This window comes from Colletes gigas, unplaced genomic scaffold (genome assembly GCF_013123115.1).
Source record: "Colletes gigas isolate AHSC1104 unplaced genomic scaffold, ASM1312311v1 Colletes_gigas_Sc00011, whole genome shotgun sequence".
Classification (NCBI taxonomy): domain Eukaryota; kingdom Metazoa; phylum Arthropoda; class Insecta; order Hymenoptera; family Colletidae; genus Colletes; species Colletes gigas.
In genome coordinates this window covers 5,026,685-5,274,743 of record NW_025106640.1, presented here as the reverse complement: position 1 = coordinate 5,274,743, position 248,059 = coordinate 5,026,685, and the positions used below count along the sequence as shown (strand labels likewise).

At 45.0% G+C, this 248,059-nt stretch overlaps 4 protein-coding genes across 4 annotated transcripts; 1 reads left to right on the top strand and 3 right to left on the bottom strand.

Moving 5' to 3' along the window:
• Window positions 1-1,496: 1,496 nt before the first annotated feature.
• On the bottom strand, window positions 1,497-29,652 carry LOC122398310 (ras-related protein Rap-2a). The gene is made up of 4 exons (XM_043398038.1): window positions 29,381-29,652; window positions 3,531-3,641; window positions 2,215-2,638; window positions 1,497-1,841 (listed from the first exon to the last, which is right to left on the bottom strand). The coding sequence occupies exons 2-4, from the start codon at window positions 3,623-3,625 to the stop codon at window positions 1,542-1,544; spliced, it is 819 nt and encodes a 272-aa protein (XP_043253973.1). The 5' UTR covers window positions 3,626-3,641; window positions 29,381-29,652; the 3' UTR covers window positions 1,497-1,541.
• Window positions 29,653-52,359: 22,707 nt separating this feature from the next.
• Window positions 52,360-61,240, bottom strand: LOC122398327. The gene is made up of 3 exons (XM_043398067.1): window positions 60,688-61,240; window positions 57,766-57,948; window positions 52,360-53,103 (listed from the first exon to the last, which is right to left on the bottom strand). The coding sequence occupies exons 1-3, from the start codon at window positions 60,742-60,744 to the stop codon at window positions 52,942-52,944; spliced, it is 402 nt and encodes a 133-aa protein (XP_043254002.1). The 5' UTR covers window positions 60,745-61,240; the 3' UTR covers window positions 52,360-52,941.
• A 28,746-nt stretch (window positions 61,241-89,986) lies between these two features.
• Window positions 89,987-237,657, top strand: LOC122398264 (probable G-protein coupled receptor Mth-like 1). The gene is made up of 7 exons (XM_043397975.1): window positions 89,987-90,860; window positions 94,144-94,416; window positions 96,850-97,085; window positions 143,298-143,376; window positions 209,370-209,554; window positions 228,504-228,642; window positions 237,324-237,657. The coding sequence occupies exons 1-7, from the start codon at window positions 90,337-90,339 to the stop codon at window positions 237,655-237,657; spliced, it is 1,770 nt and encodes a 589-aa protein (XP_043253910.1). The 5' UTR covers window positions 89,987-90,336.
• A 6,707-nt stretch (window positions 237,658-244,364) lies between these two features.
• Window positions 244,365-247,731, bottom strand: LOC122398208 (protein MTO1 homolog, mitochondrial). Its single transcript, XM_043397897.1, has 8 exons — window positions 247,031-247,731; window positions 246,775-246,951; window positions 246,298-246,705; window positions 246,051-246,223; window positions 245,520-245,972; window positions 244,685-244,788; window positions 244,550-244,610; window positions 244,365-244,489 (listed from the first exon to the last, which is right to left on the bottom strand). Exons 1-8 carry the CDS (start codon window positions 247,539-247,541, stop codon window positions 244,394-244,396), a joined length of 1,983 nt encoding a protein of 660 aa, XP_043253832.1. The 5' UTR covers window positions 247,542-247,731; the 3' UTR covers window positions 244,365-244,393.
• Window positions 247,732-248,059: the final 328 nt, after the last annotated feature.

The window sequence follows — 248,059 nt, the reverse complement described above, 5'->3', positions numbered from 1 at the left end:
TGTCATAGTTATATGTATATTTATGTAAAATTATACCCAATGTGGGTTTCGATTCGACGAGATACCCACATCACAATGTTCTGTTATTTACATAGACTTTCTATATTGTATGTATAACGAAGTATTTATATAGTATATATGTATAATAATACAAAGATGACACTCTTTTGAACGACATCGTTACATATCGTTTAATAATTTTAATTAACACATTCTGCACCTAATCTTAAAATCAATAATCGTTGCACAAAGTTTTCTTAAAGTTCGTTTATAGATGCATTGCCATTACTAGACATCGTGCGACAGTATTAACAGAAATTACAATGTACACGTTAGTTTATTTAAATATTTGCCACGCATAATAAACACTATTTAAAAAGCTATCTGCGATCGAACAGAGTTAGTTTTTTTTGCCCGAACGTTATTGTATTTACAGTAACTCAGGCTGGGGCAAGGCAATCGTGTACAATAATTTTACATTTGTATATATTTTAATTGACAAATAATTCGATATTTCGCTTGAACGGGAGAACCGCGTTTTATACATTGCAATACTTCTCTTCGGAGATAGATTATTTTATAATTAACGAATACAGTGGTTGTTACGACCCGTTCAAATAAATCGTATACGCAAGCAATCGTTTAATGCAAATTCAATCGACTGGTAAACGATAATTTACAAAACGTTTCTTGGACATTTGCTCGTAATGGATAATATACGATAGTGACTGGGCAGTGGGAGACAACCCTGAAATAGGATATTTCCATAGGATACTTTGGAACACCTGTAAAAATGGGATTCTACGCTTCTATAATTCGGAATAATGTCTTCGAACCCGGTGAATACACCGTTTTGGGGTCGTTTACAATATATCGGTATTAAATCTGTAGATGGAATATAATTGCAACTCTTTTCGCGAGAGACAATTTAAATGGATCTTTATATATAAAAAAAAAAGGAAGAATTATGTTCAAGGAGAAACTCGTCGTAGTCGTTACAACGAAGAAATGTTTCTTTTTAGCCAAAGACGGAAACAGATACATCGAGTATCAAGTAGAACAACGAACATTAAGTTATCTTTCTTCGTTCGTGCTAATCCTTCGAAGTTCCTAGGGACAAAATCGTTCCTTCTCGAATACAAGTGTGCTCGTTCTACAAAACTTTATTGTACGCGAACGACCGTAGGAAATGTTAAAATTCCTGGTGAATCGAACTGGAGGCCGCCTCTACGATGAAAGTTCCCCTAGAAGTTAAATCGTGGAATACCGATACGGTCGTAACGTCGAGTCTCCTCGCTTCTCGGAACAATCGAAGAAGAAATTACCGCGTTCCACGGAAAGCCGGCTTTATCGTTTCGCCTCGGACGTCTCTGGGTCGTCTAATTCCTTCGACGATCGATCGCTGTCGGACAGGGAACGTCGATCGATTCCTGTTGAATCGTCGACGGGCATAGTTCCCATCCCCATCTTCCTCTCTTCGTTCTCATCGACGCCATTTCTCGTTGAAATCGGCAGAAACGTTGCATCGAAGGGGGGCTCCTTTACGAGAGAATGCAGGAATTCCTCTTGGACTCTGATCGTTTGCGGATCTGCTGCAAATGCTGCAGCTGCGCCGGCGACGGCACGTGGGCGCTGCTGCTGCGAGAATTTAAATGTTGCGGCGGCGGCAACGACTGCCGTCGACGCCGTTGCAGCGCCGGGCTCAAGTTGTACTTCAGCTTCGCCTGGATCAGTAACTCTTTGAACACCAGAGACACGTTGGTGTTATCCTTCGCCGACACCTCGACGAATCCGTTTTCCCACTTCATCGTGACGAGCTCTCTGGTGCTCTCGGGGTCCACCTGCGATAGAAACTCAGTTTATAACAGCGTTCACCAAAATGGCGCCCCTAAACGCGTCGACTGCCAGACCTGACCTCTCAAATTGTCCACCAAATCGAGACTTTGTTTTTATTTCATCCAAAGTATCTTGACACGTTAAAGAATACACGTGGAAAGCGGCGAAAAGTTTCATGAAACCTCTCGTTTTACCATTTCATACGAGTCTCCCCCCTTAAGTCCAACACAGTCGGGCAAATTATATTCGCGATCGATTCGTTGTAAAACTAGATACAGGTTTGAAACATTGATTTGTAGATTCTAATTCAAGGTTGTCTTTCCAAACGAAACATAAATGGAAGTTAGTTTAAAGATTTTCTCGATCGCAAGTAGTTACCTCTTGTTTGGAGTCGACCAGGTCGACTTTGTTGCCGACGACGACGATAGGGACCGCGCCCTTCGTGCTGCAGATCTGCGCCTTGAGAGTCTCGACCTCGAGGAACGTGTTGGCGTCGTTTACGTCGTATACGAGTATAAAAGCGTCCGCGGACTTGATGGAGAGGTCTCTCATGGCGGGGAACTCGTACGAGCCGGACGTGTCCAAGATGTCCAGCGTCAGTTGTATCCCGGAAACGTTGAAATCGCCGTGATGCATCTCCTCCACCGTTCGCTTGTACTTGGGCGTGAATGTGTTGTAAAGGAACTGATTTATGATGGCCGATTTCCCGACCTTCGCGGCGCCCATCACGACGATCTTGTGCCTGATGGAACTTTCCGCCGGTTTTCCGCCGCCGCTGTCCGATTCCGATAGTCCCTCGTTTCTGGGAACAGATCGATCGAAAATTGGAAAATAAAGCCACGTTTCCACCGACGGGTTTCGCGTCTTAATCGGGCGCCGCGAAGACGAGCCAAGTCTATCGCGGCGACGTACCAAAATCGCGAACAGAAACGTAGGAATTCTTTCCGCATTGTTCTTCGATCCCCCTAAATCGTCGATTTTTCTCGAACGAGGCCAGACGGCAGAAATAAAAGAGCTCGGGAAGTGTCCTGTGTTTAAGAGGACAACAGCCCGACGAAGAGAATAGCGCCAATGAACGCTAACGATCTCTTTCACCGACGCCACGCGTTATTCAATACTCGTTTCGTGTGGGGGTGTCCTAAATTCGAGCCATCATTACTCCCTGGAATATCTCTTCCCTGTGCTCCTTCGCTTTTGCATGCACCAGATAACAACTGTTTCTAAGTATCTTCGTCTTCGTAATCATCCACGCTTATTACAAGAAGGAGTCAGCCACGGTTATTACCGGCTGCACAAAGGAGGAGCACCGAGCTTCCCTTTTTGCGAAGACTCGCCGCAAAATTAAAGCACGGGTCCGCCCTAAGAGCGAGTCAAGAGGAGGCCAGGGACGAGGAGGGCCGACCCGGAAAGAGAAAAGGCGAAAGAGAGAGTTAACGGTTGAAGGCCGGAATGTGTTTCGCGTACCGCGAAACGATGCATTTTTCTTCCTTTACCAGGCGTTTCGTTCGTTTCTCGAGGGGGTTGATGCAACTTTCAAAGAATAGAGAACTCGCGATATTCTCCGACGAGAAAAAATTCTATCGGGTCCCGTTGAATTCGATTTACACCGGTAGAATTTCTACTATACTAAAGGTTCTTTTTTTTTTCTTTTTTTTTTTTAAAAAAAAAACACTACAAAGTGTACGTTTCCTTACCTAGCGTGCTTCGTCGTTCCATCTTCTTGTCCCTCCTTCAAGGACGACGGTTGTAGACTGAAACGGCGACGGATCTGATGCCTACCTTTCATCATTTGTGCCCAGGTATTTCTATAAAACGGGAATTCGTGAAAGAGGACTTGTCGGTCGAACGTAAAAGAGAAAATCGAAAAGTAAAGGGCGGTAAAACGGTCCTCCGGTACCGTGAAGTATTCGTCGTTAAAACATCCCCTTTTCTCTCTTTTTTTTACAATTTTTACGAGGCGCGAACGGATCCTTTGGAAGCTGGTCGCGAGTAATGGCCGAAGAAGACGACAGTTATTACAGTGTCTGCGCGGGGTTACAGCTCTTTTGTGCGCGAAATATAAAAAGGTTATGAAAGAGGAGAGATGATACACCGTCCGTATCACGTTACAGGCGATCTCTCACTTTGTGCGTCACCGCCATTCGAGAACGCGTCCGTCTTGATACTACCCCAAGAAACGTTTCTCCGACAATAACAATTTTCCAACGCGTTAACGCGTCCATTGAATTGTTTGTTCTTCTTTTTTTATTCGTAACCATGCCCATTACGTTTCGGAGCTAGTTGAGTCTGTATGGAAAATAATTTTTTTTTTATATTGCAATGTATCGAGAGGATTGAGCGGTTTTAAGAATCGATGTGCGAGCGGGGGTCGTTAAAACTTTGGAACGTTTGACGCGAGACGAGTTTGCGGCGGGTAACGGTGGCCAACGAAACCGATTGATCCACCTACAGATAGACAGATAGATATTCGCGTTTCTACTGATAAAGCTGGACGAACCACACGCGTCGAATGTCGTATCGATCGGTCTGCAGAGTTTAATAGCGTTACTACATTGATACGAACAAAACTTTCTTGGCCGACTCTTCTGCCTCTTGAGCAAATCTCTATTTAAGGGACTTTTTCTGTCATTTGGAAACGATCAAAACATCGAATTTGCTTTTGTTTGCAAGTTCAGTGTCTTGAAAATATATCTTCAAGTATGTCTCGTAGGACTTGTTTTTCTTTTTCTACGCATCGTTGCGTAACGCACGGTCGCTTTAACGCTAAGAATAATCCGTCGAGCGAAGTTGTTGAAAAGAATTCCGAAAAATCCCTCTGTTTTACGTACTCGAAAGGCGAAAGCTCCCTCAAGCGGGATTAAAGCAACGGAAGACTCTAATCTCGCGGTGCAACAGGGAATATTACTAGCTTAACGAAGAACTTTGCGGCCAAAGAAGTGTCGAATTAAAGGAATTATTTACTCGTCCCCAGCTGACAGAGATTCGTCCGCTTTAACAACTTTTGCGAATTACATTTTGTTCGGTGTAACGTTTCGCAGTTCCGTCAAACGAGATTTATTTGGACCGATTAATATTTGTAATCCCGCGCGGGCTAAGCCGGGATTAATGCGCGAATGGCAGTCTGTTAGGGTAGACGGTCGGGGAAATCATATGAATCTACAAACAGCACAGAAAATTATTCACTACGGATTATCTCGGAAGAAACGTTCGTCCGTTCGCCGGGGAATTAACGACGAAAATAAAGTGCAAGGAAAACATACGTTTCGTTCTATAATTCGATCAACGTTACAAGTTTCGTTGGAAGAGTCTCGCGATAAATTGCACTATGTCCAATTTCCAGTTTGGCTGCTGCATAGATCGTAACGCGTGAGAGTCGTTTAGCAGTTTCAGGTTCAATTAGGAAACAATCGGGAATTCGCAATCCTCGTAAGGAAGTTTCTCGTTGGTCTTGCTCGTCGCGAAGTCGCTGTTTTCGCTGTTTTCGCTGTTTTCGGAGATCCGAATCGTTTTAGGAAACGGGGTAATTCGGCAAAAAGGGATCTCCTGGAAATTCATTAGACCGGGAAACTGGGCGAACTTTTTCCTCTTTTCGAACTAGTAAATCTGCCGCCAAAAAGAACCGAGTCACGATTTATCGCGACACAGGCGATCGATTTTTGTACTCGTTTGATTCTGGACGGATTCGCGGGGCCGTAATATCGCCTAATATCGAGCAAAAGCCGGAATCAGCGCCCGATGGGCGGTCTTTTGTTCTTGGTCGTAGGTGATGACAGTCTCTAATCTTGACCCACCCGGGTGCCCGATGTTCCCCATGGATAAACACGTAAACTCGCTACCGCGAACGTTTTGCAGCGGGATCGATACGTCGGCAACGTAACGCATTTTCCCATCGCGATAAGCGATACCGCGTGTTCCACATAGACCAACGGGACACCAGACGTACGCATTTCGAGAACAGAACTACGAAGATCGATAGCGCGACGTGATAATTACCAAGCAACCGTGTGAAAACGGTGCCGATATCGTCCACGAATGTTTTGATCGAACCCTTCGAACCAGATGCAACGTCGGTTTCGATCTCACCTTCCATTGAAATAATTATTTTGACATCGTGAAGGTTTCTTGGAATACTGACAGGGGTATATTTATTAGCAAGTTTATGTTTTCTTGATAGTATCTTCAGACTAGATAGAAATCATGATGCTAGAAATTTTTTCATTTTTTACTTTTTTATATAGCTACGTGTTATAAAGGTCATGCAAGAAAGGTTTTTTGTAAAAAAATTGCCCCTCGAGACCCTCCTGTTTAAGTGCTTATAAATCGCGCAACATTAAAGCCATACCGTTTCTATGGACCCATAAATCTGTACGAGAAAATACTATCTCCAGAAGAAATATGCGTTACACAAATTTTGTGTCAATGTAGTGAAATATGGGCTCGAACGTGAATTTGTCACCGAAGTAAAATTAGAAGCCACGGTAACAAAGTATAAATTGTCGAGAGACATTTATTTATTATTTAGAGAGTCCTCGTTCGAAAATACGTAGAAAATGTGAAATTTCGTTGTATATTTTCCGGAAACTCCTGGACCGAGAAGACGTATCTCGGTCACGAATTACGAAATGCACAATTGTGTCACGCGTTGGAGGCGCGTGTTTCCGTTTCGCGTCAACGTCCAGTTTTATTTTTCGTCGGCGGAAACGCTATTGTGCGTCGGTTAAAAATTTGACGCCGCGTGTATCATGGCAGCTCGTGCATTTATAGGGGCGAGGAACATGCTTTGAAGGAAAGTCAGAGTGGAGGAAAACCTGTCGTTGAGAAGTTTCACGGTGTGTTGGAGGATTAAAGAGCTTCGCGACGAATGGTGCGTGCCTCGCTTTTCCCCGGCCATTATGAATTACGCGTCGAGCCAGCCACTTGTTAATGTCCCCCTCCGCGTTTAAAACTTAATGTTTGTCTTACGAATTCGTTAAGAACCGTACGTCGCGATCGTCGGAGAAACGTACATTCGTTCACTATCGAAGCGTTTATCGGGGTTTCTGGATCGATCGGTACCAAAATAATAAAGTAAAATTTCACCGATTTCGCCAACACCGACAAGAACGTTTTAATCTCCGCGTTTATTGCCTCGTAAAGCCTCGAAGAACGAGCATCGACGCGGCTTATCGATCAACGGTTCCCCGGCGATATTGCTGCCATAAACTATCGATACGCTTTGTCCGACTTTTAATCCAGTTCCTTGGAGAATTTATTTCCAACGGATTGTCGCGTGCATCGCGACGAAAAACGATCGTCAATTTTTTAATCTTCGTACTCCCCCCGGGTGGATCTTTTTGGCGGTTTTGAACGATTCATCCACCTCGCGAGATTCGATTAGAAAACGCGGCGATCAAGCGTGCTAATAAATGCGTTACGATTCGCAATTAACTATAGGGAAACGGGTATCGTTCCCCCGGGAGACTCGTAATTACTGTTATACAACTCTTTGGGAAACATGTCCAATAATGGCGAGCGTATTTATTATTAGCGACGCGGTTCGTGCAGTCCTAGGGTTCTTGGTATCAGGTTGCTGAACAACGCAAAATATTTATATTATTACGATGCTATTTTTAAACCTTTTATCGAAATTACATCGATGTAAGGAAGTGGAAGAAGAGAATGTATAATTTCCTCGAAAGTTATCGTTACGATCATCGTTTTCGCGAAACGTGGGAAAATTCTGCCATCGATTAATCCTTTCTTATCCGCGGTACGATCAAAGATGTTCCGCCCGTAAAAGGAGAGAAACGAATTCTGTACCGGGCGGTTCGGGTTGGAAATTGAATGAGCAGAAAATGGAAGGAAGTCTCGAGAGCGAAACGTATCAGGGGTTGGTAGCGTTACGGCTTCGTTCGCGTAATCAGATGCATCCCTAAACCCCTGCCTTTCGAAATAATCCGTATTAAGCTAATTCGGGAACGAGTTCCTTCTTCGTGATCCCCCTCTCGATTCTTCCATGCAAATCTTTTCGTCTCGATGGCTTAGAGAAGTTTCTTAAAGGTGTGCATCCGGGAGTGGCGCTCAACAGATTACACGCTGTCCAACAGGAATTTCAAACCTCGCGGAGTTTCTCGACCCAAACACGAAACTGGAAGTAAAACTTCGCCGCCCTCGGTGTTTAAAAATCGTGAAAATTAACCCTTAAGAAGGATTCGAAAGATCTTGTGAAATCAAACACTGGCTCTCCATCTTTTTTTTTTTAATTGAAAACGACGAAATCGGAAAGATTTAAATTTGTTTGGACAGTGTTGTTGTAGGAAACGTTGTTTGTCAGGATTAGTAGACCCGTTGTTTATGCGGTGCGGGTATCGCCGGGGAGGCTAAAATTATGCGAAAGCGGGTGATATACTGCGGATCGATATTCAGATTACCCGAAAAAAATGATGCGGGTAGGCGTTCCGTCCTATCGAGTGGCACACCGCATAGCGATAACGTCTCCCCGCGATTTATAGTCAATTTGACGAAACGCGTTTGCTCGTATCCCGCCCTCTTTCTAGCCCGTCAATACGCGCAATATTTCGCGCTAGTATTATCGGTATGCAGGAGCGCGATAACGCGGGACTTCTACGTCGTTTCGAATTTTTTATGCATTTTCTAATTAATGGGGAAAGCTGGACAAATTGTCCGGTCCGTGCCTCGATCAAATTGACGCGCAGCCTTCGCGCACCGTGGCTCGACGCGTTGTGCTCTGACATTAATTAAATTCAACGGCTGCGTTAATGCCGGGCGTTAACGGGTCGCTGAAAAAGTCGCCCGATTGTTTTCCGATAAAGGATGTCACGGCGGTTTAACGTCGATTCGACGTCGAATCGATCCCACGTTTCCATCTATCTCGACGAATTAGGTATTATTAGGAAAGGACTCGGGGTTTTGTACTCGAGACAGATCTTGGTTTAGTAAAATTTTCGTTCCTTATTCCCGTATTGTATTCAAAATATTATCGACGTAAAACAATTACACGTCCGAAGCCCGTAACAATTTACTAGAGTGCAAAATGGCCCTAGAGCCAGAACGAGTTTAACATGCCTGCTGTACACAAACAAATATAGCTTGCGGTGGTCCATAATTAGTGGCACAAACGAGGTCAGAGAGGTTCTGTAGCTCAAACCAAGACGAAAATCAAGAATAACGAAATTCCGTCGGAAATTTTGATTTCACAACGACTGTGCTCGTTACAAAGTCTCGTACATTAAAGTCGATGCATTTCGTATACGAATTCGAATAAAATTAAAGAGTATACGTATGAAAAGTTGTCTTATTTGTAAAGTTGAAGAGAATCTTGTTTTGAGCTACAGAATTGTGAAAACTGGGAGCTTTAAAGGAACCGTCCAGCTTCAAAAAATCGAATGTCGAGGAAAGTACGGTCGGCTGGATGTTCGCTGGAAAGAGAATTGAAAACGTTTGGGGGACCTCGAGGACAACCACCGATTTTTCTTCTCGGGGATTTCATTCCACGGTATTCTCCCTGCGCGTGATTTACGACGCCGCACAACAGGTCACGGTGGCATCAATGGCTTCTGAATGTCGAACCGTACGAGTAATTCCGATTGCTCTTCGAGGACTGTAAGAGTTCTACGAGTTAATTCCCCTACTCGATTTATCGTTTCTTTACGCGGCACGTGCCCCAACGACTGTCGTTAAACGGAATTTTTCGACCCTTTATCGAAAGATTACGGAGCGTAAATGGGGTACGGTCAATTATAATTAATAACTATAGTATATCTCGGTCGGGGTTTGTCCTCAAAGCGAAAGGCGCCTTTTCGTTGGCAATTATTCTAATTGCTGGCTCTTGACACTTTCATCGCGGGCAACGGGAGCTTCTAAGGAATTCCTGATAATTTCAGATTTCACGAAGAAAAGACCCCGACTCTCATTACCAGCTTTTTGTCAAGAAATGAAAATAGCCTCCATTATCCCGCGCCGCTGCAGCCTCGGGCTAGCGTTTTTTTAATTAAGAAAATTGCAAACCGCCACGTGAATATTCACAGCACATTCATATAGGGGTAGCGTTCTGATGTAGAGGTATCGATACCGCTATTCCGTAATTAAGGAAAATTCAAATGAGATTGTTGCTTTAAGAAAATTCGAGATTTCAAGAACCCTGTCCTTAGAAATTAAATTTCTTTTTTTGTTCGTATTCGTACATTTTCCTCAGAAAAAATACAACGCTTCGATGTACAATTCGAACTAGGCTATAACCTCCATAGTCCACCGCCTCCCCATGTACCCGACACCGCTCAGGGCGTTGTAGTAAATATTAATGGATGTACACGCGTTACCAGTCCTTCTATATTCGAGAGTATAACTAATATGAAAGGTACACGCTCGTAAAATTCCCTGTTAAAGCGTTCTTCCGCATCGCTGGAAATTGTTACGTAACGCGAAAGGGCTTCCCGTCCTATGAGCTTTCTCAAAATCTCGCGTTATTTGTCGTCGTAAAGGTGTTTGCCGGTAGTGGGTACACACGTACACGGTATAAACGGCCGGCCCTAGCGGAAAATGCTTTTACGAACCTCGTTCAACCTCGTAAATTACGCGTCTAGGGTAGAGGCAACAAGTTCGCGACAGTTTCTCGGCTCTTCGCGCGACCCGACCGATAATCGATCGCCTTCAATTCGAGTCGACTTATCACCCTTACGCAACAATTGATTACACGAATCGCTACGCACCGTCGAAAGGCCATGGACGGGATTTTTCTACTCCTGAAACTAGGGAAATTTTAATATTACACGAGCAAAGATCGAACGGTGAGCAGGAAGTCAATATAATTGTTGTTTTTATCCAATCCTTTTAAACGTTAAAATTTGAAACACATGCATCTAATGTAAATTGTTAACTAGCGACAGGCCAAACTTTCAAAACCCATCTTTCAATTAATCATGGCGTCGAAAAAGCGAGAATCGAAAAAGGCGAAATTGTAAGTCGATCCAACAGAAGGGGTCGAAAGGGGCGGGCGAGCAAGGGGACAAATTCGCGACGCGTTCGTTTCTCCGGGACGATATTTTTCTCCGGTTGCTGACTCGGCTGGCATATTCCGGGTCCGACGTCCAATTCAACCCTTACGCGTGGAGAAACCAGGGACGATCCCAAAGGTGACGTCTCCCCTATATCGATAACACGGGGGGTGGAGGGAGCAACGGGGTCGACGATGGGCGAAATAAGAAAAAGGGTAGAAAAAGGGGGCGTGAGTCGAGTTTCTTCCGCGACGGGACGTCGGGATCGTGACTGGCCGGGTAAGAGGGGGAGAAAAGAAGAGGGAATCGCGTTCCCAGCACGTCGACGTCGGGCGTCGTCGTCGTCGCCCTTGCTTCTGCTCGTATGAACTGGATCGGTGCAATACGACGAAACCCGACAGCATGGAGCCGCTCGGTTCCGACGACTGACTTCCGTCCCGGTCGTTGCTCCACTTTGCTCGCACACGCATTCCACCCACACGCCACCCGACCGATCCTAGTTCAACACTGGACTCGACCGGGGCGATCACACGCCCGCACCTCTAGTTACACGCACCGACGCGTAGAAATTTACTCGGTCATTTGTGTCCCATCGCTTTGAACTTAAACGCGCGATGTTCGCGTGTCGACGTTTCGCACAGCCACGCGTTTCAGCGCAGGTTAAAGCACCGGTTACCGTGTCGTAGCGCTAAACCTACCATCAAATTAATTCCGGATTTAACCCACGAACGTACGCAAAATCGTTTAAAAATATTTGTACGCTTCTGTAGGAGCCACCAAAACTACTACTAAGATTGAAATTTAGTAGCGAACGGGTACAGAGAGATTTAGACAGAATCTGGCGATTGGGGGAACACAGAATAGGATCAAACGTTACGTCAAGTGTCTCGCAACCGTTTCACGAATATTTTGAGCTAATGGACATTTACTAACGAGGTACTTGATGGGCTCCCTTTTCTCCTAGTTAGTAAACGGAGGTTTAACCGTGTAATTGCACATCGTCGCGTGACTCACGCGATTGATTAGCACAGAAAGTGCGTGGTGTTCATAGTTTTCCGTGCCCGATTCGACAGATTTTTTATCCGGTGAAATATTTCTTTGCACGCGCGGTTGTCTCTGTATATTTGCCAGCAAACATTTTATTTTCGACGGATTCATTGATCACTGGGAATTCCTACGTTGACTTCTTCCGGCAAATATTTACTTACCCAGATGGATTTTCTACGTTTTTGCAGCACGGGAAACAGTGACTATTTCTACCGATAACTACTTATGATTTTTGGTATATTTTTTTTTTGATTACAATTATCGAACGAAGGAACGAAATGCGTGAGGAAAGAAGCAGAAACTGCAAGGCAGTGTGCAATGCGAAACGTGCTGCTGCACTGCGTCACCCTGAGTCACCCCGCGCTCAATATGCCTTTAGGCGAAATGTACAATCAATTTTCTGTCGACAACACTGTTTAATTTATACGGTTCAAAGCACGAGCTTACACGGGGGATAAGCAAATATGCACGATCCCATGTTAGCTTATGCCTTTTGTCGCATCGATTCAACGATCGTTTGACAGATAATCGATGGTAGGCCTAATCAGGCTACTTAGTAATTTTCTGTGGTACTAATATGCAAGTTTCGGTAATAGTTTCTGCTTTTCCGGTACATTAGTTTGCAAATAGATCTATCGCTTTACTAAAACTGAAGTGGAAACCCCACTGTGTTAGATCTTACCTCTGGAAACTTCTGACCCTTTTCCTATAAGAACAGCGAGGGAGGAAAACGAGGTTTTACTCGATGCTTCTATAATGATTAAACTTACAAGACGTCTTCTGATACTATCGATATATTCGCGTTTGAGTCGTTCACGAAGAGTTTAGAACTTGTTGGGAATCCAAGTGCAAAATGTCGGGTATAAAGAATTGCAACCTTTTCAATACAATAAGATATTTCATATAATAGTTGTTACTGATGCAGATTTTCGAAGGGTGGCGCTCTAAAGACCAGCCCTCTGGTGAGATTTCTAGCAGCTCCATGACATAGGAGTCCTCCTTAAGTCTCGCAGGATATCTTGTGAATTATGCGATCCCGTTGCCAGCAGGCTTGGCGAGCTTCCGAAACGCGACCGGTTTCGTTGACCTTAATTCGCCGGAGAACCGCGCGCGGCGTTTACGGGGAATTTTTCGAGCAGCGAATGGGGTTGTTGGCGAGGCCCAGGCGAGAATATAGGGCATTTTGGTCAATAGCTTTGGGGGAAAGTAATTTCGCTTATCGTTCTTCCATCCTTCCGTATCGTCGGTTCAGGATTACGGGTACCCGTGGCATCGACCCTCGGAAAAGACCAGACCGTCATCTTCGAAGTCCTTTCCCGAGGGCTTGTTTCGCGGTAGTCAGAATTAAACGCGCGCGCTGTCGTTTCGTAAAACCCCGTGGAACGAAACGATCCGACCCGAACGTAACTTTGCCGACCGACGCCGTTCGAAATGTCCTCCGCAGAAGGTAGGATTCGCGAGGGACCGGGCGAGTGTGGTTGCGGGGACGCTCCCACGGTTACCTCACGTTGAAATTCTCGCCTTCCTATTAACCGTCGCAACCCAGATATTGTTCAGTTACGAAACACCATCCCCTACCACCCGTTGTTAATTGTATTTTGGTCATCGCTTAAATTAAACTCGAACTCGTCCACGCGGACAGAGATTTCTGATGAAAATGCAGAATGTTCGAGAAAAGAATTAAACGCTTAGACATTGCCCAGGTCATCGTCGTATTTTATAAACTTGGTACGTGACCCAGAGTCGTATCTTCCGCGGGATTAGGGTCGAAAATCATCCTCGTCTAGACTACTCGAAAATGTAGGTTAAAACGGTGGCCCGAGAATTTCGACTCGGTAGCGTGTGCGTGGTTGGCTACACGTACGAACGTCGTCCTGGAACAAGGACGTTTTCGGAGCAGCGATCCACAGTGGCCAAGCCATCTCCGTCGCCGTCTACCCCGGCGATGTCTGGACACGCAAGAAATTTACTATTACCTTCGACCGACTGCCGGGTCCAACTGGGACGTCCGGGGCATTACTCCAGTTACGAACGATGTTTTGGGCGGTGGTAACCGTTGATCCCAACGTGTTAGGACGCTCTTTTCTCTCAAACAAGAATATACCCCGCCAACGGCGACGCGTTCGATATGAGTTACGGCCGCTTTTTCCCTCGTTGCGTTCCTCGACGATCGTTGTTGCGTTCGCCAACGCGACGCGTATTTATCGCCCGACATTTGTCATCGAGATTTCGGCCGGGATGGTCGAAGATCGTCGCCAGGTTTGCTTCTTGCGTTTCGCGGAAGTATTTTAATGAGATGGAAAGCCGTTGTTCCAGTTTCGGTGACCCGTTTCGACCACCCCTCTTCTCCGTTTCATTCTAATGACGTCGACCAGGTTTTAAGGCGTTCTTCGAGATCGGTGAAACGTCTATTTTCGTGGATTCGAGTTTCTGTACACGTATGTCAGGGAGGAATCGTTCCTCCGCGGAAACCCTTCGACTTGTAAACTCTGATCCGTCGAATTACCCTGAAAGATCCTTCGTTCTCGACACTGACAAATAGAAGCAACTATGTATTCTCGCGATTCCGTGACAGGGTTCCACGCGATGGTAAATACCGTGCTACCACCCTATCGCTACCCTGCGAGAAGATCCCCATTCACGGTGAGTAATTTGATATTTTTTTTTCTGGCCCGTGAAAGACGACATAGTACTACAGATTCAGACGCGTCGGGATGGATAGGCGAACGAACAAAGGCGTAAAAGCGACGGTGGATGTTCATTCTTTATCATGATCCCTAAAGAAAGGACTTTGATGGCTCGTTGTATAGGTTTGATGCGGCAGATATACGAGAAAGGGGATACAAATTCGTCCCTAACTCGAATATTATAGTTGAGATATAAACAGGAATACAAGATGTTGACAGAAGACTAAAACAAGCATCGTTTTTTCGAAAGAATCTACGTATTCTGGGAGGGGTACAGTTTTCGGTGTCTTCGCTAATAACATAAAACCTTTGAAGTGCATCGACACAGATAAGAATAGGATTTCTACGCGAGACGCTCGGGATACATGCAGACTAATCCCGATCTTCGAGAGTTTGAAGGAGGTCAGTGGCTTCCAGATTGTTAATACCCTCTTAATGTCTTTTGTCGGGCTATACCGTACGTCTACGCTACTTGCCTTGTTTCGTAGCAGCGATAGCGCTCGAGATTTCCATCCCCGTTTCTCGAGAACATTTCGCCCAGAGAAATAATAAAAAAGAGACTTTGATCCGACCATCGGAGAACCAAAAATCTCCGGTTTCGTTCGTTCGGGATCTCCTTCCCAAATTGTTTTATCCCTTTCTTATCCCGCTAGGAGTTTTTGGCAAAGCCCCCACTGTGTCTTGTCCGGAGGTATTTTTATGGGAGCGTTAAGTGAAATAGAGAAGCAACTTTTTTTCGTAAGCTTCCAGAGACAAATTATCTCCCGCTGTATTGCTTTTAGTTTCCCGTGGAATTTGGACGTTGCTATTATCTTTTCAAAAATATTTCTTCCAATAGTAAATAACAAATTGACGTAACAAAAAGTAGAGACAACTAGAGATAATTTTTCGGACTCGAACAACTTTTGAAATTTCTAGAAGAGTCGACAGTAGCTCGTAGTAAAAAAGGAAGGTTGTCGGCCGCGCACGTGGCCCTCGAAGAACAGACTGCTCACCTGTATTCACGTCGCGGCACAAGGCGGATACACACGTGACACTTGTTACATGTATTTGGGTTAAGCCGCGATAACGCACAGGCGGCGCGACACACGATAAATACCGAGTGGATCGTTGTGACGCATAAATTTCTGATATCATTAGCGGGTCAGTCGAGCGCCTCTTTGTTCCCCAGCTCGACGACCTCTTCCGCGTTGTTTGGTACGGTGGCGGGGGAAAAAAAAATTATCATATTTCATCGACCGAAAGTGCACGGCGCCAGCCGCTCGTTAAGGTCGGCGACCTGTGAAATTTCGAAACGACCAAGAAACACAATCGAATACGATGACACGAAGGGCACGACTCAGCGACGATTTTTCACAGACGAGCGGAACTCGTGTTCATTTCCTTGAAATCGAGTCGTAAAAATGCTTATGTTCTCGCGGAACGCTGCGTAAAATGTTTTTTCAGCGACCTACGCGACTCCATCGTTTTCATCGTGGCACTAAAAGCGTCTAAATCGAGTTAGAATGCCAAAGGTCACCGGGCTTGAGTTTTATTAGTAACGTCTGTCATTAAGTTGCAAAGTTTTTCCGCGAGGTTATTCGAAACTACGTGGGATTTTAACGATCCTGGCATTTGTTTTCGCGTGTATCGTAAATTAAGAATTGCCCCATCGAACGAGATTTAATTGTGATCCGTAATTCCGGTTAAGAAAGGGAAAATTGAGTTACGAGAGGATCGCAAAATCATTTTCCTGGTTAACTGGGCAGATGTTGGTGAACGAGGCTCGGAGGCGTCGCCTTATGCTGCTTTAATGTTTATGTACTACCGTACACGTCGAGGAGACTTTAATGCCACGGAACGAGAAGTTAAGACACCGCGGAGAACATTTTCTTCGCTGTCGTATCATAAATGGAGGGAGAGTCTAAAAGTTGTCTCGACTCGCGGCTGCGTTTAGACCTGATTAAGGGACAAAGTTAACTTTAATTCGTTTTTCCGGCGCTCGTTAAACTTCGTCGCGAAAACATGAATCTTAATATCTGTTTTCCATAATCCATTTTTCCGAGGTCCAGGCCAAGTTCCACCGGAACCTTTCGATCCTCGCACGCGCTCGATTCAATTTCCACGGTTTATTCGCCAACTTTGCGGTTGTTTCGATCGGGAAGGAAAACGCGAGGGGTCGAGGTTCTCGTGGAGAAACTGGAAATGTAAACCAGATCGTGAGTCGGGACTGGAATATTCTGCAAGGGTTGGAAAATGGAATAGACCGGTCTAAAATGCGACTAAAGACAAACGACTTTTCACGACGAAATCCACTCGGGAGAGTAAACAACGACGCGAACGCTAACCGAATACACAAGTCAATGCCGCAGACGTGGAATTTCGTAGGAGAATAGATTTTTTCACTCTGCATTTTAAAGATTTCGTTGAGAATCGGGTCGTCGATATTACTTTCCGCGTTTGCCAAACAGTGGTCGCGAGTTTCCCGAAAGAAAATCACATTTCCTTTCAATTTTTTCCAAGATTTTCGTCTTTCAGCCGCGATTTTAATTAAACCAGTTCCACCCCTGTTCTGATAATATTTTTCGTCAGCCCGAATAATCCTTCATAAATTTTATATGGGGCTCGTGTCAAAACTGCCTCCATGCAATGGGGTTACATTTACATACTTCTCGTCCTAAAACTTTCTCGCTTATAACGAATATAGGTATCCTCCGTATAACACGGTAGTTTGGTTCTTAAGCAAAGCTCTGTTACGCGAACTCGCGTTATATGAAACAAAGAACTAGTTCAAAGATCGAGGTCACCTTTAAAAAATAATGGAAATCACACCATTATTTTATCAAGCAAATAGAACGAAGTCGAGTGTAAAAATAAGGGGAAGCGTCTTCGTTGAATCGCAAATTAGGAAGCTTTTAAACGATAGAAATTTTAAATCAAAGCTAAGCAACGTTGTAGAGCCAGGGAGTTTCGAAAGCGTTTGAAAACCTGTGTCAGAACTTCTTAAGTAAAAAGGAAGCACTTAGGTCCAATATGCCTTTAAAAATACATTTCATATAGTCGTAAAACATTTTTTTTTTAGAAGATTCGAAGAAGGAACGGGGAAAGTAAGGAGAACAGTTTAGCACAAGTTCCAAAGTAAAATTTCATTACAGAAAAATACGTACGACTAATACAGGGGTATTTTATTCCCAGATTTAAATTTAACCCTTAAGTGTCAATGTAGTTATTTGAAAATTTGATTTTCATTTACCAATTTGGTAAAAATCAACATTAAGTAAAATAATTAATATTAATAAAAATTTCCCTGGCAGCGAACGAACACGACTGAGAATATATAAATGAGATCGTAAGCGGCGGGGTTAATATTTTCCGAGACATCGATAAAGATCGATCGGTAGCGTTGCGTCCCGCGAAGCGGTCGTCGACAAACCATGCAATTTCCTACGACGCGTGAAATCCATTTTGAAAGAGAAATCGTCAAGCGTTGCATTCTTCGCACGACCTGTGCAAATTCCCAGCCTGGGGGACGTCTTTTTCACGTCGCGAGATTTATACGGGAACGTTCACGTTCGCCCCGAGGAATGCGAGAAAGAAATCGAGAATCGGCGACGTCGCGAAAATTTCGTTCGAGGAGTATCGCGCGATAACGGATCTATCGATTATTTTGTTCGAGGATGCGACAGAGTTTGACAAACGATAAGATCGCGAGAAAAACGCACGCGTCGCGTGCTCGGAACGCATTCGTCTCGAATCAAACATTTACAGTGTTTTTTTTTTTTTTTTTTTTAACGGATACACAGCTTTGAATTCATCGTTGATTCGGTAATGGCAAAATAGCTCGGAAACGGTTGTCGAAAATTCCGTAAAAATAAATGGCGCGCTAGCGACCATTATTCAAACGGGTTTAATTGAAATGCTTTCGTTGAAAAATTGCTCGTTTAATTGGTCGCGGACAAAGCGTTTTGCGCGTTCGCTAGCGGGAATTAATTCGAAAAGTATTCAAAACGGCCGATAAACGTTGTAAAGTTTTTGCTTTTCGAATTCGTTTAGTCGAATTACTGTTACCAGCATGCCTCGCAAGCATTTAAAACGAATATTTCGAATTAAACGGATTAATTTCGACGGTCGCTGGCGGCGATTAAACTGTTGATAGATCATCGAGACGTTTTAACACCTGATTTATCGTTGTTTAGCGATTCATCGTAATAGTAGCCGGGAGTAATTTTATTCGTTTAACAATAAATAATAAGATGGCTGGTGAATCGCGTTTGATTAGGTAACCGGTGAATTTACGCGAAAGAGATAATCGTAATAGAAACAACAAGCATCGAGGGGACGAAAGATTATAAACGATGATTCGATTTGTCCGCATTGGCGATCGAAATGCGGGATATTTACTACGTTGCGGTGCTCGTTGTGTCGAAAATAAAGCAAGGGAGATTAACGTTGCGTTAAATTTTCGTCACGCTCGGTTGCAAATTACTCGCCGATAAATTGCTCGGCGTGCGATTCGAACGGCGACGAATTCGCAGAGATTCGTTTTCGAAATTTTCGTATTAAGATTTCCCGTTTAATACGATCTTATCTCTCGGGCGCGGAAATTCTCTGCTTTATTCGCAGACAGTCATGAACTCCTTAATTTGCATGGACGCTCTATCGCGCCTCGGAATCTTAACGTAGACAAGTTTCCACGCTATTACGCGACATCGTACTTTCCACGGTGTTATCCAGACTAAAGCGGAAAGAGGATTCTTCGACGGATATGCAAATCGTCCGGTCGATTTCCATCGTGTTAAATATCGAATCGGTAAAAGTCGAACGGAAACGCGAAAAACTATGGTTCAGCTCTCGGTTCTATGGTGCGATATTGTCGAAATTAATACGGATTAATACGCGACACGAAGCAGGTACTAGTATTTCGAATGCTCGTCAATAAATACTAGAAACTTGAAAACTGGTTAGTTTGACTTTTTTCAACGCAATCGAGAACGCAATCAATTCTTCGCTGATCCATTCGACACGTTCTATTAACTTTTTTCCTCCGATCGTTAAACGTCTTAGAAATAGAAGGGAATGGAATTCTGTCCTATTTGTCGGGCTTGCACGGTCACTCCGCGTCATCGATGCGTTTTTAATCCCTGGCCATAGACAGCCGGTTTTTCCGGGATATATCGTTCACCGCGCGAAACAGTAAGCCCCGGATACAAGCGACGTGAAAAAAGACGAATTCCCTTCAAATGTCGAGTTGGTTATTTCACGGTATCAGAGAACACTTAATCCTTACGAGCCGTAGCATGAAATATCCCTCGCACCAGCGGGATTTAATCATTTTCCCGTTCGCTTCTTTCTCGTTTTTCTATCTCATTTTTTTTTCTACCGAAGAGTTTTCTTTATGCAACTTCCGTTATCCAATTGAAACGCTTTACCATTCGATCGCTGTAGCCTTGCATAATAGAAGGTTCGAATCAATTCTGATAGCGTATAAAGCCTCTTTAGGAGCAAGACAGAAATTAATATATTTGGAAGAATCATAATATCAGCAAGATATTAGATTAGGTATTAGAAAAACGAAGAAGAGGTAAAAGTAACGTTTCCTCGCGTTATTCTTTCGTTGTTATGTTTCCATCGTTGTTGCAAGATCGTAGGGAACATGATTCCTGACCGGTATCATGTTAATACGTATAATGGACGGTACGGTGTATTTTCTAGCAGTGTTCTGGTTCTAGGAAAGCGCAAGCGCGATGCTCTCTTTCGTAAATGAAACATAGAACCCTCAGGATTGATTAAAAAGGTCTTGCGCACGAATTATTGGATTTCAGTGGAACTATCTGTTTCCGATTCGCTGGGAAACGAAACTCTCGATCGTATCATCCACGGTCGTAATCGATTCGAGAGCAACGATGGAAATTCGTGCAACGTTTCCCGGTAACGTTTCCGCCGAGTGGGAGTAATTGAAAAGTTGCACGCGACTGGGTAAACGTATGAAGCGCCGGCGTTAGAAGTTGTTGTCTCGAAGACTATCGCGGAGTAATACGCGACGTAAACCGTGGAAAGCATTGAGAAATCCTTCGTATATTCAAAAATCCACGGAGCAGCGATCGTTTCGGAAAGAACACGATCGATCTGGGGTAGCTTTGCGGAATATACAACGGCTTTTTCCGTTGGCGTTGGCGTGCGCGGAACCGCCTCAGCCATAGAAAATGAAAAAAGAAGTTTGATCTGATTTTCACGTTACATCGAGTTCGGTGGAATAATTCCTCCGAAAGATGGAAATTGTATTCCAATCCTGTAAAAATTTCCTCTTGGAACGCGTCTAACGTGTTTTTCTACGAACATTTTACATTTATTTTTATGTACGGAATCCATTGGCGAAGCGGTTCCTTCGAAGCACATCCACCGTATACCGTGTTTGCGCTTTAGAAACTTGACGTTGCAACGAGTTTCTCGGTTGTTTTTGCAGCTCGATCGGGTTTCGGCAATTGAAAAGCTACAACGAAGAACGTTTCTGGGTTAATTGCTCTTTAATCGAGAGCGTGGTTTCGACTCGAAACGATCTTTTCGCCATGCACGGGAACCGTTCTATCGCGAAATCGGTTGCAAGAAACGTTACTCCGGCTCTCCGTGTTCTCCGTGTACGCGTTTACGGGTTTCGCGGAAAGCTACGAAATTGAACGGTCGAGGCCCTTTTCCCTCCCCCCCCTTCCTGGTTGTTTCTTGCGTTTCTATCCGCGCGTGCGACAGACCGGAAGATCGAGGGGGGTAACAAAAAAAGCAAACGGGGGGAGGGAAAACGAGAGGGGAAGCAACGCGATCATTTTTCACTGACAAACTTTCAGCAGCTGGCGCACGACAAATCGCTACTGTCGCGTTGATTCAGAAGCGATTTCTCATTGCGTGAATTTCCGGCTGAAATTCCACGCGGAGCATCTCGCGCGTTATAAAACGTCACCGTGACAGTGTATGAAAACGGCCGTGGTAATTGCGCGCAACGGGGATATTTCACGAAATATTCCCCGGGACATTTTCCCTCGACTCGCGTGATTATCGTTCGTCTAATTGGCCGTCCGGTGTAAATAAATTAATACAAGGGGAAAGCATTACTGGGGAACGTGAACGTTTCGTCCTGATTCTCCTCGGTAATAATGGAGAAATACCTTGTGTAATGTAATCGGAAACGCGCGAAAGAACGAACGCGAGTTTATATAACGCGATGGAAAAGTTGTGATAAATAGTCGGTGCGAGAATCATCATTATTTAGAATAATATACGTTATTAATTGTTTTGGTTCTCGATGTACAGAATTATATTCTCGGAATAGAGACGGAAAAATAAAAATTTCTGTGGTTTCCTCAGGCATCTCATATTTTTCTAATTCGTAAATTAAATTCCCTTATACAATGTGTTCGGTCACCCTAGTAAAAATTATATAATAGAATTTTTTCGTAGAAGAAAATCCATTTTTGTGAGTCGTTCTTAGAAGTCCTGCATTTTTGTCAACATTTGAAGATTAAGATCGTCTTGGTGAACGTTAAATATAGGTCTGGTCAGTGGATCGTGAGTTTAGCGCCAATATAAACCAGTCTATACGCGGGACGATATAAATTACGGGCGTCCGTCGGCACTATAATTAAACGACAGATAAAAAACAAGGAAAAACGAGCGCACCATTATCGAGTGACTATTATAGCGGCCCGCGATGAATCGCAATGTTTTTCAGCCCCGACAAAGAACGCTGGTCGTTCGTCTTTCTCGAACGGTGCCGTGCATTCGAACGGTTGATTTTTACGCGAACGGAAGCTGCGAACGAAAACAAAGCATTTTATCTCTGTGACTGACTTAATCGCTTGGTCTTTGTCACACGAGAGAATTGCGCGGAAAGCTCGAGCCCGAGCTTTCGATCGACGGGGTTGAATCGAAAAGCCGCGCGCGTAGAAAGAACCGACGCCGACGACGACGACGACGCCGACGCCGACGGGCGTCCGTTCGTTTTTCATCGGCGAAGTTTCGCGTGACAAATTGTCCCCGCTATCGAATCGCTACCGACAGAGAGATCTCTCGACGAAGGAATTCCATGGGAAAATGCATTTGCATAATGCGATAAAGTACACAGACCCCGTCGCGAGCCTGTTCCAACGATTCGACCACTTTACGAATTGCCCGGAACTTTGAAAACATTCCTCGGTTGGAGCTCGAGTGGCTTCTAAGAGGCAGCCGTGTGACGTAATTCGAATCAAAGCGAGTCGGATACTGTACAATAACGGCACTGTTGCCAGCCGTGTAGTTCAAATCAGCTACAATGGAAAGGAATAATGTACGTCGAAGCCATTATTCAAAGTACCAAACCCCGACGCTTTTGGATCGCGGTAGGAAGAGGCTTTGCTTGATTTTCCTGTATTATTTAATACCGCGGCAATAGAACCAGTTGCTTTAACAGTATCACTCGTGTTCGCGTATTAACGGATTTATTGGGTAAGGAAATTTTCTGGGAATCTCGTAATCCCAGTCATCGAAAATAACGAATAACAGCTTTTTCCACGCGTTTCTAAAAAGTAGAAGACGAGAACGACGTTTAAAGTTGGTCGTCTCCGAGGAAGTATTTTGCCCACGTAACTCCGTGAAATGGATTCGTCGCGTTTCATTTGCATTTTAGGAACATTCATTGAAATCGTCTCTCGCGTCTTCCGCGGGGGATCTAAATCCTCGAAACAGCGCGATCCCGGATTCGAGACACGCAGTCTATATCGGATTCGACTCGTGCCCGGAACGAAGCTCGACGAATCAATGCACCCCGGAAGATAGAGTCGCGAGACTTATAAATCCCTCTGTACGCGACGAAGAGACGACGCGTAAAAATGGAAAACACGATACCGGGTATAATGTGCAACGTTAACGCGGCGAAATGTCCCCGCAAAGTCGATTCTTCCATCGCGATTTCGCTTTAATGGTCGCCATTTCACTCGCATTTGCATTTTGATTCAAGAGTTAACTATCTGACTGATTATGCGTATTCATCGAACGAATTTGGAATATTTTTATATACTTTTTATTATAAAATAAAAAGGTAACAAGATACAAGGAATATATTTTACGGTAGAATAATCTAAAGTGGTCTAATTGTTGCGTACCGTGCAAGTCAATTCACGGTTTCAAGTGGTAAATTGTTAAGAATCGAACAAAGGCAAGGTAACCAAGGGGGGGAGCAAAATGAAATTATCTTCCGCAAGCATCGGTCTTTTGAATATGGCGCGACGAAACAGAATTATTCTTCGTTCACCCAGATATAATTTCACAAAAGCACTCGCCTCGTTCGATATATTATACAGAGTGTCATAACATGCTTTCAGTCTAGATCTTTTGGAAGACGTTTCATTAGATGTTGTTCCTCGCATGTGGTTTATGCATGACGGCGCATCGTTCCACGTTGTACAGTCATCCCAACCAGACAGTTTTCTAGTAAATTGATTTTTCAATCTGGCCCGCTCATTTTTATTTGATGTTACTTTACGTTATTCGTAAGTAAATCGAAGCAGAAGGTTCGACCGTCGATTCTGAATCGAATTAGCTTGATCGATCGGTGAAGATTGGTCCTCGATTCCGAGCTCTTGCCAGCTCTTCGGCAGTCCCTGTCCAAGTTCCGTCTTTTCGTCGCTGATAATCGATATCAGTGTCCGCGGCGCAGGGTGCATGAAGTCAAACATTATTATCGATAACGTGTCTCTTGTCTCTCGTTTCGTTGCATCTGCAGTGTGCAACGTTGATTGGACGTGCTCGCGGATCCTGTGGGTGTGCGGACGGAAAACCGTCCGCTCCTCCTCGTCCTTTACTCGCAGAGACGTTTCTCGTGGTGCAATTGTTTTCTGGTCGTCGCAGCGCCCGTAACAAACCGCGTTTCAGGGACTTCATTGTTCCGGGCTAATGCAGCCGGGAGCGTATTGCGATTAATCGTTACCGTCGCGAACAACGTTGCGCGAATTTGTATTCCACGGCCCGTTGTTATTGTTAACCGCGGTCGACGCTGTAAAGCGACGTGGCGCGTTGCGGTTCGAAACTGGCCTCCCACGTTTTCCTGCGGTTCACGCGAATTTTACACACCGGACACGAGAAACAAGCGTCGAAGAATTTTTCATCCGATTTCTCTTTTCTTTATTTATTCGCCGAATAACGACGAAAGAATTCGAAAATTGTGAGAATTAGAAAGAATCCAGAGACTTTTGGAGCACGGAAATAATAGAGATATATAGAATTTACACGGCCAGAAACGTTGATCGTTGGGAACATTTCAAAACTCGTTGGAGAGAGTGCTTTAATGGGTTCCACTCGTTTCCAGTGGTTCTGGATTCTGGTTCTGGACTTTTCAGTAATTCTATTTAACGTGGTATATGTATTAAACGTTAGCTTATCCCATAAGTTATGCCCAAACGACGATTTAGAGCGCTGTTTTGTACAGAAAAAGGTCTAGAAGGTATAACGAAAATTGTGAATATCCTTCTCAGAAAATAAGAAAGTAAGAATCGTTCGGAGGCAGGGATGTTTCCTACAATAACTTTTGATAAGTACTATTGCGTATTAGGCGACGTCGTCGTCGGTAGATTGTAGAATAAGGCAGGCGTCGGTATAGCGTAAAGCGTTGTAGCGTCTACCGTTTACCGGAACGTTGTTCAGTCAGCGTTACAAACTCAATTTGCTGAAACGATCGTTTTGTAATATCGCTTGAAATGACCTATGTAGCACAATGGCATTACCCGACCCGATCTAAACCTCGTTACAATTTACCTTGACGATCAGAGGGCCTCGTGTAGCATAGTCGCCGAACATAGACGCAACAGATGTCTGAATGAAAACCGAGCGTGCATCGTCCGTCGGCTCGATCCGATCGATTTTTACGCGTTAATATCGAAGATTCGTACGATAATCGCCAAAGTTACGCAAACGGATTCCGCGAACAAGTTTCATGCATTATAACGCGTGTTATGCAATCGGGTTTAGTCGTATTTACATCGCGTGGGATGCTTTAACAAGTTCCAACGAAAAGTGCAATTACGTTCGAGGATAGAAAAATCATAAGCTTTGTTATTTTACTATTTAAACGTTTCGTTCTATTTCCGTCGAAACAGGAAGTACGACCGTGTCGTGCAAACCTTATATGCAATTCAGATATAAGTGAACGATCAAGGTGGGACATTGATGAAACTGCTGTCGGAAAACTAATTTTCTTTCCACTATTTATAGTCCTGTACGTACCACAGGGTTGCTTCAAAGGAAACCGCTAATCTTGGAACCGTTGTAATATCATTTCTCAACAATATATCGAATTATTCGAATGGCCACCATAATCCTGTGGAACGTGTACGTGGTACGTTAAACAAATTACTGCAGAGGTGAATTCTTTACCTTGTTTAATCTATTTTCGCGTGCCGGGGAAAACCAGGAATTTCGCGTTGAAAATTCTGTTTTAAAAAACATTTTCACCGCGAACAACAGCGTCGAGAAATTAATTATTCATCGGTTTTGTAAATGAAACTTAAGCCGTTTAGCCATTACGTTGACCCGCCATGTCCCCCCTAATATGATCGTTCCCCCTAATATGTCCAAACGACGCCCTGGAGCTTATTGTTACTTGAAACGCTTCTGAAGAAGGATTTTTTGTTTTGTGCCCCCCTGGGGGGCGTTATCGCCCACGCTGCGAAACTGGACCGAGTCTTTCTTCCACCGGGATATCAAATTTTAAACTCGTCTTTTTATTGCTTTCGTAACAAAAGGTATCGCGCGAATAATGTCACAGGCAAAGATATTTCAATTACGTAGATAGTACCCGATGCGATAACAACTGATTTTGCCAGCGACAGCGAATCAGTGCGTATAATAAATTTAATTTCATCGAATGACCTCCGGTTAAGTAGGTCAAGTCTTCGGACGGTGCCAGGATTTTCCGCCAGTAATTGCAAATTATCATCGCGAAACGATCGAAAGCTTTGCAAAACTCGTCGGTTAAGTAACTCGTGACACCCAGGATCTCTTCCTCGCGACAGAAGGGGGGTGGGGGTCAAAAGTTATTCGGTCTGACCATCGTTAGGCAAACGTAACGGGGTGAAACAACTTCGAGGAAACCGCCGGAAGTGAGTTAGACAAAGAGAAACACCGGTTTCCATAGGAGCAGTTCGACCTAGCGACGATGTTTTGCGTGCTAATGGGAATACACTCGGCGAGCATTAAACCGGAAACTAATTAATTTGACAAGGAACACCGACACGTCGCGAACTATAATGTCGCGGATCGTCGTCGAGATTTTCCAGAAAAATGTCCTAACGACCCGGAACATAATCGACTTCTAGTTTAATTTCTCTAAACTACAAAAATAATATTGAAATTGTTGAAACATTTTTGTTACACTTAGCGTATAAGGAAATGTACGCAAGTAGAAGATCTATTAATCTTGCTTGCGTCCCGATACTCGACTTTTCTAGTTTTCGTGACGAAGCAAACTCGAGGAAAACGTATACCGTTCTTATACGAATTTTTCTATTTACGTGCACCGTTTCAGGGTAACGATACTACCGTGTTCGCACTGATATATTTGCAGAATAATCTTTTGGTAGTAAATCGTGTCTCGTAGAAGTTTCTGCTTTCCCGCTGTCTATCGTATCAAGGATCGAAAAGATTCGGGTTGGCAGCGTCGATCGGTGGTTGCAAAGCGCGATAATCCGCGGATACAGTACGGCCAGCTCGCGAACTTTCAAAGTACACGACGAACTGGACTCAACTGAAATAAGAAATACGAAAAATCTATTACCTCTCCAGCCCGTTACTCGGAGTACTCGCTGGTGCTCGGACGAGAACTCGTTCCAAGTTCCGGTTCTAGGCTGCAGCGATGATTATATAAAAACTTCTCGAGGTACTTCTCGTTCGCGTTTTCATACACGCGAAGCGAGCCGCGTCGTTTCTATTTAAACTTGTCGCAAAGTTCGTTCCAGCTAATTATCGATGCCTCCGTGCCTTGAACCCGCGAGACAAACAGTTTTACCAACGCGACGACACCGATTCCCGAAGTTTCGTGAATATTTTTCAAACGGATCTCGAAATTAATCTCGTCCAAGCATCGCTCGCCAATAATTTCCTCACGGAGGCTATTTTGCACGTTGGGCGTCCGATGTTCTTAACGCGGTCATTTACTTTCCGTCGCGTTTAACGTCTCGAGCGTCGGGGATGTCGGAAGGAAACGCGACTGGAAAAGAAACCCGTACTGTTTTGCTTCCATTAAAAATATACGAACACCGTCATCCACGGGAGTCGCTAACTTCGAAAGAAAATACCCGCAGGAAATTGCTACGCGTTTCTTTGTAATAACAACGGGGCGCAGCTGCATCCTCGCGTAACTAATATTTCTAATGCTTGATCCTGTCTCTGTCGCGTAGCGGGACGCTCGATGAAAAATAATTTCCGTAAAGTTTTTTTTATAAATACGGTTTCTCTTTAAGAAATTGCAGTTTCAACACTCTGAAGCCTCTCTTCGATCGTTTTCAAGAAATTGTTATTTCATTAAATTAAATTCGAGTGTAGAGAAGTCCTTGGATTTCCGTTTGTACGTCAGAGTGTTTGACAGGCGGTATTTCTTTCGAATCGTTGATTATCGAATCTGGAGTATCGAAATCGAACGCCATCGGGCGAGATGCACGGCCCGTTAAAAGTGGCGGCGAATATTGCGGCTAAGCAACGATTCGAGAGGGTTTTGGGAGCCGTTTCCGACAGCTGACGGAACGGTTGCTCGGATAGGGCCAGAAGGAAATTAGGAAACATCGACGCGAAGACCCTCGCGATTGGAAACCGTAACGTTCCCCTCGGACGAGGAGTAGAAATCGTGGGTGGTTGTTCTCTTAAAACGCGGATTACCCTTCAAAGACGAGGCTCCGGGCCTGGAAAGACACTAGCTTTATGCAGGATTCTCGAGATTACCGTTTGCCGGCGTGCACTAGGTTTAATAACGGTGAAATTTGTTGCTGCCTTGTAGGCGATAAACGGAAGACGGAAGCAGGGGCGGAGTCCGTTATTAAAATAACTACAAAGCGCAGCTTCGCTCTCGCGGAAGCTATAGCAGGCTTGTAAACAAACTTTACGAGAGTAGACCAGTCGGATGTTTACCATCTTGCTCGTTTTACATTAATTTTGTCGCTACGACGGGGAAATCAGTCCCTTTGCTCGCGTAGCGTAAATTGGATACGTAAGTCAAGATGCTCAGCGAAGAAATTGCTATAAAATCGAATGATTATCTTTCTACCACCCCCCGTAAGCTAGATCTACGAGGAACGTGCGAGTTTTATCGTAATACTCGAGGGGAGCGTTCCGTACGCAGGTGTTCATCCACCTGGAAATCCGCGTGGGTAGATTAGGGGTTACGGTTGCGGTGGGTAATGCAGCGAAAACGCATTCTCCACATTATCGGGTGTAATAGCATTAATATCCCATCAAACACGCGCGATAGTCCCGAGACTGGCAAATTACTTCCGTGTACGAGAGCGATTTTGGTAACAAGTCACCGGTTACATCGAAAATTAATAGCCTTAACCGTGAAAAGTGTCATCGTTGATTTTCTCGATCGTCGAATCGAATCTACGGAAACTTTTTGTCGACGAAGTTTTTAAGTCTTCGCCCGTCTCTGACGTTAAGTTGACCCCGAGACTGTACGTCGACCACCGGAAATTGATATTCGAAATCGAAACTCCGACGATTCCGAATCCGGGACTCTGGCACGAGGTACCGCGTAGTTTGTCACTGTCACTTTCGAGTACGATACTCGGAGGTCCGTTTGTAAGAAATAGCGAAACGTGGTGCGGTGCTTACCTGTACAAAGTCCACTGAGAAGAAGAGTGCGACGGCTCGGTTAACAGGTGAAAACCGTAGTCGGAGTCGGAGCGCGGGAAAGGTTCGAGTGGCTCTTCGAATCCGCCGGTAACTCGCGACGGTGTGTGCGTGTAACGTCTCTCTCGACTGGTCGATTCACGGCGTGCTCGGGGGGCGAAACTCGGTAGCGTATCACGACGTGGATCGCAGGTGAACGTGTGTCTAAAGAGTGCCCTGGTTGCCCTGAGTGTGCCTGTCGGACGAACACAGCGATGCGGACGAGCTAGCTCTGTCCGGTACTTCGGTACCGTGCCGGGTGCTATCCTCGATGCTTTCGGTCGGCGTCTGCGCTCTTGTAACCTTCCGACCTTCTCTTCCACCTGCACACCCCCGCCGTACACCAGGCGTATTTTAGATCGCAGCCGTTCTAGCTGCGGACGGCTTTCCCTCCATAGCGGTTCGCTCCACCTTCCACCTATCCTCTCTCTCTCTCTCTCCATAGGTTGGTTCACCTGACTCCCTACCAACTCGAAAGCACCTGACGGTGCACCTGAGCCTAGGGTCAATGCTTCTGCTCGTACCTTACGCGAGGAGCTGCTTTAAGAGGACGTCGAACGCCGTCGAATACCTCCGACGCAGCTCCGAAGTAAATATTTTGTGGAACGCTTCGGACAACAATCGCAGGTGGTTGTTGATCGTTCGGTTAACGCGCGTGTCGGAGGTCAAAATTGCACAAAATTATGATCTCGTTTCGACCCGACCAGTCGCCCCCGACCGGTATAAAACGCCGTTGAACGGGCGAAGTAAATATTTTGTTCCTTCGAACAACATTCGCGGGCGTTGATAATTTAGTTAACGTTCTCGTTCGAGAGCCCGGCATTTGCATTTGGATATTTTGTTTTCGGATTCGTAGCGTTTGGAGCACGTATTTCGTTCCTCGTCGGTTAGTTTGGGACACATTCAGGCGAGACGGTTCCGAGGGTACGACGATATATTAAGGAAATTCTGATTTCCAATATGTCGAGTATCTAAAATAATTTAATTACCCTGGTATAACTACGTTTAAACCGGGCGCCCTCGAGACAGGTTCAATGCTTTCGCTCGTATTTTCGACGTTGCTCCGGCAAGACGTCGAAGTGGTTGTTGATACTCGCGGAAGTAAATGTTTTCGTTTGGAAAGCTCGATAAATGCATTCGAAGATTTTTGTTTCAACAGTTTTCTTACTCGATATGATAAGAAGTAAATTTAATTAGACGAAAGTGTGGTCGGTTGAAGCGAAATCGGATATTCGATAGGTCACTCTGTGCGCATACATAAAATATACACGAGGATATGTGGGGGAGCATGATCGTATTTGATTACGTTTTGGCTGGTTTGATACTTTATTGAAGAGAAACAGTTCCTGTATAATCCAAAGATAGATAACAATGGTAGGTAAACGGTGGCTGGCGAGTTGTATGCGGCTCCTCTAAACCCTTACCGCGGTTCCCATATTGCTGTACAATTCATTACATCTAGCCACTGTTTGTGATTAACAAATCAACAATCGAAGGAATTAGAACGGACTGCGATTACCAAGCACAAACTTAATTATAAATTGTTTGAGAAACGAGTGATAAATATTAGATAAAGAATTAGTATATTAAAGTAATATATTTTAAAATACTGTTCCAATATGGCGACGAGCTTTGGCTACCGCTGACGTATGACATTCAGAAAATTCTAATTTGAATTACACAGGGTATCCGAAATTGTTTAATTAGTTTCGTAGAACTATATCTACTGGCGCATCCGAAACACGTTTTGATGGCTTCTCTCGAGTCTTTGACGAGTAGCTCCGAGAAGATATCGAACGGACCAGATTGCTAATCCTCGTGTGTGTAAATATTTTGTTTCGAAAGATTCAGACAACAATCGCAGGTGGTTGTTGATCGTTTAGTTAACGTTTGTTCGTAAGCTTTGCTCTTGGATTATGGTGTTGGATCAGTGTATCTGTAAAAAAATATATTTATATTAAAATATACTTTCAATTTTCATATGCTCGTTGTTTATATTTAATATGGCTCGAGTATTTTCCCAGAAGCGGATTTTATTAATAATTGTACCATCGAATAATAACGAATAAATGCCACGGTGAAGTGCCTGCTAATAGACTTAGAATATTTTCAATCTCTCTTGTCCAGTAAATTCATGTAATATCGAGGGCTGTGCTTGCCCATTGTCGTTATCATTTTAGCCATTGTTATTATCGCTACTTTCAGGAGACGTTGAATTCGTATTGTCTTCGTAATCGATTACATTTTCATCACCTATCCCTCATCAAGAGTTTACTATAATAATATCGACATTATATACTTGCCTTTATATTGTACTCTACTTCGTAAAATATAGTGCTCTGTTATGTACTGTGCTCATCGAGCTGCTTTACGACGATGACTTAAAATAACGCAATATAAATTCCAGACCACGCACGTCGATCGCGTATTAAGCTAATACCAGGGTTACGCGATATTCGGCGTAGACTTTGATTGTTTATAGGGTCGTCAAACAGAAATCAAACGTGACTCGTACAAAATTTCGATTTCTAATAAGCAAGATATCCACCATGTTTAAACTAACTTTGCATAATCCGAGGTTTAATATTTTCGACCTCGTCTTCCATGGGGATTTGTTGCGGAAAGACGATACGGGCAACGTTAAACAGATCGTTGATGCTTGGTTGCGCCAAGTATCGAGGAGTAGCGAATACCAAAGCGAACACTTTATTTCGAAAGACGCGGACGACGAGAGTAAACTTCTTGATAAACCATTTAATATCCAACCTCGAATTACCGGAGTTGTTCGCGGATCGGTAACCTTTGGTTTAAATATTTTTACGTTTCCCGTGCGTATCGTATCGATTCCACGTATATGCGGAAGAGTGTTTCGCGAGGGAGCAAAATCTTATAATGTATTAAAAATTCTTATTTCCGATACGGAGAATATACGGAATAATTCAATACGGGAGATAAGGTTGCCGCGGTTTCCACTTCGTCTTTTACAGCCGCGGCTGTAATACATATTCGGTACTCTGGCTGGAATTTTTTATAACATCCGACCGACGAAGGTTTCAATAACCCCTCTGACACACATCCAGCGTTTCGATCACAGGCGGTCGGTCAGGTTTTTTTCGGCTGAAATCCGACGAAGGTGCCCCGAGATAAAGTGGACGCGTTCACCTCGTATTTTTCCGCCGTTATTTTGCTCGGGTAGCAAAGGCCAAACAAATATTACCGTCGTTCCGATGCAAACGCGCGTTATCGTTCGTCTCGAGGAAGACGCGTCGCCCCGGGAGAATATTCCGAAGATCGGGGGAAAACGATCCGGCGCGGGTCGCTTTTCCGTGCAGTTTGCTCGTCGTCGAGGCTTCCTCTTTAAATAACGCGCTCGACGGCGACCCGCGACACCGAATCCGCGTCCGTGGTCAACGGCCTCCGGCTTAAATTCTCCGACAAAGCTAATCAAACTTCGCCGGGGGGGACGAAAAAAATGGCGATCGATCGATCCACGCGGAGATTTCTTAGGATTTACGAGTGTAGATTCGGGCTTAAACCACGCGCCAGGTGCTCGTCGGACGCGTTATGCACTCGAACCGTGGAGTGCCGTGGCTTGTGTAGTTACCGCGAGTTTCCTCCCTTGGTTCGTCCGGGATGAAAGCCTCGATGCACCTGAGATGGGGCCAATGCTTGCACGTGCAACTTCGATGAGATTGAACTTACCCTCTCGGACGGTATCTGGCGGATGCAAGGACTAGACGTATCGACCGCGACCAGGACCGAACGACACCAGCCATTTAATTTTACCCTGGAAACTTTTCCAATTTCGCTGTGTGTTCCGTCGTGTGTCTGCAACGCACCGTGTTCCTACAATTTTTCCTGCTTGTATATTTTTCATAAACATCGTTCACTGGGATATAAACAGGGTGCTTTCAGTCGCACGGGGGATGATTCTTGGACAATCGAAAGGCGATTCTTCCAAGCTGCGGGGGGTTTTAATCGCGGCGTTTTATTTCTGGCTTGGACGTTCGTGCGTCTGGAAATGCGCGCAATAAATATATTTGATAATAATAAAGTTTGGAGTCGAGGGAAAAAGAACGGCACAAATTGGACTCGATCTGGACACATCGGGATTGACGACAGTCGTTTTTGCAATGCGCCATCACCGAATCGCTTCTATTCCGGGCTTCTAGATTAGGTGTTCTCAATGGCGACAGTGCTTTCTAATCTTAGAGACGGGCGTTTTTTTTTAATTTGAACATCGTGATTGCACATTGTGATCGTGTTAGTCTTGTTTGCATTATACGAACAAGTTAGTTTGAAGTACAAGTACTTTGGAGAATGGTTACTGTTAGCAAGTTTTGGATAAAACGAGAAACAGAAATACTGTATCCATACTGTATTTAATCACATGTTTCGTATCTGGATATTTTGTTATGTACTGTAAATTATGTCGACGATAGACGACAGTTACAAGATTGAGAAACACTGTTCTTCTTCCTCGTTCGGGTGAGAGGGCTCGATCTCACAATAATAAAAATAATTCCTTCCGGGGCTAATCTTTCTTTTTCCCCTACGTAAGAGGGGAACGTGGACAGCGTCGAGTAATTTTCGCTTAATTGCAGATCTTACGAAGACCGAAACATTTGATCCGATGCGATTAGCAATTCCATCTTATCTTCTCCCTACAATACCGATAACACCGTCGATCCTTCGAAAGAGTAGATATTGTTTCTAATGGACAGATATAAATTAGAACAATTAACTGCAGAACACCCATTTGGGGTTAGATATGTTACGTTAGCCAAAGTAACGTTCTCGTTGAAAATTACGCGCGTGATCGTCGATTTTGTGTCAGCCAAAATCCGGAACCGTTGGCTCATCTATGTTTACGTCAAAGCTGGACAAAGCTCTGGAAGTTTGCCCTGTAACTTCAGCCCCGTCAATGAAAGAGCGCGGAAAGTTGGGAAAGGATCGTATAAGCGAGGAAAAGTTCTCGCGACGGTTCTTGGCAAACGTTTCGTGAGGCAACAGCCGAAACCATGGCGACTTGTTTCCTTCTAGCAATCCGTGGCGGAATCGACGTCAGCAAATATCGGCGATCCACTTCACGGAGAATGGCCGGATTTCCTTTTGCGCTTTTGACCTGTTTCTTGCGTGACCGCCTCGTCACGGCGGACCGTGAATGTACCTTTTCTACTTGAAAGGAGAAAACGCCCAATCCGTGCAACAGACGCGACGATCGCTAACCCGAAATATGGAGGAGATTCTGGGTCAATGGTGTCTCCCGATACGCGCAGTTAATCCCTTAAGTGGGGGGGGATTTTGTTCGAACTGTTCGCTTCGGTGAAATAATATAAAAATATTGTTTCGGAACGTTAGACGATAGAAAGTGCTCGTCGTTGTTCTACATTGATTGTTTCAATTACGTTTCCTTATTGGCTATATGGTTTTATTTTTGGGGGGTGGGGGGGCGGTATCGCTTTCGAACGATTAATTAATTAACACGAAATTTCAATTAATTCGGTCTCGAGATTGGTTCCGGTGCTTATCCAGAAACGGAGGCATTAATTGCTAAATATATGATCGGTTATTGCCGCCAATTAACCACAGTTGACATCATAAATTCCTGTTTTTCGAGGTTAATAGGCAATAACAAACCAAATAGAAGAGGCTCGATATTATTCTCTGTTTTCAAATGCAGCTTTACAGTCATCGAACAACATGATTGTCGGTTGTAGAATATGGGTCATTCTATGTTTCGCTCTGGTCATAATTGGCAATCCAATATTGATTAATTGAACGTTGAACATTTTTGGAATTAATTTCATTTCATTTCCCATTCAGGCTGTTTATAGTCATTGCAAAATGCTATAATTCGCTTCGTTAAATATATAGAGAGATAGACGATAACGCGGATATTTTTTCATTGTTATCAGTCTTAAAATAAGTCGCGTTAGGGTCCAGCCAGGCCGTTCACGAACCACAACTTTTTTGTCTTCCGAAACGAAGTGTGAATAATACATTTCGAAGGGATTTACCGTGGTCCTCTTGGATTTTCCGATTTTATCGACCTGCTCCTCCGACTCCCTTCGGTGGAAAACGATTAGGAGCGGTGAGATACATCGGAAACTTTATTTCACGCGACCCACAGCTTTCATCCTATAATTTCGTCACGACAAAGCGAAAAGTATCAAAGTCAGCGATACTGGGACTATCTTCGAGGATCAAATGGGATCTACGGACTGTTAATTTTACGACCAGGGTTCAGGCAATCTACGATCTATTCGTGGTCGGACAAAGATCCTTGCGGATTTCTTCTTGCGAAATTCCACTGCCATTTTTTACCTTCGCGAACTGAGAACTTTTAGACAAAAAACGTTATAGTGTTTCTTCTGTAATATCAAAACGATTTCTTAACAGTAATATTCATAAACATTTTTATTACGCCTAATTACGCTAATCGTGACGTTGCTTCGTAGTCGACGCAGGAAATAATCCGACGATCGACTTTGACTCTCGAGTATTAGCACTGTAAACGGTGTAAACAAGAGCTTTTAGCTTGCTATGCTTTGGAAGATATTGTTCAGTGGCGAGGGAAACATGCATGGAGATACGATGCTTTCTAAGCTGTTTATCATTTGCTCGCTGTGTAAGAAGTTGTTTCAACGTAGGAGGGTGTATCCTTTCACGCTTGCGAAGCTCACGCAAAAGCTTGACGGAAAATACGTAATAAATCGTTATTACCGCCACGTCATATTTATTATTAGCTTCCCATCTCGACGAGAGAACCTCTTGTAGAATTTTAAATATTTTTCGAACGTTAAACTCGAGAACGTCAGCTACCAATTATTTTTTATCGTAATGCACAATTTGGATAAACTCGATCTTCCGAATAATGCTTGTAGAGGGTTGTTTCCTCGAAATCAAGTTTCCACAGGTTCATTAAGCCGTTGTCTCTTGTACAGGAGTCACTTTCAACCACGCATAAATTGCGTCTAACAAGGGAAACCCGTGAACTATGGTCCGGAGCTTTTTTATTCATTTTTTTTGTTACACGTAGCGAAGACTTTAAAAAATAAAAGAGGTTCGATGTTGGTATTCGCAGACTTTGGAGGAATTTCGAGGGCTCGTGCGTCCCCATTCTTGTTTCCTAATAAATGCACAAGTTATGCAAGGCGTCGTAGTTCGGTAGGAACGAAGGCCGCGCGCAACGAGAACGAGAAAGCAGTTACAGTTTGTCCGTCAGCAGGAAATAGAACTCAATGTGTGGCGGTATGCGTTTCATTCGAAGACACGACATTGAAACCGAAACGCGACAGAACGGAATTTCCAATCTCCTCTCATCCTCGAGCAAAATCAAGCATCGAAAAGCCGCGATGGTATGCATCGGACTCGCAAGGTTGTCACTCCCTTCCATCCAATCGCTTCCGATGCTACGAATTCTCGCGTTCCAGTGTCCGACGCTGTTAAATATTCCACCACCTGGATAACCGATATTCCATTAAGTTGAAAGCCTAATTTGTCCAGAGAACCTTGCACGACCAGCTCGATATAACCTGTATCTCCTCCCGCTGGCATAATCTCATTTCCCTTCACGCTTTCTTCGCGGTCCAAAGTAGTAGCGAGAGAGGCAGAGACCTCTGCCCGATACAAATTGGATGCAAAACGAATTTAACGTGACCGCGACCTATAGACTTCTATTTTCGCCGGTTCCATTTCCCAACGTCTCGTAGAAATTTACTCAGAAGTAAGATACAAACGTTTATCGTTGGGAAAATCAGAGTCGAACGGTTTTTCTCCTCGTTTCCCAACGAACGACGAATGTTTATGGGTTTTCGAGAATCCTGCACTTCCAGTTTACTCTCCAGTCTTTCAGCGTTCGACCCGGGACGCAAAAATATCGTTGAAATGCGTTTTCCGCCTCTGTGACGCGTTTAGGTCGTACCGTGGAACCAGGCTTCCTGTTTTTCGATAGATCGCGTTCATCGATGTATCGACGATCACGGTGAAAAGCACACGGAAGCTGTGGGATCCGCTATCAGTTGCCTTTGTAATTTGCTGAAAAGACCTCTGGTTCGTCGACCGTGGAAGACTTTGCTCTTACGAAACACGGGGAAATTCGAAACACGCGCGTTCGTTTGTTTACCAAATTGATACGACGCGAGGATAAATTCTTTCGTATTCTCCTTTTAAGAATTTTTTAAACAACAAAAATTGAACGATTCACGGTTATGACGGATTAGAAACCGACCAAATACTTGTGACGCGAAACCACTGCCGGACACCGAGTCGGGGATGCTTGAAATTCTTTCTCGCGCGCGAACGCGCATAAAACGGGAGCTTTTCTCGTCGGGGTTAAAGGGGATGCAGTCCGTACTTTCGTGGCTGATCCTTTTGCCCGCAGCCTTTGAGAGTCTCCGTTGCGACGGCATGTTCGAAATCACCCTTTAACCGTTTCACGACGTTCGAAGATTTACTGTCCGCGCGATCTGCTTCCTCTAATACGCGACGATTCCTCGATCGTAGAGTTGCATCGATTTAGCTCGACGAGCGCGCGGCGCCACTGACAACAATAAAAACCGATAACCGTGGCGCGGGCCAGTAAATAACAAAACGAATCGCAATTTTTACCGAACCTTTCACCCGTTTTCGCGGAAAACTATTAATCTTCGGGGCTCTTTCTCCCTTTCTCTTGGACCCGTACAAAGTGGCGGATACGCGGTAACGCGGGAGTCGGTTCATGACACCGGAGATCTTTATGCCGGAGCTCGGGGAGTTTATTTCGCGGGGGAAAAAAGTAAATTTAGAACGTTGGATAAATCTTCCCTGCGCTACGATTCGGTTTACTTAAACGAAATTTAGTGGCTTCGTTCGCATCGGTGACATTACTTAACGAAAATTCTAACGTGGATCCGGTGCACGATTGCAATTTTCTTTTATCGGCCATTGAACTCGTAACAATTTTAAATTGGAAACTTGCCAAATAATTAATGCGATTTAAAATCATCCTGGATCGTCGTAGCGTGGCGGTGATGAAGTATTGTGACTTAAGCTTATGGTCTTAAGTCGACTTCACCCGGGCTCCGCGAAATGGCGTAACGGAACCCCGGATTTTTCTGTGTGTGGGAGAACATGCCTGTCCCAGACGAGCCTCTGGTGCTCGAATAAAATCCAGGAACATTACGAAATCGGCTTCATACACGCAAACCGTAGCGCGGAGGCGTTGTGTAATTGCGAAGGGTCTTCGTTCCTCGATACGCGCGCTCCTCCGATGGAATTGCACGATCACTCGTTTCACACGTGAATTCCGTCGTAACAACGACGCGGGAGGACGGTTCTTCCTCGCCAGAGAACGGAGACGAAGTATTTTTGAAACTCTCGCGAGCTTCGCAAAGTGCTTCTCTACGTAACGGTAGACACTATCCGTGGCCGATACTTGCACGAATAATGGAATTCTATCGCTGGCGCGTCGCGACGCCTCGTTACATCGACTTTCCCCCCGGCGTGTTGCTGAAATCTCGAATTTCAAATCGAATTTCCGAACTTCCGAAAGTTTCAATTTAAATCATCGTTTCGTATCGTAGGGAAACAATTGGAATTCAATCCGGGAAATAATACGGTTTGGGAATGATTTAAGCGAGATCTCTCTTTGCAATGATTTAGAGTATTCTTCGGTCAGGACAGGTTCATTATTAATCTTTCTTAAATATATTTTCTGCGCGATAAAATTATGTCCCTAGCGAGGGTATTTCTTTTCGTCCGAGGGGGCTGCGTTTTGAACAACCGGTTGATGGCGTCCTCGAGGTCGGCGATAAAAATTTTACAGCGTCGAACGTACGTATAAGATCAACGAACCCTCGTTTCGATCAAGATACAACTTGTATACCATTAAGCCGCGAGGATTTATGTACCGCGGTAAATGCACCATCGAGGCATTCAGGTATTAATGTTAATGGTGTTTCGCCATTAATAACCGTACTGGGCGATGTTAACGGCCTGATTACGATCTTGAAAGTACCCTATAACGCTGAATAAACAGACCACGGATTGAAAGCGAATATCCACTCGCCCCGTTTCGGCTGAAATTACAATCTAACAAGTTCGATTTCATTAACCGGATATTTTTTCAAACGATACATCGAGCGATATTGGCGCGCGACAGACACCAATTTTATTTAACGACTGTCCCCGTTGAAAACATAAAAGCAAACACGTAGGAGTATATCGAACCGAACTTAATCCTTATAATCTCGAACCCAAGACGATCAAATTCTGGATCCTTCCAAGTAGAAGAAAACGAGAATATATAGACAAACAAGGCAGTAGGCACAACAATTTGAATAGTTTTCCTACTTTCTGCGCGCCGAGCAAGGATAATCGAGACGGAGGACGACCATAAATCACTTTGAAATAATCGAATGAGGGGACCATCAGGGACCGAGAAGTTTTAAGTTTAAGTTAATCGATTTCTCTCTATCGAAGACAAATTTCTTGACGCCTCTCGGTACAGAATCGGGGAAAGTTTCGCGACGCAATTTCTCAGCCGGGTAAGAGTTACGCGGAAGCAGATTCGAGTTCACTTTTACCCGATGCACATCGGCCTCATTTTTCGGTTTCTCCTTTTTTCGCGCGGCTTCATCGATCATTTGGAAAGCGACTCGGTTTGATAAAGCAGAGGGTCCGTTGCGCTTAAATATTTTACGAGCACCGGTGGAAAAGCGTGCACGACCTTCAGCGTTTGAATTTCATTTTACCTTTACGAGCGGCGGCGGATTTATTGTCGGCGCGAGTCGATGAAATTTCGAAGTCGCACGAATATTGGATTTTCTCGAGAGCGACGCTTGTCCCGTTAGCGAAAAGTAATTTCCGGACGGGTGATTATTGGCCGGGCGAGAAACGATTTTAAAAAAAGGGAAGGTAATCCCCGTCGACCAAGTTCTCCATTTTTTTTCGCCTTCCTTTAGCTTCGTTACGGATTCCGTTTTGGCAGTTTGCGTAGCATCGGGGCTCGGTATCGCGTTTGTTTTTTTTATTTTGCGGGAACATAATTGCTCGTCTCTGTGACGTTTAACTAACTGCACAATGGAATCCGCGCCTCGACCTCCGCCAGGCTGCATCGATCGTTTCAACGAGTTCTGAAACCTGTTGCGATGGAACGAAACGACCTAATGTCGCCCTCGCGTCGAATCCGTTTGCTTTTCCGACTTTTTCGCGCCATCCTCGACTCGCCTGCTAAACACCCCCGCGTTCGAGACTCGAATTTTATTTGGCTTTCCTGTCCTTTCGGTATCGCTCTAATTTTTATTACGCCGGTACTTGACGTAACGAAAACAGAATTAAATTACCTTTCGATCAATATACAATATTTTATGTGTGCTGTTGATCGGTGTGTTTCTAGTGATTTTACGAACCTCAACATCAAACTACACGAATTAATAGTTAAATTGTTGTCGATGAGAATTTCATACACCTGGTTTTGAGCGACGTTATTAGGCGATCAAGTAATATTTGGGAGTAATTATCGTTAAATACTGATCGATCGTTAATTAATATTATTTTGACAACGAGCGATATGAACCAATTTTCCATCGACAGGAAATTTCATTGAGTATAATTCTACTCTATCGACGTGTTACCGTATAAAGTTTCTTAAACCGTGATCGACGATGTTCGCGTGCTTTTACAAGAAAACAAATTAATTGTATCCTGGAATAAAAATTCGTGAGTTCGAGGAACTCTTATCAGATTGAAAACCGAAGATCGAAGTAACCGAGAAAAATTTTAGCCGCGAAAACGGGATCGGCGAGAAAACGAGAACAAACGTCGCATTGCTTTGATCGCGTTGTCATCCGAGGTTAGTTCGTCGTAGGAAATTCAACGCGAGTACGGACGGAAATGCTATTGACTCTCTAACTTCCGGGTACACATCCAAGACGGAAACAACTGTTCTTCCCATGGAGCACTGTCGCTTATTAGGGTCGCTCCCCCGCGAACAAAAGCTTCGTTGAAAACTTCTACGCGAGCATCACCGGGATACGTCGGATGAAATTTTCTCGAATTCTGCTTTTCTATAACAATTTTACGGCCCTCCTACATCGTCCTCCTGCACTTTATAAAAGACATAGATCCCGCACGATCGTGTTTCTTTATTAAAAACATTTGTGTTTTAATCGAAATATCATGAAAAAATTAAATAATATGGGAATAATACTTGTATTTATAAGAATTGGAATTATTCTCGTCGAAACAATAAATCCCGAGATTATCTAAATGCGAGTTAAAAGCGTCAGCAGCGGGCAAATTTTAACCAATTTCTCTCAACTCGGTTCCCAAAACCCAAAACGAGAACTACGGGTTACATTCGTTATATGGAACATTAAAATGCATTGACCGTAAGTTGCTTAATTTCAGCATCCTCCCGGTGCAATTGCTCGAATAACGAGTAATTAGTACAAACGGTGCACAACACGGAACGATATCACGAATGCTCGCGCACGGGTACGAAACGGTTTAACCGTGCTCGATCTTGAAACTTGCAATCAACATTGTTAAGTTGCTTATTCACGCGTTAATAGAATTCAGGTGAAACGCACGGGCTCAAAATTGATCGATTGTCCACTCTGCGAACGGAATTCGAATATCACGACGCGGGGCTCATTGTCGATGCATTCTCGTTTACTTTGCCGATCGTGCTTCATTTACTCTTTCGACGAAACTCCGTCTAATTACGCTCGCATAATTGGACAGAGGCAAAAGTAGCGAAAACTCGCACGCTGATGTTTCGTTAAACGCGCGTTCGACAAACAATCAAGTTTATCGGCGCTTTTGTGCCCCGGCTAACGATGCCGTTACATTCCATTGTGCCCTCGACTCGTTGCCATGAATTATTCCTATTCATTTGGTAGCGTAATCCACGAACACGGGGATTAATTCGCTGGAAGCGTAACCGACGCGATAAGAAATATTATTCGATATTATTTCGTGATATTTTCCGACCGATCAAAATATATTCCTTCCGCTGGATGCAGGAACACGCGTAATTCGAGGCTCATTAATATTCCCGTTGCGTTATGAAATTACACGGATCCGTTCCCGGGCCACGTTTCCTTGCTTTTTCGAAAACATTTTCCGATGAAATTTTCACCGCGGTTGCCGAGCGTGCTTTTTTTTTGTAAAACAAAAAATTCACGTTGTCTGTCATAAACGACGCGTTAATGGCGCTGCGATGTAACGCAACGTTAAACGCTCGGCTAGTTTTTCGAGCAGAAATTTTACGAGCCGAAATAAATTGGAAATGTAAAAGAGGAATTTTTTTAAATTCTTCCGTTCGATTTAGATTTCTATCCACGGATATCGACTTCCTTTAATCAGCTGCGATTAGTTATCACAGATAGTAATTTACGAGCGTTGACGCAAGTAGAAACGGTGAGCAATGGTCAGACGCCCCGGCGAAGTCGCACAGAATTACGATGAATTTTCAATATTCATTTTCGAAATCGAATTTATTTCTGGTTGTGGAATCTCGTCTATTTACGTAAAAAGAAAGAATCCTCCACCTCCGAACGGCAACGTTAAAAGCGAAACTTTCGACATATCCGATTATTAATTTCACGCGAATCGGAAAATATCGAGAGCGCGAAAAGGCGGTTTGCCGTGAAAATAAATATGTTCTCTGGGTTTACGGCCAGTTGGCACGGTTAATTGAATGTTTGTCGGTTCTCGCGAAATTTCATGAATTTTTGTCGGTCGACCGCCGGAAAGACAGTGACCGCGTCCTTTTGCACGGGATTACGTCGACGGATCCGTCGTAATACCTTCGTAACACCGTCTGCGTTGCCCCCTGCTCGGAATTAAATAACCAGCGAGTTAACGCTCGAAACGACGTGGTTTTAATTACGAGCGAAACGTTGGTACGACGCGCGAAATATTCCTGATTCTGACGGGATGATGATAAACGCCTCGAACCTCGGGAACCGTAAAAAAAAAATCCCATACGCGAAATTCCACGGAAAGTTTCGCGAAATAAAGCCTCGAGCGTTTTCTTAATTAAAGTTTACAAGTTGCGGTTCGAATTGTTTCGAGTCGACGGTTCGAGGTTCCTTTTTACCATTTTTCGCGAGCGGATCGGGCACGTAGCCGCGATATACGTGTCCGACATTTTCGATCGGATCATCTTGGACGCAGAAATTGTCGTTTGTTGGTAATCGGTGCACGTAAAACGCGGAGGATATATTAATTGACACTTGGCGCGCTTGTAACGCAAGCTTTTCGAAAACTGCTCGTCGTTAACTCGAATATAAACTCTTCTTTTCGTGGGAGAAAGGAAACGAAGCGTGGCTAAGCGATCCGCTTTGGGAGGGGGCTGGTTGAGAAAAAGAAATTCAGACGGATTCTTGGCACGGATGAAAGTTTATAGTTTATTGCCTCGTCGACGGAATCGATCTCGTTGTTCCGTGTCCCCCGGGGGTTCTCGAGCATCTTTCGAATAAAAATTGAATTTTAATTTTACGTCTCGACGAGTCTATTTTGCGAGGAATCTGTTGCGTTCAAAGATCTCGATCTAGATTCTATTTCCACGTCGGACAATATGGCGTATCATGAGCTTTGGATTTCTTCCGGAGAAGCTTCATTTCCATTTTCAGAATATCCCGAATGCTCCACGATGGCTAAATATGGATCTCTGTGACAGCAATTTGCATTCGATGAGTGGCTTAATTGTCAAACTCGCTCGAAATCAAGCCGCGGCGCCGACTTTGATAATACACACCTCGGATTGAATTTAAATACGCTAATTCTCTGCGTGACAGATTCTTGTTTGCGCTTCCTGTTATCGAATGAATCTCGTAAGACTTTGCATTTTGGCTTTAAATCGTACATAGTCTATTGTTTTTTATATTTATTTTTGCTCGAACAAGATAGTTGATATTTTCCAGTTAGAAACCGTAGTGGAGTACACTATGAAAATTGAAACTCGTAATAGCGCCGATAATTGGTTCTTGCATAAAACATCTGTAATTGGAATAATAATAATGTTTAGGGTATCGTAAACAGGTTGTTTACCAGGTTTCGCGTTGTCGAGCAATTAAATTTAATTCGTCGATGGAGATCGCTGCTGACGCGCGTGTATTCGGCCGATTGCTCCGGTCCACGGGCAAAGTCCCGCTCGAAATTTTCATGCCAAGCTCCGACACGGGCCGCGGAAGAGAGGATTACGTTTAAATTTACGGACACAATCATGAATTTGCGGCGCCTGCTCGGGATTCCCCGGTGGCCTCACGGCAAATTATCCCCCGACGCGACGGTTCGATGCACCATTGTTCCAGGGCAGGTCTGTTCAACGCGGGCCACTTCCTACAATCGAAAACTTGCTATCGTGCAAACGACGGGGGAACAAAAAAAACAATTCCGTGGAATCGTTTCGCCTTGCTCCATTTCCGAGCTCAAACTTTCGGCTAATTCAAACGCGTTGCAATCAATATTTCTATTTCTAATCTCGTGTGTTTTTCCACGATTTTACCACGAAACATTTTAAAGTTTCATTCGCCCGAGACACTTTCGCTCCGAAATATTTTCCGCCCGGAGGTTCCGGCGTGCCACGTAGCTTGGCACATAGTATAAAAATAATGGAAGCTGTATCTCCTTGGAAGAACTGATAGCGGGTGGCCGTGCTAATCGCGAGAACGTCGTCCCGTCGCACGTACCCGGGTCTCGTGTCACGATCCTGTTAGGAATTCATACGACGCTCGTATGCAAGCGCATGCATAAACGTCCTGGCGGTTATACATATGCATACGATTCGGCCTGTCGGATTTAGGATATCCACAGGTTGTCTCGCGACAGAAATCTCGCGGAAATTTCCGAATTCGATACGCTTCTTCGACTATTTTTCTCCCCGATGTTTCGCGATCGTTAATTTCGATTCGCGCTGACCCGGCGAACTTTGTTCCGCGGTGTTTGAGTGTGTGTGTTTTTTTCCTTTTCTTTTAATTAACGGTTACCAGGAACATCTGCGGAATAACGCCGCGCAGAATCCCGCAGATTGTTTATTTCCAACGCGTTGTTCGAAAGTAACAACTACTTCGCCTCTCTTGTCGAGAACACACTGGCCTACTTTGAACTTTATCTTGACGATACATGCCCCCGACCTGGCTGAAACACTCTGCTGGCCGCTCTTCGAGCTTTCGGGGTGCTGGTTCCTCGACGTTTAATTTACTCGGTTCATCACCATCAACACGCGCCACCGTGTACGCGTTTACCAATTATGAAATTTTCCATTTTCTTCGTGGCTTACAAACTCTCGGGGTGATCACGCTGAAATTGAAACTCAGAGGTCTATCGAAGCGTCTGTGAGATTTCCGAAGCGATTTTTAATTGCATTCGATCGCTAAAAATACATAGTTCTCCATCTCCATCTTCATCGCGTTCTGGTGACCCGCGGTTCGTTGTTCTATGCACGTGTTTCTGCATTAATTACACGAGCCGATTGTTTAGAAGAGAAACAAAATCCACGAAGATGGAACATTTTTATAATCCGATTATAATTCATACGGTTCTCGAGGTCACTGAAAAGTTGGTTCGTCGCCCTCTCGTTTCGCCAAAATTACGAAAGTTCGATGGTAATTCGGATCAGCTTCCCTGAACCAAGCTATCACGTTTCTCGGACGAACAAGCGTTCGTCTGCGTTCGTTAATTAATAATTAGCAGTTTGGAAATTTGCTCGAGCCGTGTCCGTAAGTGCGTTATCAGGCTGTGCGTCGACGACACGGCGAACCCGTTAGCGTGTGCATGTTTGATAAACCGGTAAAACGACGCTTCACCGAATTAATAGATAGTACGATGCACGTCAGCCTGTTAATGCAATGTATGCACCGGACGCGTGTCCGTCACTTTCGCGTTAAACTTTCGGCTCGATTGATATCGCAGCAGTCGCTGTCCCAAACGAACCGTTTCAAACACTTGGGTCTGTCGATGGTTTACGGGGGAAAATGTTCAAGAGCGTGCGTAGAGAAAATAGACTTTGGAAAGTCTGATTGGTAATTTCTGGCGGCTCGTCGGTACTGAAATTAAATATTAAAAGTAAAAAGTGATTCGAGATGCACGTTTGAAGGCTTCTCCAAGGCACGATAAAGCGGTTCGTCCGTGGGAAAAAAAGAATACTTCGATAGGGGACGTTGTTGTAATTTATCGAGGACATCGAAGGCTCCGATTAAACCCAGATTTCGTTCTAAGTGCGTCGTAAAACTGATGTATGTAGGTCTCGCGCAGAGAACGCGTTCTCGATATTTCTCGAGCCACCTTCGCGAGATTTCCACGGAAAAACGGTATAACTCCTCGATAACTTGGACCCCGGAGTGAAATTTTACGCCGTTACGACGTTTGTTCGGGATCTAAATGCGAACTAGAATTAAAGCTTCGCGTTCCGTAATCGCTCGCTCGATGCGCTGCACCGTCTCTGCAGACGTATTTTCACGAGACGGGATTTAACGGTACTTCGCCGGGAGAATTTCATTAAGTACCGAGGACTTAACGCTTTGAGGACAACAACGTCCTATTATTATTTAAATACGAGCCCCCGGGTGGCGCGATATCGTTGTTACTCAACTACGTGCACTCAAACATCGACTGGAATCTTAATAGTTTGTCTGCACAGCGAGGGAAATGTACGTTTACTGTTCTTGGAAAAATTCGTGACTCGAGAGTGCTCTTGCTTTTATTATTCAAGCGTTGTGCGAACGTTTCTTCAATTTGGAAGGCATTTTATTCACGATTGTCGAACACCAAGTTTTTTATTCGTTCGTAAATAAATTTTCGTGCAAGTTTGTTCGTTATTTTCGAATAAAATTCGTCCGATTCTGTCGTCGACTTTTGCCAGTTCGAGAATGTCCGTCGCGTTAACGGTGGGATTCTGTTATTGTTTATAACGTTAGCTATAAATGCGTGCAATAAAGTACAATAAAAACGTCTCTGGGGCTCGAATCTAAGCGTCGATCGCCCGTCGCGAAGCAACGGGAGAAATAACGAACCCTGAGAGCTTTTTTTAATGTTCCACCGCCTGCTGTTCGTACGATGAATCAGGTGGAGTGCTTGTACCATCGATTTCGCAGAGTAACACTCGGGATTCGTGAAACGGCTCCTTGAATCGGAATTACAAAGCAGCCTTTTCGTCCAACTTCTCTCAGGAAGTTGTTCAACGTCGAAGTCGTATCAATGATCGCAGTCGCGATCAAGATTCGAGCTCGGCGTCGAAACCGTTTCCCTTATCGGGAAGACTAACAAGCCCCGGTCGAAATTCCTCCTTATTTGTTCTTTCGAGACCTCGCGTCGACTTCTTCAGCCTCCTCGGTGTCAGACAAAATTAATTAGCCTATCATCGACGTCTCGTCGATCTTGTTGGAAGACGATCGGTAGCTTTTTGCAGTAGAAACGACGCCTCGACCGTCTAGACGAGTTTTTCCTTGATCTTTATTAGTTCGTGAACCGTTTCTGATTTATAGTATTTGAAGCGTGTACTAAGAATTTCGACCAGTAAATCGCAAATTACAGTCCACCGACGGAAATTCAATGCGCATTAATCGTCGTGCGAGTAACATCAACAATCAGTATTCGAAATTTCGCGAGATAGACCGCCTGGAAGCTGTGACAATCAACGCGATTCAATCGATGAGATTTATTAGACACGGGGTTGAATTCGTGGAAAGCATGCATCACGACGGACAATCCCAGCTTTCGGTGCACATTGTATACAGGGTGTTCGGCCACCCCTGGGAGAAATTTTAATGGGAGATTTTAGAGGCTAAAATAAGACGAAAATCATGGATACTAATTTGTTGATTGAGGCATCGTTAAAAAGTTATAGAAACATTCCCGACCATACAGCATATTTTCGGAAAAGAATTTTTTTCTCGAAAGTACGTAGGATTTCGGGGGTATGTCTATTGACAAAAAATGATTGTAATTGACCCCTGCAAACAGAAATAATTTTTCCAGAACGATTTGAAATTTTTTAGCACCGACTCACTGTCGATTTTTCTTAAGAATTCATTTTTGATTTTTAGTAATTTTGTTTGACGCCCTATAGAAAAGTTATCTAATACTTTTCTGTGGGTACCCATGAGCTCTACTTCAGAAAAAAGTTTTATTGAAATATACTCACTATTGCAGGAGTTATGGAATTTATTATGAAATTTCAGTGAAACATATCAATGTATGGTCAGACATTATATTTTTCGGTAAGGAATTTTTTTCTTGAAAATGGGTAGGATTTCGGGGGTATGTCTATTGACCAAAAATGATTGTAATTGACCCTCGCAACCAAAAATAATTTTTTCGTGAATGATTTGAAATTTTTTATTTTAATTTTTTAATAACTTTTTAACGAGGCCTCGATCAACAAATTGATATTCTTGATTTTAGTCTCATTTTGGACTCTAGAATCTCTCATTAAAATTTTTCCCATGCGTGGCCGAACACCCTGAAATCAAAATCGAAATCCATTAGAAATTTTTCGCCGGCCAAAAGTCCGCGAAAAACGATTCGTCTCTGCCAGTTCTGTCACGGTGATTTAAATTCGATTTCTCGATCACGGTGCAACGCATTTTTTAACTAATTCCATTCTTGCCCATCGCGGATGGGTACAGTTTTAGCATTGGAACGGGAACGAGAGGTTTCTGACAGACGTTAATGCTTTTCGACGCAACCGTAATGAAATGAACAGGCGAAATGCATTCGAATTTGACAAATGGTATCGCGACGCGTCGAAAAGTTTCGACCACCCTCGATTCGCGCGCGAAAGTAGACGGGGGCGAATATGCAGTCGATTCTGTCGCCTTTTTGTGGCGGGAATATTGCTTCTTTTCCGGAAGAAAGTCGAGAAACCAAATGACAGGGAATACCTTCTTATCGAATCGTTCGTTTTTCCGCGTGCACGAACTGTATTTAAACGCATACGCCCGGAAGTAGACTGGAATATATGAGAAGCTGCATGAAACGTCGAAGGTGACGTTTGATCTTGACTCGTTCGATACAAGGTTCCACCTACGCGTGTCCAGGGGCGGATTCCAGAAGGCTCTTGCAACATTCGAAACTCGCCCATAATTTATTTACGTCGTAAATGTTCTAAAATTGTCTTTCGAGCTCCCAGATTGTTGCTTCTTCGCCGTGGAAGCTAATTTTATCGAACGACGAAGTCAAAATTTAGTCGATATATACAGATTCTGTATGTGAGAATTTGAGCTCGGTTATGCCGTGAAATAATACTATTAATTTCGGGGAATAACTCGCTCAGGGTTGAGCGAACTTTCCTCCCGTATACTTTGGAATATCCGGGGACGAACAACTCGCAGTATGTCTCGACAGCTTCTTGCAGGAATTTCCGAACCGGCAGCTGCCACTGTTAGCTATTACGTAGCGCGTGTACGTCAAAACTGCGACTCCTCGCGAGACTCGTGACATTCGATTTATGGGATTCGACTTTTCCGATGCTGCACGCGTAACAGTAGAATTCCACGACGTGAAAGCAAGTCGTTATTATTTCTTTAGAAACTTACATAAGAGTGGTAGAAATATATTAATTATCGATTTACGCGACAGAGAATCACGATCAGTAGTGAAATAAACTATCGAGAAAATTCCGAAAAAATACAAGATGCGTTAAAAATGAAGTAGAGTATACTATTTAGTTAAGAATTTCAAGAGAGAGATACACACGTAGTACTGATAACGACGATGTTCGTTTTTAACGAGCCGGTACGTCATGCTGAGATACGCGAGTTTGGTTAGAACGAGCAAAGAAAATACGGGAGTCAGCGAATTTCTCTCCAAGAGGGTAATATCTTCGCGATAAATTACCCTCTTTACTCGTTAACTCCGAGTACAATGCTGTCGGGATCCCGGTATCCACGGTTACGCCGCTGCGTTCCTTTCGTACAAATCCGAACTTCCATCGCAGCAGTCTGTTTAGCGTGCAGCTTCGCTTAAAGAAACCACCCTCCACCCTTTTCTCGCCCGTCCGATTACCACAACAATACGAAACTTCGTGTTTACCCCGGATTGGGCCAATTCAAACTCGACATCAACACCGCTTGTACCACTCTCGTCGATCGATAGTGTTCTCATCGGCGAGAAAACCCTTAACAATTCTTCCAACAACCCTCTGGGCGATCCAACAGATCCAAACTATAGAATCTTTAGAAGCATTCAATCAACTCTGTATTTTAAATAATCAAGACGCGACTTCTTTTTTAACACATTTTCTTAACATTCCGAGCGCGCAGAATATTTTAATATTATAGCTGCGGGGGTAGGAATACCTCGGTCATGGAAAAGAGCGAAGTCCAACAATGCTTTGAAGGACTCGCGTCCACAAAAATCCTCTTCCGCGAGTCGAGGATGGTTCGATCCGCGAGGAGTGGGCGAGCTTTTAAAATTCGATCGCAGATAGTTTCAACGGGAGCTTGGAATTCCGTTACTCGGTCGACGGTTTCGAAAAATCGAACCGCCAAGACCAGGGTAGAAACAAGGAGTTCAAATCAGGTTACAAGTTCTTGATTAATTTTTGTGCACCGACCCTCCCGGATCCGGCCGATATAATTAAATTCCAAGAGCAAGTTTGGAAAGTTTCGCGATCGGTAATATCTCATGTTTGGCCGCGGGCCGCGGGATACAAATTTCGAGGGGCAGGATGATAGAGGAGAGAAAAGCGGCATTTAATCACCGTATCGGGTCGAATGTGTATTCGAACGGACGCGCTCCTTCCGCGTCGAAACCATCGAAAGATGGATGCTGCGATCGCGTGCCCCGAGCTGGACGAATCTAATTAACCCGCCGAAATGGAATCTAGCTGAATTACGAGGCCACGTAATCCGCGAGGCTCTCCCGATCGAATCGCGGTATCCAGTGCCAAAAACGTTGTCCTCCCCCCATCAGAACCGACATTAACCCCGTTGTTAATGAGACTGGGAGATTTTATTTCGTTCTTCCGTCCCCGGCCATCTTTGTTTCCACTTTCGTCCCCCGGGTCGTTTAGTTCACCGAGGAACAATCGAGGGATAAGAAAGGAAAGGAGAAAACGTGCCAGCATCGCGACGAAAATGAATTGCGACTCCGAGGCTCGCTAATGAATTACACTGTCACTTTATACTTTTCCCTAATTAATGGACGCCGTCTATATTAAGCGCCTGGAACGTCGCTGAATCGCTTCGCGTCTCTTCGTTCCTTTCTCTGTTCGGTCTACGGATTCTACGATTTTTTTTTGTCTTTTATCGTTACGCCTTGGAGGAATCTGTTCTTGGAGCGTGTACGATCCCCGTTAGAAATCCGCTTCTCTCGTCCTCGTTAGTCGAAGACGCGTCATAAAAGGGGGAGCTTTCGAAGGGTAGCTCCGGACACATGTTTGTAACGGCGAAAACGGTTTTTGGAAGATTTACCAGACGTTGCTGATCGCTATCACCCTCGCAGAACGCGACACCCTTCTTCGTTGAGCGTGTTAAAGGGTGCTTCTCGTCGCGATTAGGCTCGCTGATTGGTTTTTTCAAATATTGACGATTACCAATCGGTCAGTACTAGGATAATACAAGGGTCGGTAATATAATTATTGGGCTAACTAAATAGTGTGAAGATTTGATCTGTATTCACTGCACTACACTAGTTAGACAATTTAATATTTACACGTTTCTCGGTTTTCATACTTATTAATTAATCGAATACAGCAAAGTAAACTATAGACACTCGAGATCCCAGAAGTTCAAACTCGTCTCTTTCTTCGCGAATATTTCCACGTTAATTTCCACGAAAATGGAGCCCCCGATGCTGATGCACGAAACAACGAAGTTCCCGGGAAGAATCGCATTAAACGCGACCCGTATTTTACATGTAATGTTCCGCATAACTCTTTATAATGCCACCCCATGGAAGTAAATAAGAGATGACGAAGACGCCGCGGCTTTTAACGAACGCAACACCGAGTATACGTTACGGTTTAACGAAAACGAATCGCTGTTCCTGGCGCGATAATGAATTCAAATCGATTCCCTTTCTTTAAGAGGTGCTCGCGAAGACCCGGAACGATCGCGATCTCGAGGGATCGATGGTACCCGCGAGAGATCTACGGTGCACAACGGGCCAGCGTTGATTTACTCTGGCGGTCGCGTGGAATAAATTCCAAATACCGCGGCGTTCCTCGAATTTTACGATTTATCCCCGAGTTAAACAGATTTATTTGCAAAACACGCGAACGACCGGTGGTGTACGCGTATCGCGCGAATAAAATCGCACTACGCGCGCGTCGTATCGCCGGGTATAAACAAATAATACCGTTCCCGCGAATACCAATCGAGCAAATAATTTTATCCCATAAATCGCTCGCGCCTCGTCGAAGCCCGAACGAGCGATTTCAACGCGACTTTACGAACGCGTGTTTACCGATATCGCGGCGTAAAAAATGATACTAAAGGGAAAAGAGATCTGGAGGGCTGTTCGAAATAAAAACAGGGGGTCGAAGAACGCGCCGGACGAACGACGACCATTCACGAGCACTCGTCTTTGGACGAGAACGCATGATTCTCGCGGGATTCCTGAGCCTTTCGACGCTCGTTGGAGCTCGTATCGTTCTTGTTGATGGCGTCGTCGGATGTCGCTGGGACGCTGATCACTTCCGTTAGTTGCATCGCCGTGGCGAACCTCAACGCCTGAAAACAGAGTTGCAAATCGTCAGATTCAGGATTCGACTTTTACTTAATTAGAAATTGTAGAAAATATATCTATATGGGGCAAAGGAATTTCGATGGGATTATAAAAATAGGGTTGCACAGCTGGGGAATCGAAATTTGCTCGAAAGTTGGGATCGATAAGTTTACGAGTATAAATTACGAATGATACGGTCGCTCGCGAGTACATTTGGACGAACTTTGCCATCGTATTAAACTGCATCGAATTTATCGAACACTCGTCTAAATTATAATTCGCTGCACGTGCGTTTCGATGCATAGGTAATCCGCGATTTTAAAAACTGGGACATGCTCGGTAGTTCTCTAACCGAAGATTCAGAAAATTAACGCGGAAGACTATCTCTCGACGATATAATTTTGGGAAATAGCTAGTGAAACATGACGACAATCATTCCTTCACGATGCACACCATTATTTCGTTTCTAAATTAATGTAAATTGCGACGAATTTCTGAATTTCTGATCGATTAATTAATCGAAGGTAATTGGTCGATCGATGTCCAGCTCTGTCTCGTAGATCGAATTGGTCGATAGGAAGTATGCGAGCGGAACGTCGGCGCCGCTCGGACTTCAACCCAGATCAAAGTAATCGCTGGACGTCGATCTGACCAGACCGACGCTCCGTAGTCTTCCCTATAGATACGAAATATGCGTCGGGAACGTCGGCGCCGCGTGGACTTCGACCGAGATTGAGGAAAGTCGGACCGTTTCCCGTAAACTTGGTTTAAAACTTTTATTCGAACATGACTATTTTATATCCACAAATATCGAAACAACTGTTATCCTCACAAGTTATTCGATACACATAATTCTATTTGCAAACTGATTCGAACAATTCCTATCCTCTAGCAACGGAGAAAGATTTTCGCGTTGTGTAATATAATTTAAATATTTTATCTCTTGAATAAAACTTTCCATTCAACGTCAGTATAATATTTTTACGTTGGAGCGAACCGAAAATGTAGGATAAAGTGTCTAAAGTTCGTGCGAGTCTTCGTTCTCGAGATAAAATACATGTCTGACCCGTCACGTGCTCTTTCTACTTATTTTTGGTACTTCGAAGAATCGACGTTGGAACTCCATTACTTGATTCGATCGATTCTTTTTTAACAACGCCAACGTAAGTAGAAATAACGAGCGAATTTTATGAACAAATTTTCTTGCATATTTTCGATTCACTTTCTTACGTAGAACAATCGCATCTCCATTTGGGATCGGCGGTTGATCGTACACCATATACATATATTCAAGGATTTATAACCCCTTTGTAATCCCACGTCTAGACTCTCTGGACAATCCTTTCAGCTACTCCCGTGTCAAAACAGTCTGAGCGCGGAAATTTATGATAATTTATTTTTTATTTCTGAAAACTCCAAAGTAGAGGTGAAATTTTATTAAAAATCACGTCGTCATATTTACCTGCGCAAGGTTGTTTCCTTTATCTCGTCCCAATATCAGATTACAACCGCCATAATCTTCGTATTTCCCCGTACTAACGTTTGAAAATTATTTTTAACTTTATTTTCCCCGGTTGGATAAACCGAGAAGGGCGGAATTAACCCGCGGGGCAGACTTTGCGTATCTCCCGATTTAAAAAGTCCGGGAAAAATATTAATATCCACGGCGGTTCTATTCGAGAATGTTAATATAAATTTTATATAAAAATTTCGCTACGTTTTGACACGCTCGAGGCACCGTGCTCGGGCGCAACAATTAAACTTGATTAAAGTTACAACGCGCTTAATTTGAATAGTTAATTAACCGATACAGGGATACTCTGCAGGTTCATTAAAAAAATTACGTTTCCCGCGGTTCTTTTCGCGTTAGCAACAGATAGATCCCGCGAAGCTAGCTCCACTTTCAGTTCTCATAAATCACGAATCCTACCTGGAAGTAGATAACCTCGTTTTATGTTATCAACTAACCTTGTTCCAGTTTAGACTGACTTTCTGTACTCTGCTTACTTTAACCGTTTCTTTTTTTTCTTTCGCCTCGTAAATTACTGCTTCTATTTTCCCGTCCCGCGTTGATGGTACACGTTTCCGATTAAGACTTCGCAGCGAGTTCGCTTCGTCGTAACGACGCAACGTTTCGGTTTCTTCTGCTCCAGATTCGTTCTCTGGTCACCTTGCGTCTGTAATTCCTCGTTCAAGTTTCGCAAAAACGAAACACGACTCGTCGCGAAAACTGAACCTGCTCGCGCAGAGGCTGTCGCATGCGACGAAAACCGAAAAAAAAAATAACTGGAAATTCGGTGCCGCGCGCGGACCGTTGGCTGCATTTCATTTTCCCATTCGTTGGTCGCGACAGACGCAATGTTTCGCGCAAATAAACACGCGCAACTAAAATTAGCTCCCGGGTGATTGTTCGTCGGTTATTAGCGAAAGTTCATGAAATATTAAATACCCTATGAAAACGGAATTAATTTTCATTTCATTAGAGATGATTAATTCCGACGAAATTTAATTTTCTAATTATGACGCGATAAATTTAGCCGTGCCGCCGCGACGTTTTAAAAGATAACACCGCGCGTAGCAAAGATCAGAGATTTATTCAACTAATGAAACACGTTCGTGCTCTGGGTTGTCGCGTCGACGACTCCCTTCCTTTTCCTGGCTGCCCGATAAATTCATATGTAAATGGAAATTGTTACTTAAAAAATGTCTAATCAACTCTCGCCGGGAATCTCGAGAATCCTCGCTACGCACCGCCATCGAACGAATTTTTCGCGTAATAGAATCGCCACCGGCTCTGGTTTTCAGCCAATTTAATTACTTTCTGAGCCATCGGACGCACCCGGACCCGAAACGAACATGTCGCTTATTACAAGATTAAAAGTGGCCCGACCAGGGGGATAAAAACCGTTTCGTACGTTCTAATTTTCCACCCCTAACGCGCGTTGCTTTTTCTGATTCTACGAAACTGTGTTTATTTCCGAACTTCATCCCCGTTCAATTACTCGTTTGAACCTTTTGGGAACGGTTTCGAACACGTCCCAGCAAAAATCGAAGAGAAGTTAATCATTTTTTTAATTCTGAAGACAGTAAAACGGACGGTTGAAAAAATTGATCGTAATATCGCGGGTGAAATTACGCGGAAGAAACCCAGGAAGTTTCTTAACAAATGAGCGATAATGGGAGATTCTGGCTCGACAGTGGATTGGTGAAGTTTAAGTTCCGTCGTAAAGGTGTTCCAGAATTCAATCGACTCACGGTGGTCGACGACGTTTTCATAAAAAACTGCCAAAGTTTTATCTCGAGATTCGAACAGCCGCGAAGTACCTTCTCGCCTTTCTCTCGCCGATATTAGAGAGTTTTCTTTTCTCCTCGCGAACAGAAAAATTAAAATATCTTGTTTCGCTTAATTTCGTCCGATGTTAGCCGCGGCTCCGGGGCGAATTTAGAAGCTCTTCTCGACAGTTCGTAATTGCAACTGCGGGTCGCGGTGTATTTCGAAACTTTAAAAAACCCGGGACGAAAACTTTCGAAAATTAGTTAGTCTGGATCTGACCGTTTCAAAGGTAAAGAAACAATTGAGGTTTAACGCAGAAACCTTAATAAATAAGACGATTGATCCTGCGTTTACGACAAAGAGGAAGATCGTGTTATTTTTTAGGGCCGTTTGACGAGAACACTAAAGCGTCGTTGGACTAATTAAGCGAGGGACGAAGGGCTGAAAAGTTGTTTCACGAGCGTTCTAATTTCCTGTCGACTACGTGCACTTGTAGAGCCTTACTACATTGTCCCCGATAGCGATTGAATTATCATAAACGTGGCTCAGAGCTTGCACTCGGTGGCCTTGCCAGATACGCAACCTTCCTCGTCCAATTTTCCTACGTCCCATTAGGTTGCGGTCTAACAAACCCGCACACCGCAAGGTGGCCTAGAGTCCGAACATTTCGTAAGATACAAATCAGATTATTAATTCTCCTTCGCCATTAATTTTGCGGAATTGTATTTGCACTTCAGCGCATATATGCTTTGAAGCTTGTGGAAAGAGAACAGGAAACTCTGTATAATAATATATACCGACGAAACGATGTATGCGATTCTCAACCATTTCGTATCGTGAAATACGGTTGGCCACTTTCCATAAACTTTATAAATTTTCGCACGATTTTATTTTTATTTTCCCGCGCGTCTAAAAACGCGAAGAAACGCGACACCGGATCGGGCAGGTTTAACAGATATTTGCGAAAACAAATTTCGATAAAACTGTTAATTTTACAGCTTGCAAGCTTCGTAGAAAATTCGAAGGATGAAATTCAGCCACCGTTATCCGACCGTGTTTGGTTCTGAGCTTTATCCTGGAATTGTGTCAGTTTCATTTCGTGGGTCGAATATTTCCGCGACGCTATCCCGCTGGAAATTCACCGGAAACGCGGAAAAATTTAGCGCGAGGGCAGGGCTGTATTTAAATCGGCGAGAATAACGCGGTCGTCGGTTGATCGAGCTCGTTGGAAACTATAACCCCCCGAGTTTCGTGCCCGGAAATTTCTGGCCGAATATTCTGTAAACATTTAACAAACCCATTGGCAATTTTCCAGTGTCCCTTCCGACCCCTCGACCCCGTTCCGACCGTTTCCAGAAAGAGCAAGAGAACGATGTGATTTAAAACTCGTTACCTTTCGCCTGTCCCGGTGGGCGGAATACAAAATCCAGACAATGTAGGACACCATTATTATGAGTGGTATGCAGACGCCAGTTATGGTCGATGTGTCCCGCAAAAGGACATGATGCAGAGCGAGCAACGTGACCGCGAGCAACGCTCCGCCAGCGATGTATCTTCCGGTGCGTCGTTGTTCCTCCTGCCAACAAATGACAAATATCCGGTTAGCGTTTCGACAGTTCCCATTCCGCTAAATTTTTGTCGATGTCCTCGATATTTTTAGGGTTCAGTGTCCAAATTTCATTTCATCACTTTGGACATGAAGGGGTAAAATAGGTGAATTAGTATATCAGTTTAAAAGTATCACCAAGATTTCCCAAAGATTCATACTTCATAGAAACCAGGCGCTGAAGGCGATAAGTGGGGTTATTTTTATTTTCCAAACCATTATTTTCTCGATCCGACGAACGGTTACGTTGTTACATGTTCAAAGGAGGCGCGTGCACGACCAGATCATAGATCACGAACGAATATGTTCCTGTATATTTGCTCAAAATTAAAAATAGCTTGTTTAAATCTTTTTGAATGTTCCGAAAACACAAGATTCAAAGCGAATCGGTACTTTGTAGAAGCTGTTCTATTTATAAGGAATCCGCGCGAATCGTTATGCACTGTTTTTGAGGAAAATTCGAGGGCAGGAAAAAACCTGGAACATATTTCGTCCAAATTTGGTCGCTTAATAGGATTCTTCCGAGATTCTTTGAGTTATTTACGGTTATTTGCGAATTCGTCTCCTTCTCCGGGTTTTGTCGTATGTTTCACTTAGAATTGATACACCGTGATGCTGTAAACACGGCGATAAACAAGCGAAACAAAGGGTAACGGTTCTATGTTTCATAGAAAATAGACGATATACATCAGCGGAGGAAGAGTAACGCGAATGTAACAGCGTGATGGACGGGGGTTCGGTAAAAGTTGTTGCTATAAAATGCGATCCTGAAAGAGAAATACTCCGAGACTAAAAGGAAAATAAATACCGTGTAGGATGCGCGACGTGTCATCGAAATTGTAAAGATACGTGATCAGAAAACAAGAGGATCTTTCCGATCGCTGATTGCGTACTTTGATTAATTTTTCCAATATCGTTGGTCGTTCGTAAGCAGATCGATTCCCATACCGTTTCCATAACCGGAAGGAGTAAATTTATAGATGGTGGACAAACAACAAAGTACCTGTTTGAATGAGGAATAAGGGTCGCAAATATGCGGTTTGAGGTACGGTTGAGGCAAAAGGAGGTCACGCGGGACAGCGAGACCAAAAAATCCGAGGAACACAGAATGGGCGTGAACGAACCTCAGATCAATACGTTTCGGAAATTGCAGCAATTTTCAAACGTCATCGAAGTTTTAACACAATTGAAACTAAAAGCTCTGTCGTTTCCTCTCCGCGTGGGGAAGAAAAAGTTCAGAAACATCTTCAACGGTCGTCTTCAGGGCGAGAGCGAAAAAATGAAAAATTATTCCGTCAAAGCGAGTAACGAATCTGGTGTCACGAAGGATAGTATTGAGATACAAAGTCGCCTCGCGATAACGAGGACCACCCACGGACATCAAAGTTCGTTTAACCTCGAATCGAAGAAAGAGCCGCAGAAATTCCAAGCGAGGAAGGAGCATCGAATTTGTTTGTCCGATCGACGAGCGCGTGGAACGCAAGGATTTTTCGTTGGACGAGTTTTTCGCGGGCAACGAGAAAACGGGATATAAAAAAAAAAACGTCCCAGCCGGCTCGGACGCCATTAAATTTTCGGGATAACGATCGCGAGCGAAGCGACAGCTCCATTTCCATTCGCACGACGCCGATGCAATTTAACCTGTCGCGAGGCTATTTTGCATTCCGCGTCGGCGTACGTGTGCGCGTAAATACGTGTACCGGGGCGCGTACCGACGTTTTCCTATTATTATCATATTCAAATTGAACCGCCACCGGATGTAGATAGCCCCTCTGCACGGAGGCGGGACGCTCGGGCGATCTATTTCGCCGGTAAGCCGCGTAAGCAACGCCCGAGGCGCGCCTCGCAAATACGCGGCTATCAGTACCGTGTGCAGAAACTCACGATTCCGATATCCGTTTCCAGAATCCTGCGACGAGCCATTTTTACCTCCCCCGGGTCTCTCTTTCCACGGAAAAATCGTACCACGACGCGTCAGTTTTTCGAACGTCTTTCATTTTGCGAATCAATCTTGGGAACCGTCTCGTCGAAGCGCGACTGATTTTAAGAGAACCAGATCGCAGTTATTATGACAGTTGCTCTGGAACGCGCATTGAAACTTGTCGGAGACTCTGAAAGGATCGTCGTTGGGGAAAGTTCAAGCGATCCGAGCGCAAAGCGAGCACCCCGGAACGGAAGTCGCGTCGAACTGTACTAAATTTTCAATAGCGAACGAGAACGAGTCGCTGGAAAACGGTTGTCTTCGAAGTTTAGTAAACCTTCGTAACCGATAGATTGAAATTATTGCGTTTCGAAACGGTGGTAATTGAAATCTCCAAGCCGAGATGGGACTCGAGAAAGCAATTACCGAGTTTTTAAGAAAGTCCTTGTAACGGTTATAGAATCTTCGAAACTTTTGTTCAGTATTGTGTTACGGATTTGATTTGCAACACGGTCTCCTTATTGGAACTTTGAAAAATAGCGATAAATTTAAAAAAGAAACTAAAATTTCAGAGAATTCTCTTGGAAAGTGAAACGATAAAAACATGAAAATTAAAAATTAGTTTCTTAGCCTAATTTCGTATCAGACTATCGTGCTTTTATTTTCCCAACGTCTCGAACAGATATCCGTAACGCAAGCGAGCAAAAAGCCAAACATAGAATCGGCATTATTTTATATAATAAACGTCGTGTCGCCGAAAGATAATTACGTTCTCTAATCAAACTAACCGTGGTCGTAACAGTGTCGAGGGTGTCCCTCGAGGAAAAGTGTTCCGACCGAGGCATGGCCGTGACAATGACACGAAGCACCTTTCGTCGACAGACTTAAATAATCCACTGCGATGAAAATATCCCGTCGTATTCACGGACCGGTCCTTCTTCCTCCGCGAGCATAGATCACCAGGGTTGGCCCGCGATCGAATCTTCTGCATTCGAAACGAGACGAAGAATACATCGATGCACCAGGAAGACTCTCGTCGCGCGCATTTTATCGTTGAATTCACTCTCTCCGGTCGATGGGAAACGCGATAAAAAATTCCTCGGTAAAATTCGCGGGCATAGTCGGCGCGTCAAATGAAATGCCTCGTGTTCGCGGGAAAGACGCGGTTTAATTGGTAGACGCAACGACGCCGAGCCTCCGCGGAGGCGGACGAGTAATTGAAATTACTGGCGTCGCGAAAACACCGATGGGAAACGTGATCGCTCGAGATGCTCGCTGGAAACTTTTCGGACAAGATCATCCCGCGGCCCGTGAACTTTCGAAGAATTATCGAATCTGAGGACGCGAATTCGCGATCGATCCAGCGATGGATCCTCGAGCTCGCGCGACAGCGAGTGAAGTGAAGTCGCGAGAGATCGAACGCGGTGGATGTGTATCGAACGCAGTTTCGAGAACAGCGCCAGCCCCGCGCGTTTACAACGCTCCGGCACAATATAAGCGAGCGAAACCGGCTAGGATAATAAACGAATAACAGGACGGAGCAACACACCCACGGAGATAGACACGGCACCAAGTCCCTCAAACATGGTGCGCCGCGGATCGAAGATCGAAGCTGTGTGGCCGCACACTTTGCCAAAATTAGACGATCCTTTCCCGCTTCGCGGAATCCAATCATTACCGGTACGCAGGGAAAATTCCTTGGGTCGCTGAAGTTTCCTTCCGCAGACTGTGCGAAACGTAACTTTAGTCAGTGAATGAAAACAAAAATATACGCGGAGGAATTAATAAAAATTAATCGTAAATTTATGATCCGAATGAAACGTAAGGGGAAGTGAAAAGATTTTGCCAAGCAGAATAGTATAGCATTTTAGGAAATGGGGAAGAATAAAATAACTCTTGTTTACTGGTGGTTTTAGTACAGAACGGATATTAACTGGGAGCGAGTAATAATAGTAGACACGTAGGAAATGGAGGTTCGAAATTTATTAGTGTGGCGAACAGGTGCATCATCCTTGCGGGATGATAGATCGGAAATCGGTGAACCAAGCAGAACGCACGGACTAATTTCTTTTATATTTTTATATCGAATACCAGCCAGGGAAGCAACGGCAGGATAGAATGTTTGAACGAAATTCAAAGAATCGACAAAGTTACGAGAGTTTGAAGAAGATGGGATGTTGCCGCGCACCCGGAAACTTTTTAAAACGGGTTCTCTCGAAACCATATTTTTCAAGTTTGCGAGAGTGATATCTCGAAGCTAATACGATCCCCTAGTTGAAATTCTAACAGCTTACATCGAACATTGGAAATTGGATCGCTATCCATGCTTCTTGTATTAATAATATAAAACGCTGTTCTCGTTTGTTTCGCAAACAAAAACGGACGCTTCTCGATCAATGAAAGTTTTTATATTAAGAAAAAGAATCTCGTACGTTTCCCTTTCTCGTCTAGAAAAAGCACATGGTTAGGCGTTATGCAACCCAAGACTTATTACCGGACAGTAAATTAGAAGAAATCGTAAATCAAATCGAACGCAGTAACGTTAAACAGAAATAATAAACGGGTTAGTAACAACCGGGGCTAACGTTATTGATTTTAACACAATTTCGTTTGTATTTTTAACTCGGCTAATATTTCCTAGCGGCGATCACTACCGCAAAGGAAACAAATTTTATTAAGACGCGTCTGTTAAACAATATCCCTCCAAAATAATGATGAGTAACGTGTACGGATTTTCGAATATTTCGCGTTTCAAATTCTGTTGAACTAGAGACCATCTTGCGCCGCGGCGTTGATCCTGTTTAGACGCAGTGCGTCGGAAAGACGCAGTAAAGATCGCGTTGGCCGTGCTCGTTGAAACACAATTCCTTTCGTTTCTGCGGTTTGTTAAAGTCGGGAAGAATATTAAGCTCGTGATATCCGATTGAAAATACCGCGTAAATTGAGTTTTATTTGTCTGTAAAGTTCTCCCGGTTCCCTTTCTCTTCTATCCCGCTCGGGGTTTATGCTTTCAGGATTTGTAAATCCTTCCAGAGGAAACCGGCGGTATTTACATTCTTACTCCATTTATTTAACAGTGAAGCTTCCTTCTTGCTCTGTCACCGAAAATAATTATCTATTGTTCGTTACTTATGACAGAATATTTAAAAAAAATATGTATCTTGAATTGAATAAAGAGCGAGAAGTAAACGAGAAGCATATATGTGGGCAAATAATGTACAGAAAAAGTTACAATGCGAGGTTTTGAACAACAGTCGCCTTGAATTGTTAATACGAAGCTCGAAGTAAAGAACGCTTATATGCATGGTATGAATCGCAAAAAAGGTCGACGGAATTATTAGCCAGCATGCTCACGCAATTTATGCAATTGTATTTCCCGTACAGCGTGGAACGCGGTTCTAAATAAAGTAAGTCATGCTGTCTGGGATTTGTTGAAAGTACAGGCAGTTTGCACTGTTAAGTATAACCCCGGTTTCTAATTGGAGTTACGGTAAAAAAGAAGAAAAATACGTTTTCGAAATTAATTTCTCAGTTTTTAAAAGTTTGTAGATATAAACTTCAGTTTTCGGTAGAGATATTCCAGGTTGGAAAATATCATAAAATTATTTTTCTTAATCATAACATGTTAGAAAATAAAGTTACGAAATAATTATAATGCATTTAAATGAACTTTAGTAAAACAATGTTTTTCAGAATATTTTCTAAACAGGACATCGATACTTAATGGATTAATAAGACTGTAGCCTTCAAGGCCAATATTCAATCATTCTTTCGGACAGAGTTCGGCAGTAATTGATTACTTCGGTAATCAATTGATATCAAATTAAATTTTGACAGTATTATCAAACTTTCTACTTACGGTTTCGATCCTACGCGTTCCAGATTATCTTTAGAAACGAATCTAAGAACAGATCATATATCGATCTCGAAAATTTGGTAATGATATATGTAAATTACGAATATACAGGATCACATTCGATTGCTAGGTCGAAGAAAAATAAAAGAATCGTCCAAGAATAATCAGATCCAATTTTGGCCGTTGTTTCGAAAGTGCTTCCGTTCCTTGGATCGACTGTCGGGCTCCGGTGTACGTCGCGACAGGTTTTGAATCAAAGAGCGAGGATAATCGGACAAATTGAACGTCCTCGTGAAACGACCATAACGCGATCATTTCATGGAACCGCAGCTGGCTGGAATGCCCCGACGTTACGACTCGACGTTGTTACAGTTTCCGTCGAAACGTTCTAATGAAGAAATAAAAGCGTTCTATATCGGGCCGCCACAAAACGTTTCACGATCGAATAAAAGACTCGTCGAAGCCGTTCCATCGGGCCACGGCAATAAGGCCGTGGGATATTCGATCAGTTTCTTCCATTTCTGACGCGGGGCTTGCGACGTCGTCTTAGGACCGACGATTACGCGATGATGTTTCCGTGTATCCCGGTTCGTTGGCTTTTTTCCCCGCTGGGGATAAGGAAAAAAAGAAACGACGAACGTGTCCTTTACGAGCGGACTCGACCCTTAACGACGCCCCGAGCATCGATTCTGTGCCAGGCATACAGATCGATCTTAACCGAGACAATCCTGGCGTGGAATTCCGTCCACGTAGGATCAGCTTTTCAATCATATATGAGCGACCGTGTCGTTTCGCGGAAAAATCACTGGTAAACCGGCCCGTTTATGCACGATCGAACGATGTCCGGGAATCCTCCGGGTTAAGTAACGTCCCGGGAAGATGGCCGACCTCTGGCCTTAATGGAGGAGGGCACGGTTGACCGGCGGAATGATAACTGGCACACCAACGATCCTGGAGAACTTTTCGCTGCTTGTTCCCTTTTTTTTTGCCTGCTCTTTTTTGGCTTGCTCGCGATGCCACGACCCAGTTGCTACACGCGTCCAAGATCGAGACTAACGCGATCCATCTTCGAGACTCGCGCTCCTTCCCCGGCGAGACTTCGCGCAGAAGTTACTTCTCGCGATATCGAGACTGAAACTGGCCCTGCGATACGCGGATCTCTTAAACATTTTCTCGTACGGTTGGAAGAAACTGTGATATACTGTTTGTTTATGAACGTGCACGAAATTTCTAAGCAACACGATGATATTGTCCACGAATCGCAGGAACCTCGGACCCGGGACCCCAACTCTTATTATACCGTTTTGCATAGGCTTTTACTGCCAACCCTGTTGTCTGTTTTCCAGAAGACAAGTCTCTCGTTTGACAATTTCCTCTATATTTTATTCACAGACTTAATTATTTAAATAAATTCATAGAATAGTCGCTCTTTTATGAACGAACTTTATTCGTGATCTTCGAAAAAACGTTTGTTCCAGCAAAACACGATATTGAATTTATTTTCAAATCTACAGAAACTTTATTTAAATGTTTATTTGATTAACGTTCGATCGTGTACGTATGCGTACGCATACATCTTGTGAACGGTTGTTTCGAACTTACGTTGTGAAAGCGTAAAGTATCTTGAAAATTATCTCGGGAATAATAATAGCAGAAAATTAAAACCGTTATACCAATATTTTTGCTAGTCATTATGAGATCACACCGATATTTTCACATCTCCACAGTGACGAGAATATAAATAGGGAAATGTTTATTTTCAAATTCGACTGTCTGTGATTTCACAGATCTTGTCTTTATTCGTTTATATAAGATACAGTTACAAACTGCGTTCTGTGTTATTTTAAATAACCATCGTTAAGAGACTTCGATATTTTATTTAGAACGTCCAACTACGTATATTTACGCGTCATAGGGGAGACAAGAATTTCTCGTGTTCATTCAATAGTTTAAATCTATTCGCGTTTGTTTTGTTCGACTCGTTTCTCCACATCATTTCAGTCGATATTCCAGTAAATCAATGACAGCGAACGGAAGTGAATGTATATTAAATATATCGACTTAAACATGTTGATCCACGGTTCTCTTTACTCGACACGTTAGACCAGGGCCACGTTTATAGTCATTTCTGTCCACACCATCAAAGGATCCTCGCTTCCTTTGAATTAATGGTTTCAGAAGCATTTCATTTAAGCCATCGCCTTTCAACGCTGAACGTTCGTGTTTCCCATCAGAACCAAAACGATTAAATTTTGATTCGTCGCTGAAAATGTTCCCGCCTCATTTTGGTTTCCAATCATCGTACGGTTTAACGAAGCACATTCCTCCAATTTTATTTAATCGAGACTAGATTTTTACGAACACATTCTTCTTTCTGCCGAAATTAACTTCGATCGTGCATAACGGAGAAACATTGATTTCCGACTGGGCTTATAATTAAATTTTGAAACGATCCACTTTTCCTAGGAACTCGTTAACTTGTTAGAAAAGTTCTGACGAGCGTGTTTCGAAGCTCGATGCCAAGATAGAAATATTTTAAATCTTTAAACTTGTCGTCTATTAAGAATATATTATAAAAATGCTCGGTTCCAGGCAAAATAAAAAATATTTAAAACAACGACATTATTACGATGGCCACGATATTGATATTTCCTGTTTCGATATAAATCTCTGCTTCCGTGCATCCGAGGTTACAAGGGGGTGGGTTTCGCGTATCTCGAGGGGTTGTCGATGTAAATGGAGATTAGTAAACGTCTTCGTTCGGTTTACACATCGAGTATATCTTGCGTGCTGGATTTGCTCCCGATCGTTTGATCGAGAAAATTGGGTACGCGCGAGATGTTTGATTTCTTTTTTGCGTAGGTGAGTCATCCGATTCGGCGAACGACTCATCGATGCGTTATAGGTTGTAGGTGTGTCTATAATAAGATAGCAGCGTAACATAGGCAGATACGAATTCAACGATCACCATCCACCCGCGTATCGAGTTCCTAATCGGTCGAAAAGAAAGAAAAGGGTCAAACCCTTCCGCGGAGAGCAGCGAATTGTGCCAACAACGCTACTCGTATTCTGATAATTGGTCCCCGGACGACAACCGAGGAAACATCATCGGAAACGTGGCCGACAGAGGAGCCCTAGAAACTTTTAATTGCACGCTCTTCGTCCGCGAACCCAACCGAACCGAGCATCGGCGAATTAAAAATACAACACGCTAACATGTCTCGTCCATTTCTCCAAAGACGCCATTAACCCCTTTTCCTCGCTAGTGGGTTTGACGGAATAAAATAACATTTGAACTTTAGAAGGTGTAAAGTAATATATCTCACTGTAACGTGGATATAACAATTTGTTTAAAAATAGTTTACCCCGGGAGATCTTATCAAGGTACCTCGCTTTTTATTGGTTTCTCGAGGTTGAAGAAATATACACTGATTTTGGATTTTATGTACAACCTGTTTTTGCCATGTGGTCCTCGTTGCAACGAGTTGCACGAGTCTCCAGACGATCGTCTTTCAACCGGGTTTCTGGTCTTATTTTTATTCGCGTTCGGGACTAGCTTTTTTATCAATATATTCGGTCGAATGTCCAATTTATTGAAATACATCGAGCCGTTTCCTGAGTTATAGCGAAGAAAAAAACATACGGGCCGACAGATGGACAAATAAACATTCCGAAAATATATTGTATCAAAATGACTTTGGTATCGTCGAGCAAACCAAAAAATAACAAAGATAAGATAGAAAAATAAAATTACGGACGCATCTACGTTCGCGGATTTATTTATTTATAGATTGCAAAACCTTGATTGCGAATATAAGTGCCACCAGAGATGTTTGTTGAGGGAATATATGATCGAAAATATTTGTGCAACGTCATTGCAATTGCACAAAGGGTGCAACGCAGGGTACTGAGAATTTGTTTAGACCGAGCGAGGCTATTAAATGCAGGGTAGAATTTGCTTCAATCCTCAATGCTAGCACAATGGCGTTGCTGGAGACCATAGTTATCAATCGACTCTCGTAATTATTTAACGACGTCACGATCCTTTCGTTATTCTTCTGGTCGGAGTCCCGACGGCGCGGACTCGCAATTCCGCCTCCCGGCTGATTTCCATTTACGTTTTCTTGGACGTCGGTGAGAATGCATGAATATTAACTGGTCTTCTTGAAGTCGCGATAATTGATTTCTAGCGGGCGTTCTCTTGGTATCGCGGAAAAGGAGAAATGTAACGAGCGTGGGCGGAAGACGGAGGGGAAAAAAACGGCTCTTTGATTCGCAGACGTTACACCTGAAGAAACGTAGGCGGATGTGGCTTTTCCGGTGATCTTTTCACCGCGTACGCGAACCTCCGAGCCCGTAATAAATTTTAATGCCGCGGCTAACCGAGATTTAATCCCGCGGTGCAACGAAAAGAATTCCAAACGATGGAACATTATTTCACTGGCAAAAAAACTACTTCTGTTTTAAAGGTCCTATCGAAAAGGGCTTTCTGAAACTGATCGTTTCTTTATTCGCGGATTCGAGATCTTTTTTAGGAATCAGGATGGTAATTCGCGCCGGAATACGCGAACAGGTATCTGCTTTTCGTCAGTCATCGCCTCGTAAACCAACGCGAAATCGCAGCCGTAAGCCGTATGTTCCGGAAATGGTGATTCCAGTCTGAAAATATGAATCACGATGCTTCTGGCACCGTCATCGAGAGTTATTGTTACAAGGTTTGCGTGTTTCCCTCCGTGTCTGTAAGAGCTTAATTGACGAGGTTGGAGGAAGACAAATATTTGCTTTTAGTGTAACTATGTACAATTACTGCGGCTGGTACTCCAACGTCGCTGTGATTTCACAATTGAAGCTTCTACAATTGAAAGTTTGACTGTAATTATATCTAGAAATTTATTTTCTGCCAAATTAGATATATTTTTTAAATATTGCAGGCGTTTATCCGTGTAGAAAGCATTGGTTTTATCCGCTGTGTACTTTTATACCTCGTTTCAGTCTAGTTGTCTGTGGTCGTAGGAAGAAGTCGTCGTCACTGTACACTTGAGTGGCCAACAGTCGATAATTTTAACTGAAAAAATATATTTTCCAAATTTTAATTTTGCGTAAAATTGTTCGAAAGCAGTCGTTCGATTAGGAAATAATAAATAGAAACATTGATATAATTTCGATCTTCGAAGAATTCCATGTTACCTTGCAATGGTAAGATAGGTCACTGGTGGTCAAGACACAGACGATCTCGTCTGTGTTTCAAGCCTGTTCAAAATATTGTTGACGGGGGTAGGTGCAGAAATTTTTCTGCAAAACACAAAAAATTTCAAATCGTTCTGGAAAAATTATTTTTGGTTGCGGAGATGCACTCTTCCAAAGTGGAACAAAATGTTAAAAATATCATGCACCAAATTGTAAGGGGCTCCTCGTAAAAAGGCTTTAATCTTCGTAATGGATCGGTTTTAATGGGTCGATGATCAACAATGACTAGCTTATGGTCACTAGTGGTCAACAGTGAGGTTGACATCGAGGTCAGCATTCCAGTGAGGAGCCAGAAATGGTCAAGAGGTGGGACCAATCGAAATAGTTTCTTCGTAGACAAGCCAGTCTTAACTGTTAACTCCAGCTTTGGCTCTGACTGGTCTCCCCACCCTTCCATCACCTTAGACATATAAGCAGGGTCACTGCGAAGAATTCTTCAGTCGCGTCGCGGATTCGGGAGTGTACAAATCGCCTGAAGTGAACCGGGGACCTCTGCTGGCCGCTGCTGACCACTACTGGCCGCTGCTGACCACTACTGGCCAGCGCTGACCATGGCTGACCAGGGCTGACCAATACTGACCACTACTGACCACTACTGACCAGTGCTGGCTCGCGTTCCTGCCACTACTGACCACTACTGACCACTACTGACCAGTGCCGGACGGTGATGACTACGGTAAGAACTGTTTAAAAATTCTCTCCCCTCTTCTATTCTATCGTTTGATACCAATTTCGTTTCAATGAACTGATTTTGCCTTGCTTGCCTAACTGACGTTGCTATAATATGAATATTTTCTTACTTTACAGCTGATCCAGTGGTAACTACCCTATATACTGACAACAAGTAGTAAGTCCACTCCACTTATTTATATTTTATTATTTTTATTTGTTTGTTTGATGTGAATTCAACTTTATTTATGTATCTGACTGCTTTGATATGTATAATATTGCAAGATATAATAATGTAATATTATATTCTTGCTCGAATTCTTGTAACATATTGCCAATATACTCTGTTCAATTCCCTTTAGCTAGGTGATAGATCATTTTTAAGTGTTTAAGAACCTCCTTTTTAATACCTCAGCTTACAATGATGTTTCAGAGAAGCGATAAGTCTACCGGGCCAAACATGAACAAGACGTCTCAAAGATGTGATAAGTCTACCGGACCTATGGACCTTGGACCTTTTGGCACGCACAGTTGGAAATTAAATCGTAAGGCAAGGGGTTAAACAAAATAATTGCTCGGTACAATTAAACTTTGGCAAGTGTAGTGACCGCGGGTATGAATGTTACCCGTGAATAGTAACACATGTATATTGTTTTATCTGAGTATCTTTTGTTTAAAATTATAATCTTCTTGCACACCGCGATTTTCAAGATGACGAATGTCATAGTAGATTCATTTTTAATTTGACACTGATTTTAAAATGAATATATAATGAGTACATATACATATATGAATAGTACAACTTCCTCTCGTTCGCTTGTTCTCTGGTTCTCGCTTTCCGAGATTATGTCTCGACCGAAAGGATCGGAGAGTTTTGCTCGATCACCTCTGTTTGATAGAATGAAACATGTGACGCCTGTGTATTAGGTGTGATAGCTCTTACCGCTTCAACCCCGGTGCAGCTTGGTTCAGCTTAAGTGGGGCCTCGCCGAGCGCATATATTCTCCTCTTTATACGGAAAAGAGAATGACCTCCGGCGAGAGTTCCTGACCCATATCCGTTCTCGAGTACTAAGCGGGTCCTGTTGTGACCGTGTGTCCTCCAGGGCCCGGCGGTTGTACGTAGAGAGGTCCGATCGACGTGGGTCAGGGGCGCGACTTGCTTTTCTGATAATCAAGGCCGGGGGGGATCAATCTGATACCCACACTCACTGCACGCTTATGAGCACGTGTCGCGTCGCGTTTTATTCAAGCGTGCGATGCTTTTACACGCCGCAATTTTCAATATGACAAATATCGTAATATCGATCGAAAGTAGAGTCATGATTTTAATATCATTTATAATACTTATAATTATATTAACTTTAGAACGAGTGTCAAATTAGTAGCTTCCGATTGTTCTTTACATTCTTCGATAATTAAATTCATTTTCATAATTTAGTCGACGACTTTGGGTATCTTCGATATCGAGGATACCCAAAGTCTTTCTTTACTTATTAAAATATATCATTAGATTTACGTGCAAGAAGATATTTCGCGATAAATATATTTTAGAGTCAAAGTAACCTCGTATATTATCTACTATTTTTACTTTGTCACTGCACTTGCCTGTAGTTGCAGTATTTGTAGTTTTACAGATTCAGTGTTGTTCTCTTACTAATCTATTAAACAACTTTCTGTTACAGAGCATATTCCTATGGAAGTTTTAGGTCTATAAAGGTAACAATTAAGAATTCTTACAATTTTGTTTGATATTGCTTTGTTCGTGTTTCAGGAAATCATCGTGGGATAAATAGAAGATAGAAGAAAGAAGAAAGAAGAATGTATTTCATGTATTTTGTTTCAAATTGCTCAATTTATGTTTTAATAATTTAGGTTTATAGTTAGGTAGAATGTAACGGTATGTTTCAAGAAATCTTCGTCGAAGGATCAACAAGGAAGAATATATTTACTATGTATTTTGTTAGATGATTAGATAGGTAGGATGTAAATGAATTTAGATTTATAGTTAGGCAGGAGTTTGATTTTCTATATTAATCATTATATCAGGCAGGCAATATTTTGGTCTATTTCTCTGTTTTGTTGATGAGAATTTAGAAACAAATTCTTTCTCAAAAATTCTTTCGTTGATTGTTTCCATCGTTGATTGCACTTTCGTTTGTTTCTTCTTGATCGTCTTCAACGATTGTTGGTGACAGATTTTTATTAATGGAGGGTGGTTGGGAATCGGTTAGGGCGGGTCTCCATTCGCAGCAACCTCCTCGTGGTGAGACCTGGGTAATATTATTTAGCGTTTAATTAATAATCGTATCACTCTTAGCTGGGTAATGCAATTATTAATTAAAAACTAAATATTATTAGCAAATTGGCTGCGATCCGCTTTGCATAGGTCATCATAAATATAGAGCTTCTTCGCTAGGCTAGTTTTGATTCTCATTGATTCATCAAAGATTCTAGAGTGTTGTCACAGATGTGGTATAGAAGTAGATCCTTCATCCAATTTATTTTTGCGGCCTATTTTTGTGGGGTCTCGGAACCACATTACCATTTTCGTGTCTTTTGCAACGTTACCGACAGATTCAGAAATGAATTTTAATCCCTCCCATAATCAACTCACATGTATTTACGCACACACTCAGCTGACTGTCCATCCATACTAATTCAGTGCCTAGTTTCTCAACTGACCGCCATCCATGAAAAGAGGCCGCTAAAATCAGTTCCGAATTTTCAGGTCGGTATGGCAGTCAGATTCGGCCGCGAAAGTCCATAAGGTAAAAGGTCTATTCATATATCTCGTCTGTGGTCAAATCACATGTATGTACGCAACACTACAGCTGTTTGCCTATCAATACTAATTCAGTGAATAATTTCTCAACTGACCGCCATCCATGAGAAGAGGCCGCTAAAATCACCTCCGAAATTTTCAGGTCGGTATGGCAGTCAGATTGAGCCATGAAAGTCCATACCTCGATAAACTCATCGTACTGTTCTGCCACCATCTGGCTATAGCCAGAACTTTTTTACTCGGTCCATAAAAGCGTCGAAACTACACTACTAGGTTTTCAAACAAAAAACTTGGTTCCTTTATAATTAATTATCATCATCGTGCCCGTGCTATTCACTTATCTTATTTCCAACTTGGTTTACAAGCGTCCAAAGTGCTTTAAGGCTTCCATGCATGCATCCCTTTGAATTACAAATCAAGCGATCGCTTTCTAGCCCACTTTCTTCGTACAGATTTATCTGCTCCCCAACGTCCAATTACTTGCAACCAGAATATTCGAAATAACTTTCGGGACGCAAAGACGAAGGACCACCATGGAAGTCGTAAAACGCGAGAAGAGTTTCCTCGTAAATAACGTATCTAAAAGTAAACGAAAATGATTTCGCGCGAAACGAATCGGTACTGTCCCGAGTCTTTATCCCGTCCGGGCTCTCTCACATTTCATACGTTCCAATAAAACGACCGAGACCTTCGATACTTTCCTTGCTTCGCGCCCGCGCTGAATCGAGGCCAGACGGTTCTTCGGCTGTAATTTCTAAAATTCTCGTGGGCCGTTCAAAGCGCTAGGGACCGGTTAAAAGATTCCGAGCGTGGCTGCGATGTTCCGCGAAGGACGATTATCCGTTTGTGGAGGAGGAAGAAGGGCGCGCGAGTCCATCGCCTACGGCGAAACTCGGTCTTAGATAAACCTTCGATCGGCGTTGCTCGAAAATCGGTGTCCCGCAATGAAAACTCGATATCCTTGAAGCCTCTCTTTCACAGGCGGGGTATCATTATCCTTGCCGTTATAACGACGACAATTATTTTCTTATCCATCCCTGTTCGACGGCTGCGCGACGTGAAACCGATCCGCGGCGCGGATCAAAGACCACCGAGGATCAAAGCGACGTCCGCGTCATCGTTCGTTGATCACTTTCGCCCTCCGTCGTCTCGAGTCTCCCCGGGAAAAACTTGGAAACTGAATTTCCTACACGAGATACGCGAAAAGGTCTTTGGATTCTTCTCGGTCGACGGCTCTCGAAACTTTTTTCCGACAATCCCTGTTTTAGCTATCCGCTGGACGATTCGTACAATTTCTATTACTTGTTCAGACTCGGTTTAAAATAAAAATATTTTCTATTACAAAAGTGTTATATGCTTTCATAGAATTCTTTATAGAATTTTAGCGTATTTTTTAACCCTTTGCACTGTGGTTAGGAAATCGTGATGTTACCATGTGTTTTTGCCAAACAATTATCACAGACTTGAAAAATTCTTAATCCCTTGACAAAGGTGACGGAATTACGGAAAGTATGAGCATTGAAATTTGGAACGTGCGGTCGGAGAGTAAAAAGAAGAAAAAAAACGACAGAACTTTCCACGCTCGTTGATAAATGCGCTCGAAAGTCCGGGGAAGAAAAGAGTCACGGCGTGTTACGCCGCGGAGTTGTCCGATGGCGATCATCAGTCTTCCCCGGCGTCTTCGTGTGCACCCGTTGTGAAATATTATCGGGACGACAGAAGCTCGACACGAATTTGCGCTCTTCTCGCGTCTTTTTTTCGCCCGTTGGGCGCGTTCGCGCGGAAACGTGTAGCGCCGTCCGAACGACGCGAGCTGTCGCCTTCGTTCCTCGTCACCGACGCGCGCGTTTCCGAGTGTACTCGAAACTGTCAACGCGCATCCGTTCAATGGCCGGTTAACTCGTTCGTACAAGCCATAAAGAATTACGAGATTCCTCGTCGCGGCGGAGCGTGTTCCACTTGCCTGTCCCCGATCCTCCGCGTCTTCTTCGACCGCGGCGACCCACTTTGCCGGGACGAAATCATGCTCGGAGAATCGAGGCTCCTCGTGCAGCAACCGGGATGGCCGAAATTGGGTTCGAATAATAAACGACGAACGTACAGGTTCGGTCCATGGGACCTGATTTTATTTTTAACGCGCAAATCGACGAGGAGACGTTCGGAGGATGGGCATCTGGAGCACTTTCGCGATATTACCGTCGGGAATAAAGAATTATCTTGTGGATTATAGCCTGGGTAGATTGGAAAAAGAAAACGAGAAGCATGACGAAGAGGTACTATAAAATTGCGACTTAAATATTGGGGCTTAGTGACAAAGAGAGAAAGATTTTTACATGGTAGCTCGATTTAAAAATAGCGAAGCCAGCATTCGCCAGCGACCATCGATCCATTTTGCATCGCATTTTTAATTGCTCCGCATGTTTTAAGCGCGTTCAACATCTGGTCCATATTTTTAAACCGTGTTTTCCACATTTTCGAGGAAACATGGCCTCGTGTACGAACATTTAACGAGCAGACTTGCAACGTCGAAACGGTCTAAACAGAATTGTCTCGCGCAGGGACGCACCGTGGTCGTACGAGCAAACGTTGCACGCGTCGATTCTCGCCCTCGCCGCGAAATTCTTCGAACCCGGGTCGTCGTTGGTACGCGTTCGTAGTTTGTCAGGGCGAAACAGGAGAAGAAACTGTTCCTGTCCGTGTTCAAAGTCGGGAACCAGGACCGCATCACGCGATCTTAATTAACAGTGTACTCCAATTTGCTGGTCGGGAAGGGAACATCGAACGGTCCCCGGGGCGGACGGCGTAAATTTATAGGCCGTACGGGCTGCAACTTCAAAAGCCAGCTACTCGATATAAATCAGAAAGGGAGCGAGACGAGCAGGGGTAGGGCGCGACGCGAAAGGAACGAAGCCAAGGCGGAACGAAGATGTACGGCCGTGATTGTTTCGGGCGTTGGTGGCTCGCGGTGAATAGATCGGGGGTCCCCCTGAACGAAGGTTAATCCGTATTCATAATCGGGCACGCAACGCGCCGCGTATACGCGCGATCTTAAGGGACGCGTCTGGCGACCGTCGCGCCATTCACTCCGTTAATTCTCTCTTTCTTCTGCCTTTCTGATACCTGAATGCAACCGGAAGCCCTTTCACGCGTCCTGATTTCGCCGGCTGAATGAGAACACGGCCGTCGAGGGCCTCCCACCTTTTCGAATCTTCTCCACGGCGACCGTACGCCTGCAGCCTTCGATCGGAGGATCCAGAGAATTTCGAGGTACCCCAGGGGTTATTTCGAGAGCGAAACATTGATCGAACCTTGTACCTTTCGAGGGGGGGCGGTTCTCTATTCTTTGAACAACCATTATCCGAACCCGAGGCTAGAGGATTTCGTTATATGCCTTTTCACGTACGACACGGTGCTCTCCTTTCGAAACGGAAACGCTCACACGCGTGACAGTATCGGGTCAGTCCGGTATTTATTGCTTGCCAAGCGTCGATCCGTATTTCTTACCAGAAGTTTTTCTCCGTCGCGATCTCCTTTGGTCGAACTATTAATTTTGCAAAAATTATCGACGACGGGGAGCGAGTTTACGTAATGCCGAAAGTATGCATCGTTCGCGAGGAGTCGAAGCGCGTTTGTACGGTACTCTATAGAGATTGTAACGTTAGACGAGGGGGAATAGCGATTCGAAAACTGCTTGGAAATACACAGAGACGATCTAGAAGGCATAACGAAACACATAGTTCAGCACTCTGCGAGCACGTAAGCCACGATTACCGCTCGGTTTACGTTTTGAGAACATGCAGGATGAACTACGTGTTTCTTGGATCGCTGCACTCAGCAGCAGCGTAAACATTGGCCTGCAGCTGCAGCCTGTAATCCTTTCTTCGTAACCTCGTAACCGTATCGTCCGTTACGCCCTTGCATCTTTGTTCCGTTCTGAAATCTTCTCCGATTGTAACCGAATACGAGTAGAATATTTTAATTTTATCATTTTTTTCCTAGCTTTTCCTAGCAGTACAAACGGTCCTATTGTCTCGCAGAGAACGCGTTTACCCGGCGTAAATTAACAGGTAATACGCGGAGAGGCGATTTTCAGTTTGAAACGAGTCGTTGTGAACGCGATGGAATGACGCAGTTCGAGCCTCGCGTAGCATATTACTTCTGGACATCGAAGAAACGGATAGACAGTGGATTCGTGGTTTGCATTACCACGAGCTGATTAGTGTCAGAGTCGAACAACAAAATGTCTGTTCCTTCGTATTCCAAACGAGCGGGAATATCGTCTGTAAAAATCGTTCGATTTTATACGAAGTATCCTATCGGGGCGGAAGATCCAATTCGTCGGGGATTAAATACCTTTCGAGCATTTTCAATTTCGTCGTTTTTCCCATTTTCGTCCTCGGAAACGTTACGGGGGAGGTTCCCCGATTAATTAAAAAGACTATCGGAGTTATCGGCGTCGGTCAGCCGCGGAGAAATCACTGTTGATCTATTCGTGGATCGCGATACGGCGGAACGGTATCGGGTACGATGCACGTGGTGTAAATAGATAATAAAATCGGGGGGGAAAATATCCGGGATAGGCGACTGACCGGCGTCGAGTGTAACTGCACCGCTGTTTATCTTCTGTCAACCGCAGATAGCAAAGCTTGCACGGGGCTTCAAAGTCCCCCGGCGAAGACCTCGAGGCGTCCAAGGCGCCTTCGACGCCCGTCGAAAAGTCTCGGATCGCTTTGAATATCGCTGCAAGTAAATTCCATCGCGTTCCAAGCCTTCGAAATAAATCGCAAAGCCGCTGCAATTTTCTCGTTTCATTTTATTCCGTTTCCTTTTCGAAGCGATAGACAAATCCGTGAGGTGCACAGAAATTTGATCCTTCTTTCTGGTCGAGTATTTTTAAACAAATACATTGAAAGTAAAAAAATCGGGTAAAGAATTGAGCGTAATGGTTCGTAAGGTCACTGACATCCAATATCACACAACTGTCTACAGATCGAGCGATACAAATTATTCGGGGAAATCTTGGTTCAATTATATCTTGTATACTTTTGATAAAGCGTAGGCTGACACGTTGAACCTTCCGTCAATAACAAATTTTTCAAAGGAAATATTCGAGTGGCTTGGTTTATCCAATGTTTAACAATTTTCATTATTAAACGTAATGTCAGTGATATAAACTTCTGGTAATTCTGCTTAGCAATATTTATCGAGCGCCGCTATCTCGTCGCGACGCCCACCTTGGTTATTTCCTTTCTCCCACGTGTCAATTAGTATTCTCGGCGATTTTCGTTTGTTCCGATTTTTACGAAACTCACCGACGCTCGGTACTGTGCTCGAGGATGGACGTTTATGGTCACGAGCGAGGCTCTCGTCTGAGAAGGTTGTTAAGAAAAATTATACGTCGAGGAGGGTGGAATTAAGATTCCCGTGGCCGGAACGGTCAGAGGCGTATTATTCTCGCGCTGATCGCCGAGGATGCCACTTGTTCGTCGTGTCGCGCGTAATGGTCGGCTAATTAAGCGACGCGACGAAAGTGCCAACGCTTATTGTTGCTCGACGAGGCAAAGAAAAAAACCAAGGGGCCAGATTAGTCATCGAAAGAAAACAGATTTCGTGGGCGTCGAGACTCGCGACAAACGTAAACGCACCCTGCTGTTTCCTGGATCCCTGTTTCGCGCCCTCTGGCATCGGATTTCCCATGGAGATCGTTCCGTAAGCCATGACTGTCAGAGCGAGGAAATATATCTTTATGCACAGAAATTATATGCAAAGTTATAAGTCTATAATATTATACAATGCAAAGATCTGATTGCAAGAGTCTAGCCACCCAAATAAAGCAAAATTCTAACTAAAAACGGCAAGAGCGTCCTGTGACTCTTCGTTAAACGAAGAATATTTTACTTAAACAGTTTCTGGAACGCATCGACGATTCTTCTCGGACCTATTCTCGCTCCGTATTTACGAAGTTTCTCGAAAACTGTAAAAATACCAGTCTAGTAAATTTTTTACGAGTCACAGACGTAACAGTTTCGCGATGCGTTATACAACTTTCGATCGTACGGTACGTTCGAACGACAATCGTAAAGCTGCTGCAAAAACAAAGCAGGGGCGATTTTCGAGGGAGTTTCATTTTTCATAACTCGCGATTCCAGTAACGAGGAAAGAAACATCCGGTCGATTTCGAATTAAATCGTCCGTGGTGCAACGGTCGTATTTTTCCAGCGTCGAAACGCGCGTTTGATGTTCTCCTCGATGCTCAAAAGTTATTCCCTCGAGCTGTTCCGGACCCGTGCCCCCCCCCTCGCCGCAGAATTTCCACGGCTGCAGCGACGAGGAAAGAAGTACATCGAACGAATTTCTCATCGCGAACGCGAACGCGAGTTGCCATCTGTTTCACGGCGTGTCGACGATCAACGCGGCCCAACCGAGGGGTAAACAGCCCCACGAGATGCTCCCGTCAACCCCCGTGGCGACCCGGAACGCGTTCGCAACATTACTCGGGTCTCCCGTATCCAGCCGTGCCCCACGAATTGGCCCCCACCGGTTGGTCGTTCATCCCACGAAATTGCAAGAGTAATCCCCGACCGACGCCTCTGACGCTCGCCATTTACATAAAAATAATTAAACGGCCTGCGTACGACCCCGCCCCTCGTAAGGACGATCGAACCGCGATCGAACCATGCAAATCCACTCCGACTTTTATACAATTGTAATCTATGCAGATACGCTGGTTCTGACATTTTGGCTTTTCCTGTCCATGAATTTTAATGCTACTTTTGTCCAAGACGAAGGGTGGCTATTGGTTTTCTTCGCTGTGAACGTTCCGATCGTACGATATTTGCCTTAACTTTGTCAACTTAAACGTCTGTAACTTCTATGGGATGTTTCTCTTCAAAGATGCCTTAAAATGTGATGTTCAAATATATTTTCTTTAACATTTCAACTTGAGAACGAATTGTTTTAGTTCCACTGTTAAAAGTTCTGTCACCAGTGTTATCAAAGTACCAAATTCCTAACATCACATACACAAAATCGAAACTTTACATACCCCTCGCGTTTCCACGAACTCGTACCGCGGTTAGGCGAATCGATCCGCCCCGAAAGTAAGCAAGCAACGCCACAAAGGACCTTCGTATTTGACGTTTTATTCGGTCTCGTTCGGTCCCCCCAGTCATTACCCCCAAAGCCCCTGTAACGGGGGCGTCTCGATTGGAAACGATGACATCCAGACGAAGAGGGTGGCTTGTAGAAAGAATACGAGGTAGATCGTCCTTCTATGAGACTCGTAGCAGAGCTTCCCTTCAACGCGTGTGACTCTTTATCAAAAAACAAGCGTAGGAAGGGCTGGTTTCGAGGGAGAGAGACAGGAAGTTTGGATTCCTCGGTGGAGGGGCAGAGGGTGGATAAAGACGGTCTCGAAGGAGGCTGTGCAGGGCGCAGCAGGATGGCGTTTGGGATTCCAGGGGCCCGCATAGACACGTGTTACGCGGAGGAGACGCGTGAAAGCATCCATCAGGACCAGCACGGTGCACCGCGAGAGCATGCTAGGCGGCAGCTGATCTCCGCTGTACCGTGTCGAAGCCCCGTTTCGCTGGATGGCCAGGCTGCCGGTGAATCCGACCTGGCCTACAAGAGGGTGGAGGGTTTCGAACGGGGCGCGAGGGTGAGCCCGAAGACGAGGGACCGAAGGGACAGGAGCGACGGCATTCGAGTGGATAACGCTGGCTCGCATTCGGCGAACTCGATTGGGGTGCTTACGCAACCGGAAACGACCGGGATACTGCAAGCCTCTCCGTTATCCCTGCAAGACACTTTTCTCACCCCCCTTACGGCGCTCATGCGGGACCTTTGATCGATATCTTTAATTTTTGCTTACCGAGTCGTGGCTCTCGCTCCTCCACGGAAACGGAAACCGTAGACGGCGCCATTATTCCTTAACTCCGACTCTATTATTCTTGAAAATAAATTCAATCGTTCACTGTTCCGTTCAGATCTTTACAAAACATGGTCCATATTGCGGGGGTTATTTTAATTAAATCCTTCGTGGATGGGGATCGAGGTACGAAAAATAAATTTGAGAGGCTATTAATATAGCCTATTATTATAAATGATCAGAGTAATTCCCACAATATTTTTCATGAAGAAAGTTATTTTTTTCCGATTGATCGCGTCCGCGCTCTCGTCGAACAGACTGTAAATCACGAATCAACGTCGACGACCCAGAATGTGATTTACAGTCGCTCCTAACGTATACCCCACCCGATAGTAATCGAATCCCATTAAGAACCCACTGTGCTTCGCGGAAAAGAAAAAAGTGATGGAAAAAATTGAAAAGGGAGCAAATTGGAAGTTTGGCGGTCGGCCAACTTGGCTTACACATATGTCACGGTTACTAGCGCCTACTTGGAGGTGGGATGGGGGGTTGGAAACGTTCGGATGGCTAGACGACCGAGCGAAGGAATAAAGGGAGGGTCGTCGATTCGGATTTCGCGACGGCGAATAATGCCCGCGATACTGAATTTCTACCTGACGCTCATCAATATGTCGCGCGAGCATGTTTGTACCAGCGACGCTCTTTACGGCGTCATTATGCGTATTCAAACGAGCACCGGGGCGAGTCAGCGAACCGGTGAAAATAATCCCGGCCCTCGTTGAATCGAGACGTCGAATACTTTTTCGCCCGCGTAAATCAATGCGCATTTACGCTCGCGTTTTACTGCTCTTTTATGCGAACGCGAGGCTCCGTTGCTCCTTGGCTGCTCTCTTTTGTCCCGCTGCTTCACTTTGATTTTAATATTAACGAAGGACGATTTCGGTGATACTTTTATCAGGGAAATATGGGACTTCTCGTTTCCTGTAGTCATTGGAAAGCAATGGGACAAAGCTAAAGCAACTTTGGAAGTGTCTCTCTTGAAGATGGTAATTTATTTGCATAGTGACGTTTATTATGCTTCATCGACCGCAACTCTGATCGTGAAAGATTTCTCTGAGGATGTTCAAAATATACAGATGCAAAGGATGTTGCATTCATTATACACTGCCTCCACAAGTTTAAAATAATAATTGTTTAATATACATCGATGTAATTATTTGAAAATTTATATAATCCCCCGTTAGTTCATTGTTCTTTAAATGCTTTAAATGATAAGAATCAAAGGGTTAAAATCTGTTTCATATTTTGTTAGGATAAAGAGGACGCTCTAAATTGTTTTCAGAGTTTTTAAGTAACTGTAAAAGTGTTTGTATAAAAAGTGAGGAAAACTTGCACGGAACGTTGGGAGCTGTAGGTCCGGGGGCTCGCGAGATATTTGGGAAAATTCCGATGGCAGGGCAGAGTGCATCGGATAATCCGGTATCTGGTCGTCGTGCACCGAGCAAGGGTGCATTGCGCGCATTGTACACGAGGGTGTATTAAGTTCGCGTCCCTATATAGCTCATTCGCGATCGTAGATAAGGCCTGCCGCGATCACGATGGGGAGCGTCGTTCGCTTTCCTCCATTCGTTATACGTACGAACGCGAAGGTCCGGAAACTCGCTTAGAGTCTGTTCCGTCTTCGCGTCGGACGATGAAGAATCTCGACGAGGCAACAACGCTGGAAGGGAACCTCTTCGATGTGATTCATCCGCGATATCTGCGATTTATCTTGCACGGAATGGTTTCTCGACGCCGTTCAACGGTCCGAGATAAAGCCTCGATTAAATTGCAAACAGTTCCCGAACGATAACATTTGCGAGGCTTTGACGCCCGGGTAACGTCAAAGCGACGGGCGTGGAATAATAAATGGAGTATCGCGCGTGGAAATATTTTTACTTTTGCCGTGCCTAAATAGAAAACAGAAGAATAGTTTGTTCGTAACAAGAGGTGGAAGTAATTTAGAGCTGATATACGGAGCTGTCGAATCGAGAGCGAACGCAGACGCGATAATAGTCGCGTTATTTAATGGTTAGCGCTCCGATAGCTTCTTCTAGAAATTAGAAACGTTTTTTAAAAATGTTTCTTTCCCACCCTCGAGCATTCTTCCGCCCTTCGCGCAGGAATAAGGCTATCGTTCATTTTCGATCCAACAATGACTCGTTCGTAACTCGTCAATTTCTCTCTCCCGTTCGCCACACGCGCGGCTCTCAATATCGAAAGCTCCGTCCCGACGTCGACAAATGAAATTCATTCAGCGCCGAACGAGCTAATTCCCTCGAACCGGGACGAGCTTATCGACGAAGTAGTCGCCGGGGCCAAACGTTTTCGTCATTTTCGTACGCGAATGCCGCGCGCAGATAACGCCCTATAAAACACCCGTAAAAATAATTCTATAACTTTATTTCGATTGTAACGGTCACCGTGCACCGGAAGGTACAATCGATAGAGAGGCGATTATCATCGATTCCTCGGGGGAGCGTCGTTCGTTGGGCGATAAACTCGAAAGAGGCAAGGCGCTGGGTTTCACGCGCGTAATAATACGCGAATGACGGGGCAGTCTAGCAGGACAATCGTACACGGGTTCCCGTCGGGTGTCGAAACGCAATTCATCATGTTGCATCGAGCAGGGAGGGAAAAGAGTCCAGATGGAGAGCCACGGGGAAAATAGAGAAAGATGGCGTGGAACGTGCGGAGGTGGTCGCTCGATGCCCCTGCACGCACTCGACGCATCAATCTTCTTCGCCAACAATGTTCGCGTAAATTACCCTCATCGATATCAAAGTGACGAGGGTGGCGGTGCCAGCGACGATGGCGGAAGAGACCAGCCCTTATCTCGCGCCAGTCAGAAAATTGAGTTTGCAAAGATCCCTTCGGGAAGGAGGGCCTCCATATGCGCCCTACGGTGTCCAGAAAATCTCAGCGCGCCGAAAACTGGGCGTTTCTAGGCCCTTCTACTTTTATATTTTACACTTTGACTGCCACGTCATTCATATGGGAGTGACAAAATTTAATATCGAACTGAAACAATTAATTCTTAGGTCGAAATGTTAAACGAAATAATTTCATGTAGTTTACAATTGTGTAAAGTCAAAATTTTACAGTTTTGTAAATCTCAGGACAAAATCGTGAGGATATTTTGTATAGTTTTTCTTCGATCGAAATTGTAGAGGAGAATTTGCGAAAAATATGCAAAGCAGGAAGTCAGTGGACGTCGTATCTTGGAGGAACGCTCGTGTGCACGCCTTGACCAGCGTAGTCTGAACGGCCGGTGCAATCGGGCCATAAATTAGCCGGGTGATAGCGAGGCTGGGTGGCTCGAGCGTGCTTCCGATGTGTAGGTACACCGGTGTCAGGACTGAAACACGGCCTTAAATTTTCTTCGGGCGCGTTTAAACAAGACGGGAAGGAAGGAAAAGCATCGAGCCGTCCCGCTACGGGAAGATTAGCCCCGGCGAAACTTTCGACCGTCTACGATACTCGGCTTAATGTACCGTTATGATCTTTATGGGGGCCGTTTATAGGCCATTACGATTGAGTTTTCACGCCGGAACGACGCTCACGGCCGCGGAACAGTCTGCGCGAATATCCCCCTCGTAAAATCGCTCCTCTCGGCATTGATAAGTCAATCACCGGGAGTTTATTTTTCCGGGATTGATCGATGGAGTCGCGGAAACGTTCGTTAATCGTCCGGTTCCGCCGTTGGTTCTCCACTTTTAATTACACCGGGCGTAATTTTCACTTTCGTCCTTTCGCCGCGTGCCGAGTTCCCGGGCTTCGTAATGAAAATCTCGGGCTAACAGGATCATCAGAGACGAATTAAGCGAATTTGCAGTAATCGCCAAGGCGCACGTCACACCCCTCTCTGTGGACCTTTAATTAACGAAGCTTATTTTAATAATCTCCGATCGGCCGACTGCCGCCCTCGACTCCGTAATAATCGCGTTCCCTGGAAAAACGTCCGTCTCGAGTCTTTTACGGCCGCTTTGGCGTAAATCGTCCTGTACATTTTACTCGTCGTTTTGAAAAATAAAAAAAACAGAATGTTTCGATTACTGAGACTGCTTTGCTATGGTTGAACGTTAGGGTGTTGGTAAAAGATTAATTAAACAGGTAGTTTGGTTTTAGTATTGTTTTATTGTACATTGCTTTTTCCTATAGCCTCTTATCTTAAACTAAATATCTCCTATACCAAGGTTAAATTATATTCTCCTCGTGACTACCCTTGGAACCTGCTTTTTTTGGTATCATGGTTTCTCTTTACTGCACTATTTACCAAAGTTTTACTTAAACAGGTAAATATAAGATTTCGGGGCAAGGAAGATCGCATCTTTTATGTATTCGTAGGCGCCAGGAGCTTATAAGAGGTAGGTATCTTCCATTTTCGTGAGTACGTCGTCGCGATGACGAAGATAAGGGTAAATTGCTATTAGAAAAAGTTCTGGCGGCCGGAAGCCGGTCGTGTGCGTGTTTAAGCGCACGCGACAGAATGCGTAATGCAAGATGGCCGTCGATAAAGGGAACGCGACCGCGATCCTACGGAGCTTTCGAGGCTGACGGCGATTATCCTAGAACGGTAACGACGAGCAGTTCTCCTTCGACAAGGACCGTGTTAATTTTCCTTCCCTTCAGCCCCCCTCCTGTTTCGGATCGTTATGATCGACGACCATCCTCCCATGGGTCCTCGTATTTATGGGGCTCGAGATTAGCTCGGGCCAGACCCCGGCTGTAACCTTTTCGCCGACGACGAGAACGCGGACTTTTACGGCATCGCGACGTAATCGAAAAACCTTATCGCCGACTCTGCCGCACGAATAACTTTATTGCTACAGCGGCGTTTCTGCGTTTTATTTTTCTTTTTCTTTTCGGTCCCGTGGATCCCTCGCGCGGATCTCGGATTCGCGGGCAAATATTTAACAGGTTGTCCGAACGGCTGCCGATGTAAATTTAACCGGTCGCTGGAACTCGACGAAGAAAAAACAAACCAGTCCGGATAGAGGTAATCGTCTCTAAAACACGATTTCTTTCGCGAGGTAGCCAGCGGTTGCTCGAAGTCCGCTTTTATCGAGCGACTGGGGGCTGAACGCGAGCTCGATCTTTCGTTAAAATATCCCCGGAATCGTTATTTTTAGGGACACGAACAATGTAAATTAGTTCGGTTATCGCGAGGGTGGAAATTTTCATAAATTCGTCGTCCTGGCTTTGTAATTTTCTACAGATTTAAACTTGGAAAGTATTTCCTGACGCTGATCGATCATTTTCTGTTCTGTCCATCGCGTCTTGCGCGTTACGTTTAATTATTTCGCCGTTCAATTAGTCGAACGAAACCGGATCCCGCGCTCGATTGCATTTTGCAATTCGTAAACCAACGAGGGTGGAGGGGACGTTGCATTATCGCACGGGGCCCCAAAGCGCGTTATTTTCGTAGATACGATCGCCGGGCACGAGCGATTCCCTTAATGAGTAACGGTCGATCGGGCAATGATTTCACCGGATTTCGAAATCGTACGAGCAACGTGGATCAAACCGTCTGGTCCCTTCGACCGGTAGACAACGCTTTGGGGTAGATAAAATCTGTATTACGCTTAGGGATACGCGCGTGCAAACCTATTAACGTGCGCGCGGGTTGCGTCGCGACGCACGGCGTCGGAGAACGCCCCGTGCATCCACGTGATTTACGCGCGCCGGGGCTGCCTCGAATTCCGAAGCTTCCTATTAAACAGCGTCGCGTACGTTCGCAACGAAATTTGAAAAACGATTTTATCGGCGAGACTCGATTGCGCCGTCCAGCGTTCGTTCCTACCCGCGATATATTTCAGCGACCGGGCCGACAGCCCCGTAATTGCGGCATACATCTCCCCCACCTACTAATTTCGCTATAAGTTTCGCATTAAGTCGCAAAAAAAAAGTACCAACTAGCTGCGCCGCGACAAACAATTTCTCAAACTTCCTTCTTTTTCCCCCGCTGCTCCGAGACGTTAAGGACACTTTAAAACGGCGGTTTCCCAACTTTTTGCCCGGGACCCTAAAAGTAAACAGAATTTCACGAGATTCGCAGATAAAATATATTTATTATTTTTCATTTCAATTACGTGTCTAATGGTTTGCTAAATTCTCCGGTTTCTGCGGACGAATAAAAATTTCAGAGAAACTTTCGTGGTGAAAAACACACCGAAACACCGACACCCCCGCGACAAACAATTTTTCTGCCTGGTTTTCTCCCTCCAGGCTCGAAGACGTTAAGGACACTTTAATTGACAAAATTTTCCCCGAGACGCCTCGGCTCGGACATAAATTCTCAATTTTGCGCGGCGGCGGCGATACGACGAAGAAGTTTAATTGGCGCGGTCCGCAACTTTTAAACCGTTTCCGCTCATCGGACCGGAACAGGCGTCTTGTTCGTCGTTTCGTAGACGACGGCCACTGGCAAAAAGGAGTCTGCGAGGCGGTTTTTACCGCGCGAGAAGGCTTCTCGATGCCACGATGCTTCAAATCAATTTTCGACCATGGATTCCGAGACTCGCGACTAACTTTCAACGATCGCAAAACGTTTTATTTACCGTGAATCATATCTCGTTGCAATCTCTTATCTCGTCCACTGCAAAAATGTACATTCTACACGCTTGAATTTGTTTTGCATAACCTTTACAAATCTGTTCCTCGACCAATAGCTAAATCACGTTCCATGAATCACTCGTGATTCCGTGAAACCGTTCATCAACGTTCCCCCCGGGCGATTAGAAAATAAGCGAGGCTCGTTTCTTCGTAATCCTTTTTCCAGAACTCTTTCGCGAGATCGCGTAAAATAGAAGAGTTTAGACGGAAACAAAACGATTCGCGGGAACGGGGAGATAATGAGAGATCGAACGATGGTTTACAGAACGCCGTCAGCTGGTGGATCTGGGCCCCGTTAAACGGTATCGCGGTGTGTTGTTAATCTCGCGAACCTAATGCGACCATAAATTATCGAAACGAGCGGCGCACTCTACGCGGAAAGCGTGTTCTGCCTAGCAGACTTTCGCGGTCGGCTCGAGGATGGTTTATGGACTTGAACTCGCGTACTGTTACCTTCGTTCGCGGTCATTATCGTCGTTGACTTTCGCGCGATCAGGAGCTATCTCGATGAACCGCGGCCGCCCCGTCCGAGGCCAGGAAGTTCTCTTTGAAACACACATAGGCGGAGATGGCAATTCCGCGATACCGGATCGTGCACCGCGCTGGCCGTGTTTATTCCGTCAATAATAACGAATGCAAGGGCGTCGGTGTATATTTTCCCATGGACTCCGCTCGACCATTGCATCTTCCCGGAAGCCGCGCGAAACGCGCCGCCTTTGAATCTTACTTCGTGATCTTCTCGATCTTTGCACCGTTGTGCTCACGATTTCATTTTGTATTTTTTGCTTCTAACCTTTGGAGAAAATTTAATTTTTATCTTGCGTACATTTTCTCATCGCGATCAATGTTTTATAAACAGTATCGTACAATCCCAGTGTTTCTTTGACGCTTCTAAATTATCGACGTCGTCTCTGAGTCACTTTGCGCGCTGCGTAATTGCGTATTGTGCAAGGTTGTTTTGTCACGACGAATATAAGCGAATACGTACGACGCGTGACGGTTCAGTTTTGCCAGGAAGAGTCCAAATATAACCTTTTAATTTCCGAGAGATGTAATTGGGACAAAGTCGTTTTGAAAACGTACGTGATGTCGTTTGTCGCCAAGGAGATGCTCGTTGAACGATTATTCCAGCATGATAATGACTCGAAGCATTCGGCCAAGTTCGTTTAGGAATTCGTATGCTGGATCTTCCCACTTGAATATCAATGTTCCGAAGCGGTTAGGTCGGTCTCCTAATGTAAATTCCATAGAGCTATTACGGGATTACATAAAACTAGTCACGGATGTTTTAAAAAAAAAAATTAATTAGTTAGTCAAATCACGAAGGATGCCAAGTTTTTATCGACCATAAATTAATATTAAAGCAAAGAATATAGAACTTTAATGTATTCGTTACATTTTTAACCCTTTATTAGTATATTTCTCAGACTTTAAAGAATAGAACAAGCAATTAAAAATGAATAACCGTGTGCAAAAAATCACTCTATATCTAAGACTACGAACTTGCAGAACTCGTTTCTTAACTTTTGTTCGCAAATGTCTGTTATAAGGCCCACAGACGTAACGATTTATTGTTGTAGCACCTGTCATACAGCATGTCCGTGTCGAATTGCAGCGTGTCACCTGCCATAGAACATCGCTGCGACTCGAGACGTATAAAAGGCAACGAACGAAATGATTTTATGTACGACTATCCTCGTTGCAACCGTTTGTAAGTTGCGAGGGGTTGTTATGATCGTCGGTGCAACTGTACGACTCGTAGAATAAATTGTTATGTCTGTTGCCTTCGTGCAACAATTTATTACATGTTTCCTCGACGAAATTCTGCGAAACGCGTCTGACACGTGCCTGGTCTCTGCATCTTCTGCACTTTACAAAAGAATGTCGCTGAGTCGTTTATTTCGACGCGATAATTCCTGCCGTTCGCGGCTGGTTTCACTCGAATAAAACATCAATATATATGCAAAAAAATTGGCAAGTTTTGAAAGAGGGCCACACAAAGTGGTCGAAATTTTTAGCCTTGTAGAGCACCTTTCGATCGAGTATGCCAGAGCCTATATTCCCGCGAACGAGCTATTTTTAAAGAAACTGGTTTTTCATAGATCTCACTGTGACACACTTATACGACTCACGGACTGGGAATGGGTTAAAATGGCCGAAAACTTGACATCCTTCAGCGGCATCTTTTTATTTATTCGAGTTACTCAAACTTACAATATTTCGTAAATTTTATACATGAGTTCAGAATTCACTGGTTACGTACGATCGATTTTAACAAACTTGCATATCCGTCGAAGAACGTGAACGTTAAGCTCAGCGGGAAAAACTGCAATGTTGTAGTAATTCGAGCCATCCTGAAATACCTCCGATAAATTAATAAGTTTGCCAACGCTTCGGTACTTCGATATTCCAAAACGTCGTTTCAGGCTGAAGGTAAACGAAAATAAGTTTCCCATCGAGGCTGATTGCGAGAGTAGACCGGCGAGCAGTATTTTAAACAGTCGAATTTACTTTTCGTCTTCGCTGGACGCTCGTCGGTCTATTCAGAAATGCAGATTGCAACCGCGAGTCGAGAATTTCGGCCACGGTCCGTATATTCGGAAACGTAACAACGAAGGAATCGTGGATTTTCATTTGGCAAATGCCGGTGGAAACGGGATGCAAATCGGGCCGCGGTGAACAACGGGTAGTCGGCATCGAGAATGAAATGGAAAGACGCGCGCCGGTTTCCCACGGAACAACAGGGCCGAGCTCCACGCAAAGTACCGTTGCACTTCCGGGAAGGTGGCCGGGTAGTGGGATCGAGCACGTGGTCGCGAATTCACCCCGCGGGGCGAGCGGCGTCGCGACGAAGGTCGTCGCGAAGAAAGAAGAAAGCTAGGCGGTTGAATAAGGGCGGGAGTAGCGAACGGTTGCGCGCGCACCTTGGAGCCACGCTTGCTGCCGGTGGCTTGAGAGACGGCCGCGTGGTCGGGCCGCTTCAGTAACTCCGAAACCTTCGAGCGGTTGAGTCACGTCCGATCCTCAACCCGACCAACGACCGAAACGCGCCAAAACGTACGTCCCGTCGCCGTAATTACGGATGATCGCCGTTGATGCTCTCGCGTCGTGCTCGTCTCTGCACACGAAACGCTAGAAAATATCGAGAATCGAAATATCAACGTACCACCGTCCGTAAATCGTGTTTACGTAGGTCCTGACGCGTCTAGAAAAGAGACTCGGTCCATCGAATGTTGTACCGACGTAACAGTGACCGAATCTCGATCGATCTCCGGGTAATGGTCCTAGTTTGATCGAGCAGTGTTCCGTACCGCGTATCTCGATCGTGCATCCGCGTGTTCCCTGTCGAAAGGCGCCATGAAGGCGTTGTTCCGTTTGGCAGCGATCCTCGCCGCGCTCGCGGTCGTCGTCCTCGCCGAGCCGAGCGATTCCGCGCGATCCAAGCTGAGGATCCTCAAGTGCTGTCGTTACAAAGAGGAACTGGTGAAAGTGTTCGACGGCGATCTGGACACGGCGACCCGTTGCGAAGCCACCACAAACGACTGGAAACCCTTCATCTTCTCGCCGTCCAGGCAGATCAACCTGCACGATCCGCCGCCGGAATGGGACATCGTCCAGGGTAGGAAGCCAGAGTGCGGCGAGAACTCGGTGCTGACGTTCGTGCCCTACAGAAGCTCGAATCCGTTCGTGCTTCTCGAGGACGGCCAAGCGATCCTCGATGTACACGACGACAATAAATTCGAGCCGGACCAATACTGCGCGGACTCCAAGGCTCTGTTGGTATGCGTGCAGAAAAAAATGGAGGGAAATCACGCGGCAGCTACCATGAGACCGCGTGTTCGACGCTGCTGCGACGAGGACGCAGCTTTCCACGAAGAAATGTGAGTTTACCCCGATGAAATTTCCCAACGATACGTTGTGTTCCTTGTACGGCGATCGTAGCCTTCCGGGACCCTCCCATATGTTTGAACGGTTTATTAACACCTCGTGGAAACCGTGTTCGGAAGGGTTCTAATCTAAAATCTCGACGTTGTATCCCGGCGCGACATGTGTTAGGTCGACTGACATACTTTGACCGGAATTACGAAAATCAAGCCATAGTTCTTAGAAGAATAGAAAAATTTCTACACGATTTTACGAGTCCATGAGGAAAGTAGTTTGGAGTTTTAAGTCGCTTTCTATTCAGAATGTATCTTTAACCCGTTGTAATATTATTTTGCTGTTTATTGCTATTGCGAATGGAGGAAAATTCGAAGCGTTCCGGGTAGAAGCTTTCTCTTATATTTGGGCAAACTTCACGCATTCGTTTTAGTAATTTATTAACTATTGCAAAATTCATCGTTGGAACGGTACAGAGTTGTATAACGTGCTCGAAACTGCTGCTTTAAAATAGGTGTACGATAGGTAGCGCGTAGTGTTTGTAAACACTTTTCGGACGTATCAAGCTCAAGTGCGTCCCGAAGTCAGGTAACAAATTCCAGGGATCCCAATATTCCGTTGATGCGAAATACTTTCGACCCAAGTCTCTACCTGAGATTCCGATTCGAGTTATCTAGCAAAACTACTTTTGTACCTCTATTAAGCAGCTCTTGAATACCTATCATTACCGTGTTCAACGTTTTATTCGAGAAATTAAATTTTTAGCGAAAGTGCATCGAGGCAATGCTCGTCAGAAGTAATTTGTTTATTTCGGAGTTCTTTTAATGTCCCTCTCCCCGCAGAAACGAAAGATTCATTGCAATTAAATCTTGGTAAACAAGTGGGGATGAAGTTTACAGGGCCATTCCACCCTAGCCAGCGAACCTCGAAAATGTTATTCAGCGCGGCTCGGCTTATTCTTGCGTTACAGAACATAATTGGGAGCCCATTTGTAAAGTTTACGGTAGACTAGACAAATCGGTCAACAGAACGCAAGCATATCTTTGTCCATTTAATAATCCCTCTGCGTAAGAGGGTCCGGTAAGACGCTAATGTTCCACTTGGCGAAGCGAATCCAGATTATATGCAATTCACTTTACCGTGATTTGCGAATGTACCCTGATCGATAAACGAATAAATCACTCGAAGTAAAAGTTTCACATATTATACGTCCATCTTGGTACGATGCAGTAGAAAAACATTTTACACGCGATTGTCGATTCAGAAGCTACTTAATCTGGTAAAGTTAGGTGATTCGCTGTATTTGCGTGTCTTGTACCACAGGGAGTAGGTGAACAGGTTCGACTCGTTTTGGAGCAATATCAAAGGCGAAGAATATCTGTCTTTTTGTCCATATATTGCGTGTTTAAAATATACCTAAGGACAAACGTTTAGATTAAGAAACGAACTTTGTCAATCGATTTCATTCGTTTCTCTAAAGTTTACGTATCGACGGAAATGTTGGAACGCATGTATCGTTAGACACGTAAGCACGTTTCGAAGCAGCACGAGCGCGATAATATAATGTAAGCGATCGCGTTAGGAGTCAGGTACAAGATAACAATGAGCGTTACTGCATGGCAGAAGCATATCTGTTTTTTACTATTTACACAATACGAAATAATCTACCGGTCGAGATAGCTTAATTGACAGAATAGTTGGTTGACTGACGCTAGATCCGGGTTCGTATACCGGTTCAACGAATCTAATGCTCTTTTTATCCCTACAATCTGTAGGTAATAAGTCGAAACTCGTTTAGCGCGTTAGGCTCGTTTGTGCCTGTCAGGATAGGACCACGAGGTCTGACATTGCCCGTATCGTAGACGCTTGTCTGGACTGTAAAAAGGTTACGTCAATATTAAAGTCAATTGTCCGGATCCGTCGAGACACGACTTTGTCCAATACACCTGTTCTCGACTGTCAAAATTTTCTTAAATTGCAAGCAACCATAGGCAAACTTGAAACAATCTACTTGAAATACTGTTTAATTAGCAACAAGGAAACTGTAGTTATTTAATCGACGAGCGATGGAAAAGTTACAACCAACACGCCTAAAGGTCGGAATGTTATAGGAGGCGGTGCAAACTCGACTAGTCTTCCTCGATCGTCCATTTCCGAAGTGTTCGAGAAAAGATCGAGGAATCGAGAAATCATAAAACTGTTGGTACAGCGAAAGCAACAACCGGTAATACGTTCTGCATTTTTCAACATCGCGCGCTGACGCATTCTTGGCACACGTTGCATTGGTTGTTGCTCTCCTGTATCAACAGACCGTTTTCTCCGTTTCGTTGGACCTTCCACAGACTTTCTGATCGAATTCCCCGGATAAATACTTGGACAGATTGCACGGAATCCGACGAAGACGAGGATGAAACGCATCGATCGGACGGAATCGTGCTCGCCACGCATTCCTATCTATCCGCATATTTATTACGACTTTCCCATCGCATATCGATGAAATAACCAACGGCATCCTGATTCCTCGGAGCGCTAAGATTACGTAAAAACTTTTATCCTCGACGTTTTCGATGCATTTTTCGAATACAGAAACTTTTATCCCTGGACTCTTAATTTCGTACATTTTAATTTCGAGCGCGGGGAAATGTCGATTAGCCCCGAATAAAATTTCGGGGAAATTTATTGCTCTCATCCGGTGCAGTGTATTTCCGTTGAAAGTTGTCGTTTGACACCGGGGCGAAAAATAAATGATCGAACACGGTCGCTCCCGGGAGCGTTGCTCGAACGCGTTTTGTTTGCGATGCAAGCGTGACGTTGGGGCAAACAGAGAAACGTTGGGCTCCGTTTTAATCGCGTTTCCAATCGCTCATGCTTGGGCGTTCCGTGGACTTTGTTGGCATTCTGTGCAGCCAGCGAGCGTTTCCCTAGATAAATGCCTGCGATACGACCTTCTTTCGCGAACCGTGATACCACTGCCTTCCATTCGTGCGGTCGAACTCTGTTCGACGAAAACAAGCTCGCCGTTCAAACTCCATCGCGGTTCCAGCATAGTTGACCAAATTCTACTCGCGAATAATTAACGAAACTTTTACCACCGACTTGTCGCAATATAATATTATTAGCTTCGAAAAATGCAATGAACGGTAAAATTTAAGAATATAGAAAATTTACGTTCGAGGAATCGGAATTCCTCTTTTTGTATTTTCGGAGCTGGATGAAAGAGGATCGCAAAGAAAGGTGTTTCCAGGGGCAAAACGGGAACTCGAAGGTTGCATATATGTTTTGCAGACACACCTGCGCCGAGCTGAAGGAGCCCGCAGATGCTGCTCCATTGTTACCGAACGCATCCTCGGCGGTCGAGATCGTGTCGGGGTTCCCAACGTGTCCGCGTTCGGACAACTTCACGATTTTGGGGGATGCGAAGGATGCCATGTTGCTGCCAGACGGAGCCCTGGAAATAGATGGGATCACCTTACCTACCGGCCAGTTTTGCGTCGAGAGGATCAAGGAATTGAACCTGGTGGTGAAGGTGTTCGCTTGCTCCGAACACGCGTCCCAAAGGTTCGTTCGAAGCTTTATTATCGTCGTTGCATACTTATCCTTCCACCCTTTAGCATTTGTTCAGAAACTTTGAAGAGAAACGACCCTAGATAACGAAAATATCGTGAAGAATCAAGGGTATAATTACGTTTCCTCGACGCGTGACACCCTACATGCGCCGCCAAACTCTGTTCTAACGAGCTACAGAGAACCCAGATTATATTCGTTATAATCATCCTGGTACTCGTGACGAGCTAAATTTATCCCCTAATTTTGTTTCTTTTAACTCGACCCTAGAGCAATTTTAAACTTTCCGTCTCATTGATTTAAAAATAATTATGGCGAACGATTCGACTCTTTTCTTGGCGTGAATTTTTTGCCTCGGCGCGCGGAAACAGCTCCGTCCCAGTTTCTAGATACGTTTCGTTTCGCGCGGTTGTATTTCCGCAATCAACACGGACGGAAATTTTATTATTTTCCTTTCCGTTTCTCGCCGCTACGATTTTCTCCCGTTAGTTTCGCGCTACCGAAACCAGCGCAACGAGCGTTCCACTTGGCGGGGAGCTCTGGCTTTTGAAATTAAAGCAACGAACGGAAACTGGCCGGCGTCGCGTGTTTCGAACTTGGACGAAAAACTAACGGCGTTGCCGGAAATGCGACCGCGAGATCGTGAATAATGGATAAACCGTCTGAAATAATAATCGCGCATACGATTACGACTCTCGGCTCGCGTTCGGGATTCGCGGATGCAAATCGGGGTTACCGGTGGCCGAAACGTTGCTCGTCGTTCCGTTTCATTTATTTTCGATCGCGCTGGATCGATGGACGACCCACTTTGCGCGGCTCCGCAAGCACGAATCGACTTTTTGTTCGGTTAAAGATCGCCTGTCCCGATCTGGATTTATCGTACGGCTTAATTGCATGCTCGATCGTATACCGTGGCCGACCGATGACACCTACGGGCTCGCTTTCGTTCCTCTCTCGAAACAAGAATTTCTAGGTCGCGTCGCGTCATCCGTGAAACTCGTTCCTCCTTCAGACGATATACGCGACGCTCGAAACTTTTTTCGAGCCGATCGCCAAAGACACGAGGCACTTCGGTCCTCGATACTCGAGCTTGGTATTTGGTGAAACAACAGAATCCTTTACTTGCGTCACTGTGTGCTCAAGGCGTAACAGGTACTTGAGCCCGACAAAAAAAGAAAAGTTTCCTCGTTTATTTTAATTCTTCGTCGCCCATTGCAATTTCGTGGATTCGTTGACTCAATATTTTAAACGAAATTAAATAGTACACGTTTGAAAAATTATTAAATGGTACGTGTTATTTAAAATTTTGTCCACGAACGTATAAACGAACGTATAAACGGATAAACGTCAATTTTGATCAAACGGCGAACGGGGAGCAGGATGATTGCGTGTACGAGAGGGAATATCGCGACAGAAATACGGAGTCGTAGCCAAATCAAAAACGGAATTTCTTGAGCAACTTTGCAGCGGTGCTGGTCGTTCGATATTATGGATTCCGTTTGCGAGGTACGCGTGTGTTCCTCGTCCAGTCTGGGCTCGGGATAGCCGGGAACGATGGGCGGTAATAGGGTCCGCGGCGCAAGAGTCCCGGAAATTACACAGAAAACGTGTATCGCGGGTTGCTCACGGGTTTCGCGTGCAATTTGCAAAGCAACGCTCGAAACTCAATTAACGCGACCGTGTACACGTGGCCCGCGGCCGAGGAGAAGAGGCAAGCTTTTCCAACGACCACACACGGGGGAACACATCGTGTCGTTTCGTTTCGAATCGAAGGTGTTCGCCGCACGTTTGCACAGCGGTCACCGATGGCTCGTGGAAAAGTTTGCGACGACGATCGATCGACGAAAGAAAACAAATACCATCGCGTAGAAACGGTCACGCATCGTGGGACACGCGACGCTCGGAGCGTTCGCGATGTCCGGTTGATTACTCGGAAAATAGTTATTTCTTCTTTTCTACGTGTTTATTCATTCGACGCGAGACGCGCGTCGACGTGACTAAGCTGAAACCATCTCGTGGAATCGGAGAAACGATTTCTCCTCCCCGGTACTTTCACTCGCCTGGATCGACGAGATCGTAGATCCGCGTTGAAATTCAGGAACCGACGGATCCGCGTCGACGATTCGTTTTTATTCGATTCGGGATAGAAATTGATACGGTACTTCATGGTTATTTATGTATTTTCTTCCTTTTGAAAATTAATAGGGCGCATCAAATCCTCTACGATTGCGTACTATGCGAGCGGGCAAATAATTCTAGAGGCATACAAAAAGTATACGTATAAGTAACATGCGATTTTTGAGGATGTTTCCGCTTTTAAAAGTGCTCCAATCGGTTCCTTGAACCTTAAGGCTTGACCTGGAGGGTCGCAAAAAGATGAGAAGTAAATTTTCCAATGAAAATAATTAAAATTAACCGACGTTGCAGACCGAGGATGAAGGCAGCGGACATCAGATTCACCTTGTACCCCGTGGGCTTCATCATCAGCTCGGTGTTCCTGATGGCGACGTTGGTCGCTGGTTGGCTGCTGCCAGCCTCTCATCATGTTCTGCATTGGCGCTGTCAGACTCATCATGTCGCATGCCTGATGCTCGGTGAACTCCTCATGGCCATCATTCAGCTCACCGGACATTCCCTGCGTGGCGTAAGCTGCAAGGCGCTCGGTGAGTCGACGCATTTTATCGCTCTTTTCTTTCCAACGTATCTCCCCCGCGGGTCCCCTCGTTTTCCACGATAATTAAATGGAAACCAATCAGGCGACTCTAGATCCGCCATAGGAGTGCAATAGTTATTCAACACGAGCCGTTTGCCGGTTGATTTCTCGATTACTTATTTTTGTAAATAATTTTGGATTCCTTAAGACTCGTAGAACGCTATTTTATAAAACACTTTCGTTGCCCGGTCGAAATTTGTAAATTTCCCTATCGTTTCGCCAAATTTCGACGCCCCAAATATTGTTCTTTTAGAGATCGAGTTAATTTAGCGAATTAATCAACCGGTCGGTACAAGTTCGGTTTGTAGGTTCGAATTTTTGCGATGAATCGCGGTGCATCGAAGTTATGCGACCAAACGCACCGATGGAATTCGAATTCGCCGGCAGGCCGAGTCGAGCTTTATTTGCTGCTACTCCCACCCCGAAACTACGGGGCTAATTATTCGGATAATCGTAGTAATCCCTCGCAGAGCGTCGCTCGTTACGATCGCAAAAATCGATTATCCGCGCACCTGCGAGCAGTGCACCGTCTCACCGCGCAGGGATTCTCATTTGCATCTCGCCTCGTTTCCGCCATTATAGCTTTGTACCGTCCTTTTTTCTTTCTTTTTTTTTTTGTACGCCGTGTCCCTGCCCTCCTCGCGAACAGATTTACCTTGGTCCATTTCGCGGGGCAATTATGTTGTACCGGGAAACCGAGGGAATTTGCATGGAACGTATTTCTTTCTCCTCGCTTCGTAATCCCTTTGCGTTTGGAGCTTCGAGTCCGCGATGGATGTCCGCTCGAAAACAACCTTTTTTCCCCCCCCCCTGTTCGACGAAATAGACGATTTTATTATACGCGTAGCAATGCATTTACGCCGATTTACGAAATGAAGGAAAATATAGGAATTCATATTTCGCGAACGGAATTTTATTTTTCATTGATCGTTTGAATAATAGCGTCACACAATTATCGAAAATTCAGGGTATCATATCTAATATTTGTATCAAATATATGCATTCATTTTTACCAAACTTCAAAATCTACGCGAGATCAAGTAGCGTGGATGTTTCTATTTATCGCGAAGCTCGATACACGCATTTTGCAAGGATTTTATTTTCAACCATTACGATTCCATATAAATCCTGATGCTGTAGATACGTTGTCCACCCGTGTAGCAAGTTTTACGATTCCCCCGTATCGCTAGACCTCCTTCAGACTCGCTGAACAATTTCCTGAATTATTACTACGTGTCCTCGAGTTATGTAGATTCGCAGATACGCTGGTTATGCCTCCGCTTACGTCCTTGTACCGCGCGTTTAATTTTTCTTTCCACGAAGAAACACGTATGAATCCGCTCGACTGCAATTAAAGTTGCTTCGAAGATCTACAATTTCCAATGGAGGGTATATAAAACTTTCCTATCGTATTTTACGGCCACGTAGGACGTTGTATAAACAATTTTCCGTTCCCACGGGGCACCAAGAATGCCCTGTTCGCGAACAATGTCCTTTCAGCGAGGCTTCTTTTATTTATCGCGACGCGGCGATCGCGGCGCTTTTCGTCGCTTCTATTGCACAACGGCGATACGATCTTACGCGTCCTGTGGACACGGCAGAAGTTTTACAACTTCCTCGGAGGATCGTTTTACGCCGCGCAGAGGCGAAGGGTCGTGGGCCGTCCACGAAACCTGGGAAAAGGAGAAAGTGGAACGCCGTACGCCGAGTGACCCACAATCCCCGTAGTTCGGGTTACTTGTTCTTTTTACTCCGTCGTTTCTTCTTCTCCGGAAAGCGAGCGGAAACTTTTCTTTCCCCGCTGCTTATCGGCGTGTCTCATCTGGACTCTTTTACGAGCAAACTTGGCCACGTTCGTACGACTCCAGAGATTTATACGTTTAAACACCGCTTGCTGTTTACGCGTCGCCACGTTAACTCTCAGCTCGTCTGTTCTTTATTTTCATACAAAGTCGCGATCTTTTTAACGAGATTTTATACAAACGTATTTGGGATTACATTAACCTTTTTAACACTAGAACTACCGACAATTAAAGAAATTAAAACGATAAATAAGCGAATGGAAATAAGTGTTTATTCTTAAAAAATTAAGTCGAGGTGGGTCATTTCGACTGCTTTGGTAGTTCCAGTGTTAACAAATTTCGTAATCAGGGGACAAAATAAATATTCGAATTAAAATTCTGACGAACAGCGGCGAAGATCGCGAAGGGGGCCGAAATCTTTCGAAAGAAGTTGTTAATTCCGCGCAAGTAGCTCTGCCCGAGTAATATAAGATTTAGGCGAGACGGTTGGCCGAGGAATCGAACGAAGAAACGCGCGGCGAAAACTCATTTCGCCCGGGGAGGAAGTATTAAAATTCATGAACGTTTTTAATTCGATTAGTTCTGTCGTCTTTCAGGAACCGGTGGCAACAATCCCGGTTAAAAATTCAACTCGATTATGCTCGCCGTTGGGGAATCCAGTTTCCCCAATGTTAACTTCTTGCTCGGTGGTCGCGCGAGCGGAATAATTCGCGGGTAGGAAATTTACTACGCTTCTTAAATCGCGGGCGTACGGGAATTCCATTTCCGGTCGAACCGCGCCACCCACGAATAAATCGTCTTCGAAACCCGAAACAGCGTTTGACTTTGTCGAGAATTGAAATTTACTTTCCCTTCGGAAGCTCTTGGAACTTCCTTTTCCCCGTCGTTTCGTGACATTACGCGAGGCCACTGTGTTTCTCGAGCTTGTCATCGATGATTTCTTCTGGGCTAAACATTTCCGCGACGTTTCTTTCGCGGTTACTGTAAGTCGATCGACCGGTCCCAGAAGTAAGGTGTTAAACAGAGAGAAATCGAAAAGATAAAAAGGAATACTGTTATACGAGTAGCTTGTAAAATATTACGTTTGAACTCGCTCGATAAAACGATCGCGTACGTTTCGAACGAAAGGAACGTGTAATATCATACGTAACAAGCTAATAAATAAATAAATAAATTAGCGTCGTGCGTGTCTAGTCTTGCGTAACGCGATCCCTGGCTCCCGGACGAGTCCTCGAGAACGATCACGGAGTAAAAATGAATTTTTCTTAGACACCGACGGAGACGATGCTCCGCTCGCAAGTCTGGTTTGTGCGGTTTTGTCTCGCGTCGCGAGGAGTGTTCGGTTACGATTCGTAGACGTAGCAGAATTTAGCGCTACCGTGGCAGCCGTTTGGTCGCACGTGGAATTTCCATCGACACGGATAACGGTAACGCGGTTCTTTTTGTCGCGAGAAAACGTCCTCGTCGCCGATTGTTCGCAGAAGCGACTCGCATCGACGTCCTTGCCGCGACGAACCATTGAATAACGGGTTAAACGTTCGGCTCGGCAATTACTGGACGTTTTTCCAGCGTTTCGGACGACAGTCGCTGTCGGTATGCGGTCAAAGCAATTACTTGGTCGAGTTATGCTGTTTTTCTTTTCAACGACGGAGATTTACGATCTCGTGGCGCAAAACGCGGCGTCTCCGGGCGCCTTTCCCTCGAAAGTAGCGAATCTACCAAATATTAGTTTCGTTATTTAATATCATCGCGCGATAGCAAAAGAAAATCCCGGATCTACGGTCCGATCGACTTTTTTTCCACGCGGGGGATATCTTCGTTTCGCAACGCTTTAATTGCGCTCTCCTGGCAAGCAGTACTTAGGCGTCTCCCCTCTTTCACCAGGCTTGATTCACTTTTAATTACTTTCACGACCTTGCGAGCAGTCCGACTCCGCGGAAATTCTTCTTCCGTCGAGGCGCGACTCGACCTTCGCGACAACGCTCTCGCAACGCCTCTCTAATCGATCCTACCCAGCATCGATATCTCTCGAACGACCGCGTCTCGCGCGTCTACGTGCAACGCCCAACCGTCCTCGTGTTTTCTCTCGTCTCGAGAAAATATGAATCGCTGCTCTCCCTCGTTTCGGTTCCCCGGGCCTTTCTTCCCACGGAGAAACCGTATTTCCTAAGAAAACACCCTGACCCCGAGATTACCTCAGCGTGACTTTGGCTTTGACCGAGGACTCGCTCGCCTCTCTCGGTCGATCGGCCCTTTTACGGGTAAATCTCGTCGATAGTCCCGGCGACCGGGAAATCGAGAGCACAGGTTTCCATTTCTGCGTCTCGATTGGTTCCTCCGCGACCACCGAGCGCATAAATCGCCACACGTTCCTTGACTACCTTTCCGTAAGCTTGTGGCATTTCAGAAATAGCTAGATAAGTTCACTTTTTTAGATTCGACGCTTTGAAACTTATACCCTTTAAATTCTAGCAGGCCAGAAAGTAATATCAGAATTTTCAGTGAGAAAAAGCGATCGTTAGAGAATGTAATAAAAAAAGAATTTCATAATCCCATCCTTCCACAATTTCATTGCATTTTCTAAGCATTTTGCAAATTTCCAAAAATCGTCCTTTATCGATCATGGAACACTCCTCATTAATAATAAATATTAACGATACACCTTTGCTCAAATTTACCAAAACGGTAGCCACCACTCTGACCAATCAGCCTTCCGAATTAAACGTAAACGAACCCGCTGCGTTTCCTCGAGATTTCATTATTCGATCGGATCTTAAGCGCGCGCGTCCAGTGCAAATTTATTCGCCGTTTTGGCGGCGGTCCAACGCAGAATCTTCATTTGCTAGAAAGTCTCTGGGTTTCCTCTATTCATGATGATCCGGCGAACGAGTCTCGAGATTCCGTGCAGCGGCCCTGTTTTTTCTTGGTCCGTTCGTCTGGAAGACGCGGATCCATAATCTCTGTTCGTCGTACGAGAAAAGAAAGCTACCCTCGCCGTGACGCCGACGATATCCCCAGGAATTAATGACAGCAAAAACGGATGGCTCGTCCCCATCTCTCTGACGAAAAGTCACGAATTTTTCTCCCGCGAGCCACGCCCGCTCGTATTTGTTCTCTCGTTCGGGGGGAGGGTTTCTTTGATTTTTCGCCCGCGATATTTATACGCGCCGGATGACGATTTTTCTGGAGGCGAGTCTCTCTCGGTTCCTTTGTTTACGCCGGGGGATTTTTTTCACGGAATTAATCGCTTTAATATGTCACTTGCAAACAGCATGCGACGTGTCAAAGATATTTTGTTGTTTTCGAATTACGATAACGACGATAACGCAACCTCGAATTACTTTATTCAAAATTTTCTTCTCAGAATTTGATAAAATAATATTACAAGGGTGTGAAATTCCTGGTCTCCTTCCGACCATAATTTCGATAAGTCGACCGCGCGGGCGGGCACTGTGGAGCGTATTGTATCGCAACCTCCCCCTCCAGCCCACCCATAAACAACGAGCCCTTTTATAACTATAAATCGACTGGTCTTATGAAAAATACGGGCGTCTGGCTATCGGTTCTTTGCAGTCGAGCGGTGTCGGTTCTAATTTTATTTACGACGAAAGAAATCGATAAATCATATTTAAAATATAACCATCGGTGCCAATGAACACTTTAAAAATTCCGAAAATTTTGTAAAATTGTCTTAGTGTTTTCTGTAGCACTAAAAGGGTCAACAGGTGACGCGTCGTTTGCATTGTCGCGTCTTTGGGCGCGCAAAGTTATTTACGAACTCCGCGAGTAAAAAGGTTCAGCGTTTATTTCGGTCTCCGGCGATCGCGGCGTTTCGCTTAATTAAAAGATAAGATACGCGGAGAGGAGGTTGACATCGCTTTTGCAGCAGGCCCCCGTTATCGTAGGTCACTTTATTTCGATGTCAAGTTCGTTCACCGTGATTGATGGGTCGGCTAATTAGCCCAAAATAGCGCGACGCGCGTTTCACGGTTCTTTCTCGTTCCCTGTCCCGTTCACCTATACAACGCACGAGCAAACGACGCGAATTCGCTGGCGTTCACTTATCTCTCGTCCCCTTCGTGAAACGCGTTTGTCTGATAATTGTCGCTTGTCCCGAACACCAGTCGCGTTTCGGCCAGGAGTCACGGTCTGGGACGTTTCGAATAATTGCTGAGGAATATCCTCTAAGTTCCAAACGCTGCTTCGATAAAAAAAAAATACTCGAGTCGAATTAATTCCATCAAAATTCGTGAATTTGGGCCAAGTTACGAAATACCGCGACAATTTAATACGGATAATGGAGGATCTGTTTGTACGTTCCTGTCATTCGAGTCGCGCGACATATTCGGGTCGAGAAATTGGGGAGCTCAAGATTCCGAGTTTTCTTCGGGACGCGTGGAAAACGCGAGGTTTCGATTCGCTGGTTTAATACGGTTTTTACAACTACGCGAAAATTGTCACGGTTTCGTGGTTTTATTATCCCCCGGACACACGGTGCACGCTCCGGTGGCTTCTGTCGCGCGCAAGCGGAACCGCGGACAGCAGAAATCCGTTGAAAGTAGAAAAATGAAGAGCGGGAAGGGATTTGGGAAGGCGAGAGAGATTACGCGGTGCACAGAGGTTGAAACGTTTCGTAACATTTGCTCGCGGGATAAAACCTTTGTATTTGCAATTAGCATCTGCAACGGGGTTGCAATAACTTCGATACGAGATCGCGTCTTGTAACGTCCAAACTGCGAGGGGAAATTATTTACAAAAAGCTGACGAGGTCGTTGAATATCTGTATTTTTAATCCCGTCTACACGCGATTTTGCCCTTGCGTGCGATTTTATCTAGTCCAATGTGCTTGATGGGGTCTACGAGGGAGTCTCTTTTGCAAATATTAGTGTTACAACGCTAACTAAAAATAATATAAAATCTCTATACGACGTGCATTAAGAATTCGGGAAGCATCGAAGCGAATATTAAAAAAAAAAAAGAAAATAAATACTGGTCTGCGGAATTTGTCCAACGCCAGTTCCAGGAGCGTGCACGAGCATTGGGAATTTTCTCGTCCGATCGAGTCTCTGTTTATTTGCTAGCTTTATGAAAACCGGTTGCGCGATTAACGATTCGTTTTAAAGACAGTGCGCCCAATGGGGGAACACGAGACCGCTTCGCGAACAACGCCGGGTGAAGCTCGCGCTCGTAAAAGCTTTGAATGCGAATCTATGAGCGCGGGGGATTTTCTCCAGTCTCCAGTCGTTTCGCGCGAAACGCCGAATAAAAGCGGCGGCGGAGTTTTGTCTGGCGGCGCGGCAAATCGCGGCGTGCCATTTTTATGTTCGTCGAGCGCCATAGAGAGAGAGAGAGCTCGGTGATTAAAGAGCGCCACGGCGCTCGCGAGCAAGAACAAGCCCTCGAGAGCAAAAAACGAACGAATCGTATGTCATACGCGACCGGTGAGCCCCCGTAGTACGCGGAGAACGGTGCAATAGGAACCACATGCTCGCGTTTTGCATCTTCTTTATCGTCTCGTCCTTGCCTTCCGTTTCTTTGGGGGACTACTAATTTCTCGGTACTCTTTTTATTTCAACTCATCTATTAATTTTCAACGGTAGGAATAATATACATTTGTAATTTCAAAGTCTAGAAATGTTGCATGACTCGAGTAACAGTTAACTTCAAAGCGAATATTATTCAATCTAAAAAATTAATTTTCTTAGTATCTTTACAATATTTTCGAAACAGTTGTACGATATTATTATTCGTCAGTATTCTTGCACGTCATGAAAATCTTTGAACCGTAGAGACGAGCCAGCGAATTGTGTCGCACTTCGGTCCCGTGGGGACGGTGACGCGACGTTGGGCGCACCCGCGAGACAAGCTGTCGCGAGTATTTTTGCTGGTTTCCTTAGAAATTTCTGAAAACGAGGGAATGAAAAATGGATGACGGGAACGCGGAGAACTTTGCCACCGATAGACCGGGAATAACAGATCGTAAAACTTGGCGCGGGAACACGTTAAGCGCGATACGTACGGTCGCCGGTTTCATAAATTTCTGTCCATTGTTCGGCGGAGCGCGGACGTTTCGATCGGAGGATCGTTGATTCGAGAAGAATCAGCGAGCATTTTCCGGTTGGCGAAAATAAGGCTGAATATTTTCCCGATAGCGGTCCGGACGGGGCTTTATCTAAGGAACCGGCCGCGATTGTCTGGCACGGATAGTCTGCAAACGTCGGCAGCCTGGGACGACGATCGGGAAATAATTGAGCAATTTAAGGTTACGTGACTGGAACGTGTCTCGAGGAGAGGAGAGAAACGAAACGGTGGTACGACGAGGGAGAGAAAGCCCTGGTCCCATGGCGCCACAGACTCCCTCGCCCCCTTTTTTCCTGGCCGATCCTTGTCGACAAGCAGATTACGTTCCTGTCGCGCCGTAAATATGATCGATGCGTTTCGTTTCGATTGTCGCGAAAAGGGTTGCTACTAGGAGATTGGATCGAAAGTCGCATTGGGTGGATCCTATCGTACGAAGTCGACTCTAGGATTTCGTAGTTTGCGTCCCGCGACCGCGGAGAAGCCAGACTTTTGATTTTAAATCTACGCGGGAACGTTTCCAAGGGAAAGACCCTCCGATCGTAATTTACCTTTGTCGGATGCTGGATTATTTCTATCGCTACGCGTGAAATATAGGGTGATTCCCCCTGTGTTTGTATATCGTCTGTGCCAAAAGAAGAGGCTCTTCTCCTCGAGTTACGCTCATGTTACAATTATCGTGTCTCCTACGTAAAAGTGAATTACAAACGTTGGGTAGCTATTTATTTCTCTTTCGAAACATCGAAACGGAAGGACACGCAGAGGAAGAGGGGGGTCACGGTAAAAAGTTGCGTGCACGGTCGAATTAATTGGACACGTGTAACTGCGGACTGGCGCGGAACGGTTTCCAGATAGACCGTCTCCTGTGTTCGTTTCAGCGTGCTGTAAATGTGATAGATGAAGCTCGTTCATTTGCTCGTAAGGACTGGAAAATATGTTACGGCGGGACGTTCGGGGGCTGATCGCGATATGAAAAATTGGCCGGTTCCATCGGCATGGAAATTTCATCTGTGACGGGAGCCGGGCGACCATAAATCTGAGTAAACAGCGCTAAGGAATTTTTTTTTTTCTCTTCCGGCGGCGCGCACACCGAACATATCGAGCGAAGCTTCGAGCTACTAGCGAACAAACTTCCTTTTTTACCACAGTATCAATATCGACATCTCCGTGCAACGATAGATAATTTAAAACGCATCGATAAAATCTATCAGAACGCGTATTTTTCAAATATTTTGATATCGTCGATCTCCAAGGATCGATGTCCATTTGACCATTCGACGCGTTGAACGACACGTTTCGGTCCCATCGCTAGTTCGAGTTGCACGCGTCGAAAGAACAAAATACGATCCCCCGTTTTCTCTTCTCCTTTGCGTCAGCTTTCGTACGCGTCGGTCGCAGCGAAACTTCGAGCTTTGTTCCGTGGCGTATAAAAGCGAGCGAGGGAGCTCCGGCGCTGTGCGAAATCCGCGATAAATAAACCGTCCTTCTATACGAGCGATATAGCTCGCACGTAGGACAATTTGCTTTTTACGGGGTAGGCAGAGAGGCCCCCTGCGTGGGAGCTTGCACCGATCCTTCCGTAAAAAAGGGGTTTCAAGTCCGGAGACAATCGGTCTGCAGGGGTTCTCCCGTCGAGACTCTCGAGGAATTCGTACGTACATACGTGGTCGCTCGTAAAAATGTTTTACTATTTTTGTGCGTCGAAAATTAGTCTTTCGCGATGGGAAAAGAAATTTCCTTCCATAATATTTGGGGTCGTGGTACGAAAATAAGGGTAACTCCGCGGAGGCAAATGTTTTTCCTAGGAACAAGGTTCGGTATTGAACCCTTGACAACTAGCTATTATTTTTCCGTACGTGTGACGTGATCTTGAAGAAGATTCGTATCTGGAATAATCGATTCGTCGCTCTCTGGCCTACGTATAGACGAAGGGGGAAGAGCAAACAGACCGAATGTGCTCTTTTGAACCAAACGTTTACCGAAACCACCCGAAGAATTTAACGGGAAGTGTCACGGCGATGGCGCGAAGAGGGATACGCAAACACCCATACGTTATACAAGCAAATAGCTTCGAACGGATACTTTCATCGTTGTTATCGTAGCAGTAAAACCAGTTTAAAATTTCCCGGGGCACTAGATCTTTCTCCAACGCGGAAAGAATCCCTTGTAATTCAGAAAGATACACGACCCCGGCAAGTTGCTAAATCGACGAGGTGTTGGCTTTCCCCTTAAGGGAGCAAGAAACGCCGAGGGATAAAGAAATCACTGATTACGCTCCCTTTCACCCGCCCGCGCGAATACCTCCTGGAAACTCCTGAGGAGCTGATCCCCAACCCCGGAAAAAGCGTCGAGTCGAGGCTGTCCCGAACTACCCCTCGACGCCCAGACACTTTATCGCGAAGGCTTTGCTCTTTCAAGTTTCTCGAATTTACCGCACGTTCACCTGGATGGTTCCACGGTGGTCGGCGATAAATACACGCGGGGGCGACCCCGATGATTTAACGGGGCGCATCAACGAAAGCGTCGCGTCGTAGATCGTGGCTCGCGAGGGCTTTTCGCGGTACGTTAGCGCGGAATAAAAATAAATAACGCCGTGATTTCGCGGAAAGCCGGCGCAATCAGTCTCCCCGGGCTTTTCCAGCCGCCGGGGGGAAGGGCATCCTGGCGGAAAAGGAAGCGCAAACTCTGGAGGGAAAAATTATTTCCGTCGGTTTCGGCGGTTCTTAACCTCGTTACGCGACGAGAAGAAAGCTTCGACGACCGCCTCGTCGCGGAAAAACGCTTTTCCACTTATCGTGCGTGTTTTTCCCCGGAGGGACGAAGCTCCGTCGAGAAAATGCAGTTACACGCCTTCACAGGGTTTACCCCTAGACGCGTCCCTCCTACGGTGACACGCGTCGCTGCTCGATGACAATTATTTTATTTGCCCTCGCGAACGCGGAGGGAAACAAGAAATCCGGAAAGTCGCGAGGAGCAATTCTATAACTCCATACATGGGTGTCAAAATTTTTTACCGTGGAACGTGAATTTTAGTTAGGTTACGAAGTTTAAATTATCTAGTTTATAACTATCTAAAAATCAAAGTTTTGACGTCGACAGTCAACGCGTTAAACGATAATTCATTAGGAAAACAAGGTTTCGAGAAACGAGGTATCCGAGCTCCGTGCACGGTGAAAGCAAAGTGCAAGTTTTTTAACCAAGTCGGATAGATGGTCTGGGAATTGGTGTAAAAAGAGGCCGGGGAGGTGTCTAGCTCCGTAAAAGGCGAAGCAACAAGGGAGGATTTCGAGGGATTTAAGTCGAGAGACCATGCGTTACGAGCTAATTTGATATTCCAGTCAAGACGCGAGAGACCGTGATCCCCCGCTAATTTGATTATTTAACTGTTTTAATTTCCGGGTGGGAGGGGGGTGGGAAAGTTTCCACCGCGCGACTGTGGTTCGAAAGGAGAGCTCGGTGGAGCGTCGGGCTATAAAGAAAACCGGAAGACCGATGGTACTCCCGTGTATTCCGAACGCGACGAGGGAAACTGAAAGAACAATTGGCCGGGGGACAAAAACACCGAGCGCAAATTGAAAGCAAAAGAACGAGAAGAAACGAACGACGAGAATGGATGTGTCCGAACGACGAGACGCCACCGTCGCGACGCTTCTTCGATTCGTTGTTTCGGCATCGGTTTCTGGGGGGAAAGTTGCCTGGGCGGTTTCCTTGGGAAAAATGGATGCATTCCAACGAGCTCGAACTCCGCGACGTCGCGCGTATATGCTTTCTGGCTGCAGTGTGGCAATCCTGGCGTATTCGTAAGCTGGAAAAGCCGGCGAAAAGACGATCGAGCTTTCGGTTTTCCGCTCGGATTCGCGAGACTTTGCCGCTCCGCTGGACTCGGGAAGACGACAAAGCAATCCTCTCGAAAAATTGCCTCGCGTTTCTTGTATCGAAACGCGATTCTTGCGCATCTCGTTTTCCAAAATTTATTCATTCATTCACGGGATTAAATACCCATTAATACAGAAAGAGATACAAGTATAGAAGATAATTACATAACAAATGTAAACAGAAATACAAAATTTAAATAATAGAATTGAATGATTAAAAACATCGATCGAACCATGTACTTCCTCAAAGTATCGACATTTTACCAAATAAATTTAGATAGAGGATTATATTGAAGAAACGGAGCATTCAGATTTTAACCTCGCCGAGTACGAAACATTTTTCAACGCATCGAGTAAAAACGCAATTCGGAAGCCCTCGTTATTTTCGCGTACCGAGTTCACCGGTTCCCGAAACTCGCTCCATATTTTCCAAAGTACGGTTGCGTAGTCGACGTCGAGACGAATGCTCGTCGCGAAGTAACTTTCCGGACAGGACGAACGTATTAATCTTGTCGTTGGTAAAGCATTCGACGATTTCTTTCTCCGGCACTGACTCCTATCGCGAACGAGCCTCAGTCGTCGCGGATCGGTACGTACGAACGACGATTTGCAATTATCGCGTCGGACGAATCGGCTGCATAGATTAAATGTTCTGAGCGTAGAATCGTTGGAAATGATAATCTCGCGGCGAACGTTGCTCGGTACCGAGTTAATTCACTTAAGGGTGGCGCACAGCGTGTGCCATAATCGACGTCGAAGCTGCCGCTATGCTCGCTCTAATAATAATAAGCGATCGGTCCTCCGAGCGGTTGTCCACCAATTTATTATAGTCATAATCATGAATATGGTCGACGCTGTCGCGCCAACGACAATTTATCGCTGCTATCATTATTATCGCGACTTCAGAGGATATATACGCTGCTCGCCAGCGTTGGCCGTATTCCCATAATCATCGTTACGGCTCGTTCTACGGCCAATTGCAATCGGCACAGAAAGATCGTAAAAACGTTTGCAAAAGCGGCACCGTCTACGTCGAACCTCGTTTCTCGTTTTTCCGATTGGGACGCGTTAATCTCCATACGCGACGATATATCTCGGATTCTTTTCGGGGATCTGGATGATAATTCACCCCGGGCCAACAGGAAGGAACGCATCGAACGTTTTCCAGCCGAAAGGACGCACGGTTTTCGGGATCGCGTAATTTATCGATTCGCGTTACGCGGCCACGAGGCAGGAAAAATCGTAGGGAATCGGAATATCGGGGAATCGGCAAGCTTTCGTTTTCGTTTTCGCTTTCAGGGGCTGCGCGTTGAAAAGGATGTTAAAAAATTGACAAGACACGTGAAAAATCTCGGGCGCGGAAGTCGCGCCGGGCTTTCACGTCCGTCAAAAAACACGGAGATTCGGGATTTGAAGCGGCGGCGCGGACAAAGAAGCCCGAAGCAACGGAACGGATGAATGTAGGCCCCGGCGAACGGAAAATGGAGGAAGAACGCGGACAAAGCTGGTGTAGGCGCTTATTGTCTGATCCTGGGATTCGTTCGTACCGTTTCCTACGTCGGAGAAAGAAAACATTTAGCGCGTTGTTATCCCCAAAAATCGAAACGGGATCGACTCGAGCAGACATCTTTGGCTCGAAAATTCATTTGTGAAAACAGTAAAGAATTGATCGAAAAGATGCTCGAAGACCACCATCGCCAACAAGACGTTTATTTTTTATTTTTTATTTTTCGGTCGCTGTAGAGTTTTTAAAAAATTTTTATAAAAACGCGTACGTTCTCGAGTTATTTATTTACTCTCGTTGCGAGACTGCATCGGACGCGACACAGACGCGGCGCTGTTATTAAAATTAGCTGCGCGACGGGGGTGGTTAGGTAACAGAATTTCCAAGCGGCTCCGCGGAAATATTTTTCGGCGCGGCCGATTAAATTCGCGCGGCCGCGCCGCCGCGTAATAATTCACGGGTGCCGCGTCGCCAGATCCTCTTTCTCGTTTTTTCCGTTCTCCCCCACACGGCCCTTTTTTGGCAACGTTTTTAAGGTTCCACGCGCGGCTAATAGGAAAAGATTGTGTCTCGCTAGGGTGACCGTGCTACGCGGCTCCCCCGAGCTCATAGTTCTCGCGCTCGATTTATCATCCGTGACGTACGCTACTCTCCGTTTCGGGGGCTGAATTTCTCTCTGTCCTCTTATTCCCTCGCCCACGCGTTCTGTCGTCTCGACGAAATTAAGGCGAATCGCGAGAGTTTCGCGTTTCGCTCGTCTGCGATTAAACTTCGTCGATGCTCGATATAAATCCTTGGCGTTTCCCAGAACCATTAACATTACAATTGTAACTTGGTCTATCAAGTCATACAAATCGTATTTTAACCCTTTGCAGTTGGTTTCCCCCTCTGAGGGGACACAAAGGTATTACTACTTTAACAGTAGTTAAAAATATGTCCAACGAGTGTCTGTAAACTTAGAGTTAAAGCGACTATATGTATAGGGCAAAATACGTGAGCAGAAAATTCTAAAAAAAAGTATATTTCCTCGTAATTTTTGTTACCTATTTTCTAAGAAAGTGTGTTTAGAGTTACATATCCGAGCGCAAAGGGTTAATTGATAAATTAGTATCCGAAAAAAAGAAAAGTTTTCCATTTGCTCGCAAGTAATTTTCTCCGTCAAGTCTCGCGCCATTCTCATTTTCGATATTGGGCAGTAAAATAGATATAACGGAGATCGATATAAGAGTGGAAATGCGATATGCATTCCGATTGGACGCAGAACCGCAAAGGGGGTTGGAGTCGTCGGCGCGAATCGAGCCTGTGTGTTTCGTTCGAAAATAACCCGTTCGAAGGGAGCGAAAGAAGGGACAAGATCGGGCTCTTCTCCTGGTATCCCCTTCAATTATCGGTCGGGGTTGGTCGAGTGGCATGATGAAATTCGAATTCAACGAAATTTCAGCGTGCCCGGTGGTCCACGGTTTGGCGTACCCCCTCGATCGGGCGGGAAATTCGAAATAAAAGGAAGACCGAGACCGCGGCCAGGCTGGCGCGTACCTTCGAAAATTTATTCACCGCGACGAAGCGAAGTTAAGGGAGAGAGGAACCGGTCGTGGATGGTCGATGGTCCCGCGGCGCTACCCTCTGCGAAATAGTGCTGACCATGGTGTCCGACTGTATTCCGTTTTAATACATATTCAGCCCGGGCGAGAACTTGCTCCGGAGAAGATCCCCGAGTCACCCGTCCACGGACTTCCGGCCGTTTCGATCTCGTTTCTTCAGTTTCGAGTCCCACGTCGCGATCTCACGATCAAAACTTCAGGCTTTAAGAATTTATTGTTACTCGTTTGGATTCGATAGGAAAATAACTTCTACGAAATAGATAGTAAATTTTCTATGTATTTTGCCGTATATAAAACAATAATATCTTTGCGTTCCCTTAGAGGGTAGATCCAAAGGGTTGTCTCCTGTGTTCTCTTTCGACGACTCTTTAGATTCGTCGCATCGAAGAAATATGACGATAATAAATACGATCCCACGTTTCAATGAATCGAAAACAGAACGGTGCAACTGGAAAACTATGAAAGCAAAAAAGTCGAGCGAATACGTCCGTCGTAAATATAATAAAATGTGCCTGGCACGTGTCCTCGTCGCGCGGCAGGGTTCCTCCGAGATCTGTTCGAATTTCCAGCACCTACGACGCGTCGAAAATGGCTATGCAACGCCATGAAGCCAGGGATCGTTCCGTAATATCGCGTCGAATATTTCTCTCCCTTCGCGGGTGTACTTGATCATCGAGTCCCTCGTTACCCCTTTTCTCGTAGGTGAACGGCTACCGTTCCGACCCCTTGATTTCGTTACAAAGAGGGGTGGAAAAATGGGCGTCGAAAGTTTCCCGTCCGGCCGAAAAATGTTCGTCGCGCGGCTACGGTCTTCTTTTCGACTGGCGCCGCGGTCCTAGACGCTGGGCGTCTCGTAAAAAGGCACCTTTATCCAACGCGTGGAAGTCTCGCGCGAGTAGCCCGAGCGGTTTTGTCGCTGAAAAGCGTCGTCGAGATTCCTGCTGGCACGGGGGATGGCCCGGGGTCCGTTGTTCCTTTTTGCGGTGGTCGTCGCTCGGATAACTCTGACTTTTCCCTTTCCTTTACTTTCCTCTCTTCTACGTCTCTCCGTGCTCCTCCGTCCATGAATTTCCATCCCCCAAACCACTCTTTACCGCACGGTTTCTGCTGGCTTTATTTACGTGTTTTCGGCCGAGTACAAGTGTCCCCGACTTATCCGCGAAAGTTCGCCGGCAGTTTGCAACGAGAATCCCGGTTGCCCGATTCCCTGGTTGAAACTAATGAAATCTGGATTTTTCTCATCCCTGGGAAACCGTGTCCACTGGATTAACGGATTCACGGAATCCCACTATTTGCCATCCAACTCTATCGTTCTATCGGAATATTCTATATTATACGCGATCCGTCTGGTTTACAGGCACGAGTTTAGAACGGATTTAGAAGCTTAGGTGCGGTTCGTTCGATTACACCTGCCTTGGTAATTCGGAATTCCGATCCAGCGAGTTCAAACTTTCGATACCTGATCTCTGAATTTATTTCTTCGAGCTCTGTTTATTGTATATTTCGAGAAAAGCGCCGCGACTAAAATTTATATTCGAATTGTGAATTTGAGATATGGGGAAACGATGGGGGAAGGGGGCACGCGACGCTCGAAATTCGAAACTGGAACGGTCGAAAGGTGGGAATCGCGACGTTGTCGGACCCCAGGAAATTGAAACCCATAAAACATAATGGTCGAGCGACACTCGGAGGAATTTACGGGCATCGTCGTTTCCCATGACCACCTCATTATTTCTAGGCCGTGTCATTTCGCATTCGCGGGTCTAGATACGTGCCTGGAATGCCTCGAACGTAGTCGCCGACACACGATCATCGTCCTCGCAGACCAGAAACCAAAAGGACCAGCGCCAGGTGTTGCTCCGCGCTGTTTCCCCATGGCTACCTAGTGCCATATGGTCGCACCATGGCTCAGTGCCGTATTATCCGCACGAGAAACCCGTCCTTTAAATCGAGGACCTTCGTCTCTATCCATTATACCCCAACTTTCGATCGAAAATAATAGTAATTTGCTTTGATACCCCTTCGAACACAAGGAAATAATACACTGGGTGCTTTGGATAAATTTTGGGGATCATTTTACAGGCTAAGGTGATCCAAAGGTACTAAACTACAGACCTTATGCCAATTCATATTTTTATTAATAAAATTAATGAAATGGAATCTTTGTATTCACCACATTTTTATTAAATTAAAAGAAATATGTGTAGACCCAGTTTACCCATCTCACGACATATCCACGCAATTCAAGACATGGTTTCTTGCATCAAGATGTAAATACGACCGCGGACGGTATAATCGATACATCGCAGTACAATCGATGTGCTCCGTTTGACTGTTCCGGGGTATCAGGTGTAGCCCCGAACATATACGTGTCATAATACGGTTTACAAATCGGCTAACAATCGCTCGATCGATGACGTTCATTAACATAGGCGATGCTCGAGGCTCCTCGGATCTATGGACAATAGCAATCATTGAATCCTTCGACGGATCGAGTCACACCTATTGTGATTCGCGACCATTGTTACTCTCTTGCCACGCTTTGCACAAACGAATCGTGTAAAGAAAGGCTCGATATCCGTCTTTTCACAGAATGATCTATCATTACACGTTTCGATTAAAATTAAAAATCACACGATATTCGTCCAAATGGGATAGATCGAAAGCTATTGTTTCCCCGATCGATGGGATCGAACGAGTATTTACGAGAACGGTTTTGGAGAAAAGGGAGGGTTTTCACGGGTGGTCGCGACAAAGGATCCGGTCCGCGCGCGGTTCGGAAAAGGGAAATAAAAGCGACGTCGGAGAGCGACCTTCTGCGCGCGTGAGGTTAATCGCCGTGGCGAAAGTACACGGCCGTATGTTCCATGATGCACTTATCGTCGGTAGAACCGCCTTCGGAGGACTCCCTATATGTTCGCTGGCACTCGCCACTTACGAGCTGACCGACATACAAAGAAGCAAAGGCGGTTCTCAACCAGCCTGGCGAGGACGCGTTGGAATGCTCTGTCGGCGGCCAGGTGGACGAACTACCTGCGCGACAGAGACTCCGTCACGGTGTCGCTGTCACGTTGCATGCCTACGTGCTTAAAGTGCCCGTGGCGCACAATCCCAACCATTGTGTTTCTCCCCGAGGCACGAAAACAGTGGCTCTCGAAGACTCTGTCCCGACTGCGAATATCCTTTCCACCTAGCCTTTGTCTCCGCTCGAATCACTCTCACCATAACCCTTTGTCCAAACTTGTACTCTCAGATTCGATCAATCTCGGTTCAATTTCATAATAAGAGATAACATGTCTAATAAACCTTGTGAACATCGGTGGATTAAATATTAAACCCTCCAATTCGTTGTGGGTCCAAACTCATTTTTAATTTCAGTCTAATCGGTAGTCCTGTGGGTATTCTGCGAGAAAAGAAAGCATTATAACAAATTGTAGGTCCGCAAACGAGCAAAAATTATTTTAAAAGTTAGTAAATCGTGAAACGATTCGGTGAGAGATTTCCCGTACCTCCGGGAAGGTTGTAGATAGGAGATCGGTTCAGATAAAATAGGTTGACGCAGACCTCCTAAACGGTGCATTTTCCAAAGTTCTGTTCGTGTTCCTAACGGGACTATGCCCGCTCGCGACTTTCAACCTTCAAAGTGTGCTAAATGATCTCACGAAGATCATCGACACTTAACGTTGATTAACGCAATAGCTTCGTCCTCTGCAACATGTCGCGCAATAAGAATAAATGGAACTGCGTGTTTTAATAGTTCTTTATCGAATGCATGATTTATAGTCCTGCGACGATCGCGGTAGTCGAACGGTTTATTCGTTTATTTCTGCTTAACCGACATTTATTCGCCGCGACAAAGAACAACGGCGTAGAAATTGAAGTGTAACAGAGGCGAGGCGAAAGGGTGAGGTTTTAGCATATTATTTTGCAACCTAATCCTAACTCAATATTAGTAATATCGTTGTGCAACGAGACGGTGTTAACGAGAGAACATTAAAAGATATTTATCGCCCTGTAATTTATTATTCCTCGTTACTTACACTTCGCTCCTGAAATACCATACATCGATCCTCGTAAATCGAACAATTCGTATTCGTCGGATTTCATGCAAAATATCGCAGGATGAGTAAATATTTTATACTGCCTGAATTTAGCGTACGATTTTTAGATTGCAACGATAGCGTAATTTCCTGGCCCGTTTGCTCGTAAAACATACAAGCGCGATTCTTTCGATAAAACACAAGACGGTTGTAAAAACGGAGTAAATCTACGCGGCTACGTAATACAGTGGCTCGCGGAGGCTTGACGTATCGGAGAGAGTTCGCTCCGAAATCGTTTGACGCGAATTATTGGAAACGACCGTTTTACAACCGCTCTTCCAAGAACGAAAACGTCGAGGGCCCTTCAAACGGATCGCGTTCGACTCTTTGCGCCGGTGTTCCGATAAAATAAAAAATAAAATGAAGCGCATGGAAGCACCCCCTCGAACGCGTCACGGTTAGCCAATAAATTGGTGCCGCTTCTGGAGCACTTTTGAGCGCGGCGCGTTCTGCGAATCGTTATACGTATAAAACGAACGAAATTGCGTTTGCACGCTATTTTCGGCGGCTGATAATGCCGGAACGCGGTTTCATCGCGTAAAAAGGGACGCCAGAAGCGGGCCTGGTCGACCAGACTCGTCGATTTTTCTGCGCTTTCCTGGTCCACTTAACATTCTCACGGAGGAACGCCTTCGAACTTCGATCTTTCCTACCCACGGAAGCGCGATAAACACCTGAATTTATTTTTTGAAAAATCGATGAATACTACATTTCGTAATGTTTGCGGGACCGATGAAGTCATCCGGCGTGGCTTCGAACGCGACTAAAAATGGACGATGCTAAAATCTCTCCGTAAACGAGCCGGGTCGATTTTTTTTAATAAATTCTTCGGAACGATAAAATCGTCGGTTGCCCGGTCTTCCTCGAATTCCTGTGCATAATTTTGTGACGGAGCGAGGTCGACGAGTGTTAAGATTGCGCGGATTCCTGACGTAACCGAGCCCGATCGAACCGCAAGGAGATATTTTAATAATTCTACTTCAATTAAATATCTCAGGGACGCTTCATCTCCGTGGGATGTTCCGTAGTTTGCTTAAGACGTCTTGGAAGCTTTTTAATGTGGAAATTAGATTTTTAATACCATTTCAAAGCAACGAGACTCTAGTAAAATTTCTGCGTTGGATAGAAAACCATAGTGTTTGAAATTTTAACCAAAAAGCAATTAGTTTAGCAATTAGAGATTGAGAGCTCATCTAAGGGTTAAAATCAACACATTTTTACATTCATGAGGTAATCGTAAAACAAATCTATTCTTTTCAAGGGGTAAATAATAGTTCTGGTCCGTGGCATCGACGTTCGTTTTCCGGCAGGAAGAAAGCGTGACGACGGTTCGCCATATCGTTGTGGCTCGAAACGAGTCCCAATCTCCGCTCGAAGGTTGCTCGGGAGGCGATCGTGGTTCAGCAGCCAACGATCGCGTTACTCTTTGGGACTCTGGGCTAATAGCGCGAACTGGTACGCGCAACAAAGCCACGCGAGAGAGCCGGGCAAGAGGGAACTCCGGTTCTCGCTAAGTAGAGCATGAAGCATAAGTAAGCAAAGCCGGCTCCGGGGAAAATGAAACGTTGCAACGCACGAAAACAGGACCGTAGCGTACGCGTGGCCACCCTTTCGGGGGCCACTTCCGGCCCGGAAACCGCGCGTTCTTCCATCCAGATCGATTCGACGAGTGAGTCTCCGCGAGAAGAATTTATCGCTCCATTGTTACGTCTAAAAATGGACCAGCTGGCGGAAACCAGACCTCAAAGTATGTACGCCTCGAGGAACGGGTTCTCCGGTGTTCTAGCGTCTATGAATCTGAGATCGAACGATATTTTCGCGTTTGATTACCCGACGAAGGAAAATAGCAGATGGGAACGGAGTTCGAGCAAGGCTCTCCACTTAAAAAATGTCTGTGACTCATGATGTCCTTCGCTTTCGTTATCAAGAGGGCCTCTAATCGTTTCTAACCCGGGTCTCCGAAACCTTAATCCGGTCTTGAGTCATACGAGATTCCAGAGTGGGGAAAAACTTGTCCAGATGGACGGGGAAGATAGGCTTCGTGGCAGACCTACTCGAGACACTCGAGGAACTTTGAACCGGCTGGGAAAAGGAGTCATCGATAGATTCAAAACATTGACACCCAAAAACAGTTTAGGCGTTACAGTTTCTATCTGTTCTTCCGCAGACTCGGATCGATGAAAGCTCCGGTTCTTTTTTTTCCCCAAGCAGGGTCGCGATCTCCTGCGTCCAATAAACGGGAAAATGGCCGATCGCGTCACCGTCGCGCATCGCGAGTCGTATCGGTCCCCGTGCATCACGGCAGTTTATCAATCATTAAAGCAGAAATTGGAGCGCGAACATCGGATTCCGTAGCGGGAACGTTGGGCGCGGATTAAAAGCTATGGGAATCGATAATACGAGGCGCAGCGTCCTTTGACGCGTTTTAACGTCGGGGATGCAGGTTTTTTGTATGGACGTCGCATGAATAAAAAGCCGGTTGGTTACACGGCCGGCGCGGGATTAAAGCCGGCAAAAAATCAAACGACTGGGCGCATATTCGCTTTGACATCGGCCCTGCCGATGGGTTCGTTGCGCGTTCGTCGTTCTAGTCTACTAAACCCCGCGGTTTGTTGGATTAATACGGCACGCTGGGTATCGGGTATCGGGACAACCGAGCCTTTGCAGATCGAGGCGCATCGATACTTTCGCGGCTCGATGAAAAATGGCCGGTGCACCTCTTGACGAAGAACCGTTACCGCGACTAAGACCAGTCGCGCGAATCGGGTCCCTGTCGTTCCGTCGACGGGGAATGCCGTTTTCTGGACAGGCTCGATCCCAGTTGGACCAAAACGCCGTAATCGTTAACGGTACCACGCTTTGATAACGACTCGTCGTCGGGCAACCTGCAACGAGCAGGGAAAGTATCCTAGCAGTGGTTGTTCGAGGCTTATTTTAACTCTTAAGGGTCGAGGAACACAAAAAGTGTTCTAATGTTCTGTTTGTCTAAGTCAAAAAAGTAAAAAAGATTCTTAATTAGGATACACTTTTCTATACGATTTTTAATGATTTCAACTTGCCCTGCAAGGAACGTTTCCGTATAAGATTATTAATTATAAAAAAGTTTGCCTATCTCCGCTCAGTTTGGTTTATCTATTAACTAAATAACGTTTCTCCGCGCTTCCCTCTCGCGTTACCAATTACGTCCTTAATGAACCTATCTTTAGAATGTTTTTATACGTTAATATTCTGTCCGCGTAGATTTCTTCACTAGTTAACCTCGTTTATTCAAATCTAAATTAAACTAGATATCATTAGCGCAGTTTAGATTTTTCGATCCTTCGTCTCTCTTTTCCGGATCGCGGTAAAAATCGTGAAACATCTCTTCCTTTATTGATTACACGAGCTCTACCTCCAACCGAAAACGAAAATAACTGCGTATATACTTAGCGAACCGTCGCTTAGGTTAATGCGATTCTCTCTGCTCCCTTGTCATACTTGCTCGAGCATGTAGATTAGTTCAGGTTGCGTATAATTTTGCGATAGCACGTACAATCTTTATAGTTTCTGGACGTTTTAGAAACGGTTCCAAGTACGAATCTATCTAAGTCCACAAAAAGGTCGAGCCTCGTAGGATCCACTGAAAACCGTTATCGCGACGCGCTGACGATAAACGAGAAAAAAGAAATTGATTAAAAATTTCGTCGCTCTCGCTCTGTGTTTGTTGCCATTAAAATCACGTGGGAACCATTAACCGGAGGAGCCTCGTGTCCACTCGACGTGCGAGCGTCGTCGAAAAGCGACGAGTGAATCAGAAACGGCGGTCGTTCGCTTTTTTTGCGCGCGCGACGGTTCATTGGCATTCAACGGCGTTGTCGCTCTCGAAAATTAATACCGTCACGCCGATCGAGGGTTCTCTATTACTTTACGCGTTGTACGGTCGAAAGAATTTTTCGAACCTCTTCCTGATTGACTCGCGTCGTTCGCGAAATTTCCGGTCGATCCTCGTCGATAAACGAATATCCAGAGGAAATTGAACGCGTCGACGGATGTTTTGCTGGCTCGGACTGAGCCGGACTGTCGTCCAGAGTCACGGGCTAATTGCATCCTATCGCGTTTCTTGCCTCTTATAGGCGATGCTTTTTACGAGACGTCGGTATTCAGACCGGTTAGTCGCTCGAGAAAATTAACCCTTTGGGGACGGTTTCAATACCAGACGGTGTTTACGTCTGTCGGGTCAAGAATCTTATAATTAACGCGGATCTTTATGCAAATTCGTATTTTTATCGACGGAATTAATGAAATGGGAGCGTTACAGAGAGTTGTCTCCTAAATATAATAATTCGTATTTTATATTTTTGCGCATAATCGAGAAGAAATAAGTTTCCACGTAAAGTTTGTTCCATTATTATCAGACTACGGATCTATATGCAAGTTCATATTTTTATAAATAGAATTAACGAAATGGGGGCTTTGTAGAGGCTTGTCTCAACCTCCAAACATAATAATTCATATCTTAGTTTAAGCATTAACATCCTTAGTCTAATAATGAACGAAACGAAGTCCAATGGTTCTGGTCGAGCACGGAAATTAAGTATCGTTAGGAAACGGGGATCCTTCGAGCACAGATATATCCGGCATTCCAATTATCCGTCGGAGACCCTCGAAACTTCCTGCGGAGTCCTTGTAAATTTGCCTCCCAGATTGTATACCGATTAGTCGTGGACCGAGAAGCGAACGTAATTGCAGGCCCGCAAGCAAGGGCAAGGAAAATTAACGTGGCAGCTGGACGAGTGCCGAACGTGTTCGACAGCTGCCAAATCAGTGCGGGTCCGTGTCTCTGGGCTCTGTGTTGCGCGCCGTCGGCCCTTTTTGCTTCAGTCAAAAGTCTAGGGGACCATCTGTTTCACGAAGGTGTTCGACATGTGCGTACCCGAGGATATACAGTGTCTCTCGCGACGGAACTCCGCCCTTGACCCTAAATTCCTCCCTCGATGTCTGTTTGCCCGAGCATTACGCGCCATTATCGCGCCCCATTGCATCCCAAAACCATCGATTTTTCACGAATCTTCTCATACCACTTTGTAAATATACTACACAATTATTTACGTTTCAATTTTAGTCTTTATAGCGTAGGAGATTTGATCATCTTTGTGATATTTAATACGTGCACCACCCGAGTACAGAAGTATTACAGAAATATAGAAAATCTAAATAAACTGATAAAGAATCATGTTCGTAAATAAACCAAAAATGTGAAATAACATTTCGAATATTTCTCAAGAAAAAAGGTAACGAGGGTCGCGAAGACTTTTCGTTATGTTTTTCGGGAACTTAAGCGAATGTGCAAATATTTTTAAATTCGAGAAAATATTCGAATTACCGATTCGCGGATCGAGTTTTCCGTTTTGAAGGACGGTGGTCTTAAACTCCAGCTGGGAAATGGAAAAAGGCGTCGAGGGTAAAGTCCACGGAGCGGCGTTCGGGTCGATGGTGGGGAAAAAGGACGCTCGTAAAGAGAGAGAGATTTTTCCAAGAGGCGACGAATTGTGCTGGTTCATCGGGACGTGCAGGAGTTCCGGGCATTCTCTCGCGAAAACGTCGCGGTGGCTCGTTGGAGCTTGTTAAAAGAACGGGAAGAAAAACAATGGCGACGAAAGCGACGCGGCCGACCACCAACACCGCCGCGGATCCTCTTAAACGGAGACACTTGAACTTCCGGCCTCCTGCGGTCGCCTCGACTCGCGCCGTAATCACTTTAATGCGACTGCTTATTATTTTAATGCGCCCTGGCCACCGTCGACCGCCGAACCGTCTAACCGGTGTCTTGGAAACTCGCCTACCCCCCGTTAATTTTCACCCTTTCGAGCAACGATATCAATCCCTCGAGTGGCTAAATCTTTGGAAATAGAGAGACCAAATTCTTTCCCTGGGTAATTATTAGACTGCGGGTGTAATGCACTTAATATACAAAAATATAAATACAACCCTCTGCAAAGATTCCATTTCATTAATTCTATTAGCAAAAATATAATTCGTCAGTTCAGGGTGTTTCTGAAACTTTAAAGCGACGAATGGCTTTGTCAAAGAGGTTTACTGTTTTCCATAAGATTCCATTATATGTTTAAAATATTGCTCCAAGTTATAGTACAAAACTCGAACATATTCGTTAATAAAAATAGTGAAATTTCACGCACCTGTTGGAACCTGTCGTAAAAAGAAACAGTTCCGGGGAAAGGGTCGATGAAAGAATTTTCGTGGAAAGTAAGTCGTCCCGGGCAATCGGAGAAAGCGTTTTCGAGAGGGTTCGATTCGAACGGTAGAAAGCGAGAGTAAATAATATCGATGAATAGCGCAAACGGTCGCAGATTCACCCAGAACGTCTCCAACCCCCGAGCGATTCGAGTCTACTCAAATTTCCGCGGAACGACCACTCGATGCACGTTTCCGTGGATCCCGGAAAATCGGGCGCGAAAGTAGTCTCGGGGTGTCTCCTCCGCCTAGTATTTTGGGATATTCGAAGGGTGCGTTTATCGTCGCGCGAGGATTCCAACGTTGGAGCCCAAGGAGGGTTTATTCGATATTCCGCTCGCGAAGGAAGCTGTCCTCCCTCGCTCCGGAATCGGTCCGCTCTTCACCCCTTTACCTTGTACCCGTTTCATCCCCGTCTCGTCCTTCCCGGATCCTCCCGGAGGCCTGACTCGAATTTTTTATTAAATCCTCAGCCATTCGATAATGGCGACTTCTCGTGTGTATCGAGATGAAATGCAATTTTCATCGGGCGAACCGTACGCGCCTACAGGGGTTTATTTACCCCTTCCCGGCGGCCAGAACCTTCCAATTCGATGCTCGCTGCTTGCCCTCTCGCGCCCAAGCCGTTCCCGCAACCCTCCGCGAATCGGAGATAAAATTATTTCGCTTCTTTCGCACGCCGTGCACCGATCCTCCCCCGCTCCTTTTGTGCGCGCAGGTGGTATCCTGTGCCGGTGTTTGCACGGAACAGTACACCCGGGGCTTCTCGTTTCGTTTCAATTCTCTACTTTGCTCCTCTCTTTTGAACGCGCACGCCTATATTCCACTCATTATTTTATTTACTGCAGATTAAAATATTTTTCGAGTTAAAAAGAATCAAACAACCTTTCCGTACAGCGTCGATCAAATTTATTAAAAATCAAAAACGAATTTTTACTTCAAATCATTCTGAAAAAATTATTTTCGAATTACGTGGGACAATTACAATTGAAACGAGGGATTAATTTTTCCGATAAATGCGTCGAAACGCGTACGTGGATCGTGTAAGCGCAAAAGACGCAGTCACGAAGAAAATTGAAGCATCCGCGGCGATGTAGCGTCCATTTCCATAAATTACACGGGGATTGCGCGTAATGAGGATCCGCGGTCTAAGCCCAGAAACCGGGTCTCCGCTGATGGATGTATTTTTAACGGATTATCATTCTGGAAATAATAGGCCGGTTCCGATCGAGGAACGCGGTAATTCCAGGGAGGCCTCACAGGGATCCACGGTCGCTCGAATTCGACCACGATCCTCCTGTGTACATCGTGCGGCTCTCACCTTGATTACTCACCTGGGGTTCAGGGCAGCAGGTATGCATACCCGCATGTTTGCTCGAATAATTGGGAGGCTATACGTGTGCCCCGGAATAACCCCAGCGCGCGCACAGCAATCCGGCACGAAATTCAATCTACCTCCGCGACCGATCGGCCTGATAAAGATCTCCGGCTGCCTATTTGTAGCTTGCGGCCGAAATCGTTTCGCGAAATCGTGCCGATTCCGGCGGCGTTATCGTTCCCCCGCGACGCGTCGCGACGCCCCACCCACGCTCGGGACAAAACCCGTTCGCGGCCAAAAATAATCCCGCCCGATTTTCGGACCGATAACTACGATGCAAAATACATATTCGATACAGGGTTTCTTCGGTTCCATTTTTCTTGCTTAACAACGTTTCGATCGGTACGCAAAAGTTGGGACCTCGTATCCATCTCTAACTTTATAATTTTTTAAAAATGCTCCTGATCCCTGCGAATTTTATTTATTATGCTCTAAAATACTGTTATACATTATTTTTAGAGACGAAACATTTTTGTTGCTATCCTTCCCCTTTGATCTCTCGATTTTTAAAGAATCGAGACGTCGTTCCCGGTCAAATAGCGCGCGGTTAACGAGCGAAGTTCGCGCGGATTAATATATCGGCTCTAGTTGAAATTGGTAGCGGACGACAGCGGCGTCTAGTAAACGGCGAAATGATTAACGATCATCGCAGTTGTAATTAATGATCGGGTCGCCGTGGCCGCGACGCTAATTTCGAACGCTGTCATAATTAAATACGCGGAGCTGTAATTTCGTCGGCGCGACTAATAACCGATCCGCGGGACGCGTTCCCCAAAAGCCTCGCGGAAAATATTTCGGATAACAGAGCCGGGGGGCCGGAAAATTTCCGATTAATTTCCACGGCGAGACGAGAGGGTTCCGGGGGTTAGGGGATTCGTTTCGTCGACGGATATCACCCGACGGGGCTTGCGAAGCGGCGACAAAGAACCGCGCGCGGATTTCTCTCCTTTCCGGGGCGAACTCCCGTAAAAGAGTTTTAAAACTCGAGCCGTTAAAACGAACGGGGCGGGATTGGTTTTCGCGGTAAAGCCCCCGAAGTGCTTTGCGATCCGCGGTCTTAGATGCCGTGGAGAGCTCTAGGTGACTCTCTCTTTCTCTCTTTCTGTGCAATCTCTCTTTTCGCGGTATTACGGACGCTTGTTTTCTTCCGTTCCCGCGTTCCAGAAATTTACTCTCGCTCCAGAGCAGCCTTAGCGCGCGCCGTGCTCGGGCAAACGGGTCTATTCCAGATGGGAAATTGAGCAATTAAAAGCCAGAATTTTTCTATCGAGTTTTTCCATTGAAATGAATTTGGTAGAAATTTTCATTCGAATCGCGTTATATTGAAAAAGGTGCATTTTTTAAACGATGGTCCTTTACAGAGGATCGTGCAATATTTAGTTACACGTTGAGGCATACAATTAATCCTTAAAATCGTGAAGAGGTCCTAAACGAAAGTTCCAACGATTCATTTTCGAATTTTCTCGGACTACGAGAGAGAATAGTATCGCGTAAGAATGGAATTGCTTTTGTTCGGAACGAGGGAACGGAAACAATGAATCATCGTGGTTGAATTTGCACTCTATCGTAGTCATTTAATCGGCTCGATGCACGAAGGTTTCGAAATATATCCAGTGGCCCCCAATATCCCGCGATTCCATCGGGCCAGAAAATGAAAATTTCCTCGAGTTTTCTCGAGCTTGTTCGTAACTGGCGGCGACGATTGAAATTACGGACGCAATTTCGCCGGGGCGGATTAATCGAAGTTCTCATCAGGATCGTCGGGCGATCCGATCGAACCACGTACGCGGAGAGCCTGGATATCGCGTTTCTGGTAACGCGTCCGCGAGATATCGTGGGTAATTCGGTAACGAGCGAACGTGGCCGACAATTTAGTCGCGATAATGCGTCCGCGAGGATGGGTCGAGGGGGCGGCGGAACGCGGGATACGAGTTTTCGACTTTCCGCATAGGTTGTGTAAACACGCAGACCGCGTGCGTGGGCTCCGACGTATGTACACGCGCATTGTACGTGCGTCGGAAGCGGCTTTTCAGCCGTTGCCAAAGCCGGACAATACCCAAAGAATGCATACAAGGTGTCCCGGAAAAGATGGACTTCCCACCGTGGTTCCAGCCAGCTTCGATCGGTCTTTTAAATTGAGGGAACTTTAAAACCCGAAAATGCAGCATTCATTCTCAGACGAGGGACTCTGGGTCCATTTTTACCATTTTTCCAACCATCTAGGAGCGAAAAATTATACATTCATCATTAGACTGTGAATGATTATGCATTTATGGGAAATTTTAATTCTCAAAAATACGTAAGATAGGAATTGTTATATTTAAGGGCTTAGACAACCCTCTAAGAAGTTCACGTTTCATTCATTCTGTTAACAAAAATATAAATTGGCATAAAGATCTACAGAAAATCACCATTGTTTTCTACACCCACAAACGTGTTTCTTTTATCATGAAGAAAATTTTCAGTTGATCGGATCTTTTAAAGGGTTGAAAATTGCATCCTGAGAGAATCAATTCCCTTAAATTGTGATTTCAGACTCGACAGCGTATCGATAATAGTTTAAATAATCGAAACGATGAATACAACAAAAATTGACGAACTTCCTTCCCGAAACGAAGCGCAGAAGGAAGGATCGACTCGTTTTCGAATCGGTTACAGGCAGGAAACGGACCACCCTGTGCGTCGCGGACAAAAAGCACGTCGGGAGAGATTTCGTCTATGCACGGGAGAGCCTATATACTCGGTGACGTCCGCCATACTAGCGGCTGTAAACCGTGCAAAACCGAACGCCATTCCGCAAAAAACGAGATGCGAAATCGATCGGCGGGGAATAAAAATATACACGAGTTTGCGTCCGCACCGTGGGAGGGGGCTGCTTTTTCGGCAATTCTCCGAAAGGAAAAAGTCGCGAGCTGGCAGTGATTCGGGCTGCTCATCCTGTTCGATTTTTCCCTCCCTTTTTACGTCATCAGCCTTTACGAAGCTCGCAAACGATTTTTTCTAACTATCAATCTGGCATCGATTCCGTAATTTCGACGACGCGTTGTCACCACGTCGCGCGGAACAAAACAAATCCCATTCGGGATCTCGATCGATGCCCATTCGCGCGCTATTCAACGTCAGTCTTGTTAATTATGTCGTGCCAATTAGCCGCGGTTTCGACCGCCCTCGCGTCCATCAAGAACGCTAAGGTCAACGCGACAAGTGCATTTTTCGAGGCCATCGATTTCAACGAAATTCGATGCACGACGCGGTTTTTAAATTAATCGTGTCTCGATTCCCTGCCACAATCGCCTATTAATTCCCCCGGTTTTTTCATCGCACGACATATCGCGGATTATCGAACGTTTAAAAAAAATTTTTGACGTACACCGCAATCCCGATTTCATCCCATCGACGCATTTTTGTTGATTTAACCGTCGATTCGGTTTCGCGCTAAATTGTTTCCCAGTCTCACGGTTATGACTGTGTTTTTTTTTTATTTTTCCAGCGATACTCGATACCGGGCGAATCTGCACGCGAATTAGAATAATGGAACTTTTATTTTATCTCGCGACAATTCGAGGTAAGCCTGAATTTTCTGGAATTCAGGATAATCTTTGCGTTCACGTTTGTCGCGTACAAGCTGGTCGCGTTGTAACGGAGTTTCGGGCGTCGCGTGTGTCAAGGCGCATCCGCATGTCGGTCGCATCCTTTGGCACGCGTAAATGCACAACGCGATGCACACGCAGCTACCCGCACGGCACGTTCGCGCGACAGATAATCGATACCCGGTCGAGCATCGATGATTCCTGTCATTAGCTTGCTCCGACTTCCGATCCCGAATGCGCACCAATTTGTACGCGACCGATCCTCGCCCTCCCGGCCGGTCAAATAATTAATTACGAACTTGTAAATAATCGATTGCACACTTGGAAAACGGTTGCTGGCTCGGAAAGCATCGCGCCTCGATGCGTCCTGGAAAATTGAACGAAATCTATATCGATAGATTCTGGCTCGCGTGGCCGTTTCGTGCGTCAATTTAGAAATATTTAAAAAATTTAAATAAATTCGTTTCGAGTGTTGAGAGTTCGAATATTCAAAATTAATGGAAAACTCCGTGCTACATGAAGGTTGTTATATAATTATTTTTTTTTAGTACTTTTTTAGTATACGCCAATCGGGGCAATCGATCTGTTAGAAGCTCGCGCCAGGAATGTCTTGGAAAGTGTTACATGAAAGTAAGCGATGTTATTTCATCGCGGTGATTTACCTACTTCGTTCGATGAATGAAAACCGTCCGTAGAAAGTACAGTTTCTATTGGAAACTAGCTTCTTTCTTGGACGATGTATTCTCTCGAGGGAGCGGCTTAGAATCGGAAACACTTGATTCGCGTTCCAACGTTCTAATCGGTATTCCGGCGGAACGTGACGCGAACAATTTCCACGGCAGTCTCGCATTAACGACGTTTAGCAACCGTGTGCGCCGAATAAGTCATCGTCAACTTCCGTAAACTAATTTTCCGTGTCATAGACTGCTCCTCCAAAGTTTCCAAGAGCCCCGTTTCGAAACAAATGGACCTCGTTTCGAATATACTCGAAACATTCGTCCTCGTTCTCGAGCACGATTTTAGTCAAAAATTAAACTAACTCGACCATTTCCTTTTTGTTTCAGGTAAGTCGCAAAACCTGCACACAGTCGTATCCACAACTATTTGCCAAAAAAATTGCCCGTCGCAGGTATTTATCATAATTTAACGCTCGAACTACCAAAGCAGTCAAAATGAAAATATATTTCATCACGTATCTATCGTTTTAATTTCTTTGGTACAAATAAATAGACTATAATTATCGGTAGTTCTGGTGTTAAAACAGTATTAGGTTATTTAATTCTTTGATGATCGATTCTCTATAATTTCTCCCCTTTCTACTAGCTTTCTAATTACTTCTACCGATCCCTCGTTCGGAGATGGAGAATCTGTGCTCGTTTTATAAACGATTCTCACCTGTCTCGCCGATGAAAATTAGAAAACGTCAGTTTATTATTATTTTTATCAAAACTGTCGACCCGTCGGAAGGCCTCTCGACGCCGCGGGTTAATTATTATCGGGAAAAGTAAATCCACGCGGGGGGTGGAAGTAAAAACACGTAGCCGGGGGAACATCTGGTAGGAAATCGAACGATTTCCGAAATTGAATCAAACCAAAGCGGAAATTGCGTAATCGCGCGAGTTCCCGGGGGAGAGGTCGACGGGACGTTTCTGCGGGCGAGTATACACGAGCTTGGACGAAAAGCTCCATCGGGAGTGGTCCATCACCCCCCTCTCGAACCACCCTCTGACCGCCTCGTCCCTCGTCACTCTTCCAGCTGGCAGCCTCGGACCGGACACCGGGTTGGATTCGGTTTGCATTCGAAGCGTGTCCACGGGGCCAAACGCGACTCGAATTCGCGCCGATATAAACGCACGCTCAGGGGTAGAAGCGTCGTTCCGGAACGACGTCCACCGTCGACGCCGAACTCTGACCGTGGCGTCGCGGTTATTAGGGATCGTCGCGCCAACTTCACCGCCACGAATGGCCATTGTAAAATCGACGCTGTTTGCTTAGGACCTTGCTGACGCCCGCCACTTCCGCCCTACTCGCGTCTGCGGATTCTTTGACCATTTTCCAGAGGTTTCGAGGGGTGCTGTTTCAAAATCATATTCTCTTCGATAGGGAGCCAAGATTGGCTCAAACTAGTTCGAGAACGGTGAAAATAGCTCTACTTTTCTACCCTTATTTTCGATGCCTGGTACCACGCGTTTCTGGCCTCTCTCTCTCAGAATAGAAGTAGATTCTTTTCTTTAATATTCTCCCAAGTAACACTCGCGATCCATGACGAACTATTAACCCCCCTAATGGTCAGAAATAGACTCCCAGTTTAAACCCTGCAATTTCTAAGCAACGATATCCTACGACAATAACGCAGCGTCAGCTTCTGGAGCGACGGAGCAGACTCGTAAACACCGAGCGGACCGTTTTCGCTTTCCGCGATTTTAACAAACCGTCGGGGGGTGGAATTTTTCCGCGAGTCCGTCGGTTTAATAGCCCCCGCTGTGTGCCCGGGTGGTGCTCGAGCAACATTGGAAAGCGGCTTAAGCCACGAGGACCCTCGACTCTCGCTGCGATCGAGCGGCGTTCGACGCGCTCGCACAGGAGATCGGAATACGGGGCTTCGTAAACGCGACCAGCAGTCTAAATCCACTCGTATCCGGTCCGACGGAGGTCTGGCGAGTCCGGGGAATACCTAAGGCGGGCGTACGCGAGCGTTATTATACCGCGGACGCAACGAAAATTCGAACTTTGCCCCGGTTTCTGGCCGGCTGCCAGAACGACAATCTTCGAAGCCCTCCGTAAGCCGTTGTGCAATCGTGCGTGCTCCGTGATACATATTTTTACCCCTCCTTTTGCCTTTTGTCTTCCACGCTATTTCGGTCCTTTCGAATTTTTCCGTGCCCGGAGTTTTCGACTAATTGCTTTTCGAGGACCACCCCGTCTCTGAGGTTAGCGGATAATTATTTAGAATATCCAAGACCTGGTGCTCGTAGCATCGAAAATGGTTTGTTTTTAGTAAGCATCATGACTTACTGAACAACTGTCAAAGTTTCCAACGCGAATAAAATTTCTAGTCTTCCGATTTTCCAGCATTCGCAAAATGGCTAAGGGCAGAGGGTCAGAATGGAACTATCATCTGTAGAGTTTCTGTTCGAGATACCAGGTTACACCTTCTCCGCTCGCGATTTTCCTTTCACCAGCGTTCGCCGAAACAAAAATCCTGCCCACGGCCGATAATTTCACGGGGAGAACCGCGGCTCGCTTATTTTCGTTTTACGGGCAGCCGATCGTTTGTCTTAATTTACGACGCCGACTCGTTTTCTGTCTCCAGGGTCGTCGTACCCTGTGTTTCTCAAACGAGACGCTCGAATCTTTCGCGGAAATAAATTCGTCGATAAGGCGATATATTTACATTTCGATCGCCCTCGATAGAATTTCGATTATTTTTAAAATTATCATATCGTGGATATGCGTTCGCGGTGAGAGGCAACTCGATGCGTTTTTCTAAAGATTCGGTATTGGAAATGGCACAGGAAAGTGTTGTAACCAACTTGGTTGTGACGTAAAAGAAACTGCACGCACCTGTTGATTCATACGGAAAACTATTCAGTTCACAATGTTTACTCTGTGTATAATACACGATCTTTATGTTTCTCCGTGCATACGTGGTTTACTTACGTAATAATCGTGTTGCAACACCTTCCTCTATCGATTCTTACACACTGTATCAGATTTACCTCAAGCTTACGAGCATTTAAGTGGACTCTCGATCTCGACTGAGTTATTTTTCTTAATGTTAATTTTTACCACACTGGTAAATGAAAATCAACTTTCTAAGACGTTTTCTCGGATATTGTTTTGGAGAACCTCCCGAATTTTTCGACACGAAAGTCCTCGTTCACTATTCAACGCGGCACGCGATGTCGCAGAAATTTTCGGGACGCCGAACCCTTCGCGAAATCCCTTGGAAGGACGAAAAATGGAAAATCGGACGAGGAACCGACTAATTGACGTCCCTCGGGTACCCCAAGCGTTGTTTCTCTTTGGTCCAGCCCGCGTCCGCCTTCGTTCGTTAATTATCTGGCCTCGAAGAGGAGCCACGGTGTTGTAGCTCGGGAAGGAAAAACGAGGAAGCGTCCAAGTTCTCCAGGAAGCGGGAAATTAATTACGCGGGCGGGACGAGGGTGTCCATCGACGAAGAACCTCGCTCTTCGAGCAATTCGTCACGTGGACGTTTACACGGGGTGGTTAACGGGTTAGAAATCTACCAAGTATTTATATCCATACAAACTTAATATTTAAAAATTCCCGAGCCACCAATCTTCTCGTCCAGCGTCTGTCTGACGCTCGAAAGAAAAGGGTTGCTCCTCGAGATGTTATTTTTCACGAAATCTACCAAGTGTTTACATCCGTGGAAACTTAACATTTAAAAATTCCCGAGCCTCCAATTTTCTCTTCCAGCATCCGTCTGACGCTCGAAAGAATAAAGGATTGCAATTAAAAATAAAAATAAAAATTCTTTTGACCGTCTAAACGAGAACAGCTCCTTGAGGGGGGCGAAGCAACCTCGGGGGTTGACTGACGAGCTCCTCCAGGACACGAACTCCGACGTCATCCAGCGGCAATTTCAGCAACACTCGAGACAGACACACGAAGCGTGTTGGTTGACGCTATGGCGTCGCGCGGAGATCCTCTTCGTCGTGCAACCATAAGTGGAGATCTCGAGTGGCACCACGCGCGCAGGCAGCGTCTCTCGTTCGGTCGATTTGTTGCTCCCCCTCGCGCCTCTTTTCCACGGTTTCTGGCTCTGGTCGATTGGCCTGCACTCGTTACGTCTAAATATAACAGAATTTCAGTCGAACCGGCCGCTGATTGCTCCTCGAGGACCACGGGGCGTCGATTAGAGGGCCCACTTGGAAAGGGGAGGGAAAAGTTGCCGCGATTTTCGGGGGCTAATCGGAAGCAATCGAGACTACGGGAGCGAGAGGGATTCAAGGAGGATCCAGCTACGCTGGGAAACTCGTTTGCATACTGCTCGTTGGCTGCGCGAGGCCGGGACAATGGGAAAGTCGAAATTTATTAGCCGGGATTCTGCATTGTCCGCGTTACGCGGGGATTAAATAGGAAATTTCGAACGAGTTGTTCCGGGGTTCGGACGATTCGATGAAATTTCGCTGATTCCGGATTGACGCACGCCGGGACCGGGTTTATTTTTGTCGGGTTTCTTTCGCGGTCCGTGTGCCAGGTTCCGGACGAAATTACGAAATCTTTCTACGCGCGCGTAAACAAGGAAGTCTACGCGGGATGATTTGTTGCCACCCACCTGCTTCGGGACGATAAATCGCGGACCACTTCCTTCTCGACAATTACTATGTACTTGAACATCAAAGAAATGCCACGCGTTTATGGATAGTATTTATGGACGAGGAAATTCTATTGACAGAATTAATAATTCGTACCTCATACATTTTATCGAGACCCCCCTTTCTTAATGTATTTTGTAAATTAATTGAGTAGTACAAAGGGTTAATAGTATAATTGTACACCGAATGCTTAGACAAAAAAATTACGTAGAAATTTGGCCCCTCTGGGATCGTTTGTTTCGAAAGCAAGAAACTCGCACGAGTTAGAGTAATGCACTGGTCGCGGTACAATGTATCGATTACGCGGAGCAGCGTCTCTTGGCATTGTGCACCGTGGATGCAAAAACAGATAAATTATGCTCGTTGGATGGCCCGTCCGGCGACGATTGTGTCACGAATTCGCATTGGGCGGTCTCGAGCGGCGCGTGTTCCGCGTAAACGAACCTAAGGGATAGTCCGTGTATATTTATACACCCGGTACGCTGATTCACCGTGCGTTTCGTTAGAACTGCATCGTGCGAACCTGCTCCATCCGAAAGTGTCCCGAATATGGGCCACTCAGGGATCCTCAACTCGATCGATCCTTTTCGATCCCTAAAAATTCACCCTTCTCTACAAATTAAGTCCCCCGGTTTTAATTCTCCAACAATTAATTCTGAATTATATTTTGTAAGGTATTTTTAACTCGATTATAATTATTATTATTAACAAGCGACTAACTAAATGAATAACTTTTAAGTGGACACTTCACCCAAAATACACACGCATACTCTGCCTTCGATCGATAATCTCACATAATAGAACTGCACGCGTATAAACCTAAAGGCTGCTTACAATTTAACTCTCCTTTCGATCATTGTTTCTGTCCGTGGTTGTCGATTCGCCTTAAATTCGTGCGAGAGGAGAAACAAATACCGGTTCTCGCGTAAATTAGGGCAAATCCAGGCCGGGCAAATGCGGGAACGATGTAAGCGACGGTTTGTTTTCTTTGGAGTCGCATAGAAGGCGGTCGGGGCAGTTCGTATACACTTCGTAATGCATTCTTTCAGCGAGGAACATTATCCATCGCCCTTCGAACCAGCCACATTCGCCGAAATAACGATCGCCCGTAGGTCGTTTTCCTCTGTTCGCGGTGCACACGGTTCGCGAGACTCGAAGACGAAAATCTTACGAGCCCCTGAAATTCCAAATATTTTTTTCATTATATTCAAGCGACGATTAAACGATTCCCCGCTAAACGCGTCGCGACTTTTATTTTTTCTATTTTGGAGTCAACCGGGGGATTCCGCGCGGTCGTATTTCACGCGGGATTTATACTAGCAATCCATTTCGGAATCTAATATTCGTCGCATCAGTTTTATCGCGGGCTTGATTAAATTGGTTTACAGACGCGCGGCGCCGCTTGTTGTTTGTCGACGATCCGCGGCTACGCGACGATTTGGCTCGGAACGAGCGGATCGAAAAACTAGTCGACGATAATCATTAACGACGACCGTGTTTGCGTTGGGATCCTAGCTGACCGGGGGTGTGAATCGTCAAACAAACATAATTGCCCACTTAAAAAATACTTTGCACAACGTAAACAAGCCACTTTAACTCCGATTATTAATCGTTACATAGTTACTCGACAAATAGAGAAGAAAAATAATCGATTCGCTATGATTATTAATTTCGTACCGAATATATCGTAGTCGCAATCGAGTTTCCACGTTCCTTTTTCACCGGTGTTTGCGAAATTCCCTGCAGTTTAAAACGTCTAAACGTTCGCGTCGAGCTTGTTTCCTAAATTCATTAATTCCCGCGCTTCCGTTCCATAAATTTTTGCCCGCCCTCCTCCGTAACGTCGCGTTTATTTATTCACGTTAATCGTTTACACGACGTATCATCTACGGTCCCGTCGGCGAAATGATTTTCGACGAGCGCCGCGTCCACCAATTAATTCCGCGCGGAATTATGGATGTAAAGTACGCATCGGCGGAACGGCTCGGTTCTCGAAATAACGCCATAAAACCGCGCGGACACCGCCAACGCGCGCCGATCGCTCGTAAAGATCGCCGATCGTAATTCCCGCGGAAAAGCACGCGACTTTTATTAATCCCCGGCGAATTTATCCGTTTGCTTACGCTTGTAATTCTCGATCAAGAACCCCCGCGAGTATTTTTGCTCCGTGAAATCGCTTTCGTTAGAGTCGTGCTCGACGAGGATCGCGAAGACGGTCGCCTTTGAATCGTACACACTACGTTAATTTAGTTTATTTTAGGATATTTATTTTATTGTCTCAAGACAACAGATGTCACTCGTCTGTTTACACGCGTGCAAATTATAACATAGATCGTGTACTACTTTATCGGTGTGACTTATTTTTTGAAGCAGAAGTTTTTTCAAGAAACTCAATTGCAAGGTTTTCGTTTCGTTCAAGGAAAATTGACGCAATATTATTGCAAAACGTAGGCAGATGGTGGCTATTACACCCCGGAATAATGGACGGAGATATATTTCTCAGCCCCAAGCGTCAGTTTTCCTCTATCAACGAGTTCGTTACACGGGGCCATGGCGATAAAACTTTTCGGGGATCGGGTGTCGTTGTTCGCGCCGTAGCAATGTTTTTCATTATCGCGACGACTAATTTCGTCCCGGGTCGTTGAAACCGACCCCACACCGGGCCGGGAAACGGGAAACGGGGAACGCGTAACGGGTGTTGGCCCAGAAAGAGAAGTGGAGGACGGTCGAGGGGTTAATTTAAGTCACCGTAGAGAGACTCGAAGGAAGAGGCCCTGGTGTGTTACGCGCACGACCCCAACGCGTTGCCACGGAGGGCGAGTGTCAAGGGTTGAAACGTCAGCTAGTTAAGGGCCTCCGATTTGCATGGGGTCGGAATTGGATTGCGTTGCCTTGACCCGCCGTTTATCCTTTTCTTCGTTCGCGCGTTCCTCTCTAATTGCCCCTGAGGGGATACGTAACCCTTTCGGATCCACGCGTAAACATTATCGATCTCTCGTTCGAAAGAAAACCCCATTCTCGAGACACTCTGACACCCTGTTCTTTCGTTTTGATGATTTTCCGTATCCTGCTTTGAGAACCCCTGATACGTTGGAACTTTTTTAAGACGTCCGGAACTTTTCTTTCGCTCGATTCGTTGCAACCCTCCGCGAGATGGGCCGCGCAGTTGTTAACACTAAAGAACGCTTTCGAAACAACTAAATTAGACGACGCATCTAGAGACATAACAGACCCAACGGACCATAAATCAGATGCCGCGGCGGGCGCCGTTGGAAACTTACTTAGTCTTTGCACAACCATTCCTCGTCTTTGTCCTCGACTTTCTCGCTTTCATCGGCTCTCCCGTCGCTATTTATTCTACATTCTGTCCCATCGTTTCCACGGTTCTCTACGTCCAGCCCCATTTCGATTCGATAGTTTTCCTCCATTTCGTCGATCGACTTCCGAAAGCTGGACTGAGAATTTAACAGAGTTTCCCGAACGAAGGGTGCAAGATAAATAAATTATACTAGACATAGTAGCAATATCTGACTAGTATAAAATATAATTTGATATACAGTATTGCTGTGCAAGTACATGGAACAAGGGTGCAACTATTTACGCACGTGACGCCAACATTGACATTTTGAATACTTAACTCACCCTTCTGTGGGATTCTCTAAACACGTGGCCACAGGAAACACCAGTCAGCATGACTGGCTTCTTTCACATACTATTCTCCCTTTTCTAACGAAGGGCAGCTTTTCAAACGTTTAAAAATTTATTTCTCTTCACCCGGGCTATGGAAATATCTACTCGTAGAGAAATAGAAGCTTTGCCCCGGAGACGACGCAAGGAATTGTTCGATTCCAATTTATTATCGAGCCTGTCTCGATCATTGTTGACGCTATCGATGCGTGTATTATCGCGTGTCCGCGTGACGAGATTTACAACCTCGCGAATATCCGTTGGAATTATAATAGACGGGGGCTTCACACACCAATATTCGATTTCGAGTTAAGAATACTCAACGAGTCTTTGGAAACTCCCGCAGACCCAACGAATCCTATGATATCCGTTGCTCCAGTTTCCGAACGCGCAACCGTGCCAAGGAATCGTGGCTGATGATATCTCCGTTTAACCTCTGAATGGAACGAATTGAACAGCGCAAACGCGAACAGCGAGTCTCTTTAATTGCAGCCTGCACTCTCGAAACAGCGTTTTATACGCGGAACGATACGGGGAATCGATTTGAGCGCAAGAAATCGTTTCGTTCCGTTCAGGATTGCGCTTTGTGAATGCTCACGAACAATAGAGAGTAGGCGGAACGCGTTCAATTTTGTCCTGGATAATTTTTTTCCATCCAATAGTTGCTTATGCGTGCAAAGATCGTTCGAGATGCTCCGGGCACGGTCGAAAGTTATCGAAGCAGATTCGATGTAGCGGAAGAAACCGATTAGATCGTTAGCCACGGAGCCAGCGGGGAACTCGAGGGTTTAACGTCGCGGCATTAACATCCGTGATTTAGTTAAATACTTCGGAATGGCACAGCGACGAGTCGTAATTAAATCATGCGGGATTTATTACCGAGTCCCGATTTAGACGGGATTAGAGTCTGATTCAACGCGCGCGCGTTCCTCGCGTTTACGTCGCTCTCCGCTGTCTCGCGTAAGCCCCGAAAGGGTTGTTGCATGAATTATGAAAGTTAACGACACCCCCCGGGGACCGACGATCGGTCAGTCGAAATATTAAGCCCGGAAAAGAACGACCCACCGGTGGGGTGGTCGACGTTTTGCGACGATTCGACAAACTTTGCTCCCACGAGCACCGAAAGCGCGATGTTCCGGTTTTCCTGTCGTTTATCGTCTCGTCAGGGTTTCATGACTCCAGTATTTAAAACACAAGAGTTCTAGGAACTGGGCTAGGCCCTAGGTTATAGCTCCGTTCCTGGAAATAAAAAAAAAATTGTTGAAGAACGGTTGATCGACCTCTATTATCTTATGACACTTTTTACCGAGTGTACGGATAAACGTGTAGTTTTTTTTTTTAAAGGAAAGTGTTTATTTCTGTTTAAATAAATTGTTTTCTTGGGTCGTAGAGGGTCGATGGCTTGGTAGTAATATTTTATTTTTCCTGGAACATGGTCCGAGCATTTGTACCGGGGTCGATAAATAATTGAAAAGGAAAATTATAATAAACCTGCTATTACGAGAGTAAACTTTAGAAAAGTTTCTTCTATCCCGATAAATGGGATCGTACTTCGCAAAGGTTATTATTAGCACAGCTTTAATAAATTTATAAATTTTGCCATGGCTCGTGTTTCTGGCAAATGGAGAAAGAACCTAAAGGGGACGGGGAAGTTAATTCTTTCTATAGTCCGTGTAATTGTCAGTTGGAGGGCGTCAGAAGTTTCGATTCGGTTCTTTGAGTCGAAATCGTGGCGCGGTGTTAATCAGACCAGGACCCAACCCCGACCGGGGAAAATAAACCCGAAATGGGAATTGAATCGAATTGCTTGAACGCCATAATCCACTTGCGCGGGGACGCGAGTTTTACTCGAAGAAAGCAAAGGCGGCCCCCCACAGGTGGGGAAGGGAGCCATTACCATATCAAAGGAGCTACGACATCGCGAAACTCTCAAGTTCTACTTTCCGTGTCACTTTTCACGCTCCCTTTCGTTTCACCTTTCGTCGCCAGCCCTCCCCCTTGGAATCTTAATAGGCTGCGCGCGACAATGGGGCTCGAGAAGAAAACCGAAATCCGTGATCAATTTATCAATTAACGTTCGACTACATTTTTTGCCATACAACGACGAATCAGACTCGTCAAGTTTCACAATCATGAGTCTACTCGTCATCAAGCCTTACATATTAAAATCAAGACATTTTTATATTCACGAGGTATTCTTTTTCGTGGCCATTCCTTGTAAAAAATTAAATAGTATACGTTTGAAAAATTACATTAAATCGTACGTCAAGGGATCAAAGTTACGTCGTAAAGAAAATTTTATTTTCGATGTTACGCGATTGGGGGGTGAAAAAAATTTGATTTTATTCGTGGCAGTTTCTCGGGCGGTTTACGGAGAAGAGGGGTTAATCCCGGAGAAAAAGAGGCGTCGGAAAATGGGAAACAGACCGCCGGAGCAAACAGGGTGGCCAACCGGGGTCTCGAACGGTGTCCAAACGACACGCACCGCACGGATTTCGCCCGACGAGGGCTAGAAAGAAGGGTGGAAACGATTTCGACCACCCCTACGGTTTAGCCGCGAGAACCGATGGGGGGTGTGCGTTCACGGATGAATGTCGTCGGAGTTATAATTGCAACGAGGCGTAATTAGTTTTGGAAATTTAATTATTTCCGGGCGAACGGGCGGGATGCGCGATAAATGCCGTCGGCAGCCGGTCTACGCGAAAGCCTTCCCCGACAAAGAATTATCGGAGGACTTCCTCCCCCGTCTGGCAGCCCGTTAATCCCGCTTCGAGCAACCTCGAGCCAATGGAAAATCCTCGTGTTTCGAAACGCGCGAACGCGTTTCCTTCGTAACACGCGGTAATCCGACGACAACCGTCACTCGTTGGTTTGTTAATCAACCCCGAACGCCCTAAGGACACGACTAATGTGCAGGTGTCGCAGGGCCTCGCACGCAACCCTCCTGCAACCACAACGATCGATTTTTCATTTTTACTTTCCCAATTCTTTAATTAGCATCGTGGAAACACCATTGTCTTTTTTTTTTTAATCGATCTATACGAGATTTGGAATAAATTCAGATTGTTTGCGTAGTATTTAGGCTAGTATAAAGTTATATATTTTAACTTCGATTGAAATTTTGTGAGTTGAATTCTAAAAATTTTATTCACATATTTTCTAAATTCAATTTGTGTTATCATGTCATAGAAGCGCCAGAGAAGTGTAATGGGTTAATCCAACAGGAATATTAACATCAGAACTACCGACAATTATTATATATTTATTTATATCAAATAAATAAATGTTTGCAGTTCAGTAAATATTTGACAATTTCCATTAGAAATTACTACCACTTCCGGTAGTTCTAGTGTGAAATGTATTTAAAGTCCCCCGGAGCTTTCTATCGAGCATCTAGTTTCGATTATCGAGATTTTCATGTTTCATCCGATTTCGTGTTTGCAATTTAAAAGCGTCGTTCGCAAACATTATCGAACGCATTCGCGCAAAAAGAGAGTACATTACACGAAACGTTTCGATAAGAGTCCGGGAGTCGTAATTCGACGAAACGTTATTATACCGTTCGGTTTCAATTATGAACGAAGCGATCCGCGCTGCAATCGCGCGGAGCAACGTACTCTCGATTTTATCGTACAGATTTTTAATTTGATTTCAACTTCATTTTGCCGACCGGATTGGTTCCAGTTTGCGCATACACGGTTTAAGTATTTCGAACGCGAATCGATACACCCTCGACCGGTACGAATTATATTTTTCGATCGCGGGAAAGTTACGTTCGATTGTGCTTTGATTTTTCGAGAACGGAACACGATTGTTCCCCGATTGTCTTATACAACGAATTCCTGCGTCGATCGCAGGTAAATAAATCGTGCTTGCTTTCTACGGTCGTAGAGATTCTCAAAATAAATCAGGAACGCATAATATTCTCTTCGTTTGTATGCAACGACGAAGAACGCACCATTGTTTGATTCGATCCAATCGATTTGTTGTTATAGATCGAACCGGTGTTTACAAGTTCTATCGAACGCTTGTATCCCTCGTCTGTGTTTGATCTACTATTATTCCCCCGGGTTTCCGCAATCTTCGATAACTGGGCGTTACACCAAATAGAAAGGAGAATTAATTCCTCGCCACGAAATCGTTCCAGGGAATTCGCCAAATAGAATTTCTTAGTAATTCCTACAATGTGAAAGATTTAAAAAGAATTAAATTTTTTATACTATAATTCAAAGTTGACTGAATCCAATTAATTTTTATCGGACTATTAAAACTAAATAAATAAAATAGACGGCCCTTCCAATGAGAAGAAATACGAAATCTCTGTACTTGTTAGATCGAACGAATTGTGGAACATTTGTGGAAAGTTTCGTTAAAATGGTGTCGTTTCCTAGTCGACGATCTCTAAAAAAAAAAGTGATTTACAGAGACTCCCGTTAGCGAGGAGTCCTGAATAACGCAATGGACGTTGTTTCGTGGTAGATCGACGCCGCGACGCGAGATAAAAAATTGTCAACGACGGTCGGTTGCAACGGGTCGCGACGTAAGAGTTCGCGAGAGGAAAGGAAAAATCCCGTTCCCGGCGCGCTAACGGTGCTTCTCATCGCGTCCGATCTTAGATATCGCATAGTTCGCTGGCATGATACGCACGCGTCACGGCGGACGAGCGCAGAAACGTGCCTCGTTCAAGGAACGCCGGTGACGCATGAGAAACTTTTGTAACCGAGGCTCGTTCGCCGCGATTTGCATTCACTTCGTTATGCACCGCCGGTTACCAACGGCCAGGGAACTGTTTACAATCGCGGATTTTTCCCATATGGAAGCATGGCCGTTGCTAGACCGGAGGCGTGTCGCCGTGTAATTAACGCTCGTTTACTCGAGAATCGTTCCATTAAATGTACAAACCCGGGAGAGACGCAAGCGCGACGAAGTGTGCTTCGAACCGCCTCGATCATTCTTTCCTACGTCGAGCATTTTAAACACAGGAAAACTAAGAAGTAAAATTCTTCTCTAAATCCATTTTGAATTATTATTACATCCAGAGAAGAATGTTTGCTGATTATTCGAGTCGGAAAATTGGAAAACGTAGCTTCCCAGACCACCGTGCAGGGGTTGCACTTTGAAAACTGTAGTCGTGCAGCAGAATGCGCGTGATCCAATAAAAACAGTTCCCCGTAAGGTCCGCAGAGGACACTAACGGGATTTGCGCGTGCCTTCTTATGGAGACATCCAATAGCTGTCCAGGCACGGCCATTAATCGTTCGACTAGATAAATTCCTCCGTGCGGGGATTATATTTTACAACCGGTTGCAAACGAGCGTTGCCAAACAGAAACTCCAGGCATAGAAACTTATTTCTATCGTACAGTCGAATTACCCGTATATCATAATCCCCATTAAAATGCCATCTTACCTCGCTGAAATATATATACATATCCATCGTCGAATTAGAACATCAAAACTTTGCTTCGTTTCCTCGTTTATTGCAGACCACTGCTAAATTTATTGCAGCAATATCACGGGAACGTTTCCGAGATACGCTCGATCGAATATCATTTTCATTAAAACTTGTAAATCCTTTTCGAACGTAATTACAAAATTTCGTAATCTCTTTTTACCATCGTTAATAGATTGCAAATTATTTTGCACGTATCCACAGAGGTTGCAACCTTTTTCTCGACTTGTTGAATATTTCTTTGCTAAATAAATACGATAGAGTTTCGACCTAAGTATGTATTTAATTAATGTAGTTTTACAAAACGAAAATCTAGTTCCTAGCTCAGAATAAAAACGAGACGCTCAGAGGTTGCAATAAACGAGTGTTCTCCACAGGTAGTACTGATTTTTGCAAGGGAGGGGACTGCAATGCTTATTCTCAACAGGACTATTGTTTGTATAACGCATACCACGCGTGATTATTCGTAACGGGAACGAGCGTTTACAATAATGTATCAATAATAACGGGGACGACTGTAATTCTCTCTTGGTATCCAAACACCGTGGAACTCTGTTAATACACCCTCGATTGGGGCCGAGCTCGACAAACATCCACCGATCGAAATGTCGGTTTTTGTCAACGCCCGGTTGCGTGTAAACACGTCGATTGGTCTTTCAGAAATTCATGACCGGGTCGACTGACTGGGCCCCCCTCTGGCTCCCCTGATTCGTCGCGTTGAAAAATTCAAGCCACGCGTTACTTAGCCACGATAGACAAACCGACCACGACCGCTAGACGTTTTTCAGGACCACTCTTTCAACGAGGAAACGGAATCGCGGTCTCTTTGTGCGATCTACGCGCGCTTTGTACCTCCACGGCGCGTGCACGCGTCCCGGACGATTGCGTTTTCAGAAATTAATGGCTGCTCGCGGTTAAATCCCTTCTAAGAACGACGACTCGAACGGTGAAAAATTTATCGAAACCGTCGGGCTGCCCTCGCGCATCCTGTCACCGCCATCTTTTCAAACGGATCTCCACAAAAGCTGTCGCCCTACCCGAGGCTTTGTCTGGTCCTCGACAAGCCGCGACTCTGAATACAGAGACCCCCCCCTTGTCGTTCATGAATTTTTGAGAATTCCTCTCAAACCTGGGAATCGGCGTTGCCTCCTTTTGTTTCGACGGCTTTGGTGCTCCCTTGGGTAGGGTAGAAACAACCATTGAAATCAAAGAATCGATGATCGAAGCGTTCTTGAGTGCTCGCGGTGGCTAAATGTATCGATCGTTTATTTAATTAACCTTTTTGGAATAATTGAGTGTGAACTATAGAGGAGGTATATATCTGGAACCTCGAGGTGTCTAAAAATTGCTAGCGTTATTTAATTTTTAAGGCCAACGAACCGTAACTTTGGCGTTTCCTACCGAATAAAAGAAAGTTATCGTCCCCCGGAGAGACGGGAATGGCGGCAACAAATAGTAATCGACCGAACTATTGGCAAAGAAGTTTGCACCGAGGTCTATTCTTTCTCTTTCTGTTTCAGCAATCATGGCGCACTTCTCCTTCCTGGCCGCGTTCTTCTGGCTGAACACGATGTGCTTCAACATCTGGTGGACGTTCAGGTGAGTCTTGGTTGTCCCCTTTTGTCCGCTGGTCTATGGGGGAACGGGGCTGGTTTCGTGGCAAAAGATTTAGCCACGTGTACTCTTTCGCGTCAACGACTTCGAATCGAAACCGGAGCGAATTTACGATCGATCGTCCCTAGTGAAGATTTATTTCGCCCGTGACTGTTTCTCTTTTCGCGTTTTTTCAACCGAGAATCTCGTCGCGTCGGAGGAGAAAATTGCCAGACTTTCCCACCGTGTAGAACAGCTTCCATAGTTATATAAAAATTGTATATTTTTCGAGGATCTTTAACAAGAAAACCAAAGTCGTTTATTGTAACAGATATTCAAATTATCTCTTGCGTTATTTATTCGAATCGTAAATCTCCTACTTTGAAAACGATTTAACGATTCGATACTGCCGGCAGAACGATCGCGAGCCTTTTAATCTCTCGTTCAAATGTTTGACCATTAACTAACCCTCTTCGCTGATTTCCAATTGCGAGTAATGGCCGCTGTTTACTAGCCTAAGCAGGCGTCTCCAACGAAACAGGGACAAATTTGCCCTAAATCTCGAATTACAACGCGGGTGGAGCCAGGATTACGGTCCAATTAAGGCAACTCTCCCTTATCCGAAGCAGAAACACGCGAGTCGTTAGAACATAAAAAAAAAAGAGACAGCGTTGCAATTAAACGTCCGTTTAATCAGCGTTCCGCGAACGGCCAACGGGCGTCGCGGTGAAAATTTAAAAAATTCGTCGCTTAATTGCCGTAGAATATTCCGTGGCGAGCTCGGTGCTCGTAACGGGAACACCGAGGCTCGCCCCGGGGCGAGATGTTTATTTATTTATTTCGGTTTACGCGAATGACCCATTACTGCACGCGAAATTATGAATATTACGTAACGATGTTTCAAAATAATGTTCGAAATTTACGGGCGGCAGTCGCGTTCGCGTGAGTGCCTCTGCGAATAGCAAATCCCCCAGGCACTGGGGAATCCGTTAGAAAAGTACACTTTCCTGCAATATTTATTCGTGTTAAATTTCTCTGTATAAGATACGAACACGGGTACGTAATTGCAACACGCACGGAATGCTTCGAAAATACATAAATAATGTGGGCCTTTTCACAATTTTAAGACAGTAATTTGTACATCGTTATTTACACAGTTTCAATGATAGTGATGTACAAATTAATTTCTTGCAATTGTGAAGGTGTCCACATTGTCACATTGTCTGTTTATGTATTTTCGAGGCTTTGAACTAGTTTGGATCGATTGGACAGTGTTTGAGCCAGTCTAGTAGGAACCCACGAGTATCTATCAACGGCAGCCATCTTGATTAACAAACTATCGTGGTCCCCGAATTCCGAGGGGTTTGTGGATGTTGGTTATGATCCCGGTTTGTGCAGATCGATGATTAACACCGGGTGGCGGGTTATCGACCCGGTCGAGTTTCGCGCGGTCGTCTTCGATCGGAAGGCCACTCGTTACTTGGCAATTACGCAATTGCAGCGCAATTACGCCGCGCGCTGACGCTCGCCAGCAATTAATTCGACCCGTCCGCGGCGCGATCCGCTCGCGAACGCGACGATGACCGCGAGACGAGGGATCCATCCGCGCAAAACGCCATTCGGCTTTTTATCTCTCGTTCCGTGGCGATCAATCGCGGGAAACGATTGCGCGAAATCGGCACGATCGACCGTGGAGCCGGTCGAATAACAACTATTAATGCTCGTTCGATTAATGCAATTCATCGTCGTCGGAGTAATAACGGATAGTTACAGGACGACGGTCGTTTATTTTGCGGCACGCCAGAATTGCGGGACGGGGAGTTTTAAACTACGGGAACGATTGCCAACCGAGGCTACGTTCGCGAACGATCTTTGAATCTCGCTGACTTCCGGCGAGGAGGGTGACTTGGCCCGCCATCCGGGCCAAGGGGAACAACGATCAAAGTTTTGTAAAATATTTCGAGAAAAAAAAGTGTTAAGAATTTTTAATACGAATCGTATTAATTGTAAATGTATTGTATTTGATACTATACGATGGGTCATCAAATTCTGGTTAGCTTTCAATGTAAATAGGAAATATATAACATTATATAGCTGTCTTAGAATGGTGTAACAAGTATTAAAAATAGTAAAACTTCAGACGCGTGCAGTTCCGAAAGTACTAGTGTTTTATTAATTATTAAGCCATTGTTAGCGGCGGCAAAGCTTCCTCTTTAAAATGGTTTTTGGTTTTTGACGATCCGACTTTCCGTTTAGGAGATATCGTAATTTATGTAAAGGGGTAATTTTTCTTAATTTGATTATCTCTGTCTCCGTCTGACGCGTCGCGCTGGACCTCCTTGTCGCACGTTGACCCACTGACCGAGTGACGTCACGTTTACTATTTACTACGGTCACGTGACTTCATTGATATCGCGACGTAAACAAACGCTTCGAACCCTTATATCTCCGAAACTAGCCACCGCGTCGTCTTGAAACTAAAATCGTCATATCTCCGGAACTAATAACGCTATCGACTCGTACAAACGCTCATTTTAAAGGGCTTTTTATCCTCTATCCTATGACTATACCACCTACTATAATTTATTCCGCCTTCCATGTTTGTTTTCACATTTACTTTGACCCTATACACATAAACCTCCAAGGATTAAATAGATGTTAACCCCCGACGGAAAGACGTTGAGATTCCTATCTTAAACGTTCATTAGAGGGGCGAAGATGACCACAGCCCTCGATCATCCCGTGACCAAGGCAATCTCGAAAGTTTTCTGAAAAAAACAAGAGCTTGTATTCTGAACACTGCACCCCAAGAGGGTGATCCAAGAGAATCGTTCCGAATTGCGCGTAGAGGCCCGATCGATTTCGAGCAGGGGAATCGTGGAGCTATCGTTAGTGGCCGGATCACGTTCGAAACGACTGGGACGGTACCCGAAGGGGAAGAAGCAGGGCGCCGCTGTGAGAGATGGGATCAAGATCACTCGGTCGACTGGTTAATGCGATGCAACACGGTCGCCGTAACGGGTCCGCTCTTCTTTCTCCTTTTCTTCCGCGTCTCCAGCCGATTTCTTTCGTCCGCGCCACGAACCAACTCGTTTCTCACCTTTTTTTTTTTTCGTTCTCCGCGCCCCTCGGACGCCTCTGTAGCTTCTCTCCCCTCCCGGAACCCCACGTTCCCTCGACGTCTTACTTTTCTCGCGCCACGGTTCCCTCTATCTTAACCTCTGTCGGTGTTCCTCTCCTCCGATCGCTGTTCGATCCTTTGCAGGCGCGTACACTTCCAGCTTTATACCCATTTCGCTCGTATCGAATCGCATCCAATTAACCGTATCCACTGTCCGCATCTCGACAGAGACGATTATGCACGCTCGCGGCTTCGTTTGCCGGTTATTATGCTCGGCGGAAAATTAAATTCGCACTTTCCCAATCGCCGGAAGTCGCGATCTTGTTTCTCCTTCTCGAATCCAGCGATAATTAACTGCACGTCGATCACAATTATCCCGATCGGGCATCGATTTTTTGCCGGCGGACAATCGTTTCGTATTTATATTACGCGTCGGGGAAAAAAGACATTCCGAGCAGTTAGGGTTGGTACGTTATGGTTGGCCTTCGCGAGGCTCGTTCGACGCTCTCCACATTCTACTTGCTCTTAGTGCCACTTCTTCCTTAATCGAGGTCTGGTCTTTTTTTTTCCTCTCTGCTGTAGTATAATTAATTGCGTGGGAATCCGGGTACAGAGACGGGCAACATTTTATTCGATCACACACTCACGCAGACATCATACTTCGTATCGAAATAAATTGTTTGTTTTCTATTCATCGTACAAAATTTTTATCCAAATAACTTCACAATTTTTTAAAACGTCCCTTCTGAACAAATTCTAATCGTGCAACACAAAATGTATTAATAACACACGAAAGAATATGTCACGAGGTCCCCAAAAAAAGCGTCACTTTCCTCCCACACGAAACGTCAACGACACGTGTGCGCTCGCGCGAGTTGTTTCCACTTGTTGAAGTGTCACCGACACGTTGCGTTCACGGTAACTGCGCGCCCCCCCCCCGCGATTTTCCAGCCGGAAAATTAGCCTGATGTCATTTGCGGCTGTGCAGCAGCGTTTTCCACGGTCCACCGTCGTCGTCGCCGCGTGGAAACCCCATCTCCGTCCGGCTCGTTCCCTTTCCAAGGCGAGCCGGAGTCCGGCGCGAACGGAACTTTCGACAGACAAATGGCGCAACGCTCGAACAATAACTTATCAAATTTAATTAGCAACGTTACCAGCGTCTTAATAATTGTAACCGCGCCGCGACGGTTAAGCAACGTCCAGACACGTGACGTGTTCAGTCCTAGGAAAATTGCGTCATCCGAGAAATACTTTGTTCCTCGAGTGCTTTAAAATCGTGGAGATATTCGGAGTATTAATTCTATATCAGGGTTTTATTTTATATATATTTATATACATACATAGTAGGTACATTTGTCTCAAGACAATAGATGTTACGTGTCTGTTTACCTGCGTGTATATTAACATAGATCGCGGACTGTCTTAGTGATTTTCAGTTATTCTTAACATCGAGAATCGAACATATTTAAATGTGGATGATTCTCGATAATGAGCCCGAAAAAATAGAATTCAGTACTCATTTATTTAATATAATTATTCCTCCCTTAATCGCGCGAATGTGCTCCATATTAGGGCCATAGAGACGCCGCTGTGGTTGAATGAAAAAATTATTCTCCATGTATCTACGTATCGCCAATTTGTATTTAATTTGCAACAGTTTGTTCCCGATGAAAATGGTTTCGAGCCAAAAGTCGATCGGGTTAAAAGCAGGCTCGGAACAATGGTTGCCATTGAGGCGATGTTCTCGCGGGCGAAGTGGTTGCGGCGGTTGGTAGCGCAATCGCGGCGCCAATTAGCGGTGGCCGCGGTATCGAAGCGTCGATGAGAAGCCGATTCCATCACCGTTACGCTTAATTGCTCGACGAGCCGCCTCCTCGATCGTCCCGGGAAGACGAGGTTCTCGAGGAGTAGGCAAGCTCCTCGAACTTGCCGCGTCCGTTCGCCTCATCCTCGACCCGCGTGCCTATTTTCTGAGAAATTCTTCAATTACCTAACGTATCCAGCAGCTTCCCACGGTCACTGCAGTCGTTGCACATACGCTCGAGCGCACACTGCATCGCCGTGACCTCGTCGGTTGCAGTTCCTGGCTGCTCGGCACATACTGCGTTTCTTCTTTGCGCGAATTTGCATTCTAAAGACCGGCTACGTCGCGACGAGTCGGAGAATTTTGAACTTTCGTAGAATCGCGAAATAATATTTTATGGAGCTTGGAAAACGTGATAGCTTTGTCGATCGAAGCGATTTCGGGGGAAACGATGAGTCGAGTGTCACGATAGGTCGTTGTGACGAAGGGACCCTAATCGCGATGCTCCAAGAAACAATGGTCAGTGGACGGGACACGGAGGTGGACAAAGGCAGAATGTGTCGTCTGAGAATCGTTGCAATGTGTTGTCAGTGTGTGCGCGCCTGTACACACGCCGGTCGTTAAGGTCCTCCTCTGTTCTCGAAGAGTAGCTCATTAACTTCGTTTATCTCGTCCCCGATAGATGCATCGGGGACTCGACTTCTTTGACGACGCGGGATCAGAGTCCTTGGCGAATTAATAGCGCCACGGATAACCAGTATTTACGCTCGAGAAGACTCGAAACGGAACCCCAACTCGAGTGTCTCGAGGATCGCCAAAATTCACGCTCGAAAGCATTCCAAACGTGGGTATCTCGACCACTGTATGGGGGTCTAGCGATCTATCGTACGCGTTTTGCACGAGAATACCTCGAATCTTTTTTTTCTCGGTCGGAAAATGCTTTCACGCTTTTGTTTCGGGGCGACAATTATTTTGTGTAGTTCTCCAGCTGTCTCCTGTAAACGATCGTTTACAGAGGATCTTTGTACAGAAATTCTAATTTTGCTTGGTTTTTGAAACATTGATAATCAACTTTGTTTACTTTTTATTCAATTTTAATGCCTCTGTGCATTCCAAATTGCAGTACGTCAGATTTCATGGCAGCGTCGTATCGCCATTACTAAGTTATACAACTTGAGTCGATACGACCGTTTGAATAATAATTGTAAATTGCGTGTAGCTATTGTGCAAGCTGCTGCACTTGGTGGTCGCGTCGGATGTCAGTATGACGCTACCATAAATTCTAATATAATGCAGATTCGATGAACAACAGGTTGTAGAGCGTGTGGTCGTCGAAGACCGTCTCAAAGTCGAAACGAACTGAAATGGTATGAACTTCGTACGAGAATGAATACTTCTTTTCGAAAACCAGTTTCGAGAGCCATCTGTCTCCCCCTTCTCTCCAATAATAACAGGGTTGCTAGAATTGCTACTGTCTTTATCGACGTTAACGAATCGCCTAGAAATGCGTTACTTTTTTTTACTTTTGTACGATCGAGCCTATACGTATCGCGTTTCGACAAGATTTATCGAACCACCGGCGGGGGAAAAATGACTGATCCCCGTCGTACGATAAATCGCTTCGTGAACGGTTCCTATTACCTCGAATGCAGACGAACTCGTTCCGCGAAGATAGATGGATGCGGAATCGCGCGTTAGTTGAAAATCGTTGGGAAATAATTAACGATGGAGATCGTCGTTTTCGAACGACCTTGTCGTATCGGAGATCTGGTTTGAATCTGTTAAATCCGCGGCTAAAACACGGCTCGCCGCGTATCTCGAACGTCGCGTAAGTTAGCGTCGGCTCAACGCGGATTAACACGAGCCAACGAGTCCTTGGTCTAATGCACTCCCTGTTGCCCGACGAGATCTAAATCCTGCATAACTCGAGTTAAAGATCTGGCGCGGCATACGGTCGGCGTAACTTCGTCCAGATGCTAAATGAATACGCGCGGACGGAATCTGTAATCAGCGAACTCCTCTGCCAAGTAACGTTCCATAACAAGAAACTTTCCTTATGTCGGAAGAGCGTCGTTGCCTTAAACGAGCACGCGATACTCCGGAGTTGGCAAGAAAGGGCGAAAGGAAAAAGAAAAAAAAAAAGAGAGTCCCGTAGACGCTCGGAGACGTGATCAAGAACACCGGCCGGTCTGTCGTGGCGTGCATCCCAACGAAGCTTGATTAAGGTCCCTTCTGTTCTCGAACACAGTGGCTCATTAATTCCGTTATCTCATTTTCCCGACGGACCCCGGATCTCTTGACCGCGACGTACGTTCGAAACGATCGAGGCGATCGGTAGGAGAAAAAAAATCACCGGCTCGAAATTTCAATTTCCGTCGTGATTACGTAATCGTTGCATCTTTCGTGCGTCGTCGTCGATAGAAAAGCTGTGCTCCGCGGGATTATAAATAGACTGATTCTCATTCATCGAAAATTTGCTCGGGCACCTCGAGCCCGATGCCAAGAGGAGCGTGACCCACATCCCCGAAATCGAAATCGGGTACAACGTTCTCGTCGAATTTCGTAATACCGTAACGTCGGTGTTTTATCGTCGCAATATTCGCGAAATTATTCTTCGACCAGATCTCGGTGAGATTACATCGATATATCAAATGAGTTTCGTAGTTTGAAGGTTGCAGATGTATTAGGATTGTGGGTCGAATAAATTGAATATTCACTTTTAGTTCTTTATGTTGGTGGACTTTTTATTGCGTTTAATATTGAAATACACGATACTTTTACACAGAGAGTGATTGGGACAATTTGTCTAAAGTCTCAGACTCCTGTCTGGTCAAATAATCGTTCTTTTTATTTCCCCTGGATTAAATTTGCTATTGAATGCAGTTAATTAAAAAGCACATGCGTGGTGCATTAAAGAGGAATATTCGTGCCCCGGAAGTGGAACAGTTGCATCGAAACGGTGCACCTCGGTGTCCACGTCCTGGGCGACAGTTCGAATTCCCTTTGACGTTCGACTAATTAATCGAATTAAGTAGTTTCTGCCGTCCCCCCGTGGCATTCTCGTCCGAACGGAGAAGCGGTCTTCTTTTGCGGGCCGCTATCGTGTAACGCCGATGAATACCACGGATTACAGAGAGATCTTGAAGAGACTTCTGGTTCGATGGCCTTTCAAGGGGAACTCTCCCGGGCGCAGGTAAATTAGTTTAACTTCGCGAGCATAGTCCCCGATCCGGGGAGGGTGGGAGAAACTTCTTGGAGGGATTCTCGAGACTAGGGACGCCGTGGCAACCAGACATCTACGCTGACCGTCGCCGTTTGCGGTCGTCGCTGTCGGTTCGCCACGGCGGACGCGTCCGCCTCGAAATGGCGCAAAGTCGCCCCGGTGAACCGGAGTTTCCGGCGGCCAAGTTTCACCTACGTACGCGCCATTGGACGCTACGAAGTCTGTTGACGCTTCCCCAAACGAATCCAAATATTGTTGGCTAAACTCGAGATCCGCTGAAACATCAGGAAAACATTCGATAATAAACATTAGACTTTAATACGTAAGAATATAAGAAATATTGTTGGTTAAACTCGAGATCCGCTAAAACATCAGAAAACATTCGATAATAAACATTAGACTTTAATACGTAAGAATATAAGAAATACTTAAACCAAGATACGACTTACTATGTTTCCTTTTTTATCAAGCGATAAAACTTGATTGATCGAAGCAATTAGAAGCATCGTAGCGATTCGATCGTGATCAGAAAATTTGCAACAGCCACACGAAACAGTTCCCACACGCTCGGCATTATTTTCTCTTCGCCGATCGAGAGCACGATTCTTTTTTTTCTTGCGGCTCGCTGTCGAGTAAAATTAAAAGTAGGTGAACGGGGAGGTTAAGCCCGAGAATTAGTGGGGATCGAGGTGAAAGTGTTTACGATCCATCAGCGGGTTAAGCCCGCCACTATTTCTGTGCGGACTCTCGCGTGGAAAAGTTTTCTTGGCAGCGGTCGCGAGATAAGGCGAATCGGTATCGCGAAGCAGGTCGAATTATATTTAACCCTTTGCACTCTGAATTATATTTCAATTTTGTTACCAACAGCTTTTAACTGTTTCATTTTTTTCAATTAAAACAAACAGAGGAACAAACAAATTCAATCAAATATCTGTTTTATTTACACTGTTGTTGTATTTTGTAATTTTCGTATGATATCTCTTGGAGCAATTTCCAGGTTGCAATTCTGGTTTTCTTTCGCACGTTTCGCAAAAAGAATTGGTTTCTCTTCTTCCTCCAGGTGTTTTTCTGTTTGACCAAATTGCACTTTACGATCCTTGTGTTTTTTTATTACTTGTTCAAGACCTCCCGAATAAAATTTATTCTAAACATTTTTTAAACGTTCGAGAGTGACGAATAGGGAATCTAGAAGTAGCGACTTGATCGGGTAGCGGGCGGGACGGTCAGCGAACGGGATCGTTTTCCTCGAAGCGAGGAGAAGCTTCGAACCAGTCGAACTGGTTGTCTGCTAAAGGGAATTGATTCCCGCCGAAGGTAGAAAAAGGACTCGAAACGAAACGATCGCGATGCAAAGGGGAGACGATATAGTCTGATTGGACGTCGATCTAAATAGAATCGTCCAGCACCGGTAACTTTGTTACGGAAATTATGAAAATTACCGCTCGTTATCCGCGGGAGCCAGTCGACGGGCAAAGAAAATCGAGAGTGTCGATGCTGCGGGGAAAACGTAGTCTTTGGCGAATCGATCGAACGCGACGAGGGCGTGACCGGATATCCACGGACGATCGCGTCGATCGGTGGCTTCTGGATCAGCCGGAGGTTAACGACTCTATCCGTTCCTTCTCCTTTCCTTGGTTCGCGGGACTCCGGCTCGTTACGCGTTAGATAATGCATGCAAATTGCGTTAACTCAACGTGACTACCGGTTTCACGGGAGAGGAGACCACGGTCAGCTGTCGCTAGTCCAACGACCTGTCCATGTAAAGATAGACGAATCGTCACCGTCGGTTTACCGCCGCGCTTTCCAGCCCGATCTATTATGCCGCTGTCAGCAGGTGAGTGTATTATGGATGACAGCCCCGGAGGCCACCGGGTGAATCAGCCGCGACGTTTAGAAACTTATCGTTAGAGCGACCGTGTCTTCCTTTGAGCGGATCCGCCCCTGGGTTGCTCCTCGTCTCGCGGTTTCGTTGAATCTTGGCTCCACCGACGACGACGTCTTCCCTCGCGACGGTATAGTCCGCGGAACAAATATAGCAATCTGCTCAAAGAGATACTCTCCTCCACGCTGTGAAAATTTAGACTTGTGCGAGGCAATTAGATTGAAAATGGCATCAAACCTGTTGATTTCAAACTCACTGAGGAAGATTACTGTTTATAATATTTCCAATCGATTATTTAGAACATTATTTTTGTGATAAATATACAAGGTGTTGTACTGGTGGTACAAGAACAAGTCAAAAATGTGGAGTGACATTTTTTCGTACAGGGCTCCATTCTTAAATAAATCGATATCAACCCTTAAGTGGACTCTCAATCACGACTGAATTATTTTACTTTTACCAAATTGTTAAATGGAAATCAACTTTCCCGTAAAGCATTTAAAAAATAATAAACTAATCATGAACTAATCACTTAAAATTCTAAGGAATAAGTATTGAAATAAAGCTACTTCTTGATAAAGAAATTTTCTTATAAATTCAAAAATTGTTGAAAATGTCAAAACGATGTCCGTGCCTCCGTACAAAAAGATGTCACCCCTCATTTTGGACTTATTTTCCAACGTAAATTCGCCCACTTTCCGCTAGTACCATATTTGCGATCGTAAACGTGCATAAATATTTGCAGTAATTTTATTTTACGCGAAGCGTGGTTTTAATTGCGTGCAAATCGAGGGTTCGTGCACACGCGATCGAGATCGCGGGGTTTTTGCGAGATCCAGCGAGCAGCGTGTGCAGCTCTCGGGATGTTTAATTATTCCCGAAGCAGAGATCGGTGTCCTCTCTCGACTTGACAAGAGCTGCCCCGCCTTAATGCACGGTAATTAGGGACGGTCCGTAATCCCGGCGCAAATAAATTGCCCGGTATTAGTAGATAAATTGCGCTATTTCGTTACAGTCGCGTAATAACGATGATTTGTCGTAATTGACATTCCCGAACGCGTGAGTTATCGCGCGATACAGCGAGTTCGTGGCTGCCCGCGCGTCGTCTCATCGCTCCTCGAGGATCGGTATATCGTGCATGACTCACGGGTCTATTTTAAGGAGATTATGTTCGTGTATCCTACACCGGTGTCACCTCAGAGGTGGCTGGTAAGAATAGACGATAAGAGGCAGCAATTACTCGACGATTAGATTATTCCGTTTCACGGGCGAAAACTACCCTTTGTTACGTTTCGCGATTACATTCTTGTACCGATAAAGATTTTGTCTGTGAATCTGTACGCTAAGCAGTATCAGCTGTCGCGTTTATTTCGACCCCCTGAAGACCCATTCTGGAACGAGTCAATTACACACGGATACGTCACTGGACTAGTTCCTGTAGCCGAGACTGCGATATTCCCCGAGGAAGAGGCACAGAGTCCTGATACCGCCGACAGGATCACCGTGTTCGAACGACAGAGATTATTCTTGGCTCTCAAATTTTAATATTAACGTTTCGAAAACGCGTACTCTGTAAATAGGAGCAAGGATTAATAGGAACGATCGGTTTTCAATCAAACGAGATTCTATATTTTAAAGAGAGAACCGGTCTTCTCGCGTTTTGCTAGTCGATGGTGGACGAGTGCAGCGATCGGAGCATGCTACTCTGTCACGCGGTGCTATTACCTGGCCTCCGTGTGATCGGAATTGCTCGAGTGAATCACGCACGGTGCCCGGACGTCAGGGAACCGGCTTCCTTCGGCCTTAACATCCCCCGCCTTGGGTATCACTCGACGGATAGAATTTCAATTTCTCATCATTAATACGCGGCAATGCGATTTTCGCCCCCCTGAAGCTTATTTACATTTTACCTGGAAAGACTCGATCCGTTGTCGACGATAGCCGACGATCGAGACGTTCTTCATCGCGTAATTACAGCCTCGACCGGTTATTTCACCAGACACGAGCTTCATCTTTCTTCGATCTCACCCCCTTTGCGTAGTCAACTCTTTGGTCTTTGATTCAGGTAGATTCTTCTGCGAGAAAAAGCTTCTTAGAGTGAAAAAATTGTGGGTATTATCACCTGGAAAGACCACGTTATTCGTGTCAGGTTGCCCCATAAATATTTTCCAAAAATAGTATGGAAACAACGATTCCACGAAGACCTAACGGCCGAGTTCATCGTCCACTGAATAGAAGCATAGTTCAACGTTATCTCCGCGACCATAGACTTTGCTCGTCAAACAACGACATTGCTCACAGATCGGAGGCTTCACCGATCGAGCGTGGAGTCGTGGACCAAACAAATTCCTCGAATCTCTAGACAGAGCCGTGCCCAGCGAATGTCTGCTGTTAACGGTCGCGGAGTAAATCATGAACGGTCGTTAGGATTTGGAGCATGGTTCCCCCGAGAGGAGACCACTAGTTTCTCAGGGAGCGGTGCCAAGGAGTTGCACCCGAGTTCGTTGCATCCCCCAGGACTCTCTGTCTTCCCGTGCGCGATACGTCTCTGGCCTCGTTCGAGGACTACATAATGCAGCGTCTCCCTACCAGACCCCGCGTTTTCAGCCAAGATTTCTTGCCGGATACGTTGTTGTTCTTTTTTATTGGCCACTCGGAGTCCCCTTTAGGTGATGCGTACGTGCACCGATTCATCGTCGACTGTTTTACCGTCGAGTCTACGATCCCTGGCACGAGATAGGAGTTGCGGAGGAAAAAAATTAATTTACCCCTGCAGTTCGACATTTATCCACGACGCAGACGGTACGGCGTTAACGCGTTCGATTTTTATTCCCGCTCCTTTTTTTTCCGAGGTTCGTTTGCATACGCCTGACCCTCGATTAATTAGCTTCTCACGCTTACAGAGTTTCGCCATTTCGAATTGAACCCGACGAACGACCCTAAATTTCTCCTCGTTATCCTTTCCGCGCCTTTCACGTCGTTATTCCGACTGTACCCGTTCGTGCATGGGTCTCGTTACACGCATGATTTGCGCGACCGAGAAACTCGAGACGCGTCGCGCATCCTTGCTCTTATCTCTTCTAATAGCTGTCGTCCTTGGGACCGTGGTCTCGATTACGTCTAGATCCGAGCCAGACCTGACCTAGACCTACGTCTGGATCTACGTCGATCCTAGAGTCGACCCAGATATAACTCACTACAGGCGGTTCTACCATCTCGGAGCTCTGAAACCTCAACCTTTCGATTTTTAATTCAGAAAATAATCGAGCTGAATATTGGTAACTTCACACTCAAACCCCACAAAGCTTCCCCATTCCATCGATTTACAATTCAACCACCGTTCAGAAGCCCCCTCAAAAAACTTCTTTTATTCGACACGGGCAAATAAAAAAAATAGTGACTCGAAGAAACGAACCAGCGTCTGGAGTACGCTAGTAAAAATAATCGAGCTAATTATTGCTCGCGTGCGTATCGCGAGCGGAATAAATCCCAGGCGGAGATTCGTTTGGATAAGAGAGAGAGAGAAGGGACTGCCCGATGATGGGGAGGAGATAAGCGTGGAAATTAAACCCCGCGAAGAGTCGCGGAGCTCGACGGAGATCGAGGGAGGGAATTACGAGCTGGTCTGGTGTTTCTGTGACAGTGAACCTCCCGGAGCGTGACATTGTCACGGATCGTATTGCACGATACCGGTCATCTTCCTGTAACCGTGGGCTCTGGTGATTGCGCGGCTTACTCGGTCAGGCTCGGTTGAATTTAAACCGTCGCGATACGCTCGCTGATAGGGACGTCCAATTTTCTCTAACTGGCGATCAAGTGGTTTTTTATTAGACCGCGCGATTGAAACCGGCCCCCATAAACCGGAAATTTCGCTCCATCGAGCTTTTTCGGACACCGAACGAAGCGGATTACGTTCCTGAGTACTCCGTACGCCCGTTGCTGCTAATTGCAACGCTGGCGAGCGTTCTTCTTCGAAAACTGGCGAGACTAATGGACGTCTCGCGCTCGACGAGACGCTTCGAGCACTCTTTTCAGGAGGTCCTCGGGGTTAACGAATCGCGACCGTCGACCGGAAGCCTCGCGTCTATTTCCATGGACACCTGTCGCCTCGTTCTAAGGGTTTAAAAAATATATTCGTGGACAAAAAGTCACTTTAGCTTCGTTCTTAGTCTTCGAAATTCGCTTCTGATCAGATTGAAGGCATGAAAGCTTGGTAACATCGACGAAAGATGTTTATACTGGGAAAAATTTTAATGAGAGATTCTAGAGGCCAAAATAAGACGAAAAACAAGAATATCAATTTGTTGATTGAGGTCTCGTTAAAAAGTTATTAATAAAATTATTAATAAAGCTTGTCCACATATACGAATTTTTTTCTCGAAAATGCGTAGGATTTCTGGGGTATGTCTATTCACCAAAAATGATTGTAATTGACCCTCGCAACCGAAAATAATTTTTCCAGTATGATTTGAAAAATTTTTTTTTTACCGAAACTTTCAGCACATATTCGAATTTTTTTCTCGAAAGTGGATAGGATTTCGGGGGTATGGGTATTGACCAAAAATGATTATAATCGACCCCTGCAACTAGAAATAATTTTTTTAGAACGATTTGTACGTTTTTAATTTTACCGAAAAATTTCACTCCTAATGGAATTTTTTTCTCGAAAGTGGGTAAAATTTCGGGGGTACGTCTATTCACCAAAAATGATCGTAATAGACCCCAGCAACTAAAAATAATTTTTTCAGAATGATTTGAAATTTTTTAATTTCGCCAAAAAATGGTCCTGTCAGTATGAAGCTTTAAACATTAATAACTTTTTAACGAAGCCTCGATCAACAAATTGGTATTCTTGATTTTCGTCTTATTTTTCCCAGAACCGAACACCCTGTATATCTCTTGGTGCAAGGAAATATATTTTTGAAATTATTCTAAATTAAATTCATTGGAAGCAAGATTAATTGAAAGTACCATTCGTTGAGCTTTCCGTTTAAATATCAGGATTTTCTGAATATATGCGAAATGAATTAGTGGGAGGTGTTAACGCGGTGTACCCTGCGAGTGTTTCCTTTGCGTTTCTACGTTGCCTTTGGAAACTACTCGAGCCTCGAACAGTCGAGGGTTTCGAACCCGGTGCTCGACAGTCTTCGTTAGGAAACGAACCATCAAGATCTTCCGTTTGACACTCACGGTTCGGAACGTTCGTCCTTTGAAGGCACCACCAAAAACGCTTAGTCGCGAGACGCCGGGGAAACGCTTGTCTGACAGGACCCCTAACGATGGAGAACAGTGTCAACACGCAACCGACGTGCACATACGCTGGAAAGCCAACCTCTGCTTGGGAGGGAGACGAAATAACACGGACAATTTAAATATCCGTTATTCCTGCACTTTTTTAATATCAGGTCGTAACACAATAAGTTGGCCCTCATCACATTATTCATAGTACTATGACATTTTTAGGATAAAATTTTTCTTTCAATCTCTTGTATACGTTCGTGTTATTTATATATCTTTTTCTGAATAGTTTACATTCGAGAAACTTTTTAAGAGAAATTATTTAAAAATTTATTTTCAAACACCTCTTATCGTTGGTCTTGAGAACTTGCAAAAAGAATAATTCTGCCAAAGTATATTTTCGACTACATCAATTGAAAATGAAAATGAGTCAAAGAGTCTGCTAAAATATTAATATTACTGAGAAGAATGGACGTTCGTTGGACTTTGTTGGCGTTTTCCGCCGTGGTGCGTTAAAGGGGTCAGCCGACTTCTTTTCGAGAGGCTCTCGCGCGACGCGAACTCGGTAACACGGTAACGGCGCGTCACGAGGAAGCAGAAAGTGGAATGAAAGAGTACAGAGTCGGGGAGTGGGGTACGGAAAGAGAGAGGAGAATGTCGACGACCCCGCCTGTACAGTGCACCTGCATCACCCGGGGCCAAGAGTCTCGTCGCTGCACCGACGGAAACGACGATCGTCGCCCGGTTCGACCGCGCGTTGAACTTGATCTTAGCTGTGAAAAAGTTGCCCCGGCCATCTGCGACGCCGTGGAAGAAGAATTCCAGCCTTGGACGGAGGCCTGCGCGCGGAAGAAGGAAACGCAACGCGTCGGAATACCGCGGATCCGCGTCTCGTTCCCTCTCGCGTGCCCCATCATGGCGGACGTCTTCGACACGGCTCATTAACCGCAGGGTTCGTCGGGGTCGAGGCTGCGGCTACGCGATCCTGTAAATTATTTACCCTCCGCGTCCCCTAAAGGCGTCGTTGTTTCCTCGTCGGGGGTATAACGGTATCCGCGATCGTGTGCAACCTGCGCCTAGGAGCGACCGTAGATCTTATCCCGGTCGAAGTCGTGCAAAAGCGGAGGCATGCTCGGCCGATCGTAGCTCAGGTCTTCATTGTTCGTCGCGAAACGAAGCAAAGAAATCGCCGGGGTTCGTTCTACCGTTAGCCTGCCCTCGAAACTTTCGTACTGCGTCGACCGACTCATTGTTCTCCGTCGTCTCATCTGATAAAAAATGAAGGTTGACTAGAAACGATACAGAATAATCCTCAGAGAATTTAGGGCTATCCGGACGAAGACCCAAATACTGTACCGTCGAAAGACCCTTTCCCAGTGTAAAAGTGATCTTGATCTTCCATTCGCGTGCTTCGAAACCGCGGAAAAAGCCGCGCTTTCGCGGGGATCGCGAACTCGTTCGCGCGAAGGTTTCCTCGCTCGAGAAATTACACGCTGCCTAATTGTTCCAAGGGGTCGTCGCGATCCCACGTTTAGACGTTCCCCCATTTCCTCGCGGAAACGAGAAAGGACTGCTTTTCGCCAACCCGAACCTGCCGATTTGTTTACGCGCACCCGTTAATTAACCTCGATAATTGGCTTCGTGCTCCGCATTCATTACCCACTTTGTACGTTCTCATTTTTTCGCGACCCCGCACGAACAATCAAGTTTATCGGCACGCGATCGACGCCCATTTAGACCCTTGCGCCGACTTTGAAATGTTACATTACATTTTTTGACGCAAACAAACTGAAATTAATTTTTCCGATGGAGAAAAATAACCCCTAACGGTAAATTAGGGATTTGGTCGAAGGGATGATAACGATAGGCAGCTACCAATTTCAACCCTTTCAATTTTATCAAGAATCTATTAGTTTTCGTGCTCGTTGTACGAACAAATTTACACAAAATTAAATAGTATACGTCTGAAAAATTATTTGAAATTAGATCGTACGTCAAGGGGTTGACGCGGTGGATCGTTTTTTTTGGGTGGTCACATCCCCTGGGGGAGTCTTGGCAGACGTCGTTGGGTACATTCCGCCCACGTAGGTGCGCTTCGTATGCAAGTTTCGTCCCTCGGGTCTTTATTTCGAAAATTCCGCATTCCTCGTCCGGAATAATGGCTCGACTCGTTCCGTCGATTCATCCGCGAGCAATCTTGCGCTCGTCGCGACGCGCTCCAGTCACGAGATGGAGGAACCACGCGAAGAATGCCCCATTCGCCTCGAGTCCGCCCCACATTTTAATAAACTCGACCCCTGTCCCCCCCTAACTTCCGTTCGTCCTTTGACCCTCGCCCACCCCCCAAGGAACACTCTCAGCCAAAGAGACAGAAGCTTTTTCGCAGGGTCAAAGGCCCGTGAGAATCGATCAAAGGACCGGATTGAACGTTAATTGACGCTAGCTGATCCATCGTCGTACTTTATTAAATTAAATCGGCGATTCTCAAAATGGAAATCCGCTTCATGTCGCGTTGATTCTTCTAGGCAAATATCTATGGATATCTATCTTCCAAAATCTTTGGATAAATGTGGGGGAAAAATTGAATTTTAGGAGAACGTGACGCTGACTTCTTAGTGTGCTTGGAAAACTGTATTTTTCAATCTATGAGATTCCATATCGCGAATCCCTCGAATCTTCGAAGCTCAGTTTCCCTAGGAAATCACAGTGGTGGAACCGTGTTGTGTCTTGGCTCATCAAAGACGATGCTTGCCACTCTCTCGCGAAATAATTGAATAATTCAAGCGGATGCTCCCTGTGGCCAGGGGTTCTCGTCGCGCAACTGGCTGTTTCGGTGTCGCTTTTCGCGTCCGCTTGATACCGAAACCCTTCTTCCTGACGGGAGCCAGAGGGACAGGTTTTCACGGTAAAAGGACACCCGATACGCGGAGGCTTGTTTAAAAGGACACTTAATACTTCGTTTCTTTCTGCGACAGCCGCACTTTCGTAAACCAGGGGGGGCTCATTTCTCTCTGCAGGTCGACTTCGTGAAAGCTGGCCACGCTCGCAACTCCCCCCCGTACATATTATTTCAGGTACATATTAATTCGGTTCGTATCAAATTTTCTCGTTTTCAACCCCTCGCGTTGTCTCGAATCGCCCGGACACTCTGTTTTTAATTAATTTAATTATTTTGGAAATTTCTCTTTACTGCTGGCTACTTCGAGCACGTTAAAGGGGTCTTCTACTGTAAAACAATGCGTTTTTTTATGTTCTCTTTGGTATTTTTTTACAAAGAAACTATGCAAGTGATATTCACAAATTTTTACAAGAAATAATCAAAATTCGTTGTCCAAGTGAATAAAACTAGTAATTGTAATAGTCAACAGAGCCCAGAATAGAATTCTTCTGTCTTTCTCAGCTCTCTCGCCAAACGTTTCAAACAGTGTCTTCTTCGCCCTGTGAATGAATAATTAAAAATCGAATGTTCCCCGCGCAAGATAATCGTTCGACACGTAGACGTCGTAGAAAATGGATTCGACGAGGACTGGTGGAACGGATGGTACGTCGGGTATGGTAATTAGGAACGCGAGCACGACTGCGTACCCTTGATTAGGTGGTTAGAGGGAGGGTTGCGTAAAATTTGAATCGTCGTCCCCGTAGTTTCGGCTTGCGATCGCATATTAATTCGGCGGGATCGCGTGATCCCAGGACGCGAAACGGATCGTTGAACGATCGCGACGTCGGTTGTTGGGCTCCGCGAAGCTACCGTGGCACTTATCAAAGAGGGTGGTCCTCGCGCGGAGGACGCGTCACTCTCGCCCACCGCTCAAATCAGATTTTCTTCGCTTAACGCCCCCCTGTCAGTTCTCGCTTTGCAAGCGCGTTGCTCGCTTCAGGAATCACGTCGGCGTCCGTCAGGCCGGTTTATTGCATTTCCAGCGGGTTTCGTCTCGTTTTCACGGTTTGTTTCGCCCTTCATTTCCCCGCGCTTCAACGACCGTCGACGACGTTTCGTCGTCGTCTGCGCGCCCCGAAGACGCCGCTCTCGCAGCTTCTGACACTTTTCGTCGGGGTCCCGTCACCCTTGTATCTTTCCTCGGGCTTCTCTCCCCTTTCTCGTCTCTTCCTTCCTTCCTTCCTTCCGGCGCGTCAACTCTGATACAAAGAATTCATCTCTTTTAGCCCCCCTCCCCCTCCACCCCTCGAGCTCCCCCTTTTTCATATTCAGCCCCGACAATCGGATCAATCCGCTCTGTAAGAAAATTTATAATATAACCGTGCAAAGACGGTGTGCAGCGTCAGAACCGCCGCAGGGAATTCGGCTGTGTGTTTAGTATTTAGCTATCGAACCAGATTATCCGGACTCGACTCGCGTTTGAAGAATATTTCACGTGTTTCATGGTCTTTTCTCTATTGGGAACTTAGCGCTACGGGTACTATGATCAAAATGTAATAGTCTTTATTATAAGCGTGAAGATGTATCTCAGAGATATAAAAGACAAAAGATTTCTCCTCTTTTGTCCTGGCTAATTGGTTTTGTTCTCGAAGTCATTTGTTTGTAATAAAAATCATCAAAGAAAAGTAAAATTTATATACACATATTATATAGATTTTCACTGTTAACGGGGGGTGGGATGCAGATTAAATTCATGTATTTTTCTAATTTTATTCTACTAAACAAGTTAAATGAAAAAGAATTCCGAGTTGTTTGATAGCCTTCTCAAACATGAATACGAATGCAAAGGGTTTAATAGCTGTATCGGCTGTGTCAGACCCGCAAGTATATTTCCATTTTTCGTATCGTCGTCGGTCGATGTAACGATACCCGGATCGGTTCTCGAGGCTCTTTTCTCCGGGCGAATCGAATCAGCCTCGCACGCGTGCACGAGAAGAATCCTCTTTTCTATCGCGGCCACGGAGCTCCTCCATCGCGCGTGCATATGAAATTCTCGCGTAGTCGAGCTTAGACGGGCGAAAAAAGGACGTCGACCGGATCGGATAGGAATGCGACGCCCGGTATGCAACGTTCGCTTGGATACCGCTTTATTTGCTTTATCGGCGCGCCTCGCCTCTTAATTGCGTCACACGATGCGCGTAAAATTCTCTTACAACGAGCCTCCGAGGCCACGGAAAAATTCCACGTTGCAATTCGTAAAATTGTTCGCGGGAAAGTGATCCTTCTATTTTATAAAGAACCTCCATTGATCGATTTTCTTTTGTTCGGATTAAGAATTAAATTGACGAATCATTCTCGTGGACCTCGTCGATAGTATTTTTCATCCGTTTCCGTGTTGGGGCACCGAATCAGGAAGTTTTGAAAGTCCTTTGATAAATCGTAGGCGCGAGGCGGGCGAGTCTCCGGGCGGAAAGATTCCGAAAAGGAAGAAAGGAGGCTGGTAGACGGGGTCTCGTTTATTTCGAATTAGGGTCTGTCCCCGCGAGGTCCTTCCACCAGTTATGAATGGAGGCTGAAAAGCGTTATTCGGGGAAGGGCGCCCTTTTGGGCTCGACGAGCAAACATGCGGGATTATTAAACCGTCTACGCGCCGCGGAGACGTTTCATCTTTGATTGGCTCCGACGTAATGGGAATACCCGGTCGATTCGAAGTTTACGAAGGGTGATACGCGCCTCGACTTCCGAGTGTACACACCGGCTCTTTCCCTGCTCCGTTTCCCTTTAATAATACCGTTGTGCTCGATACCGACGAGAGGTTTAATTATGCAATTCGACGCACCGCGAACTTGCGATCGTCGACGGGGAAATGAAAACGATGCGATAGGGTCCGGCGAAATACAATCTGACCGTGGCCCGGAGTCGAAAATTAGTATCTTTTCGCGCTACCACTGATTGGCCAGCAATTCCAATCCAAAATCTCGCGTCTTTGTTCGCTCAAATAATCCGCATTAGGATCAAGAATATGCAACCATCGAAGGATGCAACTTTTTCATCGTACTAAAGATATGTTTTTCTTGTAAAATCAACCCTTAACTGGACTCCCAATCCTTGATTTTTACCAAACTGGTAAATGGAAACCAACTTTAACCAACTTTGTCGCAACCAGATTCAAGATTTATTTGTAACAAATCTCCAATTAGTTCAACAAAATTTTCCTATCCAAAGAAGCCCCAGATAGATTTGCCCAGCCACGAAAAAACCGTGTTTCGCCAATTAGCTCCGCGATGATTAAAGCGACCGCAATTACGAGTAGCTCCCGATTCGAGTAACCGAACTTTCGCGGTAAATTCGTTGCTGTTTGCGTTGAGACCCACCCCTCGCGGCCAGCAAATTGTCCGGAGTTCGTAATTGACCCACTGAACGGGGTCCATAATCGATAATTGTAAACAAAGAGAGCCCGGAATTCCGAACGACGTCGTCCCTGCGGCATCGCGAGACGCGGGACATTTTTACCACCCGTGGAAACGAGCAGCGCGTGTAGCTCGTATGCAAATTGCAGGGGCTTCCGTGTATCCTGCTCGTAACCCGATACCAGGCGTTTCCATTCAGCTCCGTCGCCGGTTTTGGTAGTCGTTCCCAGCAGGACTCAGCCACCGCGAGGATAGGCAAGAACGAAGTCACGAGACGAGGAGCGAAGAGGAATGTCGTGCTCCGCGGGGGTCGCGCGGAGCACGCTGCCGACCGTTTCGCCCAGCCAGATTTATGTAGCAAATATTTGCAGGGCTGCCGGGTAGCTCGTGTTGTCTCATTCCTAATGGATTGGACCGGCTCTCTCGCTCGGTGACTTTTCGTTTTTCGCGACGCCCACGCCTCTCTATCGGTACCCCGCCTCGCAATCCCCTTGAAAGCTCCCTTGGTCTTTTCGTCCGGGGGGCCACCTTTGCTGCGTTTCGGTCAATCACGATGCTCCTCTCGCGCGTCAAGAGTTTCGTTCCTCTTTTCTTTACCGCGGAATAAGAAATCACCCATATCTACGCCAGCGATTCGAAGATCTTTCTTTCCCTCTGGATTTCTACTGAAATAGCCTTATTTACGAGCGAGTAAATCAGGAAGAAAGAACTCTCTCGCGAGTACTCGACATGATGTCCAAAGTAGGGTCTGCTAAGCTTGCCTCATTGATGATGAGAGACACTAGGATATTCAATAATTGTTGGCTTGTGAAATAATTGACAAGATCACAATTGTGTATTGAGAAGTCGACAACGTGCACAGCACTTTTATAAAGCCTAGATTGCACCATGCTCGAATTTCCATATTCCAACAATAATCAATCGAGGAGTGTATATATAGAAATATGAGGTCGGTTGAGTACTCATAAACATTCCCTAGTAGGAATCGAAATATCAAACTGAAATAGCGTCCAAGTTGGTTAATATTAAAGTTGTATCGTAATTAGTGGAAAGAGAGAGTTTATCGAATAGACGACGCAAAGGCGACCGTGAAAGGAGCGTCACGGAGGCGTTCCAAGCTGGAAATTTTCAGGGTAAACAACCGCCAGGATCGGGCATCGCGTGTACACACGCGGGCCGTAAGCGAAGAAGAAGCTTCGGCAAAGGAAAAGAAAATCATTCGTTGCCCCTCCGTGTTCCCTCCGCTCGTTTCGCCGGTGCTTCGTTCCCTCTGTTCGCCCCCTCCGACGACGACGGGCCGACCTTCAATTTCCGGCGAACGTAGCCAGCCCCGCACGATACACGCCGAGGAAGGTACCGGGAGTCGCTTCCGAGCACGTTGCCTCTGTTGCCAACAGCTACAAAACACCGGCTAATTGCGCGAATCAGAGACGGCGAGGCGGCGATGTTCGACCGGAGTTAAATTAATTTCGAAATTAATTGCGCCCGTCCGTTTCTATGCCCGCCATTGGATACCTGACGGGCCGTTAATTGATTCCGCGATGATTCGTTATTTTTTAAGCGCACGGGTAGACCGGGAATATCGACCGTTCGAACCGAGAAATTAATTATCGGATCACACGTTCGTTTGTTAGCGTTTATATACCTGGAGGATGCTTCGACGGCAAATATGTAGCCGATTTAGACTTGCAAAGGTCTCGTGGCTCGTAGTTCGTTGCTGAAACTCATTTGGGTGCATAATGTCAAAGTAAATGTGAAAATAAACATAGAAGGCAAAATAAATTATAGTAGGTGGTATAGTCATCGGATAGAGGATGAAAAGCCCTTTAAAATGAGCGTTTGTACGAGTCGATAGCTTTATTAGTTCCGGAGATATGACGATTTTAATTTCAAGTCGATCGGGTGAGTCCGAAGGGTCTATGTTTCATTGTTTATATCGCGAGATCAATGAACTCACGTGACCGTAGTAAATAGTAAACGTGACGTCACTCATTCGGTCGGTCAGTGGGTCAACGTGCGACAAGGAGGTCCAGCTCGACGCGTCAGACGGAGACAGAGATAGTCAAATTAAGAAAAATTACCTTTCACATAAATTTCGATATCTCCGCAACGGAAAGTCGGATCGTCAAAAACCAAAAACCACTTCAAAGAGGAAGCTTTGCCGCCGCTAACAGTACCTCAATAATGGAGACAATGCTAATAATTTCGAAACTGCAAGTAATCAAAGTTTTAGTAATTTCAATACGCGTTGGCAGTCTGTTTTAACACGGGAAGCGCCATAAGAGAATTTTGTTTAAATTACCCATTTACATAAATTACGATATCTCCTAAACGGAAAGTCGGATCGTCAAAAACCAAAAAGCATTTTAAAGAGGAAGGTTTACCGCTTCTAACAACGTCTCAAAAATGGATAAAACTCCGGTAGTTTCTGAACTACAAGCATTTAAAGTTTTAGTATTTTTAATACGCGTTAATGGACTGTTGTAAGACGGGTATCGCGGGAGCGAGAGAAAGAAAGAGAGGCTCGACCGTGAGATGGAGACAGAGATAGTCGAGTAAGAGTAATTACCACTTCATATAAATTGTGATATCTCTAAAACGGAAGGTCGGATCGACATAATCCAAAAACCATTTCAAAGAGGAACCCTTACCGATTCTAACAGTGGCTCAATTATGGATAAAACCCTAATAGTTCCAGAACTGCACACGTCTAAAGTTTTACTATTTTCAAATCGCATTGTATTCTAAAATTTTAAAAGCGGCCACTTAAATTTCGTGGTAGATTTAGCGATAATTCGTCCTGGCTCTTTCGAGCATTTTAGAAAGACAGATAGTTTGACGCTAAGATAACCAAGTATGTCAAGGGCTGAATAGGCCCTTGAGGCGAACCATGCACCCTAATGGATGGGGATGTTGAAGGATGCCTGGCGACTTGCAGTCGCGCAGTCATCGAGTGTCGGGTAACATTGTTTAGACAACGTTTAGAAGTCTCGAAGGATGGTTACTCTGTCGTACCTCTAAAAATGAATGGAGCGAATTTTCTAAACACCCACTTGTACATTATTTATAGTAATCTGAGTAGGGATATCGCTTCGACTCGTCAAGGAATTTAATCCTCCTTTTCTTCCAACGTGCCATTACCAAGGGACCTTTTCACAGAATGAATTACACCGAACCTGCATCGCGTTGCATCCGAATAGGTAGAGACATAGTAGAATGCACGGGTGCATCACGACTATGCAAAGCCCGTGACGAGCTACACAACTTCATCCGTTCGACCTTTCAGGTACGAAATTTTACTAAATGCCCGATTAACTGAACTATCGCGTCCACTTATCCGAACGCGAGCTCGCGGTCGTTCGGGCGAAAAATCAATAGGGAGAATCAGCGTGCTCCTATTATACGATCGATCCCAGTTACGCGAACTGTTTGCTCCCCGGACGGGTTTATGTAAATGGAGCCCTGTCGTTTACAATACCGATTCTTCGAAATCTATGACAATACCATGAATAATTAATAATGTTAATTAATTGGAAAGCATACATCTGTGAACGGTAGTTCGTCCGTAACTGCAATTACCAATATCGCGAACTAATTGACCGGGAAACAATATCGTTATTTACGATAGACGAGGCGTTTTCTTCGGAATAGAAAAATTAAAAGTCCTCTTGGAAAGCTCTGAAAAGAGACTAGCGACGGACGCATCGACGGAAGAAGTCGAGGAGAAAGGTGCAAGAAAGACGGTAAAAAAGAGAGTGGCGATAAGGGAAATGGTGGTTAAAGGGAGAGAGGAGGGTCGGCTTGTGCCTGGCAGTACGTCGAAAAAGAGGGTCGGGATAAATGAGTTAAGTTGAAGCGACAGAAAGGGGCCAACCTCTACCAGGCGCCGTGTCTGTCCAGATTGCAGACCCGCGCGTACGGAAGAGGAACAGAGCGAAACGAATCACGGAACAATAATGCTTAGAGAGCTACGATTAAAGTATTTCCTTTTTACGCTCGGGATAAGTAAGACGCGACTCTTTCTTCCCTGGCCGTCGCGGTAATTCGATTTTGAAAATGAAAAGACTCCGACGCCGTGGCCGAGGAAGACATCCGGGACCTTTCCACGATATCTTAAGGATAAATCCTGTTTGCGAATTGTATCCTACGCTCTCGACGAACGCTCTTGCTTTTATCCTTTCGAGCATACCTTGGACAAATTAAATCACTCCCGTTGGATCAAAGAACGCTTCGACGTTTAAGAATTGCAACGAGTTTCAGCGTGTTGAGAGTGACCATCGCATGCACGTATTTTTAATGAAAATTTTTATCCATTGCACCCTCAAGCTCTGTTAGCAGAAAACCGTCAAGCTAAGAACAGCATTTTCGTTTTGTAAAATTGGTCGAAACCCTGTCGTATTTATTTAGAAAATAAATATTCAACACAGCGACCATGGATATATGTTTTTTGGAGGTATTTCCGTATTACTTGGAAGCACGTCAGTTACGAGAAAAGAACCTGCTTCGGTGCACGCGACAAACGACAGCGTTGGTTTCGGCGGAAATCTGACTTTAAAATGAAGATGTTCCCCCGCCGGGACGTATACTTTTCGACGAGAGATTGTAAAACATGAAACGCGGCAGACGCGCGTATTGTTTCACGAAAGATATTCGCGCCTAACTCCGCGACTTCCCGTTCCGCGGTTGGGTTCTTCGCTTTCTAATCTGATTCGACGAAACTTTTCTCCTCGTCGGGGCATTTCCCTCAGCTTTTCTACGCCCGTGGATTCCGCGCGTGCCTTTGGATTCGCATTCTTCATCGCCGTCCCGGCTGCCGCGCATTCCGGCTAGTCGACCAATTAATTACGGCGTCGAGGCGTCGCGTGATCGCGTAAAAGTTCCTCGCCCCAACGAGGGATGATTTTTTTTATCCTTAAAATAATCCCGAATAATCGAAACCGATATTTATGATTCAAGTGGGACACGCGTGGGTCAGGGGAACACGATGACCCAAATATGAGTCAACGAACCGCGAACGCTCGTTAAAGACACGATAAATATATCAGCGTCGAACGTTTCATTGCTGATCGAACTTTGTAGAAATTTTTCCAAAATATTTTAAACGGTGTAGATCGAGGTTAAACGGATCGCCAGATGTGGGTTTATTTTCGCTGGTTAATGGCTCGACGCCCCAAATACGCGTAATTATTTTTCTTCGAATAACCGACTTCTCAGGGTCTAGCAATAAAACTATTCGAGTAAGCAACCGCGAGAGTCTAGCGGGAAATAGAGCTAGGAACTAAGCCAAGTGCATTCGAGGTTTAGTATCGCCTAAGTTTAGTCGAGCTAACCTTTGTCCAGCGCGGCAAACTAGAATAAACATAGAGTACGGGCATAAGCTAAGTTTAGTGTTATTTAGTCTGACAACGTTCAAGTTCAGCGGTCTGACCAGGTTCGCCACAGGTAGTGTAGGAGTAGGTGTTTACATTGAGAATAACCTAGGTTAGTGCAGTTCAGTCGAGGTCGATTCTTTCCCATAAACTTAGATACTTCGTAGATCGAGACCAGCATTTATTAAACTCAGCTAAACATAAACTCGACGATTTCTATACTACGACAGATCCTCCATTCAGCACTTTTGTACCCTAACCTATTCAGATGCAGCAAGGCCAATTCATTCCGTGGAAAGGTTCCTTAGACTGGGCTTAGTGGGAGCTATCAAGGTAAAGGAATATCGAGGATACAGGGAATATCTAGTAGGGAAGGAAAGAATGGGATTAAGACGCTGGACTAGAATCCATTGTCGACGATATTCGGGGGGACGATTATCATCAACCCCCCAACTCGAGTCTTTAATCAAGCAAAAATCTAAGGAACGTCGAGCAAGCAGAAATCTGGAAATGAAAGAGTCACGGTGAATTATTAATCGTTAGATCCTCGAATCCATTACGAAGTATTTTAAAAGGAAAACAATCGAGGTTTCGAGCAAAACTTTCCACGCCAAATGGACTCTGTATTCCTCTGTGCTCGAGGTTTCCTGCCCTATCATCACCTCCCAGATGCAACACACCCCCGGTTCAAAGACCGTTTATGTTACACGCAACCGAGGTTTATCCCCTCGCGGGACAATTAAAGTTGTTTCACTGTAATCAAATCGATGATTAATATACAGGGTGTCGGCGGGCTTCCAGGCTCCCCATGTTGTAACTCTCGTGAAGGAACGGGCGCTGTTCGCCCTTCGTGCTTCCGGATACGGTCGTGACTCATCAAAAGGGATAGGTTCGCACGTGTACACGCACATTTTAATTCGACAGCCGGTTTTGCTTCGTTACGCGCGCCAAAGAGACACCTTACAGGTACTAGGAACAAAAAAATGAAACGTGACGATGACTCGATCTCACGCAATGCGGGGGAATAATCAGAAAACTTGGGAAAACTTGGCGTAATTGCGTAGTCTGCGTTGGGGGGTGGATGTGTCTCGATCACCATGGTAATTTCTGACATTTTTCGTAGTCATTTTATTGATAAACAATTTGTAGATTCATAGACAGTAGATTCTATACGAATGGAATTTATCTCGTTTCTGTGTCTAATCTTGTTGGGGAGTAAATTGAAGTATTTTTTCCAGATTGCCAAGTTTGTGTACACTTGGGATCGTTTTTAGTTTCTGCATACTCGATGACCGTATGGATTGGCAGTAGACTGTAACTACCGTCGAGACAAAGTCAATTGACCGTTAGAACCCATTTCCCCTAGCGTGCACCAGTCGCGATTTCTATTTTAAAGACAGAACTTGCGTGCATGTGCGCTCCAAACGAAACATCAGATCTCTTGCAATCGTACTAAATACACTTGCAATTTTCTGCGATACCTGTTAATAGCAAAATTAAAGTCATTGTTCTATTTCACAAATTCTAACAAAATACCTTAGATCTTCGATACCTGTTGAAATAGAATTTTTATAGCAAAATTAGTGTAATTTCTCTGTTTCTTTGATCTTTCCTCTATCTCGAAATTAATTAATAGGACAGGTGGTTCCTTTTACCACTTTGTTTAATTTTTACCACCGATTGGTGTCACTCTGAGACTAACACGTCCCGTTGGAAGAAATCCGTGAATCCGTGGGATTCGGAAGCTGCACGGATACTACTCCCGGATGATCCATCACGGACGAATGGGTTTTAGGAGGAGGACCCCGTTGGGCGAGCAAGATTGCGGGCAGCCGGAATCCCGTGAAATCTCGCGTCTGCTTGTAAATATTGATGTAAACCTGGTAATACCGCGCCATCTCAATATTGCAATCGATCGATTGCACAACGGGACAAACATCGTCGTGTAAACACAGACTTTCCGCGCGTATACGCGGCAGGTATTAATCCCATAATGGAAAGACACGTAATTAATCCGGTGACTGTGGTCACTAGCGCGCGGCGGAACAACTTGATACCGAAATCCGGTTATCCGTTAAAACGCTTCGGGTAAACAGCACTCGGACCGATGAGACGCGATACTTTCGAGCGGAAGTCGCATCAACCGGTCCAATATTAACTCTGCGCAGCGAAAAGTTTGTTCGAACCTTTCGAAACGAAATTTTAATAACACACCGAACGATAAATCTGCGAACCTACCAGATATATCGATCTAATTTCAGGTGCAAATATCGTAGAATTTATCAATTTAACTCGGAACTCTTTGTGTCGAGTACAAATGGAGTTAATTTGATTTTGTATCAGTAGTTTACTAATTGTTGTGCCGATCCTGAAATGTTAAAATTGAATTACTTGTAGCTTTCGAATCGATAGGAAGTTTCTAGTTGGAAACAAACGGAACGATAACCACGGACGATTATTCTCGTCGCGTTGTACGTCGACGAAGGTGCCATAAACGCGATGCAAAAGGTGTTGCGCGTCAGAGTTGCATGATGGATCACCGGTCTAATCTATTTCCGGGATAAGCGTGTCTCCGGGCGATAATGGTATTCTACTTGGGAGTGTTTTATAGCCCCTGGCCCGATCCTTTAATTGGTCTGTCGATATTCAGGACAAATTATTCCGGTTCCGACAAGCTGAAAAGAATCGCCGGTAATGGTTGCTGGCTATCTTAAAGACTAAGGCTCATTTGCATAAAAGCTGCGTGCACACATTAGATAAAAATAATTATCACTCGTGGGCCCAACTATACCGAAATACGTTATTATGAAATTTTATCGCGTTGATACCAAATACTTGATACTATATACTCGATTTGATTTTCCACGGAAGAATCGAGCTCCTCTTTCCATGCTTGGATCGCCCGGTTACGCTCCCGTATACCACCCCTTTCGCCGCCAATATTAAATATTAGTTTTGAATTGTAACCCCGGAAATTCGTAGTACACGTACCCGATCGGGCCGCGTGAGCAAACCCGCGAGAATCGCTCGACCGTGATGACGGAATGTGATTTCAATCTCGATACTTCCGCGCGCGGCTTTCAACGTTGGGGAAATTCAAGATTAAAATTATATTTACACGGCCCGGAGCGGAGAACCTCGATGGATTCCCAGAGTCGCGCGCGACTTTTTCCGGGGCGGGCGGGCAGGGTCCTCTGTACACACGTCTCTCACCACCCTCTCGACGAATTCGTCGACGCTATCTAGCGGGGAATATCTGGGCATCGTTCGAAAAAGGAGATCGGATCTCCGAGCCCGTTGCAACGCTTAAAATCCTGGAGGATCTCTCGAAGGGTCCATAAATCATGCGTCTCGGGTTCCGGAGGGTCGGGATAATTAGGGCCTCTCTCCTCCGTCCCGTCGTCGTATCCTTTTGTCCTTCCGCCTTAATCCTTCTGGAACCCGCGTTCGGTGAAAAATCCCTCGCTGAGAACGAAAGCGAATACAGATAGGCTCCCGGTTAAGTAAAGTGCTAGGTCTTGTCGGCGACTGGCATCTACAACAGGGGCGTAGATGCAAGTTTCGTTCGCTTTTAAGGCTTTCTAAGCAGGCTACGTTGGATAGTCGAGTGAAGAGCTTGTACGTATATTGGAACGGGAGGGTCAGTCGAGCGCTAGCGAAAGAGACGAGAGTGGAGCCCTCTGGTAGCGAGCACAGGAGGTGACGCCACAATTAGTAGTCGGATTCAGACATTTGGACACTTTAAACATTACTATATAACTATTGTACATTATTACAGGAGATTTGTACCGAAGATTTCTTCTTTACTGTTTTATTTATAATCTAACAATATTAGAAATCAATATAAAGCAACGAAACAATTAATATTAGTATAACAGTTAGCTGAAACTTTGAAACTTTGGTTAAACTTTGTGGTACAGAATTTGAACAGATCGTTAGGTGTCCTCTAGTATCGAACATAGTTATCCGTACATTCAGCAAGAATAACGTGTCTGGTCCTCGTATCCGTCGCTGGAAAGAGTTTCCCCGGACCTGTTGATCCGGAACAGAGTTTTATACAAATCGAGATAGGTCGTGTTAGAAGCTTTAACCAGCCGATCTATTCCGCTGGATGGGTTTTAGACCAGCCGGAGGCGTCTTGGGAGTCTCTACGATGACGCGTTTGCACGGTAGAAAGCAGTGATTAACCGCCGGGGTCCTTTTGATGTGGGATAAACAAACACTGGCGGCTCGATCGCTGCAACATATTGGCCCCGGCAGCTAATAAACAGCCACGTAGCAGCTTCCTTCCTTTTAAACCGACCGGGACGATGCCTGGGCGCGGATTAATTAAACGTCACGCGAGTGGGTCGCGGGTCCAGCGTCCTGGGAGATCGATCGATGGCTCCTGCGACCGGGAATTAATCGAATTCCATCGGTCTGCCGCGACGGCGACGACACCCAGGTGTTTGCGTGCCCCTTGGAACCAACAATGTACGCACGAGGGGTGAGAGGAGTGTCGTTAACCCTTAACCGGTACACTTGGTGCTACGAGCACACGGAGAAATAACATTCGCTGCGTTAATAAACCTGATCGCCTCGATGGAATGCAGCGGATACGAGCATTGTGAGAAGAACGGTGTACGGGAAAGGTCGCGAGTGAACGCGTACGACGCGCGTAGGTCATCCTTCACGCGCTGCAAACTGTTGTATTCCTCTTTATAACAATTTATTCAACGTTTGGAATACCAGGTTATACTATACGATAGACTGTTCGTTAACTAAAACTTTTTAACTGCCAAAATCAAGCAGGAAAGGTGGGGGGAAAAGAGTGAGCTTCTAAAGTGAGTGGTCAAGGTTCGGTTGTGTGTCAGGATAACGATGAAATCGCCAAAGAAAGACTCCGAAAAGCCTTCCAAACGAAACAAAATCTAGCAAACTAGTCTTTGTGCAAATTTAATTCGTATCGAGTGACCCATAAGTCAAAAGTAATATTCGATGGTCCTCGAAGGGTTGGCATAGTATCGAATCGGGGCAGTTTCGGTCACGCTTGACGTAACTTTCTTTTCTCGAAGGAAAGTTTGATCGATAGACCCTCGAGAGTTCGGAAAGATCAGCAGCGAGCAGTTTCAGCGTCGAGACTGGGATCCCCCCCCCCGGTGAAAAATTAATTATCCACGGGCGAGAGGCACCCGTGGCCGAAATAGTCGCGCGTCGAAAAGCCTTTCGGTAGCCGGTTCGTTAACCGGGTTCGCCTCCATTAATTAAAAATTATCCCCGGATTGCAATTAGCTCTGACCGAAGGGATCGATCGAGGAAATATAGTAAATTAATTAAAGCCGTGAGCGCGTACGGAGCAGGCGACAGCGTCCACTCGCGGCGTTTCTCGCTTGTAAATATAATAGTATCATTGCTATCATTATTCATTATCGATGGGGAGGAGCGCTTCAAATATATCAGCGCCTGAGCATGGGGCGTGGATAGCAGGGACACCTCTGATCTTCGTGTTACGAGGGCGTTAAAAGTCGAAAGAAATTAATTACACGCGTGCCTTGTAATTCAAATTATATCGGTTCGTAGATTCTTTGAAAGTATATTGAGTATTCGTTACAACTCTTCGAGCGTCTTAACCCTTGAGTGGACTCTCAGTTTCAGTTGAATTATTTTATTTAATGTTGATTTTGACCAAATTGGTAATTTCCCTTGAAGCATTTAAAAAATAATGAACTAATGAGAAATTCGTTAGGAATTCTTCCACTAACCCAGACCTAACCCAGAATTATTGGGAATATAATGGTTTGAAGTTGAAAGAAATTAATTACATATGTACACACGTGTCTTGTAATTGAAATTATATTGGTTCGTAGATTCTTTGAAAGTATATTGAGTATTCGTTACAACTTTTCGAGCGTCTTAACCTTTGAGTGAACTTTCAATCTTAATTAAATTTTACTTAATGTTAATTTTTACCAAATTGGTAATTTCCTTTGAAGCATTTAAAAAATAATGAACTAATGAGAAATTTTTCCATTAACCCAGACCTAACTCAGAATTATTGGGAATATAATGGTTTGAAGTCGACAGAAATTAATTACATACGTACATACGTGTCTTGTAATTGAAATTCTATTGATTCTTTGAAAGTGCATTGCACGTTCGTTGCAGCTCATCCAGCATCTCAAAACCCTTAAAGTAGAGAAGTTAGAAGACATTCGAGAAATTCGTTAGGAATTCTTGCAGGGAACTCAGAGTTATTGGGAATATAATGGTCGGCAAAGAAGGACGAAAACGTGGCCGTGGATTCTCTGGACCGATGAAAAATGCCTTTTGCTCGTTTCGCGAAGGAGGATTAAGGTCTTTCGACGACGAATAACCTCCCGACGTCTCCGATGAACTGGTCTTGGCCGTTGGGTAATTATCCACCCCGTTCTTTCTCTCCTTCGTCTTCCGGCTTTTTATCGTAGATTTCCTCTACCTGCCTCGTTGTACCGTAAAAACTCACGACTCGCCGGTAGATTTTCCCGCTCGATGAAACGTTATCGTTCGATGCGCCGCTGCCTTAACGGATCCTACGATCACCCAGCTCGGAGGGGGGGAAAAAAACACTGAAACTGAGAAATTTATTGCTGTTTATTTAGACGACTCATCGAACAAGATTGTCTTATAATAACTGTTGTGAAAGTAACAGCAACTTAAACATAAACGTTTTCTGTAAACACAGGGTATCTAATGATATAGGATTTGGATCGCAGAATTCTGCAAATAGAATGATTAGTCATGCAAATTTTGTACACATTAGAAAGTTTAAAATTATCCTTGCAACGTAAATTAATTTATTTTGTTAAAATTTTATGAGCAATAACGTTTGACTAAAATCTATATTTGTAGTTCCTTACATATTACATCTTTTGTTTTAAAGGGTTTATTCCCGTTAGTAAATGAGTAATAATAATAATAACTGGTATATTCCTCGACCAGGATGGATAGCTGAGGTTCACAGGCCCAGCAAAGGGGAAGCTATTTTAATTCTAGTCCTAATTCGTCGCGCTATCGTTCGCAAACGTTGTTACGTATTTCGTGCGCGTATCAAACGCTCCGTGCAAACTAGCACGGTAAAGATAATAACGTTTGCGGCGACCGGTGCCCGGTTCGAGGCAATTAGAAGAAAAGGTAATCCCCCCGACAGAATCGCTGAACCCCAATTTTAACCGGAGCCTTCCGTTTGTCGGACTATCTGGACTGTCCTAATTAAGCTGTTCAGATCGACGACAGAGATTCCTTCTCCCTTAATATTTCCACCGACGCTCTGGCCAGCTTGATAAACGACTCCGAACTCGAGAGAAGGGAAACATTTTTTCTGGATCAAATTTTCTTAATTATTTCAAAATTCTCCAAATCCTCGATGAGCTCTCGATCTAGCAAAAAGAAATATTTCATATTGTAACTATTAATTTCTGATTCATTTTTTATTCCATATTCAATAGACTTTCGAACAATATAATTAAATGTTGCATGTTGTAAAACAGCAAAATATTAATACCATTAATCACCATATATGCTCTTCTTTGTACCAAACAACTTTCGTTCGAAATATTTTTTCATACAACATGTAATCAAAAAGACAAATTAAAAAGTAAAACTTATCACATATATATCTGCCTCCAACGTATCAAATAACCGAAATTAAACTTCGTGTGTTATCCCAGACCCTGTATACGGTAAAAAGCTCGACACTGCAAGAGGGGGGAGGGGGAACGCGAATTTTTGCCCTGGACCATTGAAACGAGAATTCCAGGCCGAATTATTTTCGGCCGATAAAGACCCGCGACGAAATATTCGTAGGGAATTGCATAAAGCGCGGCGTATTATAATTATGCCGTAATAAGTCTCCTGACACGTAATGAGTCTTTTGACGGGGGTCTGTAATTAAAGTTATCCGAGTGAACATCAAAGGAGCGCGAAGGGAGAGACTGCCGGCTGCTTTTCGGGTTAATGTTCGTCTCGCGTTGGCACTTGCCGCTGCAATTTGACGCCAACTGTCCTACCGGAAGTGGATTCGGAAACCGCGTCCGCGGAGGAGCGCGAACTTTCGGGGGCCAGCTTCAGAACCGCCCCCCCCCGCGACTCGTTTCGCTCGAACGACTCCTCCAAGTATCGAAATCGCGTTTAATCGACTCGTCGTTGGACGACAACGCTCGACCAACCAGCGAGATAATCGATCTATCAGGCGACTCTTTCGAGCGCGTCCCCGCAGATTTATTGTTCCTCCTCGATAAAAGGCAATGGGCTTGATAAGAATCGGGAAACTTTCAATGGTACCTCTTTTTTAGAATATTTAATCGTTCTTTGTGCACTCTGCTTTTCACATGTCCGCGTTCGTTCGATTCTGAGGGGTAAAAAACTCAACTCGTATCAAAAGTAAATATAAAATTGCTAAAAGCGTTTTGTATAGCCGATGAGAAACAATGCAAAATACAAGACTTAGAATTAGGGTAGTATTTCTCTGAGACCTAATGATTGTAATAACTAGACTGCGGATGTTTATGCATTTATGGGAAATTTTTATTCTCAAGAAACTAGAAATTCACTCGATACATAAAAATATAAAATCCACAGATAAGTTGTGTATAAAAGATTGCCTCGTTCGAGGGGCCATAAGTTCCAGGAACTTGTTTGCTTCTCTTCCGTGGAAGGAAGGTCCCCGAAAAGGGACTCACGCCTACCATCCGGCGTAGCAGAAATTAGCGTAGGTGTGCCATAAATGCATTAAACGACGGCATCCTGATTACGCGGGACGTTACGGGTGCAATTAAGCAATTGGCCGCGGTTTCCATTTCGCCGACACCCGGAAACGCGTGTATGCGCGTCGCGACGAATTTGCCCCGTCGAGACGCCTCGTTCCGACGCGACGACCGATCTATCAAGGCCCCCCCTCGTCCCCCGGACGTTCCTGTCCGCGGTGTTAATTTTCGTCATTAATTCGCCCGATGCACGCATATCAATGTTGTCCCGTCGATCGCGAGGAAATTTCGCGCCCCGGAAACGGACGACGGGGCTCGCTTGATTTCTGATTCCTGATTTCTGATTTCTGATTTCTGTCGCGGCGCGCCACCCGCTAACTCGATGATCTATCGACTAGCGTTTCGCGTAGTAATTTTCGGGCATCCTGGCGGCACGATTTGCGTTATAAATTTCGATTCTGATGGACGGACACGCTAGGAAGTTGCCTCGTCGATATTTCATAACACGCTTCGTTCGTTTCGAGTCGAGAATTTTTATCGGTTTAAAGAACCTCGTGCATCGTTTCAATCGTCTGATCTGTGGATCTTTAGATAAATTTTTATTGATAGAATTAACGAAATGGGAGCTTCGTCGAGGGTTGTCTCAACCCCTCACAGAAAATAAATTTTTAAGAATTCAGTCGAATTTTTTAGTTTCACTGGAGTGTATTCTAGCGTTAAAAGAAACTCGAGCGACGAAAGAAGGATGCACTTTGGAGAGCTTAATTGGTTCGCGGCAAAATGGCCGTCTTTCCTCGGATTCCAGCAGTCTCTAACAAGAGACATTAAGAGGGCACGCGGAGTAGCGACAATGTCAAGAATTCGAACAGCCAGGCCAGACAGTAGGGAGTCCGAAAAGCGATATTTTCCCGAAACGAGGTCTTATTTCGGGAAGAACGGACTCCGTCTCGAGAATTCTTCGCTTATTCTTAGACAACCTTTCGCGAGTAGGGCTCTCGAGGTGTTTCTGCCGTCTAGCCACCGGAACAAAGGCCGTGGAGGTCGATCGCTAAACGGCACCGTGGAACCTGGTAACCAGCGACGATCAAAGGAAACCGGAACGAAGTGGATTAAATGTCGCTACGCGAACGTTAACGAGATCGATTAGAACCGCGTACCCCCCGGGCTGGATCGATCGATCGTCTATTTCGCCGTTTCCTGCGCGAACGGTCAAAATCAGAGAGAGCCACGTCGAGCAATCGAGGGCCAGTCGATTCGCTAATGGATTTATGATCTCGCGTCGGTCTCGTCTCCCACAAAAAGTTTCTAAAAAGAACAAATTCCCTCCTAAAGATATTCGACAATGATGGGTGCCTTGTATGATGTCGACGAAATTAAAAAATTGTCTCTCGTTACTAATTGATTTCTTTTACTCTCTATTGCAGGTGAGTCACGAAGGTTTAATTGGATCTACAGCCAAAGAAATTTTGATACACAGGTATTCGATTATTCGTTATTGATGAAGAGATATCAGGCTTTGTTTTTGTGGGTTAATTCTCGAAAAAGTACAGAATACACTTAATATGAAAAAATATTAGAGATAACCCTTTGACTGTCAGTCGTCCATATAGGGGTTGTAAAACAATTAAATCTCACGCTGAAATGTTAAAGCTTGTTAAATGTTTTACAATTTTGATCTCTGGCAGTCAACGTGTTCCAAGCCTCTGCAAAGCTTCCATTTAGTGAATTCTATTAATAAAAATATGATTCCATAATTGAATTTTTTACATTTATTTGGATTGCTGTGTATTCAAATTTTTTCAACACTTTCTCTAGTAAATAAATAATATCGTAACTAACGAAAACTCTGGACGCGGGCGGTTAATTTTAACTAAAACGCAGGGCGGAAACTGAACGCATCGCGGTTTTACTCGGTTTAATTCGTCGCGGTTGGCTTCCGGAATCCCTCCTTCACGCTTCGATAGGATTCCTGCTATTAAGAGATAACCAGGGTAGGAAAAAGCTCCGGTTCCGTGGAATTACTGGCCGACGGGATAGGTTACTTAGTTCCGTTGGCACGTGCCCGTAACTTCCTGTCGCGGCCAGCGCCGGGAAAACGAGCCAATACCCTGCCGGTGACAGATCGAGCAGGCGCGCCGGACCAATTGGCCGACATCGGAAATCGGAGATTTCTCGACGGTGAAAAGACTCGATAACGCGTCGACGCGACACAAAAGAGGCACGGGGAGAGCTGGACGCGAGGTCAGTTGCGAAATCGTAAAAGGGGAGGTCGTCGACGAACCTGTCCCGGCTGGCATTTCTCGCGCGGAAAAACACGTGGAAAGGGGACGCGTTAACAATGTGTAATAGGCTGACGTGGGATAAACGAATCGCGCCCGTTTACACGCGTCGACAGCGTTTTCTCGCTCGGGGAAAATTAAGGAAAATTTCTTCGCAAAGAAGTAACGTGATAGCGTTTTGTCTGCACAGTTTGAAAAGTTAAGGGATAAAATTAATTCTTAAGTGGATTCTCCATCAAAACTGAATTATCTCGCTTAATTTTGATTTTGATAAATGGGAAGCAACTTTAGTACAACTGGACTTAAGATTTAGCTATAGTAACGCAAACCTAGTTAGCGAAACGATGATTTATAAATTTCTCTGGGGGGAGAAGGACAATTTTAATATTCTTTAAAATGGCATTACGAGATTGCATTTGAGTAGTCAGTTACTTTTATTAAAATTAGTTATTGGGAGTGACATACACTAACCCATTTTTATAAACAAAAATTGACGAAGTAAATTATTGAACAATATTGTAAAAACGAAAAGACTAGAGAGACTTTATCTACTAAAAGCTTCACAGTGAAGATGTAAATGGATTAATTACTATCCACTTAAGGGTTAAATTATCGAAGACAGCTCCTATTTTCTAGGATTCAATGATCGAGAACTGTGTCTAATTGTGGTACCTAGTTTTTGTAAACATCCTGCATCTATGTACTTACGTCTAACTCGATTAGAAGTGCTCTGAGCGCGAGTTACAAATGGAAATTAGTCAAATAATCCTCCAATTTAGCAAATAAGAGGAACCCTGGAGGTTTTGCGTGGCTTCTCGTAGGAATCCGCGAGGACGCGGTTGCGTCAACCGCCCACGCGTTTCCCGGAGTCGTTGGTGATTTATTTACAACAAAGTCCCCGTCGCGCGGCCCGAGGAGCAGCCGGATGGTAGAATTATGCAAACGCTTCCGCCGTACGAAATACGCGTAGACGTCCGCGCGGCCCACGCTTCGAACCGATCGGAAACGACGCGAAATTACGCAATTTGCACGCGATCCACGTGGAAATACGACGAAATTGCAGGGATCTCGTCTCGAACGTATCCTTCGATGTACCAGGGATCGATCCTCGCGCCCAGATATCTCCGTAAGTCACGAAGACGCGATTACACCGACGTCTTGTTCCCCGGTTAAACTCGCTGCGTTTAGGCACCACCGATGGCGCGATAACTATTCGATAACACGCAAATTTCCAACGTTCCTCTCATGCAGTACTTCTGGCATTCCAGCACCTAATATCATTTTTTATTTTTGGCTTTACTCGTACTTTTATCTCGTTTCCTAAATTCAGATACCATTGCTCATTCTGCGTCTGTTGATTTTTTTTTAATGTATCTTTCGAGAGTTTCAGTGGTCAGGTTAGTAATCTCTTGTAAAATAAATAAATAAATTATCTTCCCCAAAGTGTTGGAAATAAAAGTAACAAATTGGAAATTTTGATAGTTTTTTACGTTCGTATCTTGCAGTATTTCAAATATTCCAGCGACCAATATTATTTTTTATTTTTGAGTATTTACACTATCTCCCCAAAAATGGTGGAAATAAAACAAATTGGAAATTTTGCTAGTTTTCGACGTTCGTATCATAGAGTGCTCCAGGCATTCCGGTGAACAATATCATTTTTTATTTCCGGGTATTTATACTATCTCCCCCCAAAAGTGCTGTGAGCAAAACAAATTGGAAATTTTGCTAGTTTTCGACGTTCGTATCGCGCAATACGTTCAGGCATTCCGTCGACCAATATCGTTTTTTTTTATTTTCGGGTATTTACATTATCTCCAAAGTGCTGGAAACGAAACAAATTGGAAATTTAGTTTTCGACGGTACGGTTCGCGTTGCTCCCTTTAGCTTTCTCCGGCCACCGTTTAAAATTCGTTTCTCCATTGTTTTCGCAGTTTACACGTGGCACGGTTGCACGGACAACGTCGATGCGAGCGGTGTAAAAGCGCGTGTCGCATAAAGTTCCACGGGGCACCGTGCGCCGCGTGCATTTTTATTCGTTGCTCGAAACGACCCCCCGGGTGATATATCGGCCGTTGGACAATCGGTCCGTACGATCTACACGGGCTTGAACCGGTCGAGCGACGCGATCGATTAAAAGGGAAACAAAAATAGAGAGAAGTAAGCGCGAAAACGTAGCGGAATTGCAGTAACCGTCGTTGCACACGTGGACTCTCCGCTTCTCCCTGTTGCGTTTCGCCGTATCGGAGGACCTATTATACCTTTGCTAATAACCAGCTCGCTGCTCCCTGGACCGTAACGCGATACGTTTACGAAACCGTGAGCTGTAACGTCCGGTCGACGCGCACCGCGAACGAAACTGCCGTCTGCTCACGCGTGCACACGCTATATTAGCATGTTCCGCGTGTACTCCGTCCTTCGTGCAGTTTTTTCCCCGGCGATAATTGCCACGCCACTGTACAGACAGATTCCTCGCGAAAAAAAGAACAAATTTTTCATTAATCGCGTGCACGATTACACAAAATTGCAATAGAGTATATTACAAGCAGCCTTTAGGCTTGCGCTCTAATCGTGCTAATTTTTCGTACGTACAATTGAATTTAAATATTTAAATAGAGGGGAAGCATTTTATCCGGCTGCAATTCTCCATCGACATTATGTCTTTGTACCGCTAATTGAGACTGAGCTTGTTTCCTGTCCAGCAAGAATAACGATACCTTTGTCCGAGTAGAACGAGTTAACTCCGTTTAATGTTCTGCTGAACGTGTACAATGATTTGATACTCCGATAACGAATTTTAAAACCTAGTCAGCTGTACTAATAGATACAGAGTAACCTAGATACACTCTAACATATGTACCAAAAAAAAAAAAATTTGCTTTCGAAATCTATCAGAGGAACTCACCCTCCAATAAACCCCACTCAAAGAATTCCAAAACCCGTCATCCATAAAAAGAAGAAATATTTAAAAATTCCTCTCGATGGGAATGTTTTGTCATGCATGGTGGAATTTACAATATTCCAGGGGGGTGATCGACGCGTTAATCGCGAGCGTCGAACGATCGTAGGAGTGGTGGCGATTTTCTGGTCGCCCAGGTCCGACACGTCCGGGGTAAACAGTCGGAATAATTCGCGCGACGCGCAACGCGTTCGCCGGAGGAATGATCGTCGGTCGTATTTCTTGCCGCGGAACGATGCACATGGGGTCGTCGACACGCCGTAGAAAACATTGCACCGGCTGCAGTCGCAATTGGCAAGCTGCGCCGGGAACCCCGTAGGACAACGTCGGTTGATTACGGTCTTCGCGTGGGTCGTGCTTCTTTCGCGACGACGCCTGGCTAGACTTCAACGGCTTGAGAATGATGCCCGCGAGAAAACCGGGGACCTCGATTGACGATGCTCGTGCCACCAGTCTCATCTTCATCGATACTTAAACAGTCGACGATCATTGGTTTTTAAAGGGCTGGTCAATTTTTGCAATTTTTCAAGGGTTGCAATTTTTCGGATTCAAATGCATTGGAAGCATTCTTAGAAAAAAATAATTCGAGGCAGGTGTGATACTGTAAATTTAAAATGGAGAAATCTACACCCTCGATGACCTCTTCCTTGTCAAATTTACATACCTTCCAAGGGGTGGAGAAATTTTCATTTATTTTGTGCAACTTTCCCACTGTCTTCAGGGTAAATAGATCGCGATTAAATTATTGCACTCGTCTTTGTTCGAGCAATATTATAAATAGAATGCAAATATTTTAATTAATGGGATCGATGAAATGGGAGCTTTACAGAGGGTTGTACCCTAAATATAATAATTCGTATCTTACGTATTTCTTATAATTTTGCACATCGAGTGAATTCTGTAGTCTTTTGAGAATCAAAATTTTCCATAAGTTCATTTCTCGGTGCATTTTTACATTTATTCCGCGTAACATATATGTATAAGTGTTTTTCTACCAGTCGAATACGTCACAGTGGTTAATTTTAAAAGCCTAGTTTTAATCTAAATACATCACCCGTCGTATGGGGAAAGTTTTTGATAAAAATGCCCCGGGTCGTTAACGCGTTAAAATCCTGTATATCAAAATTTGTTTGCAACGAGGCGACAGTTCATAGCTTTCGAGAAACTCGAGTAGGACCGCGGCGGGGGTTGCAACGTGCGGCGAACTTTTTCCGTTAACGGAATAATCGTTTAACGATTAACGCGTGGAAAGTTTGCCAGCGACGCCCCCGCGAAACACGGGACGAGCATCGCGACGCGCAGACACCTTTTTCTCGTAGGACGAGACGAGAAGTCTGACCATCTGTCACCAGACGGAGGATACAGACACGCGGGGTTACTGATTTGAATATCGGGAAGGGAGGCCCGGTGCCCGTAGACCGCGGCCGTTTAATTAAAACCGCTGTTTCGACCCCGTAGCGCCGCCACGCGTCGCGTCTAAATGAAAACCGAGGCATCGTCCGGCGTCCTTGCTCTTTTCCCGTCCTAGACCTCTCGTCCTTCGAACCCCATCCATCTTCCGTCAAAATCGTACCGGGCGACCTGGCTGATCGGCCCCGATGGAGCCAACCGAGTTATTCGTCATTCGTGAAATTGGAAAGCTCTCTGCGAGCGGATATTGGATGAGAGAGAGAGAGAGGCTCGAGACTGATTTCGCCGAAAGGAGCAGCTACCCGGGGCGGGGCCTGTACAGGGGTTATATTAGGCGAGTATTTGGGTACCCTAGGAAAACGAACTGTCGCGTTCGAACATGTTTAATCCACCCTCTGTACGTACATCCATGCTTGGCTCGTCAAGGGATGTTGGAAACGGTTCAGAAACCAAAAGATCGAGGCTCTAGAACACGATACCTTTACAAACGATTCCTCTTTCAAAAAATTTTCGGGGAAATCAAGACCGGTTATCCGAATAACTATAATAGAAGGTGGACAAATTTTTCGGCAAAATTAAAAAATTTCAAATCGTTCTAAAAAAATGATTTCTAGTTGCAGGGGTCGATTACAATCATTTTTGGTCAATACCTATACCCCCGAAATCTTACCCATTTTCGAGAAAAAAATTCCATTAGGTGTGAAATTTTTCGGTAAAATTAAAAAATTTCAAATCGTTCTAAAACAATTATTTCTAGTTGCAGGGGTCGATTACAATAATTTTTGGTGAATAGACGTACCCTCGAAATCTTACCCACTTTCGAGAAAAAAATTCGATTAGGTGTGAAATTTTTCGGTAAAATTAAGAAATTTCAAATCGTTCTAAAAAAATTATTTCTAGTTGCAGGGATCAATTACAATCATTTTTGGTGAATAGACGTACCCCAGAAATCCTACTCAGTTTTGAGAAAAAAATTCGATTAGGTGTGAAATTTTTCGGTAAAATTAAAAAATTTCAAATCGTTCTAAAAAAATTATTTCTAGTAGCAGGGGTCAATTACAATCATTTTTGGTGAATAGACACACCCTCGAAATCTTACCCACTTTCGAGAAAAGAATTCGATTAGGTGTGAAATTTTTCGGTAAAATTAAAACATTTCGAATCGTTCTAAAAAAATTATTTTTAGTTGCAGGGATCCATTACAATCATTTTTGGTGAATAGACGTACCCCCGAAATTCTACTCAGTTTTGAGAAAAAAAATTCTTTACCGAAAGAACAATGTCTGACCAGTGACATGAATGATTCCCCTGAAAATTTGAATGCATTTCGTGAAATATAAAATTCCATACCTCTTCGCTGAATTAAAACCAATGCTATGCAAGAAACAGAAGCAGAATTTTTCGCATCCCCTGGTTTACGACCTCCAGAGAGAGGAATTATGCGATTCCCTGTAGCTTCTTCGCAGGTCGGAATATTCATACAGGACTTAATTACACTCCAGCGGACCTGGTCCTTTCGAGGAATCACAGGTACGGAGAACAGGGCGCGAATTTGTGGAACGAGAGGAAAACGATCGCGCAGAAATTTATTGACCAACGTTAATCGCACGGGACATGGCGGGGGCGGGTCCAAAGAATTCGAAGACATCGGTCCCGCCCGTGGTTATTGGCTTTTCGAGGATGCTCGTTCGAGCCAAAAATAGGCGAACTTTTCTCCACGTGAAATCTAAGTGCTCTCAGAAATATTGACCGTTTCCGTGGACTTTTGCAGGTTTTGAAACAAAAAATTGCATCGTAATTGTTAATGGATTTCTTTGGTGGACTCTGAAAGTTTGTCGTCGATCGTACAGTAGAGCTACAGTTCTCTCGACAATGGCGCGCGCTGAAGGATGTTTACTTCCTCGCGGAAGTTGAGCCCGGTCGACGTTTCTTTTCCGGTGAGAAATATTTTCGCAGCTAGCTGTAAGCAAACAATAATCCCAACTTCGGTTGCAACGGGCGTCCGCCCACGCGATAGATTCATCATCCTAGTTTGTTCGTTTCCTTCTCACGTGTCGACCACATGTTCGGTTCTCCTATTTCTTCCTTCCTGTTCCCTTTCTTTTCCTACGCGAGACGAGCCTCCCAGGTACTCCCCCACACGACACGGCCAAAACCAGACTGATGGGACCTCGTTTCTTCCTCGATAAATGATCGCGCGCTTCTTCAGCGATTTTCATCCGGTCCGACGAACACTTTTCCGCCGTCCCTTTTCTCTCTCCGCCGGCGAAAGAATCCTTGATAAACGATCGTGGCTATCCACCGTGCACTCTCCTCCGGCCCCCGTATTCGATCTGTCCGGCCAGCACGGGTTTTGCCGCCCTTTGCAAGTAAATTAGTGCCTCGTTGCCCGCCCATCCATCGACGTCACGCTTCTTCGCTCTCCGTCGCCGGCTCCATAAATTTCGCGACGAATCGTTTCGTTTCGTGTCCCTCGAACGAAACCGAAACACACGACAAAGAATATCGTTGACCATTACTTCGAACGGTTCAGGATTCACAGGTTATCCCTCCAGTGGGTTCACCTTGAATCCCGACTGCGAATAGCAGGTCTATTTTGATCTGAATCTCAATATTAGTAAATCTGATATCTGAGAAACTATTTTATTTAATTCGTGACACGTTGAATGCACATGATATTATAGAACCCACAAAACTGAGAACGTTTTTTTACGGGAGAACATATCTGAAATTCATTCGAAGTCTCGTATTCGTGGTATGGCAACCCCCTGGAGGATCGAAGGTTAAGCTGGTCGACCTCACGGGGACCTTTTTACGTTTAATCTCGAATTTATCGGCGTCCAAAGAAGGTACTCGACCCTAATTATGGCATGCTCGCGAGTACAATACGTTCTCCTCTCGACTTTCTCCGGCTCTCGAGGACACACGCCAAATTAAAGAGGCACCGGCCTTTTTTACGGTACTCTTCGCAGTTTAATTAGTTCGTCGGTCATCGAAGCGATCTTAGAGGACTCATAAATCTCCCGTACGAGTCCTAGTCGAGCTCCGAGGGCTTCGATAATTGCTAGGAGATTGTCACGCGACTTTCACGACGCGCAGGAAACCCAGCATTCTTCTCGTGAAACGGAAATAGGGTTCCTCAGGCCCGACGTCGCTCGGTTAAAAATAACCAAAGAGAAAAGCCGAACGCAGACTCGATAAAAGAAGATTTTTCTCCCGATGCCTCGTGACTCAGGCACTTGTTTCTCGTTTCGAGATTCGAGATTCGAGATTCCGCGTTCCTGCGCCCGCGGGTGAAAGTGACATTCGAGAACAATGGCTGACGCGTCTTCACAGCTGGGTATTTAACTTCCCGATACGGACACGGTTCTCCGCGTTTAAATTTACACTATCAGCGTCGAAGCGGTTCAAGCAAATTTTAATAATAAATGAGAATTAATATCCGAGGAATTTGGCTAAAAGTTAGTAGCTTGGGTCCTCCATGAGACACACCGCCATTTAAATTTACACAATCAGTGTCTTCGATTTTCTACACATTAATGTATTACAAGTTGACTTTACGTCAATTTTTACATTGAAGTAAAACATTATATTGACTTTTATAGTAATATTTGTTTTTGTCCACAAAAGTATACAAATCAAGAAAATAGACAGTGCAGTAAGTCGACAAAACCAAAGTAGATAGACAACAGACTACAGGAATAAAGTTAGCTGTAAATAAAAATAGAAAATATCTTTTATACAAATGTTAAAAGTTTCTAACGTTATACAATGCAAAAGAAAATGTTTAACCGAGTCCAAGGGACTACGCACCCAGTAGAGACACAAAACTGACTTAAAGGGTTAAGATGGACGCTCTCGCCTAGGAATCGTGGCTCGACTATCGCGTAGGGAGGGTTGAAGGCGAGAAAAGTAAATTGCAGAAAGGTTGACGGGTGCACCCCGTGGTCGACGCACGAAAACCGGAAGAGGCAGGGGGGCTGGTCGCGACGCAAGAATGGATCCTTTGTTGGTGGCTCGTGGGTGACCGAACTTCCGCGCGGCCGTGGAAGAAGAGACTTCCCCCTTTTTCCAGCGTGGTTGCCGTCTTTCAGGCGACGGGATCATAATAGAAGTCGCATGAATGCGTAACGAGCGGGTTCTCGCGGCTCCTTCGATTTTGGAATAATTCTCCGTCGATAAATAATTCCGAGAGCCTCGGCTGGCTCGCTCGGAGCGGTTCCTCCGCCCCCCGCGCGTGAAGGGGGGAGTAACTTGGCCGGAGAAGTCGTCGCTTAAGCCGGATTCAGGCCTAATGGGCCGAGCAGTTATTCCACTCGGAGGGACCGAACTGGCTCCGTCGACCAGCTTGAAGCTTTCATCCGGCCAGACGTTTCGCTAATGGCAGCCAAACTCCGCCAGAGTTGCATCTGCGAAACGCAGCTGGACGTTAATCTCGTTCCTTCGCGTACCGGTGATCTTTTCGCGACGGGGGCGGAGAGGGGTTGGGGGACATCGCGATTAGAGACGGGAATCGTCTTTTTATCGCGTGGACCACCGTGCTCGGACGCGATACGATCATCCCCCGAGCACAGATTCCAAACGGAGGCTTAAGCGGCCCCGAAACGAGCCTGCAGTCATTGTTTTCCGCGGATCAAGGGGCGAGACTCGTGTAAAATAGTAAAACAAGAAACGATATTTGACAGTTTTATTACAGCGTAAGGGCTCGATGAAACTTTTCGCCACTTTCCACGTATATTCTTCAACGTTTCAGGATACAAATATTTCTTTTTTTTAATGAAATAATTAAATTAGAAATTTATTGCAAGAATAATTCTTTTGTGTCTCTCCCCTTGAGCGTCGAAAGATGGACGGGGGATCTCGAGGTGTATCGTCGAGCGTCGCGAGCCTCCAAAGACAGAAACAAGTTCGCGGTTCAAGGGTCAGAGCTACCAGACGCTAGAGTTTTTACCACTCGTTCGTCTGTACACGCTATCTGACGAGTACTGTAAAAATCGACACCATGCTTGTATCGACATAAATGTTGTTTTTTTTATTGAGAACGCGTACACCCTTAAGAGGAACGCGAAAGAAAATTATTGGTACAGAAAGATGCCTGTCCTTTTTATCAAGTGTAAAAACTTAACACCCAGTAACATAGAGTGTGTGGTCTCAGAGGACATTCCCAATACTCGAATACAGCCATTTTGAATCATTTCTCACTAATATATTTTAATATCTGCACTGGCTACGCGAGACTCTCAAGTACCTTTCTACGAGCACAGAAATTTCCTCATTTTTTTTAAGTCAGATGGACTCAGAGGACATAAAGCTATTCTCAACCCTTGAATACAGTAATTTCGAATCGTTTCTCAAATATTAATAGCTGCACTGGCTGAGTGCGAGACTCTCAAGTGTATTTCTACGAGCGCGGTTTCCTCTTTATTTTCGAGGGGTGTCGAAAGATCGGATGACGCGTAACCGGAGTCTAGTAACGGAAGATGGAGTTGGTGCATTATGCGCGTCGTCATTATCGTCGTATTTCGTTTATCGAGTGGCTTGGTTAATGCGTTTCTTGCTAACGCGACTCGTTCTTCTTACGATGTCTCCGCGGATGCATCAGACCCTTTGTGCAGAGACGTCTGCTTCTCGTCTGCTGGGAGATCACAGAGGTTTACTGGTCTCCTCAATGCCGCTGTGTCCTCCGCGCGTCTGGCACGAACGAATTAATCCGGAAATTTTTAATCGTGCCCACGCTATCTTCTCCGTCCGCTCTTAATCCTTTGTGCTTCCCGTGGCACTCGAGGTTGAATGCGATCTTTCATTTCGCGTACAGTGCTCGTCCTTTCTTTGTAAACCGGCCAGCGCGCGCCCGGGGAAAAAGTATCCTTCTCCATGTTTCGTCGACAGAATTTTCTATGGAAAGTATCTCGTTGCGCGAAATATCGTAAGAGTTCGGATCTGAAGGCAGCGGCGCGCGGTATTTGCTGATTAAAGTGTAATCGTTTGCTACGGGGAACTTTCGGAATTTCCAACATACTTGCGGGGAGAGCAAATTGACGACACAGCGTCTGCTGTTTGTTCAGCTTTCGAAACTTCTGACGGGTACGTTTACGCCTTCGGAAGTCTCGGGTAATGATGTTGATTCGGATAGAAAATTCGCGGGAATTTTGCGACTGATCGCCGTGGACGAGAAAAACAATATGATTATATCTCTGAAACGACTCGAAGTTAGCCTGGATTAATTTTTACGTGGATAATTAAATTACTGCGTTCCTGTGATCGCTGCTCCTTGCACTAAAGATGTTAGTTTGCAAAGGGTTTCTCGATTTCAGATTCATTTTGATAGAAACAATTTGGCTACTCGAATACTATTTTGCAATGCCATTTTAAGAAATATTAAAATTGTCCTTTTTCACAGAAATTTATGAATGTTCATAATTTAAAATTTCTTCATTTGTTTTGTTAATTTGTGTTACTACGTAAACCTTGAGTTGTGGTATATATTATATATGTCACCGTAACAGTGAGAGTTCATTCGTTCAAAGTAACAATTACCACGTTTCTCTATGGAAAGTTCGTCCTAGAAAACACAGAATTAATTTGCATCGAGCGTGTCAAACTTGTACCAAACCCCTGACCACAGTGATTCCTGGCCTTCCGGTTAAATAGTTGAGCTTTTGGAAACTTGCTCTTAGAAGCACCAGGAATCTCTACTGTCCTCGGTACGCGTTTGAGCGAAATTTGATGAAAGTTCTATTCAACCCCTTACAATAACGAGTCTGACAATTATTATAAATTGAATCTATTTTTTCCGTGTCCATTCCTTGTGAAAACAAATTAAAACGAAATAGTATACGTTTCAAGGGGTTAATCTCGAATAGCTTGACACGGTGGGTGTAAACAGAGGGAAAGAACGTTTCGCCGTCGGTGTTACAAAGTCGAAGAAACTACCTCCGTTCGTGTTTTATTATTCCCGGGGCGAGAAATCCGACCGGTCGAAGGCACCGGGTCACGGGAAACCGCAAAAAGGATTAAAAAGCCACGAAACGCGGGGACCAAAGGCACCCGAGACCTCCTGTGCACGGTTTTATCGCTCGTAAAGCCTCGAGTTCGCGCTACTCCTATAAACCACCCCGTTTGGGATGGCTCTCTCGTTCGCGCTCGTAACTCCCGGGGATCGTCCTGGTCGCCGGCGATCCTTTCAAACAATGCCGTGACCCCGTTCGGGTGGTTAATACGGCCGGACCTGAGGTTGATATCAGTCTTTAAGCCCTGTCGAGTGCAGCGGGAAGCGCAGTCGACCGGACGAGCCACAGAAGACGACGTGGAACGCGATAAAAGAGATAAAGATCGTAAAACCGAGTCCGTAGGCAGTCGATGGGGGTACGCGATTGCCGTTTCGGTTGTAAAATTCAGGAAGAATTCGCTGATAGTCCCCGGAAATGGATGATGAGATGGCAGAGATCGATGGTACCTGGGGTTTTTAAACGATTTGGCGAAATTTTAATTATCGAACGTCTTCGTTTCATAAAAAAAATTGCATGAAAAAGACAGAGAGCGTGATCTTTTAATTTTTGTAATATATTTATAATATATTTTATTTCGTAGTCCTTGGAGCGTAAAAATAGTATTAGACGATAATTTAAATTATTAAACGACTTCGTTTTATGTCGAAAATTGCAGGAATCAAGACAGAAAATTGATGTGCAGAGATTTTTGTTAAAAAATAGTACGATCGCGCGATTACGATCGCGATGAGTTTGTTCACGGTTCGAACGTTGCGTCAATAACGATTTTTCCGCGGCTAGAATTTGGTGTACGGGGGCTGAACCGTCGGGGAAAATCGGCTTCCGGTCTATCAATGGCACGCGTGCACTTCGGTTTTGTGGGTGAACATGGCGGACTAATGGCCATTTATCGACACTATCGGCTCGGTGAATGGTGTCGAGGGGCAGGTTGGACGTTGAATGCCGCTTCCGTACACAGTTTGACGTCAAAGAGCTTCGACGCCGCTCGTATCCGAACTGCCCAAGTCTTGCGGATTTGCGGTTTTCGTCCACCGTCTGCTGTCCGAAATTCGATCGACAGTTTCTTCCCAGGTATCGATCCCGGATAGTTCCGTCACGAGACCCCGTTTTTCGAAATAAACTGGTGTCTTAATAGAAATTATTAACCCTTTGCACTAGGCTCACCCCTCTAAACAAACACAACGATATTATTGCTTTACAGTGATTGTATAGGACAAAACAACGTTTGGATCGCAGAATTGTGTAAATAAAATGATTAGTCTTGCAACGTATTGTAAATGAATTTATTTTGTTAAAATTTTATAAACGATAATGTTTGACTATGTGAAATCCAGAGTTGTAGTTCTTTACATATTACATCTTCTATACCAAAGGATTTATTCCCGTTAATAAATGAATAATAATAAAACTACATAATGTTAACGAAAGTGTGCTTGAGTTAATAGTTGGTGATCGAGTTAAATAATAATCAGTGGTAATTCGTGCACCTAGTAAAGATCGATAGGATGAATTTCGAAGATGGCAACGCCATTTATACAAAGGATTACCATGATAAATTCGCGAAGTTGTTAAGATGATAAATCGTCTTCGGTATTCGGAAGATGGAGTGGATCCAGATCGCGGTCTGGCAGCTATGACGTATGGTCTTTTGGCAACGAAGAAGCTTTTGTTTTGGCTGCTCTTTCCTGGAACCTCGCGAGAAATGCAACGCGGGGGGGTAAACGATCGTGAAAAATTCACGCGGTTTCGCGGATATTTATTCGGATCGTTTCGTGTTTAGATCAGAGGGGGGAGGGGATTGAAAGTTTCTGGCGCGACCGTTGCAATCGCGTCGCTCGATCTGGATGAGAAATCTCTGTCTTCCCTGTTCCCCCGACGACTACGGAAATTTGTTACGTACGGATACTCGTTTCGAAAATTGGACGACTCGCGGTACGCTCGAAAGTTTGATACCTCGTCTAGAGTTTCGCTGAACTTTCCTAGACTCTGTTTCGACCTACAGCGAGGGTCATTTATTACCCGTGAATCTATAAACCATAGCTGATATACGTCTTTTGCTATCCTCTTTTATCGAGATTGAACGTTGCTTTAAATATTTCGCTTCAAAGTTTGAAATCGAATTGGTTATCTCGATAATTGTTGTACCTGTATAGAAACTTAACCGTATTATAATATTTATTTAAAAACACATTTATCGATAGTTGATTAGTATGGCGACGGTTCATTAATAATAATCATAGAATTTATTTTCCAACGAATGAACGCGTACCCTGCGAAATGTCTCGCGAATTTCCCAGCCGGATTCCCATCGATTCGTTCCATTTTTGCCCGGACGGTGGATCTCGAAATAGATCGTTTCGTTTCATCGCCAAAGCGATTCGAGAGACCCGGAAGAATGGGGGGCGCCATCAAACAGAGAAAACATTCGCTTCCTGCCGCATCGTATCCTTATCCAGCGAAGTCCCCGCTCGGAGGGAACAGAAACCAGACGGCCAATCCCGCTAAAGAAGTCTGTTAGGACAATAATTCCCCGCTGGTGATCGAATTATACGCGAACAAACTACCACCAGCCACCGTGGCGACTGCCGTTTCTGTCGCACCGCCGTCGTTCTCCCTTTACACCCACTCCACGACCCCTCCCACCCTTACTTCGTCACCCCGTTTCTCCTTTCTTCCAACATAAACTCCAGCATCCCTGCAATTTCTCCTGGCCAACCCCGCAGACTTCTCTACTGTTCCGCATTTGTGGCCCTTCATTTGCAGATAACCACTCGTGGAACCACCAAACAATCACCAGGACCCTCGAATGCAACCTACCATTCGTTTCCTTCCTTCCTTCCTTCCTTCCTTCCTCGCACAGGCGTTCCTTTTACAGTCGACGACGCGTTTAAACACCTACACCTGCGAAAGTACTCCAAAGTGTGGACAGCCTCGGAAAAAACCACCCCTTCGATCATCAACAAACAACGATCCCGAACAAACCTTTCTTTAGTGAATAAGAAATGACCAAAGTGTAAATCGTTCAGTTTCAACGATGGCTGGTTCAATAATTAGGGTTTCGAACACTGAATAGGCTTCCTTCTTAACGCAAACCCTTACAAACCAGCTTCGAATCCTGCAAGAATCGAGACAATCAGAAACAAACTTCTCCATCGTACATAAAAAAATAATCAAAATGTCAGTGGGTCGGGTTCAACGATAGAAATTAATTAACTGAAACTTCGATCATAGAATAGGTGTTGCTTCTTAAAACAAACCCTTACAAACCAGCTTCGAATCCTGCAATAATCGAGACAATCAGAAACAAACTTCTCCATCGTACATAAAAAAATAACCAAAATGTCAGTGGGTCGGTTTCAACGATAGAAATTAATTAACTGAAACTTCGATCATCGAATAGGTGTTGCTTCTTAAAACAAACCCTTCCAAACCAGCTTCGAATCGTACAATAACAATCAGAAACAAATTGACCTTTCCATCGTGGCTAAAAAATGGCCAGAACGATGGTCGACAGTTTCAACGATAAAAATTAATTAACTGAAACTTCGATCATCGAATAGGTGTTGCTTCTTAAAACAAACCCTTCCAAACCAGCTTCGAATCGTACAATAACAACCAGAAACAAATTGACCTTTCCATCGTGGCTAAAAAATGACCAGAACGATGGTCGACAGTTCCAACGATGGAAATTAATTCTACGCGTGGCAAATCTCGACGAGCGTCGGCCTCGCGAATTTGTTATATACGTTCCCGAGATCCGGGGCCCGCGAAATATTAAGTTTCCGGCCGCATTATCGTGTCCCACGTCCGCCTCTAATTTTCCGCGCGCGCACTCGCGCGTCGCCATTCGCGGAAATTTGATTCAGAACGAGGCTGCTTTATTGAAAACTGCAACGGACACGCGGCACGATAAATATCGAGGACGCGCCGCGGGATTAATTAAATCCGCGCGCGTTGTTTATATGCCGCGCGGGATCCGTTAATGAATTAATTGAAATATCTACCCGCGGACCAGCTAGTAATCCGACAATTATCGGATAGCTGTCCAATTTTCATTAACGCGGAAAATACCGAAATATCGTTCTATTACGTCCACGGTCTGTAAAAAACCGAAGACGAAAGAAACTGTTACGCGAAATTGATATCCATGAGTGATCCAAGCCCTCGTGGATCGATTTCTGCGGGATCTCTGTTAACGACACCGAATACGATTCTCACCCTCGTTCGGTGGTTAACGGGGGATGATTCTTTTTTTGCCCGCGAGCCTCTTTCGTCTTCCACACCCTCCTAAGTGGATCGATACCACCAGCGGTGTTTTGAATATCAACCCTTCCCACCCCTCGACCGCTAAACACCACTGACACGTGTCGCCTCGTCGATCGAGGTAAAGCTCCACTACGTGCTCCGACTCGTCGAAACATGTTAAGTCCTCTTCGACCATAATCCATTCACGAAGACACGCGAACTATGAACCAAGATGGTTTGACAAATCGTAAAACGAACGATCTAACACTTTGCACTTCGCGTAATACGTACTATAGCTCCATTCCAAGTCTCATTTACGACAACACACCAAACTGAATTTATACCTTTTTGTTTGGGGGGAGAAAAATATTTTTTTATTTTTAAAGAGACCAGAAGACCTATCGTGCAAGAGTCTGAAGTAAAGTGTAAAGCAATTATTATATAAATCTAACCCAGACCAATTACTATATTTTACCGTACAAATCTCCAATTAGTTTAACAGTATCGATCCCTCGGGAGTGCAAAGGGTTAAAGTCGAAAGTCTGCGGGAATTCACCTCGCGGAAAAAAGTCTGAGTGTCAGCCCTTAAATTTTAGGCGAGACGACGTTTTCGACATCGTCGATGGAGGACGCTGGCAGAAGGAGAGAGTCGCAGTTCGTTACAAGCTCGAGGGGCAGACTTTTGGAGAGCGCCGCCGCGATAGCTTGTCCTCCTCGTAACCCTCGTGTTTGTTTTCCTTCTGGTCCCTTCTGTTTTTCCTCCATTAGCGACGTTCGCCACCCTCGCGAACGTCGCGCGCCACACGTTCGCCCTCCCGCCACCCCCCGTGTCTCCCCGCAGTGTTTTCGTTCGGTTATCCGCGTCAACAAACACCTGATAACTTCTCACGACTATCTCTGGAAACGACTTGTCCGGGGGTTCCTCCCGCGCTTACGTGGCCTTTCTCGGCGCTTCTTACGCGACTTTGCCGGCGTTTTCCCTCCGGTTATAATCTCGCGGCATCGAAGAGACCCCCTACACGCAGAAACAGAACGTGTTTCCATCGAGCCACGTATAAATATAGACGGGGGGATTATCGCCACGTAGGTATTCCTTGGTTCCGCGTTTCCTTCTTTCTCGACTGTAATTTCGAGGCTGTTCCTCAAACGTTCTTTTGCTCGTCAATTATGCAACGGTTACAACCAAGGACGCTGCTGCATTCCTCCGCGACTTATCGATCATCTCAGAATTGTATAAATAGAATGATTAGTCATGAAAATTTTGTATTAATCGAACAATCATTAGAAAGACTAAAATTATCCTTGCAACGTATTGTAAGTTGACCCCTTCCCGTACTTTAACGAGTCAGACTTGCGATGAAGATCTTGGCCCAAACGTAAACACGACGGACAACAAATCACGATCGTGATTGAGTTTTAGTTCCTATCGGTACGCCACAAGAGTTGATCACGATTCTTATAATCGCTGTTACGAAGCAGTTTAGCATCAATCTGATTTCGTCTAGTTAAAAGGAGTTAATTTATTTGATTAAAATTTCGTAAGATTGTCAGAAAATTCATTACATATTACATCTTTTGTACCAATGGGTTTAGTCTCGTCAATAAACGAATAATAACAATAATATACAATGATAGTGTCGCGATTAAGAGATTCGCGTTCCGCGCAATTTGCGTCGAAATTACGTGCATTCTTGGCCGCTGGAATAATTTATGAACGGCGAGTGTTTCACGGGGCATTCCTCCCGGTTAACGAGAGAATTTTCGCCGGTGATCGAGTTTCCGGGTACGCCTGCTTCGTAGACGTTTGGCCTCGCGGCGATCGCGGTGGAACTTGAAAAGAGATCGACGCTTTTTCTCCCCGGGGCGAGAAAGGAGTTCGTGCCGCACGCGAGGCCACCGAGAACGTCGCGTGAAACGCCGATAGCGCGATACGCGTGTACCTTTCCAACGTTCTGCCAGAACCTGACAACCTTATCGCCCGGCTGACCAGATTCTGACACTTTCAATTTTCCCCGCGACCCCCGTGGCACGATCTATTGTCGGCCTCTTGGTTATTATTGGGTAAGTCGATCACGAAACTAGCCTGAGACCTAAACAATGGAGGAAGGATCCCCTTTGGACCTTATCTCTTTGACTGCCATGTCACACATATGTACGATTTTCCATTGTGAAAGTAGAGAAATTCATTCTCGAGCTTTGTGAATTTTAACAAAGTTACTTAAATAAGTATCGAAACAAATTCTGGGTTATGCAGTAAGTTTGACACTCCTCCCTTTTTTTACCCTTTTTCTATTTGCCTTACTCTAATTATATCTAGTAAAATTATAAAATGAAACCAGACGACCACAACGTTTCTTAATTTTCCATTACTTCCACCTACGCGAGACATAGTCCTCTTCAGGGTTCGTCTTATACCAAAGTAACATACAATAACATGTAATATCGTGCTATAACAATATACAATAGAAATTGTGATGTTTCCAACGATCTGTGGCCACTTGCTACCGTCAAAAAAACCGAACAAACTAGCAAAAGAAAATAACATCAACTTGCAAACCTTTTTCGACTGACAAATAACGCTTCTTTATGGTCACACGTTGATACATCAAAATTTTACCAAATAAATTCAGTTTTCTCACAAGATGACTTTGAGATAACCAATAGCAATATCGACGATGATCAACCTGAAACATCAAACAACATCAACGCGACCAGTCGAGACCACCGAGCGGCGTCTGGCAGACGCGTAGCGGAGACGTCGAAACGCGTCGTCCGGGGGGGAAGAAAAAAGTTCTCCGTTAGACCATTCGCTATTGTCTAACCCCTTCGGGCGGGTAACTTCTCAAGAATGCCGTGCGAGAGGGGCCACGTGTGCGGCATGAATTATTTCGCGAGGCTTTTCCTTGGTCTACGCGCAGACGGGAAGCCCCTTCGTCTCTAATTGCCGTAATCGTTTCGGCGACGTTACTCCCGGAATATTGAAAATTCTGCGCGAGCCAGGCGTCATTGCCCTCCCGGCTCGTCTTGAATTACTCCTCGCCAAGGGTATGTTAAGCCCCGTACGCGAGGGGGCGCGTGTTACGAGGCAGGGTGAGAGAGTGTTCCAGCAGCGACAACGGTGAGACCCTTGGGTCATTATCTTCCCACCCGGTGGTGGTAATCGACGTCTAATTCCGGAAATACGATATTGATTATGCGGAAACCGGACGACCGATGCTCGATGTTCCCTTGGCGAGGTGCAAACCGCCGCGACGATCCTGCAATTCCGCGGCGGACCGACGCCTCGATCCTGGAATTTATATTCTCATCGACGACCACCTGGTGGATCGGTACGCCCTGTAATTGTCACGATCGTCGGGTTATCGCGGCTAATTAACTGTCCGTTCGTTAGCTGCTCTTTCCGCTTTAAACGTCGCCCTTCTGACGGTCTACTTGGTCTTCAAGCGGTGCCCTCTCGTGCCCCGTGAAGAGCCTGAAAACCGTGATCACAAGGCGGAACGTTTAAACTCCTTACTTTCGTCCCCTTTCTGCTTTCGAGAATATTTCTTCGCGTCGTTTATTTATTTATTTCTTATTTCTTTGATTTCTGCAATTATGATTTTATAAAAAAAAGAAATTAAAAATAGATCTTTTGTATCGTAGATTAAAGGCTCGAACATTTATAAAATATTCCATTTATCGAGTGTAAGGGTGAATGTTGAGGGAACAATGGCTATGGGAGAATTAGAATATAGCGGGGACGCGATTGCGTCTGCGAAACTCTCGTCAGGAATTCGAGAAGCACAATCCCGCCTGCGAGGTATTAATTAATTCATCGGATCGGTCCATGGTTACGAGCCTCGATTGAAAAGATCGTGTAAATTAAAATTCGGCGATCCCGTATCGCGTGTCGGTGCATCCAGCGATCCGGCGAACCAACAATGGAACGAATCGGTGAATTGAACGTATCATTTGTATTAATTGTGTGTCAAATGTAGCGAAAGTTTCACAGGCTCGATGATCCTCGATTTTACATTGTACGGACCACCTTTTGTTTCAACGATAAGCAATCGCAGCACCGTGTGCATTTATTCTATTTTTATTCAACGATATTGCAGATAAGATCCATGTACGCGAATAGAGAAAAGGGGGTGAAAGTACGAGGCTCGTTTCTATTCATAGAAACAATAGCACTCGTCGAGTTACCGATGATCCGCAGACCGTTTAGAAAGTCTTTTTACCGATTACTTTGTCCGTCGTGATCGGTAGTAACGGGGGAATCGAGCCCCGCGAGTAATTGCATGATCGATGATCTTGAAAACGACTGGTCTGATGGAGCTGGTTTCCGAGCGGACGCCTAATCGGACGAGCTAATACATTAACGATACCCGTGCAATCGCGTGGATCGGTAATTGCTCGCAATAAAATCGTTCTTTATTCGTTCGGTCAACGAGACGCGTGTTTCTTCGATCTACGATTACGTCTTTACGAGAGAACGTCTTCTAATGTCTTCAGTTCTATCAATCGTCGGCGCAATTTCAAAGGAAAATGCATTTGCGGACACTTTGGTCTCGTTTTAATTAAATAAATAATTTCCTTGGGTGCATAGAGTCACAGTAAAGTTCAAAATAAACATAGAAGGGAGCATAAATTATAGTAGGTGGTATAGTCATGGGATGGGGGATGAAAAGCCCTTTAAAATGAGCGTTTGTGCGAGTCGATAGCTTTATTGGTTCCGGAGATATGACGATTTTAATTTCAAGTCGATCGCGTGAGACCGAAGGGTCTAAGTTTCTTTGTTTACATCGCGAGATCAATGAAGTCACGTGACTCGTAGTAAATAGTAAACGTGACGTCACTCATTCAATCGGTCAGTGGGTCAACGTGCGACAAGGAGGTCCAGCGCGACGCGTCAGACGGAGACAGAGATAGACAAATTAAGAAAAATTGCCTTTCACATAAATCGCGATATCTCCGAAACGGAAAGTCCGATCGTCAAAAACCAAAAACCATTTCAAAGAGGAAGCCTTGCCGCCGCCAACAATACCTCAATAATGGAGACAATGCTAATAATTTCGAAACTGCAAGTAATCAAAGTTTTAGTAATTTCAATACGCGTTAGTAGTCTGTTTTAACACGGTGAGCGCCATAAGAGAATTTTTTTAAAATTACCCATTTACATAAATTACGATATCTCGAAAACGGAAAGTCGGATCGTCAAAAACCAAAAACCATTTTAAAGAGGAAGGTTTGCCGCCGCTAACAATTGCTTGAAAATGGATAAAGCACCAGTAGTTTCGGAACTGCAAGCGTTTAAAGTTTCACTATTTTTAATACGCGTTAATTGAGAGTTCCTAGCGGAATTTTATTGTTTACCCCTTCACTTAAATTACGATATCTCTGCCGCCTTTAACAATGGCTCGATTACGGATAAAGCGCTAAAGTTTTACTACTTTTACGTGGTAGGTTCAGCGTTATTGGTCCCCCGTAACTAGAATTGGTATATTGGTAACTAGAAGTCGCAACAAGGATAAATGGATAGGGCGATCGATGGGGGTTGTGGAATCGATCGAGGTGGTCCTGGCGAGCAGTATAAACGGGCAAATAGAACTGCCGCGGATAGATAAATTGACAGGGGAAGGTTGGACGTAGTTCGGAAGTGAGAAATTCTCTCGCGGGTCGAGGCGAACTTTCTCCCGCACTTAACCGCCTCTCGGAAAACTTTTCAATAAAGCGCGGCTCACTTTCCATACGTTCCACGGCGGTAGGGTGGCAAAGTTTCGGGCCACTATCGTTCCTACGCAACATTTGCCGGATTCCCCGCGTGACACCGCTTGGAAACGTCGGGGATTATCATTCTCGATCTTCTCCGCGCGGAAAGTTCGCTCGAGAACGGCCAGCGGGGCCGGTTACCGCGACGAGATAAAATTAATTCGTCCGCGACGATGGATCTTAATTTCCTGCTTGTAATTTACGTTTCACGGCGCCGCGCGATTAGTCGTTCGCGGATAATCATTACGATCTTCGCGTGCGCAAATTTATGCAACGTGAATTCGTAACTGTCGGAGATCGCAGGGAGGGCGTATTAACGGATACATTTTTAATACTTCCTTTTCATCCCCTGCGTTTCAGAACCCGTGTACCTTCGTCGGAGTCAATTATCCGTTAATTAGTTTCCGCCGCAACGAATGGGAAATGAAGTTCTCGTTACGAAATATTATACGAGAAATCACCCCGGAGGGTTTACAGACGTCGAATATTACAGATATTTATTTTTAAATATAAATTTCGCTGTTACGCTATAGAAAGAGACCGGATACGAAGGTCTCTCGCTGAAAGTTGAAGAGCATTCATCGCTAAATTGTTTTTCGAACGTAACCATTTGTCGATGTCGCTGCAATTACAACGTGCCGCAAATTCGTTCGAAAATAACTCGATCTGTCGGTTTATATCAACCCAAACGCGTTCGTATTATTATCGAATAAATAAAGGAGCGTTTTAGCCGTCGGTTCCCGCGATGTACAGAAAATATTGACGATCCCGTTGATGTTGTTTACCGTGAAATTATCAATACGCTTTCTGCTGTTGGCCAGTGGGAACGATTTTAAACATAATGCATCTGTTCCTATTTATTCTACGTAATTTATATAAACGCGATCGTGGGAGTTTTTGCAAAGCGAAATTATGAATATGAAACTCGTTCGAAAGGGATGAAATACCATTCCGGGGGAGTCATTTGTTTCGAATTTGTTTAAGGAATACAGAACGTTGAACTTTGGGACTTCAGGATTAAAGAGGTTCGAATTGCGATCGAATAAAGCGACCGGACATTTTATCGCGAACCAGTTCCCGAGCGTTTACGCAGCAAGACGAGATAAATAATATCTCCTCTGTCCATCTTGCTCCCCCGTAATGACCTATCCTTCCCGTTCCGTATTCTCTGCGAGCCGTAGAGCGATACCGTCGGCTAGAACGTACCTCTAACTGCCACCGCTGCTAATTGCCGTCCGTATAATTACCATATCGGGGAGATAAATATAGGGCTCTTACCTTCTGCCTACGAGACAGTCACCGACGTTCCGTCCGCCGCGTGCGTTCCGTAGATACAGCGCCGAGAGACGGAAAATGCCGGTCTCTAATTTGCGAATTTCTTTCTCGCCGCGAGTCAAGTAAAGCTGGCGGCCTTAGAATACGAGATTTCGATACGAAAAGACGCTCAAGCTACCCGCCAGCGACGTTTCTCTCGCCCTCGAACAGCCCACATCCTTTCAAAGTGTCGTTGACTTGGTACGATGATTGTCCCAATTCAACATCGTATAAAATTCTTTGGAAGTCTTTTAAACGTCATCTTCGCGTGTTAAACTTTTATAGAACGCTCTCGGTTCGCCCACGGTTGGAATATCGTCCAATTGTACGGTGTCCTTGCATCGATGATCTCTCCATTGCCGCCCGGAACGTGTCTGGCATAAATTCTATTACGTATCTGTGCCTTGTATATCGCGTGTGTATGTATCTATCTTTCTTTCTCGCGATTAATAACACGAGGGAAACGTGGAATGTTGACTTGTTATTCTTATATAATTTTTATATGTTAATTGATTACCGTGTGGCACGTTTCTGACATTTGACGATATATGCTGTGGATACGTGCTGGATGGAATAGATAAATCTATTCATAGATTCGTCACATTCGTTTTCGTATAATAATATCGAAGAAAATATCACAGTCCAGAGTTTTTGCAGTGTGATATTTGACCTAATATTATATACAATAAGCTAAGTGCATTAGCTTTGCGTTAGCTCGACTATTTCTTCGAACATGATCAAATTTTTGCAACAATTCTCGAAATTATGAATTTCTATCTCGTAAACGTAATATTTCTAAAAACTCTATGAGCCTAATATGGAAAATGAGGACCTCGCTAAAAACAGTAAACATTTCCTAAATCTAATATTTTAACCCTTAAGTGGATTTTATTGGGGCCCCTGCAATATTAATATACGTCAATGTAACTATTTTGAAAATTTATGTAATCATCATTAAGTAAGAATAATTTGACTGTTACCAGTCAAAAGAGTATAAAATTTCCTATAAATTCACAATATTTCAGTTCCTATAAGTTTTCCATATTAGAGCAACTAAACTTACGTTTATGTATCGTTGTTCGTTTCCGTTTACATCGTTTGTAATTAAATAACGTCACGAGAGAGAGAAGAAACGACGACGCTTGTAAAGTATCCGCTTTTCAGCCTCGCGGAGGGTTGCCTTCGCCTTTGCTCGCGCCACCCCCCCATCCCGTTCGCAAATACACATCCGGTAACAGGACAAAATTAAAAGAAGCTATTGCGAGACGAGCCCTTTGTCGGGATTAAGCCGACTCGTTTTCTCTGGCTTTCTTCCGCGTCGTGTGCACGCTCCGCGATAATGGAACGCGTATACCTCATCGAGCGGATAGGGGGAATGAAAAACCTTTGCCCGGGGAGATCCATTATCGCAAAAATAACCTTTGTCTCTTCCCGTGCACCGGGAACGGGTTATAATCTTAACGTGTGCACGATCCTCTTCGTCGCGGAAGACGTCTGCAAATTGCCTCCGCGTAAACCACCCCCTCGCGTGCAGAACGGAAGCAGAAAAATATTTGCGATACACTTTGCCGCGAACAGAACTCTAACCCCTAATTTTCTCCGCCGGAATATTTTGTAACGCGTTTCCCCCCCTGATCCCTGGCACCGGCCCGTGGGCTCTCTGGCTCCGTTTCCAGCGGAGGGTGGAAAATTATCGTGGCGCCGTTCCGACATCGAAGCGAGACATCCTCCCCCGCTTCAGCGAAACTTTCCTCCGAGGACTAATCGCGCGCGTCGACCGCGGTGACGGCTAATTAGCGGCCCCGGGAACGAACCGTGCCGCCAGGAATTAATATCCACCATCGTCCATTTTTTCCCCAGAAACCGGGAGATTCGAAATCGCGAACAGTATTTATCGAAGAGACTTTTTACAAATACTTGATAATATATTTATTTAGCAGCCGAGTGTAATGTAAACAATGACCTTTTGCCATCTCCACGTTCATGAAAGTTTTATCGGGGGAAAAGCTGAACCTGTGATTCGATATCGTCATCGTTATTGAAATTTTTATCATTCAAGAAGTTTTGCAAATACATACAAATACGTGACAATCCAATTAAAGACATCTATAGTTATCATAGTTGCCAAACCAATATCATTTTACAGTTTTACGCGCCCGGAATATCCCTCGAAGCTTTCCCTAGAAATTACGGTTATTTCCAGAGTGGGAGTCTAATAAGTGACATCATAATGAGTCGACAAAGGCCACTGTGAGCCCCGTTCCACATGCTCGGTTAATCATACGTCGTGCCGTGTTATTTCAGCCGAGTCTACAATCAGATTTTTAACCCTTTGCTCTACAATTTTTCCCTGATGTCAGCGACCAGCAATTTCGAGGCAATTTCATGGTGTCGTACATGGAAATTAAAAAGGCTGTCGCTCCTCTAAAATAAGATTCACAGTACAAGAATTTGCTCGTCATTTTTAAACGATTAGAACCGGCAAAACGACGACTTCCGTAACTTGCATCGTATTATACATTTAACCCTTTGCACCGAGAATTATATTTTTAAGCGTTTTATTTGAACAAATCCAATCAAATATCTGTTTCAATTACACTATCGTTGTGTTTCGTAATTTCCAAGAGTATATCTCTTTAGTTTGGAGCGCAAAGGTTTAAATTACATCCCTTATATCGAGCACGAAGAGCGATCAATTTGAGACCGTCCCTCCTTTTTTTCGAAAAAACACTCACGCCCAAGTGGATCTACTACTCGCCAGCTTTACGACCACCTCGTCGTAATTGACTCGGTGATTAAGGGAATAATTGCGGAGGTAATTAGGGAAAGAACACGTACTCCTTCTCGCCGAACCACCCTTTCAACGTCGCGTTGACATACTTGTATTTCTCGACTTACGTTTACGGTGGACTCGCGACAGAGATTACGTTCCATTAGCTCGGGCCTAATCGCCGAGCCATCATCGCGTATCAGAAACGATAAAATCCCGGCTAAGAGTAAGATAGCAGATTTAAATTCCAACTCGCGTGGAACTGCCGATCAATCGCAGGGAATAAAATTTTATTTATTCATGCATGCAACGGGCGTAGAACCGTTATTATACGCGAGTCGTACAGCATACCGTGCAATTATGATAAAACTTGCTGAAACCAGAAATTCATCATCGGATAATTTAGGAGAATTTATAACCGTGCGTGAGTTACGTCCCACCAGCGTCGAAGGAGCCGCGACGGCGCCATGAAAACGTTTTCTCTCTGGTTTTACGTTAACTTTCGCTTTTTGACAATAGGTGGCCGACGTCTGCCATATCCGCGGCAACGTCGTTCGCGATAGGACGCGATTTACGAGCAACAACCCTCCCCGTTGGAGCCAGAGCGCGGTGCCCAACAGACCCCCCTTTCGCGGCGCAGTTGTTATAGCGACGTTAAACCAGCCAGACAATGACAAAGCATGACGATTCCGCGGGCCAGTCATTGGCCCCGTACGTGGCGGGGTCGAAATCTAACGAATTCGAAGTCCCGTTAATAATCCACGACGATAAATTCGTCGACGACACCGAGTGACCCTATTATCCACGGACACCGTCGCGTTTCCCTTCGAGCCCCCCAACCTCCCTTCCGATGCAATTAAATGCAATTCGATTTCCATTATCCTTCCTCGACGCTGGAAAAACAATTTCGCCCGGTCGTCGCCGCGAAAAAGGAAGAGAAGACTCCCATCAGCAGATGGGAAATTAAACTCTTTTTATTTACTTATTTCAATTACCAACGAGATTAACCCCCCCCCATCTGTATAACATAACGAAGTCACGTACGCTTGCAATTTACAAAAATGTTCACTAGTTCGATCCAGAAACCAAAGACGAATTCTTATTGATACGGGGAAAAATTACTATTCGAGTAACGGATAATGGACGTTTAATGTCTCCGGGCGACGTTTCCACAGCAATTAACGCATAGCAAGGTATCCATATCTGGCATTATTGCTCGTCACGGTTAATTAGATCATCAACCGCGGCGTATTCGCCCGCCATGTTCGGGAGTCACGAACCCTCGTAGACAGGCAAATGGCCGTCATTCCCCGGTTCTCGTGTCTGATATCGCTACCGGTCGCGACATCCTTTTTATTACGTCTCGTCATCTTGTGGAGTTTCATTTTTAACTGGAACGCTGCCAACTCCACGCTGCCTCTTATTGCGCTTCGTTTAGGATCGGTGGAATCGCGATTTCCATCCACGGGACGACAGCGTAAACGTTTGCACGTTCATCGAAATAAATAATTGCAAATATACGTAGGCAAAGGAACGTACAAAAATTTTATATCCTTTCTTCATTCCTACCAACACGTCACACGCTATAATTAAAGTTAGTTTTCATAGAAAACGTTGCAACTCGAGAGCAACTGGCAAGCAGATCGTCGGTCATCTGCTCGTCTCTATTTATTTACGTAAAAAGTACCGCGTTCTATATTCATATTATTTATTTCTTCTCCATTTCACGAGCAACGAACAAAGAATTCCTTTTATTTGCCCCTCGTTCGGGGTTTCTGGTCTAAATTTTGCCCATCTCCGGGTGCACGCGTTTACGTCTCTGGTCCGCTGTAACGACCGTGCACAGTTATCGTAGGATTGTCACTCAGGAGCCACCTAGGCGAACCGAAAATAGAACATCAAGAGTGTCGTTTGCAATGCCTCGAAGTTGAAACACGAGCAGCGTCTGCGAGTTGCATAATAACATCGGGAGCACGGCTCCTGCCTCGGAGAGATGCAAATGGTCACGAAACTTTCCGGGGGTAAACTGTCCGGGGCCTTTTGAAAAAAAACTCTCCGGTCCGTGCTCGATGAGGAATGCATTAATTGCGTCTGAGGTAATTGTTTCGCCCGTCCGATCTCCACTTCACGGTTTTACCGCTTTCGAGCTTTCTTTCCGGGTCGTTAAATATTCCGATCACGCCGGGGAGCCAAACGATTAATAGTTCGGAGAGCATTTCTCCTATTTTCATAATATTGGAGCTTTAAATTTCGCTCTTTCGTAATGTTTGCAATTTTAATTCGCGTATTTATCGAACGGAACGCTAATGAAAGTGCTTGTTTGTTCCCGGGCCCGGTGACGTAATTTGGAAAAGTAGTATTCATTAACTACCGCTGATTAAGCAAAACGCCGGGGCCATCAATCTCGGAGGGGGTGGAACGTTTCCGTGGAACTTTTATTCCCCCCCGCTCGTTCTAATGGAACTCTCCATACGGGAAGGAGAAACTCGACTATGGGATTGTCGGAGTGTTTTATCGTTCGCGTTCCAGGGGAACGTTTAAGTGCACAGAACGATCCTGTGTTTGGTGGTTTCCGCGCCCCCGTTGACCAGCTTTTTTTCCCTTTTTCCGTTCCAGGGACCTGAGACCAGCCAGCTTGGAGAAAGGCCAAGAGACCCGCAGACTGAGAGTGTACTCGTGCTACGCTTGGGGTGGGCCGCTCTTAGTCGCCGGCCTGGCCGCCCTTCTGGATCATCTTCCGCCCCAGCCTCAGTACACGTTTCTCCGGCCCCGTTTCGGCGAGAAACAGTGTTGGTTCTACGGTAAGTTCGCTTCCCACGTCCCTATGAAGTCCTGTTCGGGCTCGCGAGAGCCGGGGGAACCTTTGAACTCGTCCGCGGAAAGTTTGCTCGGGCGAGAAAGAGTCGCCGAGAGTCTGCACAGGAACTCGACTTTAATCAAAGCCCCGAGCCCACGGTATTCATCGGGAAGACTAATTCGTACAGGCCGCTCTTAAACGGCCGTCGTAAACGTCCGGTGCCGCGCGCTCGATTCATCAAAGTTTATTTCTTTTTATCCACGGAGTCTTTGCAATGTGCAGCGGATACGGTTCGGAATTATTTATTCAAGTTTTAGTGAACAGAAACAACTTGCTGTGTGTCCCAAACTTTGAATAACAAACTACTACATTTATCGACATTTCATTTCTGGAACTTCGTAATAAATTAGAATAGTTGTTAGGTTCATGGATTGAAAAACCCTTTAAAATGAGTATTCGAACAAATCCATAGCTTAATTAGTTCCGGACGATTTTTATTTCAAGTCGATCGTATGAGTTCAAAGGGTCTGTTTACGTTTCATTGTTGACATCTGCGCGAGGTCATTGACCGCACGTGACTGACCTACTCGAATTTTTTTCTCGAAACTGAGTAGGATTTCGAGGATATGTCTATTGACCAAAAATGATTGTAGCTGACCCCTGTAGTTAAAAATAATTTTTTTAGAACGATTTGAAATTTTCTAATTTCGACGAAAAATTTCACGTTCTCGAATTTTTTTCTAGAAAGTGGGTAAGATTTCGTGGATATATCTATTGACCAAAAATGATTGTAATCGACCCCCGCAGCTAAAAATAATTTTTTTAGAACGATTTGAAATTTTTTAATTTTACGTTAATAACTTTTTAACGAAGCCTAAATCAAACAATTGTTATTCTTGATTTTCGATTTATTTTGGCCTCTAGAATCTCCCATTAGAATCTCGTTTAAATTAAATTTAAAAAATGGTTATTTGCCCGGTTGTGGTAGGTTCAGTGTTAAATAAATATTTAATCTTACTCCGGTTTCGAGTTGCCCGGAATAAAACGATCGATCCACGGGTAAACGAGCTCGATACAGTTTACGAGGCGAAAGCTATCGCCACGGTAATAATTCTCGGGGCAAACGGAAAGAGGTTCGCGCCGACGATAATTAATCCGCGGCCCGACGCGAACGCTCGCGAATTAATTCGATCGCGTCACACGCGACTTATCAGTGAATTAATTTCCCTGAATGTTCGGAGGGGGCGGCGATCTGGTATTCCATTGTTAGGACGACAGTCGAGGCCGGACTTGCTGACATTAGTAACGGATCAGTTCCACAGACGGTAATGGAGCCTATTACCGAAAGTAATACACGGAGGTGGGGTACGGTTAACACGTAATTCTCTGTGATCCGATTATTCCGCTAATTAATAGGACTGGTCAGTCGTGTTCGAGGCGCTGATTAAATCGGTTCCGTTAATCGATCGATCGACGGCAGAGCCGCGGATTAATTGCTAATCAAGGCCCGTTCGCGGTGGCTGCGTCCGTCCTCGTTGAAAAGTTACTTCCGCGTAGGATCTTGGCCAAGAATTCTCCAGAAATACCAAATATTCGAGATTCGTCTATTAAAGGAAGCTCGATAATTCCATCTGTTTTACTATATCAGGTATCTCCCGTGGAAACGGTATTTTATTTTAATCTTGATATATCCGTGCGTTCCAGTGGACATTATATCATTCGAACGCAATCGATAAATTACATTTATATATCGCGACGCGTCTTCCCTATATCAAATAGTTCCCCGTGGTTTGTTACATTTTCCGCCATCGATTTCCCTTCTAATTAAAAAATACGACCGATACATCGACTCTGTAAACCCTTATAAAAATCTATGTCCGGCGTAACTTCAAATTCACCAGGATCTCGTTGCTCGTTAGCAAAAATGAAGATGCAGGGCGCCTAATGGGGAATATTTCCGTTAATAGGATTACGCGGTCCCCGAAATATCTCTGTTAGGGCGTGTACACGCCCTCGTTTCTGGTCGTGTACGCACAGGCGTAATCATTCCGGATAAGAAACAATGGCACGCACTATCAGTGTCCGCGTAGCGGCAGGCCCAGGAATACCATCGCGTAAGAGGATTACACAGCTCCCGAAAGATTGTATTTAAGTATGACGCAGGGTGGCCGAATAAGAAGATCGATACCCCCCAAAGTACGCTTAATACCTCGAATCCCTAATAATAACCGATGCAAGCCCCTGGGTCTCCGGTTATGCGCGCTGGCTCGCTGAATGGGGATAATAAGGAGCCGAACGGTAATGTCGCGTCTTTATTCGTGGTCGTAGGCTCCCCAGCTACGGTTGCAGGCTATTTAACGAGCACTACCCCAGCCCCCCTCCTCTAATCCACATCCACTGCACCCCGTAATCCGGCTAGCAGTACCCTCTCTCTGTCTCTATCTGTTTTAATCGTGACTCCGGACTCTGCTTCCAGTGTAAATACTCGTTTCAAACACTGCATACTACCGGGGGTATTAATTTCCAGCGGTCGCGATATTTATCGACACCGAGGCACCCACCCACGGCGATTAATGTTTAGCTTTTATATATCCTTTGACAAATACAAACGTCCGCCTCTATTTTCGTTTCCCGGGCGATGGGGGACCGCGCGACGCTGGGCTTTTCCCGTCGGTTCCGACTGGTTTCGTTCACCGATACGCCGCGATTTTATTCGAATTTAACTAAACGATGAAGCTGCGACTTTGGAAGATACCTGGGAATCATAGGACACGAAGTACCAGACGCAACTGAAATGTCTACAAGCCCCATTTGTCGAGTACTAGTCGGCTAGGGAAACTCGATGGCGTGGCTAAAGTCTACGGGGAAATATTTGCCCCGTACCACCGTGTATAAGAGTCCAATATGGAGTATGTTTGATCCTCGCGGGATATTAAAACGGGGGAAAAAAGCGTCCGCAGTTACGACGAACGCTCGAGTTAGTTTTACGGCTACGTTCGTCGAAACAAATTGAAAAAATCGTTTAAAAACCGGTCGACTTGTTTTAGCGTGTTCAGGGTTCGATGTTCTTTCGTAACCGTGGAGCTTGTTAAGAGGACCATCGCGAACACGTCCGACGCGGACTGCCCCGGGACGACAATGCCTCGACCTGGTGTCACGTAATCGCATCGGAAGGAAACGTAACGAGAACGCCGGGGATGCACGAGCACTCGAACGCGTCGATCGGGGTCTTCCTCCCTTTTTCGCTGAAATAAAGCTAAGCCGGACAAAGGAAGGCGCGCAAGCCGGGAATCGCGTAGGAAATAGAGTCGTAGCCGCGGCGCTAAATCAGGATAATGGTGCCCCATGGGAAGCCGTGTCGTACTATCGCGAGTTGTTACGTCCTGACACAATGCCTCTGCTACGGGAGCAGATGAGGGGTTCAGAGGGACAGCCGGACTCCGTTACCCTCCCCCTTTTTCTCTATCTTTCCGTTCCCCGCCCTTTTATTAACCTTTTTATTCCCGTCGTCTCGCTTCTCCCGAATCTCGATCTTGATCGATGCATTTATTTACAAAAAAAATATGTCCAGATAACTTTTACGAGTGCAATTCTTTCATTTTTGCTTCGTTCGTGATTCTATAATCTAAAGCAGAGTTTAAGAGGGAGAGGATTCTCCTGTAACAGCGTCGAAATTAAAGTTTCCTCTTTAATTTTTCTCGTAAAGAATTGTTGGCTGTTATTGTTGGTTCTGGGAGAATAAATTTATATCGATATGTTTTGCTTCTTATGGTTATTAGCTCTCTGCATCGCAGGCGTCGCGAAACTATTAATTAGTACATTCAACAGGGTTTAGTCCATTTTTTGTTATCTTTCATTAAATAGTAGTTAAGTCTTTTTCTGATTTCCATGCTACGCTGTATACCAATTAAATTTAATTTTAAATTTCGCCCCTCGATTTACAAAATTCGAGTTGGAAGAATGGCGAAGACATACGAAACGAGCGCATTATTGGACCCCGTTTTCGAGTCGTCATTTTCATGGTCCCGCGTCCCTCGTGTCTGTCTCCCCTGGCACTTGATGTCCCCCACTCTGTCACTCTCTGGCACACCCCGTAACAACATAGGCCGAGACGATGGGGTCGAGAGATAAACCTGGCGCCAGCCAGTCCAACCCCTCCGCGGCGAAACCGGGCGAAACTTCCAACGCTCCCCCCCCTCGTTTCGGTCCCCTTTTGTGCCTCCCCCCGACAAAAAGCACCTACAGGTAATATCGACAGTAAGTGAATAGGGTACGCGAAACGTTCCCGTTCGTGTGCGTACGGTGTGTCGTTGAATGCATAATCAGGCTGGAAACAACTTCCTCCCGGAGCGGCAGGCACGCGTTCATGCCCGCCAACCTTGTCTTCGATTTCTAATTCATCGCGTGGATGGCGGCTTAGAGCGTACCCAGGCCCCCCCTTTATCGATATGCAATTTTCTGAACGAGAGGAAAGTACACACGCCCCGGTGCGTCTAATACGAAAACGGGGACGAAATTAAAGCGGCTGGTTCAAGGTGAACCACCCTTAACCTTGCCGTACCGTGCCTATTAATAATTTTATTAAATCTGTGCCCCCCCCCCCGACCGAACGAACCAGCACAAACTGTTTCATTGGATTTAAGTTAATATTGTAAAAGAAAAGTATTGGAGCAGAAAGTGAAATAAATAAATCGACAGTACCCTTAATCTTGCGATTCTACGTCAAGTTTACACAATCATGAGTCTTATAATATTAAAATCAACGAGGTACTCGTAAAACAAATCTATTCTTTTTTCAAATAAAATTGAACAATTATTTGGAATTAAATCGTACGTCAAGGGATTAATAACGTAATTAATTCTGTACTCCCATTTAAACGAAGGTACACAAATCGTTTTATTTGTAAGCACAAATAGAAATAAATAAATGTACGAGACTGTGTAATACATTTGAACACAGCTTTTGAAATTTCTTTTAAAGCCGTATGGCTTCGTAGTAAACGGTCCGTGCGCCTTAATTTCCGAACGGGTCTCGTAGTAATGAGAATAATGGCGGTAATAGCGACAAACGGGATCGTAATAAGAACTCGTTTGACAGAGGATCGGGAACGGTGCACGGTGCTGGGGGCTTGGTATTCGAAACTCCCCTAACCGGGCCTGTGCACTGGCATTCTGGCGTTCCGGTGTTCTGGCGCGCCCCATAACAACGCCGCCAGAAACGATGGGGTAGAGAGATAAATCTGGTGCCAGCCAGTTCCAACCCCCCCCGGCGCGGTGGTTTCGCGCGGCCGGAACTCTTGTTCCTCTCCCTCCGAGCCCCGACTATAGGCCCACTAAACTGCGCGTAAACGCACACCGAGCGTTTAAGCAGCCTCGAAACGAGCCCCTTTTCCTTCGCGATCGTCGATCTCGCCCGCAAAAAGTTCCAGCCGTGATCGAGTAATTTTCTGGCAGGAAATCGCCTCGTTTAGAGGCTTCCTGGATACACTCACAGAGAAATCGTTGAGTGGCTTTCGCGGTTTTGCAGATGGTTCTCCGATCGAAACGTGAATATCGAAATATCCTCACGAACGAAAATAAACGTTCTAGCTTTTGTAACACCAGTGTTCAAGTCAGTAAATCTTTCAAACGGGGCGTTGCTTAATTTTAGAAGAGCTTGCGATTTATTAACGCGTACCCATCGATCCAGTGAACTTTACGAAACTGTTTTCAACGAGCTCCCGGTTAAAATTATTTAGATTTAACCTTTCGTTAATCCCCGGGAGTATGAATAACCGGGGAACATCGTCGATAGGTAGAATATCGTGGATCGAGGGGTATAAGAACCGAGGTTCTCGACTTTCACAGGGGCCGAAAAAGCTCTGGGAAAAAAGCGTGGGATCGGAGGAGCGAAAAGGGCTGGGAGTCTCGGGTAGCAGTTGCTCGCCAGGAGCGGAATATTCAACTAACGTTCGCATACATTAGAATGGTAAATCTCTGGGACTATCCTCCGTATCTATGCAATCTCATGCCCCTGGAAGTTCGGCATACCCCGTGGAACAGCGTAGACCGAAACGATAGGATTAGAGAGATAACCTGTCCAACTCGGCCGTGCGAAACCGGCGAAACGCGCCGCCCCTATCTCCCTGGACCCACTAACACGCGTATTCCGCGCGAATCCGCTCGAGCGTATGTGTGCCGTGGCCACGGACGCGTGCACCCTTCTCAACGATATTTATTATCGCTTCGTTAAAGCCGCAAACTCTTATTGAATGGTACGCAGGAAGTGGCTTCACCCGAAACTCGTCGACTCCAAGGGGGGGGGCGGGTTTAATCGACTTTGAGAGAACGAGAAACGCCCGTCCGTGGAACTTTCGTCTCTACAACTTTTACACGTCGTTTTGGAGATCGGTGTATTTTTATTGCTGATAGTTGGATTCCTTTCGAGACCAGGGGAGCAAGGTTGCACCGTTGCGGAGTCAACGAACGGCAAACATCAAACGTCACGGGACGAGTCGCGTGAAATTAAAACGAAACGGGCTGGCGTGATGTAATTAATAGGCGTCGTTGGTCTCGAGGACGATTAAACGAATCGGTTCGGTTCGTTTAGCCCGTAACAACGACGCGAACGATCGAGAAGAGGGAGGTGGAAAGTCCTTGAAACCCGCTGACCGCGTCCACGGAAGAGTCGATGAGAATCCTGTCCGGGGAAATTGATAAAATTTATAATTATAGAGCCATGGCCATTTTCTGTAAATTCTCGCGAAATGAATCCGGAGATTTTGTGACTAAAAACACGCGCAAACGGAGTTTTATTTTCGATTTAACACGCGCAATCGTCTGTACGCGCGAAACAAACGGCAGATGGCTTGAGTATGGGAAAATATTTGAAAAACTGCCGTACCGTGACTAATTAAAAATGATAAAGGGTCTGCCAGGCTCGAGCTGGCCCGCGAATTATCGGATTTGCTCGGTCGATGGGCACGAGAGCAGCGTCGATGTCGACAGTCGTTGCACCTTTTAACGGAATTAATTAATGGGATCGAACGTCCTTCGATCAGCGGTAAGAAAACTGCTCCGTGGAATAAGAAACCCCCGGTGAACGCGTCGAGATCGATATCAATTGATTAAAACAAATCGGTGTTTCGGGGAGCGTGAAATAGACGAGCTCGAAATTCGAGGAACGAATCGATCGGGGACGATTAGGGCACACGAGTTAGTAATGAAACGGGGGAGGAATTAGCAAATGCTAAAGAGCCCCGTGGAAAGTGCTACGAGCAAAACCCCTGCACGGTCCCCCTCGATCCTGCCTTATTTATCGCGCACTCTCGTTTTATTGGCCGCGCTGGCAATGAATTGGAAACACGAGCTTCGAAAGGAATTCTCTTGTTGTCTTTGTCGAGACTCCAGTGTCGCGAACACGGCGAAAATGGCCACTTTTCCTGCTGGAAATAGACATTTTTTAACGACACTCGACACTCGTGAAGGCTCCGGTTTAAACAGATTCCAAAATGACGCAAGAATTATAGAATTATTCCTCACGCAGGCCTCCTGAAATTGATTAATAAAATAGAGAGGCAAACTGAATGAAACGTGGAACTCGACGAATCGTACGAAAATACATTTCATAAGAATTTTATTGTATTTCATTTTAAGTTATCATTATAGTCAATTTTTACTATAAAACTAAAAACTAAATACAATTATTAATAGTTTTCACTGGATTTATGAAAACTAAATATTCTTATTATTAAATAACTTTTTTCCATGATATAATACTTCTTCCAACAAGCACCAATCTAAAGCCTAAAAATAGAATAATTCTATCAAGATCAGTGCACCAGATTTACTTTACAAAGAAAAAAATATTAACAGAAGCATCGTTGACTTCAGAGGACCGCAACAACTATCTAAGAGAACCCCAATTATATAATAAAATCCAATAGAATGACCTTATCGCTGATGATCTAGCACTGGATGCAACATTAAACTCCAAAAAAAAAACTAGCGAGAGAAATCGTCGAAAGTTTGGTTTCATTGATGGGTTATGCAGAAAATTCGTTGAACGGCTGGTCAGGAAAATTTGTTGGCGGAATTGGCGGGCTCGTTGGCCCCGCCGCGTCGATACAAAACTGGCGGCGATCACTTTCGATTATCTGAAAAACCGTCGGTGATCGAAATGACGCCGGGCGATAAATCTGCAGCGGGAAAACGCCGCGAGTAGGAACTGGGAATCGAGGGTACCGCGACGCGATCGGCTAATTATATTTGACAGCGATTTGTGCGCTGGAATTTCGCGCGTTTTTCAAATTCCCCGTTGATTTACGGCCGCGCGGGTCCGTTTCCGTCGCGTCGCGCGAACATTGTAATTGATTAAGCGAGGAAAGCTTGTTGTTGAGCCGGGAGCGTCGCTCGTAAATCGCGCTGCGTTGCTCGATGATCCGGAAAAACAGCGACAATTACAACGCGGCTCGACGATAAATCTTCGGGCCGCCTTCTCGAAACGCTCGCCATTAACGAGCAGACGCGTGAAACCGTTTCTCCGGCGAAAGTTGTCCCGTTCGCGAGCCGTACGCCGACGTTGATCGCGACTTCCGGTCGTCCCAGTTGCGTGTCCCGATAGTTTCGCGCTCGATACAATTGCGGCGGCGCGTTCATCTTCGCGCGATTCCATAAATAAATTCACGGGCCCGCGGCGCTACGGAGTTTCGGTTTCTATTCAAACCGATTCCATTCAACGCGAACCATTGTTCGGAGAGAATTCCAGGTCACCTGTCTGTCGAAGCAACCATTTTTTACTTCTCGAACTCGCGACACTGCTCGTGGAAAGATCCTCACAAGGAAGACGATTCTTTAAAAGGTGTAAATCAAATAGAAAACTCTGTCCTCTCCTATAAGCAATATTTATGACACCAATACCAGTATTCGAAGTCCACGATAATTTATAATTTATTGAATCATCGCCTGTTAGAACAGACTGTTCAAACAGCGTCTCATCTATGATGAAATCTAAATTGAGCAATATTTTTATATTGTATATTACATCGAAAGAATTTTTCCAATCGAATTTACACGTCGAGTCGAACGAGTTAAAATTCATCATATTTCTCTATTTTATATCGCATCGATAAAATTTTCGCAATCGTGCTGGGCAAAGTTCCAAACAACGAATAATATTACATGCACGACGAGAATTACAATCCGAAATATAAACCGAATTTACACGTCGAGTCGAACGAGTTAGAGTTTACACTGCCAGATCAAATCAGCGCGACAAATAAATCGCTGTATGGTGTCGGTGTTCGTCATCTATTATTCATATAAAACTTCCAGCCGTCTCTGTACCTAACAAATAATGCATGTCTGGCGTTCGGCCTAGTTACGGGAAGAGGCTTCCCCGACGGTCCTTATTATTCCCACAACATTTCGATCAGCAATCAGTTCCTCCGTCGAGATATCGAATTCTCGCAAGTCTGCCCGCGAGTTTCCTTGGCAGTCTGCCGAGCCAGCCCTTAGCAAGTTTGGATCGTGAACTTCTCCCTTCGCCCACCTCTTTCGCGGAGCTTCCCGTAAAATTTGTCCCGGCGTGAAATCTTAGCAACCCGGGCCTGTGTATCGTCGATAATTAATTTGCATGGCGGTCGATAGCGACTCTATTAACGTCCAGAATACTCCTGTTATCAGTCACGATAAGACAACGATCTGGTAGTTAACATCGTGATAAAGTTAATAGGTCGTTAACCTAACCAAGATTCTGTTCTCCCGTTCGAAACGCGTTTACTATTGCTTCAGACAGCATCTTCCAATGAGAAGTTGAAGGAACAAAAATGAAGACTTCTGTAAATATATTTTAAAAAGAAAGATCGATTTCCTCGACGCGATTAATGGGGAATCCCGGGGTAACGATGTGTCCCTTCCCCGTCGAGCAATCGTTGAAAATCTCGGTTTACAGGGCGCCAAAAAACGAGCTCCCCGCTAAGTGGATAATGCGGAATAAATTGCCGTCGTTAAAACGAGATTTCGCGCGAAAGAGAGGGCGATAAAAAGAGAGGAGGACTAACGGCGACGCTCGCCGTACGCAATTGATCTCGCGAAACGTTTTCGACGCCGCATTAATCGGGTTTGACCGCGCCACCGTAAAGTATCGAGCGGCACGCGTCGACATAATTCACTTATGTTTGTTATGGGTTGCCATGGAGTGAGATATAACCTGGCCGAAACAGCTATTGTTGGCGCACCGCCAAAACTCAGCAAATATAGACGCCAGTTTGCTCTCTGTACTCCTAAGATTCGTAACTCGTTCGTTAGCGTCGTTTCTTTTGTTCCCCCCCTTGGTTGTAAAATTAAAAATCTTTACGGTGAAACGTAATAAAATTCGGTACACGTTCTAATAAAAATAAAAAGTCCCGGAGAACGAGGGTCGAGAATAAAAGGAACCAAAGAGAGCTTAAAATCCTAGATTTTTCGAAACATCCTGAAGCTCCTTATCTCTTTTAACGCGGGAAAGTAGTTATCTCAAAGACTGAGCCGCCTATCTCCAGGTTCGTCCGAGCAAAGAAACTCCATTCGAACGTGTTTCGTTTCGGTCCACTGGCTCCCAGAAGCCGGAAGGCCGCAGGGGGTCAAAGTCTGATTAGAAACTCTGATTATCGCGTATCGGTATACGTAGCGTAGAAAATATTATTTCTCCTTTCGACGCGACAAACAAAATCCATTTGGAGTTTCCAGCCGCTCGTGGGAAGATGATAACGGATATACCTAGGGCGTTTTCCCGCGAGTATTCGAGGTACCCAGCGCACGAAGTCAGACGAGCCTTGATAGAAAAACTTTGGCCTCGACGAGGACGTTCCTACGATGGACGGGGAACTCCGTGACGAAAAAGTTGTTAAATTTTGGTTGGCGGACGACCGCGGAATTTTGAGTTGGCTCGACGGACAGCTCGGAATAAAAAGACGGACGGCGGGACCCGGGAAGGAGGAATTTTCTTCCGGAATAACGTCGCGGTAATTTAAATGGACAATTTATAATCCAGTTTCTCTGTTTCCGATTCTGTCCAGTTTCAGAAACTTCTCCGAATGTGAAAATAAACATAGAAGGGGGCATAAATTATAGTAGGTGGTATAGTCATCGGATAGAGGATGAAATGCCCTTTAAAATGAGCGTTTGTGCGAGTCGATAGCTTTATTAGTTCCGGAGATATGACGATTTTAATTTCAAGTCGATCGCGTGAGACCGAAGGGTCTAAATTTCATTGTTTACATCACGAGATCAATGAAGTCACGTGACTCGTAGTAAATAGTAAACGTGACGTCACTCATTCAATCGGTCAGTGGGTCAACGTGCGACAAGGAGGTCCGACGCGTGAGACAGAGACAGAGATAGTCAAATTAAGAAAAATTACCTTTCACATAAATTGCGATATCTCCGAAACGGAAAGTCCGATCGTCAAAAACCAAAAACCATTTCAAAGAGGAAGCTTTGCCGCCGCTAACAATACCTCAATAATGGAGACAATGCTAATAATTTCGAAACTGCAAGTAATCAAAGTTTTAGTAATTTCAATACGCGTTGGTAGTCTGTTTTAACACGGGGAGGGCCATAAGAGAATTTTTTTTAAATTACCCATTTACATAAATTACGATATCTCCGAAACGGAAAGTCCGATCGTCAAAAACAAAACACCATTTTAAAGAGGAAGGTTTACCGCTTCTAACAACGGCACAAAAATGGATAAAGCACCAGTAGTTTCGGAACTGCAAGCGTCTAAAGTTTTACTATTTTTAGCACGCGTTGTTAGACTTTTCTAAGGCAAACTGAAGATTCTCACCTTCCATTTTTAAAGGAACGCAATTTTTCTGTGAAATTACCAGGATCCTTTAGTATTCCGCGTCGTTCTTCGCGTGGGACGCCGTCGTCGGGACGCATGTTGCCTCGGCTATCCGACGCTTCGAAACTTTCCTGACGAGCTTCCGCGAAGTTGACGTCGACGTCGGCCGATTTTCGCGAAATTTCGATGCACAGGACGAAGGAGTCGAATCACAAAGGAGCCGGAAACAATGGAGTTGTCCAAGGAACAACGAGGTCGTCGAAGCGCGAAAGAACGAAGGGAAGAGTCAGATTCGACTAATTAAATTGTGATCGCAGGGGGGAACCGTCGATCTCGACTGATACGTGTTTCGAGAACTATCGCGGGTCACGATCGAACGAAGGAATCGATACCGCGGGTCCGGGATAAGGAAACGTCTCTGCTCTGCATTTCGTTTAATATTCGAGCCGCAGTTTCTTGTTGGCCCTTTACACGCTTTACATACAATACCTACTTTCAGATTAACAGCGTGAAAGTCGCTGGGAAATTATGCGAGGGGGTGGGTGGAAAGTGCTCAAACTTAAACTTCGGCGACGGGAATAAATTTGAAAGAATGTATTAATCACGACAGGGCGGACGAAATTAACGTTGTAATGAAATTCTGAAATAACTTACTAGGCGTTTTTACATCCGTTGAACCGGATTTAATTTACTAGAAATTTTCGTTCATATTTTATTCCACATGTACCACGTTTTGTTCATTTTTTGGCCCTCAAAACCTTTAGGAAATTGGAGTACATTCTGATATATTCTCTACAGCTACCGATAATAGCCTATGTTTAAACAATTTTGAGCCTGAAAAATTTCAGTGAAATTCTAACCGGTGGGATGTAATTACCGGAGCTCGTTTACCTATCGCGTGCATTATTCGTTTCGTTCATGCCCGGAATCCCGATTCTGGATCAGGGAGCACGGGTGACAGCCTTTCAGCGGGTAAAACGGATCCGTCGACAAAAAAAGGCGTTCATTTATTCACGCGTGTCGTTGACAGTTTCGAAATCCTCCGGGCTTCCCTTCCGCTCAGTTGGGATTAAAGTGGCAACTGGGTCATCTGCAGCTCTCTATCGCCGTGCATCGCCATCCATGAAAGTTGCGGCGTAAGGATTTTATTTATGAGTTTGTTTGCGGTGAAGCGCGCTACCCTCCGCGCCGATAAGTGGCTATGGGGGTCCTCGTGGAAGCGTGCTTCTGGCAGATTGCACGAACGGTTACGGGGTTGAGAGCACCGACCAGTTAACGTAGGAACGGCGGGGGGGGATTGTCCCGATAACTGGTACAAGCCTAGCGCGGTTCTTTATTTACCATAAAATTCGCGAGGCGGCTTCGCGTAACCGGAATGGATTTCGACCGCGGACAAAATTTTATTACCGCCCGTATGACAAACTGGCCGATTACTAACCACCGATACGCTAATAGTGCCTGTGTTTCGCCCGTAAATAAAAGAAAAAACTAGACAGAACGCGCGCCCGTTTATGGTCAAACGTTTTCGACTTTTCGTTGGCACGGTTGGTTCTTAAATTATTTAAATCGCTAAACCGCGAATCACAATTTTTTATATGTTACGATTGTAACATTGATGTTTTACAATTTCAAATGACAGTGCATGGAGTTGCTTCCAAATAATAAAAAAATAAAAACCACTATCGTGATTCCGCCAGCGGTAAAAAAACAGAAGAAATTGGTTTATTCTTTATTTGACGAGAGTAACACGTGCCGGGGTAACCGCAGCGTCATTCGAGTTGGAAAACACGGGTCGATGGCGTGCACCGATCGTCGCGATAAAAGCACGAATAAAGGACCGTTCGACCATCGAATCGAGGGGTTTTATAGTCGAAACAACAGGCGATAGGCCGTTAGGGAGAGCAGAATCGAGCGTTTCTTCGAATCGGAAGTTCATCGTCCACGCGTTCTCCATTCGTCGAGTCAAACGGATGGGAAACGAAGGAAGTGTTCGCGTAGCACGGGCCAGCTGCTCTCGCAAAACCGCCTCAATTACCTATCGACCGGGTAATTGTCCCCGGGGGTGGATTATTACAATCAAGAAAGAAAAAAGAAAGGTCGGTTTCCCTCGACCCTCGCGCGAGACGCACGTGCATGAAAACATTCTAAAGGGTGGGAGGGGGAGGGGGAGAGAGCAACGTATCAATTTGGTCGGAAACTAGTTATCCGCGCTTCCCTACGCGCGTATACTTAGCAGATTGCCTAGTCGAAACGAGTATTCACGAAAACTGGCCCCTCCGTATTACATCGGGAACGAACGGTATTCATATTCATAGGTGTTCCGCGAATTCCGGGGATTTCGCGATCTTGCACGGATCTAGACACGCACCCGCCCCTCGATCCCCTGCCTTCCTCCGCCCACGGGGCTCGATAAGTACACGCTGCCGTGATTCGACGTAATTTCGCCAAGAACGCGCCGAGGGATCGACGGTTTCGCGTGTTCGACGCGAGAATTCCGTGCCCCCGCGAATCTCGTCCGAGCACCTACACAATCCCTGCCGCTTTCTCACCTCGAGAAGAAACGAGATTCGAGGGGAAACGACCGTGATTAGGCTCCTCCTCTCGAACTTCTCATTTTTCTCGAAATAGCTGTTTGTTACGTGAATAGTATTTCTAATTAGTCACCGCCCCGGAGCGATTTACTCATTTTAATATCGAAATCCCTTGGCAAAAGGAACGAGAGAATCCCTTTGGATTCGCGATGGAGGCGGCTGGTAGTGGACACGGTGGTTGATTTTCGTGCAACGCAGACCGTTCTCGAAATCGTTTCGGATAACGAGAGCGAACGAGGAGCGTAACGAAACAATGGAAATTGCGGAGAATAATGACACGCGGGGCATGGGGGGAGGAGACGCGACCGCGAGAAATATCCGAAAACGCGAATCGGTTGTAATGGGATCTTGGAAAGGGGAACAAATGGATCCAATTAACGACATCGAAGCGCGGAATATTGAAAATATCGGAGTAATTAAAATACACGCGTACCCTGGTACCTTTAACGAAATCATTCCGACGTTATTCGCGCGCCGGGTCGAAACGTCCGAAATAAATGTAACGCGACGGAAGTACAGAAACAACACAACGTTTCGTTACGAAAACAAACTCCTACAAATTATACGAAAACGATTCCTCCCTCGAATACTTCTCCCGAAGCTTTCAATTATTTCGCCATCTTATTTTTCGTTCGATGTATCCAAATAAACGCTCAAAAGCAACTCTTGGCTCGGAAGCAAAGTTCCAAAAAACTCGACTTGCAATTAATCAATCGTCAATCGCAGATCAAAGTCACCTAGAACGATCCTCCTCGACTCTTTCTCTGAACTTTCAAAATACGTTCGTAGAAATCGCCTAGCTCCAAAATAGTTTTTCCAGTAAATCTGGAAGCAGTTTGATTATTGTTAATCGAGAGTTATTCGGACCTCTCGAGCATCTGCGTCGGTGATAATTCTCGTAGAATTCAAACAGCCCTTTAATTCACGCACGCGAGAGATTTTATTTACGTTCGTGGAACCCGTCTATTTTCAGTAGATTTTGCAATCGTCCCAATTACAAGCTGCAGATAGGGCGGCAATTCGAATCGCGGGCGTCAACTAATGCGAGCTGGCGGTATTTACGAACCGACTACTCGATCCAACGTCTTCAAACCACGAGTTCTCGAAACGGACACGCATCGGGAACGGTGTTTACGTTCCCAGAAATCGTCTGCTCCGCGACGTATTTTACAATCGACCGATAAAGTTTAGCGATCGCCAACAGCGGGTTGTATATTCGGAGACATCAAACGCGGGGGCTCGATCTTTTTTACTGCAAGCCTTATTACTCGGTCGTGGTAATAACGCCGCGCTATAAATCGCCTTTGCATCCCTAATGTATATTTAATTTTAATTCCGTGCGTTTATTTTCGTTTTATTTCTTGCGGGACGAAGTTCACCGCGACGGAGACGTATTATTATTATATGCTTAGTAACGTTTCAATAATACGGGACGCGAGAAATAATGAATCAGCGCGGTCAGACGCATAAAAGTTACGCTTAAAAACCAATAAAACGCGAGATTAACTAATCAACGTCCATCTTCGGCGTAAGAAAGATCGTTATAGCGGCTGTGCTTAAGAATAATGATGTTCGAGTCAATTAATGGCTCTACCGGTAATGTCTCTTCGTTAAAATTGTTTATTACGATGCAACCGTGCCCGGCCATCTGTTGCGTTTTTTTTTCATAGATGTATACATTAATGTACAGTTATATCTAAACGACGCGTGCACGTAAATTAACCGCTGATAAAACGGGAGACGTAGGATCAGCGTGACGCAAGAGCAGGACAAGAAATAATCGAAATGTCGCCTCGTGATAAATGAATTTCGACGGGAGAAATATCATCGGCGGGACCGAGTCATTAATTAACGCGAACGACATTGTGCCTTTCTTCGACGTTAAAAATAACGTCGGTACGGAAATTTCATGCCAAACGTCGACGCGTTTGATATTTGAAAAGCGTTGCCAAATATCTGGGCGAAAAGAACGAAGAAATAATAATACGTTTCGGGAGAAAAGTTTTTATTTACCGCGCCTACGCCGTCTTATAAATAAAAGTATTTCGCTTATTTACATGGAAATTGTTCTCCTCCCGCCTTCTCGCGGACCTTTGAAATATTTTCGGGGCTCCCGGCGCAAAATAATTGTAAATTGGCCCTCGAGCCAAAATTAGTTTGGCGCGACCGGTATGGGTAAACATCGATCGAGTTTTGAGTATACGATTTATTTTCGAATATGCAATTTTGTTCGAAAATTCCGCGAATAGAAACACGGGAATCGGAACGGGACGATTTATCCTGTCGTTCGTAAACACAGAAGAGTTTCCGGTGGTTTCCGTGAAGTCGCGGGAACCGATCGTCGTCAGCCGTCGCCAGATTTATTTGTCTGTCATCGATTATCGAGCTTTTGCCTATCGTTATTCCGCGATTCACGGCGTGGCCACGAAAACTCGTCCTCCAGTTCGTTTCCTATTCACCGGGAAGCGGATCGCGGAAATCTTTCCCTCCGTTCAGTTTGTATGTGTTTTTTTTTTTTATTTTCGATGGAATTTGTCCTTGAATTCCTCCTCGAACGCGCCTCCTACGCGCGCCAAACTCCTTTGCATTCGGAATCCCGCGGCCACCCATTGTCGTATATTAGCCATCCGTGCAATTGCTACTTCGGTGCTTCAATTTCCTCCACGCCCCTCGATAAATACCCGATCTTTTCCCACTGGGTGAAATTCTTGGTCGAACACAAGAAAAAGTGGGACAGAAAATGAAATTACAGAAACATTTCTCAACACACGTTATACTTTCGGTTAGGAATTTTTTTCTCGGAAGTCCGTAGGAATTCGCGGATATGTCTATTGACCAAAAATGATTGTAACTGACCCCTACAGTCAAAAATATTTTTTTTAGAACGATTTGAAATTTTCTAATTTCGCCGAAAAATGTCACTTTCTCGAATTTTTTTCTAGAAAGTGGGTAGGATTTCGAGGATACGTCTATTGACCAAAAATGATTATAATCGACCCCTGCAACTGAAAATAATTTTTCCAGCACGATTTGAAATTTTTTAATTTCGTCGAAAAATTTCACACATTCTCGAATTTTTTCCTAGAAAGTGGGTAGGATTTCGAGGACACGTCTATTGACCAAAAATGATTATAATCGACCCCTGCAACTGAAAATAATTTTTCCAGCACGATTTGAAATTTTTTAATTTCGTCGAAAAATTTCACAATTCTCGAATTTTTTTCTAGAAAGTGGGTAGGATTTCGAGGATATGTCTATCGACCAAAAATGATTGTAACTGACCCCTGTAGTCAAAAATATTTTTTTTAGAACGATTTGAAATTTTCTAATTTCGCCGAAAAATTTCACTTTCTCGAATTTTTTTCTCGAAAATGGTTAGGATTTCGTGGGTATATCTATTCACCAAAAATAATTGTAATTGATCCCTGCAGCTGAAAATAATTTTTCCAGCACGATTTGAAATTTTCTAATTTCGTCGAAAAATTATTCGGACATTTCGGATAAACACTACTGTACATTTTTTCATCCTTCCTCCTAGAAGACTAGCAACGACTGCTAATGTTAATAAAAATGTGTCTCTAGATTTCTCACTGATTCCTTTCACGATTTTAATAATAAGAATGGAAGAGAAATTACTTCTATTAATAATATCGATTCCTGTGCAGTTATTTCGGAGTTTGCTATTAGGTGCAACAGTATCCGACTCCTGGTATTAGGTGTTAGACGTTGCACCGATGGTTAAAAGCAGATTTCCGCGTCTGGCAATAGCAAACAAGAAGTTCGAAATATAATAAGCAAAGCACGACAAACGGGCGTCGCTGGTCGAAGTCGTTCACCCGGTAGCCAACATTTCGCGTAATAGTTTAATCGTTGACGGTGTGCCCGGGTGACTCCGACTTCCGGTTTAGCCTCGTCCTACGTTTCCTGCGTGCGATGAATCGCGCGTCTGCTAACGCATCGTGTCGAATTACACGTCGTGAAGATAAACCGGCTCGCCATTCAGCCGATCGCCGCGTTTATTATTGAACACGCCACGCCATGGACTCGGAGGCAGCGAGGATCCAGATATTTAGAGCGTTTCCAGCTCTCGTTTCTTTTCTCGCGTCGCTCGAGCGTGCGTGGACGACCACGAAAATGTTGCGATTCTCGCTCGAGGAACAAATAAAACTCGTCCAAAATTCATTTTTTTCGGGGGGGTGTAATATTTTCTATTTCAAAGAGTTCTCCAAACTCGCTTGGCAAAGTTTAATCTCTGTTTACTGTTTCCTGCTAAATCGCAATGTACACCGTAACTCTCGATAACACGTGTTTCGCCCGAGTCCCCCTGGAAGGTTCGCCTAAATCGGAAAACAAGGTCGGCTAGGACAAATGTTTATGTTACCTTGTTTATCATTTTCGTGCGTTAAATTCGCGAAATTACACCCGTATTTTACGAACCGGCGTAGCCTTGTATCTGTTTTGCATCTCCGATACGCAGCGCGGATCTTCACAAGGATACACAGCTAATTTTTTTTTTAAATTTTCGTTCTACAAGTTTTCCTGTTTCCCCGTTTCAGGCGACATGGAGATCCTGGCGTACTTTTTCGGGCCCATCGGCGTCCTGCTCGCGGTGAACCTGCTGTTCTTCGCGGCGACCGCTCGCGAGCTGACGTGCGGCCTCTGGAAGGGCGAGTTCGTGAAGAGCACCACGGAAAGGTAAGCGAATTTTTCCGGGTTCCACGACCTAAACCAAAAGGGAAACTCCCTTGGAAAACTCCGAGCTAAATTAAGTTCCGTTCGCGGTTTACGAGACGGTTCCTCGAGATTCGATCCGGCGCCGGATACGCCTGTTCCCCCCCTGTGCATATCCGCGAGAGAAAAAGAAATATTTACCTGGAAGCCAGACCCGCAAACACGGTCTCTGGCGTTTCTGCGCCTTTGTTTCCAGCAAATATTTGCCGCGAAATTTTTTTCCACGAACGTTTAACAGTTCTTTTACAACGTTCGGAAAAAGAATCGGCCGCGCGTCCGGTGATTCGCCCCGAAATCGTTTCGCGAAATGAATGTTTACAGGAACATTATGGTTTCTAGAATCGTCGCGCGGGATTAAAAGTTTCGAGATCCAAAATTAGAGGGCGACTTTGGCCGGATCTTGGATGCCTCGTTTCGCGGATCGAGACGCTGCAGGATATTTCGAGGGTTGGGGTTGTTCGAGTTCGTTTCGGGAACGATTAGCGGAGTTGGCGAGCTCGGGAAACCTTAAACCGCGTTCCAGCCGTGTTAAAGAAGCTCGTTTATTCGGTTCTCCGGCGCGATATACAACGATTAACAGGAGCGAGCAGCGGAAACGCGATACGCTCGAGCCGCGAGGAGGATCGCTCGTTTTATTGCCTCCATCCTCGCCAACGATGCTTTATTTCGGCGCGAAGGACAACGCTCCGGGGCGGATAAACATCAAGGATTACTGGCTCGCGACGATATTCCTGCAGATTATCGGGATCTTCCGCTCGGAGGGACGCGCGACAACCCTTTAACGCGGGAGAAGCGATATTTGACAATTTCTTTAGAATTTAAGGGTTCATATTTTCTTTAACATTTCAAGACTGTGGATAAAATAATAAATGTCGACTAACATCCTTCGTAATAATAATTATTTAAACTATTTTTTATTGCATAATTAAATTAGAAATTTATTGAGAGGATCATTTATTGTATTCAGAGACGTGTATCTTCGACAATTTTGCATTTTCTAAGCAGAATTTTAAACTGCACACCGATCAACGCCATTGACACAAGGAATAATTTATTATTTCATCCAAAGTAACAAAAAAAAAATCTTTGTATCTTGAAATGTTAAAGAATATGCTGCAAAAATTGTACATGAGTTTCGTCCTTTATTTCTGTGCATCGAAAATAATAAAATACCCCAAGAACCCTGTGCTGAAAATAAAAATTAACGAAGCACAGAGGGCCGTGAAAAACGTCGAAGAAAATTGTCAGATCGAAGGGCATTGTCCCCGGGATTCGACGGTCGAAGTGTCGTTTGACGAGTCGCATTTTTTCCGGATATTTATGCGAGCGCGCCTTTTTATAGAGCAGACTCAAAGGAGAATTTATTTTATCACGGCCGCGCCGACAGATATCAGGCATCGAATCGTTATTTTCCATTCGTTCGACCGTTCCACGGGTCCCTTCGAACCACCTTTGCTCCCTCGTACCGGCGCGAAATTGATATTGACGATCTCAATTTGCGATTCTCTTTCGGTCGAGCCCTCCCCCGTACCCCCCGCCGCCATAATGGCGGATACGGATTCTCTCTCGCGCGTACGTTTCCTCCCCGTTCGTAATTTCGAGAAGCTCGCTCTTTTTCATCGACCGGGCGTTACGTCGATACACAAATATTCGGTGCGCGGGTTCGAAACGCGCGGAGTGGACGAACGAAATTATGATCTACGAATTAATATTGCAGGCCAGCGTCGATTTACGGGCTTGGCGATAGGGAATTACAGGGCTGAAAGAGTTGTAGGGAACGGTGAAAAATATCACCTGTTACGCGCGCCTTCGTTTGTTTCTCCATTAGAAATTTATTCGATCTTTCCAAACAGGTTCTTAAAACATTTCCACATGTTCCAGATATTAAGTTTTCAACGTGGTCCCGCAACAACGTGATCTTGAAACGAACTTGAACAATGAAATTGACATCGACGGGAACGGAAACGGATACGTCGCTTAACGATTTTGAAAAAATCGTGCAATCGTTGTAATTTACGACTGATCTCGTTCAGGGGGGGGGAGAGTTTATTGATATTCGTGGCGTTGCTTCGCGGTACTTGGACCAGTCGTATCTTTCAACAGACACGTTATCCTGATTAATCGCTGCGCCCGAACTTTATTCAGTTTAAAACAAACGAAAATTGATTTCATTTATTTGCTCTGCGTAATGGCTAGATCTTTCTGAATGGAGAAGCAACGTGCTCTTCAAGGTTTCCTCGAGGTGGGGGTTTTCTAGAAGATCTTAAATAACAATCGTGACTAAATGTTTTTGAATGAAACATTGGACGCAAGAAACGATGCAAATAAATTTAGCAAGTTCGTTTCTATATTTGCCAGGATCCTCTCGAGCGTTCTTTTACGAGATACACAAAGAGGTTCATTTATCCGATGATGACTCAGACTGGCGAACGCACGCGCGCGTCTGTTAAACAATACGACTCATGCCCGAGCATTTTTCAAAACGCGATCTGGTACGACATGGTCTGCGCTGCAACGCGAAACGACCACGTAGGATCCTTTTCGCGGATCAGAAATAAATATGGCGGCTTAAAAATAGAAACCATTCTTGATCTCCGGCGAAGGTTGATCCGCCGATCTATGTTAGCACGATGTTTTCCTACGTTCCCCGACAGCCGCGTCTTTTTCGGGGCATCCTGTTGTTACAGCAGCGATTATTCGCAGAGTTTAGTTTAAAAAATCGTCCGAAAGAAATTTGCCACGGAGGATCGATGGGGAAGCCAAAACATTTGTCTGTTAACACCGTCGGAACACAGAACGACGCGGAAAAGTTTCCGGACGGATCGGTTGTCTAACTTTGCTTCCTCGAGAGGCAAAATGAATTTTGAATAACATTGAATTCGGATATAATGAGGATAACGAGCTACGAAGCTGGAGCGTATAACAGGAACCCGAGATATTTCTCCCCGGGGCACGTCAAACATGCTTTCGAGCTTCAGATTTTGTTAAAATTTTATCGCGCGAATAAAAACAGTGGCTTCGGTGCACGAAAATCGTGAAACTTTCGTTCGTTCGTGGAGCTGCGAAAGAAAAATTTATGGACAAGGAAACGATTCAAATTTTGAAAATTCTATGGATCATGGATCGTATATTAAATTTTGAATTTACGAGCCTGGCAATTAAAAATATGATCGTCGGGGAAACTTTTAAACGCCATTGTACTTCGTATCGCGTTGCCAATGAGCCACGCGCTAAAAATACACGCCGGTAATTTCCGCGCTGTTTTCATCAAACTTTGGGGGAAACTCTTCTTGCTTTCGTTGCCTGTTAATTCACGGATTGCAACGCGTTAATTGGTGGAATAATTCATGATAATACGGCGATAGCGGGGACCTGAAAGCACGCGAAGGTCGTAGAAAGTTCATTCACGGGGCTCCCGCTGAATGGCATACTACAGCTTCGCGATTTAAAAGGTCCCGGTGGCCGAAATAAACGCGACGCGAATAAAACTCGGATCGCTCAAAGGAAACCCTTCTGAATTATGCTTGGACCCGTGTCGACAAGGTTGTCGGTTGAATGTGATAAAACACGCGCTATAATCGTCGGCTGGGTGACACAGGCCTTCTCAGATGCTGTCACCACTACTCACGGGACGAATCTTCAAAACTAAAGCTCAAAGAGTCTCCCTGGAGACTGTTAAAACTACTATTTTATACTACGCAATCAATGGCAATTTTATTCCTTTAACGTATAAATAAGTTTGTAGATTCTTGTACGGGTCTTCGAAAAGCACGATTTAATTTCGAGTAAATTTCGGAATGTATTTAATTTTCTTAGGATTCTTCCACACGGTGCATTGCTTAGAGAAACCGTAGTTCCGCGAGTTGAGCCTCGTCATCGTGAAACAGGAATTTCTGACGAGTCAGGCTGTACAGCAGAGGGTCGAGAACGTCATAAGTAGAAGCAGCGACTAATGGTCGGACGCGTCGCGCGAATTTTTCGCGAAACTCGCAGAGCGAGCCCTAAAATTCGTATTCGTTGTCCGTGAAGAAAATTTCTACTTTTTCGAAACTCCGCAAGACTCTGCCGAGTGTCTGAAGCGAACCGTAGTTTCTTTGACTCGACGAGACGGAAGAAGTCGTGGAAAGAACGACCGCGGTTACTAACCTCGCGTAATATTTCAGTATTACGTCGAGCGTGTTATTTTCAGACCGTGACCGCTAATCCCTTCGGGTTAGAAACGTGCTCCGTGATTCTTTTTATCCTAATGGACGCCGCAGAGAAGTTGATACACCGTCTATAGTTGCAAACAAGGACGTTCGTTGTACAGCCGGGCAAAGTGGTCGTGAAATAAACGTCCGTCGTATTATATCGGCGGTAACGAGCGATCGGAGCCGTATATCGATGGCCATTATGACAGCTTTCCCCCCCGGATTCTGTTTTTTCTTTTTTTTTTTCTCTCGTTTCTCGTTATTAATGTCATCGATATTTCCAGTCCCCGGCAGAGACGCTAACAATCCATATCCACCCTTCTATCTCGTTACGTCAATTAACTAGTCGGCGATCCTTCTTTCTTTCGAAACGCGCGGACTGGCATTAATTTGAAGCATCGAACAAAAATACAACCCGAGCCTGTCCGCTGCGAATGATTTTCCCTCGTTCCTCGATCTCCTTCGATGCCCTGTCTCGCGCGTTTTTTGGCACATTCGAATCCTCGTTTCGCGAAACCCTTTGAAGCAGTTTACGGAAGAGATCTCGTTAGACGGGAATGGAAACCGAATTTTGAATATTTAAAGACGACGGGATCCCCTTGTCGGCTTCCTTTGTCAACGAAAGCCGATTTCACGGCTTTCGATCGGTCCTCCTTCATGTTTCCCGTGTTCGGTGTTCTTTCGTGCAGCTGTTCACAGGTGATCGACCGTTCGTTCGCTCTGGACAACTTTTATGCACATCACGGGACGCTTCGTAACGTTCATCCCCGGCGGAGTTTGCCTTCCGTTTCCGTAGCCTCGCGTCTAATTTGTTTCCCGTGCATGTAATTGCCAACCACGACGAGTTTAAAACAACGTTGGCAAATCATTGCCGCTGGAAAAGTAACAAACCCCGGTACAAAACGCTTTTGCATCGTTTATAGTAACACGTAAACAATATTCCCATTAGTTTCCGTTTACACCGTCTCTGTTTGATTTCGATTTTATCATCCGCGCGTCGCGATCGCTGTTGCTCGGTATTATTGCGATACGAGCGAACTGTGAATAATATAATAGCAGCATTTCCGTTTAAATTAATGGACCGGATGAATAAAATAGAGATAGAAATGTATACGCGCGGTCGATCCTTTTAAACGTCCATCAATTATTTCCCGAATTTCACTCCGCGGTGGACAGGAATTTTTCTTTCGTCGCTTTACGAGTGTAATTCATTAAAATTTTCTCCTTCGAAAGTCTCGGACAGATCCGTCATCTTCGCTCGTCTACACGACCCTTGAGATCCTTGATCTTTCGTACCACTTAGCTAATTCCCATCCCACTCGTTACCATAGTCATCTATTTCTACTTGTAAATTTCAAGTTTCATTTCCCTGATTATCTTCCCGTTGTTACGGACCTCCTCGGCTCGTAAATTCCTGATCTCCCGATCTACTTCGCTTTCGAGCACAGCACCGTTTATTCGATACTTCGTATCTTCTTGGTCGAGTGGATAGGAAATTAAGAAACGTTGAGATTATCTGTTTTCACTTTACATCGTTATAAGATATAATTAGCGTGAGAAAATGTAAAGAAAACCTACTGATTCATTAGGACGATACACCATAAATACCACGCAATGTACATTTTATACATTTTCTAAATTTTTCTAAGCCTCCTAACCTTTCCTGAATCTCTCAATTTTACTTCCTCTGTATTCTACAATTTCCAACCTAATACGATTTCTCTATAAACCGTGAAGAATCTTACTGTACGTTCATAGAAATAAAATTGATTTTGCATCGGTTCGTACGGGTAATCGTGCGATCTTTACCGATTAAAAAACCGTGTTTCTATGGTCGAAGCGCCCCTAAATGGCCCATCGATGCGACGCGTCGTTTGTTCCCGGCTCAAAGCCTGCCTCGCGTTTAATAATAATAACAATAACACAGCTTGTCGATTGCAATTCAACATACGGAACAACAAGTATTATACAACACGCTTCACCGGCGACAATGCCAACCGTACGCCGAAAATCCATCATTTCGTTGTTCACCGTTGGGTCGATCGACCATCCGGTCGCGTAACAGCCCCAGTCAAACTTTACGCGAACGTTCGCGTCGCTGATTTGACTTTCATAATCTGTCCTCCCTCTGATGGACGCTACATTTAGAGATCGTCCAAAGTTGCCTGGAAACCATAATCGCGATCCCATCGGACCGGGAAAAGGACAGAATTATCGCCTAACAAAAACGGTAAACGTCGTCGAAATAATTTAAAAATCTGATTAAGGAATGCTCGATCGAATTGTGAAAAGAAATTTCATTTGGTTCGCGTATCCAGGAGTTAATCAACGTAGTGGCTGAACTTGCAGGGGCTACTTTCCGTGATCGAATCCCATAAAATTCGGCAAACTGCTTTTATTGCGGAGATTGCTTTTATTTGACCGGTGCAATTCAGGGTTAACAACGCGTTAACGACTGGTAGGATCTATAGTGCATTCTCTTGGTATCGAAAGTTCTAACAGCGTGTCGTTAAACGTATAACAATCCTAGACACGCAAGGTTGCATCCAATTCTGTTAACCCTTTCCGTACTTTAACGAGTCTGACTCGCGATGAAGATTTTGGCCCAAACGTAAACATGAGCCACAACGGTTGGTCACGATTCTTATAGCCTCTGTTAGGAAGCAGTTTAGCATCTGGTCTGTTTACCTAACGTTTTGGGCCTGGATTTCGTCCAGCTAAACACCACGAGAAGGGGTCAAACGGTTCCCTTAGAGACATTCTTAGCTACCAAGTTAACTTTAATTGGTGCAACAATTTCATTTCCATTTGGTATTGAAAAATGGTCCTGTGGAACGAATCGAGATGAGACGTCTTGGAATCGCTGGATACAAGAGTATAAACGTCCGCGAGTAAAGTGTATCGCATTAATCAGAGAAAGGCAGGGGGGGTTGAGATATGGGACACCGGTTTCTGGCAAGTGGGTGTGGACGGGGTAGCAGGGAAAGAGGGTCCCGGAGCTTTGTAACTCGGCAATTCCGCGACACGACACCGTAACGAGCCGGGAATATTCTGCCGGAACGTATTAATAATGCTTTGACTCCGACCACAATGCGATGCATACATTACGCGGGCGGCGCAACGTGTCATGACGAACAAACGGATACGTTCGCGGGGCTGATTTATGCCCGTCGTAATTGAACGTCGCGCTAATTGAATCGGGAACGTTTTTGTCGCCCGGAAATTCGTTGCGTATCCTGCGTTGCTCGACAACGGGGACGCCGCCTCCGAGCGAGACACATCGCGCTGAAAAGAATCCGTCGTTGCGGCCGGTCTCCTGCCCCCCCCATCGTCCGATCGAACCGATATAAATCACATTTAGCGGCTTTATTTGCTTTATCCGCGACTTTTTATTGTTCCCGGTTGAAACATTGCCCGCACGACCATTCGCAGCTTCTCGACGATTTAATACTCGTTCGCCTCTATCCCGCGGGAGAAGGTGCATATTTTTCAATATCCATTCAACGTCGGGTGATTTTAATTTGTGTACAAAAATCGTACCTCTTCCGGGATTAGGGAATGTGTAGACGCTTCAACTTTTATGGATAAAATGCGAATAAAGCAGGGAAGGTTCGCAACGAACTGTTTTTAAAGGGCTCGAAACAAAGTTCTGAAAAGCGGAGCAATTGGCCACGTGGTTTACCGAATTCCTACGGCCAATCAAGACCCCGGGCCCCGGTTTACCGTTTCGCGAACTTTTTTAATCACGGAACATTTTTCATCCCGCGGTATATTTGCGGAACTCTAGCATTCCTTTAGAACGAGAAACATACAATATAATGAACGGGGTAATGAATTTCATTTTCGTAGACTATACCTGTCGTCGCGATAAATATGTGAGGGTGTTATCGTCAATAATAGACCCATACTCATGGCTCATATCTGCTATTTATTGACACGATGTATTTTAGTAGTCTGACAACACATGGTACTCTGATGTTCATAGGAAGTATTTACTGTCAAATACTGGGGTTCTGTTCATAAATAGTTGAGTGATATTAGTCCAACTATCCTTATTTTTTGGACAAATTATTCCCGCATAGAATTCGCTATTACTTGAAAAGGGGGTCAAATTGAAGATATCTTTATATGAACTTTTGCTATTGCTCTTTTGTGTAGAATCTATCTTTGAAGTGCGTGGATGAACCCTGCGTAGCCTTGTAAATTGCGAACAGGAAAATTCAGTTTCCAAACCTTGTAGTAATCTCGAACAAGATGAAGAACCACGTCCTAAATTAAAAAATATTACAAAACGACCGTTCCATATAAAATCACCCCTTAACTGCTGGATGGACTATCCAAACGTTGCAGTAAATCGAGAAATGTTTTAAAAAAATGATAAGACTCACCCAGATCCTAGGCACCGGTTTCGAAGTGGGATCGTTCGACTGATGATGGGAACTTTTCTCGTTTCAGAGCCGCTCTAGGTCGAGTCTGCATGAAGCTGGTGGTCGTGATGGGCGTCACCTGGGTGGCCGACGTGGTCTCGTGGGCAGTCGGCGGCCCCCAATACATCTGGTACTTCACGGACATGATAAACGCCTTCCAGGGCGTGCTGATCTTCGCGGTGGCTGGCTGCCAGCCGCAGGTACGCGCTGCGCTGAAGAGGATCTGCAACAGGAACCCGAGGACCAACGCCGGAAGGCAGGGGAACGGGCTGAGCACCACCAGCCACGGGATGCCCAGCATGGGCGACAGCGTCACTCAGAACCCGAGCACGAAGACCGCCCCGTTGGAGACCATCTGCTAAACGACCTCGAGGATTCCGCGCGCGTCCACATCCTGCCGGAAGCCACGGTTTCTTTCGCCGTGGAACAAAGATCCGCGTACAATGGACGCGCGGGATCGAAAGGGATCGTCGAACTTTGCGAGCATCGCGAAGAACCGTACGCGTCGTGCGGAAAAGGTTTTTTTTCTAGCTTTCGCCGTTCGCGAGAGAAACGCTCGGATAAACTTCCGGCAGGATCGCGGCAACCACGGCGAACTTTGACCGACAAAGGGTGAACTTGGCGCGGTTTGGTCGTCGGGAGGTCGTCGACCTTGAAGGAAGAAAGTTCCCCGGGCAAGAATGCTCGACGCGGACGAGCGTCCCCGTGGGCCAGCGGAGCAAACGGTACCAGCGCACCGAGGCTGACACTTTGAATAGTTCATTGTCTCGGTGGGACACAATGGCGAGGCAGAGAAAACAACCCGAAGCGACAAATATTCATAGAGGCCGCGGTTCGAGGCCTCTCGTGGGAGGCGCCTCGTCGCGGTTCCGGTTCGAATTTCGAGCTCGAATCGTAATTTGTACTTCGCGACGTCGAGTTGTCCGTCTTGATGCTCCGCGGTCAGAGGTGGGCAGAACCTTGTCGAACCGTAGAAACGTTCTGCCAAAAAACGAGCCCCCCAGGTGCTCGTTTCTTTAGATTTTGTACTTTGAGGTACGTTTGGATCTCGCGAACAGGAAACTCTGACATCGATTTTTATTCGTTCAACTTGGAATGTCATTTCGTTTTTTTTTAACGTTTCTCTAAGCCCTGCATTAACATGGTAAGATAAACAGGAAATCTTTTTTTATTTAGTACGGTTGCATCGATTTTATACGTTCAACGTGGGATACGATTTGATTCTGTAATTTTTGAAACTTTTCTACGGATGTCTCGCCCATCTCTGTCTAGGATCCATCCGATGCACTCGTTGCAACGTGAAACAGAACTGAACGATGACAGACGCAACGCGCGGTGAAACGCAGCTGCCCGATCGGTTATTTATAAACGCGAATTTAACGAGACGATACGTGGCCGATACGAGTCGCTACTTTGTTCGAATTGTTATTAATAAACGGCGCCAGCCAGCGACGAGGACCCTTCAGGCCGCCATTCTCGATCCTGAGACCACGCAACGACTGTTTCCATTTATTTTTACGCGACGACTCGGCCCTTTCGCGATTTGGGAAAATAGATTCGAAATTCTGATTTTTCTTTTTGCGCGAGAAGGAATAACTGGATCCAAGTGAAAATTGGTACACACACGGTCCAATTAATCCGATAAAATTTAACTTTGGAAGATATAAATACGCGTCTGCGGAGCGTGTCAGGGTTTGAGAAGAAATCGAGACGACCTTGACCCTCGTTTACGATCATCGTCCAGGAAAGGACGAGCGATTAATTCATCGCATTCTTCCTCGCCCCGTCCCCGGCTTCATTATTCATCGGGCGTTCCCGAAGCCGCGAGCGATCGCTCTTCAATTTCTCTTAGCATAAATTTGCATCGGCGTCAATTTTCTTTAGCATAAATTTCCCCGTGTTGCAATCGTGGCACCCATTAGTGCGCCGCGTTACCAGTTTTAAATTTCGAAGATGATTATTGACCCGTAGGATGCAGATCCGATTTGGAACAATAGTTACAGTTTAGCGCGAGCGTGCGTTCAATTATTCACGTTCCTTCATTCTTCTCGTCGTCCTAATTTCGCGAATCGATCGACGACGAACCGTGCTTCAACCGCGCTGTACCATTGTTCCAAAACCCACTTCTAAATCGGTACTTTGGCGGCCTCGATCGTTCCCGATCGTTTCGAATTTCGATCGAGTTTCGCTGCGCTGCGTTGCGTTGTCCATCGTAAAGCCATTTTCGTGGAAAATGGATGAATCAGAGGGAAAGTATATCCGCACTGCCAAAACCGATTTTGATAATCTAGATTTAAAACGAAGCAATAGGCTTTCTTCGCGATCGTGTCGGTTCTATCGCTGGGAAGCGGAACGAAGTATCGTTCGCGCGTCTCTGTTAGGATCGAAGAGCCATCATTTTGTACTTTTTAATACAAACGTTAACGAGAGACGAACAGCGAGACGATTCTTCTCTCTCGGCCTTTTTCTTTGTAAAACTTTTTCACGCGCGAGTCACGTTCTCGCGAAGTCATAACGTAGGTAGGTCAGGGCATAATCGACGACAACTCGTGACAATACACTCTAGGAATTCAATGCCTTCTGAAATGCCTTCCAAATGTGGTGTTCAACGTGCCGAATTGTATACAATGGGGAACCAGACGGAGACCCGGGTGAAATCTCCTCGGTTCTCGCAACGCGTGCGACCAACGCGCGCGAGATTACCATTTCTCCGCGCGATTTCCGGCGTAACTTCCGATGACGTTCGCCGACAGATTCATTTGCCCCGCGCCGATGAATTAATCACGGTTACCCGACCGCGAAACAACAATCGAATCACGCCGAAATCCTTGCAACGTTGCCCGAAGAACCGTAAACTCGTCGTCCATTTTCGATTTCGATTGCAACTTGAACGATAATTTTTTTTTCAAAGACTGGTGGACAAATTACATTGCATCGCTTTCGTAGATATATAAATGTTATTATCTGATGATTTGTTCGTTGATTTAAATCAAATTACAATGCAATCGAGGGATGCGTCATCGAAAGTCGTCGGATCGCACGCACCGCATAAAAAAAAAACCGTCTTACGTCCACGTAGAGTTAGTACCTCGCACTCGAGTTTCATATTCGTAAGAACACACGCGCGCGTAGTCGTCGACGCGTAAACGGGAGTAGAGTAATAATCGTCGTTGTTTCTTCAGGTGCATCCAAGAGACTGAGCCGCATACCCATCGCTCATGGTAGCAGAAACCGTCAGACTTCCGCCCTAAGATCTACCAAATCGTTTCGATAATACAGAAAATAATATCAGAGTTACAGAATGGTCATAGGAAGAAGATTGTACCTATCACTGGTCAGACTTGACCTGTTCTCGATTCAATATTTAATTACCAAGACCTTCCAAATCGTTTTGATAATACAGAAAATAATATTAGAGCTGCAGAATGTTCATAAAAAGGAGATTGTGCACATCATTGGTCAGACTTGACCTGTTCTCGATTCAGTATTTAATTACCATGATCTACCAAATCGTTTCGATAATACAGATCTCAAATAGCATCAGAGTTGCAGAATGTTCATAGGAAGGAGATTGTACCCATCACTGGTCAGACTTGACCTGATCTCGATTCAGTATTTAATTCAGTATTAAAGGAAAGACGCGGACCAAGCGAGAAATATTGAATTCGAGGAATAAAACCATGAACTATAATTTTTCAAAATAAGTTTGGATATAATAACACAACCTTAAGGAAATCTTCGGGTCAACCAGCCCTATGGAAAGTTAAATTCGTAGCAATCATTTTTGAAACATGAAACGAATATTCTAAAAATTGACCAGTCTCTGGTGTGTCTGTACAAATTGAAACGAGGGGAATCTTCGAGCGGGAACAGACGGTTTCACATATATCTCGTTAGTTCCTTCCTTTCTGGTGTGAGTGTGAGTGGAACCGCCACGTCGAAGTTTCGATACGAAACAATTCTCGCAATTCTCGCTAACAACGGGGCTAATAGTCGATACTGCCAAGTAACAAACTATCTTTTTACCCCTCAACACATGGAAATATTACAGGTGAAAATCTTTTACAATCCTTAAACATATTAAGTAGATCGATAGACCTATATTTTGAAACGCAGAGCAAGGATTAAAATTTATCTGGAATGTTATCAGAGCGATTAGCGCGAGTCCCGTCGCTAATTGTTAAGCGTTCCCCTCCGCGGAGGGTCGTAAAGTAAAAGAAAGATTAAGAGAAATCGAACGAGACTTCGATGGCGGTCGCGTGTGCTGTGTGCCCGGAGTCGCGTGTCGCGTGTAATCGCGTGACAATGCGAGCGTGCGAGAGGCACCATGTAATTAGTATATTAACGAGCGGTAACTTCGTTATAAATCCCCTCGCTGTGTATAATCGCGACCGAACAATGCGCGACAAGGCGCGGTGACAGGATTTTCGGAGCTTTCACGATCGTGCTTTGCGTCAGAGACGGGCAGAATTTCATTCGAACAACAGTTTTCATTTACGACGTTCATCGAACAGTTGCATTTGTTCTCATTTTGCTGTGATAAATACTCCATTCAACGATTCGAATCCCAATTTTTATTGGACGAGCCAACGGATAAAAATCGCCCGTCTTTCGTTCGAAATAGAAATCCTGCTCGTCGACGATCGATCGATCCACAGCCGCGGAACTGGCACCGAGTCGCGCGCATCGATCGTCGCGCGCCATCGTATCCTTGTAGATAACATTTTCCCGTCATTATTGTATTACGTGTAATTATAGCGGATGTTAGATCACGATTAACGAACGATAACGCTGCTCTAACCACTAAGCGTATAAGTTATTATAGTCCGTCGCGACAGGCTCGAGCAGGGTCGCCACGCGAGCCAGAGATTCTTTAAAAATTGATCCTTTTGTAAAGATTACTACCAAATTGAAATTGGCGGCCCGATTCGAGGGGAACGCGAATCTTCGGATCGTTCTTCGTTGGAAGCTGATCGCTGGACGGACCTCACTGTACATTAACTTTATAGTTCGTCGGATAGATAGCGTAATCTGATAAGCTGAGGAACACCCGTAGCCTTAAACTAATTTATTCGGAGTAGTTGGCGAACAATAAGAGAAACGTTGCGTATAGAGTAGTGCTATCGATACCAGAGACACTCGAGTACCCTAAATCGTCGAAACTTTTACGATAAGACAAAGTTTGCATATTTGTTTTTTAATTACTTGATCAGGGTTTATACCTTTTGATGTCGAGAAATACCAATTTGATCGAGTTGATTTATTTTTCGAGACTCGTAAAGGGGAACGAAGCTTCCGAAATTAAAAAGATTCAAAATCTAACTATGGGGTGTCTTGAGTAATAGGCTCGTATCGATAGCCCCCCCAGTATAGGGTACACGTAAGCGTATAAACGTACACGGTAGCTTGCCAGTATAGAGGCGTAGAGTTAAGAAACTCGTGAATTACGGGGGGGCACGGAGCGCGATCGTGTTCTGGGCGAGAAAAAGGCGATCGTTTCACGGGGGGGGGAAACCTCGCGATCGCGGTCGACCGACGCGTAACCGATTATCGGGGGGGGACCGCGTGCCTCCGCGTAATTTACGTGCGCGGCGGAAAATCCAACGTTGAATTTAACATCGTCGAACGTTCGCGATGGAATGTCGGTATGTGATTCGTAAAAAGAAACGATCCGAAAGAAAAATCCGAAATTCCAAAGCAAACATTATTTCCGAACGGCGATTCAAAATTTTCTATCACTTCCGAAGACTGATATTTTTTTTTTATGGAAAACTTTTGCGTCCATCTTGTACCATCGACGTGTAAATTAGGCTCGACGTTGGATCGTACGCGCGATAGGTTTTACCAGTTTGGCCAAAATCACTCGTCACTTTTTGTATATTTTTTACACCCCCCTCCTCGCATCCGGCGACCGTTTACCGTCGATGCGGAGGAGCGAACGCGAAAATTGTTATACCGAGATGTACGTCGACTCTTCGGAGACGCCGCGGAGGCTATATACAGAGAGACAATAGTATTAACTGCGTCGTGCATCGTGGACGAGCTCGACCACGGGCTCGTTGTCATTCGTGCAAACCATGTAGAAAAGAAACCGACGACTATGGTAGAGAATTTATGATTACAACGACCCTGTACTACGGCCGATCGTACACCATTCCTGTACAATGTATCGTAACAGTATTTACTATGGTACTAATGGTAATAAATGGTAACTGTTAGTACGTCTTTCGCCTACCTTCACTCATCGTCAGGCTCCTCATTAAAAATTAAAGAAAAATATTCCCAATGTTCTCCAATCCGATACGAAAATTAAAAATTACCTATGCAACAAGTTCAGAGGTTATTCAAAACGCACCAACTTATAGAAAATATCTTAAAATGACACATTGAATAACCTAACCTAACCACGGATTCGCGTGCCGCCATAAAGTAAATTAATTATTCCAATAATCTCGGTAACAACGTTTACTCCAGGTATGCATCATCGATTTGGTAGCGAGAAGTTTGGGGTCGTACGTACCTTGACTAATTCGATCACGTAACTTCTCCACCACGGACTCCGTTGTTAGTCGCGTAGAGCGAAACGGAAACTTCGACCGCGTCGTAAGTTAGGGACAATTAACCGGTCTTAATAAACGAACGAATTTTACAGGCGTCCCGCAATTAGACTCGTCCCCTCGGTAACAAGCTCGTGGCACGCGAAGAATATTCGACGAAGTGCATACTCGCTCGTTTTACCGACAGTTCCCTGGTAACGTTTCGAAACGGTGGCAAACATCGACTTTCGATAATTCTTGTCAAACACTAGACAAGCCTGTATTTAAAGAGGATCGATGAGCACAGCGCGTTTCAGCGGTTAAATCGAGAAGGGGGCAACGACCATTTTGTTTACTTTGCTGGTAAGTCGAACGTTTACCGTTTATCGATGTTGGTCGAGCATCGAGAATTCAGGTCGATTGTTCGGTAAACGATCGCGTCGGTTATTTTTGGTTATGTTCAGTCCGTTGCACTTATCGAGGCAAACGTGGGGTGATCGATATCGAATTCGGGAGAAAGTTCTGTGAAAATCGTCGTGTCAAATTCTTTATTTATAATGATTTACACGCTACTTGGGTTACACTTATACTTTATATAATATATCAACCGCAAAATAGCCGCCGGTGTTACGCCTGCGATTCGACTGGCTGCAGCGATCTGGCAAGTAGAAACAATGATACACATAATTACGCGAAATGCAATAATAATCGAACTTACCGTGTACGGTTGCAATTCTACGAGCTTCTGCCTCTCTTCCATGGATAATGACAAACGAGGCCTGGAATCGATAGTAAAGTCAACTGTTATGGTTAATAGATATCGACAACTTTCGTTCCGAATAATTACACTTACATGCTATAGTCGATGTTTGGAGGTATCGTCATCTGTTCGTTCTTGCGAATTTCATTGACCTCTTGCTGTTGTTCCGCGATGTAATACGCATAAGTCGCTTCTATCTAGAAGATCAATTGATTGGTCATAACAATCAACGACGAATCTGTACTGATTTACCGATATTACTCGTAATAAGATACGACGACTACGGTCTCGTGCGTTTCTAACGGGAACGAACCAACTACGGACAACTCTGCTCTCTGGGACTTATTCACAGGCTTTCCAGACACTTTAGTAAAACTAATACACTTAATATCTGATATGCAGCATAATTTTGTCTCATTACAAAACATACATCGAAAACATTGAGAGAGTTCAACACAAATTTCTTCCTCTCTTTGCTAGGCATAGTGGGAGTCCCATGCCTCTTGAATCACATAATTATGATGACTTATTAATACTAATCTTCAAACATTGCATAGTAGAAGGAGAATCTCAGATATTATGTTTGTAAGTGAGCTAATCAAAGGTCGTATTTCGTGTTCAACTATTACTCAATTGTTTCCTTTGTATGTACCATCTAGATATTTAAGAAATCAGTTTCTATTTTACTCTGAAAGTTACCACACAACATTTGGATCTCAGAATTAGATTTAATCCAACAATCATTAGAAAGTCTAAAGATGAAGTCTAAATCCTTGCAACATATTGTAAATTAATTTATTTTTGTTAAATTCACCAAGCGATAATGTTTGACTATGTAAAATCCACATCTGCAGTTCCATATATGTTACATCTTAGTACCAAAGGGTTTAATCCCGTTAATAAATGAATAATAATAATGTTTGCGAACCTGTAATCTCCGGGCGAGGTTGGAGTCGTCGGCGAGGTAACCAAAACGATCGGGAAACGTCGAGATTAACGTATCGACGGTCACACTATTGTCCGCTAGACCCAACATGTCAAAGGCAGATTTCATATTAGAGTTTTTCGATGGTCGAAGTTTTAGTAATTTTCGCCACTCAGTGCTCGATCGTAAATCGCGTTTGCACAAATCTATGCTGTCCTTCAGTTTCGACAAAACATTCTCGGTCTTTGCCATTCTTTCCTCGGCTACGCAGCCGGTTTCGTACCCCTTTCGCGTGAGCCTCGCGTCGGCGTTGTCCGATCGCAGACTCATTCGAAATTCCGCTCGACTGGTAAACATTCTGTAGGGCTCGTTCGTTCCTTGGGTAGTGAGATCGTCGATAAGGACACCGATATAGCCCTCGGTTCGACTTACTATCAGTGGTTTCCTTTTGAGAACCTGCTCAAAATGTTTGCTCGATGTTTTAAAAGATCCGTGCGAGTAATAAAATCAATGAATCGATAGGACGATGAATACCTTAGCTGCAGCATTAGCGCCTGCCACGACACCCTGTGCAGCTGCCTCCTCGTAGCCGGTGGTACCATTTATCTGTCCAGCTAGAAACAATCCTGGTATCTTTTTTGTTTCCAATCTCACGGTCAGTTCTCTGGGATCTATGTAATCGTACTCCACTCCGTAGCCAGGCGTTACTGTTCAGAAAATGATACGAATTCTACCAAAGTTGATTAAACGCTTCGGAGAAAATTATAGAGAAAATACTTGCACATTTTAGCATTCTCTAATCCGGGAATACATTTAATAAGCTCCTCTTGTTTCTCGGCGGGAAGCGTGCATGACAATCCGGATGGATATGTTATGGGAGAGTCCAAGCCTTCTGGTTCTAGCCAAACGTGGTGTCGAGTTGCCGCAAATTTTAAAACTTTGCTTTCTATGCTCGGACAGTGCCGTGGACCCGTTAGTTCCTCCGTTACGTGCAAATTGCAATGCAAGTTATCCCTTACTATTTTCGCGACTGCTTCGTTCGTCGATGTACCGTAACAGTTTAGCTGTTTTTCTGCCGGTATCCAAACGGTGTCGTTCATAAACGAGAAAGGTGTAGGTTCTTTGTCTGGTATCTGTACCCTACATTTAGAAAAATCTATGGTAGATTGCTCCAATCTCGGCGGTGTCCCTAAAATGATCCAATGCATAAATTTGTTGTATCCGAGTACAGAAAGAGTTTAATAAGTAACACAATTACCAGTCTTTAATCTTCCAAGTCTAAATCCCACTCTATCCAAGGTATTGGCTAGACCGATGCTTGGTTCATCGCCTAGTCTACCAGCAGGCCTCTTCTCCAAGCCAATATTAATCTGACCCTTCAGAAAGGTGCCTGTTGTTATAACAACTGCTTCACTGTGTATCTTTGTTCCATCCTCTGCAACAGGATTCCTTCAAAAATTGTAATTTTTCCAAAATGATTATATAATTTAATTAGATAATAGAAACAGGCATACTTAGAATTATTCCATGGCAACTTGGTGTATCTCCCTGTACAATTAAATCCTCGACAGATGATTCCCAAATTTGTAAATCTGGTGTGTTGAAAAGTTCTCCCTGAAGATGTCTTTTGTATAAACTACGATCGATCTGTGCCCTGTACCCCCATACAGCCGGTCCTTTCCTCTTATTTAATACAAAATAATGAATTCCAGACAGGTCACATATACGGCAACAAACTCCATCCAAAGCATCGACTTCTCTCATGAGATGTCCTTTGCCAATTCCACCAAACGATGGGTTACATGACATTTCTCCTATTGTACTTTTCTTATGGGTAACCAGTAAAGTCTTGGCACCCATTCTAGCAGCAGCTGCACACGCTTCTGTGCCAGCATGACCACCCCCAACAACAATCACATCAAATTTGTGTTGCTCGGTGTTAAATGATGCATTCCTTACTAACCGAAGAAACTTTTGTCTATAAGTTCTATGGAAGAGGGATAGTCTAATTCGTTTGAAACTCATTTTCACTTTTACAATGATTTAATGCGACTGTCACGTATAGGTTATATGTATTGAAAGTCAGTTTTAAGAAGCAAATTGTGCATACATCATACAGAATAGTTTAATGCTTGGACTGACAATCTATTTACAAAGAGACTGGATAGTAAAATAACATATCAAAAATGCCAGACGGATTACCGGAGATACCTCGTTCCAATTCCTCACACTACGCCCGATCATGCGTACGTGAGCTCGTGGAGTTTCGGAGAGTCGACAAAGGCAAACTGACACATGCTGCCCTCTTTCTCGATTCTCCGAAGCTGCCCGAAGTAATTTCGGACCGTCTCGTGGGAGTCGAGAGAGGAAGCCTCATTTGCCTTCTCGCTCTTGAACAACTGGAATTCGACCTCACGTCGAGGGCATACGATTCCAAGTCTCGACTGCCCAGGTATCTTTTACTTTCCGACCTATGTATGTAGACGAACATAAGCAAGGTACTATAATGAAACAAAATTTTGTGAAATTCTTCTTACGGAAAT

Excerpts from the sequence above, each read along its gene's own strand:
- LOC122398208 (XM_043397897.1), bottom strand. The coding sequence starts at position 247,541 with ATGAGTTTCAAACGAATTAGACTATCCCTCTTCCATAGAACTTATAGA. Across the intron at positions 246,706-246,774 it reads ACTTGGAAGATTAAAGACTG|GGACACCGCCGAGATTGGAG; the intron begins GTAATTGTGTTA and ends GGATCATTTTAG. Across the intron at positions 246,224-246,297 it reads ATTAGAGAATGCTAAAATGT|TAACGCCTGGCTACGGAGTG; the intron begins GCAAGTATTTTC and ends TTTTCTGAACAG.
- LOC122398327 (XM_043398067.1), bottom strand. The coding sequence starts at position 60,744 with ATGCCTCGGTCGGAACACTTTTCCTCGAGGGACACCCTCGACACTGTT. Across the intron at positions 57,949-60,687 it reads TCGACACTGTTACGACCACG|GAGGAACAACGACGCACCGG; the intron begins GTTAGTTTGATT and ends ATTTGTTGGCAG. Across the intron at positions 53,104-57,765 it reads CCCACCGGGACAGGCGAAAG|GCGTTGAGGTTCGCCACGGC; the intron begins GTAACGAGTTTT and ends CTCTGTTTTCAG.
- LOC122398310 (XM_043398038.1), bottom strand. The coding sequence starts at position 3,625 with ATGATGAAAGGTAGGCATCAGATCCGTCGCCGTTTCAGTCTACAACCG. Across the intron at positions 2,639-3,530 it reads GGAACGACGAAGCACGCTAG|AAACGAGGGACTATCGGAAT; the intron begins GTAAGGAAACGT and ends ATCTGTTCCCAG. Across the intron at positions 1,842-2,214 it reads TGGTCGACTCCAAACAAGAG|GTGGACCCCGAGAGCACCAG; the intron begins GTAACTACTTGC and ends TTTCTATCGCAG.
- LOC122398264 (XM_043397975.1), top strand. The coding sequence starts at position 90,337 with ATGAAGGCGTTGTTCCGTTTGGCAGCGATCCTCGCCGCGCTCGCGGTC. Across the intron at positions 94,417-96,849 it reads TCCGAACACGCGTCCCAAAG|ACCGAGGATGAAGGCAGCGG; the intron begins GTTCGTTCGAAG and ends CCGACGTTGCAG. Across the intron at positions 228,643-237,323 it reads GTGAAGAGCACCACGGAAAG|AGCCGCTCTAGGTCGAGTCT; the intron begins GTAAGCGAATTT and ends TTCTCGTTTCAG.